This window comes from Rhinolophus ferrumequinum, chromosome 3 (genome assembly GCF_004115265.2).
Source record: "Rhinolophus ferrumequinum isolate MPI-CBG mRhiFer1 chromosome 3, mRhiFer1_v1.p, whole genome shotgun sequence".
NCBI classification, from domain to species: Eukaryota; Metazoa; Chordata; class Mammalia; order Chiroptera; family Rhinolophidae; genus Rhinolophus; species Rhinolophus ferrumequinum.
Window position 1 is genome coordinate 17,413,686 of NC_046286.1, and position 288,358 is coordinate 17,702,043.

Here is a 288,358-nt window from a genome sequence, read left to right on the forward strand (position 1 = left end):
ATGATTTTTTTTTTGCCATGATTCAGTGTCTGCCCTAAACTATTTAAGAGATCTATATTTTTAAGAGGGAAAACATTTAATGTTTTGCTCTGATTGATATTAAAGCTTTTGTTAAATATATCTGTTCGGGTAATGTACTTTTGCTCAGATTTCTTAAAATAGGCTTTGGAAAATGTAAAATAATGACATTACTTATGTTGTGGTTTTCACTTTGAAACTGGAATATAATTAACAGTAATCAAAGCATTTTCTTCACATGGTATTAATGATTTAGCATATATAGTGTGAAAAAAAATCTTAAAATACTGTGTTGTAAGATTACAGAAGTCCTGGGAAAACATGAAAGACATAAGGGAGAGGCATTAATCTTACCCTGGAGGATAAGTGAAGGCTTATGAAAGGAGATCACATTGAGCTGAAACATGAATGATATTTGGGAATTAGACGATCAGAAAAAAGGAATGTTAGGCCATATAAATAGTAGGAACAGAGCACAAAACATAAGAGCATGGTATTTTAACTCTAACACAGGAATCTGTTTACTTCCAAGGTGATTTCATAAACACAATTATGAACCTAATACAGGAATTGTGCATTTTCAATGGTTTCAAGGCTAAAAGTATCCCTCTCCTTTTCTATCTCTTGCCTTAGGTAATTTAAAGACTGCATAGTTGTCATGTGTATGATACTTATATTTATTAAATTTTGAAAGAGTAGATGAAAGAAGATGGATTACTGGTCAAGAATAAACTTGTTCTCCTTTCATTCTACACTATTTGCACATACAGCATTATTTTTGAAAATTTTAGTAATGTATCCTGAATTTCAGGTAAACTATACATTATGGCCAAATGATTTCTGCTAAAAGAAAGAATGTCAAACCAGAAAAAGGTCTTAACTACCATGCTAGTGGTTTTGAGTCCTTGACCCTGAGTCCATTTTCAGGCTTTAAAAAAAAAAAAAAAATACAACACAAAATTATAATTTGATTGATGTGACATATCCTCTTTGATGAAATATCTTAAGAAAATAAAGTAAACTTCTATACATTCATTATGTGAAAACTACTGGTCAGATTGCACTTGATTGGTTTAGCTTTTAAGAGTTTTACTTACACACAATAAACTGCACATATTTAAAGTGTACAGCTTGATACATTTTGACATATGTATATACCTGCAAAACTATCACCATGGTCAAAAAACATATCCATCACTCCCAAAATTTTCCCCAAGTCTTTTGTAATCCCTCCCTCTACCCCATCACCAGGAGTTTGACTGCCACAAATTGGCTGTAATAAATTTTCATTTTCTAGAATTTTACATACATGGAATCCTATACTATGAACTCTTTTTTGTCTAGATTCTTTCCCTGAACATATTGATTTTGAGATGCATTCATGTTGCAGCATAGATCAATAGTTAAACCTTTTCTCTTTTATCCACTTGTAGCCATACTGTTTCTAGTTTTTAATTATTACAAAAAAGGTGTTATGAACATTTTTGTACATGTCTTTGCATGGACAAATGCTTTCCTTTCTCTTGGGTAAATATGAGGGTGGTGCAAAAGTAATTGTGCTTTTTGCAATTTTTTTTTAACCTTTTAAACAGCAATTATTTTTGCACCAACCTAATAGCTAGGAGTGGAATGGTTACATCACATGGTAGCATTTACTTAATTTTTAAAGAAGTTACTAAAATTATTTCCAAAGTACTTCTGTCACTTAAAATTTTCATTAGCTGGGTATAAGAATTCTCTTTCTGTGTGTTTGCCATCACTTGGAACAGTGAATCTTTTCAATTTTAATCATTATAATAGTTGTGTAATGGTATGTCTTTGTGATGTGGGTTGGCACTTCTTAACTTTTTATATATAGTTGGATTTGATTTGCTATAAATGTATGCAAAATTTTAATTTACGGTCATTTTGATTGAACTTTAATATGTATATCTCAAGGAACTAACCTATTTCATCAAAGTTATCAAGTTTAATAAAAACTTTTTTATAATAGTCCCTTATTATTATTTATATGTTTATTGATCTATAGTGGTGTAATCTCCCCCATTCTTTTTATTTTTAATTTATAAGTTTTATCTTTTTGTCCTGATCAGTCTTTCTATAAGTTTATTAAGTTTATTGATATCCTTAATGACTTTGGTTTACATTGATTTTCTCTTATTGTTTTTCTGCTTTCCATTTCAATGATTTTTTTCTCTCTAATCTTTAAAATCTTTCTTCCTGTTTCATTTGTATTTCTTTTGGTATTATCTTTATAGCTTCTTAAGGTAGACTCTAAGGCTATTTAAAGTTTTATTTTTAATATAGCCATTGAATGGTATATATTTTCCTCTAAGCATTGCTCTCTTGGCATTTTTGTTTTGGTGTGTATTCATTTTCATTGAGTTTAAAATATTTTCTAATATCCCTTTCATATTTTTCTTTAACTCATAGGTTATTTAGAATTATATTATTTTAATTGGGGAGAGCATAGTAGGTATAATGTAAATCCCTTCAAATGCATTAAGACTTATTTTATGGACCAGAATATAGGCTATCTTTGTAAAAATTCCATGTGCACTTTTAAAGAGACTTCCTTCTGCTATTATTGATAGAGTGTTCTTTAGATATCAATTACCTCAAGTTAGTCAATAGAGTTATTCAAATCTTTTATACTCATATTCATTTTCTGTATACTCATTCTATCAAGAGAAAGGTATTAAAATTTCTGACTATTATTTGTGGATTTGTCTGCTTCTTTTTACAGTTGTTAGAATTGCTATTCCATATATTTTGAAGCTTTGTCATATTAAAACCCTTTTTTTGGATATTTTATTACTGTATTTTCAATATCATGTGAAATACATATAACAAATATATGGCCAAATGAATTTGGCTTTAATAAAGAAAAAAGGCAAAACTAAATAATATTCTTAATTGGAAACTTTATCATACTGGAGACTTGAAATACCTCCCTAATACTGAGCCATTTTTTATGCTTATTTAAATAAAAGGTATACAATTACAAAATCTTAATTTGGTTAATTGGTACACATTCTTTTTCACAAGAAAAGCTAAGAACATAAAGTTTATATATAAACATCATTGCATAATGTTTGCCAGGCAACTTGCTCTTCACTGGTTATTTTTAATGTTTTTCAAAAACCTTGTTTTAATCTTCCCATAGTCCCACTGGCCAGTACTCTCTGTGTGGACACTAACAAGTATTCCTACAACTCTTGTTTCCACAGTATAATATAATACAGAGACTCTTGCGGCCTGCAAGGAGACACTTTCATTGGACAATACTTTCAGACACACTTGGATGCTTGAAGTTACTGGAGAAAATGCCCTCAATGTACTGAGTGAAAATAATTTCCAATCTATATTTCTATACTTAAACACACTATCAAACAAGTATATAATAGATAAAAGATATTTTCTCAAATTAAAAACAATGCAAATAATTCGTCTTTTAAGGATCTTTTTTCTGGAAGCTACAGGAAAACAAAGTCCTCCTTAATCAAGACATGTCATTGGATTCAGAAAACAGGTGCTCCAGTGAAGAAGAGTGGTGAGTAAAAATTCTATCTTGACAGCTCTATAGTAGTTCTCCAGTGAAGCCAGTTCAGATAGGAACAGCGGGGAGGGGAGGGCCTTGGTCTGTATGATATAGGAAAAATGGGAATTTTACATTATCTGATGTGCTTTATTATTTAGGAAAAATAATATTAAGCTAATTTGTTTCAGCATTTAGAAAAGACAATTAATGTAAATTTACAAAGCTAAGCAAATAAAAAGAAAATAATTTTATATACATATGAAAGATGGAAGTGTCATTAAATAGCTATTGTACTTACTTTATGCTGACTATAGAGCAAAGCAATTGAGTGATCCATCAGAGGAGTTGTACTCTCTAAAAGAGAGCCCACAATGACCTGCATTTCTATAATTGAGGAGATGAACAACTTTTTTCATTTTAAGGGCAACAAAGAGACACAAAAATTTTACTTATATGTTCCATTCCCTAATTAGTTTAGCCATAAAACTCTTCCCTGAACTCCCAGGACGTCTGCTCACTCATCGAGATTTGCTTCTTCCTCATCACCTTCTCTTTCTATACAACACTATCTCAGGTCAACTGAGTAATTATTTTCTAACACATCCAAAGAGCAGATAAATTTATAGTGAAAAAATGGAGAGAGAAAAAAAGGTTTAGATCCTAGTTATAAAAATGATTCAATATTAACAAGATTATAATTTTATCTGTATATCCATAGAGGATTAAGAATACTTTTTATAGACTATCAGTCATTCACATCTCACTTTGACTTCCTTTAAATCTTGTGTTTCATTTTTACATTTTTATACTCTCCCTTTGCCCTTCCTGTGTCCCCCAGGAGAGATAAATAACACTGAGGAAATGAATATTCACTAAGGTATGCTATCTCAGCATACTACATAGCATAAGAGAACAACATTAAGTATTAAGGATAGGCTCCTAGAGGACAAGGAGACAGGCAGCAGGAAGTTGGTAAAAAGATGAAGAGTTGGTTTGCCAGAAGGAAAGCCAAAACAAAGGAAAACTTGGTACCCTGTTTCCCTGAAAATAAGACCTCGCCGGACAGTCAGCTCTAATGCATCTTTTGGAGCAAAAATTAATATAAGACCTGGTCTTATACTATATTATGTTATATAAGACCAGGTCTTATATTATAGTAAAATAAAACCGGGTCTAGTATTAATTCTTGCTCCAAAAGACGCATTAGAGCTGATTGTCCAGCTAGGTCTCATTTTTGGGGAAACACGGTATAAGTTTTCCCAAAATGAATCACTAAGTTAATTAGGAATATTTCCCCCAGAAATAAACGATTTATCTAATTCTTAAATATCAACTTTTATTATTCCCTAAGGAAATTGCACAAATCTTTAAAAGTAATTTAAGGATAAATTAACCTGAGAATTCACAATCTCATTTTGACATCAGAAACTAAGCCAAAGAATTGTGTATCCTCAAGGGGATAAATGTAACAGCCCTGCTATGTGCACAGAATACCAGATCTTCATTTATGAATTTGAACAAGTATATTGAAATTTTAAAATATGAGCCACCCTTCTCTAGCAATATTTTGTAGATAGGGAAGAAACAGATACTTTTATTAAGTCTAAGTTTTGTAAAAAGAAGTTTTAACTACATAAAGTGAAGTCAGTGACAGCTCTATTCAACCACTACTGTTAAAAAAAAAATTAAAAAGTACTCTGGAGGTGAAAACCTAGGCACCGTGGGAGAGTCACATTTGTGCTGAGCAGATACAAGAGGAGTGAAAAATTAAAAAATGCATAAAGATACATAGGCTGCAATAGAAGGGAAGGTATAGTATAAAGTAGAATCAGAGAAAGCAAGAACCAGAAGCAAAACAAAAATACTCTGGCAATGATCAAACCTCCAGGAAAACAGAACATGTTCCAGGAAAAACTGAAGGAAGTAGGGGAAATTTTTCTTCTCATTTTATGGTCATTACTACCAACTCATGCTCCTTGACATTATTGGTAAAGAAATGGTGGAATTTACAAATATATCCATATATTTATAAATATATTTTAAAGCCTCTAATTTATATATAATAATTTATATAACATAATTTATAAATGTATATACTATGTATAATATAATTATAAATGTATAATGTATAATTTATATATAAGTATATATATAAATTATGTATTTTTCTTTAAGAATTTAATTTATAGTCCCATAGAAATGATACTTTTTATGCTTAAATATTTATGTCTTCAATATTTTATATTTCCCAAAGTGAGACAATGTGCATAAAAGAACCTTTTCATCATTTTATGTAGATAAATCCTTTCCTCCTTTTGTACTTTCCAATCCAGTAACTTAATAGTTAGTATAATAGAATCCCACAAAACTATTTCAATTGCAAAAATATTTTGACAGGACAGAAGAATTAGCAATAAGAAAACAAGTGTTTAAAAACTTTTACCTTTGGTGACATAAGTCCCTTATTTAGACCTGATGTAGCAATTTTCTAAATCGATGTTAAGTTAGCCTTTATGGACTCAAGGATAAATTTCAGGTTGTTACTGATACACAGGAGTCTGAATATCAAATTGCATTAATATGTATTTACGCAAAATTCTGAGGAGAATATCTCTGGCTTTTATCAGATTCCTCAAAATCTGTGATTAAAAAAAGATACCCTACAGGACTTGACCTTAAGAGCTATCCTATGTCCCAGGGACCCATCCCTACTTAAACCTAGTACTTTCTGCTAAAGTAACAGTTGTGGAGAAGCAACATCATGAGAGTGTGGTTCCAATCTAATGCTGCCCCTTGACAAGTAGTTCCATAGAGCACTTCACCTCCCAGAGATTCCTTTTCTACATGTGTAAAAGGAGTACTCTGGGCTAAGAAAATGTTTCAAGAAGTCTGTCTAGTTCTATGGACTCTCCCCTCAGGCCTTTTCTCCTCTTAATATATAAGGAACCCTCAACTCATTCAAAAAGGTCTTTATATGCTTATAAAGCATAATAATCAAATAATCAAATGAAGCAGGGAGGAAATTTTAACAGATATTTTGCTGATTGGCATATTGAATTGTTTTATAATTTATAGTTCTAAAAGTACATTTTTAAGGATAATGCCAATGAGGACTTACAAAATTACCAGCATTTCAGTTCTCATTTAAGAAAGATTTCTTGTTTTCGTTTTTATAATGCTCAGAGAGTGCTCGTTTGGTGGAACTAAACCTCTATGTTTGGCATGCGTAATTTAATTAAAAATTTAATAAGAACTTTTGATTTATTTTTCAAGATAAATTAAGCATACTCTGCAACTTGCCTTTCTGACATCCAATCCCTGGAAACAGTTTTAAAAGTAAATGAATAAAGCTGAGCTTGAAAACAAAGAAGATGACGTAGTGTAGGGCAGACAGTCTAAGGAATACATAGAAAAACAAACTATAGGGTTTTCATTGAATATTATTCATCATTTTAAACTGAAGTTCCTAGTCAATGTTCAAAGACAAAAAAGTTGATAAACTCAGTATTAAAATTAGAAAAGAAGCAAAATTGTAATTATTTACGTACAACTACCTACATAGATAATCCAAAATATTTACTTGATAAATTATTATATCAAGCAATTAAGTTGATATTATAGTTCAATACTGAAGAAACACACAAAACTCAATGATGTTTCAATTAGGGAATATAGCAACAAAAAACTTTATATAGAAATGAATTTAACAACAAATGTCCAAGGATTTCTGGTGGGAAAAAATAATCAACAAAAACTTACCCAAGTGTAATCTTTGTGCTGAGAAAATGTATGCATAAATATATTGAAGTATACATTTAATGAATCGACCGCATCATTGAATAAGAGGACACTATGTGAAAGAAGTCAGTTCTCCTCAATTAATTAAGTGAATTCAATTCATTTCCATAAATTTAATAAATTCAATGAATTTCTATACATTCCTAATAATATTGTAAAGAAATTTTATACGTTGATTTTGAAATGCATATGAAAGAGAAATGGGAGAGGAGGGAAAATAATTTTGAATAAAGAGAACATAGAGGGATGTCAGAGACACTATAAAGATATAGGAATATCATCTAGAATAGACAACTCCATCCGTGGAACAAATGTGTGAATATATTATATATATGAAATTTATAATACAATGAAGATTGGTCTTAAAATCCATGGATAAAGCTGGACCACTTAACAAAGGGAATTGGGAAACTGATTAGTTTTTTTGGAATATGAGTTACATCCTCATCTTTTATCTTAATAAAAATAAATTCCATATTGGCTAATAATATAAACATAAAAAGCAATACAAGTGTCATAAAAATGTAAAATACATTTTTAGGAAATACAATGGGAAATCTTTATAAGACAGAATTCACAAGCCATGATGATGGAAAATATGAATAAATTTGCGTACGTCAGAATCAAACAATTTTATGGCAGAAGTGCATGAAAAACAAAGCTGAAAACAAAAAGACGAGCATGAGAAAATAAAGATAGAAAAATGCCAAAAAACTACATTTTATTTCACTAAAATCCTAAATAATGTAATGTTTTTTTAAAAAAATACTAATTTTTACTTATTATATTTATATTTAAAAGAAATTACTTGACTTCATAAGATTGAGTGTAGAGGAGGGTATGGGGAAAAGATTCTTATGTATGGAAATTTGAAATTCTTGTACTATTATATATGTTTAAGAATTTTCAATTCATGTTTGTCTTCCATACGAGCACCTGAACAAGTTAATAAGAAAGCATGAATATCAATATTCACTGAATTATTCAGAAAACATTTAACGTGTTTTCCATGACTTTGGCACAGTGTTAAGATATAATTTTCTTCCTTGAAATATCCCTTGTTGCCACCGCTACAGACAGAAGTATTTAGGTGAAATACTGAATTCAGTTTTCCCTTTATCCCCATCTTGTATCATCCCTTTGTTCCACTTACTGCCTCAAGTGCATCCAGTACACCAACTTAGTTTTTTTGGTTTTTTTTTTGCTTGTTTTGTTTGTTTTTCATCTCAGCAAGACCCACGCTTCATTGACTCTTGGATTCCTCCCTTATTTTCATCCTCCTCCTATATTCTCTACTCAGCTTAGATGCAATTAACCATTTTCAATATCATCAGCCTAATTCTCCCTAATGCCCTCCATCACAACTTCTTGATAGAAATGAAACCACTGAATGAATCATAGAGCATAACTAAAGAGAAGCTTATAATATGGTAGATAAAAGTCACTATAAATTCAGGATCTACAAACTTAAATAAGTTGTCGACATTCCCCAAATAACACACACATTCCCAAATTTGCCCTGACTTTCAACCTCATAATTTTCACTTTCTGTAAACTCCCCTCAAAATGTGAGCCTTTTTCCTAGCGCCAACACTCCCCTTTGATTCCATTTCAGCAAAATACACCTCCATAGAAAAAAGTGCAAGCCAGCAGACTGTCTCTCTTTTCCTTTCCCACTTGCCCAGTCTATAAGCTTCCCTATACCCACAACTTTTTTTCCTTCTGTGTCAGTGATGCTCAGTGTGAAGGGTTCCCAAGACCAACCAGAGCATTGATGTCTCATGAGGATGACTCAAATAACTTAGAAAAAATCTATTATCATCACAGTTATGGTTTATTATAGCAAAACAATGCAGATTAGATTCAGCAAAGGAAAAAGATGAATAGGGCAAAGATGCAGAAAAAAATCACGTGCAAGCTTTCAGCTGCTCTAGCCTAACAGACTAGCACAGAAGGCACCGATTCTCCCAGAAACAATGTATGACAATAGATGTTGCCAACCAAAAGCACTCACCTGAGCCTCGGTGTCAGGAGTTTATATTGGGAGGTCAGTCACACAGGCCTGTAGGCTCCTGCATAACTGATTTCAGCTACTCAGACCCCAGCCCCACAGACATCAACCTGATACAGTGAAGCCCAAAGCCTGAGGCATACAAACACAGTTATTCACTATAAATCACATCATTAGCATAAAATATCTGCCTTGGCCCAAGGCCCCAGGTATACAGACACTCCCCAGGCAGGATAATGCAAAGATTCAGTCATCTCCCCTTGACTATATACCAAGTCAAGGGCAAGTGCTGAAGTCTCTGGAAATACACAGTTTGAGCAGCCCAGGCCTGCTGAGTTAAACCTTTTCTGCACAGCTCCTTCCCACTGTTTCAGACTTCATTCCATTAAGTTATCCTATCATCTCTGATATTTTCCATCTCTCCTGACCTAGCACTTGACTTGCATGTCTGCCCTCAGACATAAGGACTTTACCCTCCTTCCTCACACCTGTAATCATCTGGTTCTCTTTGTTACGTGATTTCATATTCTCCATTCCTCCCCTAACGCACTTTATTCTAATTGCTTCTCGGTCTATATTCCCTGCTAGAGTACAAGATTCTCAAAGGCAGAAATCTTACCCTATCTTATTTTGTAATTAGTCATGCCTGGCTCATGGCATAAAGTTAAAAATGTTTATTACAAAAACTTGAATAAAAACATATTCATAATGAATTGAGCTGAATAGACAACTGCTCTGATTCAAGTATATTTCTTTTGTGATCTTTGCCTGTGCTCTAGTTTCTATTCAAAATCACTATTCCTTGTGCCCAACAGTTTTGCCTCCATCTTGTACGGAACTGAGGACACCACTAGTTATTGCATTGGAAGGACTTTCTAGGATCTGTGCAAGAGTCCATTAACCTCTAGTGTATTTCTATCCCCACAGGAAGCCATCCAGTCAGTGCAAATTTCCCAGCCCAGGAAGACTTTGCCTGTTAACTGATATTTTAATTAAAGATGAAAAAGATCTATAGTCAAAATCATTCAAATAGTTGTCTTTCTTACTAGTAAATACATGTCCAGATTTCTGGTTTACACTTTGCCTCTTTGCTCAATAATTAACTCTTAGCTGACTCCTGCCCTTTCCCCGCCTTTTCCTTACTATGTTTTTCAGTTCTTACTCTTTACCCACACTTATCTCTTGACATCATTATATCAAGCTTGTTCTCTATTTCAAGATTCCAACCTGAAAATAAGTGAAACTGTGAAAAGTGACAATGAGAAAAGATCCAAAATAAATAATTTGCTTAGAGTTAAAATCGTATTAGTCTTTTTTTCTTAAAAGTGGTTAATTGTGACTCAATTCTGTTTCTCTAATGGAATTTAGCACAGTAATCACAAATGGTACACTTCAGAAGGGACTCACTCTTAGAGTTTAAAGCATTTTTCTTTAGCGGTATGTTCTATATAAACATGATGACTACTACCATGGGCCTTTATTCTTAAAAGTTCATGAGCACTTTACCCTTAAAAGATGATAATTTACATGCCATAATGTGGATGAATCTCAAATAGTGTGTGGTAAGTAAAAGCGGACAAAAACCTAACGTCATTCTGTATGTTTCTATTTACATGACATTCTTGTAAAAGTAAAACTATAGGAATAAAAAGCAGATCAGTGATTGTCAGGCACTGGGAGTGGGTTATTGGGAAAATCTGGAGATACTGCAACTGTCTTGTATTTTAATTAAGTGGTAAATTCAAAACTGTATACATGTGTCAAAACTCACAGAATTGTACATTAAAAAGGGTTAATGTTCTGCATATAAGTTCTTACTATTTCAAATATTGCAAAAAAAAAATCAGAGGTTAAAAATACAGGCGCTCATATATTCTTTCCATAAACATTTACTGAGTGCCTTCTACGTGCCAGGTATCACCCTAGGGGCTGGTGACAGTGCTGAAGAAAGTAGAAAAAGAACACTACTCTTTCTAGTAGATTGACGTACAGATTATGGGATAGCAACCAATGAAATTCATCAGGGTTTTAGTGAGTCTACACTGTAGAAAATGTCCCAGGAGGCCAGAGAAAAGGCAAAGTAATGACCTTATTGGCCATGGAGGTTCAGATCATTCATCAGTCCAGCTCTATGCCCAGAAAATACTGCTATTTACTAAAGGAACAGTCATTTAAGGAGGCGCTGCTAGCAAAACTGGGATAAAATTTGACTCCTCATTTGACATATCATTATTGTATAGTAAGATAATAACTTTAAAAAGTACTTTCATCCAAATATTAATAAACATGACTATATCAATTTATTTTTCAAAGATGATCACTACTAACAGAATAAACGGCCACTGTTCTAATCAAGGTTATAACATAAGTAGTTTTACAAAGAGAATTATAATATTCACTGTAAAAGCAGAGATTATTTTTTACATGAACAACATGAAAAATGTTAATAGATCTTTGTATGTAAAAGCCTTGGTCTTCATAACATAAACTGAAATCTCTAAGGAAAAATTAAAAATGAACTGTGAAATATAAATATGGGGAAAAGCTTATCTTGCTAGAAAAGTTGAGACTCTCTGCTTCCAATGTATCTAAAAAAAATTATCTTTTCCCTCATGAACACATACTCTATATATCTGAAAAGCTCTTGCCTTTTTTATACCTCCGTTTTCTGCTGTCGCTGTCACAGAAATGTTTTCATTAAAATAAATTCACTGATTTGCCTTATTGTTGGAGCAGATTTACATTAGAGTTGCCTTTCCTGCTCAAATTTCTGAATTCAAGTGTTTAATTTACTTTATAAAAATTATATTCTCATGTTACATTGTTAGGCCTATTCAAAGAGATCACAGAGAGTCACATGTAATCAATCATAAGAACTTGAGTAGAAAAAAACTGGCACCTCTAAGACAGAACGCGAAGCATTTATATGTTGAATATTTACCACAACCAGGGTTACATATAATAATCATAATATAGTATATCTTTAAGGATATAATTGACACAAATTTCTGTTTTGAATTAGTTTACGATCATTTTTATTGAAGTAGTATGTCAATTAAGCATAGGTACTGATATGATAGTTATTGAGAGATATTAGGATTGATGTTATCTCTATAACATATGACAAGAACTAGGCTCTTATCTCTCAGACACATGTGATAGTAACTCATAAAATTGAAGCTACAGATACTTCAGGACTAGTTTTATCACTATTCTGTTTTCTGTCTTCAGTCAAGTTACATAACTTCTCTCGCTTTTTATTTCCTCCACTGCAAATTGGAAGAATTGCATTAGATGATTTCTAAGGTTGCCCTCTTTCTTAATTTGGATTCCCCTAAAAGGAGAGCTTGAAATAAGGACTTAGGTGCAGGTAGTTTTAGGGGATTAATTCAAATACGCTGGGGTGGGGAACAGGAAGAGTGAGACCAGAAGAAGAAAGCCTAATAAAAATGTATAATTAAGGTTTGTGGAGTACATTCACAGGATGTGGAGTACAGCATAGGGAATAAAGTCAATGGACTTGTAACAGCCATATACCATGTCAGAGGGACAGTATATTGGGGGAGGGGGTTATCGTTTTGTGAGGGGTGTAAATGTCTCACTAGTGCATTGTTTTGTACACCTGGAACTAATAAAAATAAATAATGACGCCTTCAGTATTTCAGATGAAAGGAAGGTATTGGTGTTGGTGTTGGTGTTGGTAATGAGACAGTTGTGAAATGAGTGTGGTGGGAAAATGTCCTATCACTTTGCTTGACAACCAAGCTTTTATAAACACAGGGTATACTAGTTTTCCAGTATATCTTCCCTTATTTTCCCTCATTCTTTTGATATTGTACTTTACCTCTGTGCCAGTTCTGATTCTTTCACATAACTGTCTACATTTCTGAAAAATTTCTTATCCACCCTGGGGCAAGCCAACATCAATCTTTATTCCCTACACCTAATTGCATCTTTTTCAATTTCAGACATTTTCTCACAGCTGAGAATAGTGGAAACTTCAGGGAGGATTAACAGTTTACAAATAAGAGTGTTGTAGGGGTAAAAAAAAAAGGAGACAAAGGTGAAGTTATTCAGTCAATTTATACTACAGTTATTTTAGAAGTTTATTCCATGGTTGCCTGGGAAGAAAATAAAAGTATGGTAATATGCAAAAACATTTCATTAAGAAGAAACTCTAGAAGGCTCAAACGAGATAATACATCTGCAAATATTCAGAACTTATTAAGTGTTTTTAGAAAGTTTAGTCTATATTATTACTAAATAAGTCTGGTATTTTCTATTAAAACTATTTGTAATTTTCTTTACAAGAAAATTCATGGTAAATACCATATGTGATAGTTTGGATATAAAACCAGAAAACAATTAAAAACAAGTACTTAATGCATATGAGGTCATACAGTGTAACTACAAAATTATGAGACATTATAAAAAGCACATTACAATTTACATATTTAACCAAGTGTTATATTTCATACTGGTGTCATTATTAGCAGCTACCTGATTTACTCAATTTTGATCAGGTTCCACCTGGAACTTTTGAATTAATTCCTGAAGTTAAGGTGTCACATGAAAACTGTAATCCCATTATTTTGAAGTTTGTTTTGTTTTGTTCTTTTATTTTCATGATTTATCCACTATGCACGTATATACTTTATTCACCTGCCTTGGGTCCAATAAATTTGACTATTTCTCAACATCAATTGTACCCGTCTCCCTAAAAAGGGGTTTTGCCATCATTACAGATATTTAAAATTATACTAACACTTAAGTTTTCTAAAATAAAGCTAAAAATATTGGGGACATTGTTATAATAAGTTTATAAACCCATGTAGTAAATATGAAAAATGAATTATCACCTACATTTACATTACACTTATAAATTAGGGGAAATAGTTGTTTAATCTGTGCTTGGAAGATTTCTGGACACAATTTTGAAAATCATGTTTCAACAATAAAGTGCTAGGATGACTTGGAAAATAGGAATTTTTCAACTCTGCTACATGTATGGCAAAAAATTACAACTGCAAACAATTTATGTTAGGTTGCTACATCTGAAAATGACAAAAATATTGGCAGTAGCAGTATTCAGAATATACCCATAATGTCCTACCATTATAGTTCCCTTTATCCAAGAAAATGGAAATGATTGGTTTTGCACATCTAACCTTATACAAAATATTCACAGGTATCAAATGTTACTTTGTTATAGACTTTTGTTGTACAGATATATTTGAATTTTGTAGTATGCTGGGCACAAACAAACAACTAGAACAGGAAAAAGGCAATTGTTTAACCTTTATTTTTCTTATGTTCCAAATAACCAGAAGTATAACCTCTTTTCAAAGGAGATAACTTATTGAGTATATATACCAAGAGGAGGGATTGCTAAAACATATGGTAGTCCTGTTTTTAGTTTGTCAAGGAACCTCCATACTGTTTCCACAATGACTTTACCAATCTACATTCCCACCAACAGTGTACAAGGACTGCCTTTCTCCTTGTCAACACTTGTCATGTTTGTTTTTTGTTTTGACAGCCACCCTAACAGGTGTGAGGTGATACCTCATTGTGGGTTTGGTAGCATTTCCCTTATGATTAGTCATGTCAAACATCTTGTTGGCCATTTGTATATCTTCTTTGAAAAAATGTCTATTCAGGTCCTTTGCCCATTTTTTAATAAGATTGTGTATTTTTAGACTACTGAGTGTTAACACCCAAAATATATAAGGCACTCATATATTTTGGATATTAACCCTTTATATGATATATGATTTGTAAATATTTTCTCCAAATCCATAGGTTGTGTTTTCCTTTTGTTGATTGTTTCCTTTGTTGTGCAGAAGCTTTAGTTTGCTGTAGTTCCAATTGTTTATTTTTGCTTTTGTTGCCTGAGCTTTTGATGTTTCAGCCAAAAATCATTGCCAAGACCAAATCAGTACCGTGGAGAGATAGCCGTGCTCACATGTTCCTTGCAGAATTATTCATAATACTCAAGATATGGAAACACACACACACACACAAACACACACACACACACACACACACACACACACACCCCACAATGGGATATTATATCATTCACAAAAAAGGACATCTTGCTATTTGCAATAACATGGATAAACCTGGATAATGTTATACTAATTGAAATAAGCCAGACACAAAAAGAAAACACTATATGATCTCAGTTGTATGTGGAATCTAAAAAAGTTACACAGAATCAGAATAGAATGGTAGTTACCAGGAGCAGAGTGGTAGGTGAAACAAGGGGATGTTGGTCAAAGGACACAAATTTTTAGTTGTACAGGATGAATACGTGAAGTCTAGAGATCTAATGTACAACACGATGCCTATAGTTAGGAATATTATACTGAACACTGGAAATTTGCTAAGAAAGTAGATTTCAGGAGACCTCTTCACACACACACACACACACACACACAAAACTGTAACTGGGAAGGGTAGTTATGTTCATTATCTTTTAGTAATCACTTTACTATGTATATGTACATCACATCATCACGTTGTACATCTTGAACATAAACAATTTTTATTTTAAAAAATTAAGTAGGGGTTCAACACTATAAAAAAGGTAGAACTATCAGGCTTTATGTCTAATTCATAAATGTGTAGTATCAGTGTCATGTATGTAAAGAACTAACTTCAGGCATAGAAGAGTGCATGATCATTTTTATTTTAGTCTCAAATCGGTACTGTCCCTGAGAGTGGACGTAAAATGGTTACATTTTAAAATGATATATGACTATAACTAAGGGGGGTGTTTGCCTAATACTACCTACTGGAAATACCAGTCTGTGGAACAGAAAAAGAGAAACTACAGAAAAAGACGCAGAAGGTCAGTGCGGTGAAATAATTGTCTATGGATGTACTTCAACGGTAACACTAATAGTTTTAGAGCTCTCCTTTTCTTTTTCATGTCTGCCCTTTTTGTTATATAACAATGCTTTCATTTATCAGGTTGCTCTTTTCACGGTGTCTGCTATCTTCACCTCCCCTTCTCCCACCTGAAATTTTGCATTCAGTTATGATGCTTCTTCCACTTGGATGCCCCCTTCCCTTTTTGCACTCGTGCATCATTCATAATGCAAGGACTAATTTAAACTTCTACTTGGTTTATGCAAATTTAGCTACTCGTTACATTCCCTGTACTGTTAATAAACTTTTAAAGATACAAAACTGATTAGCACATAACTATGCATATGTTATTAAACCATATGATAGTTTTGTATCCCCAAATAAATTGAAAACTCCACCACCAAGGCCCTGGGACATACATGCTACACAGCAAAAGGCAAAGTATATGTTGGAAACACAGTAAACAATTGTTTTTATTTGGCTCAATGATTCACTTATTCATTAATGTAATTCATGTTAGTGATGACTGCAAATTCACATTCTCTGTACATGTATATTAAAAGTTGCATAGAACTTCTGATTGTGGTAATAGAGAAAATAAAATGGTGCCAAACTGACCCTCCAAAATTAAACCGCCAGAAATCAGGTAAAATGTATATACAACTTTTTTTTTTCAGATATTGGACAATAGAAAGCGTAGGACTATATCCTTTGAGAAAAGAGAACTGAGGTCAGTCCTATAATTTCCCCTCCTTACTCTCTGGAAGCGCTTTCCAGACCACAGAGAAGGGAAACTGGCAGTCTTGCTGAACTAAGGAGATAAGAGATTAGCGTTCACCTAGAATTTGTGGGGCAGAATCTTTGCAAGAAGGAAAGAGAAGATAGCCAGAGATGTTCAGAGCATTCTCCTTAAGGGTCATACCGACTACTGATTTATACACGAATGCTACTATTAATGAGCATAAAGCCAAACACTTTCCTGGGTTTCTACAGGGATGGAAATAGTTTGTGTTTGCACCAGTCAGAGTAGAAAGGCTTTGTAATATAGAGGTGATTGACTAGAGTCCCAAAAGTGGTATTGCTTTATGGTTGGACTAAATCAGCCCTATATAAAAAGCTACTCTGAACCTGTTCTATCTTAACAGCAAGGCTTGAAGAATCACATTGATTCAGTGACATAACTGTATCCCAGAACAAAGCTCAAAAGTTTTTAAAGGAACAAAACAACACCTAAGATCCAACCAAGTAAAATTCACAGTGCATATAGCAACCATTTCTTTTTTTTTTTCAAGTACCAAGCATTCAAAGAAACAGGAACAGATGAACTATAATCAGAAGAAAACTGAATTAAAACAAAGAAAACACATAAATGACAAATGATGAATTTAATTAAGCAAAGATGTAAAAGTGTATTGTTAATATAATCTATATTTCAATATAGATGAAACCTTGGAAATGATTAGCAGAGAAATAAAAAATATGAAATGAATCCAAATGGAACTCTCAGAGATAAAAGCATACTATCTGAAATATAAAATATACTGTATTTTTTTGTATGTAATGTGAGGTATGTGTGCTGAGGTTCCTTTTTTGTTTTGTTTTGTTTTGTTATGCATGTGGATGTTTAATTATCTCAGAACCATTGGCTGGAAAGACTATTCTTTCCTCTATTGAATAGCTTTTGCACCTTTGATAAAAATCAATGAATCATATGTATGTACGAGTACATTCATTTCTATACTCTATTGTTTCATTGATTTATGTATCTATTCTTTCTCCAATACACTTTCTTTGTTATTGTAGCTTTAAGATTTGAAATCTGGTACTTAGAGTCCTTAACTTTGAACAGTATTTCAATCTTTGTAGCACTGCAAAATTTCAGGGCACAAATGCAAAAAAAAAAAAAAAAAAGTATTGTCAGACGTATATTTGATTAGAAAATATGATCTCAGCTTATTGAAATTGAGAAAAGTCTAAGATTACATGGAAAATTAATTCTGTTAAAAAGATAATAAAATAGTTAGCTTTGATCTGAGTATCATTCAAATATCTATTCACTGTTAATATTTTTTTTAGCTGTTTTCTCTCAAGTGAGAAAAATATATTAATTTATTTTCAGGTTTTGTTTATCTTTGATATTTATGCCTATTATTTCTCCTTTCCTTTTCTTCCAATTATACATCCCAAGATTATTTCACACCTAGTTTTTTTCTATTATACTCATTACTGAATGTTTCATTTTCAAAATTACACAATTTCATTCTAATTCCTCTCATTAAGGAACCGTGTTTTCCCGAAAAATAGACCTAGCTGGACAATCAGCTCTAACGCGTCTTTTGGAACAAAAATTAATATAAGACCCAGTCTTACTTCACGATAAGACCGGGTAGAATAGAATAGAATAGAATACTGAGTCTTATATTAATTTTTGTTCCAAAAGACTCATTAGAGCTGATTGTCCGGCTAAGTCTTATTTTTGGGGAAACACAGTATCATTCACATTTCTGCTAATTCTTACATACTTCAAGGGCTGAGAAATGAGTAGATTTCTCATAAAAGGGAAGATGACTGTAATAATATGAATGACAAATTTTCTTATTTCACATTATGTGAATTTGAAATAAAATGAAAACTTAATTATGGCACATACTTAAATTTATGTGAGAAGCATGAAATGACTATGGCTGTCCATGTAAAACACAGAAAGAAATGTGAAATCAATGTATTCTGTTTTATTCATTTATTAAAAGTTGTTGTTTGCAAAAAATACATTAAAACCAAGATCTCTTAGCAATAAAATTAGTCTTTGGTCAGCTGCATTACCTATAGCAATAATGCTATATAATATTGAAAAGAATGATTCCCAATTATTAAATTGAATAGAAAAAAAAATGATGTTCCCAGTACCATGCTTTAAAACGGGAGTCCCTATAACAAAAACTGCAGTATCTCCAGATTGGCTTTTTGAAGAGGAATTCGCGATTATTTGTCTTAGAAATTTGTAAGCAGAAAGTAGAGTCAAAACAGCATTCTCCTGCTCCTTGTTTTTATGTGTTTATTTTCTGTCATTTCACTCAACCTCCAGTTTCTAACCTAAACTTTAGAGCACCAATCAACAGCACGCTTTCAAGGTCTATAATCACTGGGAGAGAAAAATAAATAAATAAATAAACTTCTGGGAGTGATCAGGGCAATATTTCTCTTCCTTAATATTGAGATTGTGTTATAATCTTTTCTTCTAAATTGTTTCAGCAGCTACATATTAGACTTTTTGTTTGGGGAGAGTTTTTCTATTTGCCAGGTATGTTCCACAGCCTTTAAATTTCTCTGGCCATTTTACTTATCTCTCAACATATTATGTTGTTTAACCCCTCTGTTTAACGTCAAACTTCTTGAAAGATTTCCTTATTTGACTTCAGTTTTTAGTTTCATATGCTTTATATTCCCATACAGTTACAGAATTAAATAATAGGTGTTTGAAAGAGTACATGCAATGAGCAAGGGACATTTTGGAATGTGCTGTAATAGACAACATATTTGAATAGATATCTCAAGAAGAAGATGTATAAATTGGTCAGTAAACCCATTTTTAAAAAGGTGCTCAACACCGGTAGGCTTCAGAAAAATAGAAATAAAAAGCACATTGAGATTACACTACACACATATTGTTATGACTAAAAAAATGCCAAGTATTTCATAAGGATGTAGAAAAACCGCACATTGCTGGTCAGAGTGTAAAATAACATGGCTTCTTTTGAAAATTGTTTGACAGTTCCCTATTAAATTTCACATACACTTACCATAGGACATGGGACTTTTACTCCTAGGTTTTAGACAAGAGAAATAAAACTCCTATCTACACAAAGAGGTATACCTGAATATTCATTGCAGCTTATTCATAATAACCGTAGACGGAAAATATGGTGTATCCATAAATTCAAAACTTAGAAATAAAAAAGGAGCAAACTACTGATATGTGCAACTAGATGAGTGAATTCAAAAACCATGTTAAACAATGAAGCCAAACCCAAAGGAATATTTAGTATATGATTCCATTTATGTAAAATTATAGGTCAAGCCAAACCAATCTATAATCTCAGAGAGAAGATCAGATGTTACCTGGAGTTGGTTTTGGAATGGATTGACTGCAAAGGGACAGTGGAGATCTTTTAGGAGAGAAAAATATTTAATCTACAAATTGATTCAATTTACAAAAGTATATTATGTTTGTAAAAGTTTATAAAATTCTACATTTGGAATGAATTCATTTAATTTCTGAAAAGTAAATTCTTAAAGTTGAATTTAAAATTAAAAAAATAATTGGGACAGAACTACTAAGAAGCAGCCACCATTTACACTTATGTTTCACAACTTTGCTTCAAAGTTTAGACATAAACATGTTACAGGCAGGCTTTAATGCACCTGAATCCATGCAAAGTCACTTGTATACAGGTGATAACTAAAGCTGTTGTCTGGATACAACCAGAAGGGAAGTATATAGTATATATAAGAAAATGTACAATTTTCTTACACATTTGGTTTGGTTCTTTCTTAAATTACCTTGATATACAGGTTGTACTTAAACCTTTCTGTACAGATTAATGCAGAAAAGTATGAACATCTGGGGGATAACTTGAATAAAAAGAGAAAAACCTCAGTAGGGTTAGAATAAATGAAATCTTTGAAATCTAAATAGATATTTTATAGATTTATAGTAGCTTAGAAATTACTGTATTCTGAAGTGAAAGCTTAAAAATTAGTTAAGAGGATGTGTAGAGAACCTGCCTCCTTTTCCAAAAGCTAACTGGAAATAACACCAGAGATTACACTGCAGAATATAAGAATTAAGAATTTAAGCACATTATTAAGTGCAAACGACTAAATATTTTTCTCTTTCTATTATGGACCTCCTCAGAAACGTTTTTGGGGTTGGAGTTTTCCAAGAGCGAAAATAAGGGGGGAAAAAAAAGCCAAGGACATATTTCAGTTCACAAATGAGAAAATACACTCCAAATAATAGAAGGTTATTTTGTCATTAGTTGTCACACTGTTGCTTTGGACATTCTTGATTAGAGTTAAGGAAGTTGAAGGCTAGCCTGCCAATGAGCATATTCTCATGGCAAACCTACAACTTTCATGGTTATTTTTCTGCAGAGTATACTATTTTATCACACCTGATGTAAAAAAAAGAAAGAAGATAGCATTTTTCAGAAAATGGAAACGAACAAAGATCTCCAATAAAGAAATGTACTTGCAACCTCTGCATCAGGCTCTCCTAGGTTGCACACATTTATTATTTTGTAAAAAAGAGCATTCATGTGATACAATAAAAGATGAAATTACTTGGGTTTTTTAAAAATGTTTTAACCAACTCAGAAAAATAGGAATAATCAATATGGACAGACCAGCCACTTTCTGAAATCCATCCTTTTGTAAGTGCTTTGATATTACAGAGACTCCAAGCCAAATAAATGACAAATAAAGAAGTTGATGAAATTTGCCTTTATCACCCTTTCCCTTAACTATTAGCATTATTTTACCACTTCATTTGGCTCCAACTCCAGTTTCCTTATGCTTTCTTGTAGCTGCCTAAAAATTCTTATTGTAATGTTTTGTTTCTCAGTCCTTGAGGCAGTTCAGCTGGGTTAAAAGGATAATGTCATTCTTTTTCTTCAATTAAAATAAAACTAAGCAAATTTAGCCTGGGTTTATCTTCTTTTCTCTCCCAGAAACTGGGAGAGAGCCCCTTTGTAATTGGTACTAATATTTGAAAATAGGAAAATAAATTTGTTTTCATAGAATTTCATATGAAAATGAGATTTATGCTGAGACAAAAAATTAAGTGGGTAGGCTATGGAGAAGCCGGATGCTATATTACCCTCTAGTGAGGGAAACTAGGGAAGAGATGTAGAGAGATACAGCGTTAGCCTCCAGGGATTCCTCTATCCTGTTTATTATCTTTATTCTTTGAAATTTGTGAATGGGGTAAATTCTGGATAATACATTCCACAGTTTGGCTTTAACTTCCAATAAATGTCTTTTCTTTCGCTCATATTGGTCAACCATAGCCAGAGGTATTCTTTTGGCCTTGCCCTCTCCCTAAATTACATTACCACTGAAATCACAATTTCAAGCATTCCACTTTCTGACCATGACTCCTAGCTTTTCAAGTATTTTTTTTTCCTATTTTAACAATCTCTATTCATATGATCTAGCCTCCTACTTCATTGAAAATATATAAGCAATTGGTTGTGAGTTCCCTTACTACCAAATTTATTAATCTTCCTGCAAATGTACTCAAAATCCCTGCTTCTAACAAAGGTCTAAATCCTTTATGATCTGAATCCAATGTCCTTTTGGTCTTCTCAACGAATTCCTTCAGCCATGGTCCACTATTTCCCGAGTCATCGTTTTTTTTCACTGTCTTCTAGATGTTTCTCATCACCAAATAAAAATGTTTTATCAAATATTTTTAAAGTTTGAAAACCAATAAACCTGAAAAACAACAGAAATACTCTCCTATTCACACATCTCCCCTTCAGCTATCATTTCATTTTGGGTTCCTTTGTAGTAAAACCACTTTATAATATCTTTTGGAGTCACTATTACCAAGAGCTCAAATATTGTTGCTTTCTCAACCCACACTAAGCAGGTTGTTTTTACCAACACTTTACAGAAATTATTCTTATTTGAATTAACAAACAATGACTTGCATGTTCCTTAAGATCTCTTTAATGATCTTCATTTGAGCAGCTGTTAAAATCATCATTGGTGATCACTTCCTCCTCCTTGAAAAGCTTTGTTCTATTAGTACCTGTGCCACTACCTCTTCTGACTTTCCTTCCTGTCTAGCCTTCTCTGCCTCCTTTGCTAGCTCATCTACTCTTCGGTACCTACATGTTGCAGAGTCTCCATGCTCTGTTCTCATCCCCATTTCTTCTGATTTTATTCACTTCAATGGCTTTAAGTGCTATCCTTAAAGCGACATCTCCAAAATTAGAAATTTTATCTTTGACCTCTCCATTAGATTGCAGACTCTAAATATCCGAATTCCTGCTGTTCCAATTTGATGTCAAGTAGGCATTTCAAAATGTTCATGTCCCAAACAGAAATGTCCTTCTTAATATAAATATGTTTATGGATTTCAATCTCCACTATTACCTTCATTTTTCACCAGGACTACATCAATATTTCCTTACTTTGTCATCCTCTTCTACTCCTGTCCTTCTGCTATCCATATAATTTCCTTAAGTTCTTTTCATTTCCCAACCTTTTGCTTCCTGGAAGTAACTACGATAGTATTTCATGTATATGTTCACCCATTTACTACATTGCCTATTTATACCCACTTATTTTAAAAATCTCCTTTAAGTAAAAGTGGTCTGTGATAATATTTAATACCTAAATCAGAGGCAAGCTGGATGATATTTTGTAGTCGGAAGGATACAAATGTTTTCTTAGTCTAATGAAATGATTATTTAGTATATTTATGTTAGACCGGGTTTACTGATGACCAAATCAACAGCTAATTTAATTTAAGCATAAAATAATCTTCATATCAATATATGAATATTAACACATACTGAAAAACAAACCTAACTCCATACTAAGAATGTACATGGGAGACTGAAATACATAGTTTGATCTACTGCAAAATTTCTTAGAACTTTTAAAACAAAAAAAATCTATATCTATAGATATAGATATAGATATATAGATATACACATATCCAAAAGAATTGAGAGCAGGAACTCAGGCAGATATTTGCACACCCATGTTCAAAGCAGCATTATCAACAATATCTAAAAGGTGAAAGATACCAAAGTGTCTACTGACAGATGAACTGATAAATGATGCACCATGGAATATTATTCAGCCTTAAAAAGAAAGGAAATTCTGACACATGCTACAATATGAATGGACCTTGAGGCTCTTATGCTAAGTGAAATAAATAGGCTAGGCACAAAAGGACAAGCACTGTGTGATTTTACTTAACATGAGGCGCCTGAGATACTAAGGTGTTCAAATTCATAGAGACAGAAAGTAAAATGGTGGTTTCCAGGGACTGAGAGGAGGGGGAAATAGGGAGATCTTGTATAATGGATAGATTATCTGTATTATTTCATGTGTATAGGTGTGTGTACACACACACAAATTCAGTGATACGAGGCCCATGCGTCTTCTAGCCTTCAAATCCAGAAGACTCACACCACATTAGAATGGCCCTCTCCTACTAGTCCCAATCCCCGTTTAAAGCTAGCACTTAGCTGCTTTTATTTCTTTTCCTTATAATACTCTCTCATTCTCCAAGTTCAAGTAGATACTCCCTTTGGGATTTCCATTGATTCAACAGCCTGAGTAAAGTACCCCTGGCATTTTGAGTCTTGGAGACTTTGTGAGGCTGATTAAACACATACTGTTTAGTGATATTAGTACTTTTTAAAAATTAAAGTATAGTTGACATACAACATTATGTTAGTTTCAGGTGCACAACATAATGACTCAGCATTTATATACCTTATGATGTGATCACCATGATAAGTCTAGTAACCACCTGTCACCATACAAAGTTATGATGATAGTATTGATTATATTCCTTATGCGGACATTACTGCCCTGTGACTTAGTTATTTAATAACTGAAATTTTGTACCACTTAATCCCCTTCCCCTTATTCAGCAATCCTCCCATCGCTCTCCCATCTGGCAATCATCAAGTACTTTTATGACACGGAAGCAGAGATCACATGAAAACATTTCATGGAAGAAGAAATGGAAGTTCAAAGAAAGAAAATAATTTAAAGCAAACAAAACAAAATAATCCCTCCATTCCCCCAAAAAACACCTAACCTAGTTCTCTTTGATGTCAGAACCTATAATCTTTCCATTATGTCACCTTACTTTCATAATATCCTCTTACAAAATAGGTAAAAGTATAACATTTTAGAAAGATTTTAAGTTTCAGTTTCAAATTGGCAAGTTTCAGTTTTAAGGAACATTATGTTAAACGTCTTCAGACTGGATTACTAAAGAAAAGGAAAATGCTCATCGAAACTACACTTTTGTGAAAATATATTTGTATCCATTTAGGGCCGAAAAAAATAGAGAATCATCCAAAATTACTCCATCTTTCCACTTCATGATAGTGCAAATGGTAATGAAACAGAATATTAACCCTTGCCTGCATAACTTGACTCTTACAGGGAGGCAAGATTTTGATTGTTAGGTAAATCACATTTGTGCAAAAGCTATTTCAGAACATATTCCTCTAACTAGTGATGCAATTCTCCAATCCACTCTCATTAGTGTTTACTGTGAGTGATTCTCACTTCTTACTGAGGTACTGGCTGCTCACTCAAAATTAGTTTTGACTCTATAAAATCATCATCATTAAAGGAATACTGACTCCTGGTTAGAGGTCAAAGTACAAAAGGAATTGGCTTCTGTGCATGTGCCCAAGACAGTTCTTCTCTTTTATTGGCAAATAGTAAGCATAGCAGGGACCTCAAAAGCATAGGGCAGCCAAGTAAGGTTGAGCAGTTTGTCTTGTGCAAAGATGCCAGTCCTGGCAGGGGTGTGGGCCTGATCTGATATCCAGCCAACACTCAGTCTCCAAGTATCCAGAGAGCAACTTTTTCCAATTTGTCCAGAATCGTGTATAGTCTGTCTCAGGCTGATGAACTATGTGATCTTGAGCAAACCCTCAAGCCCTTTGAGCCTCGATGTTTTCAATACAATACCATGTTTCCCCGAAAATAAGACCTCGCCGGACCATCAGCTCTAATGCGTCTTTTGGAGCAAAAATTAATATAAGACCCAGTATTATATTATATTACATTACATTACATTTATATTATATTATATTATATTATATTATATTATATTATATTATATTATATCTGGTCTTATATAAGACCAGGTCTTATGTAATGTAATGTAATGTAAAACAATATAATATAATACTGGGTCTTATATTAATTTTTGCTCCAAAACACGCATTAGAACTGATGGTCCAGCTAGGTCTTATTTTTGGGGAAACATGGTAATACCAATATTTAAACCATGGGATGCACATATATGTAACTACAGTTGACCTTTGAACCACACAGGTTTGAACTCCGTGGGTCCACCTATACACTGATTTTTTTTGGTAAATATTCAGTTGGCCCTCCATGTTCCCAGGTTCCCCATCCACAGATTCAACCAACTATAGATCGAAAACAGTTTTTTCCATCTGAGGTTGGAAATCTGTGGATGTGGAGAGCCAACTGTATGCACTATTCTAAGCTATTTTATATAAGGGACTTGGGCATCCAAGGATTTGATATCCACAGGGATACTGGAACCAATCCCTGGCAGATAGCGAGGGCTGACTACAAAGTTTTTGGGGAGTGAAAAGTTATACCTGGATTTTCCACTGTGTGGGAGGGTGTTGGGACCCTAACTCCATTGCTGTTCAAGAGTCAACTGTACATTGTAAATTCTGCATTCAAGCACACATGTGTTTTCATTCACAATTTTAATGCAATTGGTCCTCTTCCTAGCTATATCCTGCCTGATAACAATTTTTCCTGATAACAATTTTTAGTAAAGTATCATTACCTGATAATTATTCTGTATCAAAACAAATTCTGTTCCAAAATTGTTAAAACTGACTCCATTTTGAAAAAAATAAAAATTATTTTGGCAAATGCTGGTGTTACAAATAATTTATGGACAAGTTAGCACAAGAGATTGAATACTTTGAAATGCATTTTAAGAAGTTTCTAACATATATCCTTGATTTGGTTAGAAACAAAAGATGTGGTTTAGAAAATATGTCCAAACTCATATTGCAGTTAAAAATAAAAGATGCAACATAAATTTTTAGCAATTTGTTTCCCACATACTATATCTCTAAATAGGCACTCCCTGCTGACTTTGCACTGTTTACCACAGAACTCAATGCATCACCCAGACATAAGACTCTTGAATGAAAAATGTTAGTAACCTATGTAAATTTCATTCAAAAAATTATAAGATGCTTACGTCACACATTCCACAGCAAACTTCTTAAAATCGGGCGTGTCTAGCTCCAAAATCCTATAGCTCCCAGAAGACTGTCAATAGGATTAATCTTCAGTTTTACTCATGCAGTGACCACCCACCATTTTTCAGCCTCCATCTCCTGTTCCCGGATTCCCCAAAAGCAATTGGTACATTACTGTACTATGCAGAACAGTTCAGCAAACTTGCACACCCACACCTGTTCTACAGGACCAAGCAAGGTCTATTTATCAGGACCCAACGGGGATGATGATGATGACGATGATGAAACCTTGACACTAATGATACATACATTTTCTTATCTCATGCGTTAGACAAGGTTTTATCAAGTTGATTTTTCTGAAGACCATCTGGCAATCCCACATAGATGGGTATATCCACTGCATTTTAAAGGTAATTCTGCTGCCAAAGCTAAGTTCATTCCTCTGCATAGTTGCTTCCTTCAAACACTTCAGAGTCAGGCAGTGTGAGCTCAGTCATTTGTCTGCAGTGACCTAAACCTGTAGAAGCTGAGACTTTGGAAGATTCTTTTATAAATCAGGAGACTTTTTGGAGAATTTGATCCACTGCTGCCTGTTGCAAGGATTCCCCCATACCTGTGAGGTCAGGGGATGTATGTGGGTGCACAGGTTCTCTAGGGTATAAAGACCCTGGCATTTTATATCCACTCACTACATGCTCTTCCCCAAAAAAGTAAAGAAAACAATTACTCATGATATTGAACACACATAAATATTAGGCTGGTTGCACTAGGTCACAATGATTCTGGTGCAGAATTTAAATTTAAATTTATAATCATTTATTTTTAAATTATAATGATGGGGAAAAAATGCCCAAACTAGATCTGAGACAGAAACTTCCTGCTTAATGTAACTGACAACCTCTTTCTGGGCAGCTAAAATTCTCAAGAAATTACCTGATGTACTTTAAGAAGATTAAAATTTGTTCAAGGAAACCAACCAATCATCCCGTCTATCCTCTATCAGTCAAGGGTCTAGAGAACTTTAATCAACATATTTTTCTTGCAGTATCTCCTCTGGCAATATTTATCTTGCCAATATCCTGTCCCAGAAAATGTCCCTACCAAGAAGGAGATCATTAAGTCTACTGCACAGCAAGTTTGTAATAAAACTTTGATACGTTCGGCATACTAATTTGCCTGAATTTTTGAACAGTGGACAGTTCCTGCTTCTGACATTACTTGTGCACATATGCACGGGTTGACTCTCACTCACAATACGGATACATATTAGTAGGATGAATAACTGGAAAAGGTGGAGGTTACTTCTTAGAACCCTATAATTTCTCCATGCTTCTCTTTTTTTCAGAATAAAAGTTATCTTTCTTTGACATTTTCAGTTTCATATTAACAGATGTATAGTTTAAACTAATCTGTCTCTTAAAAAAAAAAAGTGCTTTGATTACCTCAGCCCATAAAACATTCAAACTGTCTTCTGTGGGGCTCACAGAGTGTCCTACTTATTAATCTGCAAAGTTTGGATTTGGAGAGCCACTGCAGGCTCCGGTAACCAGTCTTTGAGGAACTGCATTGTTCAAATAAAATGCCTGTCTCAGTGTGAGGCCGTGATAAACCCTGAGGGAAACACTGCAACATTATCAAGTCAGGAGAGTAAAACTAAAACTTCCATATATAAAGAAAAGGCCTTGGGAGAGGAAATTTAGTGAAGAAAGGAAAGCTGATAAGGAGGCAAAGAGAAATGCTAAGTCCAGCTGATTATCTGGAGGCAGTGATTGTAATCCATTGATGATAGGATCACTGCCTCAGACTAGAATAATTTATTTCTATAAAAAGTTAAAAGTTTATTTCCCACTGATAAAGTGAAACAAAAATTTAAAGAAAAAATAAAACATAGGGAAAGTTTTCTGAGAAAATATTGATACAAAGTGATTCTAAGATTCTAATTGCTGTTCAAGCATATCTATTTTCTTCTTCTTCATTTAATTCAGAAGGCTTTACATAAAGGGTAGAAAAGAGAAATGTCCCTATTGTAGCTACCATGAATGTATCAAAAAATGCAAATCACAATATTTAGCTGAACCTTGATTTTTCAGAGATGAGATACAATTTCTGAATTATTTGTGCTACTTTAAATGTTCCTATCATTTAATCCTCAAAATAACATCTGAAGTAAACAATATTATCCTCAATTTTCAGATGAGAAAAATAAGACCGAGACTGGATAAGAGATCTGCAAGGTTGGTACAATAGTATTGTGGTTTAAAAGGTTAAAACAATTGCAAAAACCACAATTACTTTTGTACCAACATATCAATCTCCAAGTTAGTGGGTAGTAAAGTCTTGAACCATAGCTTGCTGTTTCTAGTCCACAGGGGGCTCAGAGATGTGTTGCGGGAGAGGATACAAAGCCAGCATACCTTGGGAAGAGAGAAAACAGGAGGAGCATCCAGAAAAAAATGAAAAAGGAGCACTATCTTCCTCTCTCTGAAAATTCTACCTTTCTCTGAGAAATGTCTACAGTGAATTGATCCTAGAATTCATTTCTAGCAGGAGGACATTATGTAAAAAATCAGAATGAAATAGGTTCAGCCTTTCCATGATTGAGAAAGGTGAGAAAAAAATTAACCCAGATTAAGAGTGGAATTGAGATACAGAGAGATTTCTCAGCTACTCAGAAAGAGCAATTCTGACAAGAGGGTGAATGGCCACACATCAGTAGGAAAAAAACTGCAATAAGAAAGTCACAGGTAGTCAAGGACAGGACCGCGGTAGAGGACATCAAGGCCCACAAAAACAGTTTCAAAGTAGCTGACAGAAAAAATGTAGAGAGGGTAACTGGGTGGGAGGAGCTACCATATCAATCTGCAGAGTCAGCCAAGACAACAGCCCAGGTACAGGGGGCCAATCAGCTTCAGATGTTTTAAGTTTAAACAACTTAAAGATTGCAGACTCAAGGACATATAGTCCCCAGTGCAGCTTAGCCTGTGGGGCATTCCACTTTTGGATCCCCCCCTCTCTTAGGAGAGCTGTTCTCCTGCACTTTACAATAAAACTGTACTGCCTAAACCTTGCCTCTCCAATCCGCGTTCCCATTCTTCGGTGACTATGAGATCATGATCCCGGGAAAACATGAGGATCCTATATCAAAACTACTCAGAATTATGAGATTATGAGAATTTTGGGAAAATTATGAGATTTTTTTCTAAATAAGAATAAACTCTTGTCCTCATACTTTCCTCCTGCACATAGTAGGCCCAGATGCCACGTTATAGCACTACAGCTGTAGAGATTTTATACCTTTGAGCTAATTGTCTCAAGCATGTGATGGATCAACAAAGAAGAGCTAGATGGCTTTTTTAATGACAAGAAGAAAAAAATCCTGTCTTCCTAATTCTGTAAACACAAAATTGGAGAACCTCAATTTTGAGATGCTCTTCAAATACAATTTTGATAAATGTCCTTGACATTTATGTCCACGGTACATTTTTCTTTTTTTCATTTATATATCCCTTTGGAGAATGTACAGAAAGAAATTACTGTTTGTTGGGTTTGGGTGTTAACACCTATTCTTCATTCTGATGAATAATGGAATAAAGATTTCAGAATTCATCACATGCCGTGGTAGATATATGTTATATCTAAATACCAGTCCTTATTTCCAATGCAGCTTATTTCATGAGCTAAGTCATTCATTCACTCAAGAAATACTTAACGGACACACAATATAGGTGGCAGAGCTATGATATAACACAGTGTGGTGAGACATCATAAGACCATCATCAGACATGGCTTCATGACACTCAAACTATTAAGAAGGATATGTCTTTCTCTCTAAACTCTCCAGTCTAGACCATATTGTGTTCTCCTTTTCCAAACTGTGTTACTTGCAGCTGGTACTACAAAGGTTAGGACTTACAATGTTCCAATTATTTTGTTGGTATCATCCCAAAAATAGAGTAATTATCATACATTTCTCCTTTTCCTTTAAGTTCCCATGATGCCATATGATAGGAAAGATACCTAATATTTGTTGATCGACTGATAGATACATGAATTACTAAGAATTGAAAATCATAACAAAGTACTCCACAGTAAATACTTAACTCTTCATTATAAAATCCTTTTGAAACAAAAAGAAATATCTGAGCAGCTCTTTAAAGGTTGCTAGGGAAGAGTAAGTAAATAGGTACAATTGTTAAGACAGGGGATTGTAATCGTGGCACTATTTTGAGATTTGGATCGCTGGTATAATTTGATTTTACAAGTGTAATTTAGCTTCAAACATTTTGCAAGTGTTTCTTTGCTTTCTATACATTTACTATACATTTATGCATACCAGTTTCTATACATTTATGCATACCAGTTTCAATGATTCTGTTTACTTCAACCATGCAGGCCCTGTGACTTGGGAGAGGTTTTACATCTGTGTGGGATCCACTCCTGGCTCCCACTTAAATCTACATAACATATGCAAAGGTTGTGATAACCAGCTTAACCACACCTTCCCCCACCCCCAACTACAGGCCAAAGCAATTTACATCCTGGTTAGAAAATATAAAACTTGAGACCTAACCAAGACTCAACACAGTAGGTTGCAGTAGTTTCCAGCAGACTCTGCCCAGACCCTTCTTTCACTTTAATAAATCTTCCTTCTATATTTCTATCTGACTCGTGAATTCTTTCGCAATTGAGCAGACACAACAACAATGGCTCAGAGGGATGGCTAACACAACATATAACTTAATAATACATATTTAGTGGCTACTGTACCTGCTACTGTTCTATGTGCTTACATATTGCCTCACCTAATACTCACAACCACTCTTGAAAATAATACTGTAATTATTCCAATTTTACAAATTAGAAATTTGAAGTGCAAAGAGTTTAGGTAACTTGCCCAAAGTCATAGTTAGCAAGTGACACATAGCAAGATTTTGAACCCAGCAATCCAATTCCTGAGTCCATGTTCTCAGCCAGCCTAAAATACCACATCTCAAAGTGAAAGGGTTTTTTTGTGACTTGAGAATGTTATAAATAATAAAACATCAGAATAGAGAGGCCAGGTGGGGTCAGATTCTGAAGAATCAATTACAACATACTAGGTAGAATGGAAATAATTTCTTAAACATAGGAATTTATGTAGATTTTAAGAATGAGGACACATTAAATTCATTTTTTTTAAGGAAACACTTTTGCAGGACTATACAGGAAAAACTGAGGATGGGAGGTAAGTGGAGGATTTTTAAAAAATAGGGAGGCAACATAGTAATATTTTAAAAATATAAACTGTGGAATCAGTCTGATGTAGGCTCAAGCCCTGGCTAGGAAATCCTTAGTGTTTCTCACTGAAATTTCCAGTTCTTCTCCTTCCAGGCATACCGCTTTATCCTCGTTCAGTTCAGTAATCCAAGTGTTCTGCTTTGACCAAAGATAGGTGAGTACAAGTTATATGTGGTTTTTTTCTGGGTGGAAGACTTTAAGCCACATTGTATGATTTGCCAGTCCCCCTATTCCTACAATGTGAAGTTAGCCTTCAGTGTTTTCAACCTTGGAGATTTTGGTGCTTATTACTCCAGCATATCCAAGTCTATCCTGAGAGATACACAGGCTTTAGCAGTTCATCGTTTTATCATAAATGTTTAACAACTCTGAGCTTACCTACAACTGACAATAAGCATTGGAAACATGATTCTAACACTGTTGCATAAATTAAATTCACTTAAGTTATTTAACTTTCAAAGCTTTGTGTTCCTTAAACAGAAAAAACAAAACAAAACAAAAACACATGAACTGACACTATATAACTAATAAAATTGTTGAATTGGGATAATATGTGAGGGATGCTCACTGCATCTCAGAGCCGGAACTCTGTAAATGTGTGTTTCCTTCTCTTTCTTCTACTAATTCTAATTATTCTCTTTTCAGAGGAAATTTTCCAGGTGGCTATCATAAAATTCTCTCTGCATTTTATTCCTTCCACAGATCTTATGGCTGGAAAATAAAGCTGTATTTTACTATTTTTTAAAAAAGAATTTTTAATAGACTCAATTCTACAGTTCTGCAAATACCCACTTTCTATTTTGTTAAACAACATTTCTGATCTGACATGACTGAGTTTAAAAGAAAGGTTCTCAAGCAATAAGAAAAGGATCAATGTCTAAAATGTATTTTTGCTATAGGTGAATTCAACAATACGGTCATGAATATATTCCTCAGATATAACATTGAGTCATTCAGGTTTTACGAGTAGGAGTAAACACAGGTTCAACTTAGTTGGAGTAAGAATTAAGAGCCATAGCATGAAGTATGCCTGGCATCAGAGAAACATATCATTTTTATAGAAACATGGAAGAAATTTATCCACAGAGTATATAGTAAGTAACGTGAGAACAGTTAAAAGTTCTTTTCAAAATGACCTAGTTTAAATCAAGAACATATTTTAAAAAATGTGGATACTTTTGTAAACAAAAGATATAGGTAGGGAAGAAATATGTTGTAATTATTGATTGTCAAATGTTTTTAAGTCACCCATTCAAATTGTTTTCTATAAGTTTACTCCAAATTCTAAAATTGGGAACAAATGATTTAAGAATAAAAGATAGTCTAAATGATGTTATAGGAAGGTACACTTTCTATCAAAGATGCTAGTGTGATGGATTGCAAAGAAACACTTTCTTTTAAGGGAAGAGAAAGGTGACGCAACAATGTTTTTTCCTGACTGCATGGTTAGATTATCCATATTTTCCATAAGCAGTGCTAAAAAGAATATGCATTATTATCACTTAATTTGTTTTATAATGAACAAAGTATGTTATGCAAAAATGACCTTAGTATTGCTATTGATAAACAGGATGTTTAAATACATTGTGTAATTTGAGGCAAAATATAAATCAATAAAGTTCCTAAATATAATAGTATAGCAATCTTCTTGATATTTCTGAATCTCTACTTTTCCCTAATATTTCAACCATTTCAAAACTAAAAGGTGGAGATTTTTCTCTTCTGGTCATAATAGAGTAACTGGATACATCCTCCTTCCTTAAGCAAATTTAAAACTAGAAAAAACATATGAGGCAATGTTCACCAGCAATAAATAACAAGCTACAATCCTTTAGAGAAGAAGAGTATATAATGTGAACCCCAAATTCTCCCCATCTTTACGTCCCAAGGCAACTGCCGAAGTGCTTGCAGAGAGATGGAGCCAAACTGAGCATGCTGGTCTCCCTGAACTGGTGAGGCTGGCAGATCAGCCCTGAGCTACCCAAGGGCTAGAACTTGAATGTCAACTCTGACAAAAATAAATAATTTTTTTTTTGACAAAACTGAAATGAAAGCATATGTTCCTGAATGTAAAATCTAGTTCTCCTTTGAGTTGGAAGTCATGCCAACTACCTGTTAAGCAAGGGCATTTCTTGCTGGAAGTAAAAACATATCTACCAGGGGTGCCAAAAAACAAAAAGTATACCCATGACTTGTATTCGTCTTTTGTTATCGATATATATTGAGTACTATAATTTTAAAACAGTCTTTTCCTTTCTTAAAACATGTATACATTTTTTTGGCACCCTCTGTATCTGAAGTATTCCTTGATTTTTTTTTTTTTAGTATCTCCCTTTATGAAGGCAGACATGAAAGGTAGTGGCACCTTAGCATACATGGTTGAGCTTATGAAGTTTATTATTAACTCTGTAAAACTGATTAATTCAGTGCATTACATTAAGCATATCTTTTCTAGAAATAGAGAAAGGAACATACTAACAAGACTGTGAACACAAACATTTATCAAGTGATTTGATTGTCTAGCAATCAAATAAAAATATGACTTCATTTGTAATGGATTATTGATGCCAAGAGTGATATCATATGGCCCTCTCCTCCCCAAACCACGGTTTTTCACTGAACAGAAAGCTTCGTCCTCCTCCACCTCTCACCAAGTTCAGAACACGTACCACCTCAGCTGGGGAAGGTGTTGCCGCATCTTAAGTTCCAAATCACTCTGAATGTATTTCCTAGGGGCATACTATAAATCATGGATAAGTAGTTTGGAGAGTCTGAGTCTTCTTAATTATTTACTTACCTGTTTGATTCAACATTTATTAAGTGTTCTCTGTGTATAAAGAATTAAATGCAACAATATTGAAGACACTTTGTCTACCTTGAAAGACTTCGTAAGTTATTTTTGCACAGGAGGTTGTCTCCCTTCCACCTCCATCAGACCACACTATAGGGATATTTAACCTTGCATGTGAAAATGTGTTATCACTATTCCTGGTAAATAGAAGTCTCCCAGGAATAATGACCTGGAATCAGTTACTTCTTTTGAATTTTATGTTGTTCACACCATTCTAACAAAATCCCTAATATTATTATGAGAGCCTGTATTGATTGAATATGGAAACCGTTAGATTTGTTGTAGCTATATCATCCTTCTGAAGTTTGAAAGACAGAATGCAATATAGAAAAAGTGAGTAAGAAAAGGAGACCAAGTAAGAGCCAAACATTAAGTATCTATGTTATCTACTACCAAACATGGCTCTAAGTGATAATGAAAGAGAATTATCAAAAACACAACATAAAATCTAATTGGATACAAATACAAAACTGAGTTCTCTCGCTGTAATATTGAGTGCTAGCTATGTTTCAGACACTGAATTAGGCTCTGCTTACCTCACAGAACTAACCATTGCAGTGAATCCCTTATAACTAAAGCTTTGCTAAAAGTTTGCCTAATGTTTCTCTAACCCTTAAATATCCTATTGATGTAGAAATTACCCTAATTTTGCAATCAAAGAAGTTGAACCCCAGTGATCTTAGGACACGTGCAGGTGTTCAAAAAGACAGTAAGTCAAAAAATCTGAAAACATTTATCTGTAAAGATACATGTGTTCCGATGTTCACTGCAGCTTTATTTATGGTGGCCAAGACATGGAAACAACCGAAGTGTCCTTCGATAGATGATTGGATAAAGATGAGGTACATATACCCAATGGAACACTATTCTGCCGTGAGATGAAATAGTACCATTTGTGACAACATGGATGGATCTTGAGATTAAGAAATAAGTCAGACAGAAAATGTCAAGAATCATATGATTTGATTGATATGTGGTTATGTCGAGCAAATAAAATATATTATATATGTTGGACTGAGGTTTGCAAAACAAGTTGTTTACTAGTAGGGACACAAGCTAGGAACATGGCCGCACATGTGTGAGACTGATAAGAGTGAAGGGAAAAGCATGTTTTTGTGTGAAACTGAGCATAACAAAATTGACTGATAAACACATTCACCAAAACAACTTCTGGTTATTACCTGAGAGGTAAACAAGTAGTGGCAAACAACTCCTGGTTATCACTTAAGAAGTAAACAAGTCCAAGGAAAAGAGGATAAAAGCAGAGCTCCAGAGTAATGCTGTGCGCACTCTGACTGGGCGCTCTGGCTAAGACCCTCTGCGAGGTGCAAGCTGCAATATTCCGGGACTCTCCAGAGTTCTTTCTTGCAAGACCAGCTTGCCTCACACCCATCGTAGGCCCAGTTGCCTCTCCCAGACCAGGGACCTTCACCACTTCAATTAACTCTGGGACTTGGTTTGTTATTAAACTCGATTCTATCTTGTATAACCTACTGTGCTTACCAGAGCACTGGCCTCTGGAGGGACATTGGTTCCCAAATAAAGTTGAGTTACTCACTCTATCTGAACCTATGTGTCAGGACTTTGTTCCCCACAGTACCACGCAGGGATGTAGGGCCCTGCTGAGGGGTTAATGTCCCCTTCACTTTCAGGAAGAGACTCAAACGTGCCAACTGCCCTTTCAGGTGCTCACAACAGTGGTATATAAAACTGAAAACAATAAAAGAACAAGACAAACAAATGAAGAAACAAAAACTCATAGACACAGACAATAGTGGTTACCAGAGGGAAAGGGGGGTAGGGGATGGTAGACGAGGGTAAAGGGGATCAAATATATGACTCTGGGTGGTGAACACACAATGTGATATAGAGATGATGTATTACAGAACTGTACACCTGAAACTTATGAAACTTTACTAACAATTGTCACCCCAATAAACTCTAATTGAAAAAAAAAAAGATATTAAGTGAAAGAATTAGGATTTGAAACCAAATTTGACTCACTCCAAAACTCCTTTTCATTCGGGAACTTTGCCCCATGACCCTTCACCTATGGCCCTATAGTATTTTAGATACCTGTAATAGCAGAATCAGGGTATTAAAATAACTGCACAGAAGTTTTCATTTTTAATGTTGAGCCTCCGAAAAATTCCGAGGAAGTCAAGTCAGTATTTTCATAGCTTATAATGCAGTGATAATTCATTTTAATTATTAGGTCATTGTCATGCGGGAGACCCTGCTCGCTGCGCCATTTGTCATGCGGGAGACACTGCTTGCTGTGCCATTTGTTGTGCGGGGTGGCCTGCGGGGCCTCTAGTGCTGCTCCCCACATAAGAACACAGGATATGGCTAGGCCAAAAAGGAACACCCACGGAGCCATAGGTAGTGGAGTCATACCACTATAGTCTCACTGGAGGCTGGATCCACATGATCTACAACCTGCTGTCCGCTACTCTGCCTGCCAACCAACCAACTGACCAACCAACGCAGCCACGGCAGTTATATCAGGGGCTAATTGGCTAACTGGTTACAGCTGACGGCCAACTAGCCACAGCTGACAGCCATCTACTACCCGTGCCAGCACCTTTCCACGTGAGGCCAAGAGCCTGGAAACTGCTCTCTGGGACTCTGTCCTCATAGTCATCTTATAAGTATTTGCTAAAATACTTTTGCCAGACTGTGAGCTCTGTGATAGCAAGGACAATGTCTTATTCATCGTTGTATCTGGTGGTCTTTCATAATGCTGGTTCCATAACAGGTCCTTTGTAAATTGTATTGCACTGGATCTATCTATTTTTTTCATCTTTCCTGATTGCAACAATACAAAATAACAGACAGCATGTTATTACATATTTAACATATACAGTTTGTTTAAAATTATCTCAGGTAGACAGACTCCAGGTATAATACATATTAAGTGCTTTGAAACTGTATCATTAGGTAAATAAAAGGAATTATTTTCCATAGCATACTGCTATTAAAAGCCACAGCACTATTTTGTTCATAAGAGCTCTACCAAGATAAAATTTACACACCTCTGTTTTCACCTTTTGATCCTTATGGCAAAGCAGCTGAGGGATAAGAACATGCTGCCTGAGCACTTGTTACATGTTATCTCAGTTAATTCTTACAGCATTCCTACTAAGTAATTTGTATCCTTATTTTAAAGGAGAGAGTGATAGCTGGGAGGGGTGTGGGGGGCAGGGTGAAAAAAGGTAAAGGGATTAAGAAGTACAAATTGGTAGTTACAAAACAGTCATAGGGATGCAAAGTAAAGCATAGGGAATAGTGTCAATAATATGGTAATAACTGCGTATAGTGCCAGGTGGGTACTAGACTAGTCAGGGGGATCACTTCTTAAATTATATAAATATCTAATCAGTATGCTGTACACCTGAAATTAATATAATATTGAATGTCAACTGTAACTGAAAAATTAAAAAAGGGGGAAAGATGAAGGGGAATAAGTAGTGCAAATTTCCAGGTATAAAACATACAAGTCATGGGGATATAATGTACAGCATAGGGAATATAGTCAACAATATTTTGATAACCTGGTATGGTGTCAGATGGTTGCTGGACCAAGATTTTGATAACATGGTATGGTACCAGATGGTTGCTTATCATGGTGATCACTTCTTTAGCAATATAAATGTTGAATAACTATGGCGTACTCCTGGAAATAATATATTACATATTAGCAATATTTTGATAAAAATCTTTAACCTATAAAAGTTTAAAATAGGACAATGTTCAATAAAAATAATTAAAGATAAGGAAACTGAGTTTTATAAAAAGTAAACAACTAACATGACCATTTAATTAGTAAATAACAGGACTGGAATTTAAGTTCAGCCTTTCTTGGTTCCAAATCTTCTCCTCTGGAAAGAGCCTATATTGAGGATGGAGTCCTCCTAAATAAATTCTATGGAAGCTAAAAATTTGCATTCATTTCTTACATATCTAAGAATCCTAATCTTAAGGTCCTATGCTGTGCTATGTTCCTTCAACTTTTCTCTATAAAAAAAAATAAAGTTTAATTTGTATGTTGAATTTTGAAACAGACAACACGTTTAGAAACTTCCAGTTTGAAACTGGGGTTGATGAAAGGAGTAGACAATTAAGTAGAGAGATGTATTGGTGACATAAATGCTATAAAACCCACACTTGAGACTCAGTCAGTGAACAAGTTCCGGTTACCACATTGTGAATCAATTACCATAAAAAAGACTGCATTGTATAATAATAATCAAGCACTATCAGATATTGCCCAAACTTAAAAGAATACCTGAATCTTTATATACCAGTCCCAGTGGGAGGTAGCCTGAATTATCTCAATCTATTAGAAAAGGTAGCATTTAGGTAATGTTGTCTGGTTAAAGATAACATGTTTGGGTAAAGATGTGAAAGAAGGTTAGCTTGAAAGATCAACGAAGGCAGACACTTGTTTGTCTAATGTTGCGTATCCATCTCCTAGAACATAGCAAATACCTATATTACTTTGAATGAATGTATGCCAATAGGAATACAAGAAAATGCATACACAGGGCAAATGACTGTTTCTATTTTATGGTGCTCATATATTTTAGGTAGTGCGTGACTTTTCAGATTGACAAATGATAGATCCACGGGGAGATTTTCCCACCATCCATTAACCCAAATGGCTCAGCAAATTTTCATTAACTTCAACTATGTCAAATTAATAAATAACATAGGGTCACTGTGTTCAAGTTCATGAATGCGCAATACCAAAGCACTGCAGTGAAGTCACTCTGCAATGCACAATGGAAAGATCCACCCATGAATAAGACTGGCTGCATCTCCATGGGAAACATGGCTAGGACCAAGAATTGAGGGGTAGGCAGAACACACACTCGTACCCAAGAGAACAACTTTGCTCCAAAGACGTATATCTTTGTCGGATAAATTTGGCTTTTCTGAACATAGAGGCCTGATGATTTCCAATTTCAGCAAGTCAGAGAAATTTCACCACCTTCACAGGACGCGGACAGGTTCAGTTCCTACAATTCATACACTATTGATTATATTAGGCTGCCCCACCAAGCAAGAGAGTCTTAGCATATCTTTGAGAGTACAGGCTTAAAAACGAACCTAGAAGTTTGAATTTGTGAACTAAAACACATTCTGCAATCTTCAATTTTAATTTCTCCCTCAGTCAGTTCTAAATAGGCGAGAATTGTCTCTACTATTTTGTATACGCAGGTGTACATCCATGCACACATGTCTAATCCTTTCCCAAGTTTCCAATCCTAAAACAAAACCCTAAAAGCATTAATTTTAAAGCATTTACAGTATTTCTAGCCTGGGAAATGTTATGGACTTGGTTAAAAATCATTTGTAACCTGAAAATTACATCTTATACAGGAGTATTCAGATTCTGTCCAATGGAAATGGCTCAAACTGGCCTTAGAAAGGTAAAATACCTCCAAATTATTGCTCTAGGGAGTCACACAGCTGACACTAGTTATTCTGTAAAACTGCTACCTTGATTTATATTGCTGTTTTTGAAGTACATTTCTTGCACATCATCCAAACCATTCCTGGAATTCTGTAGGGAGTTGCAACATTCCTGGGGACTAGTAAAATACAACAAAAGCGGTGGGCGATTTTTGTTAAAAAAAAAAAAAAATCATCAAAAAACTCCAAAATATTTATAACTTGGGGCTATGTTCTTCATATTATAGGGTAACTGCCGGGTGCTGCAAAGTTTTTATTTTTTTTTTTCCTGTCTTGATTCTTTCTGCTGCCCAAATTTCCAATATCAATAATTTATAAATTTAGCTAGAGGCTTTGATCTTTACTGAAGTACAAATTCTCCAGGGTTAGTTTTAGTTCCTGTGGTTCATTTACTCCTTACTGTAGCTTCAGAGGGAAGACTTTGACAAGAGGCAGCGAGAGAAGCTGAGGTGACCAGTCCTGGTGATGTCACTTCACCATTAAACTGAAGCATGGTCCCAACAGTCACTAAGGGTTCATCTTATGTTTAGCTTTTAACAACATACATGGGGCATCTACTGCTTCAATGCAGCTATCTAAGCACTGGTAAGGCATTTTACTATACCAGCCTTCCAGGAAAACCGATTCTAGTTAGGGAGAACCCAGTTTAAATATGAGAATAAATTCATGTACCAAATGAATTCCCATTTTGTATTTATACCTCTTTTACTTATTGTAGAATTGTTGGTGAAATCCCGAAAAGTCCCTAGATTTATATATAACTAACCGTAATGATTAAAGGAATATAGGAATTAACATCAGAAACTATATCCTAAATGAGTCAATGTCTACCTTATGTCAAAATAATCAGCCCATCTTATTTTTATAAACATCCCTCGTCTTTTTAGACTATCCATCAAATTTTCATTTATTTTATAAAAGTGTAAGTCATATAATTGAAGAACAGAGGGAAATGTACTAGATTAGGTACATTAAGTTTCAAGCCCTAACTGTGCATGAATATAACTTTTGTTAAGTCATTTAGCATCCCTGATCTTTTTCTTTCTTATAAATTAACAGAAATTGATGATTTGAAAAGTATCATCTGGGTCTAACTTTATTTAATAATATTATATTCTGTAAGGTTTAGGCTATTGGTTGCAAGGTCTAGGATGAGTCGCTTGTTAATTATGTTGAATGGATCTAGAATGACAGACCCCCTCTAGGGAGATACAAGAAAAATCATGGATCTTTATGTTTAGTGCTCACGAGAAATATATGTAGTGAATTTGTCACTGAGCTTCGAAAGGGGCACTTGCAGGTGCTTATGAGATGAGTGAGTTTTAACATAAGAATTAGGTAGTAAGGGATCCTGAGACCTTATTTAATATGAATGTTCTTACTTTAAGAATGTGCCCATTGTTCTGGGTTTTTCTAATTATTGCAAATCTGACTTTCCTGCTATCCTGTCTTGTAATAGAATGATAATTTCAGAACTTTTAGCTTATTGCTACATTCTATAATAGTAAGACCACATTCATTAGATGGCTTTTATAATGTTTAGAGTAGGCGTTTTTGTTATATGCAAAAGTAAAAATTAATGGACTGCCAGGCAAAAATATTTTAAGAAGTCCTTTCTTCTTTAGAGAGAGTTTCAAGCTAAAATGCAACCAATTCAAAAATTTCTCTTTAAATAGGATTAATCAGTTCCTTTCTTATGAGCTTTTTTATTAAATAATATTCAACTGACCTGAACCAAAGTTTAACTATAATACCTATTTTTTATTAAATTGATTTTTAGTCTTTGAACTATAAATTTAGGTTTTGTGAACTTGGCAAAATATGCTAGTGTTTGAAAATTCTAAATATATTGCAGGAATTACTTTTGTACTTCGATTAGAATATTTTCATTTCTATTCCTCAGAAACACTCATATAAATGCTAACGGAAAGAAAAACTGAACAATTGGGGACATTCTAACTGACATAAAAGCATGAAATGTAACTTAGCAAAGCACACAACAATGTGTCTTATTGGCAGTTTTAATTCTTACCTAACGTGGGTTTGCCTCCTTCTCGTTCCTCCTATTTTTTGAACTTCAGGTGAGATTACATGTTGTGTTATAAGAAAGGATGTACTCAGGCTACAGAGAATACTTTCCCTAAAATATGTCTCATTTATACATTATTAAATCATTTCCCTATGAACCTCGGGATTTCGGCATGTACTTTACCCATAAAGGAGCTAACACCTGTGCTAGAAAATGGTTCTATGAGCTTCTCTCTGTACTCAGTTTTGGTACCTCAAGAAAGGCGGTCTAATAATTGCCCTCTGAGATGAACCATGTGTTTGGAATACAGATTCTTCCTGATAAACACAAACTGCTCTAATAGCAACCAGAAAATCTGGTCACACCTGCACTTTGAGAATTGAGTATCACCTAAATGAGAGCTGTTTTTTAAAAACATGTTTGAAGTATAAAAGCTCTCTTTCTGATAAAATGCCTTCTCAGATATGAAGTCTTCTACAGTGCCAAAGCCCAATACAAGCTCAAGCTATTATTCCATAATTATGAAACTAAAATATCTCACATTTCTAGAGCTTTTTCATGTGTAATGCATGTTTCATCTATTGTCTAATTTAATCTCATTGATTTATCATTGCATCCAGACACTTCCACCTTTTCATCTAAAGCTGCTTTCCTATGAGTGGTTTTACACCATGCGTCATTTTTTGTCCCTCATGAGTGGCAAAAGATATTAAAAAGGAATAAAAAAGCATGATGAATATGAGTAGACTTGGGGAAAATTTCTCTATGTTCTTACCTGCTGACATTGCTAATGATGCCAGGTTTTTAGACTAAAGATAGTGGTGTGTCTTTATTGGCAGATACCTTCTCTTGAGCAAAAATGGATTCCAGAAAGGAGTGTTCAGGAGGACTTCTTCACCCTCTTCTGCTTTACATTTGCAATATTCCTGCCCCTCTCCCCTCAGTAACTGATTTTCCACCTTCATCTCTCTAAAATTCTGGCACTTACCCAAATACAAATTTCAGTTTCTTTGTGGGACCCTCTTTCCAATACAGTGCAAAAACGGCCAATATATATATATATATTTTTTGTCAAAAGCTAATGTGATATAAAAGTGAGCTACAGATGATAAACAGGATTTAGAATATATAGCGGTGCATCCTGTTTGCATAGGATGCGATTCCTCTGAGAGTTTCTGAACTGCTCAGTGTGTTCAGCAATCTCCTAGGCGGTCCTACTCATAAAACACCTCGGACAAGCAAAGGTGTCTGTACCTGCACTTTTATCCCTGCCTGGTTCTGCCGCACAACTGATTTTGGAAGCCCATCAGAACACATAGCCAATTACTGGGAAAGTTGTTTATATTTGTTTGTATTATGTTTATATATTGTTTATATTTACCAATTAGAACTCAAAACAAAACAGAAAGGATGTTTACAGACGGGACTAACATACTAAGTTCACAGACTATGCCGTTGTACCTTAAATGAGGTAAAAACACTTTTAAAACGTATGATTTATTGCTAAATGTCAAATTATTTTCAACACAAAATCAGTCAAATTTTCTGTATGAAATATTTTCTACCTGAAATCTTCAGTACGGGGATTCTCTAAATCCCTCGAAGATCCAACATTCCTGATCAATCTGTATTTGTTAAGCAGTGATAAAGAGTCCTGCTCTGCTGCTTTTCACTGCACTGTGGAAAATACTAAAAAGGCAGCATGTTTAAATTTGGCTGCTGTGCTCTAGAAGAGACAAAGCCAATTTGGGAAATATTAAAAGATGTTAATAGTACATGAAAGTAAGACTTCATTTTCTGCGCATTATTTGGAGAGTGAACGTGTTTAACTCAGAAAAGAAAAGGGAACAAAACACTGTCATTAAATATACTATGTACCAGACAACAAGATAGTGAACTTTAATATTTTAAGGATGTTCTTACAGGGTAAAAAAAAGAAAGTAGAATTCTTCTGGCTGGCCTGTGGGTTACAGTTAAGATGGAAGTGAAGGTCTTATATCCAGCAATATTTTAACTCCACATTAAGGAATTTATTGAAGAACTTTGCAACACCAAAACAAGCTACCACAACAAGAACTGAACTGCCTTTGAGCATAAACAGTTTAAAAAAGTTGGCAGTTATTCTATTGAAGATGATTAAGTGTAGTGTGACTTTTAAGATGCAGATAATCTATGACTGATTGAATATTGAATACAAACAGTAGGCCCCTTATCTTCCAGTGGCTGACATGTGCAAGAGGTGAACAAACTAATAAAAATGATGTACAGAATGACAACTTAAATTTACATTCATTGTGAGATTATCCATTTAACAGACTGCAGAAATTATAGCCACGCTAAAGCATAAAATTGACATAAAGAGCAGCTTGTTTTCATTTCCTAGGATCACTGGTAGGATGGTACCAACAAAATGCTCTAAGCGGAGGTGCTACAAAGAGATCCTCTCTCTTCCTTGGTATTCATTCCCTACGGCTGCTTCAACAAATTACAACAAACTTGGTGGTTTAAAATAACTGAAATTGATCCTCACGGTTTTGGAGGGGACAAGTCTGAAATCAAGATGTCAGCGGGACCAGCCTCCCTCTGAAGACTACGGGGTGGGGAGGAGGGGACACTTCCTTGCTTCTTCCTGGTTTCTGCTGACTCCTGACAATCCTTGGTATTCCTTGGCTCTTACCTGCATCCCCCTAATCTCTGCATCTATCTGCACATGGTTTCTTGTCTGAGCCTCTTTCCAAACATTCCTCTTTCTCTTTCAAAGACATCAGTTACGGGATTTAGTTCCCAGTCTACACCTAGGATGATTTCCTCACCTAATTACATCTGCAAAGACCCGATTAGTAAATAAGGTCTCATTTTGAGTTTTTAGGTAAACAGATTTTGGAGACACAACACCTAGGCATCTCAAAAACCACTGAGAGGAGGTGGGTCTGTGATTTTATTGTATGTCTGTAACCATGGTTCTACTCTTAAGGTTTTGGTGGTATTGTGAATGGCGGAACCACTTCAGGGCAATCAAAAAGATTGAAGTGGAAATTGAATTTAAACAAAATTTTAACATCACAGTAGTTCATTGAGGATGCGGTGTTAGGAAATCCCTTGATCGGAAGGGGTTGTCAAATTATTTACATAAGGATCATGGTTAGATATAAATCCCACATAAGCAGAGCTGGGGACAGTGGGGAGCATGGCTCATGATCTTATGCTGTGTTGCATAGTTATTTTTACTTCCCTGTTTCAGGATCATAATGGACAGAAATAAATTTAAAAGACCAGCATAGGGTAAATACACATTTACTGCAAACATCCTAACGCATACATGCATATGTAAGAATGGACCTCAATCAGGAGTAAAATTCTAAAGAACAGTGGATTGAAAGATAAGTACCTGAAAAGAAACTGGCCTAAGCTACCAACAGCCACCTGACTGCCCTCCTGTGGACAGCAAAGGATGCTCAGAAAGCAAAAAGCAGCAATAAAATCATCATCTTCTTCTTCACTATGATAACAATAAAACATTGATTACAGCATCCCCTCAACGATCCACAGCCAGCTGTCAGATAGCTGCCTGCCTTGTCTCAAGTAAACATGCTTTCATCTATTTTTTTTTCCATTAGTTTCAGGTGTACAAAACAATGTAATAGACATTTACATGCCTCACAAAATGATAACCTCCTCCCCCAATCTACTAATAGTACACAGCTGTTATAATTCCAGTGACTCTATTCCCTATGCTGTACTCCACATCCCATGAATATATATATATATATAATTATAGTTGACATTCAATATTATTCAGCTTCAGGTATACAGCTCAATGGTCAGACATCTACCCAGTCCTTGAAGTGGTCTCCCTAATAAGACAAATACCCATCTGACACCCTACAAAATCTTTACATGATTGATATATTCCCCCAACTGTCTTTCATATCCCTGTGGCAATATGTGGCTACTATTTTGTGCTTGCTAATCCCTTTACCTTCTCCCCCACCCCACCCCCCTCCCATCTAGCACAATGGAATATTACTTGGCAATAAAGAAGAATGAAATCTTACCATTTGCAATGACAGGGATGGACCTCGAGAATATTATGCTAAGTGAAATTAGACAGATGAAAAAAGACAAATACCATATGATCTCACTTAAATATGGAATCTAACAGAACAGAATAAATGAGCAAACTAAACAGAAATAGACTCAGAGATATAGAGAAAAAAACTATCTAATTTTTTTATCACTGTATCTCCCAATATACCATTTCGTCTTCCAAAGATGAACTCCCTAGATGAATTAAATTTTCCCTCTCTCTCTCAGTGCTTACCTTCATCCTAAGAAATAAGGTGTTTTGGGTTACTTGCTGGCTGTACCTGAATAGTTTCTATAGGAGCCCCACACTTTTAAAAATATGGTCTTCTGGACTCTCACGAAAAAAATATGAGCTTCAGCTTGCCAAACCTCCAGAAGGTCCAAGAATGTTTTTAGTATTCCCAATTACTCAGATACGCACAGTACATAAACCAGTGAAGTTGCTTTGCAAAATATTCATATCTGAATTATTCTGGGTCAAGCAAAGAAAGGAAATAATTGTGAAGACTCCTTCATGGGGCTATAACCTCATTATTAGGGGGTCAGGCTTCCAGGGCCACCCAAGGAAATGATAATTACTCATGTGTTTCTGGAATAGAATAAGAAGGCGGGTACTTTATGTTGTTAATGGAGCTGGTAATATAAATAAGACCAGAGATTTTATTGAAGGACACAGGCCTTAGGAAAATATTGAGCTGTCATGTCTATTTCAGATTTGGGTGTTTGTTTACATCCCATAGACCATATTTACAGACTTTTAATTCCTTCTTGCACTTAACTAGAATTGCAGAAATAAGAGAGGAGCTGTGTCAATGAACACAGTCAATTTAAGAGCTCATTTGGACGTTTTAAAAAAGGCAACGATTAATAATGATTTAACTATATAAATAAAAGATTGATGTTTTGACACTGATCAAGTATTACATAGTAATGACTGTGAGATTTAAACACACGTTGTCTGTCTCCAAATTCTATATCCATTCCTTTCTACATACTGTCTCAAAAATAAAGATAGAGGCCATGAACATCCTGCAGGGAATGACAATAACACATTGGTAAACTGTTACGCGTCTTTAATTCAACAAAACTGCCACAAACTCACACATACAGCAATCTGTATTTTTAATATTTCCCTATGAAAATTGACTGCCAGTAGATTCCTTATATATTCCAAAATAGATTAGGAAACAACATCAACAAAAATAACTCTATGGAATCCTTTTTATTTGCCTCATGGAATTAAAATAAAACCGTGTATACTCGTATATGTTCCTTTGGTTTTAAAGTAATAGGTGTTTCATTAATGGAATAATGTGTTAAATGAAAATAATTCTTTGTCACACAGTGATCTCTGCTGATAACATTCAGAAAAGCAATTCCATCTGAAAATTATTAGTCAGGAGTCCCTGGAAAAGATGTAAATTTCAAAATGGCTATACTGTATCACAAACGCAATATTTGGCCTATGATGAATTCAAATACTAAATGCTTAGATTGCAGGTTTTGTAAAGAGACACAATTGAATACACTGCTAGTTGTGCAAAGTACTGAATTATAGAAAGTTTACATTCCAAACTCTGAAATTCATTTAAAATATAAACTTACCAACTTTCTAGAAACAAGAAAAGTACACCACATGCCCACCAAATCTCAACTGAACAGACCATCAAACTGCTATTCTGGGGTGCCTACATTCCTCACCCATAGCAATATTTTCTTTATGTCTGTTTAGTTCTATCATTATCCCAGGTATTTACTTTCTGCCTTATATTGGTTTGGCATATTAAAAATGCAATGAGCACTCTTCTAGGCTCTGGGATTGTGACAATAATTACCAATGTCTCCCAGGAAGGATGATGAACTAACATGGGAAACTGGATGCCCACCTGAACTCAACTCTGATGGATTAGAGAACTTAACATAACCCTGTGAGAAACCCCATATTGTATGAAGGAACAGACAATACGTAGCTAGCATGATGTGTGGGTGGGTGATGGTCGATGAAAACTTAGAGCAGGAAAACACTCTGGTAGTGACTTTTCTGTCTGCACATTGTGCTGTGCAGATCTCTGACCACCCTGACTGCCCTGGGGTGGGCGCAGGCAGGCAGTAGATACAGCAAGGTCATACAGGGCAAATAGCTGCCCATCTCTGACAAGAGACAGATACCACCTTGCTGGCAGGTGGGCAGTGGGCCCGAGCATTCACTTCTCCCCTAGGTCCACTCTCCACACAGACTTTTGTCAAGTAGGACTTCCCTCCCGTAGCCCAATCAGAAATTGGTTTGTCATACCAATTTCTTCTCCTTTCCTCTAACTGTTTTGTACTTAGATTAGATTATAACTGTAGCTTAAAAAATAAATGTACTAATCTATGCTTCATTTGCCAGAATTTTTATTTTATCTTACATTCAGAGCTCAGATATTTGAAATTTGGAGGTAAACTCTGTCTTCCTGAGTCCTGCTCAGTGTTCTTATGGCAGAATATCAACTCATTTTTACACAAAAGGAATAGATCTTACTGATAGAAAATTACTAGCCTATTGGAAACAACTCCATTATGGGTTGGGTAATCCATCCAAGATGGCATGGAATCCATCATTCTGAGAAAAATCACTGAACCATTCCACACTACATGAAAATACATTTTTAAAAGTTTTAACATCAGTAGAAGGTAACAGTTTATCACTACATTAATGAGTCATCCTGTCCTAAATCTTCAATATTAGCCTTGACTAAATTGTCTTCTGAAAACAAAACAAAAATAATGTCTACCTGAATTTGGATATTTTGATATCTGGAAAGAATGGTGAATTAGCCCATTTTCACATTAGCAAAAATTGCTTATATGACATAGCAATGCCTTTTGTGTAAGAAGGAAAAAAGAAAACATTGTTAAGTTCTGTCATGAGAAAGACACTGAGAGGCAGTGTTAGAGAGATCATTAAAAATGGAGAATTGAAACCAAACAAGTCATTTCCAACCTAATAACAAGAGAAAAAAACAAAATAACATGAACTCATAAATTTTCTTCAGACCTTCAGAGAATTAAAGTCACAAAACCAAGAAAACTGAATTCCAAAGTGCAACAAGAACTTCCAAGGAGATACTGGTGCACACAAACTGTTTTGCTTCATGGATAAAATGAAGTGGCTGGGGTGGCAGGTTAGCTCAGCTAGTTAGAGCGTGGTGCTAATAACACCAAGGTTGCCGGTTCGATCCCCTCATGGGCCACTGTGAGCTGCGCCCTCCTTTAAAAAAAAAAAAGAAGAAAAGAAGAAAAGAAAGAAAACAAGATCCAATAATGTGTTCCACACAACAGATTCACATTCGTTTTAAGGACATTCATAGTTTGAAAGTGAAGGGATAGAAAAAGATCTTCCATGCAAATGGTAACCAAAAGAAAGCAGGAATGGTTATACCTACATCAGATAAAATAGAATTTCAGTCAAAATCTGTCACAAGCGACAAAGAAGGTAATGATAAAGGACTTAATTTATCAAGAGGATATAAGAACTGTAAATATTTATGTTCTCAACAGTGGAGGACCTACATACATAATTACAGAAGCAAATATTAACAGAGCTGAAGGGAGAAATAGACAGCAGTACAATAATATTGGCAACCTTCAGTATCCCACTTCCAACAGTGGATGGAACATCCAGACAGAAAATAAGGAAACAGCAGATGTGTATCATAACATTTTAACCAACAGCAATTGAATACACATTCTTTTCAAATGCACACAGAACATTCTCCAAGATAAATCACATGTTGGGCCACAAAGCAAGTCTTAATCAAATTTAAGATTAAAATCATATCTAGAGTCTTTTCTGACCCTAGTAGTACGAAACTAGAAATCAATAACAAGAGGAAAACTGAAAATTTTCCTGACAGCTTTGCCACTTCCATCAATCTATCTTCTTCTTCCTCCTTACTCATTAAGGCTGAGTCACTGTTTTATTCTTGAAAATAGATTCTTAAGATTTTGCAGGTATAAGTTACTTTGGGATTATTTAAAAATGCTATATAGCTCTCATTCTGGAGCTGAAAGTGTCAGGAGCACATTGCAATACTTTTGGGCAGTTTTCCAAAAATAGGATCCCCTTCAAGTTCTTCCCTCCTGTTCTCCTTTCTTTGTGCCCAGTCACCTCCCTCTTCTCTGATATATATTCAGATGACAAGGATTTCTATTCTTTCCCAGGCTCTGCCAGAGTTTCCCTCCCATGAATCATCCTGACATCGGGGCTTCCCTCTCTTCATTCCTCTTTACTGGTTTGTTCAGTTTTGCTGTAATTTTCCAAAAAGAAGGGCGTTCCTGTAATGTTGGTATTCAATGAGCAATTTTTGTATGTGTCCTGAATAAGAATCCATTTACTAGAAAAATTTAGTCCAAGTGTAAAGCAAAATTTTCTCTTCAAAGGGAGCTTGAATACTTAGAAACAAAATAAAGAAATTTTTCTTTATTTTGGGGGTAGTCCCAGGACTCACACTAATAAGGTGTTTATCAAGCCTGTGTCAACGTGGAATGACTTTAAACAGCAATCAAATGCTTGTAGTGGGCTCAGTTTATCTCCCCATATTTGATCATTGTGAAAAATGCAATATCTTTAATTATTTTTTTGCAAAAACTGAAGTACATTTTAATTATTCTTTGCCAAAATACAACAGCATAACATATTTTGATGCTGCTATATGAGCACTGAACTTTGATTAGGTAAAATATAGCCTCAATATTAGATGCACAAGAACTCAAAGATGAAATTCTGGCAATGCTATTCCTGTGAGTCAATAAAGTCATCTTTATCTCCTTCACTTGCCAGAGATGTAATTGCTTCATAACGTACCAACAAGAGAAACAATTCTAAGTGAACTGCTGACAAGTTAAATGGGTCCATGTAATTGGCATTTGGGGAGATATTTTCTGCCTGTTTGCTAAAGGGTACATACAACTCAAGTATGGAATGAAAATCCTCATTTGAGTGGAACTAGTTATTTTCAGAGAGTGGAAAGTGCATGGACTTTGGAGTAAGTGCATGTAGCAAGTCATTTACAACATTAGCCACAGTTTTTGTCATTTATAAAACAGGAATAATTAAACTTATCTTGAAATACTGCTGTTAGTATAAGAGATAAGACATATAAATTATCCATTATGTCGGTTGATACACAGCAAAGGGTCAATAAATAGTACTGTTAAAAGTGAAAATTTCTTTTAAAAATGAGGTATAAGTAACACCTTTCCCCAAACCTATTTTGGGCCTTTTAACATCCATATAAATACAGATTACAAGGGGCCAAGGGAGATTATGCTCCCTTGATTCTTAATATGTCTCTGGTTGCTGTGAAAATGTATGCTTCAATAGTTGCAAAGTTAAATTAAATATTAAATCAAACTAAATAAAATCATTAATATTAGAGATAAAATATCACTTTTACTTTAAAATGTTTACACTAATGTTTATATGCAAAATGTTACCAATGTTTATAAAAACCATTTTGAATTTTGTTCTATAACTCCCAGTTCCTAATTTCATCTGCGTGGGAAAATCTGATGGCCTAGTGGAAATTGGGTCAACATTCTGTTCCTACCCTACACAAAGTTTCTGGACCCCTTATAAGTTTGTAAGTTATGCTGTTTCCAAAAGCTTCCTGAAATTTTACAAGAATTCAGTCATTGCATTTCCACCCACAGGCCATTAGGGAGACAAAATGATATTTAATACATAACATTAAATGGGAATATCAATGACCCCTAGGAAACCACAGATATAACTAAGTGGGCATTAAAGCTCAGCAAATAAGAAGTTGAAAGGAAGGCCAGCACATTTGATGAGCTGTCATTTTAAGTTCTTCATCAGTGAGACTTAAAACCTAAATTACTTTTAAAAAATCAAAATGAAAGATTTACATAATTAACTAAGACTGGACTGGGTTGTTTGTTTGTTTTTCCCTAATTACATGCAGACATAACATTCTACAGTTTCATTCAAATTCAGTGTGAAAAAAAATCATTCTTAAAGGTCATTTCTAGACATGGGAAAACCATCTTAATTTACACTAAGAGTCCATAAGCAAACACCTAGAAAAGCAAATTAACATTTGATGATTCTGAACTGTAAGAGGTCTACATGTCAGACCAGTTTCCAGATATCAAGGATGACTTGTTCTTTCTCACATTGAATAAAATTTAGGTATTAGAAAGTAATCCATCATTGAGATTACTTAATTATAACATTGTGAATATATATGTGCATATATATGTATCTGTATATATACACACACATAAAATAGCTGTACCTAGAATAAAGGTTTTGAAAATCAAGTCCTAAAGCAAATAAAAAATAATTTAATAGACATCTAATTTTAAATCACTTTAAGAGTGTTTGAAGTTTTCATTTCATTTTTCTTGACATATTGCCCAATTAATTTTTAAAATTAATAAGTACTATAGCTTTATATAGTGGAAGTTTATCTTGGCTTTTATTTCCTTCTAAGTTTAGACTTTCTTGTCTTGTAGTTCTAATTTTATTACTCCCAAATGCACTTGCATTTTCTTCAATGGCTCATTTACTTGCTAGTATACTTACTTACTTATCAAGAATGAAAATAGTTATTATTTCCAGACTCCTGCTGACATTTTTTTTCTGAATCCAGATTCACTTCTTCCTGCCATCGCATCACTGGCAAGGTGTTTTGTTTGATGCTGTTTCAGCCCTACTTGGAACTGAATCCATTCACACAAATTCTGCTTTTACATAGATTTTGTAATAAGGGAAAGTATTCTACGTGGCTCCTGTGCACACAGTATTTACAGAAAGAAATAATGAGAAGCATGACATTAAATTAGGTGAACAAAGCGAGGTTTTTGGGGTTTTTTAGAGCTCATACAACAACATGTCTAGCTTATTATAGAATATTACAAAAAGAAACTAATTCTGAAATAACATTTGTCCTGGAAGTGTAGAACCAAAACTAAAATGGAGTCACTTAAGTCAAGAACAAAATGGAACTGGTCGACGCAGGCACATTAAGAAAAGATAACCTAACCTTACAGGAATTTACAGCTCCTCTCAGAAATCAACAGAGGATACCAGCCAGTCCCCGAATGACAAGTCTGTTCATGCCATGTGTGAACTTCCTTGTCCCCCTGACTCAGCTACCTGATCCAAACAGGGAAGAAGACCACTAGGCAGCCAATCAGCTGAAAAAGCCATATGACTTCTGCACTTACCTCACAAAAATCCCTTACTCTGTGGACAGCTCGACACTCATTGCTCCCATATCTTTGAGATCCACAGCTTGCAGGTTGAAAGCCTTGCAATAAACTAGACTTTCTGCTTTGTTTTACTCAGAATACAGAGTTCAGTTTTTAACAGAAGGGGACAATAAAGGAGAACAAAAGGAAGAATACAGGAGTCTGCATTTATTTCTAAGTTGAAGAGGTAATAAGAAATGTAAAATTCTAGTGGATATGTGTGAGTTATAAACTAGAAAATGATTTTTAAAAAAAAGAAGTTTGACTCTCAGTAAATAATACATGTTTCTTTATATGGAAGAACATTTCCAACCGAAAAAGTCTATGGAAGCCTATAACTGAAGACTATTAGACCGCAGTGGCAAGGTTATAAAAGAATTCTATGTAAGGATTTCTTAAGGTATATTTCTTAAGGTGTCTGTGTGTTTCAAAGGACAGACAGAAACGCGATTGCAGAATTTCAAGAAAACAGTAAGTGAAGAGTGGGCTAGGGATTTTCCAACAGTTTCAACTACTCTTAGAACTCAAAAAGAGAAAAGACGATCTCATGTAGCCCAAATATTTCACCTGGAGGCTAATACGTGTTTAAGGACAAGCATTGCGACTCATTAGGTCTTATCTAAAACATTACGCACAAGGCCTTGTCGGACTGATAAAAACATTGCAAAGCCCCAAGAAAAGAAGTTAACTTACACATGCCGTCCGGAGCAGCTCTGAAGACATCGGAATCGGGTGGAGAGCCTGCTGGAATGAGGCCGCAGAGGCTGCTGCCAGAAGCCGTCCTCCCAGATGGAAGCCCGATCCCACTGCATGTCGGGAGATCTACGGGGCCAGCAGGTGAGTCTCGAGATGAGAAACACCTGGGTGCCCTTGTGCGGGTAGCAGGCTCACCAGTAAGGAGTCCAGCTCCCACCACCGATCTAGCAAACCCCAATCCTCATCAATGCCTTTGGACACCACTCAGAGTCACAGTGCCTGAGGCTCACTCCAGGGGCTCCCGCAGGCGGATGTGGGAAACCGGCTCTGGCACAGGGTCTGTGCAGGGTCAGGACCCCTGAAGGCGGAAAGGTTGGGAGTGAACTGTGCATACTTGGGCTCAAGTCTATGGACTTCTGGGAGGCTGAAGACCAGGGGCAGCAACTCAGCCTTCTGATGTGAGCTCCTGGGACCCCAATCCCACGTCTGCCAAGGTCCACGGCTACAGCAATCCAATGGGCCATTTCATTGCACATCATTGGGGCAAGTTTTCCTCTGCGCAGCGCCCAGAGCAGCAGTTGGCCTAGGAGTCATCCCAACAGGCCTCAGCTGCCTGTTCCCACAGTCTTCTCTGAAGAACAGCCTCAGGCAACTGCGCTTGTTCTGGGAATGTAAATTGGTTCAATCATTATTGAAAACTGTATGGTGGTTCCGAAAACATTTAAAAATAGAACTACAGTATGATCCAGCAATTCCACTTCTGGGTACGTAACCAAAGGAAATGAAAACAGGATATGGAAAAGACACATGCACTCCCATTCATGTTGCAGTATTATTTACAATAGCCAAGATATGAAAAAACCTAAGTGTCTGTCAACGGATGAAAGGATAAAAAGATGTGGTGTATGTACATAAAATGGAATATGGATGGACCTCCATGACATTATGCTAAGTGGCCTAAGTCAGAGAAAGATGAATACTATATGACACCACTGATATGCAGAATTTTAGAAAAACCAAACTGGTAAAAAGAAAGACTAGACTGGTAGTTACCAGAGCCTGGGGGTTGGGAAATTGGGAATATGTTGCTTACAGGTACAAACTTAGAGCTAGTAGATAAATAAGTCCTGGAGAGCTAATGCACTGCATAGTGATTAAGGACAACAATACTATATTATAAACTTCAAAGTTGCTAAGAGACTAGATTTTACTTGTTCCCAACACACACACACACACACACACACACACACAAGATTATTATGTGAAGTGATAGAGGTGTTAGCTAACATTACAGTGGTAATCATATCACAATATATAAATCACAATATATAATTATATCAAGTCAACATATTTTACACCTTAAACCCATGCAATGTTCTATGTCAGTTATATCTCAATAAAAACATTTCTTTTTTTTAAATAGAACTTATTGCTCATTGCTGTGTCTCTGACTGCAACACTTTTTGTGCTTCAGTGTTACTTGGCCCCATCATTCACCATGAAGAGACATGCAACCTGTAATGCCAATCTTAGATACAGATGAATCCTTAACACTTTTTTCTGAAATGTACTGAGGAGAATACCGACTCATAGTCGACACATCTGGCATCTCACGTGTCATCTCAAAGGTCACCCTGCAAAAGCAAAAGAGTCCTCCATGCCAAATTTGGTTCAGATGTTGAGATATGATACCACATACACATACACACACCAAAAGGTTAAGAAAAAGTTTATGACCTAGATAACTGAGATCTCTGAGGAGAGCAGGACAAATCTCTCAAGTATGTTCAAAGATGGTTTGGAAGAGCAAGAAAAGGAGAATGGCCTGAGTTCTTATTGTGGTTAGGAGATGGAGCCTGGGGTGAGAGTTTCTGCATTCAGTCAGGGGCCTGTGTGGTTTGAATCCTCCTTTGTTACCAAAAGGGGAGCTTTTTATCAGCTAGCCCAATTGTGGGGCAAAAGAGAAGAGGAAAGAATAAGCTTAAAAACTGTCAGCAGTCAAACATCAAAAAATGGAATCAGAATTGTCATTGAACAGACCTAGCAATGGATCGTGTGACCATATGAAATGAAACTTTAATAATTATCATAAAAATTATAGAAATTATAATAATCCTTGATCCCATCTATATAACACCTCAATTTTCATACCTTATCCAAAATGACAATTTTGCTGCTCCCTTTGCTTGTTCTTGTACTAGCAAGTCAATAAAATATGACACATGCTTGAGAAAAATTTGTCTAAAAAATTTTATTATTGGTAATTTTTTTTTTTTCAATTCCCTTAACTATTTGTTGTTCTCCTTCACTATTTCTCAAACTAAGCTTGATATTGTCGAGTGAGAGAGGAGCTAAAGTTAAAGCCAAAGAGGTAGGCATGATTTTGCATATAATGATGAGAGGCTGAGATTTTTCTCTTAAATCGTTTTGAAGTCAGAGAATATCTTTTAACACAGGAATGATATGATTATATTTATAAACTGCAAAGTTGATTTTGATAACATCACGAAGAATCATTCTTCATGATAACATCATGAAGAATCATCACGAAGAAGCTAAGCAGGAACATCAGACCTAAACCAAGGGGAGTTGATAAAAAATAATGAACAAAAATGATATTTGGGACATAAAAATAATAGAATTAATATAGGAAAGGAGCATGAGGACTATTTTTACAAAAGAAGGAACTAGGAGGTTGGATTCCAAGCCTGCTGCTTATGTGCTCCAAGACACAGAACTCAGGCAGTCGTTAATCAGTCACAAAGAACAGACCATCCAAAGCTTGTTGAGCAGAGATTCCATTGTGGCCGTTCTCATAATTTAACCTGTTAAAAACTAGCCACAAGCTGTACCTTTCAAAAGTTAAAGGTAAACCTGCCCCTATCCTTCTTGTACTTTCAGACGTTCCCCAAACCAAGAAATTTTCCATGGAAACAAGAAACACAAATAAACCCTACATCAACTGGCACAGGGGGTCAGTCTCTCTTCCCCTAACAATTAGAGACCCACTCTGTCTGTGGGTAGCCTGTCTTTTCTCACTCACTCTTTGATAAACAAACTTACTAATCACTTTAAACTCATATATTGCCTCCTGTTTGAATTCTTTCCTGTTATGTGAAGCCAAGAACCTTCTTAGCCCAGGGCTTGAGTCTCCACCCTGAGGTATTTGCCTCACCAATATCAGAATCCTGAAGAGAAAAAAGTTTTATTTGACTCTGGCTTGGATTATTTGGCCACTGCAATAAATGAATGTATAAATGTATACATATATAAATGTGTGTATGTGACACATCGATCGATCGATAGATGATGATAGATAGATAGATAGATAGATAGATAGATAGATAGATAGATAGATAAATGCTGTCTTGACCCAGCTTTGAGGCCCTGATTAGAGGCTGGTCACTTCCCCTTCTTGAGCAATTAAGTTCACACTCCAACTACTTCCTATATTAGGCTCTTTCACTCTTTGGTCACCTGCCCTAGTTGCCCCAGAGCAAGAACCCACAAACTATATTCAAATTGCCCAATCCACAAAGATCCCTGCAAAAGCCCCACCTGCTTAGCCTACATAAACTACCCTCTAAGCTCAAGTATGCTATTACTCTGACCCCAGGTGCAACCTCAGTGTGGTCCCTCCTGGCAATTTTTATTTGGAGTTGCAAGTAATGAAAAGCTCTGCTGTTCATCTGAGTGCCAAAATGTTGTTTCCTGCCATCTTAAAATCTTAAAAGCAGTCATTTACTCTGAGGAACTAAAGATGGAACATACATTTTAAGAAAAAAAGTATTAGTTTAGTTTTCATCATATTGCATGTGACATGCTCGTGGGGCAGGCAGATGGAAATGTACAACATGCAGTTGGATATTTCGTTCTACAGAGAGAGAATTTGGAATTATTAGCCCTCAGATGGCAGTTGAAAACATGGATGCAGACGCAAGTGTTCAGGAAATTAGTTTTAAGTGAAAAGAGGCCTAACCATTAAATCCTGTCAGGGAAGAGCAAGAATTTTGTTCACATACTAGACATGTCAATTGTGGTGAATGCCATACTCATAGTAATTGATACAACTCTCAGTGGAAAACTCACACGCAAGCAAAGGATGCACCTAGCACCCGAGAAATCTGCCTCTTTGTGTTAAGTCTAATGAAGAGTTTGGAAAAGAGCAGGAACTGATATCTCTACCTCCCTCCTCCAACTAAGTCAGATAATACATAGGTTTGACACTAATTTGTTATGTATGAGAAAAAAAAAATGTGCGCATCCTATCTGAGACTGGCTTTTAGAAATTTGTAATGGGAAACACGGAGATTAAACAGTTAGCAGTGGGTTCTGAAGTAGAATAAGAAACTATATGACGATGGTTCCCAAGCTATGCTTAAATATTCACTTACAGGAGCTGAGATGTCAAATGGTTGGCTTTATCCATTATCGAGCTTTTGTAGCATCGATGTGATGGAGAGATGGGTGCTGGATGGTTCCGGGGTGTGGTAAAATGAGGTATTTTAGGGCCTGTGATGAATAAGTAAGAGACAGAAGCGAAAATAATAACTGAAAGTCTTGGAGAAAATTGCAATATAATTAGAATGGATGTCATGTTTTCGTTGGCCTGGCAGTTGGGGTGGCAGTATGCTCCTGTAGGAGGGAGACATGATGCGGAATGGGAGTGATAGCAGAGAATTAGGATGAAGAATATGCCCCCTGCAGGCCTTGATGATTAGAAAAGGTCTAATAACCTTTAGTTGAATGACTCCCTAAAGAGTTGTTTCTTCAGTGGGAAGCAAAGTTTCAATAAAGTAAAATTGAAGGTAGAGGATTATTTCTATAAAAAGGATGAGGATGAAGAAGAGTTGCTCCTTGATACGTGGGACAGTGTGAGTGTCTAGGGAAAGTTTCGTACTGGTAAATGAGCTGAAGATGCGAAGAAGATAATGTGGAAGCAGGAGTGAGAGAGAATTCACCAGTTTTGGAGCTTGCATTTTGTGGAAAGGACCAAGGAGACAGGGATAAGAGATTTTGAACAACGGAACTGGTTTCAAAGTCATAAGTAACATTTTGGTATAAAGTTTCTTCTGGCTGTGAAACTAGTCTAGGTCTCCAGATACTGGAAAGGCATTGAACATAATCAATAGCCACACAGAGTTTGGGGAGGTGGGAATTAAAGCAAGACTCTATCTTATTGGAAGCACAGGAAATCTCCCACAGTTGACTAAAGTATTGTCTCTCTATGGTCCTTGAAATGGAATAGGTGGCTTCTGACCATTCGTTCCCTTGCTGGCAATTTCTTCTTTGGACTGAAATGTAGCATCCCCCACATACACCTAATTAAGTGACTGATAATGAGGACAGAGGGGCTTGATGGTGTCGTACTTGCTGCCATGGCCAGAGCTAAGAGAATGATCATCAGGGAGCCAGAGCTAGATCTCAGCATCCAATTTGTAATAAACATTGAAGTAAGGTGAAAAAAATACGCTTCAATGCCAATTAACAAACGAGCATCCATGCTATACTTCAGCTTATGGTTAAAAATATATAGTTTAGTTTCTTAAGAAATTTATAGGACCACTAATAATTCCTGAATACATGAATTAATGACTAAAATCAAGTTAATTATTTTGCCATAAGATAAGGAATAATCAGTATTCGTCACCAATAAATAGCTATTATTTACAAAATGTGGGATATTTGAGAGGTCAAACTAAAGTAACTATTAAATTTTTGAATATTTTCCATCTAATACTTAGTACATTATTAAATTTAAGGCTTTATATTGAATAAGTAAACTTACAATTCATTAAGTATCATGATTCTTTGATCTAGTAAATTCTCTAAGTCCATATAAAATTATAAAAATACTTGTGTTATAAAACAACATAGAAATAAAGATGCTATATTTGCAGTACAATAATTGTATATTATATGAATAGAATTCTATTAATTTAGAAGAATTCCTAAGAGCCGTAAAAGCTATTGATGAATGTTAGATAGAGATAAAAATTTTGAACTTTTTTATATTTCATGTTTTAGTAGGAAATAACTAGATCATAGGAATCAAGGGATCTGGCTTCTAATACTATCCTCTTTCCTAATAAAATTAGATATATGCCCCACACCAAGACAGTTAAGCTACCAGTGCCTCAATATTTCCCTCAGCTATAAATATCTTTAACTTCTTCTCCCAATAATTATTTTCATTTATCAAACTTTTATTGGGCAAAAGTTGTACACCTGTCACTATGCTAGCTTTGGGGTTATAAGATGACTGGTGGGGTTCCTGCCCTCACTGTGCTGGTGGTCTGGAAAATGGGAACAAGTCTGTAAACTAGTAAGTACAACTCTAAGTTAGAACCAATAATTTAAGCAACTGTAACAGATAATAGAGGCTAACAGTAAATTCTACTTGGTTAAGTCAGAAAACTCTTCATAGAAAAGCAGTCACTTCCATAGAATAGATATGGTGAAGCACCTGATCAAAGCACACAAAACTGATTCGCTATGGTGACAATGTATACGATGGTTGGCGGTAACTTTAGGAAGAGCTTGAAGGCAGAGATGTATTTAGATGGTCGTTGTCATTGTCTAAGAAAGCATTTTTAAAATTCTTGTTATTCTCATGTTTACAAACTTTCAGTCATTCCCCAAAGCCTATAAGAGGAAAGCCATACTTCTTATGGCTTCAACATTCTAGCCTCTCCATGATCTGGAAACCTACCTTTCCAGTGTTAATTCTCAACACACAATGGCCCACATGCAACTATACTACAACAAACAACAAGAACAAACTAATTTTTTCGTCAAAATCTTAACACCGATAGGGGGAAAGGATTACCTGTATGTTATGGGTTGAATTCTGTCACTCCCAAAACATACATTTTGAAATCCTAACCCCCAGTACTTTGGAATGTGACCTTACTTGAAAACGAGGGTCACTGCCGATATAATTAGTTGAGATGAGGCTATCCTGGAGGAGGGTAGGCCCTTAATTCAATATGTCTGGTGTCCTCATAAAAGGAAGGCCCTTGAAGATACAGACACATAAGGAGAACTCCTTGTGATGACAGAGGCAGAGATTGGCAAGACAAGGAATGAATGCCAAGGATTGACAGCAACACCAGAAGCAAAAGAAAGGCATGGAACAAATACTCCCCTAGAGCTTTCAAAAGAACATGTCCCTGTCAGGAACTTAATTTAGGACTTATGGCCTCCAGAACTGTGAGAGGATATATTTATGGTGTTTTAAGTCACCTAGTTTGTGGTACCTTGTTACAGCAGCCCTAGGGAACTAACACAGTGGCCCTTTAGGAGCTTCAATAATCTAGCATTATATGTTTGCAAGCATGGGTTGACACATGGAGTTCCCCCTGGATCCATGAGGAAATTCTTATCATTTTTTTGATGCCAAAGGAAAAAAAAATCAACTGCTGGTTTTTACTTTCTGTGACCTTGATTTCACCCAATCCAATATGTCTGATTTGATGATAGCCTTCATCAGAATCAAAAACTCTGCTCATTTAAAACACCATCAAGAAAAAGTATAGAAAAGCCACAAACTGGGAGAAAATATTAGCAAAATCTATATCTGAAAAAGGACTTGTATGAAAATATATAAAGAATTCTTAGACCTCCATAATAAGTAAGCATATAACCCAGTATAACATAAGCCAAAATTTGAACAAACTCTTTACACAAGCACTTATTCAATAAGCACATGGAAAAGTGCTCAACAAAACTGGTTCATCAGGACAATACAAGTTAAAACCATGACAAGATACTGCTACACGCCCTTTCGAATGGCTAAAATTAAAAAAGTTGAAAATACCAAACAGATAAGAGGATGTGGAAAATGGGAGCTTTCATACATTGCTGAGATAGGGTAAAATATTACAACATCCTCAGCAAACTGTTGGCAGTTTCTAAATGGGCAAATAGCAGCTTTAGTCATAATAAACAAAAACTGGGAACAATGCAGAAATCCATTTACAGGCAAGTGATAAACTGTGTCATCTTCACAAAATGGAACACTTCTCAAACATTAATAGCAAGAAACTACTGATGCCTGCATCCCTACAACATGGATCAACCTCAAGAATGTTAGTTAAGCTGAGTGAAGAAAGCTGGACACAAAATTCTATGTATAAGGAAATAAAGAGTCAGGAAAACAGGAGTCAGAAATCTGTGCTGATAGATAACACATCAGCAGTTACTCCTGGGGTGAGGAGTAGATTAATGGACTAGAGGAATGAGTAACCTTCCTAGGTGATGGGAGTGTTCAAATCTTAATGTGCAGTTGTGTAAAAAATGATAGAAAGATATCAAAATGTATAGGTATTAAAATACATAGATCATGCATAAGATATATCAAGAAAGTATAAATTACATACAGATTATTATCAAATCAATAATAAAACAATCATGACTAATTGAAAGAAAACAAATCAAATGAATGGAAAGATTTGCATTAAAAAATGCCCTCCAGTTTTTGGGAAAAAGGAAGATTAAGTACAAAGATGCTAACATTTTTAATAATGCAAATATTCTGACATATAGTGAATTATAAACTCTTTGGAATAGTGATGTTTTCCAACACCGACAACCAATTCTCTGATTTTCTACACACCAACCTGGGTATCTAACAACTCGATTAATTCTGGCACTATCTACCTGGAGTTAGAGTCAGATCCCACATGTCAAAGGGCTTAGCACCACTAGACTGTCCCTCACTAAAGATGCCAATCACAAGTCCTGGGCCACCTGTACTTCTGACTGACTGGATATAAACCTGGGGTTCTCAGATCTCCTAAGCTTCAACAATTAGCTGAATGGCTCACAGAACTCAGGAACACACTTTACTTATGCTTACCAGATATTACAAAAGATACAAATTAGCGGTCAGATGAAGAGGTACATAGAATGAAGTTTGGAAGGGTCTCCAGCTCAGGAGCTTCTATCTGTGGAGTTGGGACCTGCTACCCTCCCTGCAGATGGATGCATTCACCATCCTGGAAGTGCTTTGGGTCCTGTAATTTCGAGAATTTTATGGAGATTTCATCACATATGCATGATGGATTTTTAACTTAATCTCCAGTATCTCTCCACTCTCCTGAGGTTGGGGGAAGAGTAAAGTTGAAAGTTCCAGGCTTCTAATCAAGGCTTGATCTTCATGGTGACCAGCCTAGGGCCCACCAAGAGTTGCCATATAAGGAAAAATATGTTTTTATCACCCAGGAAATTACACGGGATTTAGCAGCACTGTCAGGAACCAGAGACCTAGACCAAATATTAGCATAAATGGCTCCTTTCACACCTATCACTCAGGAATTTACAAAGGTTTTAGGAGTTCTGTGTCAGGTACAAAAGACAAAACCAAATATACGTTTCTTACTATGCAACAGGAAAGAAGAAAATTTTCTATGGCGTAGGAAATTTTAAGATGAACCTAAGAAAGAAAATAATTTCTTCCTACGTTTGCCTAAGATAAATGTAACTGATACAAGATATGTAAATATGATAAAATGGAGTCCTGAACATTCTGGGGGTGAACTGAGAAGAGAATGGAGTCCCTAAGAGGAAGAAATCATGAAGTACTTAGAAAAATAGAAAAGAATTCAAGAAGAAAGTATCCATAGTCAGAAATGACAAAAAGAGAAAATAGAGAAAGTTTTCTTGACAAGGGTTTGCCCTGATCATACATGTTAGTTATAGTAATGTGTATTCTTGAGCCAAAGATGGATGGTCATTTTGATTTACTACTTTAATTCTCTACTCTATATTTAGATCTTAAGTTAAATCTATATTTAAGATCTTAAGGTCTTAAGTTAATCTATATTTAGAGATTAAGTTAAAACTCTATCTAATAAAGATTAGGAAGAGTCTGGTTTGAAAACCAGAAACCATGTTTTTATCCACAAACCTATTTACCATACAGTGGTCTGCCCTTATCCTGAGGGAATGACTGAAACCACGAATAGAACTAAACCATATATATGCTATGGTTTTTCCTACACATACATAGTTAGGGTAAAGTTTAATTTATAAATTAGGCACAGTAAGAGATTAACAACTAATAATAAAATAGAAGCATTATAACAATATACTGTAATGACAATTATGTTCTCTCTCAAAATATCTTACAGTACTATACTCACCCTTTTTATGATGAAGACAAGAGATGAAAAAATGCCTACATGGTGACAGCGTTAGGCTACTACTGACTTTCTGACAAACATAACAAGCTGGGTAGCCATTTTTCATTTTTAATCTTTCTGAACAAAAAGAAAAATATGACCGAATTAGATGCCAGGCATAGTACAAAAATCAAACATATACACTATGTAATTTGATAAATCCTTATCATGAACATTGGTATATTTCATGGTAGATAAAGAAATATTTTAAGCTTTTTCTTTTGTTTTATAACTAATTAGTGAGGAATAATGTGAGAGATAGGTAGAAGAGACATCACAGAAAAAGACCCTTTTCCTAAAAAACTGAATTAATTAGTAACTGAATTAATGTGCAATAGGGTTGGAAAATTTGTTTCCTTCAGATCTTGAGAGTCCCTCGTTATAAGCCATGAAAGCATATGTAGTATAAAAGTTGTATGCTAAAAAGTTGTATATCACATTTTAAGAGGTATTCACTTCATTCTATCTACTGTTATCCTAATTTGTTTTCTTGTTTCCACCAATAGTTATATAAGTTAATATTTATTTATGAGCTGCTCTGGGCCATGTACTGTCTGGTACTTTTTACAAAACATTGTCTCTAATCTTAGAAAGGTCTCTGGAACCTGTATAGCCGATTCCATCTTCATTGCTTAGAGAAGGAAACTAGGTTCAGAAATGTTGAGCCTTTTGTCCAAGAAGCTAGAATATGATCATAGATTTGTGAAATTCTAATCCATGATCCTTCCTTGTGCTGTAGCTGTAGACTCTGTGAGAACAAGTCTTGTCCTCTCCATATTCCCAAAGCCCCTGGCACCATGCTTTCTATGTCATAGGTGCTCAGTGAGCATTTACATGTCTGACATGTCCTTGGTGAGGCCTAGGTGTCATATACAACCAACACTTCTGGTTCTGACAGTGGCCCTGTCACCAATTAATTGGAAGACTATATCATCAAATCACTAAAAGCTTCAATTTACTCAATTATAAAATGAGAATTGAAAAGTTGTAAGAACTCAATGATAGCATGCAGTATAAGTTATTCTACACGTAGTGGAAAACCACTCTGCATTCACTCATAAAGCTGCCACCGCACTGGCCCGCCAAGCCCAGCATTTAACCTAGCAGGCATGTTGGTTCAGCCTCCTAAAGTTCTCCACGAAGTACACAATATCATCCTCTATTTTTGTATCTCAAGACTAGCAACTTCAGGCAATTTTCTGTACCAGCAGTAGGATGTCATATAGGGTTCAGGATCTCATTTATTACTTAGGCCACAACGCCACACTTTTTTTGTTCACTAACCTGTACCTTTGGTGAGTCTCCCACAAACAGCAGTATATCGATGTTTAGTTTTAAATCATCGCCTGGTGCTTGATTTTTTTATTGACTAATGCTTCCCTGCTTAAGCCCAACAGTATTTTGTTAGGCTTTTCACAAATATTAAATTGTTTGGGCAATTTTACGGGATAGTGGAAATGTGTTTTCTCTCTTTTTGATTCTATAAAATGTAATAAGTGGCTTGCTTGAGCTGTAAGTTCTATGATCCATGGCAATGGCCAGTGTCCTATAATCACAGTGTATGGGTCTGGTCTGGACAGCCATCTCCTGTAATTAGAATGAAAGGCAGCAGTTAGAAGGCCAAAGTGACCTACAGAAAAATTTGAATTTTTGAATTGCGTGCCCAAATGTTCCAAATGGTAGGGCTGTGTATCTTTTCAGGTAGGCTGAGAACATATTGAAAGAGACACTTAAAGCTTGTCTAGTGAAGAACAAGAAAAGAATCAAGCTTCCTGATGTACTATTACATGGTGACTTGAAAACTATCTTCAGGAAAAATGGCTAGAGGATTAATTGCTCCTTGAAAATACCCTGTTTTGTATGCTTTGATATCTTTCTCTAAACCTAAGCACTTGCATTCGTGACAGTGATAGCAAGTAGACAGCTAGAAGAATTTTTTCTAATAGTGTTAATATTTGAGGCTCGAAATGGTTGGTGATACTGTGCATGTTCTAGAACACCAGTGTTTAAGTGACACGATTATAAATTTGAAAAACCATGGACATGATATTAGGAACACAGAGAATGACTATACATTTTCTCTGCACTGACAAGTCCACTTTGTTGTTTTCTCTACCCTTGTCTTTGCATTTCTGTACAAGATTGTGCTTGTTTATCGAACATGTCAGGGGGTCAACTGTTTGCATCTTTGTCCCAGAATTGTGTGTATTTGATTGTCCAGCACATATTTTCCTTAACTACTGATTTGATCCATTGTTAAAGATGCTAGATGTATTTCTTTATTTCTAAAGCCTTAAGATTCAGGTCATTATGGTCATTCAGCCTTTGTGTATTCAATGGCTAACTTGTTTGTTTCCATACCATAAACTTTGCTAACTACTATTGAAGAAAACTTGCTGCCAAGCTAGTTAAAACAAATATTAAACATAATATAAACCACATTAATTATGATCTAGTTAGCCTTTCTCAGGCAGGGGTCAAAAATCAATTACGATTATGAATGTGTTGTATAAATGACTAAAATGGGTTTCTGTAATGTCATAATTAGCTGTGGAACCTGGTGAACTGGAGAGTGCATGACTTGTGCAATAGTATTAAAACTATGTGAATAAACTACTCTGTCAGCCAAACACAATCCATGGATAAGCTAAGAGATGCAGTAGGCCAGGACTAAAAGAACTCCAATTCTTTCTGTGGGAGGGAATGCTGACACGCTGGCCATCAATCATGGCCAGCTGGCCATGGCTTCACTTAAAGCTGTAGGAAGTCTGGAAGGAACACAGCTCAGATCTAATTCAATAAGGCATGAAGGACTTAAATGGTATAATACAGTTGACCCTTGAACAGCATAAGAGGTGTGGGGCACCCACCACCTGCCCAGTCTAAAATCCTCTTTTAACTTAAGTGACCCTCCTTATTCTGGATTCCCCACCACCAAGGGACTCTTGAATAACGCGGGTTTGAATTGTGTGGGTCGATTGAACCCAGTAGGTCAACTGAACTGAGCAACTCAAATGAAAAAATCGTGCATATAAGTGCAACTATGCAGTTCAAACCCGTGTTGTTTAAGGGTCAACTATATATAACTAGTGGTTGGTTAAAATCTATTTGCCAAGTTTCTCTAGTAACATGAACGCAAATCAGTGCTTTTCTGTTGCCATCATAGACAAGATGCAGGACAATACAATCAGTGGTCAACACCACAGGCTCCAAAGCTGTGTTGTTTGGGATCAAAGACCTTTGTGCTCCATGTGAGCTATGACTACATGGGCATGTTACTAGAGTTCTCTGCCTTCAGCTGCACATCTGTAAAATAGGGATAATATCGCGTTTACCTTAAAATAAGACCTAGCCGGACAGTCAGCTCTAATGCGTGTTTTGGAGCAAAACTTAATATAAGACCCAATATTATAATATATTACCTAGTGTTATGTTATGCGATGTCATGTCATGTCATATCATATCATATCACACTATATTATATTATATTATATTAGACCCGGTCTTATTTTACTATAAAATTATTTTAGTAAAATAAGACCGGGTCTTATATAATATAATATAATATAATATAATATAATATAATATAATATAATAAAATATAATATAATATAATATAATATAGTGTGATATGATATGATATGACATGACATAACATGACATAACATGACATAACATAACATAACGTAATATAATATAATACTGATTCTTATATTAATTTTTGCTCCCCAAAAGACTCATTAGAGCTGATTGTCCAGCTAGGTCTTACTTTCTGGGAAACACGGTAATAGTATATACCTCCGTGGTTACTTTAAAGATAAAATAACAATGCATAGGGCTGGCACATAGTATTACAAAAACAGTTGTTATTATGAAATAATGGTCAGACAACGAATTATGATTAGTTTCAGCCTTTTTCTACATACTAGAAACAAATACTAGAAGTTTCATTTTCTAGACTTCAGTTAAGTGGTGGATAAACACATCTTTTATTGCACATAAAGTCATAGATGGTTAGAGCCATTAGGAAACTTCGAGAATGCCAAGTTGAACCTGTGAGTTTATAGTAAAAGGTATTACATCCAGATAGTACAACTATCTTGTTTTTAGTCATACTGCTTATAACAAGAAATAAATGAGTGGAATGCATGTGTCCTTTGAACACAAGGTCCGGTGATTTTTCAGAGACATTCTGCTGTGTATATAAAACTAAAGATGTTGATTTCTTCCTGACATTGTGAACTAGAAATTGTCCCTATATTTTCAGTGGAACTTGCTCCTAGACAGAGATCTGCTACAGGTGTGGAATCTAGGAGAAAAATTTTGTCATCTGCTTAGTGTCGAGGCAGCTATTTTCTCCAGTTAACTGAGCTAACATGTTTAATCTGTTGTGGCAGTTGGTGCCAGTTAGATGTGATCCGTTCAAGTGTAAATGATGTCAGAGCAGAGAAGATCCTCTATAATACAAACATCAACAAAAAGACATACCTGCTCTCCCAAACTTTATATGCAAGGGCAAACACACTCTCTTCCTGCAGCTGGAAAGAAATAGGTGTGATTAGAAATAGGCTTTTAATAAAACACAACTTACTTGGCAGGAAAAGCAGGAATTCAGATATGAGGAGAAGTATTGCTATGACAGTGGTTCTCAACCCTCATTGTACATCAAAATCATCTGGGAGAATTTTAAAACTACAAATTCTCAAGACCCACTCCAGATATTATGATGAAGATAGTTGGGATGTAGCCAAAACAAAGGTGTTTTTTAAACATCCTGGTTGAATCTAATGTGAAACCAAGGGTTAAGAACCATGAACCTAAAAGTAATTTTCTCACTGAACCTCTACTGGAATGGCTTCTTCTCTCGTTACCATCCGTTATTCAAACAATTCCCATTTGAAAGTTGAAGATTGTCATTACATGTATCATTTCCATTCATCCCTTCTTTTACTAACTTGAATATTTATTAAATATTTTTATGTTTCTAATGTGAAACGAGGTGTTGGGATTACAACAATGAGCTTTAAGAAAGAAAGCACCTTAGCTTTTACCATTTGCTCTGACTGGACCTCTATAAATCTTAAACTTAAATCAGAGTTCATGAATAAAACAAAAATTGGGAGAAATAGTATTTGTAGACAGCATGATATAATATAGAGTTAATCCTAAACAATCCACCAAAAAACTACGAGAGCAAATCAGCAAATTCAGCAAAGTTGTAGGATAAAAGATCAACATGCAAAAGTCAGCTGCACTTCTATACAATTTGAAAAGGAAATTAATAAATCAATTCCATTTTCAGTAGCATCCAAAAGGATAAAATAATTAAGAATAAATCTAATCAAAGAGATGAAGGATTTGTACACTGAAAACTAGTAAATATTGCTGAAAGTCACTTAAAAAGATCTAAGAAAATGAAAAGACATCCTATGTTCATGGATTGAAAGATTTAACATTGTTAAAATGGTAACACTGCTCTCAAATAACCTAGTGTGTCAACATAATCCCTATCAAAACCCCTATGGCTTCTCTTATTTTCGTTTTTCCTCAAATGGAAAATCCAATCTTGTAATTTATGTGGAATTCAAAGTGGCCTTACATAGGCAAAACAATATTGAAAAAGAAGAACAAAGTTCCAGATTTTGACACGCTTGCCCTCTTAATGTATCTTATTTTACACTTTTCTACTGCCCCCTGTCACCTGTAAATTCTAAAAGAGCCCCTGTTTTGCAACTGAGCTGCAGGATACTGGATCTCATGCCTCTCCTGTTAGACTTAAAGAAGTACGTTAATTGATAAAATTCAAGGATTCGTTGAGTATATGCAGTGCACAAACACTATGCTAGGCCCCTAAGAGCATACATGATAAATTAGGAGCAAAGATGCAAACATTAGCAAGTTGAGTTGGCAAAAACCTTTGGTGTGAGATTTTCAATACATCTAAAACACTCCTGGCCCCTAAAATACAATTTGCAGTCTCATGTAAATTGTACAAGGAATCAGGACTTGCATCTTTTTTAAAGAGACAGATATTCCAGGGGAGGAAACAAATTAGGCCAGTAAGAATTTTGTTTATATTCACTTCATAAAATAAGATGTCTTTTCTTCATACATCTAACTGAGTGCAGTTAACTCTAAGTAAATTAAGACAGTGTCATTCATATGAAGCTTGTGACATGAATAAGAATGGGTAAATTTCAGCAGGATATATACTAGGAGTGGAAGAGGGCAGATCTCATCAACTACAAGCTACAGGAAATTTCTAGGTGTTCAGAAAAGAATGAAGTGGCTGAAAAGAAGAAATGTAGCCAAAAAGAAGGAAAAGTGAATTCTCTTGGACACTTTCATAATTTTTCAATGCCTAACTCTAAATACAGAGGGAAGAAGTCAACAATATGAATTGTATACATTCAATATTACAGAAGTGACTCTAAGCTGTGGTTTTCAAGATGAGCACTATGTATTTCTGTATAGTCTTTCTGAAGAGAAAGGATGCCAGAAAAGCAAGGTATACAGGTGAAGCTACGACGCAGTGGTTCTGTGGCTCTATCTTGACAATAAAGCAGTTCTATTCTGACCGGTTTTACATTTTGCACCTTAGCTTCTTTTGAATAATTAATTCTACTGTATAGTTGATAAATTACTGATAATTAGACAATAAATGGATGCTAGATGACAGATAGATACATAGATAGATAGATAGACTAGATAGATAACATATGTGTACAAAGAATATGACTGATTTCCTGTGAGTGACCTTCTAATCCTTATGCTTTGAATCAGTCTTGTTTTGTTTCTCTCTTTCCTCAGGTATGACCTACATTCAGTTGCTTTGAGCCACCAAGTATTATTTAAGAGTGATCTCTGCATATGTCCTGTAGAATAAAAATAGATATGGAGTCTCTGTTTCTAGCCCTTACACCATCTTGTTTCTAATACAACTTTCTTCTTTATTTACCTTGGAAAACCCAGCCATATAACTCTCTTCTAATTTTATTTTCAAACTCAAGAGCCCTATATAATAAGCACAAAAAAGTCCTAAAAATGAGTAACTAATAATAAAAGCAGTAGTTTCATATTATATTTATTTATGAAGGAAATTAATGGTAACATGAAGAATGAGAGAAAATATACAGGATAAGGATAAAACAAAGTGTAAGTTTCCATTCAGCAAAACTTTTCATTTCTCTTCTTCAATAGCGAACAAAAAAATAACGTTTAAGTATTTAAGCACTTACCCTTTTCTTTAAGATATTCCCTTATTCAGAAATCGAGGGTAAATTTTATACCCACTCTGTGAAAGATTGTCCACTGACCTCAGGGTGAACAAATTTTCTGTATTTTCTGTGTTTTTTTGCCTTACCTGTTAGGGAAATTCCTGAAATGAGGAATAAAAATAGATATTCAGAGACCAGTGTGGTTATTTGATTCATCACCTTGTCACCAGAGGAAAATTCACATAATTTAATTCCCCACCCTCCTGTCTCTGTATTTTCTCTGCTGTCTGTCACAGGAGTGCAGTGCGGATGCATATTAATGCAAGCAGGCTAGGCAGCCACCCAAGGCATTTTTCACAGTTTGAAAAAGTGTCTCAATGATATTTACAAAAGTCTCTGAGAGGACAGTTGCATAAGCAGTTGTCAACCTTAACAGAGTTTAGGAGACAAGGTGAGATCTAGAGGTGGTACTAAAAAAACATAGCAAACGGTGTCTATTTTTTTTTCTTAGTCTAAAATCATATGCTGTTATGTAAGCTTTGCAATATCAATATATCTGTAAGGAAATGTCCTTGATCCATACAGAATTTTATTCCAACTATCATTGAGTGTCAATAACAAAAATAAATAAATAAAAATATTGACTCAGAATTGGAGGAAGAATCTACTTGTCAACGACTTTCCACAAACATTTTATTAAGAGACATACCTAAGAATAAATGAGATAGATAAGAGCTGATATGTCATGCATCGCAAGATCAATGACAAATTCTCTTTCCCAAAATAAGATATTATAAACTGACTAGATACAGAAAGTTTCCCATTTGAATTTACTACATTGACTTAAATGATAATATCATTTCCGATAAAAATTCAAAAGCCCAGAGATATGTAAGAAATATAGTGATTAATTCATTTGGCTAATTTGCTTTTTTATCTGCTTAGATTTGTTCTCTTTAATAACAGTGCGATTACTTGGATGAGAACAGAGAGTTGATATGACTTCTTAAAAACTCAAAGTTCAAAATTATGTTAATCATTCATAACGTGGGGTCAAAAACAAAATGATGACATTGAAATTATAAAGAAAATGACTGTATATATATATACTTATATATAATTATAAATATATATAATTGTCTATATATATAATGTTTGAGCTTGTCTTACCTACTTTCAAAAGCCATCATTTTCATTCCCTTCTCTCCTTGATTATAACCTAATTTCAGGAGACCACCTTATAAACACATTCAGTTAAGTTGTCAATAAATAGTTGCTGGTTAAACAGAGATAGTGCCTATGTATCTTGCATGTTGACAGATGGTAACTAAGTGCTTATAAGGAATTGAAGCTCTCACTTGAAGTTTAGCTCAACAACGATCTTTATTTTTGTGTATGGGCAAACCTTCCTAAAGATCCATTGATAATACTGCCTGTGAGGCTGGATAACCCACCTGTCAGTGGAGAAAGTATGAAGGTCTGGGCAACTGGGCTGGGGAATAATGGATCCCAGCCAGAAAGCCCCAGAGAAGGGCATCCAAAATCTCACTAATTCATTCAACACTGTTAAGTACCTCTGATTTAGGAAAAAATAAACAGTTCAGTGTCTTTGCAGCGTCTTCTTAGAAATCTTTACTGGTCATTATTCTATATCTGACTTTTACATTTTAAGTTCCTCAAACATCTCTCCACACCCTTTCTGTTCTGACTCAGAATCCTCTACTTGATCTTTTTACTCTATGCTCTAATCGACACCATTGCCTTCCAGTATAATATTATGCAAATCATTTATTTTTTTCAAATTTACATCTCTTGTCTTCTGAGTCTACACACATTTACCCAACTACTACTTTCCCAGCATGTCTGTCTGAGGTACTTTAAAGGCCACTCAGCTCAGTGTGTCTAAAATTAAATTTATCATCTTTCCCTCAAAACTGCTTCTTATCCAGGGTTACATATCTTAGTGAGTGAAGCCATAATTTGAATAACTGTACAAATCAGATATCTGACATTGAAACTTGACCACTCCTAGTTTCTCACCATCATAGCTAATACTTTTACATTTGTTATTGATATTACCTTCTTAATATTTCTCAACACCGTCTTCTTATCTTAATAACCCCATCCTCAGTTTCAGCTCCCTTCATCTCTTGGACTACTCTAAGAGTCAGCTAAAGCCTTTCACCTCTTTGACTCCTGCCTCCTTTCAGTCTATTCTGTACATGGCAAACAGAGTGATAATTTTTGAACAAGGATTTTGTTATTACTCACTCCATCTCCCCAACTCCCCTGCTTCAACCACTGAAAGTTATTGCAACTTTTAGAATACCATGCTCCCTCTTTATACTTGTCCTTTCTTCTATCTGCCTAGAATATTCTGTTCAAACTCACTTCTCCTACTAAATTCTGATTCAGCTGTCAGCTCTCAACTCACATGGCTTTTGCTTAAAATAGACTTACTTCATGTCCCATATTAAATCAAAATCCCCTTCATAGGATTTTATAACACCTTGTGTTTTTTTCAACATAATATGTTTAAGACTTTGTAAGTATATTTGTGTGATCACTTCATGCCTGCTTCACCCTCTACACTATATGTTCCACAAAGGCAGGTACATATGCATTTTCATGATATGCATAGCACATATTTACAAGTTAAAAAATATGTGTTAAGTAAATGAAAGAAACAATACATGAATACAATAAAAGATATAAAAATTAGAAACCACAAGGTACTTGCGGAGTATTGAAAACAAGTTTTGCTTTATGTGTGTTATTGGTATTTAACTGTTAATACCCATCAGATTGTATTGATGAGCTATGTAATTTTTTTAAATTTTATTTTGGAGAATTTACTATGAAATGAATGACAAGAAGTTTGAATTGATGTAGGCATTGATCAAGATACTCCTTTGACCATCTTTAAGATTCTCAATAATTTTTGACTAGTTCAAAGTAATTGTTAGACCCACATTTAAAAATATGCTATAGATTGGATAAATGTGCTTGAGTATAAAGGGATTTTTCCAAAACTACTTTTTCTTCAAAATATTTATTTAATGGCATTTGTTCATATTCTTTATGTTTTTATATAAGAAAAACGTCATTCCTCGTATTTCTCATTTTAAAAGTTTAAGCACATGTATTCTACTGTATTCACCATTTAAAATAGCAATTGATTCAAGTTTCCCAGTAAAATACTAATCTACAACTTGAACTAGCCCTTGATATTTTCTATAACTTTTTTCAGAATCAGATTTTGAGTCTCCTTCCTATTAACTCAAAAAGAAATTTTAAGTATTTATGAAGTATAGACCTGAAATATTAAAAAGTACATGCAATAAATTCAGATTAACATTTGTTCAAAATATTCTGAGATTCAATTGTGTTGTTTTAAACTTTGAGATACTTCTAAAAGAAATTTGTAATGATTTATCTGAAGCCACTGCTAGACAGCTCCCTCACTAACGAGCCACCAGACAGTATGTAAACTGATATCAAAGCCAGTAAGAAGAGCAATGACAGGGACTTAAAGTCTGAAAGTACCAGCGTTTTGGATCACTGAGTGTGGTGGTTAATTTTATGTCAGTTTTTGTATGAGATTAACATTTAAATTGGTCAAATTTGAGTAAGCAGACTGCCCTCCATAATGTGGGTAGGCTGCATCCAATCTGTTGAAAGCATGAATAGAAAAAGATTAGCCTCTGTTCAGGCATTCAACTGATTGGATGTGGCCTACCCACATTATGGAGGGCAGACTGCTAGCCTTGGGGGTGGCTGATTAGCTCAGGTGTTTAGAGTGTGGTGCTAATAACACCAAGGTTGCCGGTTCATTCCTTGCATGGGCCGCTGTGAGCTATGCCCTTCTAAAAAACAAAAAAAAAAACAAAAAAAATAGACTAGCCTCTCTGAACAAGAGGGCATTTTTCAGCAGGCTGCCAAGAGACTTCATCTGGACCACTAGCTCTGCTGTATTTCCATCCTGTAGATTTTGAACTTGCCAGATTCCATAATAATGTGAGCCAATGCCTTATAACAAAGTTATTTACACACACACACACACACACACACACACACACACACACACCCTGTTAGTTCCGATTTTCTGGAGAACTCTGACTAATAGACTAAACATTAATGGTTTTAGGCCTATTCACACTTCAGATTCAAGTACCCAAAGTCCTTGAATGTAAAAGAAGGAAAAAAGATCTACCATACAACATTAACCATGATAGTCCTAAAGTGACTTTACCAATTATGAGTCAGAATTTACTTAATTTTTAAAAATGTTAATAGAAAAAAAAGAGGAATGTATTATGAAGAGAACAATGGTTAATTCATTAGGAAGATAAAGAATTTCCAAATATATACACACCTAAAAACAGAGTACAAAAAAAAAAAAAAAAAATCCATGAAGAAAAAATTAACAGAGTTAAAAGAAGGAGATAATACAACAAAGTAGTTGGAGACTTCAATAACCTGTTCTCAATAATCGATTAAATAACTGCACAAAAATCAGTAATAATAAAAAAGACATAAATGAGGCTATTAACTTAGAACACTCCATTGCAATACCAGAGAATAATTCATTATAAATATACATGGGAGATTTACCAGGGTAGAACATTGACTAGTCTCAATATATTTGTTAGAAATTGAATCATACAAAGTGTATTTCCTGAGCAAAATGAAATTATATTAAAATAAAAAATAATAAAATTCAAAAAATTCCACAAATATCTGGTAACTAAAATAATGCATTTCTAAATAGCCCAGTGGTCAAATAGGAAATCACAATGTATAGTTTAAAATATTTTAAATATGAAATGAAAAATAATTTACAACATGTCAAAATTTATAGTATTAATTTAAAGCAATGTTATAGGGAAATTTAATACATAAATGTCTGTATTAGAAAAGAAGATATAAAATCAATAACTCAATCTTCCACATTAAGAAACTAGAAAAAAGAGCAAACTAAACCAAAAGTAAGCAGAGGAAATAAAATAGAGGATTAGGATGAAAACAAATGAAATAGAAAACAAAAAAACAATTGGAGAAAACCAATGAAACCAAAAGTTGGTTCTTTGAATTAAAATATTGACAAACCTTTAGCTAGTCTGTTGAGACAGAGAGAGAAAGAGAGAGAGAGAGAGAGACAGAGACAGAGAGAGAGAGAGAGAGAGAGAGAGAAAGACTCAAATTACTAAAATCAAGAGTAAAATAGGGACTATTCTTACTGACCTTTCAGAAATAGAAAAGATTATAAAGGGGTATTATATATATATATATAAAGACAAGATTAATTGGAAAAATTCCTAGAAAGACAGTAATTACTGGAGCTGACTTAAGAAGAAATGGAACTCTGAAAGAAAAATAACAAGAAACAGCATTATTAGTTTAAAAGTTTCCAAAATAAAAAGCCCAGGTCTAGATGGTTTCAGTGTCAAATACTACGGTTCATTTATGAAAAAATAAATAAATAAATAATGCCAGTACTACAACATCTGCTCCAAATTTTATAAAAGCAGAGAACAATTCCCAACTCATTTTATTAGGCCAACATTATCTAATACCAAAACACCAGATGAAGATACAAGATAAGAAAACTACAGGCCAATATCCCTTATTAACACAGGACAAAGTACTCAACAAAACGCTAGCAAAGCAATTCCAACAACATATAAAAATGTCATGATGAAGTACAATTTAAAGAACAAAAACCATACAGTCATTTCAATAGGAACAGAAAGAAAAGCATTTGACATTCCAAATCCATTCATGATTTAAAACAAAAGAAAACAAGAAAACTCTTAACAAATTACAACAGAATGGAGCTTAGTCAACCTGACAAAAGGAGTATCTGTCTATGAAAAACCTACAGCAAACGTTATATTGCCAAACATTGTATGCCAAAAGCCTGGACGTATTCTTACCACTCAAAAGTCAGAAGACAAACAACTCAATTGAAAGCATGCAAAATATTTACATCAAGCTCCTCACCAAAGTCTATGCATGGATGTATATAGTTGTGTGTGTATATGTCTATCTGTCTGAATGGCTAATAAACACATGAAAAGAGGCTTAACATCATTGGTCATTAGAAAAATGCAAATTAAAACCACATGAAATACTATTTCATACCCATTAGAATGACTATAATCAAGAAGACTGACAACAATAATTGTTGAAATAAATGAGCTTCAAAAACATTCTAAGTGAAAAAAGCCAGACACACAAAAAAAACTCATATTATGTGATATAACTTATATAAAATATTCAGAAAGGGCAAATCTATATGAACAAAAAGTAGATTGGGGTGGCCTAGAGAGAACAGCGATGGATTGCATGGGAATATTTTAAGAGAGATGGAAATGCTCTAAAACTGGACTGTGGTGATAGTTGTCCAAATCTGTAAAATTGACTAAATATCATTGAATTTTATATTAAAATGGTTAAATATTATGATATATAAGTAACACATTAGTTAAGCTGTTTAAGAAAAAAAAGCTCACTGTTACAGTAAGAGCTAAGAAGGATAGCTATATTTTTCAGCACTCAAAAACCATTTATTCATATATATCACGATAAAAATATTCAACCATATATAAAATATGTAAACAATTTTATAACCACACATTACTCATGTAATGAGTATTCGAAAAGAATATTTTTCTGTTCCATGGCTGTATATCCGCTGTGTTTTATGTCTCTCTACCCAAGATTTAGAAGTGGATTACATACATTAACTCTGTTGCTTAAGACATTTCCCAGAATAACAAGCATTAGAATACCAACAGAATACTTTCAAAGTGGGCAGGACCTTCAAGATTCTTAATGATTATTTTATAGGTGATAAAATGAGCCAAAACATAAGCAGAAGTGGCTTCCTCAGCTTTCTCTAGTAACTGACAGAACTGGACTCAGGTTTGGTTTGCCACATTCCCTTTCTTACTCTTTTTCTATCTGGGTAAACTGTGGGTAAACAAAACATTCCAGATATGTTGTGAAAAGGCCTATCAGAGACTGGTGGATGGAATCCCCAGCAGGGAGAGAAACAGAAGCCAGCAGAGCCAAGTCACCTCCATACCAAACCTGTCAGGACTGCAGTTTCCAGGTGTGTCAGGTCAAGAAAGTTCCTTTCCTATTCCACAGAGAGGCGGCTACCTTCACCCTCTGATCTCAGGTCCAACCAGGACGCGAGTCATAATTTTCAGGACCTGGTACAAAATAAAATGATAAGCTCCTTGTTCAAAAATTACTGAGAATTACAAAACAGTGAGAGCAGAGCATTCAACCTACGTGAGGCCCTTCTGAGTACTGGGCCTCGTGTGACAAGCCCATGACACCATGACCCAGGTGACAAGCCCATGAAGCCTGCCCTACTTCCAAACATACTGAAATCCCTTACTTGGTAACAGATGTTCCTTTTAGCACTCATTGCTAAGGATTGGCACTCATTTTCCTGATACTGCAGTTTGAAGAACTCTCTTAAACAAACAGTAGAAGTCTGGACTGGGAATGAGTCAGCAAGGCATACCAAATTACTGCCAAGAAGAAAGCTGCCGCGCAAATAAATGGGAGGTAAAAGTCTTTGTCACAACAGTTAAAGACAAAAAACAAAAATGCTATTCGAAGTGAGGCAAATTACCAAAAGAACGCTTTTTTTATTAAAAAGAAATATTTTCTATTTAAAAGAAACGTTCTACTTAAAAGAAACTTGTACCCAGTACTTTACATTTTTAAGAACATAAGACACATCACGGTGCCTGTTAAGCGTTTCCAGTTTCCAGTGCCTTCATATTTTATAATACAGTACTTGGGGTAACTCCCATACTTGAGATGAATTTTAATTGATAGCATTTGTTAATTTCAAATTCTTTAGCCATTCAAACAGGATGAGAACCAGACCAGATTTTAAAAAGCATATAGATAGGGACCAGTTTTTGTTAAGTACATTCACGTTTAGCAAGTAGTGGGGAACAGTCAGAAGATACATATACTAGTACATTTGGAACAAGGCAATCTTAATTTCGCAGTTGAGAGATTCCTATTTACTTCTCTCTAGCCATTTAAGCCAGCACCTATTTCACTTGTTGCAGTTCAGCCAAAGCAATCTCTATATTTGCTTTTTGGAACTCCTTACAATATTTTGAATTTGTTTCTGCCATTGTTCTCTGTTCTGTGTGGAATATTGATAATGTCTGAAAATTTCCTCAGCACTTGTTAGGTCCTGGGATTTTTCTGATGTCTGGGAATGATGTTCAGAGGAATTAGATTTAGGCTTCCAGAGAGTCTTGAATGATCGGACTGGCACAGTTACCAAGTACATACAAACTTTATACCTGACTGTGTACCTGTCTGCTCTGATCCAATGGGTAATGTTCAGCTCTCAACTCTGTCATATAATTTGTTTTTTGCCCTGAAACATCTTTCTTTTTCAAAAACCAAACAACATTTTTACTATTTCCTGCCTCAAGACTTAACAAGTTTCACATGAAAGATTTCTAGAAAAGTGAACTGTTAGCATTTTTCCAAAGACCAAGATTTACCTTCTTAATTTATAATTTATTCAAATAGCTCCCTCCCTCAAACTGGACGTTGTATCTGGACCTCCATTTAATTTTTAAATTAAACAATTTTTATTTAAAGATAATTGTAGATTCACGTTAAATGATGCAGAGAAATCCCACATATCCTTTACCCAGTTCCCAACAACAGTAACATGTTGCAAAACTGTACATTACACAAGGATTGACATTGCTACAATCCACTGGTCTTATTCCAATACTCTATTTCATTGAACGTGTAAAAGTAAAGTAATAGTAAAATAATGCTATCTTTACTATGTCAAGTTTATCATCTGTGAACACAGTACGCCTAAGTGTGTGTGTTCAGCCCTGTACAATTGATCATGTGTAGGCTTGTTTATCCACCACCACAGTCAAGATACTGAAGAGTGCCATCATCACAAGCACGCCTCATGGTGGGCTTTTATGACCACACTGAACTCCCCACTGCACACATCTGCCCCCTCCCACACGTAACACTTTTTTCTTTTATTCCTTTTTTCCTTTTGGTGTCAAAAGTTTTGCCTGGCACTAATACAGAAAAAAAAAATTCTTTTATTTTTTAATAGTTTTATAGTTTACATATAACTATATGTAACTATCCATTTTTAGTTAATTTTTTATTTCATTGTTTTCTTTTGATGTCCAATTACTGCAGTATTATTGTTCCACCATTAAATTGTCTTTGCATCTTTGTCAAATATGCTACATATTTGTGTGGGTCTATATCTGTGTACTCTATTCTGTTCCATTGGTCTATGTGTCTATTCCGCTGCTAATACCACACTATCTTGTTTCTTATAACTATAAAATAAGCCTTAATATTGGATAGAGTGCTTCCTCCCACAGATTGTTTTAGTTCTTGTAGGGCATGTGCCTCCCTACATAACTTTTTAGAATAAGCTTTTCAATGTCTACAAAACATCCATCTGAGATTTTCATTGGAATTGCATTAACTCCATAGATCACTTTGAGAGAATGCTATCTTTGCTATGTCAAGTTTTTCATCTGTGAACATAGTACGTCTCTTCTTTTATTTAAGGTTTTTTTTATTTATTGATCAGCATTTTATAATTATCAGCATACTAATTCTACTTTGTTTTTTAAGAGTGTAAGTATTTCCTTTTCTGTGGAGCTATCTATAGTAAATGATATTGTGTTTCTACTTTTGGTGCCTAGTATTTGTAGTTGTTTTTAATTAACATATAAAAATATGATTGATTTTTGTGTGTTGATCTTGTATCCTGCAACCTTGCTGAACTCACTATTTAATTCTAGGGCTGTTTTTGTAGATTCCTTGAGACTGTCTAGGTAGGAAATAATGCTATCTGCAATTATGGACAGTCTTATTTCTTTCTTTTATTTGTTTTTCTTGTTTATGTTGTTATCAATTATTACAAATCTTCAGGGAAAAGCATTCAGTCTTTACGCATTAAGTAAAATGGTCACTATGGCTTTTTTGTATACTCCTTATCAAGTTTCAACTTAAGGTAATTCTTCTCAATTTCTAATTTACCGAGAGCTTATTATGAACAGGTGATGTAATTGTCCAATGCTTTTTCTGCTTCAATTGATATATTCATATGACTTGATTCATTAGTTTGATGATATATGGTGGATTGCATTTATTTTTTTTTTCAAATATTGAACTAGGTTTGCATATATGGAATAAATCTCATTTAGTTATAGTGTATAATTATTTTTATACATTGTGGATTCTATTTGGTAATATTTTGTTGAGGATTTTTCTATCTAAGTTCATGATAGCTACTGGCCCATTATTTTTTGTTTTGTGTACTATTTGTGTCTGCTTTTGGTGTCGTGCTAATACTGGCCTCATGAAATGAGTTGAAAAGTGTTTTCTCCTTTTTCACTGTCTGAAAGAGATATTTTCATCGTATGTGCTAATTCTATAAATATTTGGTATTATTCTCTGGTGAAACCATCAAGGCCTTCAGATTCTTTTAGGGAAGTCTTTTAATAACTTGTTTGATTTTTTTAATGATTGTCGTAAGGTCATTCAAATAATATATTTCATCTTGGTTGACTTTGGGCAATTTGCAGTTTTCAAATAATTATCTCATTTCTTCTAAGTTTTCAAAATTATGAGAATAAAGTTGTTCACAGTATTCTCTTTTTAGTATCAGTTTAGTGACAACAAAATCTGTTGTGATACCCTTTTTATTTCTGTTATTAGAGATTTGTATCTTCTGTATTTTTATTCTTGCTAGAAATTTATCTATTTTATTGATTTTTTTTATAGAACCAGGTTTTTATTTAATGATTTTCACTATGGTTTCTCTGTCTTCAATTTTATTGATTTCTTCCCTTATATTTATTATTTTCTTCCTTCTGCTTGCTTTGAGTTAATTTTGTGCTTTTTTTAGATTCTTGATATAACAACTTAGATTACTGAGACATTTTTTTCTTTTTTAATGTAAGCATTTGACGCTATAAATTTCCTTCTCGGTAATGCTTTCTAAATATTTTGATATGTGGTATTTTTTAATGTAATTTAGTATATGGATCTTTACTTACTTTGAGACTTTCTTATTAAATCATGGATTATTTGCAAGTGTGTTTTTAATTTTCAAGTATTAAAAATTTTCCAGACTTATTTCGCTTAACATGATATTCTCAAGATCCATCCATGTTGATATGTGGTATATAAACCAAAAACAACAAAAGAACAAGACAAACAGATGAGAAACAAAAACTCATAGACACAATAGTCTAGTGGTTACCAGAGGGTAAGGGGGGAGGGGAGTGGTAGATGAGGGTAAAGGGGGTCAAATGTATGGTGATGGAAGGAGAACTGATTCTGGGTGGTGAACACACAATGGGATTTATAGATGATGTAATACAGAATTGTACACCTGAAATGTATGTAACTTTACTAACAATTGTCACCCCAATAAACTTTAATTAAAAGAAAAAAAAGAAAAAGAAAATTCCTCTTTCTTTATATTATTTATTTCTAGTTTGATTCTAATATAGTTAGAGAAATAATCTGTTTTAATTTAATTATTTCATTTTTACTGAATTTTGTTTTATGGCTCAGAATATGGTCTATCTTGGTGAATGCTTACAAATGCTTGAAAAAAATTATGTATTCTACCATTTTTGAATGTAGTGTTCCATATATATATATATATATATATATATATATCTCAATTGTATTCTTTTGCTTGATTGTATTCATCTTCATAGCCTCGTTGATGTTCTTTCTAGATGCTCTATCAATCACTAAATGAGGAATGTTGAATTCCCAAACCATAATTGTGCATTTGTCTATTACTCCTCTTAGCTATATCAGTTTTTGCTTCATTTATTATCAGACCTGAAGGATAGATTGCTATATCTTCTTGGTGGATTGATTCCATTCTCTTGTGATTTAACTTTTTGTCTCTAATAGTTTTCTTTACTCTAATAGTTTTCTTTACAATGAGATAGCCAATCTATATCATTGAATTTGAAGAGATTTTCTTCTAAACAGCATATAGTTGGGTCATGTCTCTTTATCTACTCTGCCATTCTCTTCATTTAATTGATATATTTAGACCACTTACATTTAAAATAATTATTGATATGTTACAGTGTATATACCATTTTATTATTTGGTTTCTGTTTGTGTCCCATGTTTCTCTTCTCTATTTTTTTCTTGCTTTCCTGTGGATACTTCAACATTTTTTAGGATTTCTTCTTGTTTAGTGTTTTTGAGTACATTCTTGTATTACTTTTCACATTGGTTGCTCTGTGCATTACAATATACATATAAGACATTAATATTTTATCATTTTGTTCTACTTTTAAATATAATTACCTTCAGTATCAAAAGTATTACAATTTTTGTTTTCATCATAAAGATATATAGAGTTCATGAGAAAAAGTTAGTCTATTGTATATATCCCTATTTCTTCTCTTTCTGTTGTTCTTTTGTACTTTTTGATGTTTCAAGATTTCTTATTTTATCATTTCCTTTCTGTATGAAAAACTTTCTTTAGCCAATTTTTAAGGATAGATCTGCTAGCAACAAATTATTTTCACTTTTCCTAATTTATTTCCCCTCATACCTGAGGATACTCTAATTGGATATAGAATTTGCAGTTGATAGATCTTTTCATTCAGCTCTTGAAAAATACTACGTCACATCTAGCAGCTCTCCATGTTTTCAAACGAAAAATCTACTATCAATTGAATTGATGTTACCCTATAGATATTTTTTATGGCTTCTTTCAAGGCTTTTTTTTTTTATCTTTAGTTTTCAGAAGTTGAAAAAAATGTCTTAATTTGGACTTCTTTGGGTTTGTCCTGCTTGGGATTTGCAGGTTTCTATCTGTCTTTTGTCAAATTTGGAAAGTTTTAAACTATACTTCTTCAAATATCATCTCAGCCCCATTTTTTTTCTTCTTTAGATATTCTGATGATATGAATGTTGGATCTTTCATTATTGCTCCACAGGTCCCTGAAGCTGTCTTAGTTATTTCACTTTATTTTCTCTCTATTGTACAGATTAAATAAATTCTATTGACCTGTTCTCAAAATTACTAATGATGTCTTCTGTCATCTCCACTTTACTATCAAGTCCATCAGCAAGATTTTTTTGTTATTGTATTTTTCAGTTGTATCTTCTATTTGATTCTTTTTTATAATTTCCACTTCTTTACTGAGAATTTTGATTTTTGTATGCTTCAAGATAATTTGTAATTGATTGTTGAATCATATATTTGTTGGCTGTTTTAAAATACTTGTCAAATAATTCCAACAACTGATTCATCTTTATTTTGCCATTACTTTATTGTATTTTCTCAATCAAGTTGTGAATTTCTTGGTTCCTGGTATGACTTTTTTTGTGTTTGTTTGTTTTTTGTGCTTTTTTTTTTTTTAGTTGTATCCTGAACATTTTATATGTTATGTTAGGAGACTCTGGATCCTATTTAAATATTTCATTTTAGAAAGCAGTCTCCCTGTTTAGTACATAGCTTCTGGTATACACAGTCGATGGGCAGTGACTTTAATGAAAATTTCAGAACATTTGCTGTGCTCCTTTCTCTGCTTAATTTATCTAGTGTCTTTGGGGTTTTCACTGTTCTTTGCCTATGTAGCCTGAAGGGATGGAAGGAGTTCCTCAGGCCATGCCCCCTGGTGCTGCTAAATGGAGAAAGGGACTCTCTGGCTCTTATGGGCAAGAAAAGTACTTCCCCTCTTCAGTTATAGTTGGTGGGGCTCCACTCTGATAGCAGTGCCAGTATGCCTGCTGTTGCCACCTGGCAGTGCCACCATGTTGCTCAGGGGAAGGAATACTCTGTGGGGGGGAATACGTTTACCTGATATAACTTATTTGGCAGGGTTGCGGATCAGGAAATGCCTGGTCTAGGTCACCTTCTTCTGTTGGTTGGGGAGATGTAACATGAACTACCTATATGTTGTTCTTCCATACTCTGGGGTCCCAAACTATTTGTTTCATCTTTCCACCTTCTCCTAACTTATGCCTGACTTTATGAACATTACTTTATTTTTACCTATATAACAATTCTGAGGTATACATTCTTATTGCCATTAAACACATGAAGAAACCAAATTTTCTCAATGTTATTTGGCCAGTAATTGGAACAGATCCATAGTCTAACACCAAAGGCCATAACTGTAATCAAAATAACTAATTTGAACACTAATGAAATACATAAACTCATTATATACAGATGGAATGTATGTAAATATTTCAAGGTTAAGAAACGGTGCTGGGGGTGGCCCATTAACTCAGTTGGTTAGAGCGTGGTGCTAATAACACCAAGGTTGCCAGTGAAATGGTGTTAACATTTCCAGATATGAGTTAACCATTGCATATATTTTAAATAGATAAGCAAATATTTATATTTATTTATATAATAAGCTGAGTCTTAAATATCTTTTACAATCATTACCTTTTAACCTGCACTTGCATTTCACAACACATTTTAATTCTCAAGCAAAAATATTTATTATCTGAAGGAGAGTAAAATTAAATCATTTTTTTCTTCAGTAGAGGGTGAGACAGGGAAACTTTAATCCATAATATAGTGAAATTTGTGCCAATAGTTAAGCTTTTAATTAATTTCTAAACAATTTCCAAATTTTCTTTTCTTGTCATAAATGAGGCTGGATTTGTACTATAGAAAGCAAATTATTTTTGTCAGAGAATAAACCTGTGCAAACAGTTTCGCGTACACTGCCATAACTGTAATTTATACAACACTAAAAGAATAAATGTAATTACTTAATCAATTTTCAAATTCTGTTTTAGTTTTAACATATTAATTAATTTATTTTTGCACTTAAATGTATTTAGTATAGAACTTCCTAATAATTACGTTGGCTGTCAGCTTAAAAACTCCTATTTGGTATTTAGTGTTCACTTTTTTTCCATATCAATTCGACCACAATCTTCATATTCAGAATCAATTCCCATCAATCTCCACCCCTTTTTTTTAATTTATTGGGGTGACAATTGTTAGTAAAATTACATAGATTTCAGATGTACAATTCTATATTACATCATCTATAAATCCCATTGTGTGTTCACCACCCAGAGTCAGTTCTCCTTCCATCACCATATATTTGATCCCCCTTACCTTCATCTCCCACCCCCCACCCCCCTTACCCTCTGGTAACCCCTAAACTATTGTCTGTGTCTTTGAGTTCTTGTTTCTCATTTGTTTGTCTTGTTCTTTTGTTGTTTTTGGTTTATATACCACATATCAGTGAAATCACATGGTTCTCTGCTTTTTCTGTCTGACTTATTTCGCTTAGCATTATACTCTCAAGATCCATCCATGTTGTCACAAATGTTCCTATATCATCTTTTCTTACCGCCAAATAGTATTCCATTGTGTATATATACCACAACTTCTTTATCCATTCATTTATCGAAGGACATTTTGGTTGTTTCCATGTCTTGGCCACCGTAAACAAAGCTGCAATGAACATTGGAGCACACGTGTCTTTATGTGTAGATGTTTTCAGATTTTTTGGGTAGATACCCAGGAGAGCAATTGCTGGGTCATATGGTAATTCTATTCGTAACTTTTTGAGGAACCTCCACACTGCCTTACATAACGACTGCACCAGTCTGCATTCCCACCAACAGTGTATGAGGGTTCCTTTTTCTCCACAGCCTCTCCAACACTTGTTACTATTTGTCTTGTTGATGATAGCCATTCTGACTGGGGTGAGGTGATATCTCATTGTGGTTTTTATTTGCATTTCTATGATGATTAGTGATGTTGAGCATTTTTTCATATGTCTATTTGCCATTTGTATGTCCTCTTTGGAGAAATGTCTCTTCAGGTCTTCTGCCCATTTTTTAATTGGGTTGTTTGTTTTTTTGTTGTTGAGTTGCATGAGTTCCTTGTATATTTTGGATATTAGCCCCTTATCGGAGGCACTGTTTGCAAAAATCTTCTCCCATTCAGTTGGTTGCTTCTTTATTTTGTCAATGGTTTCTTTTGCTGTGCAGAAGCTTTTAAGTTTCATATAGTCCCATTCGTTTATTTTAGCTTTTACTTCCATTGCCTTTGGAGTCATATTCATAAGATGCTCTTTGAACACAAGGTCTATAAGTTTAGTACCTATGTTTTCTTCTATGCAGTTTATTGTGTCAGGTCTTATGCTTAAGTCTTTGATCCATTTTGAATTAATTTTGGTACATAGTGACAGATAGCAGTCCAGTTTCATTCTTTTACACGTGGCTATCCAATTCTCCCAGCACCATTTATTGAAGAGGCTGTCTTTCCTCCATTGTATGTTTTTAGCTTCTTTGTCAAAAATTATCTGTCCATATTTATGTGGTTTTATTTCTGGGTTCTCAATTCTATTCCATTGGTCTATGTGTCTGTTTTTCTGCCAATACCATGCTGTTTTGATTATTGTAGCCCTGTAGCACAAGCTAAAGTCAGGGAGTGTGATACCTCCAGTATTGTTCTTTTTTCTTAAGATTGCTTGGGCTATTGAGGGTCTTTTGTGGTTCCAAACAAATCTGATGATTTTTTGTTCTATTTCTTTAAAAAATGCCACTGGGATTTTGATGAGGATTGCATTAAATCTGTATATTGCTTTGGGTAATATGGTCATTTTAACTATGTTGATTCTTCCAATCCATGAGCATGGAATATCTTTCCATTTCTTTTTGTCTTCTTCAATTTCTTTCAAAAATGTCTTATAGTTTTCAGCATATAGGTCCTTCACATCCTTGGTTAAGTTTATTCCTAGGTATTTAATTCTTTTTTGCTGCAATTGAGAAAGGAATTGTTTTTTGTATTTCTTTTTCTGAGATTTCATTGTTAGTATATAGGAAAGCAATGGACTTTTGTACGTTGATTTTGTAGGCAGCAACTTTACTGTATTCGTTGATAGTTTCTAATAGCTTTTTGGTGGAGTCTTTAGGGTTTTCTATATATAGCATCATGTCATCTGCAAAGAGTGACAATTTAACTTTTTCATTCCCAATGTCAATGCCTTTTATTTCTTTCTCTTGCCTGATTGCTCTGGCGAGGACTTCCAACACTATGTTGAAAAGCAGAGGTGATAGGGGACATCCCTGTTGTGTTCCTGAACGTAGAGGAACATAGAGCAAAGGGCTTCAGTTTTTCACCATTAATTATGAGATTAGCTGAGGACTTGTCATCTATGGCCTTTATTATGTTAAGGTATTTTCCTTCTATACCTATTTTATTAAGTGTTTTAATCATAAATGGATGTTGTATCTTGTCAAATGCTTTTTTTCCATCAATTGATATAATCATATGATTTTTGTCCTTTATTTTGTTTATGTGATGTATCACATTGATGGATTTGCGGATGTTGAACCATCCTTGTGCCCCGGGGATGAACCCCACTTCGTCATGATGGATGATCTTTTTAATGCATTGTTGTATTCGATTTGCTAGAATTTTGTTTAGGATTTTTGCATCTGTATTCATCAGAGATATTGGTCTGTAGTTTTCTTTTTTTGTGTTGTCCTTACCAGGTTTTAGGATCAGGGTAATGTTGGCTTCATAAAATGAGTTAGGGCAATCTCCCCCTTTTTCCTTATTTTTTAAGTCAAATAAACTTCTGAGCCATTCCTCCCATTTGTCATGTACTTTTATGTCTCTGTGGTTTTGCTCAGCGTTCTTCTATGTGGAAAACTAGTTCTACTTTCTCTGCCTAACAAACTCCTATTTCTCCTTTAAGAAACAGAAACAATGTAGGGTCTCCCTTGGAGGACTGGGTAGAAATGAAATCCTAGACAAGAATTTCAAGAGGAGTAGTAGTTTAAGATGTAACCATGCCGAGTTAAGATTTCAAAATTTATCTCTGATTTCTAGGTGGAGATGTCTATTAGACAATTGATATTCAGTTCTGCAAATTTGTAGGAAATTCACAGCAAGAAAGATACATTTGTAACCTAGCCAAGTGCTTCAACCATTGGTCTAAGCATTCTCATCCATAATAATGAGTTGCACTTGATGACATTTGGTAGCTAACTTATCTTCTTAAGTGCCACCTCTTGGAATCTACTGTTATGTTCATACAAAGGCCACATTTGCCTGGGCTGCTTGGAGCCAGTGACTGAGCAGGATGGAGGTACTAACATCCAACCTGATGGTTCAGTAATTAACATCTGATGATTTACTAGGCTCATTCTGTTGACTCAATCACCTAAAAGTTGTGTGTATATGGTTGGGGTAAAACCTACAAAATCAGTGGAGTTCATTAGTCATTGCAAAGTTGTATTGACAACCTGCAGAGAAATAATGAGAAATTGAGGGATGTGAACAAGCAATTAAAAGCACAGTGTGAGAGAAAGTGGGCCTTTTGGGGAACTTAAAAGAGGCCATTATCTGCTGCAGGAGAACATGCATAGATAAGGAGCAAAGTCAAGACTTGATAGATTTGCAAAGCTCCAGAGATGGTTTAAATGATCGTCCAGATCTGTATACTAAAGTCAGAGTTCATTCAGAGCCCTGGAATCTTGAAACAAGGAATGAGGACAGCTGTACAGATGCCCTGAGGATGTTAGCTTTGCAGAATCTGTGAAACTTCAGAGCTTGCAAAAATGGTTCAGCTTTCCCTAGCTAGAACTAGTGATTGTCCCCCCCCACCACCATTTAGAGAAGGCACTGAAGATGCCTCTTCCCCACAAAGAAACAGGTACCCCCTCCCCACCATCACCACCACCACTAGAAGCTACATCACCTCTCCTGGCTGTCATGCAGATGTAGACATCTTAAATTCTAGCATAATCAGGCTGAAGATGTACTGGATCTGAAAAGAGAGGAAAAAAAAAAGACTATATCCTAAAGGGACTAGAAATTAGCTAGCATATTCCAATAGGAGGCAGAGGAATATCGCTGGGATTGGATTTTAAGTGTGGTTGATCAAGAGAGCTGGAACACAACACAGAATAAATAAGAATTCACTCACTTGGCACACTTTATTGGGATACAGGTTTAACTCCGTGACAAAGACCCCAGAGGATGAGGCAAACTCAGTGATAGGAGACCCTAACAAGTGTGGAAAAATCAATGTCCTACCTTGAGTTAAGGGGAGATGCCTGAGTTTTCCTAGAAGATGGTAGATCAAGAAATAGAAAGATGAAGGAAGTGGGGATGCTGTAATGTGTATATAAATGAGTATAGTGCTGTAAGATACCATAAGAATAGAATCCATGGACAGCCTATAGGAAATACCATTGACCAAGGCTATTGGAAATGAAATGGTGAGAAGTGCATCAGTATCACTAAGAAGTTCAGTGGTGGCTCACCTCTGCAGGTCAGAGCTGATGGTAAGAGAAATCAGGCCAGGGCTCATTAATATTCATGGAGATAAGTCTGCTCTGCACTAACAGAGACCAGGTGGCATTTTACTGCCAGAAACTAGGAGGATGAACTGGTCATAATAATCATGAAGGTCACAGGGACAAGCAAGAAGTATCAGCCCACAGGGTGCAATGGATATGGTTAATGGTGCATGGCACCCCTAGATTAAAAATGGGCAGAGAGCCAACAAGGCTACAGCTTAATATCTGTAGCCAGAAAAAGATAAGAATGGATGAGCACGAGACTGAGCGCTATCGCCCCAATAAAAAGCCATGATCCCTTGCTCAGTTCTCAGCCAATTTTTAGATTCGGAACTTCTCAACTAAGAAAGTGGACAGATCCCTAAGAAGACAACCGTGTAATACTGTGGCGAGTATGATTTTCCAGTCCTTCCATTAAAGAACCTACAGCCGTTTACACTAGCCAAATATATTGAAGAAAATCGGACGCAGTTTCCAGGGCTAATTTCCTATCTTCTGGAATGCATCGCCTGCAGTATACAAGCCACCTTGCGCCCATTTTGTATGATCAACATGATGTAATCATGTTGTAGCCCAAACCCTCATGTCATCCCCCATGACTACACCAGATAACCCTCCCCGGATTGCACCTACGGCCATATTGGGAAGGAGAAGGGAGAGGGTCTTGCATAACCAGTTGGATGTAGAGGGAAAAGCTCAAGTTTACCAGTAGGTTAGCTCAGTAAGTTGGATGCAAGGTGAAAGTGGATGTTGGCTAAATTAGAACCACATTCAAGGGTAGTCTTACAAGGTAGTGTACAAGATAAAATATTCCCAATGGGAAAAGCTATAGTCAGTACACCTGGCCAATCACCTTCTATGAAAGAAGTAGCCCAAGGAGAGAAGAGAGATAAGATTAGATAGATAGATGTTAGCGGCATACATACACATACATACATACATACATACATACATACATACATACATATTCCTGGGGACTAACCAATGACCTGACCTTCTGGTTAGGTGCCTGGAAGGAAAAAGACTAGAAGATCAGATATTAAATAATCTAGTAGAGTGGCATATAGACGTACATATGGGGCTGTGCACAAAGTGGGAAGATTTTTGTATCACACTTTAACACCCACCAGAATGTATGCACCTGATAAGAGAAAATGAACAATCAATTAGTAAAGAAATTTGACCAGTTGACATTAGCCCATCTTTACCATTGGCCACCATGGAATTGGCACAACAATAAGCACAGTGGCTCTGGTAGAAAAGATCAGAGATATGGATGAACCTAGAAGTGTGGACTAGCAAACCAAGGCTGAACTTGCTACTGCTCTCTCTGCATGTTGAAACTGCCAGCAACAGAGACCAATACTGAGCCCCTGATAATGCACCTTTCAAAAGGAAGGCTAACCACTGGTCACTTGGAAAGCAAGTAAACTACGTTGGACGTTATATGTCCTGAAAGGTTCAGTGGTTCATCCTCACAGGGATTGATACTATTCTAAGCATATATTCACTTTTCCTGCCCATAGAAATCAGTAGTATCAATACCTGATGGCTTACAAAATTCCTAATCAACAAGCACAGAATCTCAAAAGAAAAAAATAAATAAATACATAAAAAATAAAAGAGCATTGAAATAGCACATCCACTACACAGAAAAATGGGTGTTGGAGTTGGCCAATGACTACGGGATTCACTGGTATTATCACTTAGTGCACTACTCAGAATTCATTGGCTTCATATGGTACTGAAACCGTACGCATTCATAGTTTTGAAGGGCACAGTTGAAGCTCCAGTTCAGAAGCAACATTCTGAAATGATGGTATGTCATCTTTTAGAATCCAGTATATGCATTAAATACATGAGTCTACAAGGAGGAGTGGCCCTGGGTAATACACTTGGGTGCCTATTAGTATTTCCTTGTCCCATTATAGCTGGGAATAGATTTATGCGCAAGCCCGTTCTGAAAAAGCTAGAAATATGACATCTCAGAAATGTCTTTAGGTTACCTGGTAGCCACTAGCACCAACTAAAGTGACAGCAGTAGGTAAGAGGAATTTAGATTGGAAAGTAGAGGCAGATGATGAGTACCGGTTGTGACCACAAGACCACCTATAGCAACAAGGATTGTAGTTCATCCCATTAACTTTTTTCTTCTAAGTTTCCCCTCAGAAAGTGAGACACATGAAGACCACGTAGAAGCTTCTACATGAACATGCATAGAAAAGATCTGTATAGTACAAAAGATAGACTGAAGTAGACATAAAAATTGCCACTCAAATTTCCTACTGTACAGAGAAAAATAGACCGATAGTCCCAGCTGCTATCTCTGGATCCTTCATATTGTTTGGCCATCCCACACTTCTCTCGTGATGCTTCCAGACAAAGACTGAGTACAACAGAGGTGCAAGTTCACACCCATTCTTGCAGGACACAGCCATGTCACCTTCTAATCTCAATCAATTCTCCACAACACAGAAGCAGTTTTACCTTTCTCTTCAATGAAACATCATTTGACAAGACATGATGGATGACAGAGAACTGTTTCCTGAAATATACTTTGAAAATATCGTATGTTCAGCATTCTTTTTGTGAGAAATGCAGACCATAGATATAGATCCTTTCTAAATCATTGAGGGTCGGGCAATGGTAGGGAACCTAGATAAACACATCTCTAATCATTACGTATGCCTAAAATTTCACGTTATGAAAATTTCATCAAGAAGGGTATTTCTCTTTAAATAAAAAGAGAAAAGGGTCTGCTTGAGTGCTTGCGTTAGGGTGAGTGTATCTTAAATATTCATAATGAAATGAGAATATATGTTCTAGAATGAGAATATATGTTACCATAAACAATGGGAATTGTACATGGAAACTGCAGAAAATAAAAAAAACAAAATCATGGACAAAAGGCAGAGACAGAAGGGGCCAGAGAGGCAAAGGGAAGGATAAGAGATTTTTAGTGGGTCCCCTCTGTTGTGCCTGTTTCTGGCCAAGTACTTCACATTTAATCTTCACAACCATGCTAGAAATTCAGGTATGATTTTTCCAACTTCCCAATGAGGAAATAGACTCAGCAAGTTTACATACTTTGCCCACTGATGGTGGAGAGAATAGTTGAATCCAGCTCTGACTCCACTGTTTCGCTATTTCCTATTTGTCATATTGCTTGCAGTATATTTTATACATGTGCAGACTCTTATTATCGTCACTGTTATTTTCAGAACAGTAGCTTTTGTTTCTTCCAAATAAATACATTTTCCTTCTAGAATGAGAATATATTAACCACTTATTCTCCTATTCTAAAGAAAATGTATTTATTTTTTCTCCTATTCTCCTATGCTAAAGAAAATTAGGAAATCATTTACTGACAGGAAAATGGAGTATATAATACAATTTAATGAAGTCCAGGATACTCTATATATCCATTCCCTCACTAAGAAATGAAATGCACTACTAAAACAGCATTTGCTTCTTGGAGTGGGGTAGGGCTTTGGGACTTTAAATGGAACCAAGGGGAATATTGGGATGGCTAGACAATAAAGAACAATTTGAGTTTCTCATTTCAGTCTTCTGAGTTTTCCTGATTTTTCTCAGAATTATTAATAAACTACTATAACATATCAAGCTAAATGTTCAGTTTAATATCAGAAAAATGGTGTATAATAACAGTAGCAACTATGATATTTAATATTTAATTGTGATTTTTCATGTATTACTCTTTTGATTGACAATTAACTTACTTTTCTTTACAACAACGCTGTGTCAGACATAGTAGTTTCCAAACACAGGGACTGGTGGTCCCAGCTGCTTATGCTCCTAGCCATAATAATAAAGGATCTACTTGCAAACAAGAGGATGAAACTTATTTCCCAATATTGTCAAAATATCCTCATTATCCTGCCTCTATGGATAAGATGTGTAGCCATTGGCTCTGGTCCAGTTCTTACTTTATCTAGAGGGAGATTGGGATGAGTAGTTTCCATTGAGTATCTCAAGGAACATGGTCCCACACGGCCTGAGCCAATGCATGCCAAAAAGATAAGTGTAGGTTTCAATAAAGGAAGGGACCAAACTAAATATATTGTGCAACATTTTGTATCTTGTTCTCTGTCCTGAGAAATCATGCTTGTTTGCTCTTATTATTTCCATTAGAGATTAAGATACTCGTCTATCACGGTCCCAAGCAAAAACTGAAAAGCTATCATTGGATACCATCATGCTTAATCTTCCTTTTATGAAAGTCATCTCCTGAGCCCTCCATGAGCCCTGACTCCTGACCATGGAACGGTACTTCTCTTTATCTATCCTTCTTAGGAATGGAAAGAGTGCATATTGCCTGGAAAGTGAAAACACAGGAGAGGAATGCCTCGCAAAGGGCTGGCTGAGAAACCACTGAAGGTGATACCTATATATTCATTACCTAACATTACTTAGGTCAAAAATGAAAGGAATATGTTTAAAAACAACAAAATAACTGATAGGTATCTTGAAATTTCAAAGCTTTCCTTTGCTATCCTATGTAAAGAAGTAAGTGATAAACAAAGGCTCTGGAGAAAAGAACCTCCTCAATGGTGAGCCGAACATTTGTAAAATACCACTTTTGACATTTTGAGCTATGCCAGGCTTTATGTTTTCAGAGCCTGAAGTAGCTCTAAAGTCAGAGTAGCAGGCAGCATATCCACCCAATCTGAGAGGTTCTCTAAATGGACTGTACAGAAAGTTCACAAACCATTTAACTTCTATTACTGAGATGGGGCATTGGACCGCATTGTGACCAGAACAGCACGTGGAAATGTATATGCAGATTCCCCACTTCCTTCGGCTGCCTGTTTTGTCTGATCCGTTCAATGGAATTTGTTTAAAGAGACCTTGCCTAAAGGTCCAGGGCACTGTATTTTTTTATTATTATTATTATTTTAAGATTTGGGAAAATACATCCAAGTGGATTAATTGAAATGTGACACTGAAATTTCCTTTCAGAATTAAGATTTACAATGGCCTGTAGATAGGCACAGCATCTAATGTATTTTATAGAGAGATATTTTTACATTAATAAGCTCAGTTATGCTGCAAATTAATCTAGTTCGTAAGTATTTGCTTCTTTGGAACCTCAGAAAAATGTGCGTTCCTTTACTTACTCTCATGTTACTTCCTGATTTCATTAAAATGCACAATATTTCATTGTTTTAATTTTTGTAATTATTGTACACATCATTCATTTAATCAGTTGTCCAATGATTCAACAAATATTTAAAGAGCTTACTAGGAGCTGAGGTTGCGACCATAGAAAGAATAGACTCCAGATCTTTGATGATTTGATTAAGCCACTATATCAATTCTAAAGCTGTTTGCTTTCAAATCTTAAATAAGAAAATGAATCCCCTTATTGTTTAAACCAGTAATTTGCTATTTGCTGGCAAAAACATTCTAACTAATGTTCCTTCAATTGTTCCTTCACCTGGCACAGATGAGATGTTGAACATTTTCAGATTGATTATAATTCTGTTACTCTTCATGTTATATTTGTGTTAGCTGGAAAAGCAGCCAATACTCTTATTCATTTTGTGAGACAAGGAAATAAACTTTTAGAATACTAGAGGAACAATATCAAGGTTGTATGAAAATATGTTTCACTGAATTTCACTGGCTCAAAACCTGAAGTAAACAAGATTGAAATTAAAAGAAGGCATGCTTTAAGCAAGGAAAGAAGCTGATAAAAAAAATTGAAAGTATGCACTAGAGCAGAGTTTTGCAAGGCAAACTGGCAAACATTTCACACCGTGTTTCCCCAAAAATGAGACACAGCTGGACCATCAGTTCTAATGCTTTTGGAGCAAAAATTAATATAAGACCCGGTATTATATTATATTACATATATTATATTGTATTATACCAGTCTTATATTAAAATAAGACCCGATATTATATTATATTATATTATATTATATTATATTATATTATATTATACTATATCTCGTCTTATATTAAAATAAGAACAGGTCTTACATTAATTTTTGCTCCAAAAGACACATTAGAGCTGATCATCCGGCTAGGTCTTATTTTTGTGGAAACACAGTAGCTTGATACCTAAAATTTCTCTTTTCCTTGATTGTGGTTAACACTTAGACTTTCTCTAATCTACGTTTTCCCCAACCTGACATATCTTACCAGTTGGGACAACACTATCAAATGGAAGGAACACTATCAAACTGGCCCATAGTGAATTTAAATTCAGAAACACGGACCTAATGTATGCTCAGGAATAATCAGATTTATGGGTAATGCTTTATTCAAGATGAGTCTTTAGATATCTCAATTTTATTATTGTAATCTAAGCTACCTAAATCAGTCCTTCATGAAAGTTTCCGAAATTGTTTCTCAGGCTGTGATCATGAAATCAATTGCACCAAATAAATATTACCAGGTGAGCAAGCAAGAATGCTGAAGTATTGCTTTCCACTTCTATCCTACCCAGCAATTTAGCTCTCAGCAAGAAGACACAATGTTTCCTGAATGACTGATGAATTCTCTTCACAAATGATTGCAGGATGTTGGATGCAGGGTTAGCAGGAAAACTATCTGATTGTTTAGGGGCTAACACGGTTTTATGACTCATGGAATTGATTAGGAGCATAATGGCTGCCCATGGCAGCTGGCCAAGCTGAAGTCAGCCCATTGGCAGTGACAGCTGGCCATGCTGGGAGCCATCTTCCAGATGTCAGGGCACTGAAACCTGCTTTGGGCGGCTCCAGCTGAAGTGACGAGTGGAATCACAGACACCCTGGGTACCTGTGATATGGGCCTTGTTTCTTCCTCTTCCCACTACCAAATTCAGAAGCATTATCATCGCTTAGGCCTGAGGCTCCTAATTATCCACACTCTCCTTGAAATTGTGTTTCAAAGGATATGTCGCATCTCGTTAGTATAATCAATCTCAATTTGATATATGCATAAAAATCATCCTCGTGCTTTTTGAAATGCAGATTGTTGGGGCTGATTCAATCTCAGAATTCCAACAGTCTGAGGTACAATTTTCAACAACCACTTCGTCTCCACATGATTCTTTGTAGGTGGTCTAGCCCTCTCTTTGAAATGTATGATCAAGTAAAAAAGGAGGTAGAGTGTGCTGAATAGTCGGTGTGATTGAAAAAGGGCGATGGTTAACTTAGGGATATACTCTATGTGTACACCTACATTTTAAAGGTGTAACAAAAATTATAAGAAAAGTTCTAGATATAAGGTTATACGATATCGGAAATACAATTACAGGACACCCAGTTAAATTTGAATTTCAGAAGAAAAATGACTTCTGTTAAGTATGCACCATGCAATATTTGGGACATACTTATATCAAAAACAATATTCACTGTTAGTCTAAAATTCAGATTTAACTGGTGGTGTTGCATTTTATCCAGCAATCCTTTCTAGGCAGAAAACCTAGCTTTGGTTTAGAATTAATTTGGAGCATCACTTAGCTTCTAAGAGTTAAGTTATACAAGGCTATTGCTAAGTTTCCTTAATGATACAGGGATCTATGTTCAAGTAATATTATTTAAATATTATTTAAGTTAGATCTCAATGCTTATTAAATATTATTTAATTATTATTTAAGTAATACTATTTAAATATTATTTAAGTTAGATCTCAATGCTTCTAAACCTGCAAGAGTTGATTTTACTAAACCATTGTTGCTAAATCAACTTATCTTAATTTAGATATTTAGGATATATTTATCAAATACTGACATATCCCAAGAGACGAGAAATATCCCTAGGATGAGTTCCTTGTTAAGTCATACCTCCTTTCTCCCCACACTGAGACTGCAGTGGTAAAAATAAATTAGTTAGAATTAAGGTAAGAAGCTTTATGTGTGGTTAAGTTCCAATAACTTAACAATTTATTCTGATTAATAGAAAAATATAACTTGTTGTTTTTCAATAACAATATATCAGTTTTACCCTAATTTTTAGACTCTGCTTTAAACTCTTGCCTAAAATCTATACCTATGGCCCACTTTTAAAACTTAATTTATTTTACCTTCTTTCTTTTCAGTATCAAAGAACTCAGTACTGTGCTCGGCTCTAGAGCAGGGTGAGGTACACTACAGACCAGGGACAAAATCCACCCATAGTCTATTTTGTCAAAAGTTTTATTGGATCACAGCCACTCCTCTTTATATATACATATTGTCTGTGGTTGCTTTTATACTATGATGGCAATGTTGTATAGTTGTGTAATTGTTTCTGGAACATTGTGTCTCACAAAACGTAAAATATTCACTCTCTGGCGCTACATACACACACACACACACACACACACACGTAGAATCTCACCCCTCACAGGCACAGACACACGGACACACAGACACGCACACAGACACACCCCTCATATAATTTAATGGTGTGTGTGTGTGTGTGTGTGTGTGTGTGTGTTTGTATGTTTGTGTGTCTGTTCTGTCACACTTCCCATTTCTGCTTGGAAATGTAGAGGGCAAGAAAAAACACTGTTCCCATTCTTACTACAGCAACAAAAAGCCAGACAAACTACAACTTCACATTTTTTGAACCACCGGGGGAACCAAGTAGCCCAAATCTAAAGAGAGACAGCTACCAGCTGGGGGAGACAGAACACAAGCCAGGCACTTGCTTATGTGGAGCACACACATCTAAATACCACTAAGATGATTTCAGCTAGAATCCGCGATGTCTTGGTGGAGGTTGAATGAGGGCTGGCGCTAATGTACCTAGCAGACCACAGATAGATAGATGAGGAGTGTGAACCTTCTTGCAAATTTCTGCTCCTTGGATGCCAGTGGAGGCTCACAAAAATGATTGCCAAGAGTCCTGAGAAAGGATCCATCGTGCTGATAGAGAGGAACATGAACAGCTAAAGGATGGCAATGAAATTCCGGGTGGGTCTTTCTCCCACAGCCTCCCTACAGAACAAAAGGCTTCATCTGCAGAGGGAAGGGCAACAAATACTGTCACCTGTAGGTCTCCAGCAAAGACCTGTCACAGTAGGGAGAAGGGAATAAAATGATATTAACATATTTTCTTCAGGTGCAGGGGAAAGACTATGTTCTGGGATGGGAATCACAGCTGGGAGAGGGCACAGGAGTGCTAAGAAAGCTACACCTTGAAGACCTAGTGATACAGTGCTTGCCTAACTTAGGACTGTGAGAAGAAAGAACACTTTTTTTCTCTCATGGATTCAACCTCGGCGCAAACAAGCATCAATTGCTAACAGTGCAATTCTGCTGACAGAGTTGCAAAAGCATCAAGATAAGGCCTTCTCTGAGGCAAAGTATGAAGGGAACACCTAAAGCTGAGTCTGGAGCAGATATTGGGACATACCCACAGACAAACTAGTCCCTACTCTAAACACAAAATATTGTTAGAGAAATTTGAAACTTGTAGCACATTGAGTGTATCCCTAACAATCAATCACAAACCAGCCCATCTCCTGCCTAAATTAATTCAAACACCAAACTAAAGTTCCAGCAGAAAAAAAAATAATGTGCTGATTTCCAGGAATGAAGTCTATTTAACTCAGTCTTCTGTCTTAGAGAAAATGTCCAAATTGCAATGAAAATTAAGAGGTATACAAAAAGGCAAGGAAAACAACAACAACATATTGCCACAAGACAAAGAAAGAAATGGAACCAGACTCAGATATGACACAGATATTTGGAATTATATGACATAATTTAAAGTAACTATGAAATAATCAGATAAGCAAAATAACCAGAAATAAACATAATTATTAAAATATGTTAGTTTCATTAAAGAGATGGAAATTAGAAGAATGGATTGGAAAGGCTCGAAATGATCAAACCAAAACAAACAATGACAGAGATGAAGAGTGTCTTCATGGAGCTCATCAATAAACTTATCCACAGCCATTCTCCTCCTCGGTAGATACCCACGAGAAATGAAAACGTGTTCCCACAAAAACCTGTACACAAATGTTTACAGGAACACTATTCATAGTAATGTGGAACAATCCAAATACCTATCAGCTGATGACTGGATAAACAAAGCTGGTAAATTCATACAATGGAATATTATTTGGCCATAAAAATGAGTGAAGCACTAATATATCTTACAACCTGTATGAACCTTGAAAACATCATGCTAAATAAGAGAAGACAGCCACAAAAAGACTACATATTATATGATTCCATTTATATGAAAATTCAGAATAGGAAAATTAATTCGGGACAGTGGTTGTTTAGGGCTGGGGCGGGGGCGGCGGATGTAAGGAAAAGAGGGTTGATAACTGAAGGGGATGGAGTTTCTTTGAGGTGACGAAAATGTTCTGCAGTTGACTGTATTGATTGTTGCACATATCTGTGAATATACCAAAAACCATTGAATTGTACACTTTAATGAATGAATTGACTAATATGAGTTACATTTAATAAATCTGTTTAAAACATAACTAACCTATTTCATCTTCTTTTGAGTGACTGTAAATGGTATTGCATTTTTAATTTGTTCCACATGTTTATTGCTTATATATAGAAATACAGTTGATATTTTGTTTATCTTATATACAGACAGTCCTTGCTCCACTCACCTTTTAGTGATTGTTCTTCTGCTCTTGTCTTTTTATCATTTGAGTGATTAGAAACCTACTTCCCTTTATGTCCTATTACCATTGCCATATAATTAACTTAAGTATTTCCTCATATATGTATGACCACATCATACAGTGTCACACTTTTGCTTCAACCATCACACCTAATTTAGAAAACACAAGAGGTAAAAAAAAAAAAAAAAAATTGTATTGTATTTACCCACATTTTTATTTTTTCCATCCCTTTCTTCATTTTTGACATTTTAAGATTTCTGCTTTTATAATTTCCTTTCTCTTTAAAATTCCCTTAGTAAATTTTTCTAAGATAGTCTGTTGGCAACAAATTCTCTTAGCTTTCCTTCTCAGAGTATCCTGATTTCTTCTTCATTCCAGAAGGTTATTTTCACTGAATGTAGAATTCCATGTTGACGGTTCTCTTTCAGCAATTGAAAACTATCCCGCCGCTTCCTTTTGGACTCCATGGTTTCTGATCAGAAATCTGATGTCATTTAAATTGTTTCTCCCATGTAAAGGCAAGCTGTCATGTCTCTCTCTGATTTACAGATTGTTTTCTTTGCCATTAGTGAGAAGTTTGACAATGATATGGTTTGGTATGAATTTCTTTGAATTTTTCCTGTTTGAGTTCACACAGCTTCCTGAATCTCTATGTATGTATTTTGCCAGATTTGGGGAGTTTTTAGCTACTATTTCTTTGAGAACATTTTTCAATTCCAATCTCTCTTCTCTGGAACTCTGATGACACAAATGTCAGATAAGGGTCCATGTCCTTCTTTACATAATATGGCTCATTAATTACTTAATATGTAAAATATCTCATATGTAGTAAATGTTAGTTATAAAGAAACTCAGAAACAACTGAGAATCAAAAAGAAGGGAGTAAAAATAATACCCACTATACTCTACCCTACTCCATGGATGCTACGATTAATTTTTTATCGCTGCTCTTCTCTCTGGAAATACGTTGCTCTCTCTCTTTGGAGAAAAACATGCCCATAAGTGTATATACATAATTAAATAAAATGAATTCATAGAATGAACATAATGTTTGTGCTCTGCTTTTCCCACTTGACAACAAACCTGGCACTACTTTCATGGTAAATGTCACCGTTACGTTAAACTCTGTAAGTCACGAAACAGCATGACTGGTACCATTTGGGATGGATCCACCACCTTTCTGCCCTGGGATAAGCCTCCTACTTCCTGATTCAAGTCTGTCTGGGAAAATTCACTGCAGATTCCAAGCCCTGCCATTGCTCCCCACAGTTAGCTTCTGACTAACAAATTTTCTTCCTAAAATGCTAAATATGAATCTTGACATCTGCTCTGCTGTTGTGTCCCTGCCAGAAGAGTAAAATGAAGGGCAACAGTTCTGTTTGTTTGTTTTTTATTTTCCCTGCAGCACTTAAACATGGGGGGAAAGGGAAAGTTATTTCTCTGCGTACTAGGAAAATTCCACTAGATTTTGCCACTAAATCTGAAGTAAAGCAGACAAAGGTGCCCTGATTTTTTTTCAGCTTTTAAAATCTATGAAAAAAGGGGGTTGGTTAGAGCAAGTTATCAATGCAAACATGACTATAAAAGGCCAGTTTAATTCCATTATAAAGAAAGTAGTTAGGTTTTTTACATATGCCATTTATATAAAAATCGACATTCTAATTATGATCACTTATTTTTTTTGATGAAATCAGGATCCTCAATACTTTCTACTTGGTGCCATTTCTTAACATGGACCCAATGGTCCAAAAATCTGGGTTCACATCCCAGCTCTTCCATCACTTACACACACACACACATCTTGGGATAAGTCACAACTTCTTTGAGCCTTCTTCATTGGAAAAATAAGAGAACCGAAATAGTTTCAACTTAATAAGATATTGAAAGTAACAAATTATAAAGTATTTAATATGTTTCTTTAATGTGTGATGTTATATACAAGTGGAAGTTCTTACTAGTGTTTTAGATTAGTTTCAGTTATTCTACATACAAACAAAATAAACTGTTGTTGATTTTCAGCTTAATACAATTCAGATGTACTCTTACAAAGAATTAGCAAAGTTATATACACCTTTGACAATATAGTTATATGTGTTTACCTAGCATTTCTTCTTAATGTTTTCCTCAGCATGAAACATCTCTATTTTCCTGAATGTATCACAGACATATTAAGGCAGAAATTGGTCCAGGGCAGCTGAGTAATCAAGGAAAAGGCAGAATAAAAGCCAAACTTTACAATGACTCTCTCTATATATTATTCGCTTTCTGTTGTTTCTTACACGGAATGGGCTGCAGAAATGTGTGTGTGTGTTGAAATCGGCGAGGTCCGCAGGGGAGTACCATTTTCCTGGTGCCTGTGATCCCAGATACCTCAAATATCGCTTCTCATATAGGTCCTGTGCATGATGTAGTACAGTGGTTCTCAAACAGGGACTATTTTATTAATGTCTCTAAGGGGACATTTACCAATGTCTGGAAACACTTCGGGTTGTCACAGTTTGGGAGGTTTCTACTGGCATCTTTAGGTTGAAGTTTGGAGATGTTGCTAAATATTCAGCAATGCAGTGAACAACTCCCATACTAAAGAAAAATGCAGCCACGATATCAATAGAGCTGAGGTGGAGAAACCCTGGGCTAGCAGAATCTCATAGATTTATGGTTTGTTCCGAATTGGATTAAAGGGGACCTTCTCTCCAGGGTGGGGCAGTGCTAGATCATCACCTCAAAACGAAGTGAGGCAGTAGCGAGAGAAGCAGGGGACCCTCCGGATCTTTGTCTCTGTGCTAAAGTCCAAATACAAGTTAGCCAATGGGGATTTTACTCTTTTTACAGGGCTGTCACCTCTCTATCATCCTGGCTGTTGTTTCCCATAATCCAGCAAAGACACAGCAACTTCTTATCATCTTGCCTTCTGGATTTGATTCAGTCAGTGCCCATTTTTCTGGGTTTGGTTCAGTAGGTGCTCATTTTCCATATTTGACTAATATTTAGAGAGCAACTGGATAAGCGTGTATAACGTCAGACTTCAGGTCAGGGAAGGCTAAATTAAATGATGAGTACTGACCAACCAAAATTATATTTCAGACACTATGTTTTTTCTGTCCTCTTCAAGATTCCTTTATTTCTCAGTGAACTTATGAAGCTGTCTTTAAAATAGTCTGTTTTACTACCATGTTTATGGTCGTAGTCTGTTATTTGTATTGTCAAATACAATTTATGTTTTAATGATGCTATTGGCACACAGTGAGGGAGGAAGTAGTATTCCAGGCTATTGGTTTTTGGATTGCGAGGGTTATTTGAGTCTTGATCTGATCACTCAATTCATTTGTCATTTCCCTCAATTAGGCAAAAAAAAAAAAAAGTATAAAAAGTATATTAACATTTTTTAGAATTGATTTTGTGGGTCAGCTGACTCACTGACCAAACCTGACAATCTAAGGGAATAATTCATAGCAGTATAATTCAGGAAAGACTTGAGAGTCAGAAATATCAAAAAAAAAACAACAACAAAAAAAACCAGGAGCCTTTTCAACTTCTCTTCAGAAGACTGAGCTGCTAAGTTACCTCAACTTTCATAACACTCGAGATGTTCTGCCAGTGTTTTCTCCTTTACAACTGGCTACAGAATGGATCTATCCATGTTTAATCACCCTTTACTCCTGTTAAAAATTTGCCTCCACTTCAGATTTTTCAGTGTGGTAATTCAACATTCAACACTCAAGAAAAGAACCTTCTATTCTCATATGCTGTTTACATAGGACAGAAGTGACCTGAACCTGAAGTTTGATGAAAGTGCTTGGGAGTAAAAATGCTCTTATTTGTTTACTTTAAAAAAAAGATAAGAAACAATATAGCAGACATGGAACAGCTAATTACAAAATATTATTGAAACACAGTTTAAAATAAATATTTAGCTACAATTTAATAATTTTGAAAATACTAGATTTTAATTTTACCATGATCTTATCACCAGAACTTAAGGAGAAATCTTTTCATTACATGCTGATATTAACTTAAAGCCAGATTTCTTTCATAGCAAAGAGGGTATTTTAGGAGTTTATATTAGTTTTATGTCAGGAAGTCTTCCTAGCCCTTCACTATTAGTCCTTAGTTTGCTTGGCAGTTATTTAATTTTTAAAGAAATTTGTCAGTCCTATCCTAAATCCTAAACCATTTCTTAGCATCATTCAACACTGGTAAATACTTTTCTTTCTTTCTATTTTTTTTGTTTGTTTGTTTGTTTTTTTGTAAATACTTACGTTTTGAAAAGCTTTCCTTCCCCCTATTAGCTTCCATAAGGTGACATGCTCATGACTTCCTTTCCACTTCTCTGTTCCTTTTCTTTCTTTTGTCAGGTTTATTCTCCTTTCTTGTCTGTTAACTATAAAGTTGCACTTGGCTATTAATTATAAAAGTTGAGTCGCAGGTCCTCTGCACTTCCCAGAATATTGTCCCTGGGCATTCTCATCCACACCCATAACTCCAAATACTTTCTCTGTATACATGGCCCTAAATATGTGTTTCTATCTTAGAACTCCCATTTGATCTCCAACCTAGACTGATGTTTTCTCCTGTATACCTCAAATGCACCTCCAATTCCACATGTTCAAAATAGTATGTCCAAGACCCTTAGCTGCTTTTTCACACTCTCACCATCTTCTCTCTTATGCTCTCTCACTACATGGCAAACCCATAACTTCCCATAATAATTTGGCAATAATAACTGTCAAAAACATAATTGCCCATGGTCATCCCATCTTCAATGATTGCTAATATTTGTTGAATCCAGATCCACAAGCCTCAAAAATAGAATAATCAAGTGATTTTATTCTATCCTTGCCTCCATGTCCGATTCATCAAATTTATCTTGCCAGTTTTACCTCTTGTCTCTTGAATCTATTTACTTCTCCCCATCTCCATGACTATTTCAAAATTCTAAGCTACCATCACCTTTCACCTGAACCTCAAATAGCATCAGGAAGGGAAGGAGTGAGCTGTGGACTGACGCTAACCTTTTCCTTCCCACTGGCTTACGTGACAATTTTGGTTGCATGGCTTGCTCTCACCTCTGTACCTTCTCCAATAAATACCACTTTCCCTGGCAACTGGTCTATTTCGATAGCATTTAAAGTCTTTATATAACTTCCTGGAACTATGCTTTTGCAATGCTATTCTACCTGCCTGGAATAGTCTTTCCTTCTCATCTTTATCTGACTGACTTCTACTCTTCCAAAAGATCTTAGTTAATATTACACTTCTTCTGGGAACATTCTCTGACCTCTGCAGCTGGGTTACAATGCACTAGTAGCATTTCTCACAGAATCAAGCAGTCCCTTTCCAGCTTTACCAGAATTACACTTTGTGTCATTATTCGATTGAATCTGTCTCTCTCACATTATTGGCATAATGAGGGCAAGGACTTGGTCTAGAATTTACCTGGCACACAATACATGCTCAATAAATATTTCTTGAATGAATAAAGGAATCAGCCACTATTAGCATTTAATCTTTTTAACACAATATCTTTTATTTCACAAATGTTTAATGTTAAGGTATTTTTAAAACGTTTAGAATAATTTAGATTATGATGGTGAGCTACAAATTAAATACTTTACAAAAGATGAAATCCATGAAAATAATTACCCATAGTCATCCCACCTACAATGACTTAATATTTGTTCAATTAATTTTATATATTATTTAATAATGGCGATTTTACCCACTATACTAATTTCATACACAGATAACAATGGAAAATCAATTTACTTAATGAAAGTTAATATATATATATATATAAAATATAAAATCTCATTTGTGCTAGGTTAACTTGTATAATAATTCAAGAAACCTGAAAATCACTGTTAGATGTGATAAATGATTTTTTCCTTTATTTTATCATGCCCTAGCACTTAAAAAAAAATATACACTCTAATGAAATTAAATGATATAACTTAGTTCAACATACAATGAAGCTATAGATATACATTGTCTATTAAACTGATGGTAATAACTTATTCTAATATTCGTATTTAATTCAAAGTAAAAAAACACTACTTTTGATATTATTAGTGCTGCAACATTTTTCAAGTTGCTGTCTGCTAATACCTACCCTATGAAGACATGTATGCAAACTATGTCAGTTGTGACGTTTGATAAGACAACTTACCTCTCATTCCCTCCATTTCTTTTTTCTTCAAAATAAGAACGTGTGATTTAAATCAGTCTAGATGTCAGACTTAAATTCACAATTAATTGCCACCTAGGAGTGTTCTAATATAGAGGGTAAATCGTTGTTCTCTTTATGAATCTGAATCAATGTTTTGGAAATGATTATTTGTGGTAGATCAGCTAAATGGATGGAAAGGGTTCTGAGCTTCCTAATTGTTGAAAAACTCTATTGACATGCCAATTGTGATAGCCAGTGTTCAGAGAAGTCCTGCAATTAAACAATCTGTTTAACTTTGATTAAATCAGTGTTTTCTGAAAGTATTTGTCCTTATGACCCCACTTCATGTACCACACTACATATTATATAACCTGATACATTACATAACATAAAACATTTTAGATCACACATACCAATAGTTGGGAAAAATGACAACTTTGTTTTGGAACTGAAGCTCTTTGGTCTTGTAACAGTTGGATTATATATAACTTTCCTCACACCTTCATAAGCCAGGTTGTTTCAACAAGTCTAACCAGTGTCTACGGGGCTGAGTGTAAGCAGTTTCTCAGCATGGCCATCTGTTCCCAATTCTTAATATAAAAAGTTCCATTAATCTAACTCAGAAGTCTTTTCCTTACAGCAAATTAACAGGCTGGAAGTTCACAGTGAGTGAATTCAGGGTCACTGTGCTCCCAATAGCTTCTCTTCCAGGGACACAAAGAGGGCTATACTCTATTGTCCCCTAGTCATCTCTACCTTAACTCCTGCACTGAGATGTCTGGAGGTCAAAGACTAATAGCAGTAGGTAGTACTGCCGCTTGCAGTTACAAACCTTCCTAAGCATGATTTTGATCCCCTAAACCTGCTTCTGCACAGTTCAAGAACTAGCACTGAATCAAAAACGTCCAGAAAAATAAAACCTATCTTTTTATGCTTCATAGAGCTAGTAATAATTCCTCAACTTTTACTTGGCATTTTCTGCTCCATGAGTTTGATTTTAATTTATTTGAAAAATTAAAAATATAGTATAGTCTTTGTACCTTAAATATTTTTTTAAATTGTATCTACAAATACCCAATTACATATTTAAGTTACATAGAATGTGACTGTAAAGGTACCAATCTATTATAATATCTATAGTGATGGATTCTGTTGTCTAGAACTATAATTGCACAGTTTGTTTCTCAGAGGACAGTGTCAACTTTTGAATTTTGTGGAAGCCACTGTTAATTTTCCTTTCACTGTATTGCTGGTCCACAGTCAGTGTGTAGTGCCATCAGCATCATAAACATATTTATCTTTCCATGACCTCTAGATATCTGCTTTTCCTTATTCTCCATATTAGATTATTTTATTTGGGGTTCTATTTAATATTCTTAATATAAAAAGTTCCATTAATCTAACTCAGAAGTCTTTTCCTTACAGCAAATTTCCTTACAGCAACTATCAGCCAGCTTAGTGTTACACTAAGCTGGCTGATAGTTGCTGAACACCCCTCGGTAAGTCTATTGGCTACAAATATTGCTAAGGTGATCTAAGGAGGATGGGAGTTTCTTTCATGTAAGAGAGAATACCAGAAAGGATGGTGAGAACGTTCCATTTTTGTAATAATTAAGGAAGCCAGAATCTGAAAAGTTCAATGTATTAGATTATAAATTTCTTTGATAGGTTATGAGCCTGTAGGCCTTATTCTGTCTCCATTTTCTATCACATTTTCCAGATGCTCAATAAATATGTGTTGATTGAGCAAACGAATGACTGGCTATGTATTATGCCAGAAAAATCCATCACCTTCTGGAATCTTATGAAATACATACCGTCAAGGTAATTAATCATAAAGAGACAACTGAGAATTAGGAATGAATATCAGAGTCCAAGCCCAAAAGGACTAAAACTAAAGGGTTAGAAAGGCTTTTGGACACCAAGATGGGATAAGTTCCTAAAATACCCTCCTTACTCTTAAATGTGGCTTTAAGTTAATATTTAGCATGTAATAAAAAAAAATTTCTTCTTAAGTTCTGGTGATAAGACTATGGTTCACTTGGGAGCAGTTGAGGAGTAAGCAGGGTATCCTGCCCTGAGAGACTCCAGCGGCCACACTCGTCAGTTGTCTACCGGTATGCCCTAATTAGTATACGATATAATAATAACAAATTATACGATTTTCCTGAAGTCGTAAGTCAAACAATTTGATTTTAGCTTTGTTATAAGAGCTAAACCTCATAAAAGCACCCACAAAACCATACTCTAATCTAGAAAAAACATAACCAAAAATAAGGATTAAAAATTAAGTAAAGGACAAGTAAAATCTTGAAAGAAACAGCAGTTACAGACATGAGACTGAAAGAATAAGCCAGAAGAATTTATGCTGAACAACAACAGCAACAACATTAGAACTGAATTGAACTAAAGTTAAATTTAAAAGCTATTAGACTAGAATGAGATACATAATTACAGTTTAAAGTCATTCTTTAGTGATTTTTCCTCCTAAGGAGTTGATATATGGAATAATAATAAAAAAATGTAACATTATATTACATCCAAGTTGCCGAAATGTTTTTTTATCCAAAACTTATATTAACTGAAACTATTTCGGGAAAGAGCATAAATGAATAAATTAATAAAAGAATATGCATATGTTCCCGTGGAAGAGGGGTAAGGTGGAAGATGAAGTCCATAATCAGGCATGTTGAAACATCAGGGGGTAAGGTGCCATTTTTCCATTGGTGTTTGGCTGACATAGAATGGGTATTGACAAAACGTTTCTGTTTTTAAGCCATCTTTTTCCTGATTTTTCTGAGGAGGGAGGACAGGCTTTTTCTTGGAGTGTTGTTGTCATTTTTGGCTTGTGTGTGTTGGCAGTTTCAGGCTAGAAACTTCTACAGTGCCCTGTCCAGATTATATGGGGGTGCAGTAAGGAAACCAGGGACCTCACTGCCATTTCAATCTTCAAATCTCAAGATCCGTCGGCTGTCTGACTTTCCACCCTTCTGAATCTGCCTATGCTTGTTGCTGTCCTATGTCCAGGGTTATTTAATTGTAAGAAGAAGGAGCTGGGAGTAATTGGGCTATTCCTACTTAGTAGAATTAGATGCTATAATCAATCTTTAAAATTTTATCAAAGAACTCAAAATGAGAAATAGGTTTATGGTATAAAATATAGAATAAACAGTTATAGGGCAAATTTGAAATATGTTAGAGCCAAGGTATAAGGCAATAAGGGGAGGTAAGGACTGTGACAAACTGAAGAACACATAGCAAATCTCAGGGCATTTATATTTCAACTTTGTAAAAACACCAAGCTGGTCAAATACAATTTAATCTAGCCTGAAAATCTTAAGTTTGAATTCTAAAGGAATATGAAGTTCTTGCACTCAGTTTTTTTTCTTTTTTTCTTTTATTTTTTTGTTCCTGCCTCAATTATACCTTGATTCTATCCTCAAAGATCAACTTACTTGTTTTAAATAAAAAGGTAAGTTTGGAGACCAAGAACAGTCAAAATCACGATAATAGAAAATAAAACATTAGATAAAATGTATAATATAGTTTCTATTTGCAAGCATAATATTCGTATGTTTGTTTTAGTACCTTAGCTAGGAGAAGACATTCTTGATAGGTACCTTCTTTTTCAGGGTCTACGGTATTTATTGAGAATATCTTTATTTTTACATTATGTTAAAATATAGCTCAATAACACAATTCTTCACTCATACTATTATTGTCTTTTGACATTGGGATTATATAATATAATATATTGCTGTCTTATTTTACCTTTCATGTCTCTGTACATCTATTTAATATTTTCCATCTTGTTTGTTTTATTTTGAATTTTGAAAGTTTCTTCTGTTCTACATTCCAGTTCACTTAAGTATCTTACATTTTCTGTTGTTGTACAATTGTTGCTAGCCAGGTGGCAGTCATGATGTAGTTATCACCTTCTAACAATTTATATGTCCAAAAAAGCAGCAGCAGAACATTTGTAGAATGAATGTCAGTAGATTGGAAAAGGATCCCAGTGATAACGGTAGAGCAGCCTTTTAAGAAATATCAGATTAAAATTCTCAAGATCATACTCCAGAGACAATAGTGGAACACTGGATAATCCAAAAGAAAAAAACATATAAAAATCAATGGCTCTGAACTAAAAGTGATTTAGAAGAATTTAATTCTAAATGGGAATACATTTTGGAAATTTGTAAACCATTTGTTTAATCTATATTTTCCTTTTTATATAAGCATAATAGTGATGGATGATGAAAACCTATATCTAAATCCATTTAAAAAATCCTCTTTCAATTAGTATAAAATACTATTTTATTTTTTAATTGTACACGATATAATGGTACACTTATAATCACAGGCATTTTAGATTTGAGGAGGACGGTATCTGATAGCTATTGATATTAACAGCTGTCAAATAGGATCTGATAGGACTAATAAAATTTCTCCAGACCAGATACCTCTTCATTAGAAAGTGTTGTACGCGTGACAGTAGTTTTATTTTCTGACATCCATGTTAAAGTATCATCTCATTAAATATGTTAAATACATTGATCCTATCGTGGTTGAATTATTCTCCTTATGGGGTTCAAAGATAGGGTTTACCTTCCCATTTTGTGCTGTTTCAGTTGGTAATATTCTCAGAATATGGTCATAACATCTAATTTTATTTCTCATTACTTACTTTATCATTGCTGCAAACTGAAGTCTATGTAAAAGAAAACTGAGGGTGCACCTTAGTAGTCAATGTGTGTCAGAGAGAGAGGGAGGGAGAGAGAGAGAGAGAGAGAGAGAGAGAGAGAGAGAGAGAGAGAGAGAGAGACTGATAAAGTGAGAAATTGATCCCAGATCCAGGCCCAGATATTAATTTCCCTAGACCAAGGAAGAAGTGATGAGTTTAAATTATTGAAAATTTTAGCAATAACACGAGTGATGGGTTTGTTTATTTTGTCTTTTCATGACAGCAAAATTTGTTCCTAAGTATGGGACAAGGATTTCCCGATCCTCATGGTCAATCAGCGGATTTCAAAACATCTTTAATAATTTTATAGAGGAATTGATCTACATGAAGAAGAAACAGTCCTCATTGCTTAAATTCCTTAGTTGACTGAGGATAAAGCTTTTTGGGATCTTGATTTATTTTCCACGAGGGTAAGCATATCTATATATCAAGTGTTTTCAGCTCCCAAGATATAATATGTCTGATTACTCACTCAACAATCAGCGACTTAGAATTGATCTGTTTACATGCAAGATGCTGAGTACTGAGCACCTGAATGTGAATAATATGGGGTTCTTGTCCTCGAGTGTATAATGCAGAAACATTAACAAATAGTTATAATGTAATGCTGTCAGTAGGTTCAGCTGCAAGTAATGGAAGTAGATTTCAAGAGCTTAAATAAACAAAATAAGGTTATTTTGTCTCACTATACTAGGAGTAAATAACTGGGACATCTATTCAGTTTCGTCAAGGACCAATGTTCATTTGGCAAGAACTGGATGACATGCCCCTGTGGTTTTATGGGCATCTGATAGAAACAATTGTTTAACTGGACATATTGCTGCCAGAGAGAAAACCTAGGGAATTCCTTAGAAGGAAGGATGTGGATAGAATAGAAGGTAAGCAAATGGCAGTGGATGCTACAATTAAAAAGGAAGTTTACAAGAATATACAAAGAGCTACTGCAAAGCCCCAGAGACTGAACATCTCCCAAATATTCCGAGAGGTTAATTGTTTTCATGCACTACCTAATACACATAAATGTAATTTGCAATTATGTGACTGTTTATACTATTATCCTAGGTGTAGATGGTTTTAGACAACTCTATTCAGTTCTCATAATTTTGGTAAAGTTGCCTCAATGGCTTAAATATAACTATGCCTCCCGATAAATGTTTAGCTTTCAGTTTATTTGCTGGAACACGGAGTGTATTGGAAAACTTTCCATCATTTAACAAAGGCACATTTAAATAACACTAAAAAGAATTTTTGCCCAAACAAGTAGAACCTGTTCATCTGCACTTGCTTGATATATGGAAACTAAGAAGAATTCATTTGATTATCTTGTCTGTCTGGCATCCTGCCCTTAGCTGCCATTGCCTACAGCCAGCATTCCGTGAACGCGACTACTCAAGCATTTACATCCTTAATGACAGAAGCGATTCTCAGAGCCTCTGAGATCCAGATGCTGGCGAGGTGTGCACGAAGATAGACCAAAGCATTAGCTGAAGATGCTATTTTGAGAAAAAGGATAGAAAAGAAATCAGCCATGAATCATTTTAAAAGCCTCATCAAAATGCCCCTTTATCTTTTCAATCCTGTTGTAAATATGTCTCAGGCATCTACTAGGAAGCATTAACATTTTATGTAACATTACACAACCGTTTATTCATTGGAAAATTGATTCTATACCACCACATGCCTCCAAATATGAAAAGCACTGAGAAACCCCCTTACAGAGGCTGGGGCTTTGCAGATAGGGATGGTTTATCCAGCTGTCTCATTACAAATCTTCCTGAAACAGTGGTTGGATCTATGCTATCTGTAAAACAAAGATACTCAGGTGTATATGGTCATATTTGAGACAGATCTTTTCAAAGGCTAATTATTTATAATTAACACCAATGTATTTGTTATTATTGTGAAGAATAACATAAACAGAGCCACTTCAAAATGTAGTCAGAGTCTCCATCCCAGAGGAACTGCCTTGCAAGTCTTACTCCTCAAACCTTTGGAATGTTTGAACTGGGCAAAATAATCTTTGGACTGGGCCAAATCAACAATGTATTCCAAACAAATGTTTGCAAAAGCTAACAGGAAAGCAGGCATCCTGCCTACAGGACTGAAAATTAAAGACATTCTTTAGAATTAGCACCACACATATAGCTAAAGAATAACTTCCCTTATTTGCACTGATAGAAATTTCTTTCTTGGCTTATTGACACCAATAGAAATTCCTGCCTTCTATCCATGTAATTATTTCCCCTGCCTTTGTCATAAAACCCCTTGCCTTTCATCCCATAATCGGAACACTATTTGGGCTTCTGTCTGAATCAGTGCTTCCCAGAATTGCAATTCTCTTTGATCACAAATAAACACTTGTTGCCTCTCACTCTGGCCTTTTATTTTTAGGTTAACATGTTTTCTCATGAATTTGAATACACACATAAGGAAACATTTCTATTACTTTTACCATCGTGTTATATATAGAAAGTGTTCTGTAAGCTAAAGCATAGACAACTTTTCTGTTTATATACAAATAAAGTGTTCAGAGTTATTTACAACCAGTTCCTCTGCAAGGATGTATTTAGGGCCTATACTATCTAAGAGATGAGGCATTGTCTACCTCCAAAAAGTTTGTGATAATATACATTTGTTTTGTGTGTGTGCCTTTGACGGATTTATCAGATAGGACTGGTGATCCGCTACAGTAATTGAAATCTATTTACGGTATCTTGCAAATAAGGATTTCTTTTCATGTGATCACATGAAATCTGAAGATAAGCAGAGCAGGATTGAGTGGGCAGCTCCACATATCTTCAGCGTCCTACACTGTCTTTCAGCCTCAGCATGGAGCATTCATCCCCATGAGAGTCTCGGGGTCACAAGCTGGCTGCCCCACCTCCAGCTCCTGTCAGCATTGCTGGAGGAGGACGGCATGCTAAGGAGGTCCTGATGGCCCTATTATCAGGCAAGGAATCCCAGCTCTTGAATCTTGACCTTGTGAATAGGGAAACTAGGAAATGTAGTTTTCTTTTGTTTTAACCTGCTTTGTCCCAAACTCTTAATAAAATTAGTTCTTTTCATAAGCAAGGAGAATGAATATTGTGAAGTCGACTAGCAAATTCCACCACAATGATTCTGTTTCCATTATATTCATGTTTCCCTACGTTCTTTCCTCAAAATACATACACCATTTTGACTGATATTTTTTGACCCACAAAATCTCCTATTAAAGACCCAGAAGGTAGTGATATATTTCTAAGGAGATAATGGTTTTGTATTTAAAAATGGGACTACTGAATATATTGTTTTCAGAGACCCATTTTCAAGACAGTAGCAATTTTTCAGTGAAAGGTTTGCCAAAATATCTACTTAATAATTCTTCCACATAACCAACATAAGTACAATAAGTACCAAACACCCTCATATTACCAGTATTTTTGCAATGAACATTTAATATATATGATTTTTTTTCTTTCTTTCTTTCTTTTTTGATCATTGCCCATATAATAGAAACTTTTTTTTTTGACCGAAGAAATTATCTTCCTCATGAATGGTGTATTTTAAAAATTAGAGAAAACATACTTTATTTTGCATTCCATAAAACTGATGAGAATCCTAATTTTAATCCCTCTTGCAGTTCAATTACAAAGTGATATGCATGCCTAGATTAACAATATGATTACCTTTTCTGATTTAATTGCTTTCTAAATTACACTAGTAGTCTCTTCCAAAAGCAGAGAGCTATAAGAGGCAAACTTCTCAGATTATTAGTTTGCTTAACTTTTTTGTGAGTCAGATACACTGATTTGAGCATTAGTTCATCCCTATCATGGGATGTTTCTCCTTTACTAAGAAAGGATCTGAGAAATGCAATTGTTTAAAAGACAGGAATATTTAGCAGTCTCAATTTCAAAGATTAGTTATGGACTTTTTTTCCATAAAAAGAAAGAGGGCTTTATTAGACTTAACAGAAAAATTACAATACAATAATATTTCCCTGGCGGCCATGCTATTATGGCAAATCCTTTTTTGATACCTTATCCCATATCATACCAAATATGTAAAAATGCATCCATATGCCACATTTACTGTACTTTACATGCATTTTTCCAGCTTTATGAAGTTAATGACAAATAAAAATTGGATATATTTAAGGTCTACAATTTGGTGATTTGATAAACTTAAGTGTGCTGCCTTGCTTGTTTTTGCTTATTTGAATAATTTAAATTATTTGTAGAGTCTCATACTGGGTAAGATCTCTGAGACTTATTTGACAATCTAATCTTTTGTGTTAACTCAGATTTTCTCTGCATAAAAAAGGAGGGAAAAACTGATAGAGGGACCCAATTCAGTGAGAAAATGCAAGCTAAAGAAATGAGTGAATATCTATGGATCCATATTCTCTTTATTTAGTAATTTAAGCAAAGTTTTCAATATTGCATGATTTAAAATGTAGTGGCTCAGTTGTCCTAATTTACTATGTATGTTATTTTACTACAATATTGGGTCATATGATCCTAAAAGTGGTATTCATCTTAAAACCTCTCTGATTCAGCGAAGACTTGAGAGGTATTTCAGTATCTTATAACTAGTCTTAACAATGGCTCTTTGCCAGTCTATGTCACATGGATACTTAATTCTTCTATATGTTAGCTATGGTCCTATCAGAATTTTTAGGACTTATGTGATAGGTAATAATAGTTATCACATATATGGCCAACACTGAAGTTATTGCACAAATGAAATATATTTGAAAAAATATATCATTTAATAATATAGAAGAAAATAAATGCCTTATTTTAGCAGAATGTAGCATCTTTCATTCATTTACATTTTTAGGAGTTACAGCACCTCTACTTTTAATAAACTTCAAGGACAGGCAGCAAATCAGAGAGCATTGCACAATGCCACATAACAACTCTAAATGGGTGAGCTTGTATTCCTGGCACTTCTGATTGAGCCAGATTGGAATACAGCATATAATGCACTATGAGTAAGTTATAGTAATAAGTCCACAGATCATTTCTATATTGGAGACAAAATAATGCCTTTATGCATCTGAAATAGTCTCTTCTTAACAGACAATTCATCAATCATGTTATAATTTATGTAAGAAACGATTCTATCCCTTCGTCAAAACAGAGAGGGGAGAATGAATCTAGAGCTCTATGGTCTGAACATCCAGTTTGATATTCTGTAGGTATATAGTCATAAAACTTAGTTACATTAATCATGGCTTTTTATTTCATACCGCCTGGAAAAAGAAAAAATAGTAAAAAAAAATCAAGGGAGATGATATGTTTAATCTAAAGATAAGATGAACTGCTGCAATTATTGTAATGAGGAAAGACAAGAAGACATCTGGCAATACCTCTGGCAGCCCTCTCAGGGGACTATCCTAGTATTACATGTTTTTAAAGCAGTGTGAGCTAAGTACATTATTAAGACCCTTTATGGATCAACCATATATTTTGTGTTAAGTCTAGAGTTAATAGGGAAAGCAAATTCCTGCTCAAATGCAATACAACTATAATAAAACTTCTATTTCTAATTATAGCTAAACAGCACTTTACTTTGGAATAAAAAAATCATATACCGTGTTTCCCCAAAATTAAGGTCTAGCTGGACCATCAGCTCTAAAGCATCTTTTGGAGCAAAAATTAATATAAAACCCAGTATTATGTTATGTTATGTTATGTTATGTTATGTTATGTTATGTTATGTTATGTTATATCATATCATATTATGCACAGTCTTATATTATATTAAAATAAGACCGAGTATTATATTAATTTTTGCTCCAAAAGATGCTTTAGAGCTGATGATCCAGCTAGGTCTTATTTTCGGGGAAACACGGTATGTTATATGTTCATTGTGAAAACTCTGGTAAAATGTCCTCCTTTCTCATATGCGCGCGCGCTCGCACACACACACACACACACACACACACACACACACTGTGTTAGAGCTTTGTCATTTAGATTCATCCTCATACTCCAAGTCTATCCTGAAATTGGTGGCAAAATCAACATGAGTTGGGTAGAGAGACAATTGATGTAATAATTATCAGCAATCATAGATTTTAAAAAGGTAGTAACAGGAAATATAAAATACTTTACCTAAGTAAAAACAGTTCAGTGGTAGAATTCATAACTCCAAAGATATTCATGGCAAGAGAGAAAAACACTCAGTTATTTACCCTCTTGTTCAATTAGATTTCCAGTTCCATAATAGAAATGGATAGCTATTTCTATTATGATGGGGTAGATTAATTATACTATTTCATAACACCTTGGCATTTTTATCTTTTCAGGAATACACATCTCCCATTAACTTATAAGAAAAATTCTTTTCAAAATATTTCCCCCATTTCTCAAAATTAATGACTTAAGGGAACCTGCTGGGTATTTAAATTATTAGGAACTAGAGGTTAAACTATGTTAGAAAGGGAAAGGTAGGTAAGAAAGAAAATAAAAGCTGGTACACGTAATCAATTCGCTTCTGATCAAATAAGCAATTTTATGAGAGGAAAATAGTCACCAGAGATTTGAAATGGGGTTAGAATATTTTTCTTGATGATATTTTTCTTGATTATTTCAGGGCTGGACTAAAACAGTTAATCTTTTTCTGGTATACTGGCACAGATACAGAGGCAGCAAAGAATTTTGAAAGGATTTTTAAAAGTCTTTCTTGCTTGGAAAATAAGGATCCCTTCTTGCTCCAGAAAATATTAGCTTTAACACATAACTCTAGGCAGGAAACTGTTGTGGATGTCACCCTCTTCCTGGGTAGCTAGAACTCGCTCTCTTTAGTTACAACTTGAGATTGTTATATCCTCATGTTTAAGATGAGCACCAAGTAAAATGCTTTGCACAAGACAGTATTTAAAAGAATCTCATAAGTTTAAAAACATTGGCTTTTCTTATTAAACCATATGTGTTTTATAGAACTTCTGAATTTGCATTTTTCATATTTCAAAGCTTTTGGTGCTGCAAACTGATAAAATTCAATTTGGTCATTTCTATTATCAAGTTCTTTCAGTATATGTATACCCTCCAATATTAAGAGGTATGTATATAATAGTCACCTATGACAATGAAAGCAAGTCACAAATTCAGGTGTATATACAGTGTAAACTGGTCTAAAAACAGTCTTAAAACCTATTCTGCAAATTCAGTGCAATTTCAATAATCTGTCCTCTAGACACGGGGACAATCATCTTGCATGAAAGATCTGGTAAAGGCTAGAACAGCAATGCTCTAGTGTTAGTATTCAGTCAGAAACTTAAACTTAGGGAACAATCAAATAACGTGTTTCCCCCAAAATAAGACCTGGTCAGATACCGTATTTCCCCGAAAATAAGATCGGGCCTTATATTAATTTTTGGTCCAAAAGACGCACTAGGGCATATTTTCAGGGGATGTCTTACGTTTTCATGGACCACAATCTACATTTATTCAGATACAGTCATGTGATCTTCTTCTGGAACATTGTCACAACTTACTAAATGCGTCTGTCTGGCTGACAATCTTATCTGGGGCTTATTTTCGGGGTAGGTCTTATTTTCGGGAAAACACGGTATATGTACTGCTATATAGAATGCCCTAGATTATGATACCTTCTTTATGCAAGATTGAGAATATATGTACAACATTTTTAGCCAACAAATCTATTTCTTTATCCATTATACTAATTAATAAACCCACTGGCATTAATTGGAAATAAACATATGGTAATTAAAAATTTTGGTTGGGATCCACTTCAGAATTGTTGAACTTTGAACATCTTCTACGTAACACTCTACCCTAGCTTTTGTATTCTAAATTAAGGGACACTGGGGGTTAACTAACAATTCCTAGCATATAAATTAAAATTAATACATTGAAATATGTTAAGATATTTTAAAATAATTAGTAAGAACTTAGAATCAAAGATGTTCACATTATTATGAAAATTAATGTTTTCAGTCAAGAATACTGATTAAGACCCCATATTGCTGAATAAATGTTTTTATTAAATAAATGCTTAGGCATATTCATTCATAGTTGTAATTTATGATCCATATATATGAATGCTGATTTGTTTCCTTTCACTTTCAGAAATCCTATAATCTTTGTTCTTTAAGATAAAAAGAAAAAAGGAAAATGGCAGAGGTGATGTTATAAGGTTATTGTGAACAAGGCAGGAGGAAGAGATAAGAGACTGTCTTAGAGGACAACTTGGAAAAACTGTATTATCTGGCTGGAAAAAAGCAGCTTCATTCAAAATGCATTCAAAATCACTCAGCAATTAAACTATTTCAGTCTGAGGCACTATCTTTACGTAGTTGGCATTATGAAAATTAAATGTTTAAACGTGTGAGTGTCCTAAAGACTTGTGAAATGCATTGATAGAGTTAGGTATAATACAAGTGATACACAGACAATAGTACCTCAGCCTCTATAACCGAATTTAAAATTCTGAAATATTTACGGTTTTCAAGTTTTTATTTTGTTCTTAATGACAGCCATAATTACAACAACATTGGTGATAGGGAAGGAGAAAAAATATTTCATACCCATAAGTATTTTATATCATTCCAACTACTCCGTCATATAGGATAAAGGAGAATTGACAAGTTAAAAATGTACCCCAAATCCTCATTTGGCTAGATCTAGATTTTATTCACAGCTTGTTATTCTATGGTTATATTTTATTGTAAAATTATGAGATCATACCTAGGCAGAAGAAATATTAATAATCTGTACATTCTGAAAAAATAAGCACTTTTCTTTTCCTTTTAGAAGGAAAAGATCCTGACAGATTGATTATTGGGAGCATCATCTCAGAAATACAAAATTGACCAAGCATGTCATGATGTATAATTTAGAGATAAACCCAGTTTAGGCCTCTGTAGATTATTCATTCATTCAACATTCAATTAACAGCTAATAACACAAACATTTCTCTAAAATAGCTCAGTGATCTGGACTATTGACTCCACATGATTATTAATCAGTTTCTCTACGATCCCAAATATTAAATAGCCCCATGTTACAGGGCAGATGGGGGAAATAGTCCTCTGGTCTCATTCTGTGCTCTTGCTTAATGCTTACATTGAACATGAATTTTTCACTTTTATCTGTTTTATATATTAAAGAAATTCCCCATAAATTCCATTCATCAAAAAAAAAAAAATTGGTGTCGATACTATGGTGTCAGATCCTGTCATATCCCTTGATTTTTCTTAAAACACCACTGACTATACCACAATGTCCTTGAATGATTTATCTTGTTACAAGCCATTTAAAAAGTTCTCTTCACCATTCATTCATTCATTTCTTATTGAGATCCTATTATGGCAAAAGTTACTTATTGTTTTCTGCGTTCAGTGGGCCTTGATTATTTTCTCTCTTCCCTAATAAAGGCTTTAAAACGTTTTTTTTCCGTATTTGCAATCGGTACCTTGAGTGCTAAGGATTAGAAACTTTCACCACCTTCTCTGTGCATATGCATTGTCTCTTCTTTTTTATTGATCTTCTTAAATAGTTTTAGAAATAGAAATAAAATTTGCAAAAACAATACAGAGAATTCCCACATACCCATAGCCCACCCTAATGCCCTAGTGTTATCTTACGTAATCATACCACAATTGTCAGAGGCAGGAAATAACATGGATACAATGTTATTAACTGAACTACAGATCTTATTTGATTTTCACACAATGTCCTTTTTCTGTTTCAGGATGAATTCAGAATCGTACATTGCATTTAGTCGTCAGAACTTCCTAGTCTGCTTCAAGCTGTGGTAAACTCTTGTCTCTCATAACCTTGACACATTTGAAGGTCACTGATTAGTTATTTTGTAGATTGTTCCTCAACTTGGGTTTGTCCAATGTTTTACCACTAGATTGAGGTAATATACTTTTTTGCAAGAATAATACAGAATCGCTATGTCCTTCTTCATGGATTAGGTCAGGGGTACATATATAATATCAATGTCTTATTACTGCTGGTGTTAATCTTGATCACTTTGTTACTGACGGTTTCTCCATTGAAAGTTACTATTTTCCCTTGGTAAGTAATAAATATCTTGGGGGAGATACTTTGAGACTATGTAAATATCCTGTTTCTTCTCAAACTTTTACCCACTAATTTAATATCCACTGGTAGATGACGTCTGCAACAATTATCACTGTGGTGTTTGCCTAAGGGGATTCTCTATTTTTATATTTTCTACTTACATTTCTTAATTGCAACTCTCCTGCAAGGAAGAGCTGTTCTTCTCCCCGTTTGCTTATTCAATTATTTATTATATCAGTTTTGACTCATGGATATTTAATTTATTCTATGACCTATACTTCAACATTATCATTGCCTTTTGCTTGTTCAGATTGTGCGTTTCATACTTGCTGACACCACAATACAGTCTGGTATTTTCCATGCTCTGACAGTAGAATCAGTGGCTTCTCCAAGGAACCTTGATTCCTTTAATTGGGAAATAATGTTTACAAACCAAGATCTGGGTACTAGTTGTACCCATTGCTGCTAGGGTATTATTGTTACTAGGCCCTCTTAGCGACAAAGCTAGAAAGCATAGCTTTGTATGATCAATGCACATTTACGTAAACATTTCTATTTCTTTATCTATCTGTATATATGTGTATATACCCCATGAGTTCATACTAATATATCTGATTGTAATTCAGTAATACATAGATAATTTAGCCTTTTTCTTTTTCTTATTTGCATCTTCTTTCTCTGACATCTCAAATTCATTATCATCATTCATCATCAATGAAATTCAACTATAATTATCGTTAATGTATTTACTTATTTGCATAACCCTAGTATATACATAAAGTAGATTTAGTAGTGCCAAGCCATATCTCTGTGAAAAAGAAATTTATTAACTAGATTATAGTACTTTAATAGAGATAATTTTGACTTTAGCCTTAAAGTAACCAATAATCAGTTAAAACATAATTTTCAAATTTGTTTAGGCAAGTTTTCTTTCTTCTCCAACCACTTCAGTTTTCCATGCATTCTTCCAGCTTATCTCTAAGCATATTCTCTTCCAGCTTATCTCTAAGATCTTAAACCATAAACTTAAGTGTAAGGTAAATGCAAGGCCATGTTATTCTACTTATTTAAGTCTTATGCAATTGTTTCCTTCAACTCTTCTCTCACCCTGGTAGCAAATATCTCTTTCCCTACAGACTTGGTCTGCACTCATTCCCAATCAGGAAAGACAAAAGAAATTCTAGCTGACAACTCAGATGACTCAGCTAGCTTACATTAATGTTACTCTACCTACTCTGCTCATAACATTGTTTTATGAAACCAAGATTTCAGGGAGTAGAATTTGTTCCATTAGATATTACTACTTGCTATAAAAAGTAAGTATCTGATATTATCCCAGTGATAGATTAAAATGCCAATGAAAAGCTCTAGAGAGTCTAGAAACAGATAAAAATGTGATACATGACAAATCTTATTGTTGATACTCGAAGAAAGGAAGATATGGTAAGAAGACTTCTAACATGGATCTCAAGATTTCTAGCCTGTGTTTGTACATCTCTTTCAGTTATACAATCAAACTCTAATCTAGGTACTGCTGTGAAGGTATTTTTCAAATATAATTAAGGTCTCAAATCAGTTGACATTAAAATACGATTTGGTGTGACCTAAGCACATGAGACTTAAAAACAGGGTGTTATCTTTACTTAGTCAAAGACAAGGAAGTCAGAGAGATGTGCTTTGCTTAACCTGGAAGAAAGCAAACATTCATTTTGTGAACTGCTTAAGGGTACCACATGCCAAGGAACTGTGGGCACCTTCTAAGAATTGAGATCAGCCCCTGCTGACAGCCAGCAAGGAAACACTGATATCAGTCCTACAACCACAAGGAACTGAATTCTGCTAACAATTGAAATGGACTTGGAAAAGGACACCTCCACCCTTTACAAAAATTGTGAGCTAATAATGTGTGTCATTTTAAGCAACTAAATCTGTGGTAGTTTGTCACACACAAATATAAATTTAATATAGAAAAGCTATTCAAGTAATGTTCAATACAGAGAAAAGAGGCTACTCTGAAAGATCAGCAAAAATAAAAATTGAGCCAGATGCACAATTATGGCAGATATTGGGTTTATCATATAGAAATTATAAATTGCGTATTAGGCTTTAAAAAAATAAAGAGGATATTAAAATTATTGTAAAAGAACAAAGGACTGAGATAGCAACAGATTTGGAAGTAAACAAATAGAACTTCTAGAAATGAAAAAGGTCATAATTTAAATTTAAAAAACGTAATGGACGATATTATATTAAGGGCTTTACCTGGTTAAATTAATTAATTGATTAGATTAAATTAAATGAATGGAATTAACAAATTACTTCAATTAAATGAAGTAAAATCTTCCCCAAAATTTATGAAGTAAAAACTGTTATAATCTGCATTTTCAGGTGAAGTAAGGATCAAATAAGTAACTTACAAAAGACAATGAAGCTGTAAGAGGTAAAGAGGGGATTCAAACCAGGTCAAATTTAGTCTTTCCCTCACAAGTCTCTAAAACTGCTTAGTGGTACGTATAAAACAAAGGTAGTATATTTCAATTTATCTATAAATGAGAATTCTTTTAGAATGAGAAAAGTTTACTCATTTTTATAAAAAAGTAATATAATTTATATTCAAGGAGAACTATATGACCTATATGTTTTAACATTTTTGTCCAATTCTGTTCCTATAACTTCTACACGCTCTGGTCCTACCACACATGCCAAATTGACTGGTTGAAGATCTAGTCACATTTCCTATTATTCCTCCCAATTTCAAATGTCTAAAATCAGGGTCCACACCGACATGAAATCGGGATCCATCACGGTGGCTGGCGATGCTTTATTTGCCTTGGAGTAACCTGATCACCTGTTCTTTCTCATAAAGGCTGAGAAAGGAAACAGGGTCCTGGAAGAAGCGGAGGAGAGCAGCCCTTACATGTTCCTGTGCTATTTGACTTCAGTTTGGTTCAACTATCCACGCTGCTCTCCCACAAGGATAGGCTCAAAGAGAAAAGAGGGAACAGCTGAGGGAAGCCTTGCCAGGGGCTCTGGCACTGCCCGAATAACAACTGCAGCCTCCGGAAACATTTCTTGTAGGAGCTGAGTTCCAGGTGGGCTTGATCAGAAGAGTCTACATCTGCTTTGAAGCATCTATACTGTTTTACCTAGAAAATATTCGTTCACGGCAATTGTTACTAAATCCTGGACAGTCTCTCTCAAATGCAGTGCCCTTTCGGTATTGATTCATGGGAGCCTGTCTTCTCTCCCTTTAGATGTCACTTCCTCCCTAAAGAGCTTTGCCCTGAAACCCATCCTTAATATGGGGACGCTCAGTGAATACCTGCCAATAACTACAGCACTGCTGAGCAAGCCTGGGCTCCTGAACTCATCAATCTCCCCACTGTGCCATCCTCCTGCAGCTCGAGTTCAGCTTTATCTACTTCTAGGTGTCTGAATATGCTTGCTGCTCACGTGGGCTGGTTTGAGCCCCTGTTTGCTTTCTATTTTGCTTGCATAGGTTTTCCAGACCCGATTTCCAAACTAGTTCTGTCTACAATGGAATGAGAGCACCACCCTCCAGCTCACTGGCACCAAACACTTTAAATACATGGAAATCAAACTTCATGTCTTACATTCCTTATTCTCTCAACCGAAGTGGCATGAGGGAGTGACATGCAAGCTGAATCATGAGCAAACGTAAAGGGTTGAAAGAAAATCTGCAGTAACCACAGAGAATCATTAGAGCTGGACATGCCTAGTAACGAGAGCTATGAGGACCCTTTATGCACAGCTATTCTATTAACAGGGACCTCAAGGGCAGCTGTGAAGGAGAAATCACTATAGTGAGACAGGTGACCAGCTGTATGAATAAATAAGAGGCCATGATCCTATCTGCTCCTTGATGAAGCTCCTTTCTTACAGAATGAGATAGTGAATTCCATCATTTCCTCTCTTCAAATTGGTTTCTTTCCTGAACTTCTGATTGAGCTCCTTGATTCTGGCAGGGAAGTAGGGCCTCCTCCCACCACCTAGAATCTAGAGGAAACATTTCAATTACAGTGCCTTGTGGAAGGTACTGAGTAGTTAAGAGAATCCCCTGAAGACAGTGTGCAATGGACCTGAGCAATCACTTTAGGCTTCTCTGGCTTCCTAATCTGCTGAGCCATTAAATGAATGGAGGAGATGTCTTCAAGTCTCTGCCTGTGACATAATAAAAAATATATATATGGTCTCTGCCCCTGGTTTCTAACAGAGCTCCTAAAACTACCGTAACCTCCTGAGTGATGAGGGTGACAGAAGTGTCTTACACAGAGCATCAACCTCCCTTGGAATTTCCAAGGTGACAGGAGCATCTTTTGTTCTAATGAGGTGACTCCTGGTGAGCTCTGGATGGGGGCTGGTCCCAGAAAGACCAAGCATGATTAGAAGCTCAGAGCTTTCAGCCCCAACCCACCCCCATACTCCGGGAAGGGGAAACAGGCTGGAGATAGAGTTAATAATCAATTATGCCTACATGCTGAAGCCTCCATAAAACTCCCCAAACTATGGGGTATGGAGAGCTTCCCGGGGAGTGACACAGGTGCATGCCAGGAGGGTGGTGCACCCCCGTTCTATGAGGAGAGAGCTCCCGTGCTAAGGACGCTTCCAGACCTCACCCCGTGTACCTCTTCATCTGGCTGTTAATCTCTATCCTTCGTTACCTTCTTTACAATAAACCAGTAAACATAACAAGCATTTTCCTGACTTCTACAAGCTATTGTAGCAAATGATCAAACCTGAAGAGGGGGTTGTGGGAACCCCTGATTTATAGTTGTTTAGTCAGAAGTAAGGGACACACACTTGGAACTTGCAACTGGGATCTGAACTGGGGGACAATCGTGTGGCCCTGATTCCTTAACCTTAGGTCGGTACTAACTCCAGGTAATGAATGTCCTAATTGAGTTGTAGGACACCCATGGTGTCCAGGGAGTTGGAAATACTGTGGGTAGTACAGAAAACAAAGGTTTATTGTTTCTTTTACTGCCGTAGGTTTTATTCTATTTTCACTCATTTGCCAAATATATACTGATGAATCAAAGATTATTTTTTAATACCAGACCCAAATATCTACTTTACATCATCAGTTCTGAGACACTTTTTTTTTTTTTGGTCACACTGAACACCTCTAAAATCTGGATGAATGTGCAAATTGATGTCATTGTTTCCTTTTAAAAGGTACAGTAAATAATGATGCATGTCAAAACTCAAAGTCATTTTTCTTGTGAAGATGCACAACAAAAGCCTATGTAGTATGTCCACTTGGATGTAATAAAGGAACTGCATACTATTTGTTCCAAGATCAGCCGTAGGATCCTCCCTTCAACGCTGATCCCCTTTCAGTGTCTTTTCTCGCAGAGAGTGGCACTCCCATTCCTCCAGTCATGCGAGCCCTAAATCTGTCAGTCATCCTAGCCCCTCTCCCTCATCCTCTATGCCAACCTACCTCCTGTTCCCAGCAAATTTTCCTCGTCAATATTTAATGTTGCCATCAGTTTCCTAAGGGGTTCTCTTAATCCTTTGAGCTCTAAGACATTGTCTCTTTGTTTTAATCAACTATAGAGGTTACAATTTACATCAATGTATCCGTTTTCACTATGCAGGTCACTGAGCTTTGACAAATACATACACTCATGTAACCACCACCACAATCAAGATAGAAAACGTTTTTATCACCACCAAAAAATTCTCTCTGCTCATTCATTTCCCCACTCCAGACCCTCTGTCACAGGCAACTACTGATCTTCTTTAGATCTGTAGGTTATTTTTATCTGTTCCAGAAATTCAAATAAATAGAATTATATAGTAGTATGGACATTTTGTGTCTGGATTATTTTACAAAGCATAATTTTTTAAGATTCTTCCACATTGTGGCATCAGCAGTTTCTTCCTTTTTATTGATGAGTAATATTCTATTATATGTCTGTACCACAATTTCTGTTTACTCATTCACTTGATAATGGACATTTGCTAGGTTTTCAGTTTTTTGCTATTATAAATAAAGCTCATATAAACATTTATGAACAACTCCATGAATGGTCATATGTTCTCATTCTTTTGCATAAATACCTAGGAATGGAATTACTGAGTCATATTGGAGGTATATGTATAACTTCATAAGAAACTGTTATTTTCTAAAGTACTTGTATAAAATCATTCTCTTATGAATATATTTTATGTCACCATTATTGTTACCTTTCTTGTTTCAATTCTTAAGTCATTTAGTTCAATCAGATTCTCACTTATCAATGTATTTTTCTATGGTTAAAGTACTCCAACTTCATTTTATGAACTTCATCAGAGTCTGTGTTTCTCAAAAGACGGAAAAATTTCCCCTGAAATCAACTAATTTATGTTGTGTTACCAGATGTTTAAAACACAAAAAAACTGGAGGCTGACTGGTAAGGACTTTGATCCAGTAGGTCTATATAATAAAGTCTGATTTCATTTTTGATGTTTGACCATTGACACAGCTCTCAAGCTCAATGCCTACCCCTTGGCTTTTTGCCCCACATCTGGGCAAATCACTAAGAAAACCTTCTCTCTCTCTCCCTCCTTCCCTCCCTCCCCACGTCCCCCCCCCACCAACCTTGCCACAAGGACATTCAAATCAAGTAAACCCTATCCCATATGTGGAAACCCTCACACAGACACCACTCCCTAGCTACAATTCAAGCCAACGCTGATTCACCACTCCCTTCCTTAAAGCCAATTGGATCAGCCTATGCTGGTCCTTCTCGCCCGAGAAGTCACCTGTGTGAATAAGAAACTTCTTTTCAAGTGTTCTTGGTGTATGTAATATCATTAATATCAACACTCAAACCACTAACTGAAAGAGTCTCTGATCCCTTCAGAGGTGGCCATGAGTCTAGGGGCCGAGGTAAAGTCAGAGGGGTGTTTGAGTAGAGACTAAATGTATGTTCAGTTCACACCTTTGTATTATAGCATCATTTGCTTTCTTTGCATCCATGCAATTGCATAACTTTGATAATAACAAAGAGCCACATGTACTTAATTTTTCCATTTTATAAGAAGTTTTTCTACTTAAATAAGCCATAATGTGAGTTTCACACAAATTGAAAGTAGAAGTAATGCAGTAGGATGTATATTAGATAACAAACAGCAAGAAATTTGAAGAAATGAGTAGCTAAGCATATGGAAATGTCAACATAATTGAGATCAAAAGTCTCCTGAATGAGGAAAGTTTATATAAACCAATGCAATTTAAAGTGTGGTCAAGTAATATCCCATTGCATATGTACACCGCATCTTTATTCAATTATCTATCGAAGGACATTGGTCATTTCCATGACTTTGCCATCATGAATAATGCTGCAATGAACTTTGGGGTACATAGTACTCGGCCATAAGGAAAGATGAAATGCTGCCATTTGCGACAACATGGATGGATCGTGAGATTATCATGCTATGCAAAATAAGTCAGACAGAAAAAGCTGAGAACCATATGACTTCAATCATACATGGGTTATAAAACTGAAAGCAACAAATGAACAAGACAAATAAACAAACAAAAACTCATAAACAAAGACAAGTTTAGTGGTTACCAGAAGGTAAAACGTGAATGGGAGATGGTAGAAGAGGGAAAGGTGTTATATATGATGATGGAAGGAGAACTGACTCTGGATGAACACACAATGCAATATATAGATGATGTATTGTAGAATTGTACACTTGTAACCTGTGTAATTTTACTAACCAATGTCACCTCAATAAATTTATTAAAAATTAGAAAGAAAAAAAAATAAAGTGTGGTCCTTAGGTCACAATCAACTGGGAATTTGTTAGAAATACAAATCCATGGGCCCAGCCAGCTCCACTGAATCAGAAACCTGGACATCAAGCCCTGCAGTCTGTGTTTTAACAAGTTCTCCTGATAACTCTGTTGCATGCTAAAGATTAGGAACTACTCTTCAAGTGACATAAAAAGCAATTGGTTGACCCAAAGTTGAAAGTGATAAAGCTTTTGCAGAGAAGAGGTTTATGAACAGTCTCCATAGACTCCATCCTTTTAAAATAAGATAGATCTAATAAAAGCTGTCAAAGAAAGTAAATTATGAAAATGAGACATTAGTAAGAGTGTCCTCAGTAACAGGAATTTAATACTTGTGTGTTAAAGGTAAAGGGAAGTAAAGAAGTTACAATCTAAGGATACTTATGTGCAATTACACTTGGAATGAATATTCTAAAAGGGGATTTGTGAAAGTGAATTAAAATGATTATTAAAAAGAGGAAAGGGGTTTAATAGACTAATCAGCATGAAAGTAGAATTTTTTACATTAAAGTACTTTTAGTATTTCAGAACAAATTAATTTTTTTTCCCACTACAAATATTGAATCCTGAATTATACATATACCAGGGATGCCCAAAAATGTAAACATTGTAAGAGATGTAATACATAGTAAAATGTATTACATAGTAAAACATCTATGTATTACTTTTCAAAGTTGAACTGAATTACGATGGCAACGCACAGTATAAGGTTCGTTCAAAGGATGGTGTCAATCAAATGAATGAGAGCGTCATTCATTGTATTACAATTTTAATAGTTTTTTCCTTTCTTAAATTGTGTACACATTTTTTGGGCACCCTCTTTATTTTTCAAATTCCACTCCCACTATCTTAGTCCAACTCAACATTCCTCTCACTTGGATGTGGACCATCGTATCCTGACTGGCCTTGACTTCATTCTTGCTCTCCTCCAATCCATTTTTCATATAGCAGTCAGTGTGAATCATATCATGTCAATTCCTACCTTATAACTATCGCTAATTTTACCATTATGTATAGAATCAAAACTCCTTAGCATAAGCTAAAACGTTCTAGATGATCCAGACCCCTCCTACTTTTCTGATCCGATCTCATACTTATCTCTGACTTATCTCTGTCCCTTGCTTATTTTATGCCAGTGACAGTGACCATCATTCTGCTCCTCCAGACTTAACTAAGAGCCTCTCCTCTAGATTTACACCTGGTGGGCCAGCTCATCATCCACATCTCAGTTTCAATGCTACCTTTCTGGACAGAACTTCCCTGACTACTCAGTCCAATATTATACCATTTTGTATTGTATTATCGTTTTATTTGCTTCATAATACTTGTACTTAGCAGGAAAGATTTTATTTATTTTTTTTTGTTTATTTATTGTGTCTTACGCCAATAGAATGTAAAATCGATGACAGCCAGGGCCTCGTGTGCCTATAGAACTTCTTCCTCAGCACTTACAATAGAACCTAGTGTATAAAGTTGTTCAATAAATATTTGTGAAATATATAAAGTGTTATTTTAACACTATCTTTTTGTTTTTCATATGTCAACATTTCTCACTGGATTTATAGTTCTTTAAAGATAGAGTTCATGATGTTTTTCTATTGTGTGCTCTAAACCTAGAAAAACACCTGGAATAAAGGTAGAATTATCAGTAAGTTAATCATCACAGACAAATTTTTTATATTACCTAATGAATGCATTTACTGGCCCATAAAATAAGTGAAAATCTATATACCACTATTACTTTTGGGACTTTAGATAAGCCTATTTATTAACCTATAAAAGGGGCCTAACAAAACTACATCATTTGCCTTCCAGAATATTTGTGTTAAGGAAACAGAATGTGGTAAAGGTTAAGTGAATAAAACTCATTATCTATTTGCTCTTCCCTATTTACCAGACCTAAAAGTTATTCTTTTCTTTTCTCCCTGTGCCTTAGGCTGGGATTGGCAAAATACAGCCAATGAACCAAATTTCACTCACTACTTATTTGTGTACAGCCTGAGAGCTAAGAATGGATTTTATGTTTTAACGGATTGAAAAGAATCAAAATAAGAATAACAACACGTGAAAATTATGTAAAATTCAATTAAATATTCAGAGTCCATAAATAAAGTTTATTAGCATACAGGTGTACTCATTTGTTTACATATTGTTTATTCAGTAGCTGTTTTCACACTGCAAGGGTAAAAGTTAGTAAATGAGACAGAGACCATGTGGCCTGCAGAGCCTAAAATGTTTTCCATTTGGTCCTTTAAAGAAAAGTTGGCAGACCCCTAGTTTAGAACACAACCATCATACATATTGGCCTGCCATTGCATTTATGCTGAATATGGGGGCAGATTGAACCATATTTACTCTCATCATACCCTGCACTTCCCTAACATAACACACACAATTTAAAGATTGTGTTTCATTTTCTGTCTTCTCCTTTAGAATAGTAACTCCAAAAAGGAGAGGGAGGGTAGGTGCTGAAAACTCTAGCACATACTTGTTGGAAATTAATTTATACCTGTGGAAAGATTAAATAAAGAATGAATATGTGAACATGCATTTAAGATATACAAACATGTAAAGAATTATTCTTTGCTCTCTTACCTAAGGGTAAATTTAACAGGGTTTTACGTTCTTACCAAGAAACAAAACTATCTCATTATTTAAGAAGTTAAACATTATGCTCCCTCAATTGTCAGACATAGCTATTTTATTATAAAAAGGAATTCTGAGTTGCCTTACATAAATATAACTATTGCATATGAAACAGAGTCAAGCGCAGAGAGCCGTTAGCTTAATTTCTCCAACATAACCCTATTCACAAATGTGGAGCATTTGACATCTCCCTGTATTGAGCCACTTCTCATTACAAGGCACTTGAATGCAAGAACTGAGAATGGGCTGATTGGTGAGTCATTGATTACTCTGACACATGGTCAAAGGCAGAGAGCTAAAACTCAGCAACAGAAAAATAATCAGAGCGCCCTCCATCCTGCTGTTCTTCTACTAGGGTTATTACTTCTCATTGTTAGAGCTAGAAATAGAATGATTTTAGTTAAAAACAGATGTGAAACTTAGTCTTTCTTTCCCTATTCAGAGTGACAAGATTAAGGAGGCATCTTTCAAAAAATACTGGGGTTCATTTGTAAAGGAGAGGTAAAGGAGACAAGAACATTAAATGATTCAAAAGAGAGTCAAGGATTTAGTTAAATTTACTAAAGAAACTGCAGGCAAATTGATTTTTTTTATACTAAGATAATGTGCAGCACTATTATTCAGCTATATGTATATCTCAGTCACCTCAGAAGCTATTTTTTTTATGTCTGTAGTTTATTAGGTTTTGGATTTGGCCTTAGGGTTTCCAGGGGATACTAAGTGAAAGCCTTAATTTGCTGGATAAGATAGATACAGTCCATATAGCCCATTCTGTGGATGCTAGATTTCATGTAAGAACATTTTTTTTCTTGCTCTTTCTTTAGTATGGGTATGCTCACATTCTTTCCTGTTGACCCAAAATACCTACATTTTCATTCTTGATGGAAATTCTGAGCCCAGATGTACGTATATGAGTAAATGTTATATAAGGCTACCACAACCATAATTATCACTTTAACGAGACTTTAAAGTATATTTCCTATTCTTCCTAATGAGAGGAGCACCCTTGAGCTCTATATTTTGCTTCTCTGAATAGGTAAGCAGAGCACCTTTGTTATGTTTTCAAACATTGCATTATTCTAAGTGACACCAACTTTTGTATTGTATTGTGCCAAAAGAGATGAGTCCAAATGCGCAACAAACTGAGTAACATCCCGCAGAAAATGGAAACCAGGATGAAGGAAACCTCATCTCTCTACATAGATGTTAGTCCTAGGCATATGGATTCAGTCTGAGATCTGGGGGATATGAACAGGACGTGTGAACATACTATATCTCAAAGAAGTCAGACCTTCTAAAAACAAGCAAAGTATGAAACAGAATTCATAGGGATTTACTGCTTTAAGTGAACTTCAGATCACAGGGCTGTGAAACTAAATGAAGTAGGATTTACTGATTTGTTTAATATCACACATCTGATAATGACCTGACTCTAGGCCTACTCTCTGGTATTAGGAGACCAAATGATCAGTCTGGTATCTATCCCGTTAGTATTTATGTTTGTTTTTTTTGGTTTTTTTAATACTTGAAATAAAGGACTATGCACTTATCCATGGAGTGAGGCCTGGCCAGGTTGAAGGTCCAGGAAGACTTTCAAAATCTCCCATTTTAACTTCACACCAATTTCAAAACATACTGTATTTATGTCTTTGGCCCACATGCTTTTTTCTTGATGACCAGATTCTAAATGCTAAACTTATAAAGAGGCTTGGGAATGTTGATGCAGACACAAACATTAAAAAATATATGTTTAATGTAATATGAAGCATAGAATTTTCCCCCTATTTATCGGGGTGGAGGGTACGGGGAGGGTGAGATTCAGATAAAAGCAACTATCCAACAAACTTAACTTTTTAATAACAAGCATTGCATGAATCCATAGAAAAGGAAAAAAGATCTAAATAATGGTTATTGCACTGAAAACATTTCTTTTGGTAGTTATTTGAAAACTCTTTTTTTTTAAATTTTACTGCACAGACAATGGTCTAATTATTTTTTCTTTGGAAAGATATCTAGAATCTCTGAAACCATCAGATCCATGATTGCATTTATTCAACACTAGAAATCCCTGTTGGAAACAAATGTTGAAAGTCTGATTATATTAGCAGCAATCTCACAGAAGCCGGATTTGTTTTAACTCCTCCAGTTTAAAGCCTATGGGGGGAAAATTGTTGTTCTCAATAAGTTTCCTTCCTGTAAACATAGAACTCCTAAACATTCCTAATTAACTATAACTGTGTATATTTAACGACTATGCAACTCTGACATTTCTCTCCTTTTAACCAAATTCTCTCTGGGGAAAGGCATAAAAACTACAGGTTTTGAGGGCAGATTTACCAAGATCAGGAACAAGAGAATGATGCCTGCTATTACTAATTCTGTTCAACATATTATTGGAAGTCCTAGCCATAGCAACAGACAAGACAAAGAAATAAAAGGCATCCAAATTGGAAAGGAAAAAGTAAAAATCTCATTACTTTCCAGATGACATAATACTCTTTACAGAAAACTCTAAAGACGTCACCAAAAAACTATTAGAACTAATATGTAACTTCAGTAAAGCTGCAGGATACAGAAATCTCTGGTGTTTATTATGCCAATAATGAACAATCAGAAGAAGGAATTAAGAAAACCATCCCATTTACAATTGTATCAAAAGTATAAAATACCTAGGAATAAATGTTACCAAAGAGTTTAAAGACCTGTACTCTGAAAACTATAAGGCATTAAAGAAAGGAATTGAACAAGATACAAATAAATGGGAGGATATACCTTGCTCATGGATTGTCCTTACAGTAATATAACAAAGTAAAATGTTCTTATAGTAATATAGTAAAGTAAGATACTAAAGTAATATACAGATTCAATGTAATCTCTAGTAAGATACCAATAGCATTCTTCTCAGAATTAGAACAACTAATTCTAAAATTTATGTGGGACCACAAAACGCCTAAAATAGCCAAAGAAATCTTGAGGGGGAAAAAAGTGGGAGCTATCATCTCCCTGATATCAAATTATACTACAAATCTACAATAATCAAAACAGCATGATACTGGTATGAAAACAGATAGATAGATCAATGGAATAGAATAGAGAGTCCATAAATAAATTTCCACTTATATGGTCAATTAATCTATGACAAAGGTGGCAAGGATATAAAATGGGGTAAAGACAGTCTCTTCAATGAGTGTTGTTGGCAAAACTGAACAGATACATGCAAAAAATAAAATTACACCATTTTCTTAAACCAAAAATAAATTAAAAATGGGTTAAAGACTTAAATATTAGACTTGAAACTATAAAACTCCTAGAAGAAAACATAGGCAGTAAACTCTTTGATGTTGCTCTTAGCAATATCATTTTGGATATACCTCCTCCAGCAAGGGAAAAATAAACAAATGGGACTACATCACACTGTAAAGTTTTTACAGAGCCAAGGAAACCATCAACCAAGCAAAAAGACATCCTACTAAACGCAAGAAGATATTCGCAGATGATACATCCAATAAGGGGTTAATATCTAAAATTTATTTTAAAAAAACTCATACAAATCAACATTCAAAAAAAAACAAACCAGTTAAAAAATGAGTAGAGTACCTGAATAGACATATCTCCACAGAGGACATGCAGATGGTCAATAGACATATGAAAAGATGCTCAATGTCACTAATCATCAGAGAAATGCAAATAAAACCACAATGATGAGATATCACCTCACACCTGTCAGAATGGTTATCATCAGTAAATCAACAAACAACAAGCATTGGCGAGGATGTGGGGAAAAGGGAATCCCTGTGCCCTGTTGGTGGGATTGCTGATTGGTGCAGCCATTATAGAAAACAGTATGAAGGTTCCTCAAAAAATTAAAAACAGAGCTGCCATATGATCCAGAAATTCCACTTCTGGGTATTTATTTGAAGAAAACAAAAACATTAATTCAAAAAGATATATACACCCTTATGTTCATTAAAGTATTACTAGCAATTGCTGAGATATGGAAATAACATAGATGGCCATCAATAGAGGAATGGATAAAGATGCGATATGCATATATACAATGGAATATTATTCAGCAATAAAAAGGAATGAAATCTTGCCATTCGTGACAAAATGGATGGATGTAGATGGTATTATGCTAAGATAAATAAGTCAGACAAAGACAAACACTGATTGATCTCTTATATGTAGAATCTAAAAATAACAAAATAAATGAATAAACAAAACAAAACACAAACAGACCCATAGATATAGAGAACAAATTGATGCTTACCGAAGAGGAAGGGATGGAGGGATAGGAAAATTAAATAAATAAATGAGCGCGCGCGGTGCGCGCACACACACTCACAAAAACGAGTAAAGTTTAAAGGACCTCAGGAACTTTAGAAAAATATATTACATTAAGAACTATTCATTTTCAGTCTTAATCTCCGAGGCCTAGCTAAATTCAGATTGTTATAGCTCATTGAACAGAAAACAAAAACAAAAACAGAAAAACCTAGGGTAGAACATTTAATCATTATACAAAATAGAGCAATTAGATACTGATAAAACTCAGGTTTTCTGACATCAAGATTGCTAATTATTTCATGAGCAATACTAAGCATGAGCAATACTAAGCATCAGTATTAAGCCGTACCGTACTAAATAATGCCTGATATTTTTATAGTGCTTTATAGTTTATAAAAATAACTTAACATATTTTATCTTTTTAAAAATTTGCATGGAACCTGCAGAAATTAGTTCAAAGATATCAATCATTGAATCTACTTTTACAAGTGAGAAGAAAAAAAAAGGGCCAAACAGGTTTAGTTACAAATGCGTCATAGTGAGTGCAGAAGCTAGAATTATTTTTTCCTATTTCAGTTCAGTGATGTCAGTTCCAGGTTTAAAATATTTCCTGGATATGTCCCTGGTAAGCACCTGTCATATCAGAAGTCACTCTGCTTGCCCAAAAGCTGTTCAAGAACCACTCCATTTATCCTGTGGTACATGCCCCCAACCCCCTGACGCTGAGTTACAGAACAAAAGGCCCCGCAGTCAGAAGAAAGAACTTGCGTATTTAAGTATAGCACTTGCCACCTGACTGAATTTTAGTTTGAGATAAGACTGAGATTGCTATTTTTCTTTTTTGATATTTTAGTGGTGCTTTGTATTTGTTTGCTTTAATTGTCCCTAAGACAGTTCTCTTTATTTTCCTAATATAGTGTACCGTGTTTCCCCCAAAATAAGACCTAATCCAAAAATAAGCCATAGCATGATTTTTCAGGGTGACATCCCCTGAACATAAGCCCTAATGCGTCTTCTGGAGCAAAAGTTAATACAAGACCCGGTCTTATTTTCAGGTAAACACGGTAGTAAAGAAAGAGCTATCATTGGATATGAAGCCTGCTTCTGCCTCTTGCTAATTTTAGGATGTTAAACAAGTTACCTACCTTCTGTAAGGTTCATTTGCCTCATCTACAAAATACGCATGTGGATAGCTCAAAGGTCTTAAAGGAGAAGCTACATATCTGAGAAGATAGATGAGAAGATATATGTAAACACTAAATAAGTATATTAATCATGCTGATAATAATGAGGAGGCCAAAGAGAAAACTGCATTACAGATAAACAGATATTGGGAATTTATAGAGTATGCTTTTATTCTGTTCCTTTTTTGTTTTTCTTCCCTTGACATGTCTACATTTGCCTGCTTCAAAGTGACCTCCAGCTAAAACTGGAATGCTCATTTCTCTCATTTAGATTTGGAAATCAGCATCTAATTTGGGACTCAATAGGAGTCTTGTGTGGCATAAAAATTCTAGGAAAAGGATGCAAAAATGAATACATAAGATAGAAAACTTATTAACTCTTCCTTAGACATTTTACAAAATTGCCCTGTCAAAGCAAATTCACTTACAAATGACTGTAATTTCTCAAAAGTTAACAGGATTGTTATTGTCTGTTCATTTTTGGCCAATGGTTTTTAAATGTCCTTGCATAAAATATAATGAATTTAAATAGCAGTTAAATTGCTAAAGAAATCTGTTAACCGGAAATTTTTTAAAAGTTAATTATAGCCGATGGTGTATTTTAGAAACTCATTTGTTCTCCTCATTCGGAATGACAGGATTTTGCTCTGCTTCATAATTTAAGTATCAGAGAAGTATGTTTTCAAATGTCCTGAACAAAAAAGGTCTTATTACACATTATTATAAAGACTCCAAAATTTTGGGTGAATGAATGAAAAAGAATGAATAAATGACTGTGTGGTTAGTAGGTTTCTAAGATAGCTTCTAATGATCCCAACTGCGTATTAGTTATTTTTTCTATTAAGTAGTGAATGTCTCCTTCACAAGATTTACTGAAGAATTTTAGAATGTTGTTTAAAGCATTTGTGATATAGTACTACAGGAAAGATGATTTTGAAATGTCATTTTATATTTGAGAAACAATATGTCATATTTGAATATAAAAAGTAATGAAGGGTTAAGTTAAAGGACATCCCATTTGAAATGTTCATATGCAATTGATTGAATTAAGAAAGAAAATGCAAATTTATTTCAAATGAAAAGAAAGCAAGTGATGGGTTCAGAGGTTCTCAATAGTAGTTTGGTAAATCCCATTACCAAACTTGTTTTCTTTCCAGGGCTACTTGCAGTTTCCTGAAATTCCTCCATACCAAGTGAATTGTAGTTCATTTTCAATTAGCACCTGTTCCTAAACCATACAACATTTAATGGAACCAAGATCATGGTCACAAAATCAAAATGGCAGAAGTAGGAATTGCTTCTGTAAATGAATTTACAGAAAAAAAATGTCCTGTTGTAACTAACCTGCCTACACTCTTCTTATGCATATACCATAGGTTTAAAAATATATTCAGAATTCAAACTACAAAGATCTCCTTTGTTATACTTTTCCCAGGTTGTCATTAATGCATGAGTGCATTCTAGTCACATTCTTAATTGAGATGCTTTCTAGTCACATTCTTAATTGAGATTATGATAGGACTATCATCTAAAAGATACATGATTTCAAAACTGCTGAATAACGGAGGAGGTAAAACCTGATCCAGGAAAGCACAAGATGCAATCGACCTTAGCTATTTGTGATTATATGGTGTGCACTTCAGATTAAAGGCATTGCAGATTGATCTAAGGACACTTCATCTATTCTTGGCAATGCCAGTAGATCAATTAAGCTTCAGTCCATAAAGAAAAGAAGCTTTATTAATCAAGTATATTTAAGGCTGTTTTATTTCATGCTCTGCTTTTTTTAAAGCTATACCAGATTGCAATTTTGAAGGTTTTCCAATAATCAACAATAATTCATTTACCAATGAATTGGTATCCATTGCTAAAAGCCAAGGCCTTGAGAGTTAGAAATGCTGACATCTTTTAGATTCCAGACAGTAATCAATAAGACTGAGAAATGTTGTGAGTGATGAAAATCCATTAAGACTCAGTTCTGTGGCAGAACTCAAATTAGGGATGTGGTCTTTCCAACCTGTTAGTTATCATGGCTTATAATAGCCTGTGGGAGAGGAAGGCATGACAGACAGGAAATAAAGAAGTAAATGAGATTTAAGAAATCTATACAGGGATGAACTTTGTGCATATCGGCACATGGAACTATCTGGAAGGAAATAAATTAAAAGTCAATAAAGTATTTGAGGTAATTTTATTGATAGAGAAACCATGAACTAAAATACTTTAAAGTGAACTAAAAAAAAGATTTTGATGGTTTCAGTCTTTAAAAAAATCTTTACACCCACTAACATGTTCCAAATAGCATGAGTGGGACAGGTTGGGAAAGCTGTGCAGCAAACTTCAGAAGCTGACACTATATATCAGATATTGAAATAAGGGGTGGACAGATTATTTTCTTTATAATTTATAGTGTACAGGATCACAAAGAAACACCTCCAGGTCTAAAAGATAAAATTGCGCATCTATTAGGAGATATTGGCCCTCAATCCCAGTGCACTAACCACCTGGGAATTTGGAAGATAATCTTCCAGAGAAGGTGAGTGTGTTTGATGTCTTGGGAGAAGATACATTCGATACCAAAAAGGTGAGCTGAGGAAGAGATTGGCCAGTTGATCACAGAGTATTTTCCATTCTCTTCTGGGCACTGCCCTAGACCATATTTTTGAGTCTGCTTTCAGTGGAATGTACCCCAAATAAGTTCTGCCCATCGGAAAGGGGGTTGAAGTGATTTATACCATTTCCACATTCCACCTATACAAGTTCCTGCATGTTCCTCCATGCTGTCTCCTTTCCTCACTTACTGGTGGATTAATCACCAGGGTGACCTTGAAAGCAAAGTGTGAAAGCTGCCAGAGATTCTAAATCAATTTGTGTCCCTAAATGATGGTGTGGAATGGAACTCCCCCTATCCCTACCTTGACCACTAATTGGACTTTATGTGAATGGGAAATTTTATTTCCTACACAACACTGAGATGAGGGGTGTGTGTGTGTGTGTGTGTGTGTGTGTGTGTGTGTGTGTGTGTGTGTTTTCTTAGTGGCAGCTATCTTCACCAGAATTAATACAAGTCATTTGTGGGTATTGAACTTGTCGATTTTTTTATTGGGCTCATTCGTTCTATGGCCTAGTTAAGAAATACTTTCTTAACCCAAAGTCATGACGATATTCTCATATATTGTTATCGAAAAGACTCCTTGTCCACTTGTAATTTATTTTTGTATATGGTGGTAGTAAAGGGGTAAAAAATTACATAGTCTCCTTATGGATAAAGGATTAAATCTATTTATTTTATTTCAAAGTCCATCCTTTTCCTATATTTATCTGTAGCACATCAATTGCCTATCCAAGTAAATGTTGGGCTTTTCTGGGTTTTCCATTCTCTTAAACTTAACTTTTGTCTATTCCAAAGCCAATACCACACTGTGTTAATTATTACAGCTTTATGACAGTTTTCATATTTGGTATAATGTGTGTCCCATCTTCTTTTTCTCTAGGATCACAGCTCTTCTGGACACTTGGTAATTCCATTTTTACTTTAGAATTAACTTATTGCATGCCACAAAAAATACGTTGCTATGTTTTATTGGATGATGTGGAACATATTCATAAATATGTGGAGATTTGACATTTTTATTGAGTTCAATTCTTAAAGTGATTCTAACATTCCAATATTTTAAGTCTTTTTCAGCATCTCTCAAAAGTTTTATAATTCTATCGCACAGCTTTTATAAAATGTAGTCATAAGTTCAAAATACATTTCATTCTTATGTAAATATACCCTTTATAAATTTCATAATATTCATGTTCATATTAATTTTTCATATTCAAAAATTCATATTAATTTTTGAATCCAATAACTATCCTATACGAGAATTTGAATTCTAGTAAACTACATGTAAGTTAAGGTGATCTAAGTATACAATCCTATCATCTGTATATATTTTTCTTTCCAATCCTCATGTCTTTATTCCTTTTTCTTCCTTACTTCACCGGTACAAACAGACAGTATAATATTGAATAGAAGTGTTCATATTAAGACGCACATATGTTGTTCTTGGTCTCAGAAATAATACTAGAACAGTTTAAACCATTAATTATAATATTTGCTGTAGATTTTTTGTAACAATCCATATCCAGTTAAGAAGCCCCTTCGTATTTCTCATTCTTAAATATTTTTAAAATTAAGAGTGGGTATTGAATTTTAATAAATTATTTTTTGCACTTAATCATTTTGGTTTTCTCTCATAATGGTTTTCTCTCCTTTTATCTATTAAAATGTTGAATGGCATTAGTATTTTTAAAGCTGGCATGATATTGAGTCATCCTGTATTTGTATTCCTGGGGAGAACCCACCTTGTTATATTATCTTTCTTTATTTAACACTGAGTTTCCTTATTAAACATGGTGTGAGTAATGTATTTACAAAGTTTGCATTAGTTAGTTAATAAGATAGATTACCTTGTATTTAAAGGTATTTCAAATGAGTTGGGGGTTTCAATTTATATATTCTCTGATAGCATTTTTGTAAGGTTGAAATTATTTCTTTATTGAGTATTTGATTGAAGTCAGTAATGACTTCAATTTGAATTGTGTGAGTACGGGGAGCAGAGATTTTGGACTACTTATTCAAGTTATTAATTAACTACATGATTTTTCAGGTCTACCACTTCTTTTTAAGTCAAATTTGGTAAGTTAAGTTTTGTCAGAAATTTATCCATTGAATTAAATTTTAAAAATTATTAACACAATTATTTATATTATATTCTCTTATAATACTCAGTGTTTCAGCATCTATACTTATGTACCATGTTTTATACCTAACATTAATATTTTCGCCTTTTTCTTAACCCCTTCATTTTTGTTCAACTCACCAAGTTTTATTTTTTAACTTAATTTTAATATTTTTTTTGTATTTTTAAAAGATTTTTATTAAAATATAGCTAACATACAGTATTATATTTGTTTTAGGTGTACATCATAGTTATTCAACGCTACCCACCTGGCGTAATGTTATTTTTCAATAATCAGTTTTGGGCTCTGCTTCAAAGGATGGCTGCCACTCTGTCCTCGTGTGTCTTTAAGATAATTTAGGCTACCTGGCTTCTGATGCTTAAGCACTATGACCTGAATTCCATACCTTCAGGGCCCCATCATCCATTGCAATCACCTCTCCTACCGACAGCACTGGCCTTGAGAGAAGAATCATCACTGAGCATTTTTGTGATGTTGACGCCCCTTGGTACATGGTTTGTCCTCTGGACCTTCTCATGGAACATAATCCTCTGATGTGTCTCTTGGCCTCACATAATATATTCACTCAGATTGTCCACTTTCTGGAGCTTTTTAATCCTTCCTCCACCATCTACAATGGCAATGCAGGCAATTCAACTTCACTCACCATGTTTTATTACTTTCTCCAGGCTCCCAAGGGTCTACTCTAGTTTTGAGTTCACATGATCCACTAGAGATCTTGCCAGGGTGTTAAGTGTCACAGCCTGAGATATGTATTTATAACTAGAAAGTCTCATTATGGTGCCTAATCACTTGGATGGTGTGTCCAGGCTTAGCACATTGGAATCTTTTCTGTACTACCTATGTAGTCAGGGTGAGAGGGTAGCGGCTAAAGACGAGAATAGTGAGTCATATAGTACAGGAGTGGAGTTGAGTCCATAAAGAATTGGTGAGGTTATAACAGAAAACCTTTACCATAATACAATGGAGGCTTATGTGCTTGGTATTTGTTTACTTGAGTGAACACTAATGGGCTCAGTGAAACTAGCGATACTCACCTGGATCTCAGTAAAATTTTAAATTCTGTTTTGTGATAGGTATGACTTTTTATTAAGTTAATTAAGTTAATTAAGTCCAATTAATTCTGTCATTCAAAATAAATATGATTTTACTTTGATAACATTAATTTTTATTTTATGAGCTTGTCTGACCACAAAGTTACCTTAGAATATGAGAATTAAAAAGGGGATACCAGTCCAAGACACAAGATCTATTGCTGATAATTCATATAATGTTAATAGTACTTATGATTTAATTTCTTTTTCCTTTTTAGAAAATATTTTTAAAAATTTCACCTACTGATTAAATTGCGTCATCCCTTCAGAAGCTATTCTTAACTTATGAGATGTCTAATAGTGTTTGCAAAAATATTACACATGTGCTCCACCAGAGCCTGTGTGTAATGAGATTAAAGCAATTAAGTAATTGGAAAAGCATATAGATGCTGAATAAACTCTGCTGAAAAAAATTAATAACTTACTGATATGAAATGTAAGTAATTTTGTCAACCTCACTGTTTTAACTTGTTTGGAAACATAAACATATCCAAATACTAATAACCAAGATAAAGTTTGGTTCACCATGCTGAATATTTATCTCACTTCGAGTACTCTCTTTTTTTAGCTACTGAGAAAACAATATTTAAACAGAAATAAGCTGTTGGTGCGAATTCCCAGGACTAGTATTTCGGATCCCTTCTTCCAGGTTTATTACTGCCAATGCAATAATCAATTCATGATTCTGGTTAGATGGAAATAAAGACATCCAGCTTTTAACCATCTGCTTATGGGGAAGGAAAGAGGGGACAGGGCAGAAGGTGGAGCGTCATCACCAGATTGCAGACAGTAACATTATCTATGAAAAGAAGTATGATGAGAATCTATAAAGTACAAAAGTGCTTTATTGTCCTTTTGCCTTTTCTGATATACTGAAAAGACCCCTGAACCCACCTCAGACACTCCCAAGTCCTAGAAGCAACAATCTAGTTCTTCGATGCTCTCACGTGAACCCACTCAAGTGTGCGATATGTTAGGAAAAAAGAATTATTGTTTTAAACCAGAAGTTTTCGTTTCCAGGAATGACTGATTGCCATGCCAAGAAGGGATATGCTATGGTAATGAAATGTGAGGCAAGAGCATTGTCATGTAAGACTGCCCCCCCAAAAAAAATTGTTCCTGAAATTTCTACAAATAGAAACATGTTTAGCTCATCTTTATAAATCATTGGAATTCTCTACAACTCCTAATGAAGTGCTGCGGAGTGATTATAAATCTTTGAAGGTTCATATGAATGTGGTTTCCTCAGCCTCTGGTAGCTTTACAACCTGATGCCCTTTCACAGCCCACAACCCTCAGGACTGGTCACAAAGTGGGTCCTGAACCAGTGGTGACAGAGGTAGGAGCTTTCAACAAGTCAGCTCCGGCTTCTGATGGGACCTCACATTAGCCACCCAGAACTGGTGGTGCCTGCTGATTCATATGTTATCTATTCTCTTGAGCTTTGCTTATTTGCTTTATAAAGGGGAAATTACTTTAGAAAATACTCATTCTTGAATGAAAAGCTGTGACCATATTATGACCAGAATAAGATAGTATTACTTTTACCATACTTTATACTTATAGGTTAGATTTTTATCTCAAACAGTTGTAAAGGGAATTATGCATGGAGGAATATTCTAAAACTAGATTTGGTTTCTACTTCAATTAGAAGAGTTTCTTAAATCTGGACTATTCTTCCTGTTTCTCACTGCTGTTTAATTTCTCCAGTTTACTAGAGGTCCAGATTCAACTCTATTGTTATAAAGCCTTCCTATTAAATCCAGCCTACAGGAAATGTATCTATTTCTCAATTGCTAAAGCACATTCTGTTTCAACTTCTAACTGGACAATTATAAAAGAGTTTTCATTAAATTTTTAAATGTGCGCGAGTCATTTCAAAAGTGAGCCTTATACACTAGTCTCTATTATTTCCTTTTTGCTTTGCTTTTGCTGAAAAGCAAAGGGAATAAATAACATATTAATCTGCAGGTACCACATTTGAGTGGATAAGTTAACAGGATGCCCCAGCAGAAGCGAGGACTGGTACACTGAAGGCTCCTACCTCTGCCACCATTGGCTCAGGATCCATTAAGAGACCAGGCCTAAGGGCTGCGCATTGTGAATAGACATCAGACGGTATTGCTACCAGAGGCTGAAGAATCCCACCTTTATATTTATCTTCAAGGATTCAGATCCACTCCCCAGAACTCAGCCAGCTTACATATTTCATAATAAGTATTTAATAAAGAATACCAAGGATTTGTAAAAATGAGCTAACATGTTTATATCTGTAGAAATTGCAGGAAAATTTTGTTTATTGTGGGGTCTTACATAAAAAAAGCTCTCACTGCACGTTTCATTACGGTAGCACATCTCTTCTCAGCATGGCGTACAGACTTTCACCTAACAGGTATTTGATATATACCTAATAAATGAGTTAACATCTTCCCATTGTATAGTTTTAACCCATGATATTTAATTTCCAGTTCTAGTTACTAATATTGTAATTAAGAATGTTATCTAGAGAATTCTATTCAAATGTCTGGATTTAACTTCTCTTATCATTGATACTAAGATGGAGAAAAAAGAATACTAGCCATCAAGGTGGGAATAAAATTATTTGAAAATGTTGACAACATAGCTCAGTGTGGCAGATTAAAAAAAACCACCATGAATCTAGGATTAAAAGAGACAATCTTGTATACGTTTATAGGATTGAAATGAATCTAGGATTAAAAGAAACAATCATGTGTACGTTTATATATCTTGTTTCTAGTTGGTTCTAGCCTTTTGGCTATTACATCAATTCCCATCATGAAGAGAAAGAAAGGTAAATGAAATTTGTAATTTCACTATGATTCACAGAAAGCATTCTTTTTTGTTTGTTTGTTTATTTGGTTACCATGGAAAACAGTATTCCTCAAACTTCAAACTACATAAAAATTCCCTGAAGAGTTTGTTAAGAATGAAATTTTAAGGTCCTACCCACAGAGATTCTGATTTGGCCAATCTCAGATGGGGCCTGGGAATATGCATTTTGAAAAGAATATGAGGATTCAGATACAAGTAGGTAACACCAGCCCAAAGGTTTTTGCTCCTAAAATACTTCCTTAAATACCTAAATAATATTATTTAATGTATGATTGAACTGGCTGCACCACGACCTGAGTATGTCAGAATATACATACAGAGGGTGCCAAAAAAATGTGTACAAGTGGACACTTTGGTCAACGTTGCTCAAGCAGTAGTTCGCTGTAATCAGAAGTGTCTGGACGCTGATGGAAACCACTTTGAGCTCCTCTTGTAATTGCAGAAGTCAAACGTGACTTGTATTCATCTTTTGTTATAGGTATATACTGAATATTACAATTTTAATACAGTTTTCCTTTCTTAAAATGTATATACATTTTTGGCACTATTATATATATATATATATATCAAAGATTAATTTTTTTCTTTGGTTATCTGCAATCTTCAGTGCACCCATGTGCTCTAAATTCAACAAAGCAACAATACTGTGTTAATCTCTTTATTAGAACTTACCTGCTGGGTAGCTTTGTATCAAGGCTTGAATGTGAATCATAGATCTGGAAGAAGTCTGAGGAATATGAGACAGTGTACTGGAGTCACGATGAGTTGTAATTCTTTCTGAGGCTCAGAAGGCTATTATTTTGTCGGTATGGGGGGAAAAATGAAAGTAGAGCAAAAAGTATGCTTTCTAGTCATGACAGTGTCATTTTGTACAAGTTGCTGATACTGCTTTTTCTATTTAAAAGAGGTAATAACTCCCTTGCCTTGGTTGCTGAGATTAAAATGAGAAAATGTGTGTGAATCACTTTAATAGATTTAGTAAATCAAGTAGTAAATTTACAAAAGATAGTGAAGGTAAAAATATTTTTATCCATGGCACTATTCCTTTGGAAGTAGATAGCTACTCTGATTAACAATTTCAAGTTTAAAGACTAAAACTTGTTTGAAAATCTACCAAAGCAGCAGGTGCTGAAAATGTTCCAGATTACTATATTATCTGATCAAACATTGAATATGTTATATACTGGAATGATTTCCTAGAGTATTTTTTTTTTTTAATTTAAGAGAAGCTCTCACCTTAGAGAAAAACAAAATCTCTCTTATTTTTTTTCTTCTTTGGATATTTAATCTATAATTTACTCATGGTTTCTTTTGTTTTCTATTGAAAAAATAATAATAAAGAGTAAACAAATTTCATCAACCTAAAAGCAGTATCACAACATGTTAAAACACAGCCAAATGCAGAATTCATAGATAGTATCTTAACCTCATTCTTTAACCCAAGCCATTGCTCTTGGAGTGTCTTTGCTTTAACTTTTGAGCAACTTTAAGTAATTTTTGAAAGCACGTTACCGGACCAGTCAAGCACAGGTCAGGACACAAAGAAACCTCTGTTACGGTAAATGCAAGACCATTCTATAGCATGCACAGAGGAGCCTGGGCAGTCTTCGTTAGTCACAGTAGAGTATTTCTAAGAAGGGATGAATCTCGAAGTGATGCAATGAGGCAATGCCAACTGCCTGGCCTCCATAAAGCAGGATCATTTCACATTTTGCGTTTCCTAGAGATATGGCTTTTTGAACAGGCCTCACTGAAAAATCACTGTCATCATTTTTATCACCCAAACTTCTGGCCCAGCTGAGGTATCTAAGTCACAGCATTCAAACGAAAAATAAATGAATAAAAAAGTCTAACAAATGTTCAGAATAAGACCTGTTTTCAGAGAAGATTACCTGTGACTTCGGCCACGAAAAGAGAAGCTTTAGCAAGATTTTACAAGGTGATAGGTTTATTTACAGGACATCCTTTTTTAGAGAGGAAAAAACAGGTATCGAGAGAAATTTTTAAAATTTACCCAAAAATCAAAATCTGATTAATGATGGACGTCTTTTGAAACTTTCTGCTTTTTTCTTCTATAAAGATAACTAGAAATTATCCATGGATTATGTAGTTTGACATTCTGAATTCTAGGTAAAAATTATTTTGAATTCCATTTGTAGTATAACTTTTACACAATTGGACACAACTGAACATACTATACTAGAAAGATCAAGCCTGGGCTGTTGAGTCAGAAAATCCTGGTTTCAAGCCCCAGAGTCCGTGACATTGAGCTTTAGTTTCCTCATATGTACAAAATAATCCCTATTTTATGGCATAATTTTTGAGGCCTGAGATAATATAAGTGAACACATTTTGAGCAGTACGTGACACGTTGTAGGTAATAAACAAGTGATATTATCCCATTTCTTAGGCTAACGATCATATTAGTAGACAGAGATTTCTGTCAGTGCATTCTATTATAAAGCATAACATTACTGCCGAGTATCAGAAATATGTAAATGGACAGCAAGTGCCTAGCAAACTGATGGGAGGAAAATTTAGTAAATGAGATTCAACATAGAAAATGTTTTTCTGAAACAGAGGTATGAATAGCGGGTATATGAACTGAATGTGCGGGCTCTACCATGTAAGAATTCACCCATCACCTCTAAGCCTCAATTTCTTTATTATAAAATGGTAATGATAACATATGCCTATGAGGATTACCATCAATCTGAAAAAAGAAAGCATTTGTGATTGGTTATTGTTGTAGCAGTAGATTAATTTTACCCATAATTTTTTAGGTTGCATAGTAATTGGAATTTAGGTAGAGTAACTTCTGCATTTTAAATATTTGGGCTCCACAAAATTTTTTTTTTTTTTTACCTCATCCCGTTTTTTTGGAGGTTTTGTAGAAGTATAAGAGAAGCAAAATATTAATACATTTTAGAAGACCAAATTTTGTTATATATTACTATAGTATTATATTACTATAATATAGTAATTATTATAATAATCATACTTATAATATTATAGTTGTATAAAATAACATATATACTATGTGATATATAATATATAATTATCAGGTCATGATATGTAATAATTATAATATAACATAATTATAATTGTTATAATAATATAAAATTATATATTGTATATTAATATACAGTAATATATTATTACGCATGCATAAATATAAGTTGAAATAAAGAAGTACATAAGTTTGCACACATGTGTATCTCATTCAATCTATTTTAAACTGTTAAGATATGTGGCAGATTGTATTTTCCCCCCAAACTACAATGACTTCCATCTCACATGTTCCTTTACAATGGGACCTTGACACAGCCCAACCAAGAGGGGGAGAATAGCCCCTATCTTCTTGAATCTGGGCAGGCTTGTAATTACTTTGAGTAAGGCGGAAATGACACCATGTGATTTCTGAGACCAGGTCATAAAAGGAAATGCAGCTTTCTGTACATACACTGAAACAACTTATCTCAGAATCTTGACCCCAATGCACTGTCCTGAGGCCACCAAACTGGGGAAACCACACAGAGAGCTTGTGTAGGTGCTCTGGTTGGCATTACCAGCAGCTGAGTCACCCTAACCCAGGAGCCTTCTGGTGATTTCATCTTCCAGCTGCCAATTCATTCCCACCTTTAAGTCTTCCAAATGGAGGGCCCAGTTATTGTGGAGCAGAAATAAGGAATCTTTAGTTTGCTCTGTTGGATTCCGTGAGCCTGATGAAAGTATCTGTCTTAAGGTGCTAATTTTGGGTTACTTTGTTATGCAACAAGAGTAACTGGAAGAGGATATTTAAGCACCCTAATATTCTTTGAGTGAATATAATATAAATGTGCTACTGACATTATTAATAGAACATGAATGTCTTCCACATTGGCCAGGACTAGGTTAGAAATAAGAGGTAACTCACTCACTGGGTTATGAATTGTTGAAACAAATTATTAAAAATTGAATCTACAATAATCAAAGAAGGCAAATTTGAATTACCAAAGTTAAGTGCCCTCGCTGGACAGATTCGGGAATAGCATATTAGTAAGAGAATAAATTAGGTTAACTCTAAAAACCTCTTCCAAGCCTATGTTCCTCTGATGTTACAGGGTGTATGTTAATGAAGTATGGTGTTCATCAGTAATGGGCTGTAACACCACGCTTCATTTGGTGATTTAAGACCAAAAGAAGTGTAAGGAGGTGAACAAAATTGTCATTTACATTGTATCCTCAGGTGTTTTAGCACTGGGCCTGATGGATAATACATAGAAGAGATTTCCTTAGGTGTTTACCTAAGGTATTCTCCTGTAGAGAAGGGTTGGACCACGATTCACACTTTTCAGTAAGTCAGGACTATAGATTAAAAACATTTCACAAATGTCACATGGGAATTTCTAGGTCAATCTGATTTTGAAAGCTAATAAAACTGCCATTTCTGATCCACAACATAGAAGAAAAATGTTTTAGGCAATGTGTATCTATTCTTATATTCAATATTTATCCTTATCACTACTTTCTTCCAACATATAGCATACTTAAAATTGTTGATTTTGTTAAGCCTTTACATTTTTCCTATTTTCATAATATAAAGCATGCTGCAAAAGATATTATGTGAATTATTTACTTAGTATAAATCATTGGGAGGGCAATACTGAGTCAAAGCTTAAAGGCTACTCTTTTATCCTACCAATTTAAATATTAGTTTTAAGATGCTTGCAAATAAATTCTAATTTCCTTTTAGGGTCCATAGCTAAAACCAAGATGGAAATAGACAGATTTCCCTCCATTCTACACAACTCAATGACTATTCCTTATGGTAGGTCCTAAGAGATTTGAGACTTACGAGTATTCTATGAAATATAAACCCAAATTTTCTATACAGTCCAGCACAAAATACTGTGATTTTTTTCTTCCTCTGCTCTTATGAATGACTGTGTAGTCCAGACAAACCTGGAACACTTATTTTTATATGTTGAATCACAGGTCTTAGTAAAATCTGTAAAACTCTGATATATAACTGGGTGTGTGAAGCTTTAACTGACTGAAACTTCAGTGATTTTTAAATTACATGCAAAAGAAGAATTTATATGCATTATACATTTATTAGTGAGTAACTAAACCTAAAGGATTGGGTTCATGTCTTTATTTAAATGCAGTACTTAGTGTAAAGATAAATGACTTTTATTAACCAGAATTATCTACGTTAAAAAATAAAATAGTATATATTTTTAAATAATAGTAGTAGTAATAATAATAATAATAATAATAATAATAATAATAATAAGGAGGAGGAGGAGGAGGTGAACCAGGAAGAGGAGAATGCTAACACCAATATGCTTTTCTTACCATTGCCAGGAACTCTTCTAATCGCGTAGTCATTTGATCCTCACAATAGTCCTATGGGGTAAGTACTATTACTCCGCATGTTTCACATGTGAGGAAACTGAGATACAGAGAAGTTCATCTGTACGAGGTGACCCAGTTAGCAACGTATGTTGCCTGGTTTGATATCAGGTAGTCAGATTTGGGACATTATACACCATGTGCCAATGTCTCACTGAGAGAAATATGAACAGATCTGGACAGTTATTACTTAAAAAAAAAAATCAGTTACTAAAGGATCATGCAACATTTTCAACTGGAATTGATATTTGTTGAGAAATTGAACCTTAAAGCCCTGAAGTAATGAATTAACTTCTCTCCTATCCATTTAGAATGATACCAATTAGGGTACCACATTTGGAATAAATCAAGAATATAGTCACTCAAAATTCTTCCTGTGATTCCGACAAAGAATTGTCATTGAGAAAGGTTGCAGGGTCTTTTGAATCAACTTATAATTCAGATTCAATTCCTCCCTGATTGATGTATGTCAGGAATCATTCAATTGCAAATGACAAAAACCCAAATGAGAATATCCAAAACCAGTAATTATTTGATTCATATAGCAAAATTTTCCTTTTTAAATGTAGGTGTTTACAGCTACAAATTTCCCTGTGAGCACTGCTTTCACTGAATGTCACAAGTTTTGGTCTACTGCATTTTTATTTTCATTCAGCTGAAGTATTTTATCATTTTCATTTTTTCTCTGACCCATTGTTTAATTTCCACATATTCCAAATTTCATTTAATTCTTGATTCTAGTTTTATTTCACTGTAGTCAGAAAATGTATTCTGTATGATTACAATCCTTTTAAATTTAATGAAGTTTGTTTTGCAGTCTAATATCTCATCTATCCTGGGAGAATGCTCCATGTGTTCTTGAAATTTTAGGGCTATGTTAAATTGAGTTAAATGATGAATTAACTTAAATTATTAAACATCTACATCTTTTCAAAATAAGGTAAAATACTGAAATATCGCTAAAGTTAGGCTCGCCTCCATAGGCTTCTTTTTACAGAGAAACTAAAAGATAAACTCGGATGTTAATGAATACGTCTGTTGAAGAGGCATATGTTCCTAAAACATATGAAATATATTTGTCAGGAAAAAGAAAACTATGTTTCTAGGGGCTATGAAATAGTAATTTCAAGAATGCTAATTGCTTACTTTTAGTTGTCACTAGAAATTCAGTTTCTAAAGGTTAAGAATTCTAATTAAGATAAAAGAATAATAATAAATGTTTTCCGTAAATAGAAGACAGACAGTATGAAAAGGCATTTTTGAGGAAAATAAAAGGTTTGTGTAAAGGGAATCTTGAGAAGAAATTTTATGTGTGAGCAAACTGAATTAGAATGAATTGAATTAAGTGAATTGAATATCAAAAGTATTCTGATGCAGAATTAGAGGGGTTTTCTTTCTGTGTTAAAAGGACAACGTTTTCCTGTACTATTGGTTTGCTCAGAGTAAGATTATGAAAAGTTTTCTGCCTAGAAAGCAGATTCTCTGTTTTACCAGAAAAATTTTCTGAGTTTTATGTTATCTTAATCTGGTCCTTAATTACTTAAGAAAACAATTTTCTCAATCTTAAAAAGTAAACTTTTGCAAGCAATTAGGCAGAGTTCTGTATTTGTCTTTGATATCTTTTATCGTCATGTTGGTTAAATGGATACATAAGTATTCTTTCATAATGACCTGTGATCTTTTTTGTCAAATGTCCACACCTTTTGATATGTTTGACAAACTTCCCCAAATTTGGTTTACATAATCTTTTCTTGACCTGGAATACCTCAAAAGATTTGTCATCTCTATTTATAAATGAGAAGTATTAAACTAGTTAGATTTATTTGTTATTTGCATGGGAATCATTATAGAATAAGTGATGATAAACTTCTAGGGTGTATCTTATGGGCATATATTATTCATTTAAATGTTCCAAAAATTACATGAAATTTCTGAAATTTTGATGGGTCTGTGTGTAATGTTATCACTTGTAATTCTAGTTATTTTTTTAAGATGTTGCATGTTATAAGGAAATTTCTTTGTTAATTCCATTATCTTTGACCATGCTATTTTAAGATTTTTGTCATTTACAGACAGTGATTATTTTGCTTTGATGCTTTTGCAAATACATTTCATTTTCAGAAAGATCCATGAAGAGGACTCTGACTTATTCTAAAATACAGGCTTCTGAGAATAAACTTTTCAGATCATACTTTTAAATTAGATAAAAATTTGCAAAACTCTAAGGAAAACTGGATTTATAAAAATGTTAACAAATGATCAAAATAAACAAGAATTAATTACAAGGGACTAAATGAACTGAGTATGATTATAATTTTTATGATATTTTATTTGAAATATTGTGGATTTTTAAAAATCCTTTGTTTTCCAGATAGAAGGAAACTTGTTTCTCATAAACTACCTATGACTGAAAGCAATTTGGTAAATTATACATTCATAAGCAGAATTAAAACATTTGTCTTTTTCTCCCTATCTGAATTTGGAAATTTTTAGTGAGTAAATATTCTTATTTTTATGCTAATATAGGTTATTTGTATAGATTCAATAGGAATCTGTTCTCTTTGTAACAGGACAAAATTGGAAACTGGTTTTACTACCAGGGCCTTGACTGGAATGTGATGTTTGAGACAGACGTGCATAGATTCAGATATGACCAGACAGCTTTAAGGAATTAAGATTGACTTTGGAAGCCAATAAAAGTTCCTAGAGAAAACAGCTTAGTACCTTGCTTCTAGGGTTCCCAGCAGCCTTTCCAGGTGGGAAAGGAAGGTCACTTTCTTGCAGATGCAGAAACGTCAGGATATTTTGGGGACCTCAAGAAGAGAGGAATTCACTCAAATCTATGGGTGCTGCAGGCAAAGGCTGATGATGTATATTTGGCTTAGCCTCTTAGCCTTGAGAGACTGTTAAAAGTTCAGTCTGGAAATTCCTTCTTAAAAAAACTAGCAAAACAGGTTTAAAAGAGCTTGTATGATCACTTGCTATTCTAGTATTTATACAAATAGTAGGTCAAGTTTATTGAAACTAGACTTATTTTGCAAATAAATTTAGTCTAAATTTGGCTATCTTATTAAAAGGAGGGTGCTAAGAGAGAAAAACGTGTGTTTCAGTAGAAATCACAATACACACTAGTGGATATTAGACTCTAGTTCAATTAACTGTCTGAGGTTTTGTTATTTAGCTGTAAACTGGGCTGAATCCTGAGTTCTAGTTTCCTCAAATATTTGGCTGGAACTCTCCAAACTAATGTTTCCAATGTTCTTCCATTCTCTGACTTGAAAACACTGAGCACTAAACCCGACTTTTTCTTGAAGCCCTGCAAATTGCAGCTAGATGACTTGATATGACCGTCAGAGAAATTGCCACAACAGCTCATGCTTAGACAATCTCCACAACTGATGCTATATAAAGCCACTGAAATAGTTTGCCTGAACAGTCCATGACATCATTGGAGACATTTCAAACTACAAAAGACGGTTTGAGCCTGACATCTAGATATCTTCTTCACTGGCATCCCTCCATGCTCAGAAACTGGGTTTATAATTTGCTCTAATCATTAACCTTTGTTTTTCTTTTGTTTCCACAGAAGTATCTCTTATTAAATACCTGACTGCTTGCTTACACCATACAGGTTTAACGTTAGGAGCCCATGGACATCAAGGCTTTCTGAAATGAAACACAATGCTTTAATTGAACTGACTTTTTCTCAGGACTGAAGGACTGGTTCAGTGAAATACGAAGCACACTACTGATTTAGCTTCTGGAATATGAATCTTTTTATTCAAAGTTTCAAGAAGGGGACCAAAGTCTTGCCAAACCAAGACATGCCTTTGAGATATTGATTTTAAGGTGATTATTAATAAGCAAAAGACTCAGAAAGACCCTTTGACACTCCCCCTTTACCAAAGGAATTCAGATAGAAAAACCTGCCTAAAGGAAGGGAGCATCACGTTAGCACCATAATCTAAATGAAGTGTGGCACTCAGGGAGAAATGCAGCAAAGCCTATTTGTTGAACTCGCCTGCCTGTCCCATCATTTATGGGTGGTCCAGCAAGAATTTGTTGACCACATGCTTGCTCTTTCTTACCAGTGAATTGCCTACTTTTCCTTGGAAATCCCAGATCCCTGCTTCAGTTCTCCTTAGTCCAGAATGACATAGAAACCTCAACTGTCCAATGCATCCTCAGGTCTCATATTTTTATGGCACCCCTGCATGAAAATCCATAATGTTTTTTGGACATTTTCTCTTGTTAATCTGCCTCATGATAATTTGATTATTAGCCCAGCCAGAAAAATAGAACTTATTTAAACTTAGAAAAGTAGAAGAAAAATTATTTTTTTGCTCCCCTACAACTGATAGAAAATAGATCCCTTAATAACTTAGGTTACAATACTATATTTTCCCTGAAAATCCTAAGAACATGCAACACTTAGATCCAATTAAAAATGAGCTTTTATTTTTCTAGTCTTGCTTTTGCACCCCCACTCCTCATAGAAAACATAGGATGGTCAAATGTCAGAGCTACTCGTAAATGAAAGGATGTGAGTTTGGAAATGGATATTCGTTGTACATGAGAGGAATGTCCAGATAGAGAAGAAGGATTGTTACAGGTGACTTTTATGCATGTCTTAGTTTCAGTATTATTCTAAATTTCGAAGTGTGTTTTTGAGGGAGGGACAGCAATGCAATGTTTTCATAAAAACTAAAATGGTCTAGATGTCATGAGTAAATTTCCCATAGGAGTAATAATAATTTTATTTTGCTACCATTGTATATTGGGAAAAATATATAATATTTAAATCAGAAAAAGGAAAATTTTCACTAGATATACATTCATAGAGAAACAGTTTAGAAAAATTATTAGAAATAATTTAGCTCATACAAATCAAACACAATGGATTTTCTAAAATTAAGAACCTGAAAAAGAAAAGTAACATTGTTCTGGATTTTATGATTTTTAAGCTAAGACAGTAGACTCAAAAACAATAATTTCTGGGGTGTTAGGGGTGGGTAAAATGGGTTAAGGGGTCAAAAGGTACAAACTTCCAGTTATAAAATAAGTAATTCATGGGGATATAATGTATAGCATGGTGATTGTAGTTAATGATACTGTATCGCATATTTGAAAGTTGTTAAGAAAGTAGGTCTCAAAAGCTTTCATTAGAGAGAAAAAAATTGTAACTATGGTAACAAATGTTTAACTAGATTTATTGTGGTGATCATTTTGCACATATACAAATACTGAATCATTAGTTTGTACACCTGAAACTAGTATAATGTTATATGTCAATTATACCTCAATAAAAAAGAAATAAATAGAAATTAAGAAATAAAAACAGTAATTTCTGTTCCCTCTGCTCTAATGATATCTGTTCAAATTTGTACCTAAAGAGGAGAAACCATTTTAAAAAGGCCTGAGCCAATTATCAATACTAAAATTGGAAGGTACATTTCTAAATATCTGTATCTGCCTGGTAATACTTTCAGAAGGATTTAAACATTTCTTACAGGAGATATTGGATAGAAGAAGAGGAGAGGAGTGCAGTATTACTATCATAACCTCTGAAATGGGAGAACTTTATAGATTGATTGCAGTTGCTATAACTCAAAAAAAAATACAAAAAAGGTAATACATAGGAAAATCTCAGAAAGACTAAAGAGCTTTCTGTTGAAATTTGACAAAAGGATACATTTTCTCTCCTGAATTAAAGTGGTGGGAAGATGACAAGCTTTTCTTAAAATATAAGTGAACCTGCTTAGAATTTGGATGAGAACTGACTAAAACAAAGGTCTGCATGAATTTCAATCACCAGAATTCTGAGGTCACTCATTTTTCAAATAATTTAAGAGTAAACATATTCAGCTACCATTACTTTTAGAGTGCTTATGTCTCCATTTTGTACTCAGAGGTAAAACCTTCACTCGTGGAATTAATGTTAATGCAGCTATTTCTACCGGAAGATTTTAGTGTACTTGAGTTTAACCCTAGAGAAAACCCATTACAAATTCTGACCTGCCTTGACCTTGACTGGTTTAAAATATTTTATAAGATCATTATCTATGATGGGGTATCTGATTAGGAAATCAAGAAGAGAGACATTTGTCAAATTGTCACGAACTAATTTTCCCTCTAGATTATCAGTCTCTTTATTACTGGGGGTTTTTGGTGCAAGCACAGCAGCTGTAAAATGCAGCATGCCCCACCCTCTTATATCTTGGAAAAATAACTTTGAAACTATCACAGTAAGCTTTGAGATTCACATGGGCAAGCATTTGTCTACTACTAAGAGTTGAACTGTGTCCCCACCCCAAAGAGTGTTGAAGTCCCAACCCCTACTACCTATGAATGTGACCTTATTTTCAAACAGGATCTTTGCAGATGACCAACTTAATGAGTTCATTAGGATGGGCCCTGTGCCAATAAACTGTGTCCTTACAAAAAGAAGAAATTTGGATATGGAAAAAGACACACAGAAGGAGAACACCATTTGAAGAAGAAAACCAAGATTGGGGTGATACACCTAAGCCACGGAATGCCTGAGATTAACAGCAAACCACTGTGGCCAATTTGGAGAAAAGACAGCCAACAGAGTGAGAGGAAGCAGGCTGTGCCACCCCAAAATATGCCTTGCTGGCACAAGGATTATTTTAAGCTGATGATTTTTAAGAAATGGTAGATATAGAAGAAGCTCTGAAAATTGAGTAGAAATTATCCTGGATAAGAGACATTTACATTTATAAGAGAAATACCATTTGTAAGGGCATCTTCCTTCCTGTACCAGAAAGAGGGAGATGACTAAATCTCTAAAAACTCTTATTAATGGAGAAAACAACATCTAACTCTGCGTAACAACCATACCCTCCTTTACTATACTTTGTCCGAAAACCTCCCATAACTGGCTTCCCACCCACACCCAACATATTCTTTTGTCTTTAGCTAGAGATGCCATATAAGGTGGCGACTTGGGCCATTTGGGGGTCATTATTCGGTGTTTGCTGGGTATGTCCCACGTATACATGAGGTATACATGTCATTAAACTTCTCTGTGTTTCTTTTCTCCTGTTAATCTGTCTTTATATTACAGAGATGTCTCAGGCCAGACCTTAGAAGGGGAGACAGAAAATTATTTTTCCTCTCCCACACGAGGACCATGCTACCCTGCACCATAAATGTGATCAAAGCTATATAAACTATGGGAAACGCCACAGGTTTTTAAAAAGCCCTGTATTGCAGCAGATAGATTATAAGGAAAAGAAAAGATGTGGAGAGGAAACCTGCACATTGATGGAGACTTAAAAGACACATCAAATGTAAAACTGGTCAAAATGAAACTGTAGTATCCAGGAATTGACACTGTGAGGATGGAAAAATAAATTTACTTTTACCTTTCTAAGTTCTGCCTTAATAATCAAAATAACATGAGACAAATTATCAGGAGAAAATTACAAAATTTATTACATATGTACATATGGGTGATCCATAACAATATAAGGCCCAAGGACAAATCGCAGTTAAGACTTGCATGCCATCCTGAGCTAAGAAGACCGGGTGTTGTGGTTTGGGATTTCAAAGGGCAGGAAGGCAATTTATATGGAGATAGAAAAGCACATGTTTGGTAAACAAATGTTTGCTGGGCCCCCTTTAACAATGGGACACAGAGAGGACTTTGATCAAATGGGCCTTGCTCAATTCCTCACACAATAGCACATATTAAACGACTCTGTACTTACCTATGATGATAGCTCCCTTCTTGGGGCAGGTCTTCTATTTAAATTCCTTTTAGGTAGGTGGAAGTTCAAAGATTTTTCCTTAGTTTTTCATTTCTTGAAATTAACCAGTTTAAAATAACCAATATCTCAAAAGGCATATTTTAGGGCAGCAAACTCTGCTTCCTCTCAACATCTATATGAAAAACGTTTAAAGAATCTAATAGAAGTGATTCGTATATAGACCAGCATGACAATTACTTTGGGAGGAAAAAAGAAATGGCATGATTAAGATGGGGCCTAAATAGGAATTGGGGTGGCTGGTATATTTCTTAACCTGGGTTGTTGTTAAAAGAGATTTTGTTTTGAAATAATTAATTAAGCCATAAATTTGTTTCATGTGGTTTTTCTGTATCTGTGTTTTATTTACAATAAAAAGTTTTAAAGTAAAATTTAATTCATATTATTCTCTGACATTTTCATAAAGAAAACAAAATGTATAGAAATAATGAATTGTTTCTTGGTCCAACTCAACTCCAAATTTTAGAAGCGTCAAGTAACAAACGAGATCCATCATGTTAAAATGTATGTGCAGTGTCACAGAGATGGATCAGAGTCGTTACAGGCCTAGTTTCCACTCCTTACAGCAGTACTTTCCCTCCGACCCTACAGTTCTCCTCAGCACTGCTTTACTGCACGAGCAAGGAAAGTCTTTTCTGCTGGCTACTGTGTGCAAATGCCTCCAACTTTAGAAAAGCATGCTGGGCAGCCAAATGCTGAGGCCAATCATCCACCACTGATCACACTGCCCTACTGGGAAACCTAAGGGGGTATTCTAATAGCTCCAGAGCCCAGCTCAGCATCACAGACTAATAGAAAATGAGCATCTGTTTTAATCTATGTAATCTCTGGAGCAGGACCATGCTATTTGTATAAATGACAACTTTGCTGAGAAAGCTATTTCCACAGATCAGAAAGGGAAAGGAAACATTTAAGCAGTTATTGGGGAAAACATGAAAATGAAATAACATTAGCAAATGCTAGCTAGTTTCAGTTTAGTAGCGTAAAACTTCTATTTTTCAGTAAGGTTCTGATAAAAGAATAATACCAACACTCTGAAGTAATTATTGACTTAGTATTTATATTTTCCATATTAATATGCAGAGGTTCAAATTGCATCCACCTTTTCTGAATACCTACCACATTGTGGATTGTTCTCAACTTTCCTACACCTCTCTGTTTGAAGATCATGGCCAGTATATGATGAGATCCATCCTGCTAACCCCTGAGATTCCATTCTGAGCCAGCAAACCATGAAGCTTCCACCATCGATACATCAAACTTAGGGTGACTGAACTTCGCGTTGTTTCTTCTAGTGTCCATGATAATTTTTAGCATTCTTGGAAAATAAAAGGTGCCCCTAAATTTGTACTGGTTTGATTTCAGCAACTAGGACAAAGTGGAAGAAAACTCAGGGAAAATTAAGACTAGAGCAATCACCCTTCCTTCCTGAGCCAGCTGCGAGGGTTCTGGCAATTTTCTGAGGATATCTTCAAGATATGAGCTAAATGGCATTATGGTTGCCATCAGAGGGTGCAGCAGGACCGTGTTCTGGGCTGCCATCAATCATTCCCTCTATTTAGAATGAATTAAACAGATATCCATCAGTAATTTTGGCCTGACTTCTGGTTCACACTGCCACCTGAGCACCTTTCTTTCTAAACAAAGTTTGTCATTCCCACTGCAAAAGACTTCATATCTTTTATTGAATAAATATTTTCTTTCATTTGTTTGGTAGTATCTTTGATTCCTCTCTTTCCTTCCAAATATTGCCACATTATTATTATTATTATCATTATTATTATTTTAAACTAGGAAAGACACAATTTTATTTTTTAATTTTTTAAAATTTTTATTTTATTTATTTTTTAAGGAGGGCACAGCTCACAGTGGCCATGTGGGGATCGAACCGGCCTCCTTGGTGTTATTAGCACCATGCTCTAACCAACTGAGCAAACCAGCCACCCCGCCACATTATATTTTATGTTTAATGCCTCCCACTTTCTTTTAACATCCCCCCGCCATTGCTGTCCAAATACAAATTTTCAGTAATTCAGACTTAGACTTTTGTAAGACTCTTCTGATGCACCCCTGCCTCCAGTCTCCTACCAACACCCCAGGGGTTTCCAGACGGTTCTTTATAGAGCTAACAGATTGATTGTCTTAAAATGTTACAGTGTTGGAGAAATCTTAGAAGGTAGCAGAGTGGGAAGCACCAGGGACCTGTCTCCTCACCTAGACAACAATGCACTGGCAGAATGGGTCTGATAGGATCATTTTGTAACATCTGTGGGAAGGCTTTGACAGTCAATTGCTAATTAATATTGGTTAATTTCAGCTCTTAGCACAGAAGCAGCTACCTGTATCCCACCCCAAGCCCCTGGCAGGCAGCTGTGCACTTGTTTCTAGAGCAACCTACATACAGCTTGTGAGAGCCAGAGTGGCCAAAAGGATGTTGTCCTCCAAATGTCAGGAATCTGTGCTCTGATGTCTGACCCATGCTTCTCATCACAAAAGTGCAGACAAAGAGGTAGGCAGCCATTGTTGTTGCACCTCACCCCATTGTTGCAAGCCCCTCCCCTTCTGGCTGAATTGACTTCCAAGAGATTTAAAGGGCCATCACCCGTTTTTTCCTCCCTTAATTTTTCTTTTCCTCCTTTCTGCAAACCAGAAATTAAAGACTAGAAGATTCAAAAACAATTGCATATTCAAGGAAAGTTAGAAAGTGACCATGCATGCCCAGGGAAAGACTTAGCAAAGACCTGTGAAGACCTTAAGTTTACACCTCAGGCTGATCCTAGGCATAGAGATAGCCTGCAACAATCAAAAAAAAAATAACAAGCAATGAACGTAAACAGTAACAAAAACAGCAAGCCCTGGGAAAGGAGGAGAGTCTGATTTCATTCCTTCCGTAGGGACGGAAACCAGTGGAGTGTGTGCATGAGGCTCAGGAGTCTTTTCCTTTTGGGGTCATTTCATTCTGGGAAGCCATGCATGGCAGCTCCATACTCCATCCCACCAGAGGGCTCGAGGGACTGGCCCTGGCTGCAGAGGTCAGAAGCTCTAAGTACAAATGGTCATATATCTGTAGTTCATATATTTAAGGGAACCACAAGAGGTATAAAGAAGTAACTATTTTAAAGAAACTAGAACATAAAACAGACCCAGAGGTGTGAGTATTGCATTCAGTTACTACAATTATTGGGTGTGTTTTTTTTATCCAAAAAAAATAGTACGTTGAACTAGTATAGTTCTTTATTTGGGGGGAGAGCAAGCATACATTTAAGAATACACTGAACATTAGGGGTCCTTCTGCCCAGGAAATGGTATGCTTTTGCTTATGCATTATTTACATGTAATTTCAGGGGGTTGCTATTATTATCTTAAAGTTCCCTGTCTCCTCTGACAATTTTTTTTATTCTGCTATCTCATTATTAGTGGTAATATCTCCAGACTATTGAGGATGGCAGGAGTTATATTCCTTAACAATGTAAATTAATTAGGATTTACAGCCACTCAAATTGTGATATTTGTCTAGAAAAAGCAATTATGCCCTAGACAATTGACCTGTATATCCACTCCTCTCTTCCACTGCATGAAATGATTTACTGCCCATTCCAATGGTAACCAGAAATAGCAGTACAAAGAACTTGAGAAACTTTGAAGACAAAGCAAAATGAGAAAAACAGAATGCAATCTGAATACAAGCTAAGTATACTAAGGCCATCTTTTCCTTGCAAACTAATGAGATTTGATGTATACTCATTTAGACAATACAACAATGCCAAACAAACAAACTCACCAGGCGGTATGAAAGTAAATGTCACTACTGAAGGTCAGGGAGAAAAATAGATTCTATTACCTAGAGTTAAGTACCTATTTTTTTTAAATAAATAACAGCTGTTCTTGATGTTTTGGAAGATAAAATAAATATACAGGAAGATAGATCTATCACTAATTCTGACAATAAAGAATGTGAAAAGGACATAAAAATGCAAATAGAAACAATATATCCAATGAAGATGGCTTATTGTGGAGACAAAATACTAGTTCCAGTGGATCATAATTTATAGAGAACATATAATGAAATGGCAACAAACTAAATTAATGGTTCTTGCTACAAAAATAGCTTTAAATGAGGATTGTGGAAGAAGATACGCTAGTGATTAAAATAAAAACAATTAAAATGGTAAATGAGTCACGATATAATACAAGAAGCTCTGAAGAAAGGCAATGATTGAACATGACGTTAAGTTCTTCACCACTCATTATAAAAATTTTCTTGGTAATGAGTAAAGATCAGGAGATACATTATAAGAGAGCCAAAATTTATGCAACCCAACCAGAACTACTTTTAAATATGTTCTTTAAATTTATGTAATAGATCTACAATCATTAATAATGAAGCAGCACCAATGAATAAATTAATGTTTGCAGAACATTATGGAAAATGAAGGAAGGGAGGGAGGGAACATGAAAGGAGAGATCAATTTAGTAAAAGGTTTTAAAAGTTTAGTACCTTGTTTTCAACACTGCACTCAGCAAGGGTATCATGATAACTTGTTTACCATTTCCATGTCTAACATAATGTTGGATTTTAGTGTCCATGATAATTCAGTGAATGAATGCATGACCAAAAGGAGCTGTAGAAGTGAAGACCTGTGGCCTGTGCTCTCAAGGATCTCACAGTCTCGGCACTGGAGCATTTAATCCAATACACTGATGGATTTGTTTGCACAGTCACTCCTCTGGCTGTCATCTTCCAATGTTGTGCATTTATTTTTCTGACTAACAACTCTGAGAAGTTCAATTTTGGCTTCTCAGTTTTAAGGTGTTATAATGTTTTTAATTTTTCTATTCAAATCTCTTGGAATGCTTTTACCTATACATATTATATAATTATGGTTGAAGACATACACATTGTTAAACTGTCTAGCTTCACGGATGCTGTAAATGCCATGTGGTCTTAGACAGTAGACAGCTACTTACTCCTGCCCTTGGAGAAGTGCTCATAATCCAGGCAGAACCAGCACCAACCTCAGGAAAACAGTTGCCTGAAATATTTTCATCAATCGCTAGTATTCTGAAAACTGCTTCTGCTTTGGATCATCAACAAATTTACTTGGAGAGGGATGCCCTGCTAGTTTATTGTCCCCTATTCAGAAATAGGACCATCTATGTGATTCTGATCCCACACGGAAAAAATCACTGGCTTACATAACATCTAAAGTTCCTGTCCATGAAATCTGGGTTAAGAAGGTAGGTATTGTGAAACTCAGTTTAACATGCTCTCCTCATAACAAGATTGTAAGGGCTCCCAAAGTGTAGGTAGTTCTAGATTAGTAAAATCCCGAAGAGAGAGAAAAATTGTAATCTTTATGTTATATCCAAAACACCTGCAAGAAGATTTACAAAATATTTTCTTTCCAGAAAAATGCCCAGTCTTACTCCCAGCTGATCAGAGCTCACAAGATAAGGCAAACATTTCTAAAGGAATTGCACGGATCAGGTTAGAACAGGAATAGGAATCAAAGCTTCATCTCCCACGCCATGTGCAACACATACAACTATGCAGTTATATCTCAGCTACAAGCCCTCTCTGGCTTTTTACTTTCCTATTATTGTTGTTATTTCTTTATGCTGATGTAAGTCTTCTGGAACCAGGTAAATTGGAAGGGGGCATAAGACACAGTGTATAAGACACAGAATACACAAGATGTGATCAAACAATACCGTGAATGTTTACATTAAAAAGACTGTATTACAGTAAAAGACACATTGCCACTAATCCCCCTCAAAATACTCCCCCTCACTTTGAGGACACTTATCCCATCATTCTTGCCGCTTTCTGAAGCAGTTCTGGAAGTCCCGTTCGTGAGTGTCTTTAGTTGTGCTGTCGTGGCTGCCTCGATATCCTGAATCAATTCAAAATGTTAACCTCTCATGGTCATTTTGACTTTGCGGAAGAGTCAGAAGTCTCACAGTGCCAGATCTGGTGAGTAAAATGGATGAGGTCACACCATATGATGCTTTTATTTGACAGAAATTGCCATATATCATAAGCAATGTGTGACATGGAGTGTTGTCATGATGGAGGATGACTGATGGCACACTTTAAAACACACTTTCTCTCGACCGTAGCTCACACATGGTTGACTGCACCAAACATGCTGAAACTTGTCACACACTGTTACTAAGCTTCAACGTGTCGCTTCTGGTATTAAATATCCTGCCTTTTCACTGGATTGACACTCAGCAGAAGCAATGACCGTATTTTGTGATCACAATGGAAAGGCTCCATGTCACACATCACTTCTGGTACAGCAATTTCTGTCAAATAAAAAGATTACAGTGTGTCCTCATCCACCTTATTCAGCAGATCTGGTACCATGTAACTTCTGGCTCTTCTCCCAAGTTATAATGACCATGAAAGGTAAACGTTTTGAATTGATTCAGGACATGGAGGCAGCCACAACAGCATAACTAATGACAGTCACGAATGAGGACTTCCAAAACTGCTTCAGAAAGTGGCAAGAACGACGGGATAAGTGTGTTCAAAGTGAGAGGAAGTGTTTTGAGGGGGACTAATGGCAATGTGTCTTTTACTGTAATAAATTCTATTTAACTTAAACATTCACTGTATTTTTTTATCACACCTCATATGCAACAAAAATTTTTACTTGTGCTGGTGAATATTATCTTCAATATTACAAATTCTAAGTCCTATTCTATTCTTTCAGATAAAGAAACTCATGTTGTTCATATGAAACTACTGTGCAGATGCAGAAGTCCTATTAGAACAATGATAAAATTAGATTCGTCTGTCTCAGAGGCTAGTTCGGGGAACTTTTGCAGAGCTGGCATTCTTCTGAACTAGTTCAAGAGACCCCCAGAGGCTGTATCCCAGGTGATCACTGACCTCTGGTTGCCCCATGGCTTCTGTCATTTTCCTTTTTGTGATCGTGATGCTGCCTTTGCAGGAACCTGATCAAGATGTTACCACGCCTACATCATTCTCACAATTCCTTTCTCTCTGTGTTTCAAAACATATACTGCCCTCCTCCATTCTATATCATTATTTACTTCTCTGGGGCAGAGCAAATATCATCAACCTCTATTTATAAAAGCAGCTAAGAAAGCAATGTCATCTACATCACTCAGATCTTATAAAAATAATTTTTAAGACATGGTGCTTTTAGTCTTTTTTGAAGAACCTCTCATGAAGTCTCAGAAATGAGAACTTCATTGGCAAGTAATCCAGATCACATACAATACTCTATAGGCAACATCAGTCCTCTTTTGGCTAATTGCCTACTGTTCTAGGTCAAACTTATGGCCTAAGCTATAATGTACATGGCAGAATCCAAGATTATGGTTTCCATTCTGGTTCAGAAGAATTTCCTTCCAGAATTCCCTCAAAAAATAAATGACTAGGGGATCTACCCTGAAAGCTTTTCAGGCATCCCTGGGCATGATCATGTTTATAGTGAGTACAGAATGATCCTTTACTTCAGTACATTTCAATATATGTGTTTCATTATATTTACCCATTTTATATGCAGTCAAAACAGAAATAACACTTCAAAGAGCACAACTGAGCACTCCTCTAGATCTTTAGATTGCACAGTTTACATTCACAATATAAGATGCATCAACCGGGCTGAACCCAGAGAAGAAAAACGGAGTTCTGGTGCCATTCCAAATGCTGATCTTCCAGACATAAAAAACAGAAAGAATCATATAAACTCAGTAAAAAGCAAAACAAAAAGCCCAATCTCTAAGAAAAGGAAAAACAAACAAACAAACAAAAAAACACCTCTTCATTTCCAACAAAAATTAATGTAAACATAAGTCGATGTCTGTAAACCTTTGGATACTAAATCCATCCATTTACCAAATATTCCCTGACCTGTATAAAATGGAGTGAGATCGAAGCACAGGACAGATTTTGTTTTGTTTGGAAGGGCGAGAAAACATCCTTTATTTCTAGACAACTTAAGCATCAGAAAACACTGATATCATTCAGCAGTGTGTGATGGGCCACATCTAACTGTTTTATTTCTATTGCAGAATTGATATTTGAGATGCAGGGTTATTCTTCATTATCTCTAAATTTTTAAAAAATCACAAAGTTCTGCAAGTAACAGTTGGACAACAAAGACAAAACAGTTTTACACTTATTATCCAACTCCTCTTTTTCTTTAAACATCCATTATTATGATAAGAATTTGGCTTCATCTGCCACATAGATGAAATAATGTTTCTAGAAATCAAAAGGTTTCAGAAAACTAGTATATTAGATCTTCCCTCCTTCTTTCCCTCTTTCCAATTTTCCTTGGTTCTTACCTTTCATTCTCCCTATACTCCTCTGTTCCTCTCTTTTTTTAATTTCCTCTGCCTTGTTCCAGAATGAACACATCAAACACTATGAAAAAGATGACCAGATTGATAATTGAAATTGCCCAGAAAGAGAAAAAAGAAAAAATAGATCAGGGTCTGGTTCTGGGTAAGAAGGAGCAAACACACATTGGCCTGTCTCTCCCACTGAGTGCAACTATAAAACCTGGAGGGACTGTTTGCAGCAGTCATGCAAGGACTCTGAAAAGTAAAGAATGGCTTGCTGCAGAAGAGCAGAATTCTAAGTGTCGTGGGACCAATGTTGTGTTTACTGATGAGACGGGATTGTAACGGTGGCACTAAATTTTCTATTTTGAGATTTGGATCTCTGGTATAATTTGATTCAACAAGTGTTAATTTAGCCTGGGACTTTTTGAAAGATAGAACCGTCTGGATTTTTCCAGGACCCGGTCATTCCACGATCTTTGCCAGGCAATCTGGTAGGTAGGGACAGCTCTAACACCCCTGCCCAGCTCTGAAACAGTTACAGAATTTCAAAAAACTGTTCATGACAGATTAGATATGAGGGAATGATGAGACGGATTGTAATGTTGGCATTACATCGTCTATTGTGAGATTTGGATCTCTGATATAATTTGATTTAACAAGTGTAATTTAGCTTGGGACTTGTTGAAAGCTTTCTTCTCTTCCTTTCCACCAAATGTTAATGGTTCTGCTTCCTATACATGTACTATGCATACCAGTTTCAGCGTTTCTATGTACTTCCGCCCAGTGCTGGCCCTGTGACTTGGGAGAGGTTTCGTAACTGTGTGGGATCCACTCCTGGCTCCAACTTAAATCTGTCTAACATATTCAAAGGTTTCAATGACACCTTTAACCCTTCCCCCACCCCAAAGGACAAAGCTGAACTCAATAGAAAATTCAAATGCAGACTGAATCGATTTACATCATGGTTAGAAAATATAAAACATCAGACAAACAAAGATTCTATACAGTAGTTTGCAGTAGCTTCCAGAAGACTCTGCCCAGCAGACTCTCTTCTTACTTTAATAAATCTTCCCTCTGTATTTCTACCTGACTCATGAATGCTTTCACAACCCACGAGCAAGCGGGTACATTTACTTTTTGCTTTTGGTTTTGGTTTTGGTTTTGTTTCATCTTTCCTCCAGTATCCTGAGGCTTCAACTCAACACATGCTAAAACCTAAAAATGGGCATCAGTGTTGACAGATTGCTTAAAGAGCAGCACTTTAGTTCAGGCTTGAAGAGAGGAAACGGGTCTCTTCACACTCAGCGTGGAGGAAATGTCTTGTTCGTTTTTCTTTTCTCCACCCCTTAGTACCCCAGCCCCCAAGCAATCTTTGGGCAGTAGCTGCAGTAACAGCAGCAGCAACAAGAATTCACAGGAACCTAAAATGCTGGAAGAGGGAGACCTCCTCTGATCAGAGCAACTATGGTCCCTGTGTGAAAGCACATAGCTTTTTTTGCCTTTACTCTTTTTGACAAATGTCTACCCCTGTCCCCCATCCCCAGGAAGAAGGAATTTCACACTGGGGAGTTCTGAGTGGTCAATCTGGTGAAACACAGTACAAATAAGATCTTCCAGGGAACCAGCAGAGAGGTCAAATAATGATAACTCTTTGGGAAAGAGGTATCGAACAAGCTTGAGTTTGTTTTCCAGGGTGCTAGTTTTCACCACAAATGTTGGTTGTTAGTTTTTGAGGCTTCTGATAAAACTGAAAGCAGCAGATGGGACTAGGGCTAGTGAAAACACTCCAAATCTGACTAGTTTTCTACGGACTCAACCACTTTTGTGGCTTTGCTCCCTCGATTTCTCTAAGTCTTTGGTTAACTTCCAAAGTTCTGATAGTCGATTCTGATCGCTATGCAAAAATCATTTTGTGGCTTTATGGAGGGGATAATTTTTACATTTCCTTACTCTGCCATTTCACTAACATCACACATATAAAGATTTATATCTGCCACATAATGTAATACTTTTACTTACATAATTTAGTTGTTTTTTCTCCTCCTCCTCCGACTCCTCCTCCTCTTCCTTCTCTTTCTTAGCTCTTTCCATTTATTAGATTGAAATCTGTTCTACTAGCTTAAAAGTTATACTGTGTTTCCCCGAAAATAGGACCTAGCCGGACAATCAGCTCTAATGCGTCTTTTGGAGCAAAAATTAATATAAGACCCGGTATTATATTATATTATATTATATTATATTATATTATATTATATTATATTATATTATATAACATTATATTACAAGACCTGGTCTTATATTATGGTAAGATTATATTGTACTGTATTGTATTATATTATACAAGACCAGACCTCATTTTATAGTAAAATAAGACCGGGTCTTATATTAATTTTTGCTCCAAAAGACGCATTAGAGCTGATTGTCCGGCTAGGTCTTATTTTTGGGAAAACACGGTATATAATTTTTTCCTTTTAGAGGTTACCCTAAATTTAACAAGAATCCACAACATCCTATATTTTTATGCCCTTTCGCAGAAAGTTTCAAATGTTTACTTTCTCCTCACAAAGATGACAGCTATCACACAAGTGCTAGCAGACCTGGGAGATATTGTGGGTTTGGTTCCTGACCACGACAATCCAGCGAGCATCACAACAAAGTGAGTTGTAATCGTTTGCTGGTAATGGAGGCTGTTGTCTTCAATTTGTAAAAACAAAACAAAACAAAACAAAAAAAGCAACATCTGTTCAGCACAACAAAGTAAAGCACAGTAAAATGAGGTATGCCCGTAAATTAAACCACTCTTATCTGCTGACTGTGGAGCATGACCTGCCTGGGCTCTACCCACAAAACGCTGCTCACCACCTGGTGAGGTCCTACCCTGACACCCAATCAGGGCTAGGCCTGCGCAGTCACGTGGGTCTCTGCCAGCTCTGGCCTCTGCCAACCTCTTCGATATTATGCCCCACCACTCTCTTTTTCCGCTCATGGCACTGGACTACGTTACCCTTCCAATGTGACGGCCAAGCACACTTAGTTCTTTACTCCTCCACTTCTGGACTTGTGTTCCCTCTGAGTGAATTCTTTCCTCCACCCCACTGCTACCTCATTAAATGGTTCTGTTACCTGATTACATGCTGAGATATGACAATAGTCTTCAGATGGAAGAAATGTCCTTACTTATTACACCCAGAAAATAACATCATTTAAACCAGAGGATGTCTCTGCAGATGAGACTGAGCTCTCTGGTGTGTTCAGTTATATCCTGTATGAAAGAGCCTATTTCATGGTTACCTAACTTTAGGGATTATCGTTATCAACTGCAGATTTTCAATAAAATTTTGTTTAAAATTAAAATAATCCCTTTAATTTGTTCTGTGTTAACAAGATCAAAGTCCAGTCATTGATTACATCTGATATTAGCCTCCTACAACTGCAATGAGGCTTTTAAGACTTTTCTCCTTAGAATTCTGTGATGAATCGAGGGATGTATTCTGTATACCACTTGGTTTTGAATTTCAAAGAATATGGCTTCTTTTCCTCGATTTATTCTCTAAAACTTGGAACTAGGGAAAAAATGCAGCTGCCTGATATACTTTTCTCTTGCTGACTGCACAGAAACAATAGCCAACCTGGACAGAAGACATATAGACACATCTAGAGAATATAACTCTTTCTGTACATCAGGGAACATCTAAATCCTTCATTACTTAGCGTCATCTCTCTATTTTCTTAGCAGCCTGAACACATTAGTTTTAAATGCTAATGGGAATTACTAGAATGCTCCTACATACAGACTAGATTCCAAATTTGGTCTTAGCAGCTGTAGGCAATCATCAAACTGAATGACCTAAGGGGACATGGGAAGAGGGCAGATGCTAGTCAATTACCATTATTACCGCATTGTACCAGGGCACCGGGTATACACAGGGTAGTAAAGTTTTTATTAGGCTGGAAAAGAGCTACCATTTGGGGGATTTCAAGCAGTTTCTGCCTACCAGGGAGAACACTGAAATTTGCCTTTGGGGAAGACTCTTCTGTTCTGAGAGGGCACTTTTAGTAATGCAAGTCAGTACCTACTTGTTATTGTGGGGAAACCTTCACATACTGTTGAGAAACCCAAATACAGATGCTCCAGAATGAGCTTAATAATATGAACTGAAGAGCTTTCGCAGAATTGTCATGCATTCGAGTTACTGATTTGTTTCTCCAGACCTGGACTGTCACTTCTAATTGCCTTGTAATTGTTTCTTGTTCTTGATAGGTGCTGTGATTCGTATCCAAGATGATTTACTCACTGGCGTTCAGGAATACAGATACTGTAAGAGGGAATTTACGTGTCCTCACCCTGCACACTGACTGCAATGCTGTCCTGAAGGCTGAGGAACCTTGCTTTGTGAAATGCACCCCAGTGATTATTCTGCCTGGATCATTGGGAACAATCTCACAGTGATGGAAGGGGTTTGGGTTTTCCTGAGAAAGAAAAGATATGTTTTCTGTAAATTATCCCCAGAATAGTTTCATTATAAGGTAGAAAATAAAGTGAATGTTAGAGTAAGGAAGAAAATTATTTCCTTTTTTCATTACTGGTTGGGAACAGTTGAGCCAGTATTCTCAGGTGTAGAGACCTTAGAAGCAGTCTTGATTGTTGGGTGTGCTGACCTTCGGTAAAAAGCAAATCAAGAGCAGAAAGAGAGGTGAACTCTTAAAGGGCTCCAAGGTCAGGTTTGACCAAGAGGGGTTTAACATTCCCTTCAGCTTGACTAAACTTTAGACAGGCTTCTTTTAGATTCTAGCTCCCTTTTCTCCCACTTTTAGAGCATTTACTTTAGACAACTTGTAATTATGTGTTCTTTCTTTGAGATGTAAATGTTTGAAAAACCTTTTACTTGCTTTGCATCCCAGGACTGTCTTTCTCCAGGACCCAGGAGCCCTTCCTTTAAAATGTAATCATGAAGGGAAACCGTGCCCCTTTCTCTCATAGGAGAGTAAGAGCCCAACTTCTGTGGATGCCTTGCTCCAAGTTTTAAAACTACCTTCTAGCCTGAAGATGGGAGAAAGTTTACTTTTCCTTTGGGTAAGACCCATTAGGAAACACAGCGGGCGTATGACAACCTTCTCCCCAACTTTAGAAATACTCTGCCACCTGCCCTTTCTTTCTGTGGCGTGACTCAGACTGAGTGCTGATTGCTTTCCCCTTCGCCATGCTTTAATCAAGTCTTCCTTACCTACTGAACTTGGATGCAATTCTGCTTTGGCAGGTTTGGTCCTTTGGAATGTTTGGATGATAATAACTAGTAATGTTGCAATTCACTGCAATGTATAGTATTTGTCTTGGTGGGTAGGGACTGTGTCTTATTGCATAGCAACAGAATGGTGACTCTGGCCACATGACGGTCTCCAGGGTACTGCTGACACCGTGGAACTCAGTTTTGTTAAAATATTTAGGAATTTTGTGTAAAAGGAACTTTGGGCACTGGCAAACACATTCTTTAAACATTACTTTTTCAAATAATTAGTTACTTAGCAAATATGGTATCATAACCCTCCCTCAAAATTTTTGGCCCCTGTTTAGTTTGATGGAAATGTTGGGTATCCCTATAGTATTGTTACATGGATGTTTATTCCTCAAACTCACTGAGCTATGCAATTAAAATAGGTGAATTTTATTGTAAATGATACCTTACTAAAGTAGAAAATAGATTTTTAAAACTAATAGAAAACTGCAAACACAACAGTGAAACAACGTTTGGGCCCCCATCATGTTTCTTTGGTTTCTTTCCTCAGTTATTTTATAGAAGCAATCAGAATAAAACCGATTGTCACTTCTCTCCAAAAATACTTTAGTTTATAAACAATTAATATATAAGAACTAATTTTTATTTTTTTATCTATTGTAATTCTGTCTGTAAAATATAGTCATCAGAAAAGATATTTAAGTAACTTGAAAATATACAGCACACATTTTAAATTGGTTCTCTACGATAAGGACTGTAATAAGATTATGCTGTTTCTAAAATCAGTGGCTTCTCTAGCAAAACAGTGGTATGGCTTCATGAATTTTTCAGTGTCTTTCTGTTTCATATTTGCTAAATAACACAAATATTTGAATAAGCAGGGATTAACAAAGTGCTTACCAGTGCCCCAAACACCTTTCATTCAAAATTAACAAAATAGATATTATTCCCATTTTTCAATGTTATTCTTCCTCTGCTCCAGTTTAAGCCAACAATTTTGTCTGCCATTATTTTTCATTTCTTTTCTTTGTAACCTTTCATTTGTAACAGAGAAGTAGCTTATGAAAGAAGTCCATGTTTAACAGTCTTAGTGAGATTTATGCATTTTGCTAATTTATATGGCAGATGTCTAGGTGAATCACACCAAAAATTTTCTTAGTTATGTCCTTTAGTTTTGTGTTATATAAGTAGTTAAAGGCATGATGTATTCAATTTTTAATTTTGTAGACTACTCTTATATGTCTTTGATTATTTTAAGTAGATAATGATATCCCCTACAGTTGTAAAAAAATAAAAATACAAAAATTTTAACTATTTGGAGGTTGAATTAAATTTCCTCATTAAAAGTATTCAGATTTTAATAAAGAGCAAAAGAAGTCTGTATTTGTTATTTTGTATGCAAATACAGTGGAACACTATAATATAGCAATTTGTTTTGAAGGAACTATCTCACAACAGGATTTTCAGTGTGAAGACTGAGTATTTAAGGGGCGGCCGGATGGCTCAGTTGGTTAGAGCGTGAGGTCTCAACAACAAGGTTGTCGGTTCAATTCCCGCATGGGATGATGGGCTGCACCCCCTGCAACTAAGATTGAAAATGGCAACTGGACTTGGAGCTGAGCTGTGCCCTCCACAACTAGATTGAAGGACAACGACTTGGAGCTAATGTGCCCTGGAGAAACACACTGCTCCCCAATTTAAAAAAAAAAAAGAATGAAATTGTCAAGTTGACAATTAAAAACAAAAAAAGACTGAGTATTTAAGTCCCCTGTCCTGATATATGCATAACAAAAACATATGAATTTGAGATTATAGCATAACGTGCTAAATGAGATGCTATAGGGTTTACAAAGAATGACCAGGATATTGTGGGAACCACATCATACAAAAAACATTTGACAAAAATTGAGTGAAGAAAAGACATAGAAAGAATGGACGTGACAAACTTTTTCTATGTGGGCACAAATGGTAGAACTAAAAGAAATGAGTGTAAGTAACAGAGAAGCAGGTGACAGCTCAATCAGAGGAAAAAGTTTTAACAGAGCCACCTCAAGTGTTGGTAAACTTTCGTAAATGTCCTAAAGGTGCCAAAGGTGTTCAAGTAAAGTTTGTATGGCTACTTAGTAGGTTATAGAGAAGATTTACACATTGAATTCTGGATAAAACAATGTTAAACTGACTCTTAGCATTCTCACAGTCTCTCAGGCAGGGTCATGCTCATTTCTTCAAGTGCCCTGAGATGATTTCCTACTGTCATGGAGACCATGATGAAAAGGGCTTTGGGCTCTGTGCTTCATCTGGGAAAGAAGAAATGGGCTCAGGTACCAGAAATGGTGGCAGACAAACTGTCTCCAGTCTCTGCTTTGAACTGCATAGTTTGGAGTCTCTTAGGAAATCCCTTATCCCTTCTTTAATGAAGGAGTACCCTGCAAATGAACTGGTGCTGTACCCATAGCTTAGCAATGATAGATTCTATGTTTTTCTAATGTAGCATAAATAGATATCAGCTTCCATATGAGCTGCTAACTGCACTTAGTACCTCTAAAGATGACTACTGGTCATTCATAAGCCTAGTTGATTTGAGTGAAAGCTTCACCCAAACCACATACTTAAACATGACCCAGGTTCCCTGCCCTCTCCCTCATTATCCCTCTCTACTTCCTTCCTTTCTTTGTGTTGTCCATTATTATTTTCCTTCCCCTTTACAAGTTCATTATGCATACCAAAAAGAGAAAAATAATTTAAATTATTTCTTCCACAGCATTCCCTCTTCACTTTATTTTCTTCTACTTTTCTAGTCATGATATCTTTTTTCTTAAATCTTTTCCTATATTGATCTTATTCCTTCCTTTCTACCTTTCTTCCTTGAACACTTACTACTTTTCAGGTACTTAAGGACACAAAGAAAAATAAAACATGACTTCTCCTCACACTATGCCGTATGTGAGGGAAAAGTTTAAAAAGTTTAGAGTGGGAAAAAGCAATTCCATGAGGCAGCAAGGTGTGAGCTGACCTTTTACTGCAAAAAGCAGTGATTTGCTCCAGGCCTGCCTATAAAATGATTATTCTTTTTTAGGGGGTTCAGCACTTTGTATTTCTTTGGAGAAATAAGTTCCATGTTGAAAATGCAAGATAATATTTTCTGTGCTTCATTAAGTATATTGGGGTAGAGTACAACAGGTAACTTACTGCCTGCCTTGTTCTTCACTTTCAGAAGAGTACCACAAGATCTCTTTAAGATGACCTGTTTTCATAAAAATCACTAAGCAAGGAAATTTCTACCCTGCTCTGAAGAAATAATTAGGTTGCTTGCTGTAGCCTTGAGCAAAAGGACAAATGTGAAGCTGCCCTGGATCCCTGGCTATTTTCAGCACCTCAGAGGATGACAAGGTGAATAAAAACCCTAGGTGGTTGAAGATCATCCAGGAGCAAACCTCTACTCTCAGTAACTTGACTATTTATCATTTTTTTTTTAGTAATAAACCCTTTGTTTGCCTCTCACATTCAATACTTCCTAAGCTCTGATGTACCTTTCTCTCCAATTTTTCATCTTTCCATTCCCTGTCCTTCACGCCTATTAATGTCCTGTCCAAATCCTTTATCGTCATCATCCCACTCTCTAAATAATCTTTTGCATTACCCACAAAGCTCTAGTCCTAAGAGTGTTGAAATACTTCATTCTAAACGCCAAATTTTTAATGACTAGTTGGTGTATGGAGTTACAGGTCAAAACCCCTTACAATATCTATATCTTCAACCCAGCAAATGTTTATTAATTATTTTAATATCTATTACCCATTGTGTTAGGCCAAGGAAATACAATAGTGAGCAAAAATAGACATAATGGCAGGTGTAGCTAAAGTAGGAAGCACACATTAATCAAGTAATTGTAAAAATAAAATTCAACTAAGAGAAAGTGCTATGGGAGTTTTTACCAGGAACGTGGGACCTAGTCAGGAAGGTTTTCCTGAGGGAGTGATGTTTGACCTGAGAGCCCAGAGCTGAGTATGAGTTACTCAGGGGCAGAAGGGAAAGAGGGAATTTTCTGGAAGAAGGAAACACCAGTCTGTAACATACACTAGATAAAGTCTGCCTCCAGCCCAACCAGAGCTCTGGAGCAAGGTTTGCCTGTTAGAGAAGTCCTGCACTGGGAGAAATGGTGAGGTTCTTTTACCACCTCCTTGCTTGTCATTAGCCATGGCAGTGTGACATGGCCGGAAAGCTGAAACAGCCCCTAAAAATGTTATCAGCTGGAGGCTCTCAACTGACCACTTTCCTAGGAGCTGGGTGGGGAGTCCTTTCCTTAGGAGAGATCTGTGCAGTGCTTCTCCATGTCTACCACAGTCCCCAATAATACACAATACCAGAGAGCAGGAATAACATCTTAATAGTATAATAAGTGCCCGTATAAATAAAAAGGCTTAAACCACTTTAAAAAATCCACTTTGGTGCTAAGTGGCAAGAACTCAAGTTTAAACCCAGATGTATATACTGCCAAAGTCCATCATTTTTTCACTGTTCAAATTCAACATGTATTGTCTAAGCTTCATCTTGGTGCCAAGCTCTGTCCTAGACACCAGTGGGACTACAATGAACAAAACAGACAAAAAGAATTGTATTTCAAGATTCTAAAACAACTTTCAGATATGTGTAAAGAACCACCATAGCAAAAAGGTGTTACATATTCCAGATTTCATGGAGGGGGAAAATGTAATTAGAGAAGTAAGTTTGACATTTATTCATCACTTCCTCTCCTTCTACTTTCCTTCAAATTTTTCCTTTAAAAAAAAAAATCAGTCTAGAGGAGGGCTTCTTGGCAGAATCTTATGCTTTGGGGCTGGCAAGAATGACTTCACCTCCTTCTTCCCAACCATTTCCTCTGGCCCCTAAGGTTTTTCTTTCATAGGGAGTGAGTCCTCTTTGCTGAGTGGCTGCACTCAATAGGCAGTCTAAAGATATGGTGTTAACAGGACTGTTTGGTAGTGGAACATGTCTACCTGTTGCAGAACAGGCTTTCTTGTGAGTGTACGTTCTTAATGCAATTGTTTTCTTCAGGTTCCAGCTGTGCTCTGACATGAACCAGCATAGATGGATTACCTCAACTCTCTGATTGGCTCCTTGTGAAATGATGAAAATGAATAAGATCTGGGTGTTTTTTTCCCACCCCCAGCTCGGAAATCTTTTATAAAACACTATGCTGGGCCCACTCCAAATCCATAAAATCAAAAACTATAGGGGTGGGTTGAAGGCATCATAAGTTTTAAAAGCTCTCCAGCTTTTGCTATTAGCAGACAAGGTTGAGAATTATTAGATGACATAAACAAATAGCTGCATGATGGATAAGGTCCTTTTTAGTACTAACAATTTATAATTCCATGAAAAGCCCAACTACCCCTGGTACTGATTCATTTGTCAATATAAATGTATTGAGTGTATATTATGAATCTAACAGTGTGTCAAACAAAAAAGTCATAAAAGTAAACTTTCCCCGGTGGCCGTGATAACTTACAGTCTAGTAGAAGCTTATGAATATCTATTAGTGCACTGGGTGAATCCTATGAATGCACATTTTTCACTGGACTATATCAGATAAGATGCTGGAGGTCCTTACCTCCAGATATTCACTTTATAGAATTGCTCTGCTGCTCAAAGATAGGAGATAGAGCAGATTCCTTCTTCTATCTTTGCACATTGATTTTTTTAACTCAATTAAGTTAATTATTGACTTTTCTGCTACATTTTGATCAGTGATCGATTTACTTCCTTCATCCACAATAATGAGAAAAGTTTAACCCAAAACTCTGCTTTGAACTGGCAGATAGTTAGAGGTCATATGATCCAATTTTCCTACCAAAGAACAGATTAGCAAAATGACCTTGTTCAAGGTCATACTTATGGATCATTATTGTAATCTACAGAACTCAGGTGTTCTGATTCTCAGTTCAGTGATCATCCCATTACAGCAGCCACGGTTTAGGACTTTCAGGCAGGTAATATATCTTTTGCTTAACTATCAGAGATGTGGAATACTGAGTTCCATTTGTTTGATGACAACCATAAAACTCTGCTGTAATCACAATAAATGCTAGATAATCCAATATTGTTTGAAAAGCCACTTCTTTGCAGACATTCATTTAAGTGGGATTATTCAGTCTCTACCATTCAAATAGAGTAACATTTTAAATCAAGGAGGAAATATTACAGATAATTGTATTGCCCCATGGGTTTCTTTGCTAATGTGTTCCATCACACTAAATTGGTAATAAAAATTCTGCCTTTTAAAACAAATATATATCTCAAAGTGAATAGTTATTATTCACAGTCACCAAAAGTTTTATAAACTTGCACTTTCTTTTTTTTTGTAATGCCTTTTTTACCAGCTTTACTAAAATATAATTGACATATAACACTGTATAAATTTAAGGTGCACAATTTGATACATTTATATATTGCGAAATGATAACCACACTTGCATTAGTTAACACCTCCATCACCTAACTGCCATTTCTATTTTGTGTTAAGAACATTCAAGATCCACTCTTTTAGCAACTTTAAAGTATATAGTACAGTATTATTAACTATAGTCACCAGGCATTACATTACATCCCCAGGACTTAATTATTTTATAAGGGGAAGTTTGTACCTTTTGACCACCTTCACCCACTAACATTATTGAAATGATAAAATTATAGAAATGGAGAACAGATTAGTTGTTGCCAGGGTTTAAAAAAGGAGGTGGGGGTAAGAGGGAGGGGTATGTGGTTATAAAAGGACAACATGAGCTGTTTCTGGTGGAAATATTCTGTATTATAACAGTATCAATAGCATACCCTGGTGATGATGTTAGAATATAATGTTGTAAGATGGAACCGCTGAGGGAAACTGGGGAAAGTGTACATGCATTACTCTGTGTTGTTTCTTACAACCGTGTGCATCTACACGTATGTAAAAATTAAAATATATTAATTAAGAAGAAAAATTCCTCTGTGCAAACAAAAGTTAAAAAGAAAACTATTATTTGCACTTTGTCGTGTTACCTGCAAAACTTCTCAAATTCCTAACAAAATTCCAATGCGACATATGCTGCTAGAGGAAACTGAGATGAAACACGCTGGGACTGAGAATAGTTAGATGGCTGAGGGGCAGAGGATGAAGAAGGAGCAATGGTTCCAAGTAAAACATACATTAAATAATCTCCTTGACTTAACCAGTGAACAAACTCGAACTATGAGGAGGAAACCAGAGCAGCACTCAGTGACTCAGCCCACATATTGGAACCTTGACTAATACAAAAACAATATTCCTTTTTTAAAAATCAGTTTCTTTTGGAATCACAAAAATAAATCACTCTGTTACCCCCACGAAAGCACAAAATAAATGTATTATTATGAGGACTCAAATTTAGCACTAGTGTTTTGTAAAAGTTAAGCACATGTATATGAAAGCAAATTTTGTGACTATTGACATTTTTGTTTGTCGTATCTGAGTTTTTGTTGCTCAAACCACTTAGGAGAAGTCGGCATATAAGATTCACTTTGCCTAGGTTGCCATTTGACTAGTTAAGTTTGCAGTTTTTTAATTCTTAAGAGATTTAGCTTATAAAATTTTAGTTTTTATTTGTTAACTATATAAGAAGCATTAAGTATTTATATATTTGTAAGTTAAATATATTTGTCAGTTAAATATATTGAGTAGCAAAGCAAACACAAAAAGTCAAAAGCCCTTTGGATGTTCAGTCACATGGCAAAGCCAGGACTGACACTCCTACCTGCTGAGGGATCAATTCTGATACCCTGGCTGCCTCCACACAGGACTAGAGGTCTCATACAAAATCAGTAATTTGCATTTCTCCAAGTATTTGCAATAAAAGTTGTTAGACATATGATACAGCTGAGCTCCTTATTCTGAACCAGAACTTACAAATATAATATCGGGGAACGGTATTGTATGAATAGGCCGCTGGGACCAGTATAATTTGTGCTCCCCTCAATGTTGCTGAGATCAAAAGTTACCCCTATGATAAAATGGAAAAGGAAATGATCAACTTGGTTCTGATAGTGCCCAAATGTTTAGCAGTCCCATGTATTGCTATTCTGATATGATAATTTGGGGGAAGGCAGGGACCACCTGTGCTGGTAACTGGGAGTGAGTAAGCTCATTATGTACAGTTGTACCTAAGTCAAGACAACTCCTAGAATTGTACACTGCACAAATTGCACGCACACACATGAGCATGAGAGAGAGAGAGAGAGAGGCAGAGAGAGAGAGAAACTCAGCTAGAGGTTGGAGATAAGAATAAAGATTTCCAGAAAAACAGGTGTTAAAAAAAAAAAGGAGTATAAACCTGAAGTAAATAAGTAAAATGTAAGTAATATGAAACTGCATCCTCATAACTCCAATGACCACGGATTGATTCTAGCTGCCCTCACACTAGTCTAAACATTAGATGTGCATTGGAAAAGATTCTGCATGTACAATAAAGGACACAAAGGTGAAATTACTGTGAATTTGTGTACATCTTAATTCTTAAATTGGAAGTGTTACCTGTTTCATGCTTGGAGTTGTTCTGGAGGCAGAATCCCAAGAATAAGATGTTGGGAAGCCCTCAAATTCCCCATCCTCTAAATGTGTATTCCCTGACAGCGGCCAGCAAAATGTACATGACACAAATCTGGTAAAATCTGGACCAGAAGCTTTTTATCTCCTGACAGCCTTATGAGTATCAGGAGATAATTCATAGCTGATTTACCCTGCATCATGAGCCGGTTACAGATGTATCACAGCTCTTCTCAATCATTTAGTTATGAGCTTATTAACTTTCTAGCAGCAGGAGTAATATCTCACTATTTGAGAAAGAGAGGAGATATGTTAGTGATTAAATGATTTCATTAAATTACTTAATAAACAATCTGTCACTTTTCATGTTTCATAAACCCAAGCACATTTATGAAGGACAGGGAAGTAGATTCCTTAACATATTTTATATAAAGCTTATGAGGTTGAGGAAAGGGTAATTTCAAAGTGCCTCAGATTCCCTCCTTAATTTACATTTATTTACTATCTGAGGAAGCAAAGAAAAAGGAGACCTACTTAGAAAATAGGTTTCATGTTTACTAGTGAGCAAATAAGGGAAACAAGAAGTCATATACACTCTTATATCCATAATACACACACATGCACACACACACACACATATGCACTCATCATTTAATGAAACTGCTGGCCCAGACTCCTCAAATTCCAGCTCTGCCACTTTATTTGCTGCCCGTGTGACCCTTGGCAGATTATATAAGTGCTATGATTCTTAGTTTTCTTTTCCATAAAATGAGGGCAATAGTGATACTTACCTCTTAGGATTAAAACTATTTTTGCCAACACTTAGAATGTTCAATCAAAGAGAATAAAACACCTAGGAATAAATTTAACTAAGGAAGTTAGAGACTGGTACTCAGAAAACTATAACACAGTAAGGAAAGAATTTGAATATGTAAGGTACAAATAAATGGAAAAATATACCATGATCATGGAATACAAAGAATTAATATAGTTAAAATGCTCATACTACCCAAAGCAATCTACACATTCAATGTAATCTCTAACAAAATACCAATAGAATTTTTCACAGAATTAGAATAATAATCCTAAAATTTGTATGAAACCACAAAGACCCCAAATAGCCAATCTTGAGCAAGAAGAAGAAAGTTGGAGGTATATGCTACCTGATATCAAACTATACTGCAAGGCTAAAATAATCAAAGCAGCAAGGTACTGGCATAAAAACAGACACATAGATCAATGGAATAGAACGGAGAGCCCAGAAATAAATCCATTCCTCTATGATAATTTAATCTATGACAAAGGAGGCAAGAATATGCAATGAGGTAAAGACAGTCTATTCAATAAATGATGTTGGGAAACAGATACACATGCAAAAAAATAAAACTAGACAACTTTCGTACACCATATACAGAATAAATTTAAAATGGATTAAAGATTTAAATGTAAGACCCCAAACCATAAAACTCCTAGAAGAAAACATAGGTAGCAAACTCTTTGACACTGCTCTTAGTAGTAATATATATGATATATATGTGTATGTATAGCATATATATGTGTGTGTGTGTGTGTGTGTATATATATATATATATATATGTATCTCCTCAGGTAAAAGAAACAAAGGAAAAAAACAAACAAATAGGACTACACAAATCTAAAAAATTTTTGCACAACAAAGGAAACGTCAACAAAATAAAAAATAATCTACTGAATCGGAGAAGATATTTGCTAATGATTCATCCAACAAGGAGTTAATATCCAAAATATATAAGGAACCCATATAATCTAACACCAAAAAACAAACATTGCAATTAAAAAATGGGTAGAGGGCCTGAATAGACATTTCTCCAAAGAGGACATACAGATAGATGACCAACAGACATACGAAAAGATGCTCACTGTCACTGATCATCAAAGAAATGAAAATTAAAACCACAATGAGATATCACCTCACACCTGTCAGAATGGCCATCATCAATAAATCAATAAGCAAATGTTGGTGAGGATGTGGAGAAAAGGAAACCCTCGTGCACTGTTAGTGGGATTGTAAATTGGTGCAGCCATTATGGAAAACAGTAGGGAGGTTCCTCAAAAAATTTAAAATAGAACTACTACATGGCCCAGCAATTACACTCCTGAGTATTTATCGGAGGAAATCCAAAACACAAATTTGGAAAGATATATGCACCCCAATGTTCATTCCAGTGTTATTTACAATAGCCAAGATATGGAAGCAACCTAAGTGTCCATCAATAGACAAATGGATAAAGATATATGATGGAATATTTGTCACTCAGCCATTAAAAGGAATGAAATCTTGCCATTTGCAAAAACGCGGATAGACCTAGGGAGTATTATGCTAAGTAAAATAAGTCAGACAGAAAAAGACAAATACCATGTGATTTTATTTATATGTGGAATCTAAAAAGCAAAGTAAATGAATAAATAAAACTGAAACAAACTCGTAGATACAGAGAACAAACTGATGATTGCGAGGTGGGCAGGGGAGTGGTGGGGGGAGGGGGCTGGGTGAAAAAGGTGAAGGGATTAAGAAGTACAAATTGCCAGTTAGTAAAACAGTCACAGGGATGTAAAATACAGCATAGAGAACATAGTCAATAATACTGTAATATTGACTATGTACGGTGTCAGATGGGTACTAGATTTATCAGGATTATCACTTTGTAAGTTATATAAATGTCTAATCACTCTGTTATACACCTGAAGCTAACATAATATTATATGGCAACTGTAATTGAAGATTAAAAAAAAAAAAACGTAGAACACTGGCACATATTATAAAAATCATGCAATAAGTGGTAACAATTTTTTTATTAATCAAAGTTGGCCACAAAATTAACTGTGTGAGGCAAGTTAGTTTACCATTCACTTGTGACCATTGGATAGGAGATTATTTATGTGTAATGTTTGGGGTGCTATTTTTCCATTTCCCTTTAGTGGGATGAATTGGGGCAAGAAGGAGCACCGCATGTGCTCTTTCTATATCAAATGAGAAGGGAATCTCCTCCCCTTCCCTGCACCAGAAATCCTCATGGTGAAGTCAAAAGAAAACAATTATCCACTCTCATACTCTTTATAAGCCTGAGTTCCTTACAAATCTGTTAACTTTGGTGCAACATCTTTAACAATCAAATAGAAGGGGAAAAAATCGTACCTTGCGAGCACAGCTTCTCTATTTCTTTCTTCCACAGTCAAACTCCGTCGGTTAATGCAGAATAGCTGAAAGAATGAGACCTATGAATTATGATCACTTTGTATTTGTAGGATATTTTTCTAAAAGCAGCGACAACCATGATAATAATTTTAAATCTACTTTCAATGGTCACATCACAGAATCTCAAAGGTCTAAATTAAGCTGATTGCTTAATTTGCTAATTTACAAAAGCACTAATGGTCTACACTACTTCCTGTAAAATGTGCAACTGAGTTATGGAAGCTCTGCTGGCTCTCCTTAGGTTGCTATCATTTTTCACCCAGTGTGAGGTCAGGGCATCACTTGAAGCACAAAACTCTTCACTATGTTAATTGCAGAACTTGTGACATGAAAGCCAATGCAGGAAAAAGGATCAAAAAAACATCGCAATGTGTCACGCTGCACAAAATGTTGATGAGTGGAAAACTGAACTTTGAGAGTTTGATTATAAGAGAAGATGCCTGTGTTCTTTTTTTTTTTTTAAGTCAACTTAAAATCATCCTGATTTGTGTTCACCTACATGGGACAGAATTCCTGATGAATCTCTCTGAATATTATCTACTTATTGCTTACTTGTTATTTTTAAAAATCCAGGCTATGTTATGAGACACAGATCTTATGCTCTTCCTTAGATTCCATCGGTGCTGCCAGCCTCCTCCACGCTGGCCCAGTTCTAACAATGCCATACTGAATGCAGTTCGCAGGGGTCTTCTCAGTCCTGTGTCTGGGGCCAACCAGTCACTTGCCCTGAGAATGCCAAGCCTTAGACCTTTGTCTGTGCACAGCCACGCCGACCTGCTGCATGACCAGTTTCTGCCGCGTTCCACTTCCCAACGTGGATGAAACATCCCATCACAGGAGGCGGACTTGACATTCTGAGGTTCTATAGAAATTGCCAAATTATGCATCCCAGAATATGAAAGAGTAACTCCCACAAAGGGTAAACTTTGACTACTGAGAGCAAAAAAATCAAGAGAGCTGGGCAAATAAGTTCTCTCTCCTCCCTCTGTCCCACAGATGCTCGAGGTCACAGTCCGGTTCTCCTTGCCATTCTCCAGCGCAGGGCAGCCCGGGTCCATCAGCGTCCTTGCTAAGTAGCTGCTATGACTGTGCAGCCTGCCATCAAGAGGCAGCCGGCATGCTTGGCCCGACATTCCTGCTGCTCCTCTCATCACTGCCTCACTTCCTTTCTCCTCACCCCTGCTGTGCTGAGCTGGGTTTAACCTTCGAAATTGCTGCATTGTCACTTTTAGCCTTGTTTCAGGTTCTCTCTTCTAGGAAAATTGGGCAATGACAGTCATAGGTCTCTTGTATTTTGACCTAAGGAGCTTGATCTTATCATTTGAACTCTTTTTGTCTTCCCGAATAGAGTCATTACTCTTTAGGATTAAGAACACCAGCATTCTAAACTAAAGTGAGCTGAAATATTGTTATGAGCAATATGAACTAATGACTTAATAGAACCTGGGAAAAAAACAGATTATCTACTTTCACAAACATCTACTTTCACCTTATTGGGAGACCAAGATGATTCAGAGCAAAGCGATGCATCTCTTTAAAAATGTTCTTAGGAGGAAAGGAAAATGGATTTTTTAAACAAGTTTCATGCCTTTTACTTTTCCAGCAGAGGCATAAACAAGTTTCATGCCTTTTACTTTTCCAGCAGAGGCATAAACAAGTTTCATGCCTTTTACTTTTCCAGCAGAGTCTACCACCCAGAAGTCAGCAGAAGGATGATAACTGAGGCAAGGATAATCATTCATAGTGCATAAAATGTACTAATAAAATAAAACAAATGATTCTTGAGGCTGGTAAATACTTCTTTCCAAAAGATGATAAACCTAATTTATTGACTCTTAAGAAGACAAGAGACTGCCTCATAAACCTGTTAGCTTGTCTGTTTGCTTCTTTGTATCTGGTTTGTTTCTTGGGAAAAGAATATATCGGTATCCCCAATCGTTAGTATGGTAATGTTTTCTCTCATAAAAGAGAAAATACTTCAGATCTCTTTCAGTTAGCAAAAACAGGTACTAACGTAGGTCTTTCATAAAAACGAAGTGGTGTAACATGAATTTTCAGAAATCAGGGGATAATCTTCATTTCATGCCATTTTGGCTCACAAAGGTTTCATAAGGAATACTTTAACTTTTAAATAGCAGGGGACACCTGTAACAGGATTTGCAATCGTCCCCCACTTCCAACTGCACTCCTTGAAAAAAGCAGTAACTTCTCCTCATGGTCCTCCATCTCCCAACCCTTCATCCTAACCGACAGGATCTATAATAGAGCGGCCCTACAACGAACTTTTCAAATATCTCAAATTTTTTATTAAAAATGAATAAATATATCTTGACTACCAATTCTCTTCATTAAATGAACACCAACCAATGTATCTCAGAGAAGAACAAGAGGAAAAACTCTTAGATTTTCAGGTACACCAGTGTTACTTATTTATCTAATAGTTAGTGACTCTGCTGAATAAGAAGTGAGTTTAAAGAATGGCAGAATATTCCATCCAAACTATCCCACTTTGGCATAAGGATTTTTTTGAGTTAAAGGCACTTAAAAAAACAGCAGATACAAAGGCCATTGTAATCTCCCTATTTCTTCCTGAAGACCCGAGATTAAAAGCTCTTATGTGAAAGATGCCCTCTCTTTACCAAGAGAAAAGAAACAATTCTGTGGAGAGAATTCTATACGAACCGACCTTGTTAAAATAATTCTCATCTTCCTTTAGCCTCCTCGTATGTTTTAGTTACTTTTCCACAATTGCCTCTCTTTGTTCAACCTGCCTTAGTGTAATAATCTACAGGTTTTATCATTTCTTTGGGTCTTCATTTCCTATGAGGGCTCCAGGTCATATAAAACATACAAATTTGTGAGCTTTTTTCCTGTTAATCTGTTTTATGTCAGTTATGTCAATTCTCAGGCCCAGCCAAAAAACAAACAAACAAACAAAAAACCTAAGAAAGTAAAGGTAAAATTTTGCCTCCCCTACAGGTCCCATCTCCCTTCACCTTCTCCCCAGCTCCATTTGCCTTCTTGCTCAGCTACTGCTTGAGGCAGAATCAGCAGCGACAGCTGCTATTGTGAGCACATGGAGTCCCAGCAGCTGATCTGCATAGAAGAGGAGGTAATCAGTTGACACAGGATGCAGCAATCAACTAAATGTTCTTTTCCAATTCTATGTGGGCTGTTCAGCACTAAAGACTATTTCCTGGTTCCAGACTGTATAGAATACAACACTGATATAGAAGGGAATAGTCAGGTATGTTTTCACATAAAAAATGGAAAGTGCAGACAACCACCCTAAACAATAAATACTTGGTCCTCATCCTGCAGCAGTATTTGACACTCCTCAGTTTTTAAACGCTTTTTGTTCCTTACCTTTAGAGAGAGTCTTCTCTCCTCCATGCGTCTCCTTTGTCTGCATTTATTTCATCCAGTAAATGCTAGTTTTCTCTGGGCATTCCAATCTTGGCCCTGTCTGAATAATGTAGCTGAAGAGCCCGTCCCAGTACATATAGACAATAAATAAGTTTCTCTTTCTTCCTTCTCTTCAGGCTCCCCCATCCAGCCCTTGGAGGGTTTATTCAACAACAGCAATTCAACAACCACCTGCATGAGGAGGCTTCAAATCTGTCTCCTTTTCCAAAAGCTCTACAAAGGCCCAGATGATCCATGTAGACTTTCTCAAAACTTTCAGTCATGCCAAAGTCAACTTCCACCAAAGGGAAAGTTTTTATCCCCTCTCACTTAGCAAATTTCCCTCTCCTGTGCTCCCAATAGCTGTATAAGCAATTGTAATTTATTTGCCACTAAAGCTAGAAAGACTATTGTCCTCTTAGATTTTCTCATTTCCTCCTCCCTCTTTTTTCACCGATACTGGGCTATTCCTTTCCCCAAAATTTCCTCACCAGGACAAGGGCTTCTAACACTTGTCCCCAGTTCACGTTTCCCTTAACTCCAATGTATCTGTCCCATTGCATCAAAATTATATTTTAATAATCCTTCTCATATCATCCTATTCATCTGTTCTGAAGTTATCTATTGCTCCTCCCTGCCAGTCACAGCACATTTTTACTTACTGTTCTAGATACATCCATGTCACAGCACCATGGTGGATTCAATGTCTTCTTCCTAAAATACCACCCCTTCTGACTTGATAAAATCTGGGTCATCATAAATTCTAACTCAAATTTCTTTTCATTGAAACTTTCCAAGACTTCCTTGCTCAAGCATGATACACCACTGTTTTCTCTATTCTTGCAATGTGTAGGATTAACGAATGCATTTCAGTCTTTTTTCAGTTTTTCATCAGCTTAAACTACTGCAGTTACAACCTTTTCTGCACTGTCATCGACCTGTGCATATATACCAGTCTCTCTTCCTAGATATGTTAGCTCCTTTAGAGAAAGGACAAAATCCTTGTCACCTTCTTATACTCAGGGTCTACCACTACTAACTAGTGCCTTGCTCATACAGGGTTCTGGCAATATTATTTCTTAATAAGCTTTATTCCAGAAGAATTCAAATTAGGTAATTTGGCCTTTTGGGTGAGCATCTCACTTATTTTTTGACAGTTCCTTTTGACTGCTTCATTGTGTATCCCTGACTATTCACACGTTTTATGAGAAGAAATTCAGCTTGATGAATATTGAGGGAGAATACGAATTGAATTAATTATATAATTGTGTCTCTTAATTAGAAGAGTTGCCAAAAATGCTTTCTCAAGATGATTTTGTTTCTCTTTTTATTTGACAGACTCTAGTAAAAAACTCACAAATTAAAATACTACCCATTTACTTAATTTTATTAGTTTTTTTCAATATGCCAGATATGACACACAATGTTCCTTGTGAGGGTTAAGGCACAGAAAGCTAAATAAGGCATTGTCTCTACACCAAAGATATTTACAGGGTAGTACAGATCCAGGCATGTAAACAATGAACATTCAAAGCCAAACGAATCAAGTGATAAATAGATGTGCAATAGCGCTGCGAAAGGGCAAAAAAAGAAAAATGTGTTCCAACTGAAAGACCAGGACATATTTCACAGAGCAGTTGGCCATTTGGAGGAAATTTACTGACTCCCGACTCGGGTCCTGATTCATGGCTCATTTGTAACAATGATTAGCTCACTTTGAATTCTGTCGTCCATATTTATTCTTTTCTTCCCCTCTCCTCCTTAAATAACGATTTGCTTCCTTCTCTTTCAACAGTTTCATCATTTTATAGAATAATGGAACATAGCACATCGTTTTTACTGCTTATTTGTTGTTTAACTATTGCGTGTTAGGCCCTATTAAACACTACTTACAATGTGTAAAACTTCCATGTTAATTCCCTGCAGCAATGCTATTAACCCAGCATTTCTGAACTAGGGATCATTTACAACTGCTGTTGAGAATCTCAAAAAATTACTTTAGACTTCATTGACCATGTTGTGGGGACAAATGTCAGTTTTCCTTGTGAATTGCTTAAGATACTAAAAAAATATATATATATTTTAAGGTAGCTCAATGTACCTTAAGTAAACATATCAATCTGGAAGTAGAAATGAGTTATCTATAAGTAGCCATTCATTTATTGATTATAATTGGAATATTAATGAACCCATTTCTTTTGTAGACTACCTAAAATTGTTTTCTTTTAGACAAAAGGTAATAAGAAAAGGATTTCTCTAATACTGATTTCTAAAGCAATTAAAATAGGTAAATTATTTTGTATTTTATGTTATCAGTATAAGTATAGTAGAATGTTTTAAAATGTCTCAAATTACTTACAACTTCTTCCCTACATCCCTGATACTCTCCCAACTCCCAATATATTTTACAACCTTCTCTCCTACAATCTGTGAATATAGGGAATCTCATTCTTAGAATAAACTTATTCTTAGAAAAAATTAAAATCTAGAAATTTATTAATCATAAATTTTAAAATGCAGCCTACAATAATTGTGCTGGAGGAGGTAGAACTAAGAAAAATATGCTATGCTTTCTAAGTGTGTTCAATTATAAATTATTTTTATAAGCTTCTGAAATTTAAAATATATATATATTCTATGCATCATGAATACATTTATGTCAAGAAAAAATAAATAGTTAAAGAATCTTCCTAGGCAACACATCCCAAGTAATATAAAACACACATATCAATTATTAAATAAAGCATTACCTTCTCATTAGAGGTGGTGTTGATTACTGAAACTGTTGTTGAATCTCACTTGATAATTCTATGTTATTGGGCCAGATATGTTAAGTCTCTGCCTCAGTTTTCTTAAACATAAATCACTCATACAATGTTTTCAAAAAGCTTTAAAGAATGTAACACTTTGTATAGGTTTTCTAGGAGTCAATTGTGAGTAATTAATTAAAGTAGGAATTATACCATTTTACAATAACACTGTTTACCATTTTTTTCACGCCCACATATTCTATGCATTGTTTAATCCACTTTATAAGCTTCAAACAGCGTGGGATAGAAAGGGAGGAAAGGTGCAGCTTATGGGTTATGTACTGTACCTTAGATCAGTTCCTTGTACTACTGTTCACACCACTGGAAGCGCCTCAGTTGGAGGAGAAGACAGCGGAACACGTATCTCTGTTTTTCCTGTTTACTTTTTCATGGGCCAGCAAAAATCAGGAAATGTAAGGAATATTACACTGTTTCCACAAGAGAGAAAGCAGAATCCGTGGCCTCTCTGCCTGTGAGACAGCTTCTTGGTGGCCTCTGCTGGGTCTTTCCAGCTCACTGAGTATCTCTTGCTCTGATGACAATATCCAACAGTTACTGACTGGTAACTGTGCAGACATTGTGGCATATACTGTACGTGCATTCTTATTTGCCCTTCACGAGCACCACATAAAGTAGGCACCATTAGTAGTCTCATTCTCACCTCATTTTAAAGATGAGGAACATGACTTACAGGAAAGTCCCACTAACTTTCTAGTGTCACAAAACTAGTAAGTAATAGCATGAAGAATCCAGCGTCTAGAACTTAGTCATCTGGTATGCATCCAGGATGGTCTTACCTGCCAGGAGGTCTGGAAAGGCATCATTGTTCACTGGCCTCACTAAACAATTTCCTTAACTTTGCATTATATTTTATTCAATTCTCTAAGGCTTGTTTAAAGACATCAGTGACAATGATGTAGCAGTTTTGTGAACATCGTATCCATGAACTCTACAGTTCATTCACTTCCGGCTTTCTGCTTCCTCGTTTTCAAATGGAGCACTAATAGCAAGCAAGTTCCACAGACTTTCACATACCTGGTAGAAGAAAAAAAAAGCCTTTAAATTCTCTTTGTTGCCTGTAATTAACTTAGAATAAAACAAACAAACAAACGAAAAACAGAAAATCAGTCCCATGGTAGTTTTAACCTCATATTAGTAAGTGAAAAAGTTTGTATCCTGATATTCCCAGTTTTCATACTATCTGTCCTGGATTATATTTGCCTAAGGTAGTGGTAACATTAAAGATTTAAGCAAAGTCACAACTGAAATGGCAGACACAGAGAGCAGAACACAGGAATAAAATCCAGCAGGTCTAACCTCTCATAATCCTTCAGCCATAGAACATTCCAGAGAAAGACAAAAAGTCCATTATCTACACATCATTATTCTTATTACAATCCATATTTATAAGGATTTGAGGTTCGGCAAATGATTTTAATTGAAGTCAATAGAAATCATTTTTCAAATTAAATTTAAAGATAAATTAAGATAGCCCAAATTTCCCAGCTAATCTAAAGTTAAATCAAGGCAAATTAATTTTAAATAACTCAATCTTCCAGTCGGTCCATTTGTCTTTACCCTGGGGAAGAACCATGACCTAGAAAACCAGAATTAACTTGTGAAATTAGTTGAAAGAAAGAAGAAAGAGTACCCCTCTCAATTCTTGATGATTTTTCATATTGATTTTAAATCAACATCTTGAGATATACTAGAAGAACTATAAAATGCACAAAACTATTATCTGAATATCATTTTTCTCATACCATAGCTGAAAAGAAATGTTGGGACAGTATATGATTTCTCCTTTTGCATCCTAATATGCTCCAAAAATAATCTGATTGTGTGTGTGAGAAAACAGCTGAACTGTTTGTTACTAGGATACTATGAAGGACAAAAAGAAATGGCAGTAGCTGAGTGGCACAGGCTACCCACATAGCCACGCACATTCTAATTCCAGATGAAGTTTATTCTTACCCCAATGTTAACACAACAGTTTCTCTACTGTAATAGTTCTCAGAATTATAATTGTTTTTAGCTGCCTGCCTGTCCTCTCCCTACAAAGGTTAAAGCTTCTATTATATGAAGCCACCCATAGGTCAGCCAAGTCAGACTCAATTTATCCCCTTTCCAGAAGGTCACCAAGTACCCAACCAAACAATGGGAGGAGAATACAAGTAAATATGTGCATTTACAAGTATGGCAACCATAATTGAAAAAAAAAAAAACGATTTGAAAAAAACAAAAAAAATCATTCTCAATATATATGGTAATTTAGTACATTTTGCAGATGGCATTTTGATTGAGGGGAAAAGATAAATTATGGCACTACTGCCATAGCCTGTGGAAGAAAATATGTGTGTCTCCCTGTACCTGTTAAATTGCTTTCAGCTTTAAGAAACAAACCTCAGGATACTTTAGCTTACACGTATGGCGGGTTCTTTTTTTCACATAAGTCTAGTGCAGTGTACTTCAACCCATTGCAGCTGCTCAAGGAAGGACACAATCCCATTTCTGTCTACCTTTCCTCGGAGTGTGGTTTTATTTTCATCTTTGCTAGATGGCTGAGGAAACTGAGGGCATAATATCCACTTTGCAGGCAAGAGAAAAGGGGAAAAGGGCTTTTCTTTGTTTTTTAACAGGCTTTTTGGTTTTACTCAGAAAAGCATGCCTTCCCCAGGAACTGTTTCCTCTAGCCCAACCGGAGTCATGTGGCCCTCGAACAGCAAAGGAGCCTGAGATACAAGGTTTTAGCTTCTAGCTTTGATAACAGAGAAATGACAGGAGGACAGAATTTGGGCATTGTTGTAGAATAAGCCAAGCCAACCCACAACATCTGTCACACTGAAAAAAATAAAAAATAAATAAAACCCCAAAAACTTTAATTGCATTAAAAAATTAAATGTAAATTAAAAGTTTGTTTAAAAAAAGTGAAAAATAAAGGAGACTACATATTCATCAAGGAGCAGAGGAGACATTCTTAAATCAGACTGGCATATTATACATAATAAAAGAGAAAATACATATTTAACAATATATCTCTTTAAGTTATAAAAAATTCAGAAAATGTCTGTTATATATTTCACACACACACACACACACACACACACACACCAAACAAAAAGAATCTTTACAAATTTACAAGAGATGAAAAGCCTAAATGAGTGGTTGGGTGATTCATAGAAGAGTATATTGGAAGAACAAAATAACATATAAAAAGACTCTCAGCTTCCCTACTTGTCAGCAAAATGCAAACTAGATTAAGAATAGAATATCACTTTATACTTATTAGACCCACAAACATTTTCTAAAAGGAGAGAGAGACAGAGCCCCGAACAGAAGAATATTCTTTTCCCTGGTGCTAGAAATGTCCAGTTTTATATCCTTTCAGAAAGCAATCTGGCAGCATCTTTTAAAATTTAAAATGAATACATCCTTGACCTTAGAAATAGAATTCCTGGAAGCCCATCCCTTAAACGTGAAAGCATTAATGCATAAGGATATTAATTGCAGTAGTGTCTGTGGTGGCAAAAAAATGGGGAAAACGTTTGATATTAATCAATAAGAAAACATGTGGCTAAATCATGTTTTATTCACATTCTAAAATAACAGGTAGTCCATTAAAAGAAAATATTAAAATTTTTAATATTTTCCAATATCTTCCAATTCACTTGAAGAATTTCCATTATTTTGGATAAGGGAAAAAAATGCAAAACAAAATGTATCATCCCATTTTAGACAACAATAACAAGTATATGTGCACTTATAGATAGGTGATTGATGACAGATAGATGATAGACTTGTGTGTGGGCATGTGCATATTTTTATATGTAATGATAAAACCATGGAGAAAATATGTAAGAGATTGTTGTGACAGAGTTGAGGGGGTGATATGGGTGGACAGTGGGTGGAGAAGGGGAGTAGTTAAAATAGTAAAAGAATAAGAAAAACTACCGCCAATAATATAACAAATATAATCTAATATAACAGATATGTCTGTTATATTATTATTAACACTAATGCAAGAAAAGATATAATCTGCTGCTAATTGTGCATTTATGTAAAATTATATTTGTTTCTACACAAACATTTGCGACTACATTTAAATTAAAATAGGAACATGGTCACTTTGGTACAGCATAATGGTTGTGACCATGCCTGGAGTACCACATGTGGCTCCAGGCAAACATCGCAGACATAAAACAAAACAAACAAAAATGGAAAAGGATCGTGAAAGAGCAATTCAAACCACCGGTGAGTGAAGAAGTTTCAAACCTTCTAGCATTCAAGGAAAGTATGGATTAAGATGAAGTAGGTTCCTCCTTTCCCCTTCAACAAACTCCACCCACACTTCTCTTTCATTTTTAACAGATGACTTTATCAGCCACTCTAGAGAGAAAACAATACAGTGATTAGTGGACTGGAACTACTTAACAAAAATTCAAAATGCTCTGGTTACCTTGGAAGGATGTCTGGTAGTTAACTCATAATTTAAAAAGTGGTGAATGAAGAAAACAAATCAAACGTTTATCCTCTTTTTGTATAAATTATACCTCAGAGTAAGCAAATAGTTAAGAGGGAAAGTCTCTTGTTGTAGACTTATTCCAGCTAATGAATGAAAAGAAAATATAGAATTGGAATATCATGTTTTGCAACTCTTAATAAATTAACAGAAGTAAGCAGTGATTGTAAATGACTGCTAACTTCACAATAAGAGACAACCAGACATTTTATGCCTTCAGATGAAAGAAAAAACCACCACCTATTGCACAGTCTTCGAAACAAAATTAAACTGTAATATGATCAAGATTCCAGAGCTAAGTACAAATTTGCAGAAAATACAGTGGATAAAACAACATGTTATACAGCTCTGTTCAGCAACCAACAAAATCCAAACCATGAAAAATTCTGCAGGACAAATGATGCAGTTCCTTGAAAGAATCAATAACAAGAAAAAGAAGGAGAAGGAGAAGAAGAAGAAGGAGAAGAAGGAAAAGAAATCCACTTAAGATATAATCAACCAATAAAGAAAGGCTGATTTGTTAGCCAGCAAGTGATCGCAAAGGACACCAGCAGAAGCCGTCGGTCCATTCTGGGTGTGGATTTTAACGCAAGCAATAACGTCTAAAGTAACCTGGTGGAAATAGATGGCATTCCTGTTTAAAACCCACCAAGTAAGATTTGACATGCAATCCTTTAAAAGCACTCTGACTCTGATTTAAGGACAACTTAACCATAGAAGGGAAATGATTTGCTAGGCTATGCCTAAATACCAGTGAGGATGTCCACCTTAGATATACTTTCAGACCTTTTCCAGGAAGGAATTCATATACTTTCCTGTTGAGCTTTGAAAAAGATGTGTCAAATTTTTCTACCCCATTTTTTACCACAGCCTAGTCTCATATCTTCTTGCTTACCAACAGCGTAATTCAATCCTCATTTCTTTCTGTCCCCAGCCCTACTTCTATGTACGAATCTATTGATCCATGGTCTTTCTCTACTCCTGTCCCAAGATCCTTTCCTGCTCTGACTTTCAAATTCTAACATTATTCTCTCACTCTTCTTTGGATATAATTATTTTAGAGTCCTCTCTCTGGGGACCCAGTCAAACATGGAGTAACATTGAAGGACAGGCAGAGAGAAACCACAGAAAAGTTAGTGCCTTGCCCACGAAAACTTTTTACTAAGGTTCTTTTAATGATTTTTAAGAATGCAGAGGAGTCACAAGTGGTATTAAATTGCAAGGTACACTCATAGTTACAAAACTATGGGGGGATGGAAGGACGGGAGGGTTGGGTGGGGAGACAGTAGAGACTGTAGGTTCGACCCATTTTATAGGCCATAACACTTCAGCCTATGCTTCCTCCTTACCTGGCCCATTCAAACAACTATTTTGTTGAAAAGAAAAAATTTTGTTGATGAGAAATAACTTGATGTTTTTTTGTCCAAGGAATAAAGTTGTCCCCATGCTGAGAAATGGGTCGAATGTGAATACATCCTGTGGCTTACGAAAATAACCACTGGTAGTAATGACCTGTTTAAAATGCCATCTTGTCACTTCCTTGGGGCTCTGCTTCAGGCCTCTGCTTGATACCATTTCAACACATTCCCGAGACTGTGTTGGTTGGTTCAATGGTCACAGGAAGCTGAGCTGAATTCATTTATGAGATCTTTTTTTGCAAGCTGAATATGAAAAACAGTTTAACCTCAACCTATTCACACATTTAATACCTTAGCACAGAAAGCAAATTGTCAGTGTCCTGAAAACTTCTAATTCAGAAATCAAGATCAGAATACCATGTTTTATAACCAAAAGTTACAAACTCCATGATGCAGGTAGAAATTGTTTTTTGTCTAATTAAAAAGAAATAGAGTAGCAATAATTTTATAGTATATTTTATAGCATGGATTTTCATGCAATAACCTTGAAAGCTATGAAGTGAAATAAACATATTAGATATACACATATATAGAGATATAGATATATCTGTATATATGTATATGTATATATATAGTAAAAATCAAAGATTTGCCAAAGGAAGTAATTTCCTTGGTTTCATATATTGTTTAATAAATAGTTTTCCCTTTATGCACATACTCATTAAGTGCTTTTGTCTTGCTGATTTCTGACCCTAGAAGATTTGCTGGTATTAAAACAAATTTATGGTTTTGTTTTATTAATGAAACAAACTTTTATTAGAGTGCCCTTTCTCTTTCAAGTTTCTGATTGTCAAAGATTCAATATCCTTTGAGCATAGCGGACATTTTTCTCATATTACATATTGATTCTCAGCTAAAGAAATAACAAAGCATAATAGAATTACAAAGGATGGACACCACACATAATTAGTTTAGCATTTTAAGAAACAGAAACACATTTGCCATACAGTGTAGTCATTGTCGTGAAGTCATTGCTCTAAATAATCTTCATTTTGTTTCCATCATGACATACTTGATTTAGACTTCTCATTCTGTGTGAGTCCCATTAATGATTTCTATTGGAGACATTTTTATCTTTTAAAATTAATGATATAAAAGTTATAATTAGTATTTTAATGAATATCTTAACAAAGAATGCATTGATGTATACAACATGGCATGATGCTTTCTTGTGAAATTTTTGATCTCCCTGAAATTTGTGAACACCTCAAAAATAGACATAACAATCACTAATAAGGGTGGTGTGGCAATTTATGGGTTAAAAAGTATTTTATTTACCCTTCATAACAATAAAAGCAACATTATCAATGCTTGTGTATGTTCACCGCAATGGGTGCTAATGGGGACTACCCCAGAATGAGGATCAAGAAAGTTTCAAGCTCTAGTCTTAGCTTTGCCACTACATAGCTCTGGGTCTTCAGGCAAATCAACCCCTGGTTTGTGATTTACTCATCTGTAGTGAGGACGGGGCTAGTTGACTTCTAGGTTTTCTTCCAGCTATGAAAGCTATGAGTCTAAGAGTGAAATGTTTTTTTTTGTTTTTGTTTTTATATTGTTGTTTTCTCTCTCTCATTAGCAGTAAAAAGAAATGTGCTGTGTTCACTTTCTTCTTGGTTATCGTCAATGGGAAAACTGAAGAGGACATAGCACAGAACTTCATCAAAATCATTGCAGAATTCTTATGAAAGTTAGAGAAAAACAGGACATTTCGATATTCTGTACATGATTTTTCCCTATTGTTTTATTCACATGCAGAGTTTATAATGGGAGTTCGACTTGAAAATGCTTTGGTGCCGTTTATAGAAGTCCTGAACTGCAGATCTGCATAAAATACATGCCTTGAATAGAATACTCAGACATTGTACTGGTTATTCTCTGCACTGCAGCAACTAATATAATTCCAGAGCAAACAAACCCTATTGCCTTATATGTTGAAAGTTGTTGTTAGAGTCTCCGTGGCACCAGTGCAGTCAGGAAAAACTGATTTTCTCAACGTATAGAATGATGTTATAGCCCTTCTGATAAGATTGAACTTAGAAATTTTATTTAAGTTTTATCTGACATTTTAATGAAAATAATGTCTGGAATTTTGTGTATTAGTTGGAAAAATGATATACTGTATTTCAACAATTATAAGATGTCAACTTAAGACCCACTCTTATTGTATGTACTATTAAAATACATAAAACATTTCAATTAATGATAGCTAACTTTACACAGGCCTACTCTATTTCCATGTTATTTTGTGTACACAATTTTGTGATTTAATGACAAATTATAGTATGTTTTTTTCACAACATTTTAAATGTCAGACTCAATCAATAGTACACAAAATCCAATTTTCATCACTTCAGTGATGACAATATAAATACCACTTGACTAAACGTGTATATGCACACTCTGATAACCTCACCATAATCACACTTGACTGATAGTAACTGTTATATGTATCCTGATTGCAGAAATACTCAAATGTGAGCATCTTAGAATCAGTGAATTTTGGTATATATTAATAAAAAAAATTCCTATCTAACATGAGTATGAATAAAACAAAAAAAAAAACTATTCAGTATCCATCAAATCTAATATAGTAACTATTGATATCACATTTGCCCTTTAAGATTTGTTCAAAGCAAAATCTCTGCCCTGCATTCCAGATAACTCTTTTTATATGCAGTTGGATATAACTACTCAGATGCAATCCAAGCACCTCAAATGTAGCATCCCAAAGTGAACTCACTGCCTTCCAAATCACCTCTCTTCATGTATCTTCCAACTTGGTTAATAATGTTATCTCTGTATAGTTGCTTCTGTTAGAAACTTTGCAAACAATGTTTATAACTTTTCAGCCTTACTATCAACATTTACCATCACTCAAGTCTTAAATATCCTATCGCCAAAAGAATCTTTCTAACTCGTCTCTTTCATCACTATTCGCAAAGTCATTGCATTAAATCAGTTCACATGGTCTTACTACTTTCGCTGTATTATTCAATTTTAAGGCATATTTTCCATACATTGGTATTTATGAAATGTGTGAATTTAAAGCAGTTTTTGTCTCTTCCATCCAAGAAGCTGAATTAAACCACTAGTGCTTTTTACATAAGTCTTAGAACTGTATAAACACGATTGTGATGGTTAATTTAATGTGTCAACTTGACTGAGCTAAGGGATGCCCAGATAACTAGTAATACATTATTTCTGGTTGTGTCTGTGAGGGTGTTTCCAGGAGAGATTAGCATTTGAATTGGTGAACTAAGTAAAGCAGGTGGCTGTCTCTAATGTGGGTGGGCATGTCCAATCCATTGAGGGTTAGAATAAAACGAAAAGGCAGGCGAAGTGTGAATTTACTCTCTTTGAGCTAAGATATCCATCTTCTGCTTTCAGACATATGATAAGAGGCAAAACTGGAAAAAAAAAAGAAAAAAAAGGTTTAACTTTAGTAAGTGTGTACGTGCTAAATAACACCACAGCTAATTATCTAACACAAAAACTAAACCTTTTTTTCAGTTTTGCCTCTTACCATTGTACAATACTTTTATCTCATGTAATGTTGGTAAACTTAACTTCTATTCTTTCTGATTATTTGTATCATCATTCCTGCTTTTTCTTCACATGGTATGCTTTTATCCATTCTGCTTTAACATTTAAAACTAAATGTCATTTTAAGTGTGTGTGCTTGTGTTCACGCACACGTCATTCGAATACTTTAGAGCAGCACTTTTCTTTTGAAACCAGTATAACAACAATTCTTTCATATTAGATATAATAATACATGTACATGATTTTATTCCTCCCTTCTAACTGTTATTGCCAGCTTACTTATATTACTTTTTAATCAGAAACTGATGACTTTAATATTTTATAAATAAGATATCTATTATTTCCTGCATGGAGAATTACTGTTTTCTCCACAACAATGCAGAATGCTTCCCAACTCCCCTTTTGTTGCTTTCTCGATAAGGTTAGATTTTTAGAATATTTGATTGTACCTTCTCTTCCTCTACCGCATTCCTAGTTAAGACCTCTGGAATACTTTTATTTCTTTCCTTCCCTCCCCACCCCCCGCAGCCCCAAAATTCCCCACATTCCTAGGTTTTCCTGGGATAAGTTAGTATTTACTGGATTTTTTCTGTTCTATTTAAATAGTTCTTAATTGGCATTCATATCATACATTCCAGATGAATTTGTTATTATCTGCAAATTACTTATGTCACAGGGCTCATTTCACAAGAGTATTTACTTTTTCTTTCATCTTCCCCTACTTTACCTTTACTTATTTGTTTATTTAAGTAGTCATTTCACAAGCATTTTCTCTACACGGAAAATGTGGATAATATAGTCTCAGATTTCTCATACACTCTTAATATCTTTCTTTTTTATAGAACACATGAGTGATATCTTGGTTGAATATAAGACTTCTGGCTCACAGTCCTTTTATCTCAGCTGACTTCTGACTTATTCCACTATTTGAGATTTTGATTGCAAATGAGATGTTTTCCTCTATGCAAAAACTTTCATAGTTTTTCTTGAAATGTATAAATTTTCTCTTCATCCTATGAATTCAGGTCCAGATGTCTAGTTCATGTGTCAGGCTTTGTCCAGATTCATGTCATTTTTATTTTTATCACCCAAACTGAAACGTGGTTAGACTTTTATATTTTATACTCAGATCTCTTCTCAGCTTAGGGACGTTTCCTCTAATTGTTTAATTACTGCCTCTCCTTTATCCTTTTGTTTTTTTTTTCAATCTGGATCACATATTTTACCATAATAAGTCTCCTGAATTTATCTTCAAAGTATTTTATCTTCTCATTTATGATTTCTTTTCCTTTATCTTTCAATACTCTGCTAGGAGCTATTTGTTGCACATGAACTCCCAGTGGTTATCTCCTATAATTAATATACAGAATTTTATATTCCCAAAATCATGATGTTAAACCCCAAACCGTTTTATTTTGCATCACATTTAATTCTCCTTATGTGATCTTATTTTTCTTCTTATTTTCATGTTCAGTTCTTCTAGCAGATTTATTTGACTGTTTTTATATTCCAATTGTTTATTCTGGACCATCTATTTTTGAAAGATGAATCAGTTTTGATGGATGTATTTTTTCTCTGTGTGTCAATTGGGTTTATACCTGATATTTGGGGTACCATTAATAACCAGAAAAGTGAAGGTGGAGAAAGTCAATATGCTATCTAGGTTTGTGCACTATAAGCTCTTTCTGAGGCCTGTGGGCTTTTGAGTTTTACACTCCCCAAGCCTGTAAGACAGAGAAGACTTATCCTTCTTGTTCAGTTTCTCACTAGCAATAGGGACAATAGACACTCAGATCCAGGCCATTATCAAACAAGCCCTCTTCCCCCACACATGCAGATCCAACCGACAAGAACTTTCTGTGATCAAACTCATTGGTCCATGCCTTACATCTTTCTCTAATAATCACCTGGGCCTCTTTTATATTTTCCTGTCTGCAGTCCCCAAGCCAAGGTGATATACTTTAGTTTTTTTATTATAGCAGCATTCCATTTTCATGGCAGCATACTAAAATCTTTCCAGTTATCTATTGCTCTATAACCAACTACTCCAAACGTAGCAACATAAGTCAGAAGCAACTTTTGATTTCTCGCAAATCTGCAATTTTGGCAGAGGTCAGCAAGGAGGACTTGTGTCAGCTACATGAGATGCAGCAGAGCTATTTTCAAATTACTGGGAGCTAGAACAACTTGGGGCTTCTTGGAAACCTCTCTCGCTTCATGTGGTTTCACAGTCTTTCCCTGGAGTCTCTGCACATGGTTTTTCCAGACTGCCACTTAGAGTGGTTTAACTCCTTCTGTGGCAGGTTTGGGCTCCAAGAACAAGTATTACAAGAGACCAAGCATGAGGCTGCAAGTCCTTGTACAAAGTATCCTTGTAACCCAGGACCATTTCTAATGCAATTAGAAAAGGGGACTCCACAAGTACATACATAACAGGAAACAAAGATTATTGGGAGTGAGGGTTAACCTAGAGGTTAACTACCAAAAACAACTACACGCCCCCCACAAGGTTTTAATTTAGCAGTTATTACACAATATTGTAAACACTCACTATATTACCTCTTCTATGCCAACAAACTTTAAAGAGACTATGCCTTTTTATTTAAATGCCACAGTCACAGTTTACATTTATTATTTAGGTGTAACTATTGATAGCACGGTCTTCAAAAGGGTCTCATTTTGGTGATAAAATATTTGGTCACGTTTCTCATTATTATTATTATATATTTAGCAACTCAAACAGTATCTGGAACATACTTGGTAAGTAATAAATTTTGAAATAGTTATTCTATCAATCATTACTTCTATCATAGAGAATGACAGGTGACATAATAAGCGGTATATTCCAGTTGCACCATTTAAAGCACGAGAGTTTATTCTTTTGTGCAAAACAATCACTCTGATGCTCTTCTGAAAGTTACTAACTTCTCAAGCTTAATACTCTAATTAATCTGCATCTCTGGTAAGTAAGGTCATCAGTTTCTAAAATAGTCAGACCTTCACTTATAACATTCAGAAAACATTGACCTTGAAGTCCCCCAAGATAAATGCACATAAATATTTTCTCTTCTCCAATCCACTGCCACAAGTCATTTATTTATTTTCTACTGATCTTTGTTAGATCTTCATTGTATTTTTCCCTTTAGAGAATACAGAATCGAATGCAAGAGGCAAGAATTTCTAATAACATTTTTTCAATTCCCTTTTAACATGCCCATAAAAATGATCTTTTAAAAAATAAGTACTTTACTAATGGAACAGAAAGGTTTTGATCTATTTTTGATGACATTTACTTTTTCTTATACATTCCTTGAAAAAAGAAAAGGTAAACTTCAAAGAACAAGAGAGAGACACAGGTCACTCTTGAGATTTTATTCTATCAATATCCCCAGTACCATAAATTTCCAGTTTATAGTTAGCTTCCCAGTATATACAGGCATGTAAATCTTAATATACAAGGTGAGACAATTAAGTTCGTGAACTTATCCTAGAAAAAGTGCTACATACCTCACTGCTGAATATCACTATGGTCACCTTCTAAGTACTCCCCTTAGGAAGGTATGCACCGATGCCAGTGCCTAGTCCACCCTTCAAAGCAATTTTGGAACTCTTTTTCTGGAATGTCCATCAGAGCTGTCATCATATTACCCTTGATGTCCTAAATGTCATCAAAATGTCTCCCTTTCAATATTTCCTTTAACTTCAAATAAAGGAAGAAGTCATTGGGGACCAGGTCAGGTGAGTAGGGAGGGTGTTCCAATACAGTTTTTTGTTTACTGGCTAAAAACTCCCTCACAGACAGTGCTGTGTGACCTGGTACATTGTTGTGATGCAACAGTCATGAATTGGTGAAAAGTTCATGTCGTCTAACTTTTTCACACAGCCTTTTCAACACTTCCAAATAGTAAATTTGGTTAATTGTTTATCCAGTTGGTACAAATTCATAATGAATAATCCCTCTGATATCAAAAAAGTTTAGCAACATCATTGAAACAAGTTTGCGAATTTAATTGTCAAACCTCATATTTCCCAGTTATAATTCTCACCATGGTGTCTTGTAAGCAGTAACTAGTCAATCAGTGCTAGTTAATCTCATCAGCCATTATTTTACCAAATCCGGAAATGACTTTTCTCAGTTCCTCATAGTCTCACTGTGTCCTAATTATCCATCAATACCAAGAACAATAATTATTTGCAATATGTTCAGACATTCCTGACAGGGCTATTAAACTCAGACAGAAATCCAAACAGCTAGAGTCTATAATTTATTTATGATAAGGATTATAGGGTTTACAATGCAAACGATGAAAGAAGATTACTTGATTTAAAAATCTACTTGGTATACTAAGATTTAATATGATTACACTGAAGGACAATTCAATAAATGAAAACTATTCTCTTACCTAAAATAATACTTGTTGTATTTTCTCAAATGTTTCATAGCACACTCTCTTTGCAAAAGTTCAATGTTACTAAAAGCTTAATGTCACTATTAATAATATTGCTTTCGTAACTATAGAAGTAATGTACAGAGTAAGGAACAAAAGTTTTCATTCAAGCTTCAGATTAAAAGAATTAGTGTCTCAATTCCATAAGAGATAAAAAATTAACAAATATCATTGCTCTTTCCAGAATGACCTAAAACCATCAGGAAAAAATTTTTTGATCATTTTTATTAAAGTCATTGAAAATAATATTGAGTAAGAGAACGACGGCATTTTTATTCCTGGAATTCATTTCCTCATCTGGGTATTAGTGTGTGGAGGAGGTTAAGAGACTTTACTGTAATAAGGAAAAATAAATTGTGGATTGGCATGATACATTGAAATTGAAGAAGCCCCAAACACAAAGCTGATTCTCCTCAATAAAGCAATAGCATGGGAAAATGAGGAGTGGACTGAAAAAGAGATAAATATTTCTTAGTCTTATAATGTTAAGGATCCAAATCATTGCTGGAAGAAGAGTGCTGATGCCATTCTAACGACATTTATTATCTCAATTGAACCAAACTAGGTAAGGCTGCAGCCCAAGTCCAACATGGTTCAATTCTAATTTGATCAAAGAGATCATCTTGTAACCCTGGACTGGCTAACTGTGGAAATGGTGAGCACTTTCTGGGAAAAGTATTATCCAGTTCCATCTCTAATAATATGTTATACACAATGTTTGACATAAAATTAAAAAAATTAGGGTAAATATGAAGTAGAAATGTGTGCCTCACAATCAGAGAATAAAGCAATCAATAGAAGCAGGAAAACAAATTACCCAGGTGTCCAAAATAGCAGATAAGGACTTTAAAAATAACCATTATGAATAACTTAAAGACTTTAGAGAAAAAGACAAAGTGAGAGAGGAGTTGGAATATTTACAAAAAATAAATGAAAATCTGAAAGAGAACCAAATAGAAACTGTGAGATTGAAAAATATATAATATTTGAAATTAAGAACATATGGGAAAGATTTTATAGTAAAATGTCACAGAATAATAAAAGATCACTGAATCAGACACCTATTGGGAAATACCAGTAGTTTAGCAGATGCGTAACTGAAATCTCAGAAAGAAGGAAGCAATAGGTACAAGGGATAATGGTTGAATTGTTTTGCAAAATTCATGAAAGATACCAACCACACATTCAAGAACCAAGCAAGACAAATACAAAGATAATCACAGCTAGATACATCATAGTTAAACTGCTGAAAATAAAAGAAAATTAGAAAACCTTGAAGGTAACCAGCAAAACCAGGCATATTATATTTATGGAAAAAAATTTTTAAAGATGTCTATTTTCATCAGAAATAATTGAAGTAAAAAGGTAATAGGTTGACATCTCTGAAGAGCTGAAAGAAAAACTGTAACCTATAATTCTATGTACAGTAAAACTATTCAAAAATGACTGTAAAATAAAGTCATTTTCAAGCAAATAAAATCTCAGAAAATGTATCAATAGCAGACCTGCACTAAAGAAAGCAAAAACGGAAGGAAGGAAGGAAGGAAGGAAGGAAGGAAGGAAGGAAGGAAGGAAGGAAGGAAGGAAGGAAAAAAGAAAAGAAGGAAAGAAGGAAGGAGTGTTGAGGATAAATTTATACATACATGTAAATTAAATGACAATAGAAGAAAATACGTTTACAGCAATAAATGGAATTATATGATCTTACGGTTCTTGAATTATTTGTAAAATGATATAATGCTAACAAATTTAATCTGTCATAAATTAAATATGTATATGTAATCTGTAGGTTAATCACTATAAAAAACATAGAGGTATAGCTGAAAACATCTATAGAAGAAATAAAAGAGGAACACTAATAAATACTTCATTTTTTTTTTTTTTTAGAGGCAGGAAAGAAGAAACAAACAACATATGGGTTAAATATAAAACAAAAAGCAAGAAGGGGTGCTTAAGATTAAAACACAATCAGATGTTGGTTTCTTTTTTTAATTTATTGGGGTGATAATTGTTAGTAAAATTACATAGATTTCAGGTGTGTAATTCTGTATCACATCATCCATAAATCACACTGTGTGTTCACCACCCAGAGTCAGCTCCCCTTCCATCACCATACATTTGATCCCCCTCACCCTCTTGATAAGTTGGTGCTTGGCCAAATGCTTTCACTAAAGTCCTTAAAAAACAGAAAGAGACACTTTAGAAACATGATTTCAACTCAAGTGATTGCAACTGATTGTAGGCACATAAAAATAATACGGAACATAGAGATATCTGATTCAACTTCTTGTTCAGTACTTATATAATCTGCAAAATGAGAAAGGTACATTGATGTTTTCCACTCTTTAACCTAAGAATAATAAGCAAATCACACAATCATAAGCAATACCTATACAAAATGCACACAATGTGTAATCTTTTCACTTTAAATCTGAGAGGCATTGTATACTCTTATGTATGTAGTTTTGTGAAATATGTATATTTTGATGTCTTTGACAAGGACTAATGATATGAACTGGAAAGAAAGTAAAATTATTTGGCTTCTTAGAGAGCATTATAGCTCTTGAAATTATCTAAATATGTACAACTACATCTTTACTATGTATCTCAAATTTATCTAATGATGCTTATTTTATTCTAGGGAATAACCAATGATCCACTCACTCTGCAACTTGAAGTAGGAAACTATGAAAAAAATGAATCTAGTGAGGTAGATATTTTGATTTTAGAATAGTTATGCCCTCCAAAATTGAAGTTTTAGTGTTTATTTACCCCATGGATAGTTATTTATTCCTAAGAAACCATTATATTTCTATCTCCAACCTTCCCTGGGCAAAGATGACAGTTCACTAATAATAAACTCTCATTTCTATTTGAAAGTCACCTAATTTTTTGTGTTCATAACTAACAAGTTCCTTATTCTTTGAATTTAAGTCCATTCTCTCTCTTCCACCCATATCATCCATCTGCTAAGTAGTGTGGCCTCTTGTAGGGAAATGAGAAATAAATTTGAATTACGGAGAGCAACCACAAAAGGAGGAAAAAAAACAAGTATAAATAATATGCTAAGAAAGGATAAAATAAAATCATATAAAATGCTCAATTAAAACCACAAAAGGCAGAGAAAAAGTGGAAGACAAATATAGTAAAAAAGAACAAGGGCAACAAATAGAAAACAGTAATGAATAATGTAGATATTAATCCAACTATATCAATAATCACTTTGAATGTCAATTCTCTAAATGTACCAATTAAAAGACAGAGATTCTCAGAGTGGGTCAAAAAACACAGCCCAGCTAGATATTGTCTACAAGAAAACCACTTTAAATATTTAGGTTGGTGAATACATAATTGCGGTTTCGGACCATGAATTTTAAATCATTATAACTAGGCTCAGACACATCTTTATTAATCAAAATAGGAACCATTACAATCAACACATTTTTGCCAACAAGAAATGAGTTTGTTTATTTCTGTAGCATAAAAACCTGTGCTTCAGGATTCGATGGACCCTTGGAAGGCATTTTCTGCATCCTGCTGGTTGCAGAAGCGTTTTCCCTGCAAAAAGTTGCCAAGATGCTTGAAGGAGTGGTAGTTGGTTGGCAAGAGGTCAAGTGAATATGGCAGATAAGGCAAAACTTTGTAGCCCAATTCGTTCAACTTTTGAAGCATTGCTTGTGCAACGTGGGGTTGGACATTATTGTGGAGAAGAATTGGGCCTTCTCTGTTGACGATTGCTGGCTGCAGGCATTGCAGTTTTCAGTGCATCTCATCGATTTGCTGAGCATACTTCTCAGATGTAATGTTTCCCCGGGATTCAGAAAGCTGTCACTACAGCTTTTTTTACAATCAGATCGGCAGCAGACCACCAAACAGTGAGCATGACCTTTTTTTGGTGAAAGATTGGCTTTGGGAAGTGCTTTGGAGCTTCTTCTCGGTCCAACCACTGAGCTGGTCATTGCTGGTTGTTGTATAAAATCCGCTTTTCGTTGCACGTCACAATCCAATCGAGAAATGGTTCATTGTTGCATAGAATAAGAGAAGATGACATTTCAAAATGACAATTTTTTTATTTTCGGTCGGCTCATGAGGCACCCAACTATAGAGCTTTTTCACCTTTCCAATTTGTTTCAAATGCCAAACGACCATAGAATGGTCGACGTTGAGTTCTTTGGCAACTTGTCTCTTAGTTGTAAGAGGATCAACTTCGATGATTGTTCCTCAGTTGGTCGTTGTCAACTTCCGATGTCTGGTCACTATGCGCCTCATCTTCAAGGCTCTTGTCTCCTTTGCAAAACTTCTTGAACCACTACTGCACTGTACGTTCTTTAGCAGTTCCTGGGCCAAATGTGTTGTTGATGCTGCAAGTTGTCTCTGATGTTTTACGACCCACTTTGAACTCAAATAAGAAAATAGCTCAAATTTGCTTTTTGTCTAACATCATTTCCATAGTCTAAAATAAATATAAAATAAACAGCAACTAATAAGTCATTAGGAAAAAAAGCGAGAAATGCATATTAAAATGATGTATAACATAACATTTATTTAAGAATGTATTCCAATATCAAATGGCAAATTTCAACAATGCAAAAAGCACAATTACATTTGCACCATCCTAGTATAAAGACACATAGATTAAAAGTAAAAGGATGGAGAAAAATACATAGTGCTAACACTAATCAAAGAAAGAAGGAGTAGCTCTATTAGTTTTAGACAGAGCAGACTTTAAAGTAAGGAAGGTATCAGAGATAAAGGAGGTGATTACATAATAATAAAGGAGTCAATTCTGAAAGAAGACACAGCAATTCTTAACATGCATGTGCCTATCAAGGGAGCATCAAAATACCTGAGTCAAAAACAGATAGAACTAAATTCTATAACAGCAATGGGCTAAAAAGAGAAAAATCACAGGATCATATTAATAGCTGCAGAAAAAGCATTTAACAAAATCCAACACTCATTCATAATAAAAACTCTCAATAAACTAAGAATGGAAGACAAGTTTCTCAACTTGATAAAGACTATCTACAAAAAACCTACAGCTAACATCATACTTAATGTTGAGACTCTCAAAGCTTTTCTGCTAAGATCAGGTACAAGGCAAGGATGTTCCTTGCACCACTCCTTTTCAACATTGTACTGGAAGTCCTTGTTAATGCAATAATTCAAAAGGAGAAAAAAATGTATACAGATTGGGAAGGAAGCATAAAACCTTGTTCATAAATGACATGATCTATGTAGAAAATCCAAAAGAACTGACAAACAAACAAACAAACAAACAAAAAAACCTCCTGGAACTAATAAGTGATATACCATAGTAAGTTTACAGGATACAAGATTAATATACATAAGTCAATTGCTTTCCTATATACCAACACTAAACACTGGAATTTGAAAGTAAAAGCACAATATCATTTACACTAGGACCCAAAAATTGAATATTTGGTTATAAATCTAACAAAATATGTATATGTTCTATATCAGAAAAACTACAAAACTCTGATGAACAAAGTGAAAGAACTAAATAAATGGAGAGATATTCTATGTTCATGGATAGAAAGACTCAATACTGTCAAGATGCCAGTTCTTCCCAACTTGAACTGTAGACTCAATGCCATCCCAATCAAAATCCCAGCAAATGACTTTATGGATATGAACAATCTGATTCTAAAGTTTATAAGGAGAAGCAAAATATCCAGAATATCCAACACAATATTGAAGGAGAACAACAATCAGAGAACTGAAACTACCTGATTTTAAGTCTTACTGTAAAGCTATAGTAATCATGAGGGTGTGGTATTGGTAAAAGAATAAGCCAGTAGATCGGTGGAACAGAATATAAAGCCCAGAAATAGACCCCCATAAATATAGTCAATTGATTTTTGCAAAGGAACAAAGGCAATACAATGGAGCAAAGAAAGTCTTTTTAACGAATTGTGCTGGAACAATTAGATATCACCTGCAAAAAAAAAAAAAAAAAAAAAAAAAAAAGAGAGAGAGAGAGAGAGAATCCAGACACAGACCTTATTTCCACCATAAAGGTTAACCCAAAATGGATCACAGACCTAAATATAAAACACAAAACTATAAGACACCTAGAAGATAACATACAAGAAAACCTAGATGATCTTGACATATGGTAATGTCTTTTAAAATAAAACACTAAAGATGTGATCCATAACAGAAATAATCAATAATCTAAACTTCACTAAAATTAAAACATTCTTCTCTGTGAAAGACAGTATCAAGAGAATGAGCAGACAAGCCACAGACTGGGAGAATATACTTGCAAAAGACATGTCTGATAAAGGACTGCTATCCAAAATATACAAAGAGCTCTTAAAACCCAACAATTAAAAAAACAAAACAAAACAAAACAAAATATACAACCCAATTTAAACATTGGCCAAGGCTCTAAATAAACATCTCAACAAAGAAGATATACAGATGGGGGGATAAAGCATATAAAAATATGCTCCAAGTTATATATCATCAGAAAAATGAAAATTAGAACAATGAAATACCACTACATGCCTTTTAGAATGGCCAAAATTTGAAACACTGCAAAACCAAATTATGGTGAGGATGTGGAACTACAGGAACTCTCATTCATTACTGGTGGGAATGCAAAAAGGTACAGTCACTTTGCAAGACAGTTTGGCAGTTTTTACAAAAGTAAACATACTTTTACCACATGATCCAGCTATCAGCCTTCTCGGTATTTACCCAAGAGTTGAGAACTTATACCTGCGCATGGATATTTATAGCAGCTTGAACCATACTTGCTAAAATTAGGAACAAACCAAGACGTCCTTCAATAGGTGAATGGATAAATAAACTGTGGTACTTCCAGGTAACAGAACAGTGCTAAAAATAAGTAAGCTGTCAAACCATGAAAAGAAATGGAGTTACCTTAAATCCATATTGCCAGGTGAAAGAAGCCAATCTGAGAAGAGTACATATTGTATGATGCCAGCTATATGACATTCTGAAAAAGGCAAAACTGTGGATACAGTAAAAAAAAATCAGTGATTTCCAAGAATAGGGTAGGGGTGTGGGTAGAGATGAATAGGAAGGGCACAAGGGATTTTTAGGGCATTGAAAGTATTTTGTATGATATTATAATGATGGATATCTGTCACTATACTCTTTTCCCAAACCTATAGAATGTACCACTAAGAGTGAACCTAAGGTAAACTATGAACCCTGGGTGATTATGATGTTTCAATATATGTTCAACCTTGGTTTAAAAAAAAAAAAGTACCACTTTAGTGAGTGACGTTGATAATAGGGGAGGTGATGCATGTGTGGGGGAAGGAGGCACAAGTATAAGGAAGATCTCTGTGCTTTCCCCTCAATTTTATTGTATACCTAACACTTTCCTAAAAGAATAAACTCTACTTAGAAATTGAATTGTTCCAATTAAGTTTAATGTTATCTTTGAAGACTTTTGCTTTATCCTTTCAAGATCTCAGATCTACAGAAGAATCTAGGTGGCAATTTCAAACATGGACCAAGTCTTGGAAAGGGAAAGAGCTAGGAAAAGAGCAGAAAAGATAAATAACATATCACTATGCATATTGTGAACACACAAGGTGTCCAAATTTTTATCATTTATTTCTCATAATTCTTTTGCCTGCTTGGATAATATGCTTTTGCATTTTAATAGGTTGGTCTCATGATGTTTTCATATAAGTACAACTTTTTTCTTTATTTTTTTTTTGTCAAAATTTATGTCATCTTTGGGGAAATGTCAACCTAAATCTTTATTTCTGACTTGATTGCTTTAGATGGTATCTTACATGGATATAGACAAATTGATAACACTGGAGATTCCAGAAAGAAACAGGCAAGTACAAAGAAGATTGTGGAAGGAAAAAAAGATAGGAAAAGAGGTAAAAGGCATAAAGATAAATCAGAAATTAATAAGACTAGTTAACTTACAGGGTATAGGTGGTAATGCAACAAAAGAAATGGTGGAATGCAAATGGGGTAGAAAGGACAGCTCTGGAGATGCCTTCGGATATAGTTCTGACTTTTAGTACCATGGTAAATGTTCATATACACATACAAAAATAATTTTTTAAAAAAATTAAAATCAACCAGGACGTGGGGAGAACACAAAATGTGATACAAACAATAATAAAGCAACTTAACTGTATTACAAATAAGTAACAAAACCACACAGAAGTGCATGGGGAAGAAAGAAGTCATCTAAGTAACTCTGTAAACATTATTTGACTATTTGCTGAGAGTCTAAGGACAAAATGAACTGTACACAAATATTCTACTCTAGTTAGTAAATTTGTCACAAGAGTGTGAGTAATTATGAAACGAGGAAGTTAGAATGAAGCAAATAAATAAATTATATGAATAATGAGAGCCAGGTTTCTCATTGTAGAAGAAAGAAAGTTAGAAATTAGAATTGTGGGAGGCTAGAATGAACCCTGGGGTGTTGAATCAGAACTAGACGAATCAGTATGTACTCATAATTTTTAACATATATATAGAAAAATACATAGAAATTGATACAGATGTTGATATAGATGTCTGTGTATATCCCCAAAGAGGCCCTAGGAGCAGTAACACCAATGTAGAAATAAATATAACTAGTGCTTGCATTTTGGTTTCTGAACACCATTCTCCAATAAAAATTACCGGTCTCTGGGAAAAAAGATTGATTCCAGGGCTGAGCAGAAAAAGTACTAGATGAAAATAGAACACCTTGTGTTGCCAGAAAGTATGTAAGAGCTTCAAACCAATGATTGGAGCATGTAGAAAAGGAGATAGAAGCAAATTTGAAGGAATTCCCAATGACTAAATGTGGGGCGATTTGAGCAAAAAATGTATAACAATAATGGATTATAAATCATAGAATAAAATATCCATGAGTCCATGCCAATATAAATATATCATTAAATAAATAAATAAATTTGGGGAAATGGGCAGTTCTTCCTTATACTAAAAATCTGATTAATAAATGTAGAAGGAATGACGGAATGTTATTTGGCAAACATCACAGTAAAAATTGTTGCAGGCAAGATTCATCAATGAACACTAAAATTAGTGGGCAAAAGTATGATGAGAAACAGGATATTTGTGTAATTTAACAGTATCTCCCCACAAGGTAATTATGAATTACAAAGAGAAAAAATAGTAGCTTTACAATGGAGAAACTTTTTAGATACTACCTTAACCAACTTGTCAAAGTTAGCAATACCATTAATAAAATGTACTGACATTAGGTATCTCCTCTTATAATGTACTGAGAGGGACACAGCATGACTTTTGCGTTTTCCTTACAAAGAATGCATGACCTGAATTTAATCAAGACACATCAGAGAAATCCAAACTGGAAGACATTCTACAAAGTAATTGGCCATTTTCCTTCCAACGTGTAAAGGTCATGAAAAACAAAGAAAGACTGAGTAACTATCTCAGATTGGATGAGACATATGAAACGTAACAACTAAATGCAATATAGCATCTTTGGTTAAATAAACTATTAATTTTTGTGCAAGAACTTTTGGTTCTTCTTGCAGATTTGTATATGACTAAAATTATTTCAAAATAAAAAGTTCAAATTAAACAAAAAAAACAAACCATTTTTACAATTAATCAACACTCTTTTTTGTTGATATGCAACTACAAAATAGTGAAATATCATTTAATAAACATACCATAAATTACATATCGAATTGTACTTTATACTATACTGAAGTATCTTTCTTGGAGACTATTGTAGTGATGATTCTTTGTTCAAAATATTTTTCAACTACTTTTTCTGGAATTGTCACAAAAGCAGATTATGTGCCACTGAGAATATTAATTACTTTATTTAAAAAATTAAGGATTTTTTTCACTATTATCCAGATAGAATACATAGATAATAGATAGATAGATAGATAGATAGATAGATAGATAGATAGATAGATAGACATAGAGATATAGATATAGATATAGATATAGATATAGATATAGATATAGATATAGATATAGATATAGATAGGGGAGAGAGAGAGAGAGAGATACACAGGCATGTATAATTAAACATTAATGAATATCCCGCCAGCTTGGCTCCAACACAGTTACATCTGTTTTTAAATATTATGATCATCTACAAAGAATAGCTTTTCTACCATTGAGGATATTTAAAATAAAGTTTATTGCAACAATTCTTACAGAAAATTCACAAAATATTTAGGGGCAATGATAGATGTTGGAATTGATGTGCAGACTTCTAAAGTGACAGTTTTAAAGTGTGGTAGCACCCATAATTTCTGCTATATTTGTAAAATTGGCTTCATTCAAGGTTTGGTGAAAGACACTTTAAGGAACGAGGGGTACATTCTGAAAGCTGTAGTTCAACAGTACCAGGCTAAAAGTGCTCTTATTGACTTGTCAAATAGCACTTGCCCTACTATAATTGCTATGATTATGACATAAATCAGTACAACTGAAAACAATTTACATTAGTTGGTTACATTTGAAAAGGACAAAAGAGTTATGAATAACCGCAGTAACTCTGAATGTTCCTATAAAAATCTATATTACAGCTTCCTATACCCAATAAAATGGGAGTGACTAGCATTTGCATTACAATTATTGCACAAAAGCATTTTTAGGGTGGTAACAACCAGCTGTCAATGACCTTTTTCATTTCATGGCATAACATTGTTTAAGTTTAGAATAATAATCATGTTTTATGTCACTTTTTGCCATTAGTCTTTGCCTCTTGCCCTCATTAATCTTGGTAATTCTTATGTAAAAATCTACTTATACGCTTTCTAATGGCTTAGTTTTGTCAAACATCAATTTAGTATTATTTACATACTGAAGAACATAAACAATTATTATTTAACTCGATTAAATTTATTAATCCAAAATAACTACATATTAGAAAAACATTGTCATTTTCTTTTTTTATATAGTAATTATTTTCTACATAAAAAACTTACAATAACTACATTATTACAAACACCATGAAAATCTTGAGATGTCATTTATTTTTATTCAAAATGCATTTACTCATCATCCTTCTGGCATAAAATAATTTGTAATGTGCCTTCAAAAAGGTGTGTTTTTAAACACAACAAGAAATGGTAAAATTCTACACTGGTTTGAAATAATATTAAATTAAAACACATTATATCTTCTCTCATTTGTTATTTAGTTTCAAATTCCAGGTCTGTTCTAGAATTTAGGACATAGAAGCAGAGTCCACTATTTTTGTCTTTACATATAACTGACAACATTTTAATCACTTAGCTAATGAAAATAATAGCTCATGTTTTAATAGGGCTTTATGGATTAAAAAGAATGTATTATGTCATTACATAGATAAGAAAGCTAAGTCTCAGAAAAGTAAATGTTTTATCCAAGGTTAAGCCAGTGTAAAGTGAAAGAGCAAAGGCTAAATCTGCATCTGCTGATTTCAGTGTTTTCTTTTCCCCAACACAACACAGTTAGCTGACTTTATAGGCAACTGACAACACTTCCAGAGTATCCTGGCTGAGGAAGAAAAGCATCCAAAGGACAATTTGGCTAAAGAAACTATTTTTCTAAAGAAAAAAGCATTCTACGGCTAATATAACCAAGTTACAGGTTTTACACAGCACGTGTAAGAATCATGATGAACTAGAGATCAAACCTCACTCAAACCTTTTCTACCTGCATTTAAGGGTTTATATCCTTCTAAGGCTACATGAACTTGCTTAACCCAGGATATCATTGGATATGGCAGCATTGCACAATAATTATATGGTCTGAGCTCAGAAGCTTGGAAAAATTAAGAATAGTTTCTTGAAACTATTATTATAAAATGTTTCACTTTATGTCTTGTTAAATTTTTGCCTTGAATTCTATTCTGCTGGATATTAATATAGCCACTGTTGTTTTCTCTTCCTTCTTTTTTTCCTTCCTTCCTTCTTTCCTTCCTTCCTTCCTTCCTTCCTTCCTTCCTTCCTTCCTTCCTTCCTTCCTTCCTTCCTCTCTCTCTCCTCTTTCTTCTTTTTTATTACATTTATTCGTCTAACTTTCATTCATTCATTCTCTTTTTAAATTATTTTAAAATTTATTTTTCATGGAGCTATAACTGACATACAACTTTATATTAGTTTCAAGTGTACAACATAATGATTCAATATTTGTATATATTGCAAAATGACAACCACAATATATCTAATTAACTTCCATTACCATACATTATTAGAATTATTTTATTGTGGTGAGAACTTTTAAGATCTACTCTATTAGTACCTTTAAAAAATGCAATACAGTATTATTAACTATACTCTCCATTCTCTACATTACATCCCTATGATTTAGTTATTTTATAACTGGAAGTTTGTACCTTTTGAATTCCTTCACCCATTTCGCCGAGCCCCGCATCCCCTGCCTCTGACAACCACCAGCCTGAACTTGGTTCTTTTTTTAGATTCCACATATAAGTGAGGTCATATGGTATTTGCCTTTCTTTGTCTAATGTGTGTCACTTAGCATAATGCCCTCCAGTTCCATCTATGTCATTGCAAATGGCAAGATTTCATGCTTCCTTATGGCTGTCAACTATCATTTTCTTTTCATTAGTGAATTTATGGTATATATTTTTCTAAACTTTATTTATAGATAAAAGGTGGCCTCAGTAAATACTGTATAGTTTGGTTCTTTTTCTTTTATTATCCAATTTAACAAATTCTGTCTTTCAATTGGAATTTTTGGTCCATTTACATTTAATTAGTTATGTAGTTGGGTATGTCTACTTTCTTCCTACTTTTTTTTTTTTTTAAGATTTTATTGGGGAAGGGGAACAAGACTTTATTGGGGAACAGTGTGTATTTCCAGGACTTGTTGAACTTTTCAATGTTAGTTGTGGAGGGCGCAGCTCAGCTCCAGGTCCAGTTGCCTGTTGTTACTTGCAGGGGGCACAGCCCACCATCCCTTGTGGGAGTCGAACAGGCAACCTTGTGGTTGAAAGGACGCACTCCAACCAACTGAGCCATCCGGGAGCTCAGTGGCAGCTCAGCTCAAGGTGCCGTGTTCAATCTTAGTTGCAAGGGGCGCAGCCCACCACCCTTTGCGGGAGTCGATGAATTGAACTGGCAGCCTTGTGGTTGAGAGCCCATGGGCCCATGTGGAAATCAAACGGGCAGCCTTCGGAGTTAGGAGCACAGCGCTCCAACTGCCTGAGCCACCAGGCCGGCCCACTTCCTACTTTTTCTATTTGTCCATTTGTTCTTTCATTCCTTGTTTCTTGCACTTTGTTGCTTAAATAATTATTTTATTGTTTCATTTTACTTAGCTTTTTTTTACAAATTTTATTATCATTTTTATGGCAATCTCCCTAAAAATTACAAATCATTCCTAAACCTAGGAGAGTCTACATTAAATTAGTTCTTTTATAATAATACAATGAAAGAAACATTAAACTATTTAATTCCACCTAGCTCACTCCTCTTTTTGCTAATATTGTCATCTATTTTAACTTTACATATGTTATAAACCCCACCAGAAATGGTTTTGTTGTATTAAATAGTCAACAGGATTTTTTATACATTGATATATTTATTTTTTTCTGCTATTGTTCTTTTCTTCTTGCTTTTCCATGATGTCATCATTTTCCTTCAGGCAGATTAAGTTTCCTTAGAATTTCCTATAGATCTGGTTGTTGGTGACAATGGCTCTAAGATATTGTTTATCAGATAAAACTTCATTTCAGCTCTGCTAAGAATACAGTTCTGGATTTGTAAGGGTTTCTTTTCCCATTTTAGCACTTTAAAATGCCACTACTTTGTCATTTGGCTTTATATTTTCTATTCAGAAATGAGCTATTATTTTTATTACTGTTCCCCTAAATGTAATGTATCTCTTTTCTTTGTCTATATTTAAAATAACCTCTTTATTTTATTGTTTAGAAGTTTGAACATAGTGCACCTAGGTGTGGTTTATTTCAGCTGAGATTTTGAATCTGTGATATCTTTCCTTCAACTTGAAAAATGCCTGTTTATCATTACTTCAAATATTACTTCTTTCCCATTATATCTCTCTCCTCTCCTTCCAAGTCTTCAGTTACACCTATGTAAGATATTTGACAGTTACCTAAATAAAACTTGAGTTTCAATATTTCCCCCGAGTAATTATTTTAGGCTTTTTTACATCACTGAGTTCAAGTTCACCTATTCTGACTTCTGACGTGTGCAACCTATTTTTAAATCGTTTTTACAAGTTCTTTATTTCAGTTATTGTATTTTTCATTTCTAGAATGTCCATTATTTACAATAAAATCCAATTTTCTGTTAAACACTACATATTTTTATGTCTTTTCATCATCTTTTTCACTGATTTCTTCTTAAGTCCCTGTCTGCTAACTCCAGTACCTAAATAATTTATGGTTTGGTTTTTTTGTTTTATTTTTAACCATTTGACCCTTTCACCCATTTCTCCCACTCATCAACCCCTGTCTCTGCCAACAACCAATCTGTTCTCTGTATCTATGTTTTTATTTTTGTTTTAGTTTTTTAGATTCCACGTATGAGAAAGGTTATACAGTATTTGTCTTTCTCTGTCTGGTTTATTTCACTTAGCATAATGCCCTTCACTTTCATCCATGCTGTTGCAAATGGCAAGATTTCATTCATTTTATGGCTGCATAATATTCTTACATATATATATATATGGTGAAGACTTAGGTTGTTTCCATATCTTGTCTATTGTAAATAATGCTGCAACTAACATGGGGTGCATGTATATTCTTGAGTTAGTGTTTTTGTTTTCTTCACATGAATATCAGATGTAGGATTTCCACATCATATGGTAGTTCTCTTCAATTTTCTGAGGAACCTCCATACTGTTTTCCATCATGGATACAGCAATTTACATTCCCACCAATATTGTACAAGGATTCCCTTTCCTCCACATCCTCACCAACTTTTATTATTTCTTGACTTTTTGATAACAGCCATTCTAACAGATGTGAGGTGATATCTCATTCTGTTTTTTAAAATTTCTATTCCCTGTTAATTGATGATGTTGAGCATCATTTCAGGTACCTCTTGGTCATCTGTATGTCTTCTTTGGAAAAAAATGTCTATTTAATCAGATTTTTTTGCTATTGAGTTGTATGAGTTATTTATATATTTTGGATATTAACCCCGTTATCAGATATCTGATTGGCAAATATTTCCTCCATTTAGTAGACTGCCTTTTCACTTTGTTGATAGTTTTCTTTGCTGTGCAGCTTTTTTAGTGTGGTAGTTCCATTTATTTATTTTTGCTTTTGGTGTCAGATTCAAAAGAAATCACTGCAAAGATCTATGTCAAAGAGCTTACTGCCTATGTTTTCTTCTAGGAGTTTTACAGTTTTGTGTCTTATGTTCAAGTCTTTAATACATTTTGAGTTAGTTTTTGTGTATGGTGTAAGATAATAGTCCAGTTTCGTTCTTTTGCATGTGGCTGTCCAGTTTTCCTAACACCATTTATTGAAGGGACTGTCCTTCCCACGTTGTATATTCTTGACTCCTCTGTCATAAATTAATTGACTAAATGTGTCTGTGTTTATTTCTGGGCTCTCCACTCTGTTCCATTGGTTTATATGCCTGATTTTATGTCAATATTATACTATTTTAACATAGTTTGATATCATGGAGCATGATGCTTCCAGTTTTGTTCTTCTTTCTCAAGATTGCTTTGGCTATTGAGTTTTGCTTTTGTGTGTGGTTACATACTGATTTTAGGATTATTTGTTCTATTTCTTTGAAATATGCCATTGGAATTTTTTTAAATTAAATTTATTGGGGTGACAATGGTTAGTAAAATTACATAGGTTTCAAGTGTACAATTCTATGATATAAGTAACCCCCATATAACACAGACCTTCTATAACACTCATGTTTCACTCTAACATGGTTCAAGAATTGGGGAAAACCCTCGTACAACACGGCATCTTAAAACACAGTTTCACTCTAACATGGTTTGAGAATTAGAGAAATCCCTGAACAACACGGAGTGCAATAAGAGCTTTTAAGAGTAAAAAATATCTCATTCGAAATTTGGGAAATCCCCGAACAACACAGAATGTAATAAGAGCTTTTAAGCGTGAAAGATATCTCATTTGAAATTTTTCATTCGAGTGTGGATGTCGTACCAGATTTGACTGCAGAATTTTAAAATGTATTAGAATTTTAAATCCATGTTGTTCATGGAGTATTAAGTTCAGAGGATGAAGGTATCTTGTCAAAAAGAAAACGCCCTCGGTTAATGGTGCTTAGTAGTGATGACGAAGAAAACATTATTTAATACATAGTAATACGTTATACTTTTGGTGAGAATTGCTTTAATAAAGATATTTCTCTTAATTATAAAAATATAATAGTATGGTGTGTTTTTTTTAATTTTTGGTACCAGTTCTTTGTTTTGTATAGCATGGTTTTGTATAACATGGCATTTTTAGGAATCTAACAACAGTGTTATATGGGAGTTACCTGTACATCATCTATAAATCACATTGTGTGCCCACCACCCAGAGTCAGTTCTCATTCCATCACATATATTTGACCCCTTTTACCCTCTTCTACCATCTTCCCTCCTCCCTTACCCTCCAATAACCACTAAACTGTTGTCTGTGTCAATGAGTTTTTGTTTCTTTATTGGTTTGTCTTGTTCCTTTGTCGTTCTCAGCTTTATATCCCACATATGAGTGAAGTCAAATGGTTCTTGACTTTTTCTGTCTGACTTATTTCACTTGGCATAATAATTGCCATATGACCCAGCAATCCCTCTCCTGGGTATATACCCCAAAAATCTGAATACATTTATCTGTAAAAATATACGTACTCCAATGTTTATTGTAGCTTTATTTCCAGTGGCCAAGACATGGAAACAACCAAAGTGTCCTTCAGTAGATGATTGGATAAAGAATTATTCTGCCATAAAAAAAGATGAAATACTGCCATTTGCGACATGGATGGATCTTGAGATTATTATGCTAAGTAAAATAAGTCATTGGAATTTTGATAGGGATTGCATTGAATCTGTAGATTGTTTTAAATATTATGCATGTTTTTACAATATTGATTCTTCCAATTCATGAGCATGGAATATCTTCCCACTTATTTGTGTCTTCTTCAATTTCTTTTATCAATATCTTGTAGTTTTCAACATACAGGTCTTTTGTCTCTGTGGCTATGTATTCTTGTTGAAGAAATTGTATATGGGATTGTCTCTTTTATTTCTCTTTCTGATAGTTTATTATTAGTTTATAGAAATGCAACAGATTTTTGTATATTGGTTTTGTATCCTGTCTTTAGGTTTTCTATATATAATATGTCATCTGTTTTACTTCTTCTTTTCCAATTTGGTTTGTTTGTTTGTTTTTGCCTAATTGCTCTAGCTAGAACTTCCAATATTATGTTGATTCTTTATTTTCTATGGATATTGCAGATGAAATGGTATTGAGGTTACAAATCATGTTAGTATCTTCAAAAGATTATGTAATTCTGTTTAGCAGCAGTCAAAGTTCTGGCACATCATCCTGATCCTCAGAAGCCTAGTTTTAGGATTTAGTTCATTTTAGTTTTGCCCTTAGCATTGGTTTAATCTTCATTCCTAAAGTGTGATCCTTTGTCCTTGATTATGACATTTCTGAGGTCTCAACTGATAGGCCTGAGTATTCACTGAGTTCTCGCATCTCTAGGTGAGTATGAGCTCCAATATACCCAATCACCGTGTAACCTATGAAATCTCTGTTCACCGGTCAGCCTCCCAGCAGCTCTTCTCCACCAAAAGTTTTATAGTCTCATTCTATATACACAGCATAAAAGTTTCCTAAAGGGTTGAACTTTCTTCACAGAATTTTTTTTTCCCTCTGCAACTTCCTCCCTTCTGATAACCAACCCCCAAAATGCAAGCTGCTTTAATTGCCCTGAACTCTGAACTCCATTTTCTGTTCCAAACATAAACTCTATATTCTGCTTGAGCTGTATCTTTTTCTGGAGAAATCCAAGGTAAACGTAGACATCACTTCATGTACTTCCCTTCCTTCTGCGGTTGTAGCTCAGTATGTTACTGCCTAATAATGTCCAGAAGGCATTGTTTTCTATGTGAAATCCAGGTTTGCATTTCTTTACAGCAGTATAGTTAGCTGATAATATCAATTATAAACAGAAGTTCATAACAACTTTTTAAGGAAGATTATTTTTTATACTTTTTGAAGAGCAGATGCTTGAAGGTTAGAGAGGCTCTTAATCTGCCTGGTTTTATATCCATGGCAGAACTAGAATTTTATTCTTAAAGTAATCTACTATCTTCACTGTCAGCAATGTCTTCTTTCTACTCAGGCTACTTTTCTCCCAGTTTCTGACATTTGTCCACCTACATGCATTAGCTCATGGTATTTCTCTTGTTTTCAATTGTTTTCTCTCCTTCTGTATCCCCAAATTACCCATCCTTCTAGGTTTATAATCATTCATAATTTTTCCATGAAATAATCTAACTCTATGTACATTAATTATTCCTTTCTTGGAATCCTTAATGTAACTTTGCACAATAATAGTCTGCTTTTGTGCTATTTCATTTTATTAAGATTAATTGTTTTCTTTCCCCCAGTAGATTGTAAGGCCTCTGTACATAATGTCCAACATGGGTAATACTGTAGTGAATATACTACAGTTCATATTAAGATATTATGTACATAATAGGGGTAAAATAAATATTGTTTACTTGTTTGATTCATTCATCCATTCAGGGCAATGAGTGTTATGTATTTATACTATTTGCAAATTAATCACACAGTATGTGACCCATGTATTTTATTACTGGATCCAGTTATTTTACATTTCAGTCAGTAGTGGAAAGGATTACTTATCTTGGCATATACTCTTGTATGCAGTGTTACAAATATACATTTGGGTGAGGATGCAATAATTGGAAAAATAAAGCTAGTCTCATATGAAAATTATTTCCTAAGCATAAGGCAAAGCAAAAAGGGTAATGATTTGGGCTGGCTGTCGGGAGTAGAAAGTGTAATCGAATGTATTAGTCTGTCCCAAAAGATAGCCTGAGCATAGTGACAAAGACTACTAAGGGGCATTAGGGGAGAGGTGACCGCACCCAGCTGGAGCACAAGGATCAAGACTGTAAAGGGAAGATGGAAGTAACTCTGGAAAACCAAGAAATCAAGGCACAGGCAGAGTACTGTGATGCCACCTCTAAGAAAGAGAAGTAGGTAGAGTTTCAGGAAGAATTTTGCAGACTCCTAACATTTATGTTGGCTTTTTTAAAAATAAAAACTTACATGGAAAAGAAAATGTGATGGATGATAGGTAGATGATAGATAGATAGAGAGATAAAGAGATGGAGAGATAGATAGACAGATAGAGATACACACACAATGGAATATATATATATATATACCGTGGAATATTATTCAGCCATAAAAAGAATGAAATCTTGTCATTGCGATGACATGGAGGACGTTGAGGGCATTATGCTAAGAGAAATAAGTCAGAAAAAGACAAATACCATATGATCTCACTTATACATGGAATCTAGAAAACAAAACAAAACAAAAACCAGCCAATTATTTAGGAAGATTTGGGAGCTCAGCTCCCCTGTGACTCAATTCCTTCCAGGGTTTCCCCCCTAAACTATTGTCCTTTACCCTCAACGCTGTCCTTTGACTACTCAAGCTTATATACCTGTGATTTTTCTGAAGCCAAGTTATGTATGAATAAGGGGATCCTCTCAGGCAAGAGGCCAAAAAGTCACAGACCTTTCCCGTTCCAATTCTTTCAAGGGTAAACTCCTGTACAGTTTCTGATTGCTTTTCATTTTTTTCCAGTGCCTGTAAATAGCTGGGTTTTATAATTGTTGTCTTTTAGGAGTATTAGTCCATCAAGTCAAGCTACTCTGCCGTTACCAGAAGCCAAAATGCCAGTATTTTTAAATCTACAGTATTATTCCTATAAAATATCAAGGTCTTACAATAAGTTTCATTTTTTCTTTCAGAAATTTTGTCAGCTAAGATGTTGCTTTTGCCTACCTTAAATTTCCTAGGTTGTTCTTCTGTTTTCACAGCTATTTCATGGTCCCCTGGTTTCAGTCTTTTCAGCATATGGAATGTTCAAGCCATAAAATCATATGTGCTGACACAGAGGAAAATCACATTTATTACATTTCTATTCTGTGACAGGCACTGTACTAAGCATTTTGCATGGCATTTCTTTTAACGTATGTCTTGTGCCAAAGTCCATGCTTGAGTTGAAACATGTGGCATTCCAGTTTGCTTCCAAATTGGATGTAAATAATATCACTGACAAAGGTGACAACAACTGCTCTTGGATCTGATATCTTGTCTGCCAAATTGCTAGGACTCCCATCCTTGCTAGCAAATCACAAGGTGGTTCATAAATTCTCTTTCGTATATTTAAATATTTTTCTCTGATGCAACGAGTGCCATGTCACCTGCTAATGGCTTTAGATGCTACTCTCCTGTTATTTTTTTCAATTCTGTGAACGAACCTCAGAGTGATTTTGAAGTGTGCTGCATTGACATCCTTCCTTGCGCCTTCATGTTTTACAAATGCCTGTGCTGCTTGGTCTTTGAGAGCCTTCTCTCAAATGGTGCTGAAACTGTTTTAAATTTCAAAACACAATGACCTTATTCTCTTACTTTTTATAGCACACCTAATATTATTAGCGTTTTACTTGACAAAAAGTTTTGGGTTCTTGAAAAGATTTTGGACAAATGCCTTCAGAACTGACATTAAAATTAACATCTAACTACAAAGTAGCCTCTCCTGAGGAAAATTAATGAATATTATTAAACAGGGAATGATTAACATGATTCATCTACTTCATGACTATATTTTGAGGGCATTTCTAGGGCCTATAGGGAACATAATCTTCCCCTTTACTGTGTTAATTGATTTCAAGTTTTGTGTTTTTTTTTTCAAAATGTGTCAGAAATCCAGAGTGGCAGGATGAACCTTGGTTAGAGCGCAAGCTCTGAACAACAGGGTTGCCAGTTCGATTCCCACATGGGCCAGTGAGCTGTGCCCTCCACAACTAGATTGAAGACAACTGAGCTGCTGCTGAGCTCCCTGCGGGGTGGCCAGATTCCTCAGTTGGTTAGAGCGCAAGCTCTCAACAAGGTTGCTGGTTCATTTCCCTCCATGGGATGGTGGGCTCTGCCCACTGCAACTAAGATTGAACGCGACAATTGGACTTGGAGCTGAGCTGCGCTCTCCACAAGTCATTGAAGAAAAATAACTTGGAATTGACGGGCCCTGGAGAAACACACTGTTCCCCAATAAAACTGAAAAAAAAAAGTGTCAGAAATCCACAAAAGAACAAAAAGTTGGTATTTTGACTATTTTATGCATTTAATAATAGCTTGAGCAGCTTTGTATAAAAATGACATTATTTTTATGTACAAAAATTTCAGATATATTCATTTGGCTATATCCCACCATCACAGCAAAAGGGTTAATTTAGTGTCAGTGTCTATCTAGCATTTTGGGAGCTGACTATTGATTGCAAAACTTGTTCAGTTTTTTCCCCCAGGGAGGCAATCAGGTCTTTATGCAAACACAACCTCTGGAGGCTAAAATGTGCATTCACTTGATAGTTAGTTTAGGATTCACCATGGATATTTGCTATAGACTTAAATTTTAAGTCAGTGGTTCGAAGGAATGAGGGCATCAAACTTTTAGGGTAATATGGGCGTTATACAGGGACCAAAAGATTAGGCAAAACAGCTGCGTAGCCAGGAACTCCCCCGAAAGCACTCCACAAGTGATCCAATGCTGCTGACGTTCAGCACATGTGCCACAACTTGCACAATTAATTGACATTGGGCACTAATGTTAACATTATAATGCAGATTGCCTCCGAAAGCTGAACAGTTCTGAGGCCAGTCCAACAAGAATGGATTACAAGGCATCTGATTCCTTATCTGTATTAAAGACTCATATGACTGCGCCTGATGGATACAGCCTAGGTCTCACATGCTTATGCTCTAGATCAGGGGTGTCCAAACTTTTTCAACGGTTTTCACCAAGGGCCATATGCGGTAAAATACACAAACAGCCGGGCCACTCACTCGAGGTGAAGTACGTATTGCCTCACCTGGTTTATTTAAGTAAACTAAATATATTTTTGGAATTTGCTGTGGGCCAATTAACAATGGATTGCGGGCGGCAGTTGGCCCGCGGGCCGCTGTTTGGACACCCCTGCTCTAGATGGTCGGAAGTAGGGAAAGTGTTTCTGACTTCCATGTTGGGAAGGCACAAACAAGCCACTTGTGAAATTCCCCAAAGATAGGCTTTTCCAAGGTACTGTTCACCTACAAGCCTGGCACATCTCCACTAGATGGTCGTCAGCATATGCGTGGACACTGAGGTCATGGATTTAAATGCGATCAGCCAGGAAAAGTGGTTGATTCAGTTATTCATCTTGCTTATTCACTGTGATTTGTTCCTTATGTTGTTCCTAACAGAGAACTTGTGTATTACTCTATTTTTCAAGGCAGAGGCTACTGAAGTATGTGGAGAGATTTAGATATAAAGAGAGATATCAATAGAGTTGTATCCCCTGCAAAAAAACAGTGCAAACGTATATTTTACATACAATGGTTTGAAGTCCTTTATATTCCTAAGAGCATCATTATAAAATAACTTATAAGAGGAGATACAGTGGGACCTCATTTCTGAAAACACTGGAAACTAGAAGGTAAATTTTAATGGAGATTTTAATTTCAGATTATAGAGTTCAGAGGCAGATCCTCTTCTAATTGTTATTCTCCGCCTCAGATAAGTTTCACATTGTGACAAAGGGAGTGAGTTTTTACAAGTAACATAGAAGGAAGGCTAAACACCAACAGTAACAACTCACAGGGGGAGAAAAAAGCAGTAACAATATTAACTTATCATTTTGTCACTAGTTGAAGCAGTGATACCTCAGATATGGCTGATTAGCATTGGGGGAATAGTTATACTATTTTGTAGAGGTTTTTATTTTATAAATCTTAAAGAGAAAGCTACAGTGAGTAGTTGGCACACTTACTTTTGGTATAGAAAATAGAAAATATCCAAGATCCCCAAATAAAGAAGTTGCCAACTGCCCCAGGGCTCTCTCCTTGCGAGACCCACAGATATATTTGTTCTTTAAGGAAAAAGAGCATTTATATACCAGGGGTGCCCAAAAAATGTATACACATTTTCAGACATGTTATCCTTGCTCAAGCAGTAGTTTGCTATAATCAGAAGTGTCAGGACACTGATGGTAACCACTTTGAGCACCTCTTGTAATTGCAGAAGTCAAACGTGACTTGTATTCATCTTTTGTTACCGGTATATATTGAGCATTACAATTTTAATACAGTTTTTTTCCTTTCTTAAAAAGTGTATACATTTTTTTGGCACCCTCTGTATAATGTGACATAAAATTAAAACTCCCTAGAACTTTATCATTCACTTTTAAATCTTTCATAGAAATCTCTGTAAAGAGAAAAAGAAATGTCTAAATCTAACATGCAGAGTTTATTTATTTACTTAATGTTGGTGATGTTTCTATTTTATTTTTTTTATTTTGTGTTGGTTAGTTTATTTCAAAGACCACTGAGTTCTTTATCACACATACTTTCTTTCAATAAATTACCAAAATAGTACTTGCTGATGGGATGTGTCTAAAGCTGTCCTGGGCCTCTTTCTCTTCTCTACATATATTATCTATCCAATGAAGCCTAACTACTTCTATTTTACAGGATATGTACATATTAGTGAGCCCCAAATTATTCCTTCTAGCATAGACCTTTCATATTTATATACATATACAATCTTTCTAAAACTCCCCACTTCTAACTTAACATGGCAAAAAGGGAACTCCCATCCTCCATCACCAATAAGTCTTTCCTTCTCAACAAATACTATTATAGCCACATATGCTGTATTTTAGGTGAAATATGCAAATATTGTCCTTGATTCTTCTTTTACTTTTCTACCTTAATTATGCCTGAATAACTGGGCTAGACTGCATAAGAAGTTCGTGGACAGTTTTTGACCAAACTGGAAGTAGCCATTAGCTCAGATAAAAGTCATGCTGACTATGTTCCTTGGCTTATTTTCAGGCAAGTAATCTAGTATAAACTTTCTCAATACTGCCACCATGACCTAAGTTGCAATAAATGAAGGCTGCAAGGAATATCACAGTAAATGCAGAAGGGGAGTCCATTTGTTTTATCATAGGCTTATTCACTATTATATCTATTAATAATAATTCAATATATTATTTATGCTTTAGACAAAGCTTCATCTGGGTTAATGGAGGCCAAATGACCCTGCCCATACTTCCTGTTCTAGGAAGTAGAATGAACGAGGTTGTCTGAGATCACCCTCGAGAATAGAGCATGACATTCACATTACAACTCATCAAATATATCAACACATGCACACACCCTCTTAGTTTTAGTCTATTCGCTTTTCAATGGGTATTTACTTTGTTTCTGGTTGTTTTGTGTGTTGGGGTGGTGGGGGTCATGTGGTTGCCTCAACAATGTTAGTATAAACTCAAAACTATAATCAGTTGCTTTTTATTTTTCTGAGGTCTAAATTGTGCCTATTTTCTGTTCTTTTTCATTCTTATTTTCACGTTCAAAATGTGAGCTGTCTACTTTGATTTATGAGATACAACGTACATACAAACTCTATCGACTTCAGAGGAAAGAGGTAGAAAACATATTGGTAGTCAGTTTGACCGCTGTATAGACCGAACTGTTTTAAAGAATGTAATTCTGTTTCCATGTCTCTGCTTTCTTATCATTGCCTCAACTTTCACAGGACTAATGTGAAAATAAAAGAAAATACATAAGCAAAAGGTGTCAACATAAAGATCTGTATTAAGATTTTCATGAGAAAGGGCAACATCTGTTTCCCTATCTTCCCTGACTCTAAGCAGCCTAGACCTGTCCTAATTCTTCATGACTTTGGTTTTCTATTTATATTTTAATTATGATATTTTATAAAGAATATACAAATGCACACACACACACACACTCACACACACACACACACACCTCTTTGACCGAAAACATTCTGAAACATTTTCTGAAAATGGGTGTAAGTTCTAATAAAATGACACAATAATATATTTAAGGCCAGAGTTTTCCTGATGAACAGAAAATGTATCCTGTGGCCAGCTTCCCTATTACTACTCTCTATAATTTTCCATACATCTCTCTAACACAGGGATTTTCAACCAAGGCACTATTGACATTTTGGGCCTGATAAATCTGTTGTTGGGAGTTGTCCTATGTCTTGCAGAAGGTTTAGCACCTCTCTGGCCACTACCCATCATTTGCCAATAGCATATATACACCCCCAATTTTGACAATCAAAAATGTCTTCAGACACTGCAAATGTCACCTGAGGGGCAAAATCATACTGGTTCAGAACTATTGTTCTAACCGAATTAAGAATGGCTTTCCTAGGAGAAGACTTTCCTAAGAGTTAAGAAATAAAATACGGAATTTCCAGTCAAGATGGTGGAGCAGGTAAATGCTGTGCTTACCTCCTCTCATGACCACTACAGAACAACCATCGAGAATCTTTTGAAGTTTAGCTGAATAGAAGTCCAATAACTAAGGATAAACAGAAAAGGCTACATTGAGACTGATGGGAGGGGCAGAGAAGTGGAAAGGGCTGGTCTAAAACCCACGTGTGGTGATTAAAAATTGAGAGGGATATTTCAGCTACAGAGGTCACCCCTGACGAGCAAGAGGTCCCAGCCCCACATCAGGTTCCCCAGCAAAGGGTTCCAGTGCCAAGAAGAGAAGTCTCCATAATTTCTGGCTGTGAAAACCAAAGAGATTGTGGCTAAACGAGATGTAGGATGGCTGCAGTCTCAGGCATTCTTCTTAAGGGGACTGTACATGGATTTATTCACTGATGGACTCACTCACTCTGAGCTCTAGCACTGGGGCAGCACCTCGAAAGATGCCAGGGACATACAGGGAAGAAATGGATTGTGTGGTTGCAGTGTGAGGGCTGGCGGGGGCAGCATTCTCCCACACAGCAGTGCTGGCAGAAATCATTGTTCCTTTGTTGTGCCCTCCCTCAGCCAGCCTACAGATGCAGGTGAGCTCCATATATGACTTTCCATCAACCTAACTAACACCATCCATCCCACCCTGATGATTCCCTGAGACCTGGTCCGACCCAAATTGAGGGCCCACCCCAACCAATTCCTTTCCCGTAAAAACCAGTGCCTTTCCCATAAAAACAGCCTGTCTTAGTTTGTGTCGGGGACTTTCCTAAAATCTCTCAAAGGTTCACAATCCCCAAACAAGCAGCATCTGACCCCCTTGTGCCCTGTACCTCTTACTAAAAAGCCCCAGGCCAGGCGCTGGTGGCAGCCAACCTTGGTTTACAGCTTAGCCTCACTCTTCCAAGCCCAGCAAAAGTGACAACCATTTGTAGATCACTTTGTAGCTCATACCAAGTGGCCCGAGAAACGGCACACTTAGTGGCTGGCCTTGTCCTGCAGTAGAGCCCCTCCCTACATGCCACAGAATCAACATGCTCCATGGTTAGCTTCAAACCACATTGGAGCACCTACAACCACATAAAACAACAAAATAAAAGGGCAGACTGGGCAGGCACCAGAGTCCTGCTAAAGTAAAGTAATGCTTCATAGGGTCAGCACCTGCACAACAGTTCCTCCATTGTAGGCATGGCCAGTCCTCACAACCAATCAGCCTGAGGGTCAATCCTGCCCACTGACATGCACACAGCAACCAAGGCTCAAGCACAACAGGAGGACACACACACAACCCACACAAGAGACACATCTGGAGCACCAGGCACAGATGACCAGGGAGTGTGTGTCACTGTGCTCCTCAGGGCACCCACTAGATAAGGCCATTCTACTAAAACTCAATGACATAGCAGCTCTACCTATACACAGAAACAAACACAGAGAGGCAGATGAAATGGGGAGACAAATAAACATGTCCCAAATAAAAGAACAGAATATCACTCCAAAAAATAACTAAACAAAATGGAGACAAGCAATCTACCAGATGCAGAGCTCAAAACACTGGTTATAAGGATGGTCAATGATCTCAGTAAGAACTTCAATAAAGAGATAGAAAACAAAAATGGACTAATCATAACAGCAAAAAGAAAAAAAGAATCTACAAAAAAAATGAGGATAATTTAAGGAGCTTCTGGGATAACATCAAGCATACCAAAACTCACATCATAGAGGTACAAGAAGGAAAAGAGAAAGACCAAGGAATTGAAACCTATTTGAAGAAATAATGATGGAAAACTCCCTAACCGGGTAAAAGAAATAGATATACAAGTCTAGGAAGCGCAGAGAATCCCAAACAAGATGAACCTACAGACGCCCACACCAAGACACATCATAACTAAAATGCCAAAGCTTAAAGACAAAGAGAGAATCTTAAAAGCAGAAAGAGAAATGAAGTTAGTTACCTACAAGGGAGCTCCCTTAAGACTGTCAACTGATTTTTCAACAGAACCTTTGCAGGCCAGAAGTGATTGACATGAAGTATTGAAAGTGATAAAAAGCAAGAACCTACAACCAAGATCACTGTACCCACAGCTATTATTTAGAAGCAAAGGACAGATAAAGAGTTTCTCAGACAAAAGCTAAAGGAGTACATCACCACCAAACCAGTATTACAAGAAGTATTAAAGGGATTTCTTTAAGAAGAAGAAAAAAGGTCAAAAATATGAATAATGAAATGGTAATAACTACATATCTATCAACAATTACTTTAAATGTAAATGAATTAAATGCTTCAATCAATAGACATAGGGTAGCTAAATGAACAAAAAAAAAAACATGACTCTTACATATGCTGCCTACAAGAGACTCACTTCAGATCAAAAGACACACACAGACTGAAAGTAAAGGGATGGAAAAAACCATTTCATCAATATGGAAATAAACAAACAAAAACAGCTGGGGTAGCAATACTTATAATAACCTGACAAAATAGATTTTAAAACAAAGGTTATAACAAGAGACAAAGAAGGAGTCAGTAATCCCACTTCTGGGTATTTATCTGAAGAAACCCAAAACACTACTTCAAAGTGATATGTGCATCCATATGTTCATTGCAGCATCATTTATAATAGGCAGGATATGGAGGCAACCTGGGTGTCTGTTAATGGATGAATGAATGAAGAAGAGGTGGTACATATATAATGGAATATTACTCAGCCACAAAAAACAATGAAATCTTGCCATCTGAAATAACATGAATGGACCTAGAGGGTATTGTGCCAAGTGAAATAAGTCAGACAGAGAAAGACAAATGCTATATAATTTCACTTATATGGGGAATCTAAAGAACAAAATAAACAAAGAAACAAAACAAACAAACTCATATATACAGAGAACAGTTTGATGGTTGCCACATGGGAAGAGGGTTGGAGGTTGCATGAAAAAGGTGAAGGGATTAAGAAGTACAAATTGGCAGTTACAAAATAGTCATGCAGATGTGGAGTATAACATAGGAAGTATAGTCAATAATATTATAATAACTATGCATGGCGTCAGAGTGCCCTAGATTTATGGGGGTGATCACCTTATAAGGTATATAAGTGTCTATCATTATGTTGTACACCTGAAACTAACATAAATATTGTATGTCAACTGCAATTGAAATATAATATAAAATTTTTTAAAAAATAAAATACATTTTATTACCAATTATATGTGTAAGACTAGGTCAATCTTGGGGACCTATTTTCAAAGCAGAATGGAAAAGAGAATCTAAGTGTCACTCCATGTATATGTTTCCTGTTCACCATCTTATTAAAAATAAATCAAAAACTTTCTATTGAATATTTATTATGAAATTAAAAAATTTCTAAGACCTGCATATGAAGTAAGATAAAAAGAAAAACATTTATTATTGAAACTCTTCTGTGGTCCAAGCACTAATTTGGTTGTTTACCCACTCAATACAGTAGGTAGAAGCATGGGTTCTGTAGAAGACAAACCGGAGTGTGTCCCGTCTCAGCCACTTCCTAGTTGTGCAATATTGAACACATGATTCAACTTCTTTGAGCTACAATTTCCTCATTGGTAGGTATGATTAATAATAGTTTCTACCATGTAGGATTATTATGAGATTTAAATGTGACAATTCATCAGCAAGTCAGCAAAATTCTATGCGGCAAATATCCCCAAATGTAAAATAGGAAACAGTAGTCTTCCATCATAGGAAAATAGGGCAATTTATAGGTCCTTTAAACTTCATGCCTGTTAAATAAAATTTTAATAATTTATTTTCTTCTGCTTATCTAATTTCTTTTTGCATACATTACTATTTTTCAAGTTTTTCACCCTCAGGAGATTAATGCTGTATGACAAATTCTGACAGAGTAAAAGTGATAATGCCCTTTGGTTTATTTGCAATAACAGTAATGAGCTATTTTGAATCCAAGTGTCATCTGTAAAAACAAAAGTCTGAATACTCAAGAGTGAATGTATTTTTAATGCACTCTATGAATAATAATAATGGATAACAAACTGACAATATGTCAAAGAGGGGAAAGTAGAAATCTTACCATTTCCTCTTTCCTGTTGTTTTTTATCTTTGACATTATCATATTTATACAATTTTTAAAAAGCAGAAGTTTAAACACCATGTTTGAATTTAATGAGTATAATACAGCCACTTGAAATGCCCAATTTTTGTCAATTTTTGTATCATAGTGACATAGAAATAAGCTAAGAGTGATGACCTAGTAAAATTACACAGATAACCGCTTGACTTTTATTTTCTCTGCCTCTAAAAAAGCTAAATTAGATCTAGGGAGTAAGTGTAATATCATTAAGTTATCTCTTCATATAGATGATTCTTTATAGCAAATTTGGGTAGGGATTCTAACAGTTGAATTTGGAAGGGATCTAAATCATAGACCATTAGAGGAGCAGCTGAACAAATTACATGATTCTACATACTGCATGTTATATTCCAGTGATAAAAGTCTGTGGAAACACACACACTCACACACACACACACACACATATACACACACATAACTGCATTTAATTCCAACTCAATTTAAATATAATTCATTTAGTTGTATACATTTTAATCTCAAAATTTTAAGGTTTATAAATATTATATATAGTACAGATCAGTTCGTGACCAGATCTACAGAACTACTAACTTGCATTTAAACTAAGATAGTATATAATTCCTACAGAATCCCTATAGAAACAAAAAACTCTATAAAAATAGTTATAAAAGCCAATCACCACATTAGAAAAATATAAATAACTTTTATCACTAAATCAGCTGTGACCATAGTAGCTGACTATATCCCACATACCTAGGAATTATTTGAACCTTTTTTTGGCCACAAGAAACTATTTTAAAAATTATTCCAGTTACAGATTGGTACCAGAGCTGAACCTAATTTTGGTACTAAATTTTTTTTTTTTTTAAGATTTTATTGGGGAAGGGAAACAGGACTTTATTGGGGAACAGTGTGTACTTCCAGGACTTTTTTTCGAGTCAAGTTGTTGTCCTTTCAGTCTTAGTTGTGGAGGGCACAGCTCAGCTCCAGGTCCAGTTGCTGTTGCTAGTTGCAGGGGGCACAGCCCACCAACCCTTGAGGGACTCAAGGAGTTGAACCGGCAACCTTGTGGTTGAGAGCCCACTGGCCCATGTGGGAATTGAACCGGCAGCTTTCGGAGTTAGGAGCATGGAGCTCCAACCGCCTGAGCCACCGGGCTGGCCCCTTTGGTACTAAATTTTGACATGGACAACTATTACTTAAAGTTTATTTTCAAATTTATTATTGGGCATATGCATTTTTAAAGCACTATAATGAAGGATTTCTTCCATATGTGTTTAAAAGCATTCATTGAGTGCTCTGCATTTGGTTGTCATATCCTAGTAAGAGCACTGTATTTGCAACCCAGATGCCAGAGTTTGTGTTTAGATTCTATTTTACTAAATCCATGAACTTGGATAATCCACTTAATCTCTTAGCACATCTATTTACTCATTGTCAAAAATAGGATAACTCCTGCGTTGCAGGCTTGTTAAAAGATAAAATTTGATGTTATGTACAAGAAATACATAAATAAAATACCATATAAATGGATATTATTACTTGCACCCTGCCACCAGTTTACAAACATGGCTAAAACATAGTCCTTTAACTATCACCTAGTTATAATCTCACTGGCCATATAAAACGATAATTAAGTGACACAAGCAAGAATTGCTGTGAGAGGATGGCCATACAAAGGACAGATTCAACCTGGGCAAAACAGTAAAAGATACTGTGTGAAGAAAAGCGAGTTAATTTTAGCACCTTCCCTCCTCTCTCCTCTTCTCCTCTTAGCTCCTTTCCTTCTGATTCTTTGCCCTTGTACTCAAAAACTGCTTCCATGAAAACAACATAAATGAAAACCCAGGAAGTATATATAAAGCGAAGTTAAAAGAAGAGCCCAAACCTTGAAAGACTTACCACAAAGGTCTGATAGAAGGTTCTCCTATGAGGTTAAAAAGTACGTAGAGTTCATACTAGTGAGTGAGTTAATTTTGTTTTTTGTTTGGCAGTGGGGAGGTGAGGAAAGATTTAAAAGACAGTCCGCAGGAGGAAGAAAACATCACAGAATAGAATGGGATATTGTTAAAGGTTATTTGTCTAAGGATTTTTGTGGTCACATGTCAAAGTTGACAACTCATTTTCTACAGGAATTCTGAGAGCCTTTCATATGTCAGTTTGGCTTGTTCAGTTCCAGGAGCAAATATATCTGCAAAATTTAGAAAACTCAGTTGGCCCTAGAAAGCTCTTTGTAGTTTAAAAGTGAGTGGGCCTAAAATTTTGTGGAAAACTCAAAGAAATGGCTTCATGGAGTCTAAGGGCACCTGGAGGAAGGGGGCATGGGGAACGGTTCAGAGAACAATGTGTTATGGGGTGTTCACTAAAAGGCTGAGCTAAAACCACTGTACAGTATCTCTAATCAGTCCGTGAGACCCTTTCAGAAACGTCTCTGATCCCATTGCTGGTGTTCTGTCGCCTGCAAATATCTAAAAGGCTTGTTCACCCTCCAAGTGAACATTTATAGCTCTGCCTTCAGCCTCTGGTTTTCGGTCGTCCATCTCTGCACAGACACTTGAGTGTCCCCGTTACCCACTAAGCAGCCCACCTTGGACAAAGCCTCTTTAAGATGACTCAGGGCTATGGTCTAATGCTCTGATCTCTTCAGCCACACTGATTTATGTTCTTGGCAAGAAGCTTCCAGCTTTGGTTTTAAGTCACTTCCTTTGTAAATAAGCCGAAGGTGTCTTGTACTTTGAATGTGGGAATTCTTGACATTAAGTGGGTGGTTCTCAGTATTTAGGGCCTTGGCCAAAGTGAGAGAGTCCCAAATTAGCCTCCTGCTTTAATGATAGTAAAGGATGCATTCATTCATTCATCCATTAACTCATTCATTCAACTTGATTTATTGAAGATCAACTACCCTTTGGGATCCACAGCAGAGAAAGAGGAGTTAGTGGGATAATTCTCCCCTGTTAAGAACAAAGGAATACAAGATGACTACAGATGGAGTTAGTTTGTAAATTTGGTGACAGTTTAGGCTTAAGTTTTACTCCTATCCAAATGTTTTCCCTCCCAACTGTATACAAAATAGATTAAAATATTGTGTACATGTGATGAGATCTTGGCAGGAAATAAAAACAAAATATCAACAATTGTCATGAAAGAGTAAATGCTCTTAACTTGAACATTGGATGGGATTAAATATATTATAAACTTACAAGCACAATCATTAACTAAGCCTTTTTATTACTGCAGTAGAAAAGTAATTTAAATTGGGAAAAACAATTAAATTAAAGGCTACAATTTCCTATGCTTGCAGGCAATTCAGCATTCCAGGTGCTATCAATTTATTGCCCTCAAAAAACAGCTTAAAATAGCAAACTGATTGTTTTAAAATATGCTCCAATTTTTATTCAAACCCTGAGGAACAATTAAGAGAAAACATTTGTAGTCTGCAACTAATCTCACACATTGTACAATTAGACCTGGGAAGATCTATTAATTAATTATCCATCATCACTTACAATGTATAACTCTCTATGCCTTCTATGCTTTATTTTTGTTTGGCTAAAAATGGAAAGAATAAAACTTACTGCATTTTGTATGCTGCAGAAGGAGATATTTAATATTCTCAGAGCATCATGTGGATATACAGATGAATGAGTTATTCCAGTAAGAAAAAATGTACACATGTCTTTGGAATATAAATGACGAAGGGAAAATTGCTTCCTACTCTGAAGTGAAAAAGCGTAGAATTATAGAATTTAAAACTTTAGGATATCATTAAAACTGTTTCATTGTCAGAAGGTGTCTACGACTTCAGAGTTTAGGAAAGCAATCATTTAGAACTACTCATCTAATAGAAGTATCTCAAATCCCAACTCCAACACATGGGTATGACTAAACATTCTCAGGTCTGTTGTGGCTCTTTCCTTTCTGATAAATCGTAGTACCTATTTTTCATATCATTCAGAGGCAGAAATGCAGCTAAAAACACAGACTCAGGAATAGAAATCCCTGGGTTTACATTCTGGCACCAAAAACTCTTACCTAGAAGACCTTGGATTTAACCTTTCTGTGCTTTAGTTCCTTTATATGTTAAATGAAGATACAGGTGCTTTAACCTTACTTCAGAAGGTTAAAGGCATGATACCAAATGAGGGGCCAATCCCACAGTCTACCTGCTACAATGTCTAGCTCCTTATGCTAATGAGGTAAAATTGTAATATAAGACTGGTATATGAGTTGGCAATGGGTAATTGGGGTTTAGATTTTTCTAAGCTTATATTATTTGGGATAAGGGTAAATATATTGGTTAATTTTTATACTTTGTGAAGTAAGAATGTTAAAATCATATGAAACCATTAAAGGAATAGAACTAGAGAAGAAAAAATAAAAGTAAGGAAAGAAGAAGGAAGGAAGAAAAAAGGAAGAGAGGGACGGAGGAAGGGAGGAAGGTAGAAAAGAAGGAAACAAGGACTGACCAAATATGAGTATGATAGTTGTAAGAAATCCAAATATATCAGTAACCTGATAAAACTAAGTGTATTAAAACTATATAGTTAATACAAAAGAAAACCAGTCAGACAGAAAAAAGCAGAGAACCATATGATTTCACTAATATGTGGTATATAAACCAAAAACAACAAAAGAACAAGACAAACAAATGAGAAACAAGAACTCATAGACACAGACAATAATTTAGCGGTTACCAGAAGGTAAAGGGGGGTGGGGGGTGGGAGATGAGGGTAAAAAGAATCAAATATATGGTGATGGAAGGAGAACTGACTCTGGGTGGTGAACACACAATGGGATTTATAGATGATGTATTACAGAATTGTACACCTGAAACCTATGTAACTTTACTAATAAGTGTCATCCCAATAAACTTTAATTAAAAAAAGATAATCAGTAAGTTTTTTTAATTCAATAATATATAGATTACAAGAAATAAATTTAAATTATAAAAAGTTTGACAGTGAAAATATAGAAAATTATATTAGACAAATCTAATTGAAAGAAAACTATATTAGCATCAGAAAATAGGAACTTTAAGATAAAAAGAATAGTTAGACATAATGAAGTTTTCCACAATGAAAAAAGGTTTAATTCACCAGGAAGGTAGAAAAATCTAAATTTCTATGCCCCTATAACATAACTTTAAAATAGGCAAAAAAAAAAAAAAATAGAAAAATCTATAGGAATAAATTGACAAATTACAACCCAATGGAAGACATTTAAAACACCTATCAGTATTTGATATAGTATCAAATAGTCAAATATCAGATATTTGACATAGTATCAAATATCAGTATTTGATATAGTAATCAGTGTTTTTAAAAGTTAATAATATGAAATATTTGAACTACAAAAATTAAAAAATTTGAACTAATCGACATGAATATATATAAACATCACATCCAAATATAATAGAATATACATTTATGTCAATAAGACTTTATAAAGTAACCACATAATAATGCATAATAATGAAAATTTAAGCTATGGGAGTGAATAGACTGATCCAGTCCACGTATAGGTAGAAAAAAGGAAAAGTTTTAAGCAGAACCCTGAGTATGAAGCTGAAAGGAAGGGCAAACACTTATTACTTCTAAACCTATTTCCCTAGGGCTTTACTGCTTTTTTCAGCTCCAACTAAAAATATCCATCTGGTAGGTTGAAAATGTCCATCTAGTAGGTTTCTATAGATTTATCAAGTAAACTGTTTCCCCAATTTAAACAATTATCTTATGTACCAAATGAATCCTCTTCGTACGTGCCCTATTTCAGAAGCTGAAACATCTACAGACTATGGTATGTTATAGAGGCTTTCTTGCTTCTGACTTTCTGCTGGGTTTAGTTAATGGGAGTCTCTAAAAGGAGATCCAATGGTGGGAAGAAGAAGAGGGGTTAGAGTACTTACTGACCCACACCACTCCCAGCTCATTTCCGGCAATGTCTGCCAAAGCTCTAGCTCCTTCCTGCCTAAGGATTGTAAATAGCCTCTGCTACTGGGAGTGTCTGGTTGCCCAACCATCCCTTGCTGGTTCCCACCACTGTGAACACACCTTAGCACACAGCTTTTCATTAAATTATTTCCAAGTAAACCCTTTGGAGTGTGCCATCTGTTTCCTGCTGGGGGACTGAATGATTCATCACCTATCAATTTCAAATGTAATTCTTAGACAAATGCAAAAGTAATCATGTACCCCAGTAAACAGAACTTGGCAGCCACTCTTCAAAACTACAAATATGTGTTGAAAAGCAGGGGTATTTCCTCACAGAGGAACATGAATAATTCAGAAATTATCATCCACTTCTGAATAAGCATGTATTCCGCTGCATACTGTGATTTTTATTCTCTTGATTTTTTCCACACAAATTTCAATAGTACAGTGTTTCCTAGCGTTTTTCATTTCAATTCTGTTAAAGTAAAAGATAAAATAGTGAAATAGTCTCCTGATGTTTACAAATGTCTCATTTCACCTCTAAAAGATGTGTATCTTTGAATAACAACTGTGAACACCAAAGCTATTTTTCCATGGGGTTTTATTTCTTTTAGGCAACTCAATTTATTATTCTTTATGTTCGTCATTTCTCTTTTTCAGTAGGAAATTCTCAATGTCAGTTCTTTTTTGAGAAATAATTTATCTCTAGTTTGCTGTCAGGACCCTTATCATCTATGGATTGAAATCTATGCCTCCCATAAATCAACTTGATTTAAACTTGCCGTCGGCTTCCCTTTTCTTCATCCCTCGTTCTTTCTCTAATCTTCCTCTCCCCAGTGTCTTGTTTCCTTTTGACTATTTATAGGACACATACTTAGACAGGCCATAAAGTTATATGTTAAGGATGTTTTTCTAAGCTGATTTATCTTAGCCATTCAGTGTAATATCCCTGAAATTCTAACAAGGAAGCGTCTCAAAGTCTTGCTCACTAGCTCTGTCGATAGAAACCTGAGAGGTCAATTGCATAAAATTCTCAAAACCCTAGAGTGACTTGTTTCTGTTCCTTTGGGAGGTGAGGATAATCAGAGTGGCTTTTGGAGATGCAGGCAGGTTAGCTCTGATTATAACCTGCCAATAGGAAACTGTTGAAAGACCAGAATTGTGTTAGCCCAGTGCATTGACCACTTCTCGTCCCAGAAAAACACAAGAAACCTGGAGAAAGACTGGGAGCACTCAGAGGTGTCATCCTCCTTCTCTCTCAGGAGACAGATTTTTTACATTTTATTGGGCAGTATCCATAATGTGAGTGCACAGAAGGGTCACTTTTAAAGGCATGCACCAGAGAATGTAACATCCAACAGAAGAGCATTCTACTAAAAGTCACAATTCTTCTCTCAATTTCATATTCCAGGAATACAGAATGGATTACTTTTATTGCCGGGGCATTTAACAGTAATGTAATATATGATCAAAACAAAATTTAGTGCTTTAGAGTTTAAGCCTTTATTAAAACGATTACTCCTTTAGATTCATGGAAGAAATATATTCCAGAGGATATCATCTGACATATCAAACTATTTGTAACAAAAGGCTTTGTTAGTGCCCCCAGTCTTAATCATTGACTTTGTTAAAAATGATTTATATATCTAAGTGATTTCTCCTCCTGAGAGTTCCAAGGACACTTTTAACAATAAATGAAATAGAGACTCTCAACTAAATAAAAAAATATTTGTAGCATTTAACTGATGGTCTCGTATTGCTTCTTTTTCTCTGAGTATAATTTGTAATTTTCTCATCTAACCAAACTCAGCTGTCTTATGTCTTTCTAATTTCCAGTGCAACCTTTGTGGATATAACCAAAACCATATGTATCTTATTAATAGTAGTTTGAGATTTTGGGCTCTCACTAGAGAAATCAACAGAAGCAGTCTTCATCATCTCACCCTGAAATAGCCTTCCTTCTCCTGGCAGACTCAAGATGGTCCATCCAGTCTCCTAGATGGATACTAAAATCTTTCACCATTGCCATGTAGGCTGGCATCCTCCCTCTGCATCTCTGTACCTACACTCCGTTGCTCTGGGATGGCATCAAAATGGCATGAGCTGACACTGGCATGGTTTTGATCTATGCGGTAACTTATCTAAAGCATTCGTGTTATTTCTTCAAGGTCTTTCCTCTGTCCATGTGCCATTTTTCTTCCCTTGCCACCTACTTTCTTCTAGCTGCAGTGTCTTGATCATGTGATGGACTTTGTTACTAGTTCACCAAATGGTCTCTCAGTTTCTTGAAGTGATAAAGGTCTTTTTCTTGAAGTGATATAGCTCTTTTTACTCACTCTCCTACTTCCCAGGCAAATAGGAACTGCAGGCAAATCTGCAGGGTTGGGTCAAAGAGCAAAGCACAGTGGCTCTTTCAAAAAGTATCCTTTCCTACTTACGATCAGCGAGTCATTCTGGGCAGAACTCCTCTATTCCACAGCCCTGTGGTGGTGATTAAGACCAAAGTAAAGCACTTGGAACTTAACATATAGTATATGTACAACAAATATTATTATGATTATTACATATTATACTCTTAATGTTATAGTCGGCTTGTTGTAAGGATAAGAATACTGGGTTTCAATGAAGATTTTAACTCTAAACCTGAAACTAATAAAACGAAACCAAAAAAAGATTTTAACGCTACTCTCTGTGGAATGATATACAAGACACTTAACCTCCGCTTAGCCAACCAGACCCTAATCAAGATTTATCTACATAAACACTTGAATACTTGAATAACTCTCCCCTAGCCAGCACAGTAAAATCCAGATTCCCATGTGAGGTGTATAAGACCCTTGACAATACAAGCCTTGACTTTTCATTTTCACTCCACCTGAACATACCACCACCAACCTATTATGCACCCTCAGCGGTAAGCCCCATGCTCTTTCATGTCTGTGACCCTTCCCATGCCATTCTTCACTTAAAATGCCCTTCACCTCTCCGTCTCAAAATGTATTTTTAGTTGTGAAAACCCAGTTAAAATAGCCTGTGAAACTCTCTCAGAATCCTCCCTTCGTTTCTACTTCTAATATGCTCATACATAGTTCCATACATATTTATATTTTAGTACTTATGTTGCTCTGGGCATATTTACTGTTTATATCCCTACCACAGTTAAAGTTTTCACTGAAGGGTAGAAATTTTCACTTGCTGTTTTTGTAACTTCATCAACCGGTGCTGCTTTCAGCACAAAATCAGTCCCCAAACATCGGTAGAAAAATAAGTGAATGAAAAACAATGCAGTATTTTAGACCTTAAAAACTCTTACGTATAAAATCAGGAAGTTATGGCTAATAATCATTTAGGTAAACTTTATGATGTCATTCATAAAAAATTTTTCTTTAAAAAGGTAAATGTTTCAATTGGATTAGAATTGCTTCATTCAACCTAAAGAAATTTATTACATAATATATTAATTTTGTTATATCCACAGTGTTATTGCTACAGAATAGACAATACTGAGAACGATTTTTATAAAGGTGTTGGTTTAAAAAATATGACTTGGAGAACTTCCACTTGAAAGTGGGATGAAGTAGTTTAGCAAACCAACATTTCTGCCAAAAACAACCAAGAAATCAGAAACAGTTTGAAGAAGTTACCAGTTTCAAGGTACTAGGGAGCTGCAGAATTAATGAAGACCAGAAGGGCTAAAATTATAAAGAAGAAGAGCCTCAGACAAATTATCTTACGGACAGACCACCTTTCCCTGTGGGTACTTGCCAGTTCTGAAAATGGAAGAGCTCTTCAGAATTCAGACTTTCCTTGGGAATAAGACTGCCTCCAAGGGACATAAAAACCAGCAAAACTTTGGTGATCAGGTGAGGACAAAATGATATAACAGTAAAATTAAGAGATCTTAATACATGGCAGAGTTCTCTAGAAATATGCTGAATTATTAAGATGCACAAAACAACGGATTAAAGAAACAAGCTTTCTAAAAAGACTCTGAAAAGCAGAATGGGATTTTCTAGTCTTGCGGCCATAACTTGGAAGGCTCCAGGAGTCTTCCAGGGAAACAGGCCCCAGTGAACATACCAGATTATCATTTGGAGCCCCTGGAGGCTTGTGCCCTGGGAGCAGGGAATGAAGTCAGTGTAGATGGAGGCATGCTGAAAGGCAAGAAAAAGCACAATCTGAACAAGAAACAAAGCAAGAATCAGAACCAAACTCAGCTACAACACAGATTTTGGAATTACCAAATAGGGAGTTTAAAATCACTATGATTCGTATGTTAAAGAAAAATGGGAAAAGTAACCAACACCCAGGAACAGATGGATAATATAAGCAAAGAGATGGGAATTCTATGAAAGAAGAGAAAGGATATGCTACAAATCTAAAACACTGTAGCAGAAATGAAGAATGCCTTCATCTGCTCATTAGTAGACTAGAACAGTGAAGGCCAGAATCAGAGAGAGTAAAGAAATGTCAATAGAAACTTCCCAGACTGGGTATCACGAAGACTGCATATTCTTAAACAGTATTTGTAGCCTTCGCAACAAAGCTGGGCAAGTAGACACTGATTATAAGAGAAAAGAACTATGTTTGAGATTCATAAAGGAATGAGAAATCAGGCAAGGTGAGGTACATAGACTAACCCTTTTGGAATAGAATGATGCAGTCCCCACCTGCAAACCCAACCTCATCTCATGTCGGTCTCCCATGTTTGATATCAGTTGGACAAGTCTATTCAGAGCTTAGGAGAAGCTAAAGAACAATTAGACATGGTGCTATACACTTTCCAAACAAACTTACCATCTTCTATAGACAGAAATATAGTTCTAATTGTGGCCACATCTTTTTCCCTTCTGAGACTGAATGGCAGATCCCTCACTTCTTATCGGAAATACATTTTTCCCATTCTTTGTTGGGCTCAACTTCTCCCTTTCTAATATTAATAGTATATATTTCAATTAAGTATTTATTGTACTATTTACAGGCTGTTTCTCATTTTATCTTGACACAGGGTCATAGAGAATTTCCCTTACTCATTGTTATTTTATAAAGCATTTAGTATGTTTGATGTATTGTGTTCACTACTGTGGATAAAAATATAATCAAAGTTCAATTCTTGCCCAGAGAGTTCAAATCTACTGAAGAAAATAAACATGTGCATAGATAATGCTAATATTATATTATAAATTTCATAAGGGAAATAGATCAAGAACCCAGGGGTTTATTTTTCCCCATACACTCTTATTTCCTTCACCTCAATATTTACGACTCTTAATAGTACCAAATTTAATTTTACATGTCAAACTTCCTTATTTATTTCTGCATCAAAAAATAGCATAAATTGGCCATAAACAAAAACCAAGTGACATTTTTATTATTTTACTTCTTATCCAGACTAATCTTCTCCGCATAAAGATATTGCACAAAGGGAAAAAGAGTTTGCCATTTATACATCACTTTCAAGCTTCAGGAATAATTATAATTAAAGAAATGCTGTTATCTCTTATGCACAGCCGTTCAAACTCTATCAGAGAGTCTTGGCATTGTTTTGCTTAATAATGCAGTTCCTAAAATATGTACAAATTTATTGAGTGAATTTAGTTCATACACATGTTGTAGCAATAAGACTTCAGAATGATAAATATAATTAACAAGAGAATACCAATAAGGCATGGAGTATCCTATAATTCCTACCCATTTGTTATTAACCATCAAAAAATACCACAAATTCATTATCTCAAATTTTCATAAAACTAAGTGATTATAATTAAGAGTTCAATGGCTCCTCCATTTGTCTGTTAAAGTCTCATGGGACTCATTGAAGCATGATTTGAGAATTGCTTTACTGGGGAAAATAATAGGATAAGCAGATTTTTAGATTAAAAATGTCAGAAAATGTACCAAATGCACAAAAGAAAAGAAAATAAAATTTAAAAGATAATGATTTTCTTATTTTAGCTTCATTAACTACCATTAATGTCTAGGATTTTCTTCCCTTTGGTAACTATAATGAGAGGGCAATTTTCAAAGTGGTCTTGATTCAGCAAAACGTGTGCACTGAGTAACATTTGAGTTAATGGATAATATTTCTACAAACTTTTTGGAAAATTTACAAGAGAAAAATCCAAGGATGAAATTCAGCTGTAGGACAATGGCCTTACTGGAGATTCATGACTAATACTTAGAAATATATATGATCTTCCCTCATAATTCATTTTTGCTTTCAAATGCTTTTTGTTTCTAAGCATTGCTCTTGGCCTGTTCCCATATTCAGTGGCTGCCACTGCTGCCATAACATGATTGTTATTAGGCCAATGACAAAAGAGTCAAATAAGGGACAGATAGGTAGGCAAAATTTTTGGAGAAGTACATAGCTAGAAATCACAGATGAGAAGCAAAGAGGTAAAAATGATCTCTCTAAGGGCATACGTCCATGCAAATATACATGTAACTAGTAAATGGAAGAGCTAAAATTCAAAACTAGTAATTTTAATCCAAAAATCTATGTGATGGCCTTCTTCGGATGGACCCAAATGATCCCTGCCTACTGGTATTCATGTCCTGTGTAATCCCTGCTCACATTGTATCAGCAATGTTCTGTGTGATCAATAGAAGATGGTAGAAGTGATGATATGTCACTTTTGAAATCAGGTTATGAAAGATATGATGGCTTCTATCTTGGTTATTGCATTTCTTGGATCACTTGCTTCTGGAGAAGCCAGATGTCATGTCATAAGGAGCCCAATGGAGAAACCCATGTTGTGAGGAACTGAGGGCTTTTGCCAACAACCATATATGTGATCTTAAAAGTAGATCCTCCAAGAAAAAGGAACCATCACACATTGCTGGTGGGAATGTAAATTGGTACAGCCGCTATGGAAACAGTATGAAGTTTCCTCAGAAAGTTAAGAATAGAATTACCATATGACCCAGCAATCCCTCTCCTGGGTATCTAACCCAAAAATCTGAAAACATTTGTCCATAAAGATACATGTACTCCAATGTTCATTACAGCATTATTTAAGGTGGCTAAGACATGGAAACAACAAAAGCGTTCTTTGATAGATGATTGGATAAAGATGTAGTACATAAATACAATGGAATAGCATTCAGCCATAAGAAAAGATGAAATAATACCATATGCAACAACATGGATGGATGTTGAGATTACTATGTTAAGTGAAATAAGAAAAAGTCGAGAACCATATGACTTCACTCATATGTGGGACATAAAACTGACAGCAACAAAGGAACAAGACAAATAAAGAAACAAAAATTCATAGACACAGACACCATGTTTGTGGTTACCAGAGGGTAAGGGGGGACGGGGGCTTGTAAAAGAGGGTAAAAGGGGTCAAATATATGATAGACGGAGAACTGACTCTGGGCGGTGAGCACACAATATGATATATAGATGACGTATTATAGAATTGTACACTTGAAACCTATATAATTTTACTAACCATTGTCACCCCAAGACATTTAATTTAAATAAATAAATAAATAAATAAATGAATTCTCCAAGAGGACTGCAAGCCTTCACATGACTGAAGCCATGGTCGGCAGCTTTACTGAAACCTCATCAGAGATTCTGAGCCAAAACAACCCACATGCCACTCCTGTATTCTTGTACTGCAGAAATTGCAAGATGATACTTGTTGTTTTCAAGTTATAAGTCATGGGGTAATTTGTTATATAGCAATGCATAGATAACAAAATTACCTTGGGCCTCATTTTAATAAAAAGCCCTAAAAAATAAGTGGGTTGGGGGAGAATGGTATTATTATATATACTAATATCTGAAAAATAACCATCATGATGGCAAAGCTAAGATCAGTGTCCGAGGGTACTGAGCCTCACAGGACAATACAGACAAGGATTAATATTTGTAGCCTTAAATTCAAGCTCTGCAAGTAGATTCTGATTATAAGAGGAAAGAATTACTTTTGAGATTCATAGTGGATGAGGAATCAGGCAGAGAGAGGTGCATAGACTAACCCTTTTGGAATAGAATGATTTAGCCCCTGCCTGCAAACCCAACCTCGTCTCGTGTCAGTCTCCCATAGCTCATCACATTGTGGTCACATTGGTTTTCCATCAGTTTTCTGAAGGGGCAAACTCATTCCTCTCTCATGACCTTTGTAACACTCTTCAGCAGCTCTTAACATAGTAGGCCCCTTTTCTGACTACACTCTGTAAGTCAATCTACATTCTGATCTTCCTCTTCCAAAACTTACCACAATCTGCAATCATTTATATATATATATATCTGTTTGCCTGCTTCTTAACTGTTCTCCTCATTGAACAGTACGATCCAGGATAGCAGAGATGCTTTCTTTTTAAGTTCCCTCATACATTCACTGAGCCTAGCACATTTCCTGGCACATAGCAGCTACTCAGAAAATAACTGTGGAATCTTGTTAGAATTCAGAACAGAGGTATAACAATTGCTAATATCAGAAATGGGCTGTTTGCCCTCTGGCCGCATTAAAAAAATTTACAGGAGCAGACAAGGTTAGCAGATGAATGTATTTCCCAAATGAGTTGGATGCTCCCATGCTGACAATTTCAGCAGAGAGATGTTTTCTCTAAAGTAAGGCAATGGTTCTCAAAGGTTAGCGTGTGTCACAATCGCCTGGAGGGCTGGTTAAAAAGCAAAATGGCTACGCCCCAACAGTTTCCAATTCAGTAAGTCTGGGATGGGGGCCCAAGAATTTGCACTGCTAACAATTTCCCAGGTGATGCTGACGCTGCTATTAGAAGGATCACACTTGGAGAACCACTGATTAAGGAGCCTTTATAGTACCTATTACTATCTTCAAAGGTCCTTTACCACCATCTTTGTTCAAATGGAGATACGCAGATAGTAAAATTTACATGGCCACAACCTAGGCTTTGTTTTTAGTGAACTTGGAAAAAAATGAATGGATCTCTCAAAAAGGAAAAAAAATAATAATAATAATAATAATTTTTAATTAATAATAATAATAATTGATATTTTAAGCCAGGAACAAAAACTATTCACAGACTATTCCATCTCTCAGCAAAAGAAATAATACCTCTTTGTTCTAAGAAAGCAACCTACATAGAACTGATGTGGTTCTTGGAAATATCAACAAAAGTCATCATGTTTGTTTTATGTACAAACCGCTTGTGAGATTTGGCTTTGGGTAGAAGAATCCTGTTTTAAAGAAAATTCTACACAAAATCACATTTCTTTAAGACCTACATATCTATGTCTTAAAATTCTGCAATTCCAGTCTAATTGTCATGGAGATTTTTATCCTTAATAAAATAGGAATATTAAAATTACAGTTATACTAGGACAAACATTTTGGGCACATTCAAAGTGCAAACAGGACCTATGTTGTGATTTCAGTAACCAGGACAGTCTGGGACCTGGGACAGTTGAACTGCCCTGCAAATTTTAGTGGGTGTTCTTGATGGGGTGCCCCAAGATGCCCAATAAGTAGCATATTTGTTCTCTTTCCAAATACTGAACAAATATAGAAATAGGAGAAAGTGATCTGGCAGAGGCCAAAAAATTACTGAATAATTCATAAAGACTTCACGTGAGAACTAAATGGCCTTACTACAAATAGAACATGACCAGGTTCAGACTTCCTGCGTGAAAAGGTAAAGGGTTCTCAACTTGGGTATAACTTCTTTGCAAATTTGTCAGAGATAAGCCACCTCTTTCAACTGGAGTAAAGTAAGTGGTGAAGAGGTGGGGAGAAAAATGCAGAGTTTCAGGCTCTTCAGGAGGAAACATTAGGAGTAAGAAAGAAATGTCCCCACTAATAATGTACTTTTCAAAGCGATCCATTTTTTTTTTTTTATGAAGAGGCATTTCTGTATTTAGTGTTAATAAAAAGGCCTCAAGTTCCTCACACTATGTTTCCCCCAAATTCTTTAGCATACCTGCAAGGTGCTTCAAGATCCCGTCCCCACTCACCTCTTCAACACCATGGCTCATCACTCCCTGACAACTTTCTGCCCCAGCCTGGACTAGAAAACTCGCTTTATTCTTTCCTCAGGACCCACTCTCTCTACCAGCTCCATGTCTCTCCAACATGGAACTGCAGAAGATATTGACCAGGGAGAAAACATTGATTCTCCCTCAGGCTGACCCATCTGTGAGAGTCTTCACGTTGCTGAGTGCTACATTTCTTCAAACTGGCAGACTTACACACAGTCTTCCCGTCAACTCTGATCTTGTGGACGAAGCAATTACAGCAAGGTACAGAAACTAGAGGTGGAAATTGTCTATGAACTATGGTTCTACATATTTATTATGGGATAATTGCCATAAAAGTGTACCTCAGCCAAATCTTGGGTTCCAGCTGAAAATTTCTGAAGTTAACATTTTGGAGGATGGTACCTGAAAATCTCTTTTAAATTGATTAGGCCAAGTAATTAAGTTTCCACTTCCCAGAATTATTTTCATAAGCCATATCAAAGCATGAATAGACTTTGCAGTAAAACACATTTATTACCATCTTTCAGGCCCACAGTGGAGATCTTACATTTTGATTAATGCCTAAAAATGTCACTAAACCACTAACAGTAATTTTTAACACTTGTGGTGTTTTTCAGAAATGTATAGATACTATGAAGGAGTTTTTCATTTAGGCATTTCATTAAGAAATATTTCCCAAATTCCTCATAGATGCTATATGAAACAGCTAATACCTGTCTACTCAAACTTTACAGCGATAACAGCTAGCTGAAAATTGGAAAAGATAATCAAACTATCACAGACCCAGATATGATTAACTCTTAAATCAATATAACAAGTTACCTGTTCAGGAGGCCATTTGGGCTGTCTGACAAGGTAGTAACTTACAACTCCAAAGAGAGAAATCTCGCTATTGGTAAGATTCTGGAATCTAAGGCTCCTCCTTACAGCAATGAAAATGGATGACTCTAGCTTAAGTTAATAAAGAAAGAACCACAGCAGATCTCCATGAAATGATAAATGAGTTGGGAAACTGCTTTATCTAATGATAAATACACAGGATCTATAAAGTTAAAGCATGCTCTGGAAAACTTCAGTAAGAAAGACAATTAATGACTCTAAAGATAGATTCCAGGATGTGTTCACATAATATATCAAATTTAGGAAAATGAAACGGGGAACCTATCTGGACCTTTTGGAAATAAGCCCAAATTTCTTCCAGAAGGCTGCATAGTATATAACGTATGTATTTCTTTCAGTATAGATAGACTTTCTTTTTCTTGCTTGGAAATATATTCCATTAGCTTCTTTAAGAATATTTTAATAATAAAAATTTATATATTTGGTATTACTATAATTAATATTTTGAAATATATGGTGCATTTGAATGATTATATCTATTATTACATATAGAAGTTGAGATATAGACAACTTGATTTTCCTAGTCATATGTGAAATTTAATGTTTGTTTTTGATGCTCCCTTGTCCTTATTTTAAGTATCCTAGTTTGGTACATGTGCAATTCCCTGAGTTCCTAGTGTGTTCCTGCTGCGTATCACTACCTACTCCTCTCATTGTAGTGTCCTACCAAGTCCTCTATTTCCAGGACACTTCCTCTAGCTTAAAAGCTTTCTGTTTGCAAATTGCAAATGTGAAAGCCCTGTATTGTCTTCTAGCACCATAAGGTATCATAATTAGAACCTTATGGGTCATCTAGCCCATTTTTTTGTAGAGGAGGAAAACAATTTACTCCTGACATCATTGAGAGATTAACCGTTTATTTGTCTTTTCTTTCATCAATCTTCTTTTCCTTGATTACAGAAAAATTATACCTTCAGCCAAATGAGGCACATGTTTGCTAGAGGGATCCAAACATAAATAAACATTTATATAACATTATATTACATTTATAATATAATATAATATATTTATTATATTATATTTATATAACATTAACATTAAATAAACATAAATGGGCATTTCTGTATACATAGGTTGCAGGGTAGACAGGCAACCACTTAGAGCCTTTATATGCTATCATATGTGTAGTTACATACTTTAATGTTGAGTCTAGTAAATTTTGCTGAAATCACATCATAAGTCTCTATAGATATAGATATAGATATAGATATAGATATAGATATAGATATAGATATAGATATAGATATAGATATAGGGAGAGAGAGACTTGTGATGAGATTTCAGCAAAATTTATATCTATATCTATCTATGTGTGTGTGTGTATATATATATATATATATATATATATAGAGAGAGAGAGAGAGAGAGAGAGAGAGATTTAGTAAAGTAGTGTTCACGCCTTGGTAGAAAACTATTTAGGTATCCATCTACAGGCACTTGATTAGATTTTTAACTCCTGTCAGCATGTGTTAGGAAGGAATACAGTTAATTATTGAAGGAAACTCAGTCTCCTACTGAACTGGAAAAAAATCTAAGAAATATAAATTTAGTTCTTAGTAATCTCTATAAATCTATCTGTATATGTTGAGTGCCTGCTGTGTGCAAGTCGTGCTATGCTCTAAGCCACATTGTCTCTCCACTCAAAGAACTTACAGTTTATTTTAAAATATAAATAATGAAAACTGAGCTAACTACCAGACTGTACTACCATCGCTCTCTAGTGTTATAACATGATGAATCATAATAATCTTATCAACATAAAGTCAGCTCTGTGAGCCCATTCTCCTATTTTCCAGTTTCCAGCTTCTTATGGCCTTCAAATAGCACAATTACGCTTTATAAGCTTTTCCTCTGTAATTTTAACATAGTTCAGAATATACAACGCAATCCTTAGAGCAAACAAGAACAGAATTCAACACATTTTTTGAAGTAAACATGGAATATTCTCCAAGATAAACTGTTATGCTTTGTCATAAAACAAACCTCAACAAGAATAAAATAACTGAAATCAAACAAAGTATGTTCTGTCGCCACATCAAAATGAAACAAAAAATATTACAAAAAGATATCAGGAACATTCTCAAATATTTCAAAGTTTAAAAAACCCCAAATACTTCTAAAAAACCTAGTGTCCAAAGATAAACTGTTTGGGGAAATTAGAAAATATTTTTTATTGAATAAAAGTAAAATCACAACATATCAGAATATATGAGAAACAGAGAAGTACTTAGAGTTTTATAGTATTAAATGTTTATATTAATAAAAATCAAGGTCTCAAACAATCTGCCTTAATAAGATAGAAAAATAAGAGAAAATTAAACTCAAATCAAGCAGGAATTATAATACTAGTAGTAATAGTAATAATAATAAATATTATATGAGAAATCAATGAAATAGAAAACAGAAACCATAAAGAAAATCCATGAGACCAAGAGCTGGTTCTTTCAAAAGATCAATAAAATTAAGAACCTCTAGCAAGAATAACAGAGAAAACAATGAAAAGACACAAATTACCAATATCAGGAACAACAAAAAAAATGACTGTCACTACTATCACAGACATTAAAAGAACAATAAGGGAATAAATAATCTGAGTAACATAATGCTCACAAATTCAACAACCTAGATGAAATGTACAAATTCCTTTAAAATCTCAAACTACCAAAACACAGCCATGAATAAATAGATAACCTAATTTTTTTCTGTCTATGAAATAAATTGAATGGGTAGTAAACAACTTTTCACAAGGAAAACTCCAGGCCCAGATTGTTTCAATGGTGAGTCAGACAACCAACCCTACATAAGATAATCCAGAAAACAGAAAAGGAGGGAGCATTTTTCCACTCATTTGTGAGGCTAGGATTACCCCATTACCAAGGCCAGACAATGAAAATAAAACTATAGACCGATATCATTCATGAACACATATGCAAAGAAACCTCAACAAATATGGTGAAATTAAATCCCTCAATACAGAGAGGTTAAAAATACCATGGCCAAGTGGGATTCACCCTAGGAATGCAAATTTATTTCAACATTTGTAAATCCAAAATATAATTTACCATATTAGCAAATTAAAGAAGAAAAACCACAAGGTCAGCAAAAAGCAGAAAAGGCATTTTACAAAAGGCAGCATCCTTGAAAACATTTATGAGAATAACTATGTAGCTAGGAATGCAATGCTGTAATACTGAATGCTTTCTCTCTTAAATTGGGAAGAGGACAAAGATGTCTACACTCAACCTTTCTAGTCTCATCCTACCAGAAGTCCTGACAGAGCATTAAGGCAAGAAAAATAAGTAAAAGGCATACACATTGCAGAGGAAGAAATAAATCTCTCGTTTTATATGACATGACTGTCTAAAGTAAAAAATCCAAAGGAATTTAAAAAACAACCTTCTGAAACTCGAGTGTAAGGTCAATAAGAACACAAAAGCATGTTCAACATCATTAGTTATGTGGGAAATAAAAATTAAAATCACAATGAGATACCACTACACATATATTAGAATGCCTCAAATTAAAAGCAAAAATATATATATATATATATATATATATATATATATATATATATATATATATATATATATAAAATACTAATTTCTGTTGAAGATGAAGGATAACTGAAACTCTCAGACATTGATGGTAGGAATGCAAAATAGGACATCCACTTTGAAAAACAATTTGGGCAGTTCCTGGTGAAGTTAAGGAAGCTCAGAACTTACTACCTACTTGAAAGATGAAAGAGAAAAAAAAGGAAAATATAAGGAAAACTGAGAGTAAAAAGTTAAAAATGTTTCAGTCACAAGTTACTTAAGATAAGACAAGGTGTAGTAGAGTGGATGTGAAGTGTCTTGAAGTCTCCCATCTGCCTATTTGAGTCCTTGGCCATGCTCTCTATGCCTAAAATTTATGTCCACAAAATAGAACTAGTAATACAAGCCAGCCAAGAATATTGTAAGATTCAAACCATTTAATAAATTCTAAATACATTTGTAGGTTTTTTAAGAGTCAAATGTAGACTTATGATACTTTGATGATCATACTGAAAAAGTTGAAACTGGCTTTTCTGTAATCTAAAGAGAGTCACTCTGCTCTCTACAATAAGAAAATGATTTATTTTTAAATGTACTGCTATGCTGATGGATATAGGCTTTACTTGCTCCAGGAATGTTACTTCATATCCATTTCAGTGGAGAAAATGGACTTCCTCAGGGTAAACAAAATTTAAAACTGGCCACCAAAAAGGGCATTATAGTCTTGAAATGAGTTGAATGAAATGACCACTTAGTATGAAAATGGCTATAGAACAGAGAGAAAAGCACAGTTCTGATGATTTTCTGAGGACATTGATGTATAAAGAGTTAAAATTAAGAAAAACAAAGTTGTATGTTAAAAACAATTTCACTGAAATATTAAAAAGACATTCTTTTTTATGTCATGTAATTACTTAAGTCTATTCAATTCCACATTGTGTTTTTACCTGCTAAGTTTTCTTTGTTAATTTTGTATATATGTGTGTTTGTGTGTGTGCGCACTTGTGTGTGAGTGTGTGTGTGGGGGGGGTGTATTTAAAGGCACCTTCAGTCATAGCAGAACTGCTGGAAAAAATAAAAGTAAGCAGCTGGACAACCTTCATGCTGTGAAACTGTGAAACTGGATGTTCTTATACCTTCAATCTACTTATTGTAGAAATAAAACAGATTTGCTATAATTTAGCTATAGAATAAAATGTAATAAAAACTGAAAATTTTGTATAAATGCCATCTATAAAGTAGAAGGAAAGACATGTAGTTTATATAAATCAATACAGTGGCAAAGAAGAAGGGACATGAAAACAAGGTAAATAGTTGATAGGAGAAGAAAGACATTTAGCCAAACATAGCTTGTGAAAAGAAATTGTTATATAAAATTAGCAGAGAGAAAACTTCATTCAATTTTAATAGCTTTCTAACAAAGTCTATGAGTAAATAATACACTACATGTAAAAAAGTCTTAACTGCTACAACAATTAGAAAACAAAATATTGGATAATATTTGACGATGAATCCTGAAGACAAATTCTATCATCAACTTCTATACTTTTTGGTTAACTTCTCTTCAGTTAAAAAAAAAAATCTAAGCTACAAGCCTTCCTTCTGATAGTTAATATTCTTGATTTTAGCTTTAATATAAATTAATATTTTCCTCCCCAAAAGTCTTCTTTTTATATTTTTTAGCTAACCTTTTAGTGACCTCTCAGGTAAAATTAATGTTTTATTTCTCATTGTACATTGAGAAATAGCTATTTTTTTATGGTTAAGCTGGTTCCTTGATTTCAAGCTTGCTCTCATTTATTTAATCTAATTTATTTATTAGTTCAAAATTAATATGCAATAAAAATGTACATAAGATTCATTCTAATTACAAAGCGAATTCAACAATTTCTCCAAGACTAAGTTTTCATTAAAATCTCCAGGCTAGCCAGTCAAAATGACATAGTAGGTAAACGCTGCACTCACCTTCTCCCATAATCACATCAAAATCATAACTCCCATAATCACAACTACGAAACAACCATCATTGAAAATAGCCTGGAATCTTACTGAACTGAAGCCCTACAACTAAGGACATACAAATGAAGCCACCTCGAGACTATTAGGAGGGGCAGAGAACAGCAGAACAGGCTGATCCCACACCTGCATGTGACCATTAGAAATTGGGAGGCAGGGATATGAAAGACAGTTGTAAAGATTTTGTAGGGTGTCAGACGGGCACATGTCTTATTAGGAAGACCACTTCGCGGACGATGTAGATGCTTGACCACTCCACTGTATACCTGAAGCTGAATAATATTGTATGTCAACTATAATTTCATATATATATATAGTCATAGGATGGAGTACAGCATATGGAATAGTCAATGGAATTGTATAAGATATATATGATGCCAGAGGGGCAATAGATTGGGGGAGGGAGGGTTATCACTTTGTGAGGCATGAAATGGCTAACTATTACATTGTTTTGTACACCTGAAACTAGTAGTAGTAATAATAATAATAATTATAACAATAATAATAATAAAAAGAAATTGGGAGAGATAGCTCAGCTACTGCAGAGGTCCCACCTGGAGGAGCAAGGGGACCCAGCCCTTCTCCAGCCCAGGGTTCCAGTGCCAAGGAAATAAGCCTCCATAATTTCTGGTTGTGAAAACCAACGGAGACTGTGGCTGAGTGAAATAGAGGGCAGCTGGAGTTCCTAATAGTCCTCTTAAAGGGACCACAAACGGACTTACTCACCGACAGAATCACTGGCTCTGAGCTCCAGCACTGGGGCAGCAGCTCGAAAAGCAGACATACAAGGAGGAACTGAATTGTCTAGCTTCAGGGTGAGGGCTGCAATAGCAGCTTTCTCCCGGACAAAGGAGCCAGCGGAAGCCATTGTTTCTTTGTTGAGCCCTCCCCTTTGTTGCATTCCCTCATATCTGAGTTCGTTCATCATGCCCTGGTGGTTCGAGACCCCACCCTGCCCAACTTTCCGGAACACCCAAGCCACTTCCAGTGGCCTTTTCATACAAACCACCTGCCTTGGCTCAGGCTACAGACTTTCCTAGGGTCTCTCAAAGGTTCATGGAACCCAGAGAAGCAGCACCTGGCTTGAGCATGTCACGTGGCTTTGACTAGCAGCTCTATGCCTGGCACTAGCGGCAGCTGGCCTTGGTTCAAGGCTTGGCCTATCAAGGCACCCCTAAGCACAGCACAGGTGGCAGCCATCTGTGGATTCTTTTGTGGCTCCTGCTGGGTGGTCCCAGGTGGGGTCGAGCTGCAGCTGAACTTGACCTATAGTGGGTCCCTTCCCAGGTGGCCCTGGGGCTGATGCAGCTAGTAGCCAGCTTTCAAATGAGCTGGAGCATCATCCAGCAGCCTCCAAAAACAACACACCCAAGGCATGGATCGGACAGACACCAGAGCTCTGCTGAGGCAGATCCTGCTCTGTAAGGTAGGCCCCTGCACCACAGTTCTGCCACTGCAGTCAAGGTCAGTCCGACAACAATTGAGCCTGAGGGTCAGTCCATCCCATTGAAGTACAAATAGCAACCAAAGCTCAACTACAAGAAGAGGGAACACACAACCCACACAAAGGACATACCTGGAATCTGCAGCACAGGTGACCAGGAGAGTGCTCCACTGAGCCCCACAGCAAACCTACTACATAAGGCCATTCTAGTAAGACTGGGAGACATAGCAGCCCTATCTAATACATAGAAACAAACATGGGGAGGCAGCCAAAATGGGGAGACAAAGAAACATGTCCCAGATAAAAGAATAGGACAAAGCTGCAGAAAAACAACTAAACAAAATGAAGACAAGTGATCTACTGGGTCCAGAGTTCAAAATACTGTTTATAAGGATACCCAGTGATCTCAGGGAGAACTTCAACAAAGAGATAGGAAACATAAAAATGAGATAGAAAACATTTAAAAAACAGTCAGAAGTAATGAATACAATAACTGAAATGAAGAATACATTACAGGGAATCAACAGTAGATTATATGAAGTAGAGGATCCAAATAGCGATTTAGAAAATAAGGTAGCAGAAAACACCCAATCAGAACAACAAAAAGAAAAAAAGAATCTAAAAGATGAGGACAGTTTAAGGGCCTCTTGGACAACATCTAGTGTAGCAAAACATTCCCATTATAGGGGTACCGGAAGGAGAAAAAAGACAGCAAGGAATTGAAAACCTATTTGAACAAATAACAATGGAAAACTTCCCTAACCTGGCAAAGGAAACACAGAAGTCCAGGAAGCACAGAAACCCAAACAACATGAACACAAACATGCCCACACCAAGATACATCATAATTAAAATGCTAAAGTTTAAAGACAAAGAGAGAATGTTAAAAGCAGCAAGAGAAAAGCAGTTAGTTACCTACAAGGGAGCTACCATAAGACTATCAGCTGATTTCTCAACAGAAAATTTGCAGGCCATAAAAAAATGGCACAAAATATTCAAACTGATGAAAAGCAAGGACCTACAACCAAGACTGCTCTATCCAGCAAAGTTATCATTTAGAATCGAAGGACAGATAAAGAGCTTCCCAGACAAGAAAAAGCTAGAGTTCATCACCACCAAACCAGTAATACTGGAATAACAAGGAATTGTAGAGGAACTTCTTTAAGATGAAAAAAAAATCATAAATAATGAATAGTAAAATGGCAATAACTACATACCTATTAACAATTACCTTAAATGTAAAGGATTAATTGCTCCAATCAAAAGACAGTGTGGCTGAATGGATAAGAAAACAAGACTCATACATACGCTACCTACAAGAGACACTTCCGATCTGAAAAAACACACACAGACTGAAAATAAAGGGATGGAAAATGATATTTCATGAAAACAGAAACAAACAAAAAGCTGGAGTAGCAATATGTACACCAGAAAAAATAGACTTTAAAACAAAGGCTATAACAAGAGACAAGGACCCAGCAATCCCACTTCTGGGTATTTATCCAAAGAAACTCGAAATGCTACTTCAAGGGGATGTGTGTATCCATATGTTCATTGCAGCATTATTTGCAATAGCCAAGATATGAAGGCAACCTGGGTTTCCCCTGATGGATGAATGGATAAAGAAGAGGTGGTACATATATGCAATGGAATATTACTCAGCCATTATAAAGAATGAAATCTTGCCATCTGAGACAATATGAAAAAACTTACAGGGTGTTATGCCGAATGTAGTAAGTCAGACAGCAAAAGACAAATGTCATATGATCTCATTTATAAGTGGAATCTAAAGCACATATTAAGCAAAAAAATTAATCAATAATATGGTAATAACTATGTATAGTGCCAGGTGGGTACCAGTCAGGGGGATCACTTCCTAAATTATATAAATGTCTAACTACTATGCTGTACACCTGAAACTAATATAAAATAATATTGAATGTCAATTCTAATTGAAAAATTAAAAGGGGGGAAGATAAAGAAGAATAAGAGGTTCATATTTCCAGGTATAAAACAGTAAGTCTTGGGGATGTAATGTACAGCATAGGAAATGTAGTCCAGAATATTTGATAGCTTGGTATGGTGTCAGATGGTTGCTGGACTTATCATGGTGATCACTTCTTTAGCATAGAGAATATAATCAATAATATGGTACTAACTATGTATAGTGCCAGGTGGGTACTGTTGAATAAGTATGATGTACACCTGAAACTAGTATAGTATTGTATGTTAGCTATATTTTAATAAAAATCTTTTTTAAAATTAAATAAATAAATAAAATCTCCAGGCTGGATTTCACACCTTATAATACTATAAAATTGTTTGGTTCTTGATGCTGAAGTAGAATCATACTTTAGTGTATCAAAAAAAAAGGGAGGGGGCAACAATAAACCTACTTAACAATAGAAAGTATCATAACTTCAAAATATTTAGACTCTAAGTAAAAGTTCAAATTATTTTAATCCATAGACGTTCAAGTTAGGTCCTTAATCTACTGTAATATCCCCACTCAAGTCCCTCAATCTTTTATTCTTTTAACAAATGCTATATGTGTTTTCATTGTTATAGGTAAAGTATAGGATATAAAGAAATAATATGCATGATTTCTGTCCTACAGGAATTGACAATCTATTTGTGAGTTGAAACCTCACGTGAAAATTCAAATAAGAGTAGCATTAACATTTGAAAAATATGAAAGCTAGTCCTTAAACGTCAAACAAGTAGTACACATAATAAAACACATTTGAGTTTAGAGGAGACAATCCATCTGAGCTGGAGTGTTACAGGAGCATGTCCGTGATGCCCAGGACTGTGCCATACGAGTATGGCAGAAACCCAAAAAGAGTATGACATGCTCCTTTTTCGAGGAGCTTTCAGTATAGTTCATAGACTCACAAAATGTAATCACAAAACAATTCAAACTGAGTCTACAAGTACATGCGAGATTTAAACATATACACAAATAAGAGAGGAGCATTGCAAGTGTAAAGAACAGCTGGTGGGACAAAATCCTGTCACAGCGTTGTTGGACAGGCGGTGGGGGTTACTCATTGCAGTTGTCAGGTGACCTCTGTTTTCAGTTTTAGTTGAAAGTCCCTCCATGGCCTTTTGGAGTCTCTTGGTGTGTCTCTAGAGTAAATTTCAATTACTCTACACTTCACCAATGTTGGAGGATCAAGAAAAAGGAGGAACTGATTTGGGGTGAAAACCTTTTTTTCCCCACTAGGTATAACTGTAAACTATACTAAACTAAACTAAACTAAACTAAGAAAGGATAGAATACAATACAATACAATACAATACAATACAATACAATACAATACAATACAATACAATACAATACAACAAAACAAAACAAAACAAAACAAAACAAAACAAAACAAAACAAAACAAAATAAAATAAAATAAAATAAAATAAAATAAAATAAAATAAAAAGTAAAATATGGGTGAAAAGAAAACCAGAGCCTTTGGACTTCGTGAAAGCTTTCCAGGAATACCTGACTCAGCAGACGCATCATGTGAACATGATTTCTGTATCAGTTAGTGGGGACAAAGAAGGGAGCTGGAACAGATGGTGACCAGAATAGACTTGATCACCCATCTGCTGAAGTCTCCCCGGATGAAAACCCTGGAATGTTAGTAATGAGTTTGAAAGGACCTTCCATGGGAAGTTCAAGAGTCAGTACTGCACCTATGCCAGCAAAGGAACAGCCTGGCTTATTGAATGTATTAGAATCCACACAGGTGAGAAACCTCATAGGTGCCACTTGTGTTAATTTGCATGTGCTTACGAATGTCATCTGGAAGCCCATATATGTTCCCATACAGGAGAAAAACTATACACATGTGAATTATGTCCCTTCCACTGCAGTAATAGAAGTAACCTGTCCCATCATTGAAGATGCAAGCATAAAATGGTACCAATGAAAGGTACTAGGTCTTCTTTAAGCAACAAAATGGGGGGGGGGGGGTGCAGTTTACAGAAAACAAGTAATCTTGGCTATAGCAAAAGAGTACATTCAACTTAAGTCTACCTTTTATGGCGGTTCAAAAAACAGACTACCTTAACGATTTTACTTATGAACTCCCAAACATCCAGACTGACTCCTATGAAAGTATGGCAAAAACCACGTCAACTGATGCCCTACCAAGGGACCCCCGAGAATTCCTGGTTGACAGTCCTTTAAATCAGCTCTCCACTCTAGCAGGACAGTTGTCAGTTTGACATCAGAAGAACCAAAAGCCCGCGTCCGCTGATGTAGTAGGCTGTCCCAAAGAGAAGCCTCGCATGACGCTGCAGCCCTATGCCCAGGCAGTAGTTTCTGCCGCGTCAGCAAGTATTCACCAGACCTCCTCCCCCACAAGCCCCGAATCTCTGCCATCACATAGTCAAAGGCACGACAGTCCGGTGGCAGTTCCAAGCAGTGAACCAAGCGCCCGCACAAGTACCCCTAGCACAGGAAACCGCCAGCCAAGCACTCCGGCTCGGACCATGCCAGTCCAGGACCCGCAGCTGCTACACAACTGCCAGCACTGTGACTTGTACTTTGCAGGCAACATCCTTTACATTATTGGTATGGGATGTCATCGCTATGAGAATCCTTTCCAGTGTAACATGTGCAAGTGCAAATGTAAAAACAAGTACGATTTTGCCTGTCATTTTTCAAGAGGGTAACATAACCAACGCTGCTTGGAAATGATCATATTATGCTTTACTTGTTTTTGCCTTTCTGTGTTTTGTAGTTTTATTTATTTTATTTTACTTTATTTTATTTTATTTTTTGAGAGAGTCCATCCCTATAAGGTGTCTGCTAATTTAAAATTTACACATTATATTTATAGAAAACAAATTTGACAATGGAAACAAAATCTTTTCCTCTTGTTTTTTTCATAAAAGTATGATCAGGGTCATTTATGTATTTGAACAGCTAGACACATTAGTGTCTATTTTTCCCTTTTAGCTAGACATTTGAGAATTAAAGTGCAAGATTAATCTTACAGGTGTTCATTTAAATTTCCCACAATTACGAACCATAAAAACTTCAAAACTTATCCGCACTTTTTGTGTTTCAATATACATTGCAACTACATGTTATTTCTGCCCATATATATATATATATATATATATACACACACACACACATACCATGTTTCCCCAAAAATAAGACCTAGCCAGACCATCAGCTCTAATACGTCTTTTGGAGCAAAAATTAATATAAAACCCAGTCTTATTTTAATATAATATAAGACCAGATACAATATAATATAGTATAATATAATATAATATAATATAATATAATATAATATAATACAATACCAGGTCTTATATTAATTTTTGCTCCAAAAGACTCATTAGAGCTGATGGTCCGGCTAGGTCTTATTTTCAGTGAAACACAGTATATGTAGGCAAACATACAGAAATGTGAAAATAGATATAAAATGCACTTAAACGTGATATTTAATTTGTTTATAAAAATACAACTTGCTAAATAAACCTAGAGTAATTTTGAATAGGAAGCTATCGTTTATATATTGCATAATAACTAGCTTACTCTGAAGAAATCTTGGTCAAACAATAAAATTCTCATATATTGTTACTGTTGGTTTCTGTGTACTTTACAAAAATTTTATTTTTAATTTAGTTCAAAGCTTGAAAGTGTTACTAATTGACTTCATAAAGAGACTATCTTAATTATTAAGCATTTACGGACCCAAAAGGACTGCTACTTTTAATGTAAATAAAAGGGAACATTTCCACAAACACCCCTACGTGCAAGTTAATGGATTTTCTGCCCTCCCACATGCTAGAAAGCCATTAAAGTGACTTCCTGTAGTTTAATATCCAATCTAAACTAATCTCAGTTGCATTGTTCAAAGACACAACATCTCAGAGTTCCTCCAAACAACTATAATTCTCTTCCTTGTCAACTCTGAGGCTTGTGCATCTGAAATTCAACAGTCCTGCTTCACTCTGTTGCTGAACTTGCTCATTGCTCATGTCAGTTCAGTGCAGCCATTTCCAAATGTACAACTTGCTCCTAGTGTTTATTTAGTGCCAGAAAGAAACAGGTTGCCATCATTTGGAAGCTTCTGTGAGTAGCTTTTCCTTCTCACATTTTATTTTATTCTCAAATAAAAGCAATACCTAAAATAAAAAAAAAATGAAAGTTTTCATTAAACAAAGAGATAGAACACTCTTGCTAAAACCAGTTTATTAACTGTATACCCTGGGCCAAATAGTGAAAAATACATTTTTTTCTCACAACTAAAGATAGAAGTTCTGAAGGTGCATTTTCATTTAAACATAGAAAAAACTTTTTTTCATAATTACAAACCAGAGTGTATAATTCTAATTTTTCTATGATTTAATGAGCACAGTTGATATTCCAAAGGTGTTGATTCTTGAAAGGTATAATTCTAAAGGCACTAAAGTTTTTGAAGCAAATCTATCTTAGAAACTTTAGTATTGTATTTTTTAAAAGATTTAGGATTTTAGTTAAATCTTCTGTAAGTTAAATGCTGTATTTGGAAAGATGTTAATATCTTTCATTAAGTATTGAATATATTTGTCCCATTTTATTTTCAATCAACTATTTTATAGAAATGAATTGTTGGGAAAAGTTTAACATGCACTATTTATCATACTTTGCTGTTAACAGGCAATGTTCTGAAACTAAATTTATTTTTGTTCAATACACATAAATTTAGATTTTTAAAGTTGGTAGATAATTTATCTCTGCTAATATTTTTTTAAGAAATTGTAAGGAAATTAACAGGGAATAATTTTATTTCAGATTTTAGTAATATAGTATGTAGCTACAACTTCTTGAAATTCAAGTAAAGACTAGGCTTCTACGTTGAAAAAATTCCATTGGATATTTCCCAGTGCTATTTCATTTTAGAAATAAGTGTTTGCCATTCATCTGCAGAATTGTTGGTCTCTTTTTCCAGGGCTTTCACCAGATTTCACCTCATAATTTCTCTATTGATTATTTCAAAATCATCTATTTGGGACCTTGATCATATGTGCAAAATCCCTTCACCTTTGCCATATAACAGCATAATCAAGGTGGTGATGTCACATTACTTTTGCCATATTTTCTTTATCAGCAGCATGTCACAGGACCTGACCACAGATTATAAAAGGGCCTAATACCAGAAGGCAAGAGTAATAATGAGGAGGTCACCTGAATGTCTGTCTGCCATACCTTCGTTCATCACTTGGGCATACCCCCTTCAACTTTTCTCTTTAGATTAAATACAGAAAGAAGAGTAGTAAAGGGTAATTTGGGGTACATCACTCTTGCTTGTGAACGTCTAGCTAGATAGTAGGTATGAGATTTTCAAAAAGGAAGCATTTCAGTTGTCACATTTTGGTGCAAAATCTGTCAAATTACTGCAAAATCTGGGTCCAAAACCTCTTCTTTGTGAATCTCGAGCTGGAGATTAATGGTATGAGAGAAGGAAAAAGGCCACATTTGGTAAGAGCAAATGTCAGTTATCAACCGTATTTTCATTCATGAACTTGAGACTTGGACACTGAGCAGATACCAGACTCCATTTTATGAACCTCTTGTCACACAGCTACTGTAGTATATTAATTGAGCATCATTTGACACACCAGAAGTTAGGATGCCCCTGGACACAATGCCATGTGGATTGCAGAAACAGAAATGGCAGGAAACAGTTTAAATTCCCTATGTCTACTAGAAGAGATAGTAAGTGAGTAGCCATTCTGTAGGTGATTTGTTTTTTTCTTTAGTCAATTTTCTCATTTAATTTTTTATATTAGTTTCAAGTGTACAAAACAACATAATGATTAGACATTTACACCCCTCACAAAGCGATAACCCCAACAAGTCACTACCCCTCTGACATCGTATACAGCTGTTACAATACCATTGACTATATTTCCTATGCTGTGCTTTACATCCCATGACTATATATATTTAATTATAGTTGACATATAATATTATTTGACTTCAGCTTCAGGTGTACAGCACAGTGGTCAGGCATCTACACAGTCTGTGAAGTGAAGTGATCCCCTCAATAAGTCCAATGCCCATCCGGCACCCCACATAATCTTTACAACATTATTGATTATATTTCCCATACTGTATTTCACAGAGACACAGAGAAAAAACTGATGGTTGCTAGATGGGAAGGGGGTTGGGGGACAGGGGAAAAGGTGAAGTGATGAGAAAGTACAAACTGGTAGTCACAAAATAGTCACAGGGATGGGAGATGTAGATGACTTGTTTTAAGAGGGGAGAAGTTTGGAAAGGTTGACTGATGGGGGCAAAAAATGCATGCAATGGATAATTGAGTCATATGAAGCTCACATGCTTTGTATAATGCTTGAATCTCTAGTCTGACTGATGAGGAGGCCTAGAGGGGATGTTCACCATTCACTGGCTCAGTGCATGTTTGTTGTTATAGTTTAAGGGAAGCCAAACAGACTAATGAGTCACTATGATCCACACTAATGAGCCACCATCATGGTAGCACTGTTTCATGACAATTCACAGACTTTGTTTTCAAACACACAGCAAAGATCCATCCAAGCCCAAGGCTGGCTGCATCTCCAGATCAAACAAAGTTGGGTCCACAATGACTCACATGTCCAGCACAGGGCTGACCCTCACTTCAAACCTAAGGACACCCACTTTGCTGCAGATCCATATTGTTGCTTTTCTCTGATGAGCATCTCTAATCCAGACAGCAGAGTGGCTATTGACTTTTATACTCAGAAAATTTCACCCTCTGAGTACAGGGAGAACGGAGAGTTGGCTCTTACCGGGATCAAACATGTTACTTCAAAAGCCAAATGTACCAAGGGATTCCAAATCCTCCATATAGAGAATGCAAGCTGGAAGAGTGACTGCATTAACTCAAAACTACCTACTAGACTACAACACACACATAAACTACAATTTCTCTCTCCAGCCATGCATCTTCTATTATAATGACATTCTGCACCAAAGAGAGCCTAAGCTCTACACAGATTTTTTTTAAAGCCGTAGACATGTTTTTTTAAAAAAAAACAAACAGATTTTTTTTTTTAAGCCACTGACTTTGCAGTGTTCAGAGAATACTGGATCCAGTTACCCTACAGGTTTTGTTAAACCTAATTTAAAACCCTGAAATTACATCTTATTCAGTGCTTACCCCTTTGGGCTTTCTAGATATACCAGTCCCCTGTCCCCTAGGATCCTCTTACTGAAGAATTAGTAGGCTCACAAGTCTTGGAAAGAAATTTTGCTACAGGGAGTCATACCGCTATGATGGAAGTGTCCTGAAAAATGCTGTCTCTATGTATTTCACCATTTCTGAAGTTCTCTTCTTGTAAATCACACTGAGCATCACTGGCTTTTATTAGGGAACTGAAATGTACTGCTACCCTCCAGGTAGAATGGAAAATAACCACTTTCCCCATCTAAAATCTTTCAATGAATCAACCCAAAATTTTAAAATCTGGAAGCCATGCCTTTTGTACCACGTCACAATCATGGGCCCAATTGAGTAAATTTTCTCTCAAAATCTTCTCTTGTTCCTGAAGTTTGATTATCATATGTTCATAGGATCATATCATAGATTGATTAAGTCAGTTTCACTTCTCTTTTTCTTAAGTGTTTATAAGATACCTCAGAAAAATATGCCAGAGAGATAAATAAAAAGAGATAGAATATTAGATATAAACATAGAGCAGATGAGGCCTTAATTTATTAAAGGTACTATCACTGGAGGTTAATATTCCCTGGAACAGTATCCACATCATATGAAAACCACCAATCAACTTTATTTAAAGAAAAATCAATCAAAACTTCTATAGCAAGCTACTGTGGTAGGCTACAGGTACTTAAAATATATATATATATATATATATATATATATGTGTGTGTGTGTGTGTGTGTGTGTGTGTGTGTGTGTGTATATATATATATATACATATATATATTATATATATTTTAAAAAAGGCTTCCACATAGAGAACATTAAAAATACTATATAAAATGTTAAAAAAAAAGCCATTTTTTTAATGCATGGCTGAGTTCACTTCAATATCATAAATACCCTCAAAGGTAAGCAACAGCAAGGAAAAACTGAATCCAGAGAGCTATGCAGAACATTGAAGCAGGCACCTTCCCTGGGCTTGAGTACATGGGGCAAGAATAAAGCCTAGGGACTAAGAGGGGTGGAAGATCAAAGTGAACACCGCTGCCAAAAAGAAGGAACCCTGATGGAAAGGAAGGGCAATGCCTTCACAAGGTCTCCCAGCTAAACACTGGCCTACCGAAGACGAGGGTAAGTAGGAGATCTACCTTCAAGCGGGGTGGAGCTGGAACAATAAGAAGGTCAGCTTGCCAGTTCCAACTCTGGGTAAGGAGGAGTAGGCATACTTCATACACTGTCTCTCCCATTGAATGCAGCTATGAAACCTGGAGAGGGTGCATGGTCTCTGAAGGGTAAGGGATAGCAGGAGGATGGGAAGAGATGATTCGAATTTGAAATACCACCACATTTATGGTGAGTTTCTCTTTTTTTGTCCCAAGGTATCACCCAACCTGGACAGAAGTGCAGGTACATGGGAGCAACAGAGACAGTTCCAGAAACCTTCAAGTTCTACCTCGAAGAATGGGAAAGAAGTCTCATAACTGTCTGACAAATTGGGAATGGGGAGGTGGGAAAGTGGACCTCCCTATTTCTCTCTGGTCTCTCCCACCCCAGTCCCTAGGCCATCCCACTGCAGTGGTGGAAGCAAAAGCACCAATTGCAACAGCCAGGTCTCCGAGGTGCCTAAAAATGTGAGGAAAGCGAAACTTTCTCTCCAATTAGAGGAGGGATCCTAATAGGATCGGATAAGCAAACTCTGTTTCTCTGTCCTCACTTGACCCTCGACATAGGCACCGTCACAGGGGGTGGGCAGCAGAGCAGGATAAGGAAAGCCCGGCTCTAAGCTGAAAGACTGAAAACTGGAGTACCACGGAAACTTTTAGGGAACTAAGAAATTAAAGGAACTCCCTTCATCTGAGAAAGGTAATCTATGTTTAGAAAGAAAAGGTAGTTACAGTAAACATCACAGAAAACTGTGAAATGCTGAAAGTATTACATTGAAGTTTAAAGAGTCACGTATGTCATTATCATCACTTGTTTTTTTTTTTAGGTACATCAGTGTTGGCCTGATTACTACTGCTATATAAAATGCATATCGTGTTTTGGACACTTTTATGCTTATGATATATTTTAGGAAAAAAGTAAAAAAAGTATAAAGCAAACAAAAATGTGTGTTCGTTACTATGTATATAAAGTCCGTGTTTTACCTAAGGAATGTACCTAAGGCACTATATCAGAAATTTGGAATCAAGGTTTCTACCCTCTACTGTCACTAACTTTTTGCCAGATTTGTACTGATCACTTAACACTTCTGAGCCTCAATTTATTTTCTAGTAAATTAACTGAGTTGGACTCAATATCTTTAAAACACAGTTACACATTCCATGATTCTTTTAAATGAATATTTCCATGCTTTGGGTTTTCATTACTCAACATGAATACCTCCATGTATTTAGGGTATAATTTTGTATTCTTGACAAAGAATGACAAAACAAAATTATATAAAATTCAAATTTCAATGTCCACAGATAAAATTTTATAGAAACACAGCCGTGCTTATTCTTTATGCATTGTCTACGGATGCCTTTTTATTATAACAGCAGAGCTGAGCACGTGCAATGGAGACCATATGTGGTATGCTCATTATTTTTCACTGTTGTTCAGTGCACAAATCACAAGAACAGTTATAACTTGGCAGCTCTGCCAGTGCCATGCATATCACCATGTTGGGATTTTGGTTTTTTTATTACCACTGTATACCTAGCCTGTGAAAACAAGAAAGGTGCATTTTGTACTTTTATGTGTTTTGAAGTGTTTTGTTATTGAGTTAGGTCACCAAGCATTGTATTTGTCATGCAATGACAGTGTAGCTGTACTTAAAGCTTATACTATATGTTGATGTTACCCAATTAAACACTAATTGCAATATTGATTGCAGCAGAAAAATGTGTCAAGAGAAAATAAGCTCTTTTATCTTTTGCAATTATTAACCTTTCTGTGGGAACAGTTGTTCAAAGAGTTGACGACATTAGAAGAAAAATCAGAATCAGTTTTTTTAAAGGAAAATGATTTTGAGTGCTCTTCCTTAGCTCTTGACAAATTAAGAAATGTTACCTATGCTACTCAGTTGTTTAAGGGGTCAATGCTGAGTTTGAAGTGACTGAAAAATTAACCTCCGTGAATAAAGAGGTGGGAACAATTATATATGGGAATATTTTAAAAGAAGTTGAGAAAACCCTAGTTTAGAACAAACTGAAATAGAATCTGGTTAGATGTGCTGCAATTGATAATAGTAGAAATAGAGTTGGAGCAGAAAAGTGTTTAGTTGGACAATTATTTGCTTCTCAGGTTTAGACAAGGGCTCTGCTTTGAAAGTAAACCAACATATACGAGGACGGACAGTTAAGTACGAGGACGGACAGTTAAGTTCACAAACTTGTGGCAATGATGTTGCTAACCTTTTTGGATATCACTGGGATTATTCATTATGAACTTGTACCAACTGGACAAACAGTTAACCAAGTTTATTATTTGAAAGTGCTGAAAAGTTAGACAACCTGAACTTTTCGCCAACAATTCATGGCTCTTGCATCACGACAAAGCACCAGCTCACATGGCACTGTCTGTGAGGGAGTGTTTAGTTTATTGAGATACCCTGTATTGGAACACCCTCCGTACTCACCTGATCTGGCTTTTTTCTTTACCCGGAGATAAAAAAAATATTGAAAGGAAGACATTTTGATGACATCAAAGGTAATACAACAACAGTTCTGATGTTCATTCCAGAAAAAGAGTTCCAAAATTGCTTTGAAGGGTGGACTAGGCTCTGGCATGGGTACATAACTTCCCAACGGGAGTACTTTGAAGGTGACCATAGTGATATTTAGCAATGAGGTATGCAGCACTTTTCTTAGGATGAGCTCGCGAACTTAATTGCCAAAACTCTTATTTATTTGCTTCACTAAATATACTAAATCTGGACTACCATCTACAATTACGTATAGTCATCCCTTAATTAAGTTTATTGTAATCTACTGTTCTACAGAATCAATCTTCTATAGACTTAAATAGGTGTATAAAAGAATCCTCATCCTTGTATATATCTCTTAAGACTTTGACGTCGCCACTAATATCTCTAGTTCCACAGGGATCAGGTATTGACTTCATTATTTGGGTGATAATGGGAAATTTGTAGAGCTCCCACGTAGCGTTTCTTACTATAAGAGCCTTCACAGTTGGTCAATGTGGGGATTCTATCAGTTGCTTAGTTTACGCGTTCCTATTGTTATATTAACTCAGAAACTGGAAAAAAAAAAAAAAAAAAAAAACTATTGCAGAACATTTTCCCAGACCTATTAGCCTCACTGTGAGATATTGGGCCAAATGTCTCCATTTATCTTGAGCACCTTAATGTCCCCCACTTTGAGTAGTGGTACTCAATAGCATTCTGAATCTGTTACTTCAGGAAAAAATGTTGCAAAATGTCTATGAAGGTGTGGGTATGTCACTTTATCCAGTCTGCTCTTACTTTAGTAAGTGACTGTAGGTTTGTGGGAAGACAAGAGGAAGACTTGAAATATGTGTATGTACTGGGTCCTCCTCAAGTGTATCTGGCCAGTCTTCCATTAGAGTGGTGAGGATCTGTGAACTGGCTCCCATTTTAGTTCGAAGAGAGACCATAATTCCATTTTCATGACTCACATCAGCTTAAAGTAATTTATTTAAGCAGATCAAGGTAAGAACTTTGTAGACTTCTATTTTTTTCAGTTCTAGATATTGCATGATCAACTGACTACCTCCACAGGTCAGTGAAATTCAAACCACTCAGATTCGGTGGGTCACACCCCATTTTGGTAACCATGTGTACCTACTCAGTAATAATTAAGGGATCTTCTTTGTCTAAATGAGGTTATTCATTTTACTGGCAGCATCTCCTACCTTGTCCGTCTTTCCAAGTCTAAGACAGCCATTACAGAAGGCTTCAAGGAAGGTGGTATTCTCCTCATCAGTGTAGCTCTTGGGATTTTGGTGAAAGGGGAAGTCTTCTGAGCCTTCTCTTCCTAAACATTTGGATTCCTCCCTCTACATTATTGTAGAACTTCAAACATCTCAAACTTCATTCAATATAGGCTTCCCTTTAGTCCAATTTTGGTTAACAAACCAAGCTTTTCTCAGCTGCTCAAGCTGAAGCAGAGTCTCTTTTAAGAGCCTCAGATGAATAAATCCAGCCTTATTTAAAATCATGTTCCCCTCCCCCTGGTTTAGCACTCTCAGCATCATTTCTACACAAAGCTTCCAGATTTTATAAGTCTTACAAATCTTTTCATATGTAAACCTTTGTTCTTGGGTTTGAATTAACAATTGACCTCATTCACCATAGCGCATTGTTGGAGGTCACTGAGAGAATATGACCATCTGTTGATGTGGAGCTGGACCCAGGCAATCAGAGGTTCCTCACCCCCTCCTGTCTTTGGAATGTAAATTCTGCTCACCTTTTCTGCAGCCAGGCCATTTTCAAGGATGCAGATGAGAGAGTAAATGTGATGTTGAGATCATCTAGACAAAATATGTGACTAAACCCAGTTAAGGCTGCTTTACAAACTTTTAAGATTCTGGCAGTTAGGCTAGAAGGTCTTGTCTTGCAGCCCAAATCAAGCGTCCCATATGTAAGTTCCCATGTTTATGAAAACTTGCCACCTACTAATCTGGAGTGGCCTACCTATTTCTCCGGTCTTTCCTTGCCCTCTGGGGGCAGTTTGCTAACCAACAGACATTCTGACTTGTTCTACGAGAAGGCAGTGAGGAGTGACAGGGATTGGAAATGAGAATTGGCATCTGTCTGTCAGATAACAAGCTCGTGTGAGTTTAATGCAGGATCTTTGAGCAAGGTAGACGAGGTCCTCAGACAAATGAAGGACGCTGCTACTGATACGGAAAGTTCTGGGAAATTTTGGAGTTTGAGGTACGCAGATATATCTGAATCCTACCCTTCCAATAAATCTTAACTTCCACAAGAGCTAACTTGAGACTGTAAAATTAACCTACGTTTAAATTTAGGAAGTGACAAAATCAGATTCTGCACCGGGAAATTACCTACGTAAACCTTGTGCCTATAAGAGATGAGACTTTTTTAGTATAGTCATAGAAAATCTTTGTTTATCTTGATACTGCCTTTAGTACAGAATTAAAAGCCCTGATTGTATTATTTTTTCAATAGCAGAATTTGCAGAAACTTATTCCAGAGTCTTATTCCAGAGTGCTTGTATAACTTATGCCCATCATAATATGCTGTGGCAACCACCACTTGGTCTGTCTTTAATACTTTAAAGAAATTTCTGTCATGCATTAATATGTCATTTTCTAATGGCAACCTGCCTTCAAATCCAACGATGGCAAATAATTAATTCCTAATTATTAGTCTTGATGTTTGTTGCTTACCCTGTCCTCTGGTACCAGATTCCGTATTGGTTCACTCTAACAGAAAATACTCTGGGTTTTTAAACAGCAAGAAATTTAATATAAGGACTTGGGTGTTCACAAAATTGTTGTGAGGATTAGAGAAGTTCTCTGTGGTATATTTGCAAAAATCCCTTCCAGGAAAATACCCCAGAACCGGTTTCCTGAGGGGACTCCTACTCTGCCACAATTAGGCAGTTTCCATCTCGGCTTTTGGCTTCAAGATGGCACAATCTTGCTACAACTGAAGATCAAAAAGCTACCCTCACAATCACATATTCAGTATGAAGTCTGGGTCACTGGGTAGCCAGAAGGCAGAAGAAGATATGAAATTATGTTATGCTAGGAACCCAGAAAGAATTTAGGAAATAAAAGGATGAGAGAAGCACTGAACGCAAACTTTATAAAATATTCAATTTTATGAGGGATAATTCTGAGCATCTGGTTAACATGGCAGAACACTGAGTGATAAACCATTAGGTAGGAATGCGTATACCTCTTAAATGAATATAATCACAGCAATTTATTTCATAGTGACATTTTACCTTTTTATAGATATTGCTACGAAAATTCTTAGATTAGATAAAATGGTAAATAGAAAAACAATAGAAAATAGTGAAGATTTTTCATTTTGTTTGACTTCTTCATAGGCATTTACTCAAGCTGTCAATTATTTTTTCACTGAATAGAAAATAAATATATGGACAAATATTGGACTCAAAAGCTGGGACTCTAAAACAAAAGCAAATAATTAATATAACTAACTAATTCCAGTAAAACCAAAAAAAAAGGATAGCAGTCAGAAAGTTCATAAACTCACAATATTTTTTCCTATAAAAGTCAAGTAATTGAGACCAAATGGGATGATATGTTTTAAGTAGGATTCTCTCGGGAGCAAATGCCGTGACAAGAATTTGAGGGAAGCAGTTTATCTGTGAGGTCAACTGAGGAAGCCCCAGTATGGAAGAGGGACAGTGAAACCGGGAAGTGAAGGGCGCTACTAATGAACCAGTTACTGCTCTTGGCAGCGCGGCTTCAATTCTCTTAGGGGCTTCTGGGGAAATGTGTAAACTCACCTTGGAATTATCCCACCCAAGGAACCCCAGTGTTTATCCTCCAGCTCCCATCGTCACTCATGTGATGGAGGCGCTTCTCACACCATCACAACCCAGAACTCCTACTCTGGGCAGACTGAGGACACAAGAAAAAAATTCCCGCTGGAGAGTGCTTTCAGTAGGAGACCCTGGACTTGTCCTGCCTCTGTTACTTACTGAGAGAGAGTGTGTGTGCGTGTGTGTGTGTGTGTGTATGTGTGTGTGTGTGAGAGAGAGAATTATCTCAAGAGCTATTTCAATCACTTGTTTTCTTTTGATAATGGAGACTGAACCTCCAGCAAAAAGTCTTAATTGATGAGTTAGGAAAGATCACAAATGAATTAAATAGCTGTTGAGGGAGAGAGTAACTAAGTGGTTAATTCTATTTAATTCTCTGTCCCCTAGGAAATTTGATTAAGTTATTACTTTAAAAAAAAATTCCGTTGTAAAAAATACTATCCCCAAATATCAGTCTTTCCCCTCACTTAAATATATTACTATTCAATATCAAAAAATGACTGTGGGAAAAAAAAACTCCGAATTTAGTTTGCTTGTTAAGCACAAAGTAAATCAAAATTAACCTAAGATGCCTTTTTTCTTCTGCCTTTATCTCCCGCTGCATTTTATGTCTACTATTCTTCTGTACTTTTAAATACCCTTTAGTTAACAAGAACAGCAAAACAATTCTAATGACTTTCTTTAAAACTGACTTATCAACATTGTAATCTCCTACTGCTATAACGTCCTTCAAGACACATATAAAAGACACATATAAAACGTTTCCACTTAATAATAACAATCCAATTTTACAATTATATTATTGCAATTGCAACATTTGTCCCTGGAATTTTTTTTATATATAAGAAATCAACAACACTCTTATTTTGGGGTTTGAAAATTCCATGAAAAAAAACCTTCCCATTTGACTTTTTTTACATTTCCTTCTGTGACAGAAGGAGTTAAGGATGGCAATAAACAAATATTGAACTTTTTTTCAAGTTGTCTCCTTCCCAGAGTCTTTTTCTAATGAAATTGACCAGTCTGGGAAATTTGTTCTTCATAGTTTTCCTCTAGAAAAACCATGCCAGTGAAATTCAGCAAGGAATTAAGTCATTAAAAAAAAAAAAAGCAAGTCATTCTATAGCTAATGAAGCCAGAGGTATCACTTCTGTGATTGAACTATAAGGAAATGTAAAATTGCCTTACCTACCTGAGTATTATGAGGTCTGAGGAAAAAAATACGTATTATCTATTTTTAAAAACAGACATATAATCATATATGGTAAAGATGATTTCTCTGGTTCAAGGAAAAATTTCATTTACATGGCACTGATCAAAAGGTGAGTTTTCGAAGTTAGTTAATTAGGAATCATGCTGAATACAATAATTTTCTTAGCAGTGAAATATTATTACACATTTGGCGGTACAATTAAGGAGATAATTTGGCAACCTCATCACTGAAAATGGTTCCTCTCATAAAAATGAGTACCGAGAGAGATACTTATGCATACTCTAATTCGATGTTATATGCAAAGAATTACTCTAGAGCAATATATCAGTAACTTCTAAGTGTTTAAGTAGACAATGGCACAAGTCAAAATCTAGCAATCGGGGGCATAGTTTGGGGAAGATAAAATAGCAGTGGAAACCCATTTTGTTAGAACCACTATTTGCCTACCTTCATTCTTACCCACAGACTTTTAACATACTGGCAGTTTGCCAACTAAAATCAACATTTCTTTAGCCTACCTTGCAGAAACAATGACCATGTGACGCATTTTTAGTCAATGAGATATAGGCCATATTCGGCTAGAAGTTTCTAGAAATGCTTTGTATTACTAAGATAACCAGTTCTACTTTTATGCCTGGAATGTGGTCTGGAACTAAAACAGCCATTATGAAACCGTATGAGAGCCACATGCCAAAGATGATGGGGCATAAATTTATAGGAAGACCGAGACTTGGGTGGTCTCATGGGGCTGCTACCTCAGATCAGGACCACTTGTGTCAATAATTTGTATACTATGCAAAAAATAAAATCCTTTATTGGCTAAGCCATTGTAGTCAGGTTTCTGTTACATCATGCCAAATACAACCCTTAATTGATAACTATCCTCAGTGTAACTACTAAAAAAATATATAGCAAATTCCTTGAATGAAGACAGCTACTCATGTGGGTATTTATCGTGGGTCTTCAGTCATACTGCTGAAGGAAACCTCTCTACATAAGAAAATCATGACCTTCTGAAATGGTCTTCTCCTTTGATTTTTGTGCAGAAGGTTATAGAATCCGTCTTACTATAAGTAAAGTAGGATAAGTTAATGTAAAATGATGCCTAAGGTGCATTTGCTACAGAGCCAAAGACAAGAGACATCCTGATAAAGCATCTTAAATGGTCATGGCTTACATTCCTTCCATCTCTTTTCATAAAATGCTTCTTCAGCTAATCATGTTACTCTTTCTTCAGACACATGTGACTACCATCTGGATCTCTGAAGCTCTGAAAGTCCGTCGTAACATTAATAAGACACATGCGTCTCAGAAGTCCTGTGAATTTTGGCCATGTGAATGTTTGTGTATTGAAAATATTTTCTTTCTACTTAATCTACAATAAGTGTTCTACTTTTCAATGTTATGATTTCAATCAATTCGTAAGGCAAAGCACTGTCGTTTGAAACATTATGTTTCTGCAAAACAAAGAGGATTGTAATGCTTTTTTAAAAACTCATCAGTTTCATAGAGCTTTACTGAAAGGGTAATTAATTCCTTTTCTTAGTTCATATGTTGGATCTTAAACAGAATGTATATTAAGTGCTATTGTGTTTGTTTCATTATTGTGCATGACAATGTAAGAAATTCTTTGACATATGTTTTATTTTTCTTCTATTATATTGACTGACTGTGATGGTCCTCAGTAGTATGAAAAAATTCACCACATCCTAAGGTGCCAGACAGTGAAATTCCACCATCTCAATCCTTAACAAGGAATTTCCAAATCTGTGGGTCATGCAGTCTATTCAGAAACCAGGCTCACCTTCTGTATAGTGATGTTGGATAGATAGCCAATTGGAAAGATTTGGAGAACCAAGAACATTGGTTCCAGTTGCTTCCCACTAGATATCTTTTACATGAGCAAACGCAAACTGGTAGACTCTAGCTCCAACCTATTTTATGTGGCTGTTACAGTGCTTTGATTTGAATTTGAATGCCTTTATGTAGACCAGGTCCTCTCTATCTGATATAATCCCTATCACGTCTTATTATCTTATATCCTGATCCAGTCAGTTACTACCTGGAGGACTCTACAAGAAATTAACTTTGTGTAGAAGATACTTCAGATTTCAAGAACTCTCTGTTAAAACTTTAAAGATTAACAATACCTACTTTTGGCAAGTGTGCAGAAAAGCAGCTACGTTTTGTACATTTTAGCTAAGAGAAAGCTTTTCTGGAGAGGAAGACAGATTGGTTATTAATAACTATAACATTTCTAAAATTTTCACCATGGATTTTATAATTCTAAGTCCAAGGAATTTTTTTCTAAAGAAGTACTCATATAGGTACAAAAACTTTTATGTGCAAGAATGTGTTTGGCTGCATTGTTCAAAGTAGCAAAATCTTGGAAATAATCGAGATGTGTGTTTACAGGAGAATGGTTATAGAATGGTTATAGAAATTATGATATAGCCATTATATATGTATGTATATACCATGTATCATATATATCACACATATGAACATAGTGCATATATAAAATAGATGAGCATATATATGTACTATATGTGCTGGTAAGGAAAGTTCTCAAGGCATACTGTTAAGTAAAAAAAAGCAAGTTGCAGTTGAATGTGTATAGTATGAACCCATTTTGTACAAAATAAAAGTAAAAAGCATATGTGCACATACATAAAATTTATGTGAATAATTCATAAAAATTTAATAATGATTACCTTTGGGAAGATGAGAAAGTGTATATACAAATTATATACAAATTTTAATGTATATAATTCTAAGTTGCTTAAATCATTTACAATTATAAAAATTTCGTAGACAACTTGTATTGTAATAATAATAAAGATAATTGGGGCGGGGGGTCCTCCCTTAAAATAAAGAAAATCCAGGAAGGAATACATTATTCATTAACCACCAACATCTTAACATGCTTCTCAGCCCACACTATTTGTTCCCTCTGCCTGAAATTTTCTCCTTGAATTACTAGTCCATGCCTGCCTCCCCATCTAGTGATTTTCTGCTAATTCTTCAGGCCTCCTCTCTCAAAGATCATCTTTTCATGAAAGACTTCTCTAGCCAACCCAGTCATAGGCTCCCAGAGAGAAATTGTATTCCCATATAGTTCTTACCATGGATTATAATTATTTTTTTATTGGGGAAATCCTGTGTGTTAGATCCATCTCTTCAATTAGACTGTGAGCTCCATGAGGTCAGGGACCACATCTGTTTGGTTCACCGTTATATCTCTGACACCAAGAACAATGTCAGGTAAATTGTAGATACTCACAAAAATATTTGTTGAATATGTTAATCACGAGTGATTTAGTGGCTAGCTGCTATTATCTGAAAGGTCAAGACAAATTTGATTTAAACAGCCACATAAAATGAGTGAGAAAAAAATCAGATTTTGAAAAAAAAAAAAGGATAGAAAGATAACCTAACAATTTCAACTGGTTTGAAATTTCACAAGGCTTGATTAATTGACCCTTGCAGGTATTTAAACATATCTCTGTGTATAGAGACTTAGCATGAATTTATTCATTCAATTTATTCATTAATACCATTTGCTACGCTTTCAGCCTTTTCAGACGAAGAAAATCATTCAGGCAGTCTTAGATTCATTGTAGTGTTTCCTCTTTAGTTTATAATCAACTACCTCAGAAGAAAGCAAGCCTCTTTTTTTTTCTCCAGCTTTGAAAAACACTCATTCGAGTTCTTATGAGGCTTATTCACATTCTCATCTTACTGGGTTTTTCCACTAATAGCTGTACTCAATCCAAAAAGCGTTTTATTCAGCATAGCTCTGATTTTGTTTTCCCATTTTCATCCTTTTTAAAGCTGTTTATTTCAAGATTTTATTTATCTATTGTCAAGTTGACTTTTTATTGCTATTTTCCTGACCTTGGGTCTATCTGAGGTTTTTTCAGAGGGTGATGTCATTAGATAATAGTTAAACATTATTCTGTTTAATCTTAGAAAATGTGGTACCATTTGACAATAACTACATCTCATGCCACTCAAGGCAGGTCAGTGCATGAATTTAATTAAGGTAAGGTCACTAGATTCTTTTGAGACAGAATCCCCCACTTACAACCACCTCCCAAGTAGAACTCACCCACATATCTAGAAGGTTGAATAACTCTCCTTACTAAAGAGGATGTGACCCAAGAGTCTTGTTTTCAGAAAATTAGTTTGTTCCCAACGCTCTTAGTTATGTCACTCTCTATTAGAAACATGGTAAATGATATTCATTTTCTATTACTCTGTAGGTACATTCTTTGCCAATAGTTTAAAATAATGTAAAATATGTGGAGAAAATACTGCATGCATATCACGAGTAAGTATGTTGTCCCCCGCTGATATATCCAGGAGATAGATGACTCACTAGCACTTGAGAAAGTTGTAGAAGAGATTTCTGTCCTGGGGGGAGATGCTCTTAGCTGCTATCAGAGCCCGTCCAACTTGGTAATATTTTATTAGGGCCAGTCTCCAGATTTTTTAATGAAGGCCCAGGTGATTTTCAGGGACAGAACCTTGTTTCTTTCCTTTGACATCCTCTTTCATTTGGCAGTTATATATCCCAGTGGTACATGAATAAAACAGCAATCAGAGGAGATGCACTGGTGAAAGAACTAATGAATCACAAGAGAGAGGCCCTTTGTTGCAGTGCATTAACAAAAATCATGGATGTAAGTGCAGCCTACAGGTTCTAGGGAATATTTTTAATAATTAAAAGCTATGCCATTAGGTAATATCTCCAGGGTATTATGCTTGACTTTGATGATATCTTTCATTAAAGAAGATACACCCATAGGTAAATGCTGGAGTATACTAAAGAAGTAGGACAGACTCAGGTTATCCGAAGTGTAGATAAAGTCATTGATTTCTTCTCAGGGACTTATACTTAGAAGAACTTTGATAAAACCAGTTACCATGAAATTCAAAAATGTGGACATGAATTACAGAGCTCTACTATTGCAATTTAGAGCTACCTATCGTCTAAGTACACAGTTCTAAGTTTGCCCTTAGTAACTCCTAAGGTGTGAAGGTTGGGATGAAAAATGGGAGAATCCAGGTTTTTCATTCTTTGAATGTTTCTCAGGCACATGGCTAAAGAAAACTTCCATTCGAAGAATGGAATTTGATCTTTTTTCCTACATCATGAGTCACATGGACACTGATATTTGAATGACTACCTGCAGTATTTAATGAATACAAATGTCATTATGTAATGACTGTCAGTAAGTTTTGGCATTACAGAGTAAAACAAATATCTTGGATTTTCATAGAAAGTAGTATATCTTTTCGTCTATTTTATTTTTTCCCTAACCTCTCATTTCTTATCTAGATCTGCAAAGCCTTTAATTCTTACAAGTAGCACAAAATAAATGTTTGACAGAACTTAACAGTTATCAAGTTCAAAAAGTTCTGCCAAACTGTGACAGAGATGTTTTTCTCCTGAGAAGTCTCTTTTGGAGACTGTAATAAAGGATTAATTAAACTGATATTCTAGGTACTCTGCTTGGGCTCAGGGTATACAAAGATGAATAAATAGCTCTGCTGACAAGGAACTATCATGTATGGAGAATATTGACCCATAAATAGATAAAGTTTTATACTCATAGATAAAATTTTGAAATAGGTATACTGATGGAGACATACATGTGTGTTACAGGTGCTCTAGAAAGTGGCCCTTTACTCAGGCCACTGGGGGAATGGAAGGTTTCCCGAATATCTATTTGAGCTGAGATCAAGATATGTAGATTTGAACCAGGCAAAAGGGTGGGGTCTGAGTGGAGTAAAATAAGAAAGGACACACCATGCCGAGATGGTAATATGAACAAAAGGTAAATAGAGAGAAAGTACAATGGGGAAGTATGAATGTCTCTAAGTTGCCAGATTGTAAATTTAAAGCAGAAAGTGAAGGGATATAGAGCTATAGAGTTAGTCAAGAACAGATCATAGATGAGAATATTTGCACATAAAAGAGTTTTACCTTGGAGAGTTACTGAAGAATTTAAAGCAATCAAGTGGTATTATCAAACCTGAATTTTAATGGATCCCTTTGGTGGTCCCATGAAGAATGTATGTACAGGTGAAGAGCTGCATGTTGAGTGGAAAACTTTGGGAAATAGGAATTTTTTTTTTTTTTTAAGATATGCAAAAAAAAAAAAAAAACCTTACAAAAAAGACAAAAAAGGCAAAAGGGAAAGGCAAAGAAGTATCAAGAGAAACCACAGACTGTGTTGTTCTTACTGTCAAAGAAGTAGATGTTTTGAAAAGTCAAAACAGATCAACAGTAGCAAATGAAATAGCAATCCAAGGAGGCAATTACTGAAAAATGTCCAATCGAATTCTAATCAAGAAATCAGTAATGCCTTTAATAAGAGCAGTTTCATTTGAGCAGTAAGGGCAGAAATAGAGTGCCTTGGGTTATGGTGTGAATGAGGGGCGAGGAAGAACTGGTGACAGAGGGTGAACAAGATTGGGAGAGGTTTTTTTTTGAATTAGTGTTTGGATTTTTATGTCAGATGGGTAGTAGATGATTGAGGGAGGGACTTATCACTTTGTGAGGGGTATAAATGTCTAACTATTACATTGTTTTGTACACCTAAAACTAAAAAGAAAAGAAAGAAAGAAAGAAAAGAAAAGAAAGAAAGAAAAGAAAAGAAAAGAAAAGAAAAGAAAAGAAAGAAAAGAAAGAAAGAAAAGATTGAGAGAGGTTTATGTAAGAAGTGGAGAACTATTGGGTGTCAGAGAATGGATCTGTTAGCACGGGTATGAATAGAGGCCAAGTGAAACAAGCCAGAAGAGAGGGAAAGGCTGAAGATACAGAAAAGAGAAGAGATATCTTAACAAGTAATGCCCCAGGAAAGATGTGAGAAGGTGAAACCTTAAAAGATAGAAGATGTGATACAAGTAAAAGGATTGACTGGATATCAAAGACAAGTTTGGTTTATTTGCATTGTCTATTCTTTATAGAATAAAATATCAGGCTGGCACAAGAAAATGTTGCTAACAGTTCCAAAGAGCATCTGGAAGATCAACCTCTTACCACTAATATAACATACCTTTATCTGAAGGGTCTGAATACGCATCTTCTCTAGGGAGATGTACTCACCAAATTCAATACAAACACATTCCCTTCATCACTGTATCTATGTGGATGCCCAGAATACCTGTGCAGTCATCTCCTGTTTTAAGCCTTTACATGCTGTTACAAAGTCTTGTGACAAAGGGAAATGTCAGTTTTTTTTCCTCTTTAAGGGTACTGTTAGAACAGTCTGCTCTTCTTTAATTAGCATTGATTTTCTTGAAACAGATTATTACTCTCAAGTCATATCTTTTAATTGCTTGACATGAAAACAGCATTACATTTGGTGAGTAAAAGGAGCACTCTTTCTCATGTCTCCTGTTAACTGAGGATTTTGCTACTTGTTTATATCTCGTTCATTTTGTGTTTAGATCTGAATATTTTTCTTGTAAACAGAAAATTTTGATGAGTGATATCTAATTCATAATAGGGATGAGAACATAGTATTATTAATCAAATCTTAAGTTTCTCAAACTGGCAGATACATATATTATGTTGTACTCATCCATGAGCTTTAAAAAAATAAAAAATGAGTCTGGTGAAGATGGCAAAGTAGGTAAAATATTGTAATGGCCTCCTCTCAAGACTACATCAAAATTACAACTAAACCACAGAACAACTGTCATGCAAGGTGTCATGCGGGGTCTCAGCTCCCGCTCCCCGCATAAGAATGCAGGATATGGTGAGGCCAAAAAGGAATACTCACGGAGCTTTAGATGGGGGGGTCATACTGCTATATTCTCGCCGGCAGCTGGGTTGGAGACACAGGAAATAAGAGCCACACGATCTACAATTTGCTGCCTGCTTCTCTGCCAACCAACCTCACTTGCTAACTGCAATCCGTACTTGCTAACTTAGCCACAGCATTTATATCAGTGGCTAATGGCTAACCAGTAATAGCTGATGGCTAACTAGTCACAGCTGATAGACATCTACTACCTGAGCCAGCACCTTTCCACGTGAGGCCGAGAGCCTGGAAACTGCTCTCTGGGACTCTGTCCCCACAACAACCATCTTTAGGAATAGCCTGAAGTCTAGGTGAACAGAAATCCTACAACCAAGGTCATACAGAAGAAGCCACATTAAGACTGGTAGGAAGGGCAGAGAGGTGGAATGGTTTGGTACCACACCCATGTATGGCAATTAAAAATCGACAGGGATACCTCAGCAGTCAAGGTCCCCCTGAGGAGTGAGAGGTCCCAGACTCACATCAGGCTCGCCAGTCCAGGATTCCAGTGCCAGGAAGAGAAATCTCCAAAACTTCTAGCTGTAAAAACCAGCAGAGACTGTGGCTGAGTGAGATGGAGGGCAGCTGGAGTCCCAGGTGCTCCTCTTAAAGGGCCTGTGCACAAACTTACTCATTGATGGACTAACTTGCTCTGAGCTCCAGCTCTGGGGCAGCAGCTTGAAAGACACCAGGGACATACAGTGAGGAACTGAAGTGTCTGGATTCAGGGCAAGGGCTGGAGGGGCAGCTTTTTCCTCACACAGAAGTGTTATCAGACGTATGGTTTCTTAGTTGAACCCTCCCCCGACTCCAAGCATTCAGACTTGGGCTGGCACCATATCTGAGTCTCCATCAACCTGGCTAACACCATTCACCCCACCCAACTAGTGGGCCCACTGAAGCCACTTTCAGTGGTTCTTCCATATAAATGGCCTGTCTTGGCTCATGCTGCAGACTTTCCTAAAATGTCACAAAGGTTCACAAACCCCAAACAAGCAGCACTGAGCCTCAGTATGCCATATATCTCTTGCTGAGCCACCTGAATCTTGGCATTGACAGCAGCCAGCTTTGGTTAGAGACTTGATATCTAAGCCCCGGTGGGTGGTAGCCACCTGCAGAATGCATTGTGGCTCATGCCAGGTGGCCCTGGGCAAGGCTGTGACTGACCTTGGCCAGTGGCATTGCCCCTCCCAGGAGACTCCAGGACTGGCACTTCCAGGAGTCAGCTTTGGATTGAGCAAGAGCACCAACTGACACCCAAAGGGCATACTGGGCAGGCACCAGAGCCCTGCTAAAGCAAATCCTGCTCTGTAGGGTCAGCCCTCCATTGTAGTGAGCTCCTCCATTGTAGTGAGAGCCAGTCATCAAAATCAATCAGCCCAAGAGTCAATCCCTCCTATTGATGTACAAACAGCAACCAAAGTTCAACTAGAACAGAAGGGCAAAAACAACCCACACAAGGGACACACCAGCAACACCCAGCTCAGAGGAATAGAGAGACTGCTCTCCTGGGCCCCATAAGACACCTACTACATAAGGCCACTATACTAAGACCAGGAGACATAGCAGATCTACCTAATACATAGAAACAAACGTGGGGAAGAAGCCAAAATGGGGAGATAAACATGTCCCAAATTAAAGAACAGAACAAGACTCCAGAAAAATAGCTAAACAAAATGGAGACAAGCAGTCTTCCAGATTCAGAGTTAAAAGCACTGGTTTATAAAGATGCTCAATGATCTCAGTGAGAACTTCAACAAAAAGTTAGGAAACATAAAAATGGAGATAGAAAATACATAAAAGAACCAGTGAGAGGTGAAGAATACAGTAAATGAAATAAAAAATACTTTGGAGGGACTCAATTTGGATTAGATGAAGCAGAGGATTGAATCAGAAATTTGAAGTTAAGGTAGCAGATAACAACCAATCAGAACAGCAAAAAGAAAAAAGAATCTAAGAAAATGAAGATAGTTTGAGGGGCCTCTGGGACAACATCAAGCATACCAACATTAGCATCACAGGGGTACCAAAGGAAGGAGAGAGAAACAGCAAAGAAATGAAAACCTATTTGAAGGAATAATGATGGAAAATTTCCATAACCTGGCGAAGGAAATAGACATACAAGCTCAGGAAGCACAGAGTCCCAAACAAGATGAACCCACACCAAGAGTCATCATAATTAAAATGCCAAAGCTTAAAGTCAATGAGAAAATCTTAAAAGCAGCAAGAGAAAAGCAGTCCGTTACCTACAAGGGAGCTCTCATAAAAACTATCAGCTGATTTCTCAACAGAAACTTTGCAGCCAGAAGGGATTGACATGAAGTAATCAAAGTGATGAAAAGGAAGAACCTACTCATACAACGAAGATTACTCTACCCAGCAAAGCTATCATTTAGAATTGAAGGACAGATGAAGAACTTCCCAGACAAGAAAAAGCTAAAGAATTTCATCACCACCAAACAAGTACTACAAGGAATGTTAGAGGGACTTCCTTAAGAAGAAGAAGATAAAAAATATGAATAATAAAATGGTAATAACTACACATCTATTAACAATTACCTTAAATGTAAATGGATTAAATCCTCCAATCAAAAAACAGGGGGGCTGAGTGGATAAGAAAAAAAGACCTTTACATATGCCGC

The 288,358-nt window shown here is 35.4% G+C and overlaps 1 pseudogene; it reads left to right on the forward strand.

Annotated features, from left to right (window-relative positions):
• The first annotated feature begins 259,934 nt into the window (after nt 1–259,934).
• Nucleotides 259,935–270,667, forward strand: LOC117019099 (zinc finger protein Pegasus-like; annotated as a pseudogene).
• The last annotated feature ends 17,691 nt before the right edge of the window (nt 270,668–288,358 follow it).